The sequence below is a fragment of the Barbus barbus genome, assembly GCF_936440315.1.
Source record: "Barbus barbus genome assembly, chromosome: 27".
Taxonomy (NCBI): Eukaryota; Metazoa; Chordata; class Actinopteri; order Cypriniformes; family Cyprinidae; genus Barbus; species Barbus barbus.
In genome coordinates this window covers 18,622,692-18,866,484 of record NC_136755.1, presented here as the reverse complement: position 1 = coordinate 18,866,484, position 243,793 = coordinate 18,622,692, and the positions used below count along the sequence as shown (strand labels likewise).

Sequence of the window (243,793 nt, the reverse complement as noted above, 5' to 3'; positions counted from 1 at the left end):
TTTAAACGATGCAAATTGTGTCAAAGCAGCTTCACATCAGCTTTATAAAGCTGGGTGGCTTTATATCAGCTTTACAGTATTTAGACTGGAAAATAGTTTGTCGAAATAGTTTCATTCTCCTCTCAGATTGTGCAAAGGGCTCATCTGGTTCCTGTGGTCTTGTCCCGATGGCCGTCTTGGAGACAGGGTCTTCACTGGGGATCAGTCTCTGGGGTGTCCTGGGTGTAGAGGTCATCTCTAGGTGCTGATCCACCATCTGATCTGGATCTGGGTGGCTATGGTGACCTCGGAATAAGAAAGTGGCGGAGCCTGCTGATGTTCCCTCCGAGGCAGCGGAGCTCGCTTCAGGCCTTCCCTAAGCGGCGGAGCCCGCTGATGTTCTCTCCGAGGCAGCGGAGCTCGTTTCAGGCCTTCCCAAAGCGGCGGAGCCCACTGATGTTCCCTCTGAGGCAGCAGAGCTCACTTCAGGCCTTCCCAAAGCGGCGGAGCCCGCTGATGTTCCCTCCGAGGCAGCGGAGCTCGCTTCAGGCCTTCCCGAAGCGGTGGAGCCCGCTGATGTTCCCTCCGAGGCAGCGGAGCTCGCTTCAGGCCTTCCCGAGGCGGCGGAGCTCAATTTAGGCTTTCCCGAAGCAGCGGTGCCCGCTCACAGTTCCCCTGAGGCAGTGGTATCCGCTCACAAAGGTCCCGAGATCGGGATTCCCGCTCATGATCCTCCCGAGGCAGCGGTGTTCGCTCACAACGCTCCCGAGGCTGCGGTGCCAGTATCCCATTCCGTTACTGCTTTGTTTTTTGCCGTGTTGGCTTTTTGTTTATATTAAATACCCTTACCTGCACTTGGACCCAGGCTCTGTTTTTTCCACGGCGTTCCCGAAGTGTTCCGTGACAAGTGTTAGGTAGATTGTTCCAGAGTTTGGGCGCTAAATAGGAAAACGATCTCCCTCATACTTCCTGGTTCTAGTAAGAACTCTAGCTGCTGCATTTTGAACCAGCTGGAGTTTGTTTATTAAACGTGCAGAGCAACCACCCAATAAAGCATTACAATAATCTAACCTCGAGGTCATGAATGCATTAATTAATGTTTCTGCATTAGACATTGAGAGTCAGAATCAGAATCACAATCAGAATCAGAATGAGCTTTATTGGCCAAGTATGTTTACACATACAAGGAATTTGTTTTAGTGACAGAAGCTCCACAGTGCAACAGAAAGACAGTAACAGGACAGGACACAAGATAATAAAAGAATAATATACAAATGACCAAATAGGCAATGTGCAAAGCAGCAAAAACTCAATATATAATATAGACAACTATGTATACAGGTCAAATATGTGCAAATTAGAAATGAGAAAATACAAATAAAATAAGTGAGTGTGGTGAATGGATAATGTATTATAGTTGTGTGTTCCACATTTATTGTTGAGTGTTCATGAGATGGATTGCCTGAGGGAAGAAACTGTTCCTATGTCTGGTCGTTCTGGTGCTCAGAGCTCTGTAGCGTCGACCAGACGGTAACAGTTCAAAGAGGGAGTGTGCTGGGTGTGATGGGTCCAGAGTGATTTTACCAGCCCTTATTCTCACTCTGGATGAGTACAGTTCTTGAAGAGTGGGGAGGGTTGTACCAATGATTCGCTCAGCAGTCCGGACTACCCTCCGTAGTCTTCTGAGGTCAGATTTGGTAGCTGAGTATAGGTCGTAATTTAGATATATTTTTAAGATGGAAAAATGCAAGTATGCCTAGGTTCCTAACTGATGACGAAGAATTTACAGAGCAGCCATCAAGTATTAGACAGTGATCTAGGTTATTACATGCAAAAGTTTTTGCTCCAATAATTAACACCTCTGTTTTATATTATAATATATATTACATTTACATGTAAGCATTTTCCTAATTTTATATTGCTTTTATCAAATAAAGATGTATTTATAAAAAAATACTTGCATTTGTTTAGACATATGGCTTTTGAAGTCAATAACTAGGAAATGTTTTCTCCTTCCATTTTTTTTTTTTATTGATTGATTTATCCATCCATCCCTCCCATCTTAATTGTTTAATTTTGCATTGTTTTTCCCTGCTCTCTGTGACAGACATTTTGCATTTTATTCCCCTTGCGGTCCGTAATGAAAAACATCCGGTCCATTTTTCGACCACAGCCTACCAGAGAAAAATGGTTCTAAATTTACTATATTTGATAATTTTTTATCATTTATCATTCTAATCCAAAATTCACGTATTTTGCTACTTATAGGGTGTTGTGACAGACGCCTATATTTTAGATATGGAGGTGTGGCGTCAGATTTCAGAGAAATGTTTACTCATGCTTTAAAAGTTAAGACTGCTCAGGGTTATTCTGGGCTCTTTATCTTGGGGCGCCTACAACCAATTTAGAAACCACAAGGAGGAGGGCTGTTATGAGGATTACTGACTCATTGTCTCAAAGTCAGTGTACTAAGAACCGTTTGTTTTTTATCTGCCAGCTAGGTTGCCATAGTAGGGGGTGAGAAAGCCTGGGGGCTTTAATTGGAACTTGATCTTTGACCTCCTGTCTCCAAACACAGTTTTCTGCCAACTGTTGGGTTTCGGTTTGAGACCAGCTCTTTGTTTTTGGCTCACAATAGTTAGTTGGGTTCTGGGATGAGAAAGGTGGTTCAAGATCAGTGTAAATAGGATGCCTGTTCCAACATAGTGCTGTCTCCTCTGATGATGCAGCTCCTCCATCAGGCCAGTGCTAGATTTCAGTTTTTATTTTTATGAAAACAAGAGGGAGATGCTGTGAATTAATGGCGTGTGTTTTTGATGGGAGCAGAGTTTCTCAATGTCGCATTCCATGTGTTGTTTCACAAATTTTTGGGATGGCTGAAAAAGCTGTTACTAATATTCTTCTTTGGTGACTAGACTTTTAAACTTAAGTTTTAAAGAGGCAGATCTACACTCTTAGAAATAAAAGTACAAAAGCGTTCAATGGGGTGGTACCTTTTAAAAAGGTACATTTTGTACATATTAAGTTCAAATATGTACACTTAAAGTACTAATATGTACATTTAAGGTACCAAAATGGACCTATGGATCTATCTATGTATCTATCTATCTATCTAATCATGAAAACCTGACTCTTTATTTTCTATAAAACACAAAATGTAAGTTTTGCTAAATGTTCATGCTGCTTTTTCCATATAATAAAAGTGGAGGATGTCAGGTTATAAAAAAACTACTATAAACGCATGAGAACAAGCAATCCACGAGTCCTGTGCACTGTATTCCAAATCTTCTGAAGCCGTATATTAGTTTTATATAAGATATGATCATTTATATATTTATATGAAAATCAAGTGTTTTATTCTCTGAAAATACCTTAACAGCAATAGTCATGTATAAGGCAGAGTGCAGCATGCACTCTTCTTGTGTTCCACAGCATGAAGAAGGATAAGTATGGAAAGACATGAGAATAAGCAAATTATGAACTCTGCTTTCTTTTATGCAAACAAATGTACAGTACATAGTTAGTGTTCATCAGGTGGATGTATCCATGTGTTGATTAAATGTGTGTGTGTGTGTGTTACTGAAAGTTCAGTGTACTGGAGGCAGGGCTACTACACAAACATAGGGTCAGAAAGCTTGTAAAATGATCCTCAAGCACTGAGAACATCCTCTTTGCTGGGGTCCCGCTATGCTTCACTTTCCTTTTCACTCACTCTCTCTCTCACACACACACGCACACACACGCATTCCTCTCCAGTCACTGTGAGGGGCAGGCTCAGAGCATGCTAGAAGCCCAGAGCAAAGTCATTCAGTCGCACGGTCACACACAGAGGAAACATAGAGAGAGAAAGAGAGAGAGCGTACCAGGGGAGGTCTGACAACACTCCAGACTACATCTTCATGGACGCTGTCTTGCTTTCTTCATAACTGCACAGCTGCAATTCACATGCACTTCTAGCAACAGTTTCTCGAGGCTTCAGTTTTTCCCCAGAAGATCAACTTGATGTAAAGTCAGGAAGTGTCTTGTGAGCTGGTGACAGGATCAATAATGACCTCCAGGCAACGGTCAAGTCCGGACGTGATCACCACGTGCCCCAGGCCATCCGTACATCTCTGCTCGTACTGATTCCACCTGAGTTTGGACTGAAGGAACCAAAGGCACCCTCAAACGAACTTTGATATTTGCAACCTCACCCTCCCCTCCAGCTTCTGCCATGTGGTGGGGTTGGTTCGTGTGCCGCTGCTTGTCCCTGGCAGCGCTGCTGGTGATAGCAGACTGCGGAGGGGCTGAGCAAAGAAGAGGAGCAGAAGAAGGACTCAGAAGCTCCACAGTGAAAGCCAACAGCAGCAGCGGTCGGAAATATCACCGGATCCAACACGGACAGTGTAGCTACACTTTTATCCTTCCGGAGGGTGATGGAGGCGCTTGTCGAGACTTTAAAGCGGGCACGCCGTACAATGCCAACGCTCTTCAGCGGGACGCACCTCAACCTGAAGCAGACTTCTCCAACCAGAAGATCCAGCAGCTGGAGCACGTCATGGAGAACTATACGCAGTGGTTACAAAAGGTGAGTTCTATTAAGTTGCGGAAAGGATGATCGTGCAATTATTTCAATTTCTGTATACACAATTATGTAGTAGTTGTAGTTTGCGTAAGCTGAGAGGAGCGAATGAACAGCTGTTCTTCAGTAGAGCGGCAGAGAGGAAAGATAAGTGTTTTTAAAGTCTGAAATGCAAAGTTTGGTGTGTGAAAACAATAAGGATATACAAAATATCCACAATAAGGATATGCATGTCAGAACTGTTTACGAGTCTATATCCGACAGGGATCAGCACTCTTCTTGACGCTGAGCACTTCAACTGTTCGGTTGTCATTTAAAACTGTTTAGACAACAGTGAAAAATCTCAGATGTTTTTTCTTAACTGCGTTCTTGGCTGATGTTCAGATGCCAGATTGTAAGGACGTGTTTTATGGTCACTGCACTATGAGTTTTGCAACAAGGCAGAGTACGAGCTTTACAATAACAGACCTGTCTTATTAGAAGCATTACGTTGGCCACTTTAGCTGTCAGAAACGTGATTTACATCAACACGGATCACTCTGTTCAGCCGCTGTCTGCTCGCACCGCATGACGTAACCGCATGGCAGGGGAGTCTCGCTCGAACAGCGTCTGGCTGATTTTGCAGATGTTCAGGTGGACTCCACACGTTGTGCTGATGGCGGGTTGTCAGTCACCCAGATGGTAGTCGGGCGCACTGTCTCTTTAATGACAGGAAGTCAGGCAGACCCCCGGGAGTGCTTGAAGGAAGAGCGAGGAGGATCTATCCTTCTATTATGGGATAAGCTTTAACTGTCCTGGCAGATATCAGCACTGCTTTCAAATGGTTTCTAAAAGCATCAGATTGTTCCCCCACCCTGTACAATCCGTCCTAGATGACTGAGAGTTTGTTGTTTTCCATAAACATTAAGCAACAAAGTTGATGGGAATTAAATTCATGCAGCAGACAAAAAATAAAATAAAAACATAATAATAATTATTTGATTAAAACCTATTTACTTCCAAAAATCTGAGAATGAGATTATTTTATTATATGTAATATATTTTAAATGATTAAAAAACAAATAGTAGCATTAGTGATTCCATTAGTGATCGCAGACATTTGGACTTGATATTTATTTAAAAATATTGTGTCATTTGTTTATTTGTGTAGCAATTTTAATCGCTCCTATATAAAAGAAAAGTGCTTGATCATTTAAATTTCTACATAATAAAATTTTTATTTCAATAAAATTATTGTAGTTTAATTATAATGGTTGTACCATACTGGTCAGTCACCAAGTAGTTAATGATAATTAAGCTTCTCAAACAGAAACACCTACAGAAACAACCAAAGGGTTCTTGGCATGGATGCATCTAACATTGACTTTGACACTTTCATTAGACAAACAAACCATATTTATCTATAACACACTCTTATTTATCAGTATTGTGATCTTGGTGAGTACTCTGAGATTAATTATTTGAATCTATCTGTTTATTTTCATAAAACATAACCTGAACTTTTAACTTTTAAGTAAATGTCATGGCTGCAACATGAACATCATTCTAATTGATCTAAAGGGTTCCTTCCAAACGGTCAAATCCCGCTTGCTTTTCTCAGCATTTCCATTCTCGTCTTCATTTTGCAACGCCATCCAACTTAATTATACCAATGGATATAAAACAGCTACAGATTAGTATTTGCAGACACTTGTAAGATCCTTTTTTTAAAGGGAAAACAAAATCTCACTCGGCTCCATTATTATGCAATAGTTAAAAACAAAAGAAAGAAAGAAAAATAAAAGCCTTTTACCGGGACATGCACGCTATCAAAAGACATACTATGTTTCAGTATGTCAGAGTTCATAAAAAAGCAATTTGGCAGTTCATGCAGTCTGAATTTTACACCATTGAGTAAGTGGCTCATTATAAAATATAGTGAAAGGAGTATAAGCACATCTGCTAACATAAGTAATGTCACTTTTCCTCCTCACTGAGACTTTAAGCAGGAAAAAACATACTGCCCCTTACTTCGATTAGACGATGTTAATAGATCTTGACAGAGAAAGGTTGTCTTATTCAGTAGCTCTACTTAAGGAATTAAGTCATATTTTTTGTATTTGTAATGTAACAGGACGGATATCACAAGAAAGCTTGTTTTAGTGGAATGAGCATGAGGCACAGACCTAATTCAGGCTAATTGTGCTTAAGTCACATGAGGATGTAGTTAACATATTTCATCGGACAGAAGATGAAGTGTCCTGCACTGGTCTATCTGTCTTAATCAAGTGAGCCGTGACTGTGGAGTAATTCTTAATACCACTCAAGCCGTAGGCTGATGAAAGACTGCAGATAGTGACTGGTCTGTTGTTGGAGGTGCGGAGAGATCTGTGTGGAGTCGATATACGTTCTCTGTGGAATTCTGCTGTGACGGGGGAAGAGCGTATCCCGATAACATTCTTGTCCAGTCAAAGGTGTCTTCTGTTTGTCCAAGGATTATCCCAGAAGCAGGAATGGTCCAAAGAGGGAGACTTTTGTGGATTGACTGTGATCTTTTATCATTTGTTACAGGAAACGGACCACTTGAGGATGTAGCTAGCTATCCTCTGCTGATCTCAAATGCTTAAACTATCAGTTGTTTAATGAAGGGATTCTTTTAAACATGAGAGTAGGGCAAAGAAAGGTATTATCCAGTTCCTTGGATATCTAATCACAATTTTAAGTTGATAGTTCATCATTTACTCAGCCTCATGTCATTCCAATCCCATGACTTAATTTGTTTCTGTGGAACACAATGTTCTGACTGTTTGTTTTCATATAATCAAAGTGAAATGGATCCATTTTTTAAAAGAAATCAATTCTTTATTCAGCAAAGATGCATTAGATATATGAACAGTAAGACATTTATAATGTTACAAAAGTTTCTTATTTCAAATAAATGCTGTTCTATTGAACATTTTCTGTTAGTCAGAAACTCTTGAAAATATGTATCACAGGTTTCACAAAAATATTAAGCAACACAACTGGTTTCAACATTTATAATAATAAGAAATGTTTCTTAAGCATTAAATCAGCATATTACAATGATTTCTGAAGGATCATGTGACACTGAAGTCTGAAGTAATGCTGCTAAAAATTCAGCTTTGCCATCACAGGAATAAATTAAGATACATTTATATTATAATGATATATATTTACTTTGAGGATATAATTTTAAAACAGCAACAACAAAATTCACACATTCGAACCCGGGCCCTGTGAAATTCCCATTGTTCTGCTGGACCCTCAGTTTGGATATTGATGATTTGAGTGAAATGGTAAGGTTAATCCCAGCGCTCAAGAAGGTTTCCTTCACTGAGTGTATTCATGAAGACTGTGGGCCCTCACTCGGCCACACAGCATGTCTAAAAAGCCAAAGTAGGACTGAGCTATTTTAGGGGTGACTTCCTTTGTATCAGAGTTTATTTTGCTGATAGAAGCAGCCAAAAGCAACAAGCTGGGTGAAGCGGAGTGAACGTTCACTTAACCGACTAAAAAGCTCTTCCTCCCTGTTTCATAGCTTTTACACGCACCAGAACAGTGCCACGTTTATCTGAGCACCACAGAGACATGATACTGTTCCAAATGCAATACTTGTGAGAGGTGAAAGCAAAACTGGGGTGAATAAATACAAAAACAATACACTGTTGTCACCATTTCTTTAAAAAAAATTAAAACTTAAACTAGCCTGCACTGAACATTTAATTTTTTCTTAGCAATTTTTTTAATGATTTCTTAATATTTTATGCTGCTTTTTCGAAGTAATTTGCCCCAACAGATTTAATCTGGGTCATTAGGCTAACCCAGCCATGTCTGTTTGATAAAGGGCAGAGAAACCCCCCTGAAATGTATACCCTAAACCCAAATGAATTGGCCACTTAATGTCTTCCTAATTTTGTAAATGGACCGAACTTTCTGCCGCCTCATTGTAGGCCGCTTAATGTATTTATGAGGTCAAATTTCCATCTGTGACTTTAATGAATTGCCCTCTGGTGCACACTCGCTTTAGGATTAATGTGAATTTAATTGTCATTTTATTTACGTTACGTGTTTTGGGCTTTTGGTTTTCCAAAAATGGCCTCAGGTTAAAAGTTAATGTGTCCTGAATAAAAATGAGAATGTTTTGTTATATCTTTTGGCATTAGTGTTGCCCTGGAGTATTTTCTATGGAAAATAGATGCCAGGCTAAATGTTGTTACTGTTAGCATTAAAAATATCCCTTTAATTTTTTATTAAAATATGTAAATTTTTGTAAAAATTGTTTAGGACAAGAAATAGACATGGACATTTTTCAAACCTGAGCCTTTTCTTTTCCACTGTATGTATGAGCTTCTTTTTTAACTTTGCGTGATTTAATATAGGTTGTTCTTTTTTTTCTTTTCTCAAGTGGTTTGTTAAAGATTTTTTTTCTTCTTTCCAGTATTTGACATAGTGTAATTAATAACATTTTGAAACAGTGCAAGCGTGCCACTGATTTTAGAGATTTTCAGATGTTTTACATATTCCTCCTAGTGCCTAGTTCCTCCTCAGGATTTTTGGTTTGGTTCCTCAACTAGTTTAGAAACGTAATTTAACAATTTGAATAATTAAGAATGCTCTGAGAAAGTGTAAATAATATGTCTATGATCCTCAAAGCAGATGAGAATTTCTTAGCTAGACTAAATGTACACTTTTACAAAGCATATCTATATATTTCCACTTCTGTTCTCTCATTCATTACAACTAGAACTGTGTGACGCTAAAAAACCCAAAGGAGAGAAGAAGGTCTTGGTAGGATGGGATTTCCTGCATGGCCCATTATGTGCTACTTCTGAGTGGGGTCCCATTGCAGCTGTTGCTTTAGGAATGACTGTCTTCATTGGTCCCAGTTAGCCTGAGGTCTCAAGACCAATTTTTCAGCTTATCTAGTGTTATCATGCATCAACTTTTCCATGAAATCAATTCAAAACATCAGATCAGTGGCTGAAGGAGTGCTATGGATGACTCTTGGGCCAAACTACAGAATTGTTGAACAAAGAGAGGCAGATAAGTAATGAGCAATAATGTAACCCTCCCTATGTGAAAAGGAAAGAAGACTGAGTCAAGAGAACAGGAAATCAAAAATGTGTGTGTGTAATTGTGTGGGACAGAGTATTTGGATGAAATATATTTTCTCTTATCATTCTCACATTAAGGTTTTTGTAACACTTGTGCTGTATCCGAGCCACAGGTCTTGCTTCTTACTAGACACATCCCTGCCAGAACTCAGGGAGTAGTTTGTTTTATCAGTTTTCTTTTCTTTTTTTCTTAATGGAGTGAAAGCGCATATTAAGTTAACTGACGCCAATCTTACATTATGATCTCCATTAAAACAGATAAATTGGTCTGTAAGCTTAACCTATGTTTTCAACTGGTCTGTAATGGTCACAGCTTACAAGTGATGGTGCAAGATAGTTGCAGAAAACTAGTCTTCAAATCTTTGGGGGCTTTAAAGGGATAGTTCACCCAAAAATGAAATTCTGTCCTTGCACACTGAGTCCGAAATTTTCATATGCAATTTTCCTCTTTTTTTTTCATATTCATCATACTTTCCTATCAAAATGCTTGCTACGTATGTGAAAACGCATGAAAATCAAACCTGATCCAAATTTTTTTATGATGGACGAACGTTTCGGAGGCAGCGTGTAAACATGAGGTCGTATTTATTTTCTAACATGCGAATATTTCGGACGAGAATTTCAGACTCAGTGTGCAAAGACCTTTAAGCTGTGTGAAGGAGAATTGAACTAGTATTTTAATTTTTTTTCACATGCAGTTAGTCCCCACGGGAACATACTTTCAAGCTTAAAAAGTAAAGTTTCATTTAAAAAAGTGGCTCATACGACTTGTTTGCTGTATTCCAAGTGTTCTGATGTCATATGAAAGCATTGTGTGAGAAAACGACTGAAATTTAAGCTATAATAAATGCTAATCGCCAATAAACCTGCCATGTTTGTTCCAGTGAACTGTTAAACACTATAACTGAATCATTTATTCAGTGAGCTGTACTTGAAGATTGATGCGGTCCAATTCATATATGAATCATTCAAATTAATTTTGTGAACTGAAACTGATCCGACTCAAAGGATCCAAGAACCACACATCTATAGTTACATCTATAATGAATGTATAAATAAGAGCTAATATCAACTTAAGTTTCAGTCTATTCCTGATACAAAGCAATCAGATGGCTTCAGAAGAACTGAAATATAAAGCATAAATCGTATGAACCACTTTCATGATACTTCAATGGCGCATTTGTGTCCTTTTTGAAACTTGAAAGCTTTACTGCCCATTCAGTGCAAAAAGCGACCAGCAGAATTCTTTACATTTCTCTTTTTGTCTTCCATAGAAGAAAGTCATAGAGGTTTGTAACAACATGAAGGTGACTAACTGATAACAGAATTTCCATCTTTGTTTGAACTAATCCTATAAAATATACCTTTGCAGAGTAGCAGCATGTTTGCAGCCGTTTTCCATTAGAGGAGACTTTGTCATCATGTCCTGATTTTCAATAACTGTTTTTTTAAGTTTTAAAGGAGGCACGAGAAACAATCGCGTGCTTCATACCTAAGCGGCATGTGGTTGGATATTATGTCTTCGTTGTGGTTTAGCGGTTTTCGGCCACAAACTATGTGACACCCACAGTCCCTCAAATCCCCCACCACTGCGCCCCTCTGGGGTTCATCTGAACCCTGGCCAGCATCATGTTTGCCTTGTCTGGGCCCTCGTCCAGGCTTCTCACATTCCACCTCGTACCAGGGGTGTGGCTGTCAGGAAGGACTGCGTATAATTGCAGAAGACGGCGATATAAGTCCCTCACCTCCTCCCTCACTCTCATCAATCTGAAAGCAACCTGAACCGGTGGTTAATAGTAGCGGGTCAAAGATCGTTCCACATTATGCCATCAGAGGTGGAAAACGGCTGCGGCTTCAATAAGTAGTAACTGCGTGTAATTTACATTCAATTACCCTTGTGATGGAGGCACTTTAAATTATTAACTGCACAGGTAAGGTCTTGACTTAGTTCACTGAGTATTTTAATCACCTCTTGGGGTGAAAGTGATATTAGTGCTGATTTCTGCATCAAAAGGAATTGCAAAGGTAATGATTTGCTTCTAAACAGGTTTTCCAAACACTGCTGCAGCAAATGTCTCTCAAATTCAACACTGCACTAGTCAAACCATTTCATGAGGTCTGTAATTCAATATAATATAATGCTAAAAGCGTAGTGGAGATAAAGGAATATTAAAAGCATAGATGTCAACCATCAGGCATTGGCAGGAAGCCACATCTTGTTCTGCACTCCTCTTAAAATGCTGAGAGAATGCACGAGGAGAGTGCATTACGGAGTGAAGAGTGTGTGTGAATGGATCTCTGGCTTGTGTCCATAAGATTGATCTTCTGCGTGTCAGTGTTTTGACACTGTTCCTGTGCTCATCTGAGAGGTTGAATACATGAAACACGCACAGAGCCACATTAATAGCTGTTGAAGAGTGTGCTGGCTTGCGTGGATAGACCTGGTTTAATCGTTTTCTCTTATACGAGTTATTTATGGTCTTGTCTACCAATGCAAAAGTCTTTCTTCTACTCCCTCACACTTTCCTCCCGTCACTCTATTTTTGTATTCCTTTTTTCTCCCCTCTTCCCTCCCTCTGCTCGGCCATAAAACAACTTGCACAGACACAAAAGGGGCCTCTAAATTATACAGTGTTGAATAGTGTGACAACGCAATGCCACAAGTGAGGCAGCAAGTCCCTGTCTGTGCCGGGCTGCCCATATAGAGTTCAGAAGGGATGTTAGAGCCTGTCATCTCTGGGCTGATTTCTGTCTTTCTATGTATGCAGTGTATATGCATGCACAATTTTATGCACTTTTACAGAGAAAAATTATAAATCATCAGACCATTGCATTGGAAACATACTGATGCCTTGAGACACCAAAAAAGATTCTGAGGATTCAAAGTCCTGAGGAAAAGAAGGGGAAAGTAGTATTTCAATTGGCATATTTTATATGCATCATTGATTTTTTTTAATGTTCTTTTTTAATGTGTTTATGTTTTCTCCATGTTTTTTTATCTTGAAAAATTGTGTCTTTATTTACTTTATATACATTTGGAATTATATAGTAAAAATTATAGCAAAATATATGATTACACTTCAAGGTGTCCTTGGTGCAGTGTAATTATACATTTAGGTACTGAGTAATATTAATTAACTGCATGTACTTACTATATGGTTTGGGTTAGGATTAGGGTTTGGTTTAGGATTATTTGCATGTAATTATGCATAATTTATTGTTATTATAAGAGTAAGTATGTGTAACGTGTAACAAGGACACCTTAAAATAACGTGTTACCTTTATTTATTTATTTAGTCATTCATTCATTGTTACTGTAAGGCGTGGGGTTTTAGCTGCCCGTGGGTTGATGTGAATAAAGACGATGGACTTGAAGTCGACGGCTAGTAGCTTTTATTGAGCAAAGCCTTAGAACTGGGGAGGAGAGCAACTAGTCTCTGTGCCCGCCACACTCTACTCTACTCTCTTCCCGCACTTCCCTTCACTTCACATACATGACCCTCCTTCTCAGAGGACGCAACACCAAAATAAAAGTCCTTGGCAAAAACATCCAGAAGAAGAATACAATGAATATTAAACAAACAACTTCATATTACTGTAACTTTATTCAGTTATCCAATACTAATAATGCTGTATTTTTTATTTTATTATTTTACAGTAATCAGAATTATCCTTTCTGCTTAAAATAAATTTGAGCATGTTGTCTCTGTGTGATTTACTCAGATATGTTCATACTCGGATAGCTCGGACAACAGGGGACTGTCTGTTTGGCTTTTTTGTAATTAGCTTGGTCATGTTTGGAATTAAAAGCAGACAACCATGTTCAGCATGACTTCTTTCACATTTGCCCAAATACCTTGGCAGTCATATAAAGTATCATAGAGCTGCCAGTACATTGCGTTAAAATGCTGTATTTTCCTGGTTTGCTGTGTGATAAGTTGCAGTGAGCACATACATACAGTATTTCCACAGCAAACACATTTGTTATAGGTCAAATACATCATGCCAAGCTCAACAAGGCAGATAAAGTGCCAGTCAACGCTGCTAGCTTGCTGTTTTGAATTCTGCACTAGCTGTCTGTGCAATTCCCCACTGGGATGCTTCTGCTGTGTGCTTTGGAGATGTCTTTTTTTATAAAGTGCAAGGATAGACGTGCCATGGCAACAGTGATGCATGCCTCACCCTTGCCCACTGTTTGGAATAAGGCAATCAGTGCCCCATGGCCAAGTTTTGATGTAAGAAACTGTTGTTCTGGCCGAGAAGTGTCCAGACTACGTGCAAATGGGCCATGCAGGATGAGAGCTTGCAGTTGTAATTCCTTCATATAGTTAAATGACATCATTATAACTGCGGTTGACATAATATTGTCTTGAAAGCCTTCCCGGCTCATTTATGTGGTCTTTATCAAATGCACCACATTCTGAATTTTATATAGGCATGGATATCCTTGAAAGGAAATTATTCTTTGGGAAGGTTCTCCTCAAAATAGATTCTGGAATAGACACCTCTCTCCAAACATTTTTGAGATAATGTTCCTCAATGTCCCTGTGTGATTCCGTACTGGGTAGAGCGTTTCCAAGGGGATTACCACGCCATTGAAAGTCACATTCCTCCTGTGATCCATCATGGCAAAGAAGTTCCCATGATCAGTTCTCATTTTTGGAAATCTGAGGTTTGCTCTCCTTTGTTTTTTTCGAGGGTCGGGTAAATGCTGACATTTCCTCTCCCATATGTCCAGATGCACATAATTAATCAGGGTAATTCAAGGAAATCACAGTAATTTGAAAAACCAACTTGGGCAAAAGAGATATGAGTGGGGTCTTGTAATTTGAGCATTTGAGCAAATATACAGTCATACACAATCTCATTTGGAAAATATTTCTCCACTGTCAACGGGATTTCACATGAGAAATGCAGAGTGAACATAAATATAGTTAATGCTATATGGTGTTCCCTTTACAGTATGTGTATCTGCAAACTGATATGGAGTTTTTTGTTTTTGAAAGCTGTTGCAGGGTTATCAGGGTTTACACTTGTGGGCCTTTGAGGGTGTTTCTTTAACTATGGACACTTTTGACTCTGTGATTCCTTCAAAACACTTTTCTTACAGTCACTAGTTTATTTAAATTGCCTACAATTTAATATCTAACAAACAACAACAACAAAAAAAAGATCAAGATCATGGCAATGTGTTTTACCATTACTTTAACTCATCAAATTAATATAACTAATTTTAACTTACATTTTTTTTTAAGTAGCATGAGATTTAGCCTTTTTTTAAACGTCGGTTTAATATAATTTAAGTTTATATGACTTGTACCGCTAGTATTATTGTACCTAAAAATGTAAGGCAGCAACTGAATTTAGCTTTTTAATTATCCTTAATGTTAATTATATTTATTAAATTTAATTAGAAATGTAATTGTATTAATGTATTTTATATATACTGTATACACACACACACACATTAAATATGTTCATACAGTTAAAAATTCAAAACAGTCAAAAATTCATAATTTGACATTTCCATAATTTAGAATTGAAAGTCTGGGACAAAGGTAACAAAAAATATATTTACATTTATTCATTTAGCTGACGCTTTTATCCAAAGCGACTTACAATTGCTATATATGTCAGAGGTCGCACGCCTCTGGAGCAACTAGGGGTTAAGTGTCTTGCTCAGGGACACATTGGTGTCTCACAGTGGATTCGAACCCGGGTCTCTCACACCAAAGGCATGTGTCTTATCCACTGCGCCATCACCACCCACATATTTAAAAAGTAGAAACAAATCGTTTTATACCTATAATCAAAATCAAAATCAATCCCTTGCATATAAAAGTGCCTGTCATTGATGAAACGCCTTTGTTTTGTTTTGTGTCTCTAGTAGGAGTAATCACTTTATAAAGATGAAATAAGACTTCTACAGCTTGTCTAGACGGACACTAAAAATCTATTTACAGTTTATTGATAATAATAACAAGAACATGTCCTCTTCACACTACCAAAATCGAAAAAGACAAAAGCAAACATTTCTCTTGGAGGCTGTCTTCTCATCTCTCACTGAGTCAAAGCAAACAGCCTTTCCTTCTTCTTTCTGTCCCACATGTAACTTCATGTTTTTTAGACAGGATATCGAAAATTAATTCCTTTTTGCTTTCGTTAACCTCCAGTGTGTTCTCTGCTTTATTGGGTTTGGTGCACCACATCGGCGCTCTCATCAGATGGGCTCTTTTTCTGTGTTTATGGTATTTATAGAAGTGAACATATCAATTACAATTGCCTTTGGTGTCTGGACAGATGAAAATGAATGAGTTGAAAGAACACAGGTCTCATGCTTTCCAAAAGGTGATCAATGATTAAGATATTATGAATTTATGAGTTGCTTCAGTGTTTATGTGCTAGTAGGAGATTTATCCTCCCTACAAAACCTCAGTTGGCAATGACTTTGTGCAGATAGAGTTACCAGCCCTCTTGGCATCATTGTTTGTTCATGCTGTGTTTTGGTAAGCAATGTAATCTTGAATATTTCAATCCATTTTAATGCACTAGCATTGGATGAACTCATCTTCTGTGATCACTGCTAATATTGTGAGACATTTGTGTGGGGGGGGGGGTTATTTGTTTTTTTAGTTCATATAGTGAATGAATATTTATTAGCTTTTTGTGTCTGTGTATTAATAATCTATGAAAAATTATGTAATAATAATATTTATGAACAATTTGTGTGTATACACACACACACACACACACTGTAAGGTAGGAAAAGGTGTGTTAAGAGACAGAGATTTTCCTAAACCTTATTTTGTTTCTGTAAAGTCTGATTTGCATTTTTTATTTATTTTTTCCTTTTCTATTTCTCTTTATTTTTAAGTCATATGTTTAGATTGTGTTGGCTGCTTTGACCAGTGTTGATTTTGTTTTGATATTGTGTTTCTGTGCATCCAATTGGCATATACATTTACTTATTTTTGGATTTCACTTAAATATTTTGCAGTTCAATACCCTCCACAGACTTTCATATAACCTCTGCATTGTTTTAAAACTACCATATTATGTTTTAGATTTCTATCTAAAGTTTCAAACCACATCTGACACAAAACTTAGTAGCCTACTTACATAACAATCAAAGGTTTCCACAATCATGCATTAAAATGAGAGCTGGAATTTATTGGAATTGAGATATCAAGCCTGGCTGGAGCTCTGCAATGAGGGACCCAAATATACCTCAAATATCTCAGGGATTTGTAATAGAAAACAACTCCGGCTGGGAATATGCCAGTTCTCAAAATGTTATGTTTTACTACCACTGACAAACTGAAATTACAACATGGCTGACTGTGCTATGGCACCGGGCACTGCTTTAAATTGTTTGGGAGATGGTTGGTTTAGATTTACATTGCGTATATAAACTGTAGCCTTCCAAGTATGCAGATAAATATAATTTAGTGAAATGATTACAGTTGAATATAGATCCATTTGCCATCTGTGGCAAATTGATTGGTTTGTTCTCATTGGTTGATGGTGGTCACACTTTCCAATGATGAATCAAGCTTAGAATCATTCCCTAGCTATGCAAACTCTCCATACACAGCTCCATATTAAAGGTTTGTTGTTATTGCAAACTCATGACTTTTTTTTCATGTAACACTGAAGGAAAGTTTTAAAGAATGTTCAGGCTGCTTTTTCATACAGTGAATGAGGGACAGGCCTGTTAGACTCGAAAAAGGTGACAAATGTACCTTAAAAGCATTATACAAGTGCTTCATGCCACTCATGCACAATATTTCAAGTCTTTTTCTGTTCATTTGATATCTTTGTGTGAGAAACAACAGTTTTCTAATGTAATATATTTTAAGATGTTATTTATTGCTGTTTATTTATGGCACATCAGAATTTTCAGCATCGTTACTCCAGTCTTCATTGTCTTATGATTCTTCAGAAATCATTTTAATATGTTGATTTAGTGCTCATTGATTTGTTGGAACCATATCTTGTTATTATCAGTATTAAAAACAGTTTAATGGTTTTGTGGGGTTTTTTTCTGTATTATTTGATGAATAGAAAGTTTAAAAAACAGCATTTGTTTGAAAAAGGAATATTTAGTAACATTGTAAATGTCTTAACTGTCATTTTGATCACTTTTTTTAATTCTTGTAACAACAACAAAAACAAAAAAACTCCAAAACTTTTAAACAGTAGTGTACAGTATCTCAATATTTACGGTAAGTGAGCTTTAGAAAATCATATTGAATTGCAAGGAGAAGAATGTGGTTTGCACATTGCGAGAGAGAACAGGCTATATATTTCACTGTGAATGTTTCACATGGTGTGCTTGAATATGTTTGTGTCTTTTATCAAGAGCTGATAAAATTTAAAAACTGTAACTTGAATGCAATGTAAGTCGCTTTGGATAAAAGCGTCTGCTAAATGCATAAATGTAAATGTAAATGTTTGTGTGTGTGGGAGAAAGCAAGAGAGTTCCTTGAAGGAGTGCTTGTGATGGAGCAAAAGTCTGTAAACTAGCCCTGGGAATTGAGGTTGTAAAGGTTAACTGTGTGCCCGGCTTTAGCTATTACAGCACAACATCTGTCTAACACTCAACTCGCTGCTTCACAAGATCATATAGACCCTCCGCAAAACAAAACCTGTGTGGTTTGGTGAAGAAGCAATCTTGCATGATGTGATGCAAGTCATGTCCAAGAGCACAAACTGTCTATATACATGGTCACTGAGTAAATTCTAGCTTTGCAATAACTTGGTCTTATATAACAATCTGAGTGTGCTGCTAATTCAACCCTAATTACAGATACAGTAGTAATAGATGCTAATTTGCACAAGCAGCAATTACTCTTCCCAGTAGCCACAAGCGTCAGAGGGTCTTGCTGTACCACTCAGAACAAGACAGAAGAGATAAACTAGGTTCAGCCCAGGGTTTTCCCTGCGAGGCCTCACTTGACCAGGTTGAGCTTCACCCCAAGTGCTGTGATGCATTACACTTTACCTTGCCATATCAGCGGACAGTATTGTGTATTTTTAAAAATTTTATCGGACGATATTGGATATTGAATTATGCGTGCATATTTCCCCTGTTATTATATTTGAAACAACTTTCTAATGTTTATTTATATTAAACTAAATACTGTGAACTGACTTGCAAAACAGTATTTACAGATAATGTATACACTACCATTTTTTTTTTTTTAAGAAATAATACTTTTATTCAGAAAGATTGCGTTGATCAAAAGTGGCAGTATATACATTTATAATGTTACAAAAGATTTGTGTTTTAAATGAATGCTGTTCTTTTTAAATTTCTATTCAAAAAAGAATCATGGGGGAAAATGAATTACGGTTTCCACAAAAATATTAAGCAACAAAACTGTTTTCAGCATTGATAATAATAATAAATGTTTCTAGAGCACTGATTTCTGAAGGATCATATGACACTGAAGACTGGAGTAATGATGCCAATAATTCAGCTTTGCCATCACAGGAATATATTATAGTGTAATTGCAAATATATTGTTGATTTATATCCTCAACCCTCTCTGTGTGTGACTGAATGCTTTACAGCAAAAAAAATCTAATTTCGAAGAGAAATTTATTTAAAAATGAATTACCCTGCAAGATACTTGAGTATACAATTGATCAAACTATTTGTCCAGTATGGTTTATAAAAGCTTATTGTAGTTGATTATTTATTTAAACAGATTGTTTTAGCATTAACAGACTCATAACAGTGCTTTGAACTCTCATAAACTCCCATAAACCACGTTGGACAGAAACAGGGCTGATCGCGCCACTACAGCAGAAAGAGAGCCAAAGGCTGGCGTCACGGCACCAGCCGTAGTCGTTATCTCTGACCTCAGTGTTCATCATGCGACCCGACCTATAATTCACTGAGCCCTAAATGTTTATAGTCCTGTGTCAACTAGCAGTTAGGGAGATATTCCATTCTGTTGGGTGATTTTCTTCAGCACACAGAAGGGTGATTTAGTGGCTCTTTAAGCAAGTTGGGTGTTATGGCTCTCTAAATGGGTAAAACCGCTTTGTCACCTCCAGAGCTTGAGTAATGTGTATTTTTATGATTTATGATTTTCTCTTTTTTGCATGGAAGCAGGGATATTTAATTTGATGAAATAACAATCATCCAAAGCAAATTTAGTTTAACATTGTATGGGTTTTTTTCTTGTTAGATTTGTTTTATTATTACTTCAAGTGTATTAAATAACAACAACAACAAAAAGAGCACCATAACAAACAAAGTTTTTTTCTTATCTGACCGAATTAATCTTTCTTGTAATTGATAAATATTTACTGTTGAAACTGCAAACTAAAATTAAATCAATCTTTATCATTTGTTCGTCAGTGTTGTTATTAAAAGCCAAATTTCAAATGTCAGAGCCAATGGGTAATCACATTATTATTTTTGGTCATTCATTCTTGCGTTACTTCTATTTCATCGTTTGTTTCACTTTATTTATAAAATGTGGAAAATAGCACTAATAAAGTTTAGCTATGGTTTGTAATGTTTTACATATTTGCTGCAGTTTTGGAGAATGCGAAATGTTTTAAAAGCACAACTTCAAATAGAATAACAAAATAAAAGTCTAACAGGATATTGGCTGCAATGGGACATTTTGACCTTAAATTTGGGCCTCTTGAACATCACTCAATAGAGCAGCCCCATTCACCTTCTCACATCAGTGCACTTTGCAAATAAACACAATCAATCTGCAAGTCAAGCAGTAAACTTTGCTGGCTTTAAACAGCATAGTGATATCGATATAGACGTGACTGCTCTCGGGTCAGATTTTTGAGTGCTGATATGGCTGACCTTGACTCATTCGGTATGACCCTATGCTGGTGGGCAGCTGTGAGATGTAAGCCAATCCCCCAGATGCAACGGGTTCGACGGGGTCCCACACTTGATCGCACTCTGTTCTATCAAACTCCTTCATGTGTGAATGTGCCTTTGAGACAAAGTGCAGGTGACATGTCTCATTCTGTCTCAGTGATTTTCTTTTATCATTTATCTTTAGCTCAACATAGGTTCACTTTCATCATTACATTTGATTTTATTTGTCATGACAAACACTAGTGTGTTTTTAAATGACTCAAGCCAATTGAAGAAAAAAAAACAACAACCATGATATTTCTTTTTCTATAATTCATCTGTTGTTTTTGGGTAGGCACATTTATTTGTGAATGGAAGTGGGAAATAACCATACACCCACTAAAGCCCTTTACTACATCCTCTGATATTTTTACACAAGGTTTCTGTTTGTGTAATCTTGATTCTCCTTCCTTTGCTCTGTGCAGGACACCCGCTAGTTTAGAGCATGACACAAGCGAAATTCCCTCAGAAAGTCAAAGCAAAGGATTTCTAGGCTAATGTTTCTCCAGGCCACCAGAATAGCATCCACACCCTTCTGAAGGTGACTTAACTCACACTCAAATCTTCAGCCAACATTGTTTTAGAGTTCAAACCTTCGTTGCCTCTTAAACTGGATTAGAGTCAAACACTTTATCCATAGAGAGAGCTTAATGGAAAACACAGACTGAGATTGCGAAGCTTAATGTCATTTTAGAGACATAGTTCAAATGTCTTGGCAAAACTACTGATTGAATTGCAGCTAAAAACGTGTCTAATGCCTGTAGTGTTATAGGTCTTTTGTATTCCTTCCAATCAATTCCATCAAGCTTTGGCTGTTTATTGTAAAGAGACACTTGCATCTGTATAACTTGCTTCACAATCACTTATTATGTACTGAAGTAATCGGAACAACGGCATTGGCTTTATAATCACTGCCAAAAAGGAATATTAGTCTGCAATCTTAATTCTACATGACAGGTTGCTAGTGGCTAAAGCAGTAACAGTTTGAATTTTGTGTTTCTGACTGTGTGTTCCCAGCGGTTTGGCGTACAGATGTCATTTTTTTTATGTTGGCAAGTGAAGAGATAGCTTTCCACACCCTTTCATTTGGTTTCTCCTTTCTTGTTTTTCATATTCTAACATCTATATCACAGTGACTTCATATCTCAATCCCAACTTCTTTTCATCTCTGGATAGAGTCATAACCTGGAGTGCTCCAAACTTTAAATTACAGCCGATTTCTCTTATTCAACCACAACTTCCATTTTCTAAACAACCGTGCTTTGCTGTGCCAAGTGATTCGTTAGGCTTATAGTGCGTGCTGAGTTTGGCTCTTTGTTACTGAACAACACTCCTTGATTTGAACTATAGAACGAAGCAAACTTGATGGAATGACTAAAGCAGCAATAAATATGTTAAAACTGTTCATTGAAATGCCATTGAAACCCATAAAACCACAGCATGGTGACAATCAGGTCCTTGAACTGCAATTGAACAGGACAAGGGGTCTGACAAGTCATGGAGTCCTGTTAAAATTTGGCTCCCTGTAGGTCTGCTCTCTTCAATGGATTCACTAGGGATCATTCATGATGTAATAAGTGGAGCAACGCAGCCCGCTGAAATCGTGGAAAAATGGAGTGGGCGACTCTGTTGTCACTGTCGATTTGCTGAAGTGTCTCGCAGCCAGATATTTTCCGTCACACATCAGGGTGTATAGATTTCACTTGGTGACGTGTCCTGATGTACATATGAACCAGTTGCACCTCACAGCTTGCACAAGTTTAAGGGTGAAGCATACTCTACAGTTCTGCATAGGGATGAACTGATATTATTATTTTTTTCTGATAATAAGCAGATAATTGTAATGCAATGACTGATCAAATGCGAATTATATTTTGTATTTTTTTCTTATTTTATATTTATTTATATATATATATATAAATAACTGTTGATATGCTGAATACATTATTAAATTAAAAATACTAATAATTGAATGACATTGTTAAATGTAAATGTTTTTATAAAAATACACAAACACAATTAAAAAGTAATTTTTACATTTAATCATGCTATTAAATTATAAGCGATTTTAAAGAATACCTTTCAGTGAGTGTTAGATGATCTACATGAGATCAAAATAAGCCTGTACAATTTTATAGAATATCAAATGATGCTGCCAAAAAAAAAAAAAAAAAAGAGGAACTCTTGCCAGTAGTGATGGATTTCAGCTGAAGCGCGAGGTTTGGAAACTGATGGTAAGTAACGAGCCCAGATGTAATTTCTAATCATTTCTAAAGACCTCAGTGTCAGTGGTCATCTCTTGAGGTTTAATTAACAGAAGTAGTCTTTGTGTTTCTAAAGCTTGTTCTGGTCTTGTCAACTCTCCAGCTAGAAGATTAGAATGAAAGCCTTCATGATAAACCCAAGCGTCTCATGTAGCTAGATATCTCTAACTCTTTTCCTCTCTGAACAAACGACCTACATCTGCTTCCACCTACCTTTAAGACTGACTCTTCGAGAGTTTGTGTTACTGCTCTGTTGAAGTTTGTTTAAAACCAAGCCGCTCGAGGTCATCATGAAGAGGCTTAGATAAGAAATTCCTTTAAAATGGTGCCAACATGGAAATATCCTTTCTTTAAAGAGTTACTGTGTCTTTTTTTTTTAAGGAAGTCATAACTGTGATGGGTTTTGATTACCCCTGTGTCCTTGTGCTGAAATGGTGTCTCCTTTCATTTTATTGGCCTCTTAAAAAGTTTGTCAAACTCTCCATGTGCTCTGGGTGTTAAAGTGTCTTTAGGACTGTTGGAGTTGTCAAGTTAAGTGTGTTTTACCTCTGAATGGATTTTACAGCCACTGGAGTGTCGATTATGTCAGGCTTCAGAGGTCATCTGAGCTTGATCCTTTAAAAAAAAAAAAAAACTTTAGTTTTGGCTTTAAATGCCATTTAAATCTTACAGTGAAAAACTTTGATTTGTGATAAATTTATTTTTTATGTAGGACCACGATCCGCACTCTGCATAGTCTTCTATAGCATTTATTTTACATTAATCACCAATAGGATAAAAACACCAACGTTTCGGCTCAAGGCCTTCTTCAGTGTGTTGAGTAATTCAATCCCTCCACCCACTTTTTAAATCATTAATTATATTGACGACATCATTCATTAGCCAATATTCAGTCACTAAAAACACATATTGCATTTAAATACTGGACAATTTCCATTTGTATACAACCCAAAATCTTCACCTCCACCAAAACATAACATAATATACTCATAAATAGATCATTAATTACATAGGATCACTTATTTATCACAATTATACAATTAAACAGTTTAATATATAGTTTAATTAATAAACAATCACCAGCATCTACTACCCGAATTAAATTCAAAATGTATAACAATGGAAAGTACAATGATTAAGATCATCAGAAATACATAGTCATATCATCAAATTGTCATTTATGTTTTTATCCTATTGGTGATTCATGTAAAATAATTGCTATAAAGAAGACTATTTTGTGAGTGCGGATCATGGTCCTATACTAAGTACATTATACTAATAAGTGATGCACCAAAATAAAATATGAAATGACGGAAGAGCGAGGTGCAAACGGCTTTGTGAGAAATTTCTTTACAATAAATGCCAAATTGATTATTAACAGGGAATATTCTCAGAACTTTAGTTAGGCAAGGCTTCTCTCAAAGTTATGAACAAATATTCTTCCAATAATGTTGATAGAATTTTCGTTCAAAGTTGTATGGTTTTTAAAAAGGTAAAAAAATGTAGGACATCAGTCATGAAACTAATGTTTGTCAAATGTTACGTCTGTACTGTTTAAGAATGTTCAGAGAACTTACTGGGAACGTTAGCAAAGCATTCTTCGAATGTATTTCTGTTAAAACATTCATAGACATGGGTTAAATGTCCAAATTTCCATGTATGTTTTCTAAAATGTTTTTTTTTCTTGTCACCACAGATTGAGAGCTACGTAAAAGACAATATGAAGACAGAAATAGTGCAGTTACAACAGAGTGCTGTTCATAACCATACGGCGGCCATGTTAGAGATGGGCACCAGTCTTCTCTCCCAAACAGCTGAGCAGACGCGCAAGCTAACCAATGTCGAGACACAGGTATGCTCCTCCCAGGATCCATTTCACGCTCCATTAAGCAAACAATCTTTTTTTCTATTTATCCCTTTTATACGCATCAAATACAGCCAAGAAAAACACTAGTGCTGCATTAGACATACAGTCTCTTACATAAAGTATCATGCTAATGTTTTTGTTGCTGAATCTTTTTATGACTTGTGTGCTTCAATGAGACACAGAGGGATACAGCACAGTTGTGTTTTGCTGATTTGTCAAATAAGAGGTTGAGGTTGAGAATAACTGTTCCTAAGTGCTACTGTATGGTACTGCAGTATAGCAGTCCTGTTTATGACTTCTCCTGAGGTACCGCTCAGTTAGTATTAACTTACTAAATGATTTTAAGGTCTGTGTTTTTGCGGAAGAATTACTGTATTTTTATTGGAATGTTATTGCTTTTAGGTTTTAAATCAGACATCAAGATTGGAAATTCAGCTGCTGGAGAATTCACTATCCACCAACAAGCTGGAGAAACAACTTATGATACAGATAAATGAAATCAACAAGATCCATGACAAGAATGGGTAAGCCTCCCACTCCAACACAACTACTCACACACACAAATGTACAAAATTAAAATATATAAAAGTGTATATAAAGGCATTGAACAAAATATGTATATGTGTATATATATATATATATATATATATATATATATATATATATATATATATATATATATATATATATATATACATATATATATATATATACATATATTAAAAAGACTTCCATAAAATGTATTTTAAAGTGTATAATAATCCAGAAATATCATAATTGTAATGTCACAATCATAATTAAAAAACTACACAGGAACTCAAATAGATGAACTTTTATTACCGTTTTTACTACTGTTACGCTATTGATGAATATAGTTAAGTTAGTAGCATTGCTGCATTTCATTTGTAACTCCACAACACTGCACACAAGAAACAATAAGCTAAGCCACAAAAAAACATTTCAGAGCTACAGTAGTGAACATTAAGCCGTCTCACTGTGCTGCTGTTTAATCTGCCAATACAGATGTTCAAATCTCACTCGCTTGTAATTTTTAGAAAATACCAATTCTTATGCCAGAACCACAATACAGATCATTGCACAAGATGAATTCTTCACAACACAAGCTTTCAGACATTAGCTCGGTCCCATATGGTGCAGTCAGTGCAACAGAACCTGTCAAGACATGAGTGATGTCCCCTGACCCACCGTTAAACTTTGTCCTTTGTGAAGATGAATTTTGCAATGCAAAACTTTTGGAACACTTTCCAATTTTCTATGTATTGATTGTTCTGGTGGGACATGTCTGTTACTGTCAAAACGAGGGTTTAATTCCCAGTGATCGCTCTGCTTTGTGCCCAGCTGTTGTTGAAAGGACACAAGCATTCATATCCCTCCATTAAAAAAAACAAAAAAACAAAGTATGCGTTTATGTCTAGAGTTTTTGTTACCAGAGTTAATGTAATTACTCATCCTATAATCTAGATTGACATTATGACTTTCTCCGCTTTCAATCTAAAATTAATTTTACATTCCTTTAAAGTTCTTTATGTGGATTGAATTTTGCTTTAACAAGCTGGTGAATCTAGCCCAGCGTGCATCAAGTTTCCAAGATGTACAATGCAGATTTAAGGCTTGGATCTATTTTAGACATGCACTAATGCCCAAAGCTATAAGATGAACTTTGTTTTTTTGTATGCTGTAAATTATGGAGATTGGCTACATTCATATCAGTATTTATAACAGCTGTAATGAAGCAACCTTCATTTCTTCTGCCTTTGAATACTGAAACATAAATAAAGTATCATCAAAGTCAAACCTTGATGAAGCCAGGGATTCCTAACTTTTATTGGCCCACAGCAAATAAAAGACAGTTTGTTTACCTGTGAGCCACACGTGCAAAACATGCAATATGATATATCTATGTTAACTATCTCAGTGTGTGTATTTGCTCTTCATGACTAAATGTCATTGCACACTAAGTCTGAAACTCTTTCAATCATCCATCATAAAAAAATTAGGATCAGGTTATTAGGATCAGATTTTCTACGTTTTCACATCCGTAACAAGCATTTTGATTTAGGAAATGATGACGAATACGGAACAAAAATTGCTGTAACAATGATATTTTGGCTGAATCTATGATATCATGGCCTACATTTTATTACAACACTGTGAGCCAAATTTATGAGTATGTGGCCCGATTTGACCCATACTTGCTGGAACTTGCCTTAGATTTTTACATTTCCCATCATTTTTACTTTTAATCATCCTTTCCTTGTTTTTCTCTACTATGGCTTTCCCTCATTGTTTCCTCAGTTTTCTGGAGGAAAAAATGCAGGAGATGGAGGACAGGCACAGAGAGGAGTTGGAGGCCTTGCGGGAGGAGAAGAGCAGTCTACAGGCGCTGGTGAGCAGGCAGAGCTCAGTGATCCGGGAGCTGGAGGCTCAGCTGAGTCGAGCGACCGGTAACAGCACTGCCCTGCAGAGACAACAGCAGGACCTGATAGATACCGTACGCAACCTGCTCAGCCTTTGCACCAAGGATGTAGGCACAGCATGTAAGTACAGATCTAATTTTTTGCACAGATTTTTTTCATTGAAATAATTTCCTAGCTGTGGACTTGCATATACCCCATATAATATTTGTATTTATTTATTTATTTATTTATTTATTCATTCATTTATTATTTTTAGAGTAGGTCCCCGGTATACATAAATTCATAAATAGTACTTTTTATTTATGTACATACACATATCAGGATATTCTCAGGATAAATTATTTTTCTTTCTTGCTTTCTTTATTTTGTCTTTCTCTGTCTCTTTTCAATCTTAGATTTTAGTTTTTCTGGTTACAATGGTGGCCAAAATTATTTGAACACTAGTATTTTCATCAGCTAAAAATGTTTTTAAGTCAGTTATTTCTATCTTTTGCTGTAATGTGATGCTTCAAGAGACCTAGCTGCAATAATAACTGACTTAAAACCATTTTTAGCTGGTGAAAATACTAGTGTTCAAATAAATTTGGCCACCACTGTATATATTAGCTCACCTGAATCACCAAGCCGGCCAGGACCACCACTGGCATCCCCCAACCCCCTAAAAAAATGGTGCGTGACATTCCTAAAGCAAATGTCAAACAGGAAGTGATAGAAAACAAAAAATGAGCAGGAAGAACAAGCCATTTTTAGATAAAAAATAGCCTGTTACACAGCATGTTATTAATGAGAAAAGCCTCTTCCTGGTAGGTGTGAAATGCATTGTTTTCTTGTTAAATGTCACGTTTAGCCCGACAGTGCTGTGAACCTCAACGGATGCAGCTTATCACGCTTCAGCACACTGCCTGTGGTTAACAGTTGACTGAAATGTCAAACAGCCCTAGACTGAGTTACAGGCCAGGCCTAACGTAGCCCCTGCGCAGTGATCTGGGATTGGCGATTTCCTGCTAAACCTTGTGGTTGCCTCTACCAGCAGGAGTCAGTGTAGTGAACTCATTACCCTCGTTTCCCCTCGCTGCAACCCAAGTGTGGCGTCTTGGCCCCATGTCTATCCGACGCCTGCCCCACGTCTCTGTGGTCACAGAAAATTTACCTTGAATGTCTGAGATGGGACTGCACAGATCATGGAGTCGACTCAAGCTCCTGAGCTTCCGTCTTGCTGTGAGGGCACCAAAAGCAACTCTACTTTCTTTTTTCTTTTGGGTTTTGAGTGTCCCTTAAAATTACATTTCATTTCGCATGGCAAAAAAACAGACAGTTTTGTTTATTAAAGCCATGCTGTTTACCAGCAAAAATACCGGTGAACGAACAGGGTCTTTCTCATGAAGCCATGCTGGTTCTTTGGAACACAAAAGTAGTTATTTATAAGATTGTATTCATGCCAGTTTCTTTTTTCCATACATTGGTAGTGAATGGTGACCACAGGCCAGACAAGATTTTCAGTGTTTTTCACACAAAGCTATCATATTGAGATGAAAGACTTGGAATATGTAGAGTTCAGACATTCTGCTAAACGTATAAAAATATGAGTTTAGAACAACATGAAGGAATATTTATCATGTCATTGACTCTACCGTTTAAAAGTTTTGGGTCATTAAGATTTTGAAATGTTTTTGAAAGACGCTCACCAAGGCTGCATTTGATTATTTGATCAAATATACAGTAAAAATAGTAATATTGTGAAATATTATTACTATTTAAAATAACTATTTTCTATTTTAATATATTTTAAAGTGTATTTTATTCCTGTGATGTAAAAGCTAAATTTTCAGCATCATAACTTCAGAAATCTTTCTATTATGCTGATTTGCTGCTGAAGAAAAATGTTTTATTAAGTTGAGAACAGATGTGCTGCTTAATGTTTGTTTGTTTGTTTGTTTGTTTGTTTGTTTTGGACTAGGAAAGAACAGTATTTATTTGAAAAACAAATCTTTTGTAACATTGTAAATGTTATTCATCCTTGCTGGTGTAACTATGTTTGATATCTACTGCTCTGTTCTAATTGAATTTTTTGTCGAACATGTAGTCATTGCTTTGGAGAAATCCCAGGTCCCACACTTGCAAATTTATATTCTAAAATAAATGCTTATTTATTTTCATGATCTGACAATAAATATTCAAGTACCCCAGTAAGAGAACACACATAGGAAAGAATATCAGCACATATTGGAACACCCTGCAGCTTCTTGGATTTAGACGTTCCTATTTGTACATCAGCCAATCACGCTAAATGAGAGCATTTTTTGATTCCAGCTTGGTTTTGATCTGTGCCTGGACTTGAAACCTAAATAAAACTTCACAATTGGGTTCATTTAGTGGGTCAATTGAGCGTATAAAATACAGTTTAGGTTCACTGTGGTTTGGCATAATGGTAAGATGGGACCCATAACATGGTTTCTTGGTGATTTTAACAAGCGAGCATAATTGTGCACATTACCAAACAAATTATGATAAATGGAGATTTTAAATAGCCCTTTGTTGCATTGTCCAGCTCCAGTGTGCTGTAGAGGTCATTTTCCTGATCTCTGACTGAATTCGTCAAACTTAATGACTCCTGTGGGACGGCCCGTCCAAATAGGTGGCAAGGAAGGCAACGTAGGTCTCTTAGATTGCCTGTCTGAAATCATGACTCAACTAAAAACTTGCAAAACAATGTTCTAGTAAAGCTCTAAACTCCCTTTTGGGGAAAAAAATGAGAGAAAGCACAGTTAATCATGCTGCTTTTCTCATTCAAATATGAATATGACATTGTTTAATGTGCTTAACCTTCATGTACCTAAATATTTGAACTTCACTGCAAGTTAACTGCTTCACCATGTGCGTCAAAAGAAGAAATGTGATGGTTTTAAAACATTGTACAGCATTTTTAAATATAGCGAGTTCATAAATACAAAGCTGTTATTTGTGAAAATATTATTTTATATTATTTGAAGCAGTATTAAGGGTTATTATGAAAAATATAATAGTAATCACAACTTTTGCATCATTAGATTGCATTTTTAGATAAAAACCGTTCTCCCCTTTGGATGGCTGTAATAAATCCTTATTTGCTAATTATTATTTACTCACTGGCATCAATCATTTTTTGTGATTAGAAGAACAAAATATTATTTTCTGTCTCCAAATTAAGTTCTCTAGGGATGGGCTATGACTCATGAAAATATACTGGAAGAAAAGGTAATATGTCAGAATATGATTTTTGGGTTTAGGCACACATTATTATTATTAAGATGGTTTATGGCTTAGGAAATGTTTAAAAAAATACTCATTATAGCAGTTCTGTTCGCTCAGCTGGTGGTCATCATTCTCACGGTCTCTCAGTCCAATTGAAAGAATCAGACTTTATCGTCTCAATTGTTTATATAAAGATGCAGTGCAGTAGTTTGAGTTTTCATTTCGCCAGAACACTGCACTGGGATTTTGAGTTCTTGCTTATTTTAAACTTTATTTTGTGTCTGCAAGCGTGTGGAGAATACTGATTTATAAAATCACTCTACTTGGATGTTCTTTTCACATCATCTTGTTCCAAACAAAAGTCCCAACTGAACCACCAAGAATTCAAATGTAAATAAATAATGTGATTATAATTTTATGAGCCAGGACACAAGCTGTTTAATAGCTCAATTTGCTATAGTTTAGCTAAGATTTACATGTAAAGCTGTTCCTGGGCTTTCAGACGTGGTCAGATGCATGTTTTGCAAAGATCACAGTGTAGTTCGTGCCATTAGTTTGTGCCAACTCCAAATTCAACACAAGAGTATCCCTAAGCATTTTTTTTATATTTCGTAACTCTCTACAATAACTTGGATTAATCATAATTATTTTTTTATTTGAATGTGCAATAATTTGCATAATAATATGCATTATTTTTTATTTTATTTTATCCACAGTGACTTACAATGCATTCAAGGTACACATTTTATTAAAGCAATAAGCCCCAAGAAGCTGTGGTTTACAGTGAATTTATAACCGCTAGTGAAGTGCCTAACACCCCCTGGTAGTATGTAATGTACGTAGCCTTACATAGGAAGGTTTCACAAAATAAAGCAAAGCAAATAAAATGTAATGATATTAATAAAAAACATTATTCTTCTGTCAAACAATGTAGTTCCTCAGAAACGGTTGTGGTTGCACCAAAGTGGTTTCCAAGCAATACACAGACACAGAAACAAAGGTGTATATTTGTAGAGTAATTTACAACAGCTTCATAGGCGGCTCAACCAATCAGAATCAAGGACCAGAACTATCCGTTTTATAATGTAGATTTTAGTTCTTGCTTTTCCTGGAAATTCGACCAATGACCATGGCATTGCTAGCACAATGCTCTATTGTTCATAGAGCATATTGTATTTTATTTTCCCATATATATTTATTTAAATGTGCAATTATGAGCATGAGGCTTTTTTGTTTTATTTTTTTCCATATTATTTATTTATTTGTTGATAGATATTTCATTATATATTTATCTATACAGTATGTACAGTAATAAGAATTAGGCTTTATTTTCTTTCATTAATGTCGTGTTTAAGTCTTTGCTCGGGTTGAACTTGTCTGTCACTCTGCTCTCTAGTCCTGCCATTTTCAGCTCCTGGCTATAAGCGGTAAATTGCCGTTGTCTGACACAGCTGGGGTTTTGTTGTGTTAGACGCCGCAGTGCAAAGTTCCCCTCTGTCAACCTGTCACAGTGGGAGATCCTTGTCGCTGACACTCAATCTTTTACCGAAGCGGCAGGAATAATATCCCTGAATGAAGGGTTGCCCGCCCAAGCCCTCCATCCCGCGACAGGGATCAAAGTTCTGCCTAAACACCCCTGACACGTCTCTCTTAGCAGTGACATCTCCTCTTCTTAAATAGTCCCAACAGAAACAACAATAGTGTGAAAACTGAGATGCGGTCTTTAGCAGTGAAAGAAAAAAAAGTAGAGGGGAATCGGAAGGAATTTCCATCTATATAACTAGGACACGGTGGGTAAATATAAACCACTTGTTATAACAGGAACTTGAAATTTATAGCTTGTAGTATTTTGTCCGCAGACTCTTGCTTGGTTTCAAAATATTGGCGGCGTAATTGTCTGCAGATGGAAAGAGATGCAGCTGTTTGCTTGAAGAGGTCTGTCAGAGCCGAGCTGCTCCTCTCTGAGAGCCGGAGATCAGCACTTTGATTAAAAGACTTTCACACTTACAAATATGTCAGTCACTGGAAGAAGATCATGTTGATAATGCAAGCGAACTTGGAAGTCCTTGCTGTCCTTTTGTAATTTAAAAATAATTCTAACCAGATTTGAAATCCTGCATGAAAACCGATACAATATTTTGAATTTGCCGTGACTCTGTGTATTATTTATTCCATTAACTCAGGATGTGATTTATTCCACATTGTGCAATATTTTTCAACATTATTAGTTCTGATATTGTACAGCAGTGTCATTTTCTGCTATGCTTACATATTTTGAACTGTTTGAATGGGTTTGTAACATGAAACAGATATTAAGCGTGGACAGCTTTATACACATCCCTCCATGCAGGCCTGCTGACAGAAGCTAAAGAAATAAATACTGTATACTCATTGTCAATCACAATTATGCGTTTATAAATAATAATAATCCTCTTCTATACATATATACAGGTACTGTATGTACAGGATTCCTTTTTAGGGGCTGCTTCTGGTCCAGTTCCAGAACATTCCACCTTAAACCCTCTTTTATTAAATTCAAGGAGGTTGATGTAAATTATTTAGGATTAAACTGTCGCACAGCTCAGTGGTTTTCGACAAATAGCTGTCACCTGCCAGGATTTGAAGGGTTTGTTAAAATATCATTAGGCTGTTTGTCTACAGTATTGCTGTCTTGTTGAAATGGAAGTCACAGTGTTGATATGTTCTGTTTGGCCGAATATGAGGCTCGGTCATGCTGAGCGAGAGAGTGAGTGGAAATTGTTTTATTTGTTCAACGCATCAGGGCAGACCCACAGATGTTTTCTGATGTACGTGTACCAATATAAACAGCTCCATTTATTATTTCTCTGATCGTTTATGTTTTTGCTGGTTCTAACATGGTTTTCTTTGTGTATTTAGTGGTGCCAAACAGCACAAAGCAAGCTGATGAGGAGAGGAAGTTCCGGGACTGTGCCGACCTCTACCATGCAGGATTCCAGAAAAATGGAGTTTACACTATCAACATTAGCTCACAAGAGACTAGAAAGGTAGGAATTCTGTTTTCAGAACAGCTATGCTGGAACAATGTAATATCAAGAGGTAAACATAATGGCACACGTTTCAGGAATGAGATTTTAATGTGGTCATAAAGCGGTGACCCAAATGATACCTTGAAGTCCTCTACTGTGAAAATTGTTTTGGCACAGAAAAGACAAAACTGAAGTCACGTAAAAATCACACCTGCATAATATCAAGAAGACCACAAAATTTTGCATAAGATCACCAACAGTTAAAAAAATCTTTGTTTTGTTTTGTTTATTTTGATGTGATGTGATATTCAATTGCATATTGATCTAACTAGTTGATTTGTTCTAAAACTACTGTTGACTAAGAAGAGAGTTTACATATTAAGCCCATTACACATCCTGCTTCCATCCACAGATTTTTATGTGAGTTTTGAGATATTGCATTAAAAATGACAGGGTGGAGGAAACCAAGATGCAAAAGAAAAATTGCATAAGATCACAAACAGTTAAAGAATCCTTCATTTTATTTTATTTTATTTTATATATTTTTATTTTTATTTTATTTTTTGAACTTCGAATTTGTTTAACATTAGCTGCATTTGTTTGTTTTACTGTTTTTTATTTTACTTTGTTCTTAATTATCATTTTCATCTCGCATTGTTTTTACTGCTTTCAGAACAGACCTACAGCCCATTTTTGATCAATTGACTGCCCACTTGAGAACTACATATTTTCTGTATATTACCAGGAAGCATTTAGATGCTATTAAAAGCCCCCCCCCCCCCCCCCCCCCCCCTCCAAAAAAACCGACAATTGTCAGCATTTACCCACCCTCATATTGTCCCGGAGCTCTATGACTTTATCTTTATTTTCTGTGGTCTGTGGAACACAAAAGAAGATATTTTTTGGGGGAAAATAAAACTTTTTGGTTACCAACAAACTTCAAAATATCATGTTTTGCATTCTGTACGTTTCAGGCAGGGTGCATTGTGTGCAGTTGTATCAAGTAGCCTAAATGTGCTAGTGTACATGTGGTAACATAAATTTACTTATTTTGTTCTAGTAAGAAATACTATTTAATATGATTGAATCAAACTGACTACACTAACTAAAAGTCATTTTTAACGGTCAGATAAGGTAGAAGTACTTTTTTTTTACCTTTTACAGTCTTAATGTGTGTGAAAAAGGCTGCATTCGTGAATGTACACATCTGTCCCTGCAGTCTGGTTTTGGTGTTGCTACAGCCACCGATACTGGATTAATTACAACCAGGTTGGTCTGTGTGTTCAGCTGGGTGTGTGTGAGGTGACGCCACGGCTTTCTACCCACTGTGCTAGATTACAGCCAGGTGTCCCTGAGTGCCACAGCTTTGATCTCAGGCCTGCTACTTGACCTCTCCGCTAATCACTGTCTGGAGAAGTCACTAAACTAATGGGGGTTTCTGTTGTTGTTATAAGGATATACAGATCTATAAGGTCAAGATAAATGGTTTGTGGTATTTCCGGCCTTGTATATTTCTATGTATGTTGATGTGCTTGTCTTTCTCAAAACAGGTGTACTGTAATATGGAGTCTGCAGGCGGAGGCTGGACCATAATCCAAAGACGAGAAGATGGTAGCGTGGACTTCCAGAGAACATGGAAAGAATATAAAATGGTATGTAGCCATATTCCTTCCCACTAACCTCTGTTTCACTCAGTCTGTAACGGTGGACATGATCTTCATCTTTTTCATTTAAGCAACGCATATGGGCGATATATCTTCTCTTTTCATCTGTTTTTGATTTAGACTCAAAAGAGTGAAGGATAACTATGAGTAGCAAACAGATGAGTCAAATGAGATAATGGGATTCTCCCTGTGCTTAGGAATGATAGTTTGCATGTAGTCAATGTTATTCTTTATTGGAAAAAAATAAACAGTATAAAATACAAAAGTCATAGGGAAACTGGGACATCAGTGCTGGCTTTGTTTGCAGGCTGAAACGTAACAATTGTTACATTTGTTCAAATCACTCAATCATACTTTCAGACATTATTTGTAATGATGTAATATAGTATACCACTGAATGTTGATCTGACTAGTCGATTAGTTCCAACACTACTGTTGACTTAGAAGAAAGTTTACATATAAGCCAATTACACATCCTGCTTTTTTTGAGATAAAAAATGTACAGGGAGAAACCACGATGCAAAAAAAAAAAAATGACATACAAATTTACATGCAGTTTACATGTTTGTTTGTTTTTATTATTGTTTCAATATTTTATTTTTTTGATATGGTTATAATCGAGGTAGGTTTTTTTTTTCTTCTTCTTTTTTTATCAATAAAAGACAAGTTATGTGACTAAATAATTATGTTAGAGAAGAAATGTTGATCTGGTCCAGCATTATATTAAATAGCATTAAAATAGCTTTATCTTTATGTTTTCCATTTTTATTTTTATTTTAGTTTGAATGTTCCATTTTATTTATACTTTAATTTATTTCAGTTGTAATTTTTGTATTTCAACTTCAACTTATTTCACCCATTTCACCCATTTCAAATCTTTTAAGTTTAAGTTAATCATTAAATATTCACTTTTGTGCAGCTTTATTTAAATGAACAAACATCATTTTGAATAGTTTTATTTAATAATAACAACACTGCTCTGGTCATTCTGACGGCAAAGACGGCAAAGATCAAATATGCCTATTCCGAAGATCAGATCTGTCTGTGTTGGAGTGCATTGAATTAAGAGTAGCAAAATTTCTGAAGCTCATTTAAATAAAATAGGCTGCGAGAATATAAATTCACTTGCCCTCAAAATAACATATGTTGATTGACTATATCTCAAACAGTTGACTAATGACATGCCTATTTTTTATATTAAATGTGCTGATAATGAATGACAGCCATGTTTTTAAAAAGCCATGTCTTGACCTGGAAGTGTTTGAGGTTTAGGGACATAAAATCGGCACTGACTCTCATGAAAGAGTTGGTGCACTTCTCGCTAAAGCTTTTATTTGTATAGTTTCTTTTTTTTTCTGGTTCGGATCAAATGAAATATTGGAATAACTCCACCTCTCCTCATTTGAGTATCCACTCCAGCCAGTCACTATCAGCACAATCAAGGTTTTTATTTCTCTTTTCCCCATCAGTTTCCCAAAGGAAGATGGGAGAAACTGTTCATCAGAATGGAATCAGATATTTAGACTATGGAAAAAATTGTTCCTAGGTTTTGGCAGGGTTAATCTGACTTTTCTCCATTCCTCTCTACAAGAGAAAGGGTTTTGGACAGGCCACTTTGAATGGCTATTACTGGAATGATACATAGCAACTGAGTCAGTTGTTGAGACACCGATTCCGTGTTGTATAGAAAACCACACACCCAAGAGAACTCCCTGTTTTAGGGTATAAAGTAACAATTGATCTTCGTTTTCCCTCTACATTACTCACATAAGGAATGATGCGGTTTCATGGCGAGAAAGCTTCTCAGGGACGATCCCATGCACAAAGGCCAGGCTTCCAAGGGGAAACCCAATCAGTACAGAACAAGCACCCCTGGACATCAAAAACAGATACAGGTTATGGAAAAACAGCTATCAGATTTCAGGCACATTACAAGGATTTTTGGATTACAGAGCCTCTTTACCCTCACAGGAGTGCTACAAAGCAAAATGAAATACTCATGTTTACTGCACTGTTACTCTTGCTCATCAATCACCTGCTCCCATAAGCCAGCAATTAATAAGTGAGAAGGTTTCAGTCAGTCTGTAACGCAATATGAGTGATATCATCATCGCTGCGCATGTAGCACGGTTCATTTTGGTTGCACATAAACTCATATAGGCGTTGTTGAATTATTTAACCCTGTGATACAGTATAAATTTCACTGTTTCTTCTACATCATGCCATAGTTTTACTAAAAATATTGATGTTTACATATGACAATGCTTTATTGTAATGGAAAAATGGCTGTTGCATTTACTCCTTGAGAATGTTTATAGATACTGGCATTGATTATATTACATTTATTCATTTATTTGGAAGCGCTTTCCATAATACAATTGCATTTATCCATAAATAACACAATTATGATTTCTTGTATTTATTCTATGTATTTCTTCTTTTCAGACAAAAATTAATACAGAAATGTTTTATGGAAAAGGCAAAACGTGTTTGCTGTTCCAAATTGCAACAGTGATAAAGTCTTTTTGGAAAGAAAAGTTGTTTAATGCTTTTCAGTTCAGAATTTTAGTTTCAAGTACACAAATACATTCGTTAATTCAAGAAAACATTTTTTTAATTTTTAATTCAAAGAACATTTTTAACACCATTTTCCACTGTCAATGTTATTTGTTTACTTATACATCTTTTGTAATTATACACATTTCTTATTTACATAAAGGACACAATTTGTACCATGCAGGGTTAAAATAATACATGATGGTATGCGTATATGTTCAAATCCATCCAGCACTTGTGATTTCCATTGCCCTCACTGGAAATTTTCTCATTTGCTAGAAGCAGGGAGGAATGCAGGGAAAGGTACACTAATTACAGATGTTGCTCATTAAAGATTTGTATTTGTACTTGGATATGGTTCTGTTACTCTGTACTGTAATTATTACTGTCGCTAGCACCTGCACTGCATTATGACATGTTTCAGAAGCCTTACTGCAGCTGTTTAGAGCTGAATGGATCCATTACAGACATGGAAACTCGTCCAAAATATCTTTTGGAAGCAAAAACATGACTGTTAAATGATTATTATTTTTTTTTTTTTGGTCATGTGTGTTTGTGTCCATAGAAATAACACGAGACAACACACTGCTTCTTATCTAAGTCATGTCATGCACTACATGTTTAATCAGATACTATATACACAGTTCTGTATTTCTCATTGGCATTACAGAAAAAATTGTATATTAGTGCTGTGAATGTCATGTCATAATGTAGTGCGTTTTCTCAGTCTTTCCAGATCTGATGCAGCCATTAAACATTTAGCCTCAGAAACGAACCAGTGGTTATTGATACCTTCATGTGTCAAAATTTTATGAAAATCTGTAATTATCATCTCAAGAAAATGATGAATTGTGGAATTCCATCCCTGTGTTGAATCTATTAGGCTTGAAATATCTTGGACAGGATTTTCTTTCCCACTGCTTTATCCAAGGCCTCCCGTGACCCAAGTCGATACTTAAACTGACCCGGAGTCCACTCTCTTTTCTAGGGCTTTGGGAGTGTGTCGGCCGAACACTGGCTGGGAAATGAGTTTGTGCACATTCTGACCAATCAGAAGCAGTATGCCCTCCGTGTGGAGCTGACCGACTGGGACGGACACCAGGCGTTCTCTCAGTATGACAGTTTCCACATCGACAGTGAAAAACACAATTACAGGTACTTTCTGCTTTTTAAGTGAATGCTGCTCATTATTTTAATGCAATAGGCTGGAAAAATATATTGCTTAACAGCTCATTAATCACTGATTCAAACAGTTCAGAAAGATATAAGGGTTTATATAAAAGACCTTTTATTTTAGGTTTTTATATACTGAACCATTCTGACGTTTGGGTTCGGTACGATTTTTAAATGTTTTTCGAAGAAGCCTTTTATGCTCACAAAGGCTGCATTTGTTTGATTTGAAAATACAACAAAAAAGTAATATTGTGACATATTATTACAATTTAAAATAGCTGATTTTTATTGCGATATATTTTAAAATACAATTTATTCCTGTGATGACGAAGCTGAATTTTCAGCAGCCATTTCTCCAGTCTTTAGCGTCACATAATCCTTCATAAATAAATGAATAAATAGTAAAAGAAATAAAGAAATACAATGCTTATAGATATATGTCTATATATGAAATGTATATGAACCATTATGATATATTTAGTTTGTGAGAACATCATGGGTAAGATGAAAGTGTTGTTATTAGCCTGATGATACGTTAATTCATTGTTTTCCTCTCTCTGGGATCTTTAAATGCTTTTCATGGGTGAAGCTATGGGGAGGAATCAAGCTATTTGTTTTAATTCCATCTGGGGTTGAATTAGGGTTGTCACGCAAAACGCTACCCACTTTTTTAGCCCTGTTAACCCCTTAGATTTCTTATTTTATAATACAAAAAAAAAAAAAAAGTCAAACACAGTTTTTGTTTTTTGCACTCGTATCTCTTGCACAGGCAGGTGAACACTTAGGAGCTCTCAACTTGAAAATATTTGAATCTTAGCAGGGCTGTGGTCCGTGGTGTCCTGCACACTTGGCTGGCCCATAATGGCCTGTGCTGGTAAAGAGTTTCAGGAATCTAATCAGCATTCTCATCTCTAAAAACAGATTTGTTCTCTCAAACTGTTATGCTATGGTAATCACACACTGCCTCTTGAGAATACCGGCCGAAACAAACTCTTTCTTTGGCCAAACAGAAAGTGTGCAAGAGGTTGCCACCTCTGGCAATTCAGATTAGACCTTCAGATTCCGACCTGACAACATTTTTAGTTTGTATATATAAAAAGCACAACCAGTAGATGTAGTATGCAGATAGGTCTGTCTAGTATGTTTGCTTTTTAAATCCTAGCAGCATCAGCAAAATGTTTACAGCCTGTTTTTTTAGAAGTTTTATGTTGGTCCAGTATAATTTGTGCTCTTTCGTGCTGGTTTAGTCAGCTGTAGTCTATAGGAAAGGTAGGTTATAAGGTAGTTACAGGCATAGCTCACCCAAAAACTAATTTTATATCATCATTTACTCGCCCTCATGTCTTTCCACACCTGTGTGTTCCACAAAAGAAAGAAAATCATACAGTTCTGGAATGACATGAGAAAGAGTAAAAATATTATAATATTTTTTTTTATTTTTGGGTGAAATATCTCTTTAAGAAGTATGGTGGTAACACCAGCAATTCAGAATTCAGTTGTGCTTAATATATGCACACATACTGTACATATGCACACACACATAGTCTATGGCACATAAAAGCACTTTAAAATTCCAAAAGCATGTGCATGAATCTACAGTGGATAATTTAGAACTTAACCTATTACGATGCATAAGCTTTTCTATTTGTGAGAACCAACGTGGAGACTTTCAGGAAATATTTGTCGGACTGCCAGCCACTTGCATTCGCCTAAATTTAAAGCTAGTTTACTAAAGAGTTGGTATTAGAACAGCAGTAATTGCACACAGAAATAATGGAGCATAATCCCATAACCTAAATCATAAAAAGGACTAACTGTCAAGCTTATTACATTTTTTCCAATACTAATGATTTCCAAACTACATACAGGGTAAAGGTTGAAGTGAGCAAATAGCACTTGGCTGAATGTATGCCATGCCAGAACAATCTCCTTTTTTTCTTGAATAGTAAATCTCTAATGTTACATTTAAATTGAGATCATTTTTATTCTTTAGTCAAAGTCAGTAACTTTTTATATGTTATTCTGATAATATTCTTTATGCAGTATAGGCACACTACCGATGAAAATTTTGGTGTAATTGTTTAATTAATTTTTTTTTTTTTTTTGAAAGTATATAACTTTTATTCAGGAAGGATGCTTAAAATGAATCAAAAGTAACCTTAAAGAAATTCTATTTCATTTTAAATCACATTTTAAACTATATTAAACATTTAAAATTTTAATAATATTTCACGATATTATTGTATTTTTGATCAAATAAATTCAGCCTTAGTGAACATAAGATACTTCTTTCAGAAATATTTTTTGCATGGTAGTGTATATATACTAGAATGTCAGAATATATAATCAGAATAATCCAAATAATCAGAAAATAGTTTTTGATATGTTTAATGTGTTGTATTTCAGGTTGGTGTTTCTTGTGTGTGCATATTTTTAACCTTTGTGCTACAACATGGATTTAAGTCAAAGAATATTTCAGAAAAAAATCAAGTGTAGACTGAGATATACTCTAGTGTAAACACTAAAACAAGATGAAAATCAGACTTTGGCATGGAAAAAATAACCTATCCAATTAAATTTTTTTCCAGGTCCTGTGCATTCTTTTGGCAAACCTCAAGTATAGTTATCTACCGCTATCACAAAGTAATGTTATATGCCTCGGTGGTTCTAACTTACCACAGCTCTGCCCTATGCAAACTTTTTAGGCTTATGCAATGGAAACTTCAACTGGTTTCAGAAGCACTGAATAGGCAGACCATGACAGCAATTGTGAAAATGATCAATGCCTGTGACACTACACTGACTTTAGACATGGGTGGACCACAGGGTCACTGTCTCAGTCTCACAGTTTAGGGTTGACTGGTGAACAATGGACAGCATTTGATTTACTAGGGATTTTACGATAATTGGTTTACATCTGCCACAATGGATGTGCCTGTCAACTGCGGTGGATCTGGCAAAACAATGCATCCATTCAATATAATTCACATAATCATTGTGATATATATGCAGTGACAACATTGGAAAATATAAAATACTTTGTATTTGCTCTGCAAGAACTCATATATATATATATATATATATATATATATATATATATATGTGTGTGTGTGTGTGTGTGTGTGTGTGTGTGTGTGTGTGCACCTGGTATTCATCACGTCCTGGGGACCAAATGTCCCCACAAGGATAGTAATACCAGTAAATCTTAATCTTGTGGGGACATTTTTTGGTCCCCATGAGGAAACAAGCTTATAAATCATACAGCATAAAGTTTTTTGAAAATCTAAAAATGCAGCATGTTTCCTGTGAGGGCTAAGTTTAGGTGTAGGGTTGGTGTAGGGCAATAGCACACACAGATTGTACAGTATAAAAACCATTACGCCTATGGGATGTCCCCATAAAACATGGAAACCCAACATGTGTGTGTGTGTGTGTGTGAAATGGTTTAAACTGTCTGACTGCTGCATCTTTGTGTATAAGTGCTATATATTTTTCCTTCACTATTATGTAATTTTCTCCATCCTTTTAATATCATATTTTCTGTAATACAGAAAATTATGTATTTTAAAACAGCATAACCTGAGAAAGAAGAATGAAGGGCAAAAAGGAGAGAAAACTGACATGAAGAAAAATACCCATTACACCATTTATGTCATGTATAAAATTTCTTGACAATTTTGAGAGCACTGTTGCAGATGCTGCTGATAAACCCCAGCTCTTATTACAGCCATATTTACACAACTTATGAATTCTGAAGCTCCTTAATTTCGGCGAGTGTAACAATCAGCTAAATGGATCTTGAGCATAATTGCTTCAAAAGATCAATGCTGTGCTAAAGTTAGCTTGGCACCTATGCAGTGCTCTTCATCACAATATTGAATGTGATTGTAAATTACATTGCCAATCTCCAGCCGAGCAGAAGCATTTTAATAAGCCATGTAAGGAAGAAGTGAAAAATTATATCCAGCAATAATTCAGAATGAATTATATATATTTTTTCATAATGTGGAAGTTTTACAGCAGCTGTTTTTTTTTTTTTTCGTTTTTAATTGTATGAGTGTTATGTGAGCTGGAATTTGGGAGAGCCCAGTCTTTTATTTCTAGGGTTAACCTACACAAGTAAAGTTATGGAGGATAGGGGTTAGTATCTGGGAGTCTCTGAAGGGACCTGACAGTGCTGCCGCAACCATGCTTTCCCATTGGGATGGGGTCATGCTGGGGGGTCAGTCTTGTTCATATTCCTGGGCTGAATGCCACGGACCCAACGCCAATGCCCACAGCACTGACAGACACCCAGACTGCCTGTGTTTACATGGCTGCTTTGTATATTGATTGAGTAGAGTGTGTATATCCCTGCTGAGAAGACCTGCTTAAATCAGCTCAGTCCAGGCTGATTTGTGCCAGCAGAGCCACAGTGTTTTCACATGGAGCTGATTCACCAAGTAAGTCTTTCTGGTTAACCTACAGTAGTTTAAAAGTCTGGTGGAGAAACTAGCACTCCAGCATTCCATACTGGGAACCAGCATCCAGAACAGAACATGCTGATGACCATGATGATTTTTTTTTTTCATGAGTGTGTGTTTGTGTGGGCATTCTGAGTAAAATATGCATTAAGCTTTAAATTAGGAGAGCGGATGAGGTTACTGAGGGGGGAAAAATCAGTAGAAAAGGAGAACAGCCGTTAAAAGCCAAATTAAACTCAATGAAACAGCATTTTAATATTTTATTGTCTTAAACATAGCAGACCTAATTCTCAAATTGCATAGTCAAATGCAATGAGGGGTTGAATACAAAAACTTTCTTTGTATTTTTTTTGTTTGTTGATTTTAGTGTTATTGTTTTTTTATTTGTTTTGAGTTGTCTAAGTTTTCTTGTAGGTTTTGTTTTCTGCTGTTTTTAAGTATTTGTATGTTTTTGTTCTGTTTTTTTCTGTAGTTTTTTTGTAGGTTTTGTTTTCTGCTGTTTTTAAGTATTTGTATGTTTTTGTTCTGTTTTTTTCTGTAGTTTTTTTTGGGTGGGTGGTTGCATGTTTTGTTTATTTTTTATCAGTGTTTTGTGCCCCCCAATGAGTCATAAAAACAAAAAAAAATAGTTTTGTATTGTTTTGTTTTGTTTCAGATTAAAGTATCACCTGACCTGGTAAATAACAATGGTAGGGAAGTTGACGGGAGCACTTTGAAACTGAGAAAGCACCTGAAGTAAACATGTTCATTTGTGACCCTGAACCACAAAACCAGTCATAATGGGTTACAATATTTGTAGCAATAGCCAACAATACATTGTATGGGTCAAGATTATTGTTTTTTTATGCCAAAAATCATTCGGATATTAAGGAAAGATCATTTTCCATGAAGATATTTTGTAAATTATCTGCCGTAAACGTACCAAAACTTAATTTTTGATTAATAATATGCATTTCTGAGAACTTAATTTGGGCAACTTTAAAGGTGATTTTCTCATTATTTTGATATTTTGAAATTGTACATGATTGCCTTTGTCATATTTTCTACTGGGAAACCCTGAGATAACAGGGAAAACAGTTGCTGCTGGGACAGGTGTTTTTTTTTCTCCCACAAAAGTAAGATAACCTTGTTTTAATGTTAAAATTATGCACACCATAGTGCAATAACCATTTCAAGCATTTTGTATACACAGCAAAACAGCATGTATTTGACTAAAAATCCAGAATCATCAACAAGCCAACTAGATAGCTCTGTGAATGTTTATATGGTTGTCAACGAATGGGATCAAAATGAAATGCCTTAAATATCTACAATTTTGGTTTAATAAGATTTTCCCAGGAAACCTGGCGTCCTCCATGATTCCTGTTCTTTCCTACAGCACTTGAATGCGACAAGCTTGTAATCAGACCTCTCAAATTCTGAGAAATTGCTTACCCAATTCTAGATGCAGTCATACAGCTGTAGCTCACATGAATGAAAGTGGCATGCCTGAACTAGTTGATACAGGAAATCAGCAGTCTAATATAGCGGTTGATTGGCAAAAAGTATTTTATGTATTTTGAAAATACTACGATTAAATGTATTTAAATACAAAATACATTTGGTATTTAAATGCCAAATATGTATTTTAAATGCATGTATTTGAAATACTGGCCATCCCTGGTGCTACAGTATATGTTTGTATTTGAAAGCATATGAAATTATCTTGATTTAATATCTTTGGTCCAGCCAAGTTATAAATCCACAGATTTTGCAAAGATCTCTTCAGCTGTGTCTGGTGTGAATTTTGTATGGAGGTCTTGGCACACACACGCTGCAGGCAGTGAACTCTCTGCTGAAGCATTAAAAGTGTATACTATCAATATCACAAGGTTCTTCCAAAGTGCTGTCAGCAAAAGGGCGCACAGACAAATTTCAAAGGTATCCTTTATTGACAGCCAGTTTTTGTACATTATGTGCTCAATGTTATATCCACATGAGGTCAAAAAGGAGTAACCGTGAATTATCAGTTTCATCTCCTAGATGAAAATGAAATTTTAAGCTGTTTTGGCCCAGCAAAAGGGCACAGTAACTGTCATTACAGTATCTTTAAGATGCTGTATATTTCATGTTTCAAGAGACAGCCTGAATTCCACAGCAACATTACCAAATTAAAGAAATACTACCGCTGCTGGATCGTTGCATGTTTCAGATGGGATGTGACAGATTAAAGGCACACAGCAGGAGCTAACCTTGGGTTCCTCTCAGGAGTGGGCCTCACGCTTATCACACTACACTAAGATGGGTTTTGACATGTCCCACAGCCGCAGAGAGGAAACGATATAGAAGGCTTTTTATTTTCAGTCTTTGACAAGGGGCTCTGACGCAGGGACCCCTATTGCATGGTGATTTATAGCACTCAGGTTTTTGTTTTTCTGCTGCTGTAATGTAAAATAACTGCGTATTTGCTTCCTACCTTTTTGTTTGTGTTGCAGAATAAAAGTTTAGGTTTCGGAGCATGTTCATCTGATGAACATGATTTCAACTAGGAAAAACATATCCATACATCCTCTTTTACTCAGAATAAACATCACATATCCGGTGACGAACATTACCAAACTTGCCATCATTTCAGATTAGGAAAATAAAATGACCGGACACCAGAACACTTCCCTCGGGGTGCTGTTGTGAAACACCAAATAAATCTCATTCCATTCTCCGTTTTCATCACAGCTTTTCCTAGTAAGGCTTGGACTGATTCAGCAATAGTTTATTGAGGCTGGTGAGAAGGAGGATAAGGAACAATATCCTGTGTTGGCCATGCAGATGTTTGAGCTCAAAATTGAAACAAAGGCCATAGCATGACATGACATTTGTGGGACAACAGTAACTGAACGCACAAGACTTAAGTGTGTTGCCTACTTGAAACTACAGTGACTGGAGATGAGCAGGTGTGTATTTATTCACCTGGTTTTTATGTGAGAGGGACTTGATCTGAATTCTTTGAACCAGAGTTCTTCAACTGGAACAGTTTTATAAAGCTCTGTTTGATTCATATCCATCAATAGACTGTTCAAATGTTTGGGGTCACTTATTGTATTTAATTTGTTTGTTAAGAAATTAATACTTTTATTCAACAAAAATGCATTAAATTGATCAAACGTGACAGTAAGGACATTTATAATGTTTCCCAAATATGTTTGTTTTAAGTAAATGCTGTTATTTTGTATTTTCCATTAATCAAATAATCCTGAAATGTGTCACACTTTATACAGAAATATTAGGTTTGACAACTGTTTTCATTAATAACTTTAATAATAATAATAATAATAACAAATATTTCTTGGTTGCTGAAAATTCAGCTTTGCCATTTCAGGAATAAATTGCATGTCAAAATAAAACAGAAATCAGTTGTTTTAAAATGTATTAATATTTCACAATATTTCTGTTTTACTGTGTTTTTGATCAAATAAATGCAGCCATAGTGAGCAAGAGAGACTTCTTTCAAAACATTTTAAAAAATCTTACTGGACCCAAACTTTTGAAAGGTATATGTTAATAATCACTTTTAAATTATAGCTCACAAATTTGATGATTTATGTGCATCACTGCATAAGACAAAAATTGTTTCTGGAAAGAATTTTTATATGTTGGTCAGTGTTTTAATGTACACTTGTCACACTCTTAAGGCCTATATTTAGTCACATTTTTATAATGTTCATGCATTTTGGACAGGTCTCTCTTGAAATAAGTTTTAATAAAAACAATTTTAAAAAGTTCAAATCAATTTAAATTAATAAAAAAAATTTTGTAAATGTGGTGTCTGGCTAAGAAGTAGTGAACGTGCAGTTTACAAGTCAAATTATGCAGCAACATGTTTGTGTCTGCCGTTCAAGTTCTGAGGACGTCCTGGAAGTTTATTTCCTCATAAAAACTGAAGCTTGACATCTTATTCAGTATGACAGAAACCACTATAGTAAATAGTATTGTAAATGAAGCATGCAGTCATTCTGAACGAGTACGATCAGTATTGCATTTGTCTTATAAAATGACTGTTAAAACGTCAGTTTGGCATCAAGCATATCCGGAAACCACAAAAAAAACGATTCATTTATCTTTGTTTAGAGACCGCAACAACACACTTCATTTAAATGAATATGATGTCTCTGAAGAAAGTTTGCAACCGATATTTGATGTGGGTGGCTTTAAAATGATTAGACAGCTTGTTATAAGAGAGTCTATGAGATGGATGATGTGTGAAGAACAAAAAATGAAATAAAGAAAAAATAGCACTTAACAATAAGAACGGCAATCATACACTTGGCCTCTAAAGCCTGTTGTTGCATCACTGGCCTCTTTGGACATCCCTAAAAGTGTAACCAAAAATATATTTTCCAAGTTGCTTTCCAAGATTCATCTTAGAAGAGATTTATAAAGCTCATTCTCTACTGTCTGATCTTATTTGTGGCAATGACTTTCAGAAAATGATTTTGAAATGAACACGTTTCATTTGGTGTTCCTTTCATTGCTGGCATGCCCATGCAGTATAGTATTTTGGCTTTGAGTATGACACCTTGGATAAAAAAAAATAACAAAACAAACAAAAAAAACAGTCAGAGGGGTAATAACCCTCAGGTTAAGACCTTGGGCAGAACTATTGGTGACACAATGAAGACAGATGGGAAAATCAAAGGCTCTTCAACCACCAAACTCTGGGCGTCAGTGCTGCATAAAATTAAGCATTTGAATCCAAGCCTGCATTAAGTAAGGGTTTTGAATTTGAGGTTGAAATTCTCAAGTGTAGATGGCTGGAGTTGAATTGCACACTCTGTGTGGTTTCTACGTGTGCTTTGGTGTCTGGATTAAATTATATGGGGTTTCCTGGCCAATATGTTTAAAAACTGATGCTAACAGTAAAGAATGGGTCATGAGTGTGAACGTAATATACTTAAATCACTCATGGATGTTTCTGGCAGTAATTTTTCTTGTCTAAGGCCTCCTTGTTTACAAAGTCTTTCTCTGTGCTCTTATTCCCTCTCTTCTTCCCTGTCCTCCTTCTGTTTCAGGTTGTTCCTGAAGAGCCACAGCGGGACGGCAGGCAGACAGAGCAGTCTGGCGATCCATGGTGCTGACTTCAGCACTAAAGACATGGACAATGACAACTGCACGTGCAAGTGTGCGCTGATGCTCAGCGGGGGTAAGGCAGAAATCCTCTGTTTTAGCTCACTCCTGCTGAATATATTAATCTATTCCAGCCATACAAGCTTGTTCTTGTTCTTGGGATACACTAGCCTTGATCCTCAAGATGATACTGCCATTGCATGCAGAATAAAAGCTTTTAAATACATTACAACTGTAGAAGTAGAACATATACTTTTTTAATGATATGCAGCTAGTGCAGCGAATACTCCGAACATATAAAATATGAATGATTTTAACATTTCTGTTCTTTTTTGTAAATACAAAATGCAAATCTTGTTGCATTTACTGTACTTGCCTGTCTGTTGCCAAATGATGAGATGACCTAGACCTAGGTCTCTGACCTAGAACAGATTTTAGAATAGGATTTTAGATTTATTTTTACAGATTATTATTTTATATTTTTTATTTTATTTTATTTTGTGTGTTATGTATGAAAAGTAATGATACTTTGAAAACTAATAACTTGCAGTTCCGAAAGTGAGTTGAGACTCTTGTCCCATTGTGAATTAAGGCTCTGTGAAGTGTGCAGACAGTAGGTTCCAGTCTAAACACTGTCTGTGTATATGTACATAGCTAAATGCTGCGCATAGGACCACCTAATGCTTTCTTTTTGGCAAAAGAACTGCATAAAGCTTTGAGCAAGTAGTAATGAAGTCTTTGTGGACTTTCACATCCTGTGAGGAGTCTACCAGAATGGGCTGAACACCAAGTATCTGTGGGTCTTTATAGGACTCCCACAATCTCTCCTAGTGGATGCAAACCACAGACAACTTTTGTTTTTCATACAGGAAGCTCTCAGGTCTCAAATCACTGTGCATCATTTAATAAAGCAGACATCGAGAGAAATCCTGTCCACCCGAATCTACCGTCACCTTCTCCGTCCTTGGTGGCCAAACGCTAAACGAGACCCTGACAGTGATTCATCTCCGAGATATTTAATATCAGGATGAGAATAAATGTGAGTCTTAAAGTAGGATGACATGCATAAATCTGCTGTATGTGCAAGGGGATTTGGGCAATGCAATTAATAATACAGAGTAGTGTCGAAAGATTTTTAATGAAAGTTTTAAATGAAAAAACTGCGGAAATGATTGAAATTGTCAGTCTCGAACCCTTTAAATTCTGTATCGTAAGTGCTTTAATGAAAGACATATTGGTTCCAGCTCTGGTTTATATCATAAAATCAAACTTTTATCATTCTGTTGCCTCATTTCTTGTTATGCAGTGTGGTTAACAAGCTTATAAAACACATACCCTAGAGACAACCGAGGACCTCAGCCAGCTAACGGTCTGAGATGCAAAGGCATAGTAACATGTAGAATCAGCATCCAATCAGTTTACTGTGTCAGTGAGAGCCGTGACAAAGGGCAGCATATTTGGCTCATGGACGGCTGTTAAAATGTCACAGATCTCTCTGGCATTTGAGATTGTGAAGTGAAGATCAAGTTCTTCATGGGAATGAGACCTGCCAAAATGGGCACTCTGTGGGCACATTTTGCCTATACGTGTCTAATTGAATGAACAGGCCAGATTAATTTTATTTAATGCGCTGAAAACTTGTGCAGTGACTCAGTGTTGTTATTATTAACTACAACTACTAAGATTTTCATTTGTTTTTTTTGGCCACTTAAATATTTAAAAACTTTTAGACGAAAACAACAACTAGACAAAAACTTCAACTAAAATTTCAAACTGAAATACTAAAATTATTAATTAAAACTCACTAATAAAAATGACAAAGCACATTACAAAATTACTAAAACTTAATTATAATGAAAACTGAAAATATATCAATAAAAGATCATTCAAATAATATTAAATGCTATTATAAATTATACTAAAATAACACCACAGGGACTTTTGGAGAACATCTGAGGATCTTAAAGCTAGATGATAACAATTGGTAATGAATTGCAAGCAAAACAGTATTCCAGTTTTAAATGTACTTTATTTGTTCTCGTGGTTCAAACCCATACACGTTTTATGAGAAGAAGGTTCATGCTTCTTTCTTGCCTATGTATGTATGATAGCTTTGTGTGAGGGAGCAGACTGAAATTGAAGTTGTTGAACTGAAAATCTTGCATTTTTAGCCTTGGTCACCATTCACCTTCATTGTATCAGGGAAAAACAGCAAGGATGTTTTACTATAAATAACTAATTTTGTGTTCCTCTGAAAAACATATAGCTTTTAAAAGGCATGAAGATGAGTAAATGACGACATGACGTAGAGACATTTTGGGAGACTACTTTTTTAAGTTCAAGTCCATTATATCAGGTTATCCCTCAGTATACGGCACATGTTATTTATTAAAAGTGCATCTGTCAAGACAGGCATTAACACAAATAACACTTCGAAATCCATAGAAGAGACTTCTCAAACTCAAACAGTTAAACATTGTTAAACATATGATTGGCACATCCTCTTTACTTTGTTACCTTTAAGTATATATATATATATATCCACTTTCCCTAAATACCTTAAAGGTTACCGTTCCACTCACTCCTCACCTATACCACAGTGACCACATAGCACCTGCATACTGTTGGATCCAGCTTCAAAGCTGCCTGCATAGCCTGACAAATACACAACTAGTCTGTCAGCAATAAAAATAGTTAATCTAAAATAATAAACCAAAATAGTATCATAGAAGTACAAGCAATGTTTTAGGCATCTAGTTTCAGAAACCTACTTTATGCAAAGCTGTTAGCCTAGCCAGAAGTGGCTTTTTATGTGATGTGGTTGTATTTTTTTAAGAAAAGTACAGTAAGTTAGCTTTCTTTCAAGAAAATGCGATCCTGAATATATATAACTGTATTACCAGTTGTTCTTAATTGTAAATGTTTTTGTTTTAGGATGGTGGTACGACGCCTGTGGCCCATCCAACCTGAACGGGGTGTACTACAGACAAGGACAACATGTCGGAAAATTCAATGGAATCAAGTGGCACTATTTCAAAGGACCCAGCTACTCTCTCCGATCCACTGTCATGATGATCCGACCGGCCGATTTCTCGTAGTTCTCCTCAAATAGCCAAAAACATTTTGGTAAAGTGTTACTTTTTGGCCCATGACATTATCAAGTAACACTGTATAAGTGGTTAGGTGCTTGCCATGTGGATAATGCAGCATTCTTTTGAGATAACAGCTCTCCAGGAAACAGGAATCCTGTGAATAGAAGGCTGTCCTATCACCTTAGTGGGACTACATGGGAGATGGCATGCTCTTTGGGAATTTAGGGCAGGAGTTGACTTGGCTGGGCTTTTATTTTTAAATATCAGAGGTATGAATTCAAGTGCCATTCACTTGTCACTCAGGACCTGTGGACTGCTGAGGCAGGCACATCACCTTTGATGGTAGTGGACTGGATTGCGTCGCCTAGCATTTGCCCCGTGCTCATCTGGCTTTCGAGTCTCCAAGTGAATTTAAAGCAGCTTGAATGTCCTTCAGTATCCTAAAAGGACCTATTAATGTTTAATACAAACGTGTTGCACAATTATATTTGGGTTGTAATACTTTACTTCACATTTTATTGCTTTTTTATCCCAATATATTATTATTATTAATATTATTTTTATTGTGTATATTATTCCTGTCAAAGTGAAGAAAACCATAGCATGCTGAAGCATTTACATTGACTTACAGTGCTATTTACAAGAGACATTTTCGGCAAGGAATAGCACATCTATCCTCCAGCCTGATTGTAATGATTTTGCAAACTGCATATTATTATTGGCTTTGAACTTTGGTGACCTTTTGAACACATCATAACTTGGCATAAAATTTTTAAATGCATGCCAAAGATCACAGCTATTAAATATAATACCATAAAAATATTGATCTAATATTAATCATTGTTAGAACTGATGGGAGTAAAGCCAATGGCACATACGGTACTGGTGCAGTGTAATACATATAATAATGTTTTAATTGATTCAAACCGTATTGTCTTATGAGGATTTGTCATATTAGGATTATTTTGCAGTCATATGTTGCAGCTCTTGTCTAAAGCAGTGTTACTCTTACCGACAAGCTTGGATGAACTTATTGTAAATGTATCCTTAAACCTAAGACTATAGGTTTGCAAAAGTGTTTAATAATTCTGAATGACTGTATTATTGAACGGAAATGCTTTGATATATGGAGTCACATAAGCATCTGAGTTTCATTTGTACATGAAGTTTATTTGTAGCAATTGTAGGGCTGGTTCACACAGACTGCATTTTCTTGTTTTTATAAGCCACTTTTAACTGTTTTCGCATATAAACATTTGTTAAAAGGACGTCTTTGACTGTTATGCTAGGGTTTTCTGCTTTTATAGTGTTGGGTGCTTTTTGTTAACAAGCCAAGTGAAGTTAAAAGTTAAAACCGCATCTTTTCCATTCCATCCATTGTTTGAGCGAGCCATAAAGACTTTTGGTAACAATGTACAATAAGGTACCGTTTGTTAACATTCGTTCAGTACATCAGTTAACATACTAACAAAGAAAAATAATTCTGAAGCATTTTTTTGTCTTTGTTAATGTCAATTTCAACATTGCTAATACATTATTTAAATCCAAAGTTGTATTTGTATCTTGTATCATATTAATTAATGAACCGGAGCCAGCATGAACAGTGAACGGTTATATTTTTAATCATTAACATTGACAAAGATTAACAAATACTGTAATAAATGTATTGCTTATTGTGAAGTTAATGCATTAGCCAATGTTAACTAATGGGACCTTATTGTAAAGTGTTGCTGGACTTTACAAATGTACATAAATTCTGTTGGTACAAGTGTTTTGGTTTGTTGGGTGGGGGACATTATTTAGTAAAAGTTCTTTTTGTAAGACTTGAGTTGGCAGGATTGTAAAGAGGCTATTTTCAGCTTACTTACTGGCATGCTCACAAAATCCATTTGAATAGCATCAGAATTCCTATCTATCATCAAAAAAAGTCTGATAATACTCTTCTAGTAGGTTGTCGCTGTATGCAAGACTACTACTGTCTTCCATCAAGTAACAACAGCATGGAGCATTTTACTGGAAAGTGGTACTTTTATTGTAAATCCATAAACTGTCTGGAAAGCTGCAGAATGACATGTTTCATATCACACTCCAAATACTGTAATTTAGTGTGTTTAAAATTGCTTTCCAGAGGAAAGCACTACTTTACATTTTTTTTATTAGCTCAGAACCATCAATATGTTCTGAATTAAAGAAGATGTAGCTAAAGTAACATTAATGGTACTGACCTTGTTTGCCTGATTCAAATTTCATTTGCCATGTTATTTAAATGCCTCATCCTTTGTAACAATGTTCATGATGTTAGTTCAAATAAAAAAATAAACTCGATGCCCCAAGCTCAGCTGAATGAGCAATTTTGAGTCATTTATTACTGCCTCTGGAATCCAGTCTTTCTTTTTCTTTCACAGAGCTATTCAGCATTTTCTATTTGAGTCACATCGCTCCATAGACACAATATTTACACATGGCAGAAGAAAAAAATATAAAGGAGCTAAATTTTTGGACAGAATGGGCCCTGAGCAAGCGAGCCACCTTTGTGTCCAGAGCGAGCAGACTGTTAGTTCTTCGCCACTCTGCCGTGACAGATTGCTGAGGTGTCAAACGATGCTGTTGGGACCGCTAAATCCCCCCATAGCTGACATTCCTACACCCTAATCGAAGGGTTAAGCAAACGACGGGCGCTTGTAAACTGCCTCCTGTCCTTCAACACATGAGCTGACCCACTACACACTCCAGAATGCAGCCACCATCAGATGGGCACAGACACAGTGGAGGACCAACCAAGCCGTGTGGAGCCACAAAAAGGAGAATCAAGAAGCATTGAAGATGCGTGATGGATTCAGGCCAACACATAATCCAACCAAAAGAGGTGAGTACTGGTTGCTTTGCATTGCTGAGATATAGTTTAACATATGTATTGATGACACATTGACTTTAAGTCCAGAGCTTAAAGTCTCATGTGACCAAGAAGGCTAGGTGAAAGGCCGACTCGGATGCCTCTGCGGTCCACTGGTGTTTCTGAAGACGGATCATTTCCTGTTTGCACAATCTGAATAGGGGGATAGGAACCCCAGAGGAGAAGTGGGGTTGGTCTACTGACGAGCAATGGGCTTGATGCCAGATCAGACAAGAAAAGAGACGGTACCTGTAGAGTAAAAGGTAAGAGATAGCAACATCACACACCAGAACATGAAAAATATTATTTCCAATAGCAATTGGAAATAAGGCCACCTGAATAAAAGAAAAAAATGTTTTACTCTAAAAGTATGTTTCTGCATAGTCAAAGTTCCAGAAATAAACCAGATATAACCTTTTAATGAATAATGGGCCGCAGTTCAGCAATCTTTTCCCGCAAGTTAGATTGAGGGAAGCGAACAGAAAAATGAATCTTCTGGAATTTCTTTGGCTCAGGACCACTTGAACTTGTTCCCAGAGCGAGTTTAAAACATGCTGAAGCTGTGGATTGCACCTTTTGGGGCTATTTTAAATGTTTTTTTGAAATTCTTTCAACTTATTGAATTTATAGGGTTTAAAAAACTACAACTAAGGTTTCAGCACTTTCCATTAATTATTTGTTCAAATTAGGATTAATGCAGAAAAACTGTTGTGCTTGCCTTACTGTTTAACAGATGTAAATATAGTTTAGACAGCGTCATCACTTCAGTCAATTGAAGTAAAAAAAAGCACCACAAATGTAGCCTGTACGACTTTTGCACCATACGTTGTGTGAAGAACCGACTGAAATGTAAGAAATTTAACCCAGGCTTGTTATAAAAATGTGCCTGTGGCAAGATTTTGGTGCACTTTCAGCAAGGGGTGCTAAAAGCGTGTTCAGATTTATTAGAAACTAATGAATGTGAATCTTGCCAAGGTTTTTTTTTCACTGGTTGTCACACATATTGTGGTAGTTCAGAAGTGAAATGTCCAGTGAGTGGCACTAAAAGGTTAATACTCCATCACATTTGAAAATGACATATTGTACCTCCTACACTGAATCTGATTGATAGTGTTAACTATAACAAAATTATAATAAAACTATATATTTGTCACAGATCGACCAGGCTCTCAGTCCACCCAATAACAGGGAGCACCCTCACCAGAGTACTAATGAGCACACTTGCACTGAATGTTCACCTCATCACCAGCCACTATAAAACCACACACCTCAACCGTCAGACGTCCAGTCTCGTTCAGATGAAGTGGACTCACGTATGCTATCTCAGCTATCGACCTGTTACCAACCTGTGTGTGTACTTACCTCTTGTGTTTCCTCCAAGTGTTTTCGTCATCCGTGTCCAGGATCCAGATCCTTCTCCCGAGTCTCTGTCCAGCCAGAAGTGAGGTGTGTGGCACCATAGATATCCACGAACTCCTGTCAAGACACCAAGATCAGTCATTCAAGTATCCAGTCATCTCAAAGTATCTGCTATCTGAACTCACCTAGTCAGTCATCAATCACCGCTCATCAGCTTTAATAAATCTTACCTTTTTACAATCTCTCTTGTGTTGAGTCCCCTTCCATAACAATATTTTAATTTATAATTATTAATTTACAAATTTGCTGAAGCAACAATGCCATGATAGCTTGCTTCTAAAAGTGTTTGAGAATTTTTATCATGACTCGCATCTTTACGGGACTCATACCCAAGTGCTCGGCCTGCATGCTGTACCACCAGGTGAGCTACCGAGCAAGTTTACAACACCAGAAGGATATTTTTAGGTCATGGCATAGTAGTATTGTGCAAGGAACCATGCATCTGAATCTTTATTAATTGATAATCTGCCCCTGTAACCAGTATTCATGTGAAAAGTAATAAAGTTCTTTGGTCTTTTATTGCCATTAGTGTTGTAGAGTTGGAAACTGCAGTGATTTGCGTATAGGTATATTTTTAGAGTTTTGCAGAATGTAAGAAGAGAAGCATGTTTTCCCATTGAGTCTGTTTTGCCCTTCCATTCACATTTGTGCACATTCAAACATCTCAAAAATCATGCCAGGGTGACGTTAACCATGACCGATCTTGAATGATGTTGTGCAAAATTTCTCCTTTTGTGTTCCATGGAAGAAAGAAAACAATACAGGATTTGGAACAAAGTGAGTAAATAATGACAGAATTTTCATTTTGGGGTCAATTCTAGTGCTTCAAGAGCCTGAGAAACGCACAACCTCACTGCCACACCAATAAGTAAATAGTTCATTTTAAATATGGATCAACTTGTTGATCTCAGGGTCTTTATATTTTTAAAATGCAATAGTGGTTACTGGCATATACTCGGTTTTAGAGAAACAGATACTTAGTCTATCGACAGCTCAGTTGCCCTGGAGATTTCCCTGCTTGGCATTGTCAGGCTGCATTGATTTTAGGTCTGAAAGGGAAATAAAAGTGTAAACACAGTTAGTGGTTTGGGACTTTTCTCTCCCTTTTGGAAGTCCAGAAGGTGTTCATGTTGATGGATGGATGAAGAGAGTAAGAGTGAAATTTGGTTTCGAGGCTGAAGGGAGAGAGGGAATGGGCTGAGGTAATGCAGCGGAGTAGTAGGAGGAGGGAAGTGTTCAGAAGAGTTATGATGGAGCCGCGAGCCACAAGGCCATCAAAGGCCTGTTCATCAGATTCCCTCTCGTTCTGTTAGCCACAACTGAATCAGACCCAAGAGGGTCCTCCCACAGCCACACTGAAGTGATTGACTGTGAATGTGCTCTGAGAAAAGCTCTGTTTGTTTGTTTGCTCAGTGGTGTTAACCTTTATTTCACCAGCAGCAATCCTAATGTTTTTGGAGGACAGCAACCCAGCACCCTTAGAGAATCATGCCCTTGATAAAAGTAGGACTGATGTTTGCGTTCATTGACTTTATTTTACAAAAGTTGTGTATGCTAGTCACGTCAAGGAAAGACCGCAGGGCCATAACTGGGTGCTAGATCCCCAACAAGCAGCCCAGAAGGAACTGGCAGACCCAACACTGAAACTTACGAAGCAACCATGGGTTCACAACAAAAATGGAATATAAATCAGGACCGAAAAAATGAAGCTACAACACAACTGAAGTGGATCTGACAACAAGGGGGCAGCTTCGAACTGAAAAAATAAAATAAAAAAAGATTTGAAAAAAGTCTTACAGGCATTACATGGCAACAGGTGCAAATGTATCATCCTATTAGGCTATGCACTTATATGGCCATAAAGTAACAGTGCAGTATGTTATCTAAAAATTAAAGTATTGCATTAAAAATTTCAAGGGAGTTCTCAAGAAAATCTGTTGAATTATATATGAGAGATGCTGTCTTGGGTTATCTAAAAGGTAAAATAAGAAATACATGAGGTTTTTCTTATTCACAAGGTCTCAGACAACAGACTATATGGTCTCATTCTTCATGAAGATGTGCTAGTATTATTTTCACAGAAAGGCTCGTGCCCACCAGTATCACGTCTTTTAGAACATCTAGAAAGCATCTCTCTGCAGTCGCATACATGTTAAGAAAAGGTTTTATATCCTCTTGTGCATCAGAGGTAATCTACACAGACAGTCAAGGATGAGTGTTTGTGTAAGAATAGTTTCCTATCCATTATGTCAAAAAGCATAACTATTACAGTACAGCAAAGAAGAGGAACAATCCATCATGTAACACACACGAAAAAGGCAAGACCTCTTAATTATACCTCACTGTAGCGGAGAAGAAGCGTGTTTACACGGTATGGCCCTGTCCTCCCTCTCAAATATCCAGCTGAACTCCTAGATTTTATCCGTCATTTTTAATACCGTAATATGGTGTTGTGCTTCTCAAGAAAATTTATAGTGAATGTACTTACACTACCTCAGGAGATTTAGTGTCTGACATACAATTCTGTAGCATGAGGTCATGGCTTGCTGAGTTTGCTTAACAGTTCTCCATAGGGATGCTGCCTCAGGGGCAAACTCATAAAGATGAACAGATTCCTGAAAAAAGAACAAGCATGCAAGCATTCGTGCTGACAATCAATAAAATTGTTTTTTACTAAATCGCACATTTTTACTGAAATTAATCGCGATTAATCCCACCTAACACCTAAAGTTTTTACATATACTGTTATATTGCAAAAATTTCACATTCAATCTTCAAATTAATGTACAAACAACAAAACGACAGGATATTTTTAATATTTGTTTAATGGCATCTTTTTTTATGACTAAAGGCCAGTATCACTGACACCAATACTGCTGCAGTTGTCTCTACGAAATTGTTTTCCATCTAATATTTAACCATTGACTATAGCCATTCAACAGTACAGTATAATTGAGAGCTATCAATTTTAACATTTATTAGACTAGCAAGTTGGAAATATACAGAAATTGAATGAAGTTATCAAACACTAACTTCGAAATTAAATATAGATGAATCCTTAAAGCTATAAAAGTTATCGATTTCCTCATTTTTCTTTAGCTATTTGATCAACAGACATCTCAGCAGCTGGCTTATAAGGCTATTTTGGCTGCTATTACTTTAAGAGCTGCCACTGGTGAACATGACGCGGATCTGACATGCACCTTATTTTCTCACAACTAACTAGTTACCTTTTCTGACTCACTTCAGGTCTTTCAGTCTCAATAATGAGCTGACGAGTTGAATCTGTTATTCTGAAGCACCCCATATTCACCTGTACCATTTCTGCGAGTCTGAAACGTCTCCGGTTTCATGTGGTCTCAAAGAGGTTCTGCATCTAAATAAATGCAATTCTTGTCAAGAAAAAAAGAGACAAGCAGCAGTTGTGATTGGGATGGCCTTCCCTAGCCCCTCCCCTGCATTAACTGCGATAAATATTTTTAACACTGAATGAATGATGCATTTTATATAGCGCTTTGTGTAGTGCTGTACACCCAAAGCGCTTTACAATCATGTGGGGGGGTCTCTCCTCAACCACCACCAGTGTACAGCATCCACTTGGATGATGCGATGGCAGCCACAGTACAACGGCGCCAGTGCTCTCACCACACACCAGCTACAGGTGGAGAGGAGAGAGAGTCATAGAGCCAATGAAGTATATGGGGATTATTAGGAGGCCATGATTGACAAGGGCCAGGTTTAACCTCGTTTGACCTCGATTTAACGTCTCATCTGAAAGACGGTGCTCTTTTTGACAGTATAATGTCCCCGTCACTATACTGGGGCGTTAGGACCCACACAGACCACAGGGTGAGCACCCCCTGCTGGCCTCACTAACACCTCTTCCAACAGCAAACTAGTTTTCACCGGAGGTCTCCCATCCAGGTACTGACCAGGCTCAACCCTGCTTAGCTTCAGTGGGCAACCGGTCTTGGGCTGCAGGGTGATATGGCTGTTAGACTAGAAAAAGTAATCGCCTGCGTTAATGCGCCAATTTTGACAGCACTAATATATATGTATTAGTGCTGTCAAAATTAGTGCATATATATAGCCACTACTCTGCTCGTCTTGCCAACCCTTGCACCAAACGCTCTGTCAGTCGCACGCGGGAGTCTAAACAACGAAATGTGATTTTTCACGATCTGCCACATATGTAACTCTTCACTTTTTCATGTACTTGCCCCTATAAAAATGGATAGGCCTACATTACAAATAATAATAAATTATAATAAATTCAAAGCCAGAGAGTACCTCTTGGTCCATAATGAGCTCATCTGATTGCATGAGTCCACTCACTCTTCCTGACAGAGTTGAAGGTAGGGGTGGGATTTCTTCTTTGGCCTGTTGGCGGGCTTGCCGCCGACTCCTGATCACGTACGAGCTAATTTACCGTCCATTTCGTTTATTTATGAGGCCGCTCCAGTTGGCTAAACACAATCAATAATGTTCATTGCAGTAGAGCTTTATTGGATTAGAGACAGATTTGAAGACCACGAGCTGACACTGTTGACTTTGGAGCGCCCAAAATATTCAAGGCAACACATAGGTTGTTATCCATGAAAAGAGGATGTTGTGATTATTTTTTCTTTTTTTACTCATCTGCTTTTTCTCTCTTATAATTTCCATGTCTAATTTCTATGTCTGTCAGAGAATCGGGCACTGTTTTTCCTCTACTGTGCAGTCTTGCAGGTATTTTCTATTCATGGTTGGCAGCTAAAGTTAGACGGCTATTCCAAAAACAACATACAATATGATTCTCACAGTACAAATATCCTGTAATAACTATAAGTAAAAACCTAGAGTATAATTCTTCAAAATTGTTACTTTCAGGACAAAAAAAATAGTTATTTCGATGGCAATGTGTTCCACCTACTGCAAATATTTTGAAAACCAAAAGCTTTGCCTGCAACCTCAGTGTAAAAGCAGAGCAATGTATTTACCTCTTTTTTTATCAGCATTTAAGACTTAATGGTGCCTTTAATCAGAGACAGATTACCACAACATAAATCCTATTTCCCTGCTCAGAATGATACGCAAATCAGAAACCCCAGGGCTTCGGATAGTGCAGTGAAGTCGGTGTCTGCTCAATTAGCTATGATGGCCAAACAAAACAAGCTCAGGAATGGTTTTAGACTCGGAGGAATTGAAAGGCAAACAGAAAGGCGGAGAAACAGGGAAGTGCTACACGCACCAGCAGGTACAGGTGCTCTTACTCTGACTCTGGACCCTATCGCCAGCCTTGACCAGGAGAGAGTTTCGGCCCAGATGGATGAAGGAACCACTGGAGCATAAGTCTAGTGCAGACAGCCATACCAGACATTTGTGAAGTCAATTCACACCTGGTATTTTGGATGAGGTACCCATCCATACCAATGATGAACGTAATAAATCATTTGAAAGCTTGGTTGGAATGGAAACCATCTGAGGGCTGGTGTAGGACAAATATTTGTATATTAGAGTATATTGAGTTAAATGAGGTATTATGGAAGGAATGAATTGTGCACTGAGAGTAAGCTGTGTCTCAATTACCATTTTTAATTCAGATGAAGTTGTGTGAACAATCAAAACTGTGTAAGTGCTTTTGGCCATCAGTTTTCTTTATACAGAGGTTTTGGGAAAGTGTGGTGTAAGATGAGGTCATTTAAGTGGTCTCAGTTCAAAACACAAAGGGAATTTGGGGCCTTGACATTTGACCTGCATTGCAGAATGACCCCATATATCATTCATTCTGGATGATCTGCCTCTATCTCAACATCTGCATATGATTGTGCTTACACTCTAATGATAGTCTGCATTTTTGGTCTAAATATCTCCTAAAACACTTTTCACAGACCAATTTATCACAGATTACTTACTGCATTAATGCTGTGGTAGAAGCTTTTAGATACATTGCATACAGAGATTCCATGAATCAGACCCATGACTTTGGCATTACTGGCAGCGTGCACTACAATAGCTAAATATTGATTATTATATGGTAATAATAATAATAATAATAATACAGCCTATATCTGAATCAGCACATTAGAATGATTTAGTGTAATGGCTGCTGTAAATTAAGCTTTGCCATCACAGGAATAAATTTCATTTTATAATACATTTAATTAGAAAACAGTTTAAAAAATGTAATTATTTCACAATATAATTGTTCTTATTTCTGATCAAATAAAATCAGCTTTGGTGAGTTTAAAAGGCTGATTTCAAAAACATTAAACAAATCATAATTATTCCAAACTTTTGACCTGCAATGTGTATATAATACTGTGCACTTTAAAGTATTAAAATAAAAGTTGAATTCATTTAAAAAAATATTATTTAGTAGCCTACATGACAGCTCTTCTCAGCCATTCAAATTGGAACACTGTTGTTATGAGCACCTCTGCTGGCGACTCAGTGCACACACAATTTACAAACGCCAACATTATTTTAATTCTGCAGTGTTTTTTATTTTCTCTGTTTAGGTGATCTTTGATTATAGCTGAGATTTAACCAATGTTAAATATAATAATTTCAAATTTCTTCATTTTTTAACCTATGTTAATGTTTTGAGACTGTTGAATTTGTTCTGTTGCACTGTGCTCTCTCTCTCTGGTCTAGAATCAAGAGCAGTCTGGAATATGCTCCATTTGTGTAGACTTCTCTTGCAGTCACAGTGACTGTCCGCTATGCATCCACACTGACACAGCTCTACATCATGTGACTGACAGCCAGCAGCTGCCATCCCTTTGCTTCATGCAGATACTATTAATAATGCCTCTCAATGCTATCAGAAAACAAACTGATAAACATAGTTGACATACCTAAACAGTGTTCACAACATTTAAATATGCCCAAGCACAGTTTTCTGCACTTAAATGCTTTTCTGTGGTATAAAGAAAGAGAAGTGTTTCTAGTTCAGTTCAATATAATTTTGTCAGATCCTTTCTGTCTTAGCATGCTGCCAGGTGCAATGCAAGACTATCCGCTGTGTACGCAAGCAGAAACTCCTGCAGTGTCTCCTTCAGGTGACTTTTTTCCTTTCCAAAGACATCTCTGCTTCTGTGACTCCTTGACATTTGCTCTTCCCTAAATCAAAAAGGTTATTCAGTTCTTCTTTATTATTATTTATCTTGTTCTCTTGCTTGGACTATAGGGAGATATGCTATCCTATAATTGCATATCTTATGTTTATTGAACAACTCCCGTTTAGCCCTTTACATTTTTAATTTGAATACACAAGCACACATGCAAAAAATAAATAAATAAAACACAAAGTATTGGTGTATGATTTACTTTGAAACTATTTTCACTCAAATATTGCAAGTAAAATGCACAAATAATAACGACGAAATAGCAAGTACCACATTGAATTAAATTCTATTTCAAGTAGAAAAAAATAAATGTAATTTTCTTGTAAAAGGAATAATCTTTATTTTATTTACAACTCTGAAAAATAATTTTTACAGTGTGCATATATATATATATATATATATGTGTGTGTGTGTGTGTTATAATAAAATGTATTATATATGTTATATCTATATATATTAGGCTATGAGGTTGAAATAAACCATGTGGTGAAATGGTCTAAGTAGCATTGAAGTCTCCAGGTTTAAATTTAAAAATAATCTTTAATACAGAACTTCTTCCTTCAACTTGGACATTTAGTTGGAATTGTTGTCAAGAATCTATTCATTCCCACTATAATTATTCACAGTATAATTGACTGTTGGGGGAACCTATTCATATGATCCACACAGTTCACATTTGTAGTTTACCACTTAGCATTGACAACATGGACGTTGTTGCTTTTGCTAACTGACACTGCTAACTGATTATCTTGATAAGCATCAGGTAATGCTAAAGGCAAAGTCAACTGAATGCAAGTATCCAGATAAGACGCACAGAGCAGTTGTCTGCACATTTGCGTAGCCTAGGAAAAAGCTTAACACTCACTGACATATTTGCCCTGTTTACCCTCAGCGATGGGCAACGTCTATGATGAAACGTGATTCCCCACCAATCCCAGATGTCGGTAAGTGTCAAGGAAAGATGATCAGCGGAGATGCCTGGCATACTTTCCACCGCCATGTAAGGTTGGTTCACCCATTTCAAAACCACTAGTGCCTAAGGGAGAGCTCAGAGTCTAGAATTTATTACAGGTTGGGAATCACAACGAGGTGCTATATAAAAGCCATCAGGGACAAAGAACTTGAATGAGTGAAGCAACCCCTTGGAGGTAAACAATGTCAGAAAAGAAGCCCTCAACGAACAAGAACATTAAAAAGCTGCGTGCCATAAGCATGGTGTGCAGCTTAACACAGAGCTGGCAGCAGTGGGTGAGTGAAAATGAAGAGAAGCAGTCCAGCGAACCCAGTGGATGGGCCCCGAGTTACCCAGAAGACCCCAAAGATGCAAAAAATGTAGTTCCAAAGATCAAACCATCTCAGAAGTCTCTTTCCAATCAGGACCCTAGAAATAAAAAACAGGATGATGTAGAAGCCGCCGAGGAGTCACGCATCAAAACCACACAAGTGGTGAAAACTGTGACGAGAGAAGTTCAGGAGAAAAGTGCGGGCATTGACTTTTTGACCAAACGCATCTGTAAGGACCCAGCCACGGATGAACTGGACAAGATGCTGAGCAAGAAAGGGTCACCCACACGCCGCAGGAAGTGCTCCAACATGGTTTCGAAGCTGACACAGGGCTGGAAGGAAATGGAAAAGGAGAAAAGGCAGGCTCAGGAGGGCGGTGAGGATAATGAGGATAGAAGCCTGCAGCTAGGAACCAACCAGGAGGACACAGAGAATAATAGGACAAATGAAAATACAGAGTCTGAGGTCACAATCAAAAGATCCTCTGTTCTCAGGTAAGTTCTGGTCTTCTAATATAACAGTTGAGATAAAAAGTGGAGTGTTTTATTTTTAACAAAAAGTGATAAAGCAGATGTGTGATCTTTTAGTAGGGTACGAAAGGTTAGTCAGTCATATATATAATAAATATAATATTTAGATGTTGTAAATTAATGTATTTATAACTTATGCTGTGTTTGATGGAAATGCACCATAGAGTGCACCATTAGAGCTTTTATTATCCTATAATACTTAATATCATCCCCTTGGAATTATAAGGTTCTTTTTGCATTCCGAGTCGTTTTGAGATATTGAGCATCAACAGTTTTTGCATTCTATCGGAAAGACTCAGAGAGAAGGTAAACGCTAACATGGTATTTATTCCGAAAAGTATTAACCGATGGTAATGAGTCACGATAATTCATGTTTAGTTGTATAAAAATGATTTGGCGTAGTGCCAGTCCTTTATCCGAATCCCGGGGATGCAGATTTTGGCTGATCCTGCCTGAAGATGAAGGCAGGGGCGGAGCCAACCCCCTAAAGAAGTGTGAATTGATACCCACCGGTTGAGGCTTTTCCACTCAGGGAAACCCCAAAAAGAAGAGAGAGAGAGAAAAACAGATCAGCATAACTCACAAGAAAAGGAATACTCAATGTTGTGCAAAGGCGATAGGCCATGAAATGCGAAGGCCACGATTGGCCAAACTTCCTAAATAATAATAGTCAGATTTACCTGATGACCACCATAGGCAGAGATATGCAAAGGCCACAATTGGCCGAGATCTGCGAAGGCCACGATTGGCCGTGATCTGCGAAGGCCACAATATGCCAGTTTTGTGAATAAATGATAAAAGCAAGATAGGCCAGGTTACATAAATGATAATAGTAAGTTTTACCTGATGGCCACGACAGGCCATGCAATGTAAAGGGACGCAAAAAGCTAATTATGAGAATAAAACAACGAAAGCACGCAAAAGGCCGCAATAGGCTGCAAAAGGCTTTGATATTCTGTGCTATGCGAAAAGCCACGATAATCTGTGAAAGGCTATGATAGTCGTGCTATGCGAAAGGCCACGATAGGCTGCAAAAGCTGTGATAGTTTGTGCTATGTGAAAGGCCATGATAGGCTGTGAAAGGCTTTGATAGTCTATGCTATGCGAAAGGCCATGATAAGCTGCGGAAGGCTGTGATAAGCCGCAGTCACACTAGACTTTTGTCCAATTGACTTCCATTCATACACATGTGACTGCATCGGACTGGAAACACAAGCCCGTGTGAAGATATTTCACATTTCACTGCATAACAAAGTTCAAGCTTGGTGAACTCTTGCCTGCGAATACGCATCACGTGATATGTCAAAGCATGACCTCCGTATGACCTCCTATCTGAATTAAAAGAACATACATTTAAAACTGTAGCGCTGCAGGAAAGTGGAGTACATTGTATGATCTTACGATTTAGATGTATTATAATTTGCTATACAAAGGGACACGATAATCAGATAATGTGAATAAAGCTATGAAAGGCTATGATAGGCCAATTATGTGAAGGGAATTTTTTTGTGAAATACTGAAGCCAAAGATGTAGTTGAAAAACGAATGTAACCATCACCAGTAGCTAGCGAAGAGAAACATATCTATTTTATGATCTCATGAACGATATAGCTGTTGGATCAACCCGAACACAGGACAAGCGCTCACTTTGTATAACTGAACGCTTTGTCTTGAACACAAAGAATGTTTTTGCACAAACCCATTCTAGACCCATCCACCACAAGTGCATAAAACAATATAAATATTTATCATGGTGTAGGTTGATGTAGAGATGAAGACGGATGCTAAGAGACAAGCAACCGTGTTTTTGATAACAATCTTTCGCAGAAAACAAACTTCAGACTATATACCAGTAACCCCTGGAAAAAGTCGGACAATAAGTCAGGTGACAGCTTGCCTGACTGAGCCGTGAACGTCAGCATCATCGACTGTGAAAAATGAAACCGAGAGTTCAGTGCTTATATACTCAGGTTGTTAAATAGTGATACCTGTTAGTATGAATGGATGATGTGACATTTAGTCCTCCTGACAGAACCTGCGCTGACGCCTTCACTTCCATTCGACTGTGTAGATCAGTGGTCTCAAACTCAATTCCTGGAGGGCCACAGCTCTGCAGAGTTTAGCTCCAACCAGCTCCAAATCACACCTGCTTGGAAGTTTCTAGTAATCCTGAAGACATTGAATAGCTGGATCAGATGTGTTTGATTTGGGTTGGAGCTAAACTGTGCAGAGCTTTGGCCCTCCAGGAATTGAGTTTGAGACCAATGGTGTAGATAGAACTTTTTTTTTATTTTTTATTTTTTTTATAAAAAGTCCCAAAACGTATACAACATAAAAAAAAAAAAATCTATCACACAATAAGAATATGTGAATAAATCAGTTATGACATAAATGTCAGACAGAACCTTATAATTCCAAGGGGACAATATAAGCAATATCAACACAAGCCATACTGATTATTTAAAGCCACTCCGTCAACGTTTTTGCCATCTAACTTTGCCTTTTTATTATTACTCATAAAGACAACTACTTACTCAGTTCCTGAATTAATCTGTGTTTTTGAAAGAATTGTTTGAGTAAAAAGATTCTCACTTAAAAATATATATATACTGCCATTTGTTTTGTTGCTGTGTGTTTAAATAATTCATGTATTAAGATAAATGATTGTTCCAACCCAATTAAACACACCTGTAGCAGCTAATCAAGCTCTTACTAGGTATACTAGAAACTTCCAGGCATGTGTGTTGAGGCAAGTTGGAGCTAAACTCTGCAGGACACCGGCCCTCCAGGACAGCCCTGCACTATAATTACCAAAATGATATTTTTAAGACAGTGAATTCCACTCACTTAACTGTAGGGGGCTACAAAGTCACAAAATATACAAAACGACATACTAGGGGTGGGTGATATGGCCAAAATCTTATATCATGATATTAGTAATGATATGGTCATGATATTGTCTTTATGGTATCAAAAATGTTTATAATATTGAAATTTTATAATTTATGTCACCAATGTCAATATCACAAAAAAGTACTACTAGCTTAAACAAAAAAACCCCCCCAAAAACTCAAGCTCACTAGGCACAAGTAAACAGTAACAGTAAACTAACTACAAGGAACATGATAAAATAACTACAGTAGAACAAATAAATAAGAATGATACATATATTTTATGAAGTATTCAAATGTATAAAAGCACTGCATGTTCTTCACTGTGTAAATTAAATATATATTTCTTATTATTAAATTACAAAAGTGATTTAGTCAAGATCAGTGAAAGAGTTTCTCTCTTTTTTTTGTTTTATTAACATAAATGACAGACAGCAGGAATATTAGACTACTGTCACCTTAAGAGCTCCAATCCAATTTATTATCATAAGTGCTTTTTTTTCAGCCATTTGCTGTATTTATGAGAATATTGCAAAGACAGGCATTTTGACACATACTAGTGTGTGTATTTAACCATTCAAGGCCTATAAAGTGTCAAAAATAGCTATAGCGAAATATAGTGAACTAAAACCTGCATATAGTGAAATGGGTTCACTGCTGATTGCGTTTCAACGGTTTAAAATCACTTGTTTTTAATGATTTATTTTCGTGACCATGTAGCACATCAGTGCCACGTGAATGTGTAACCATGATAGAGACGACAGTCCAAAATCTCTACCGGTTACTACCCTTACACATACAGATGCTTTAAACAAATATGATCAAATGGCTATAGTATAGCACATTTTGTTGCACTTAAATAGCCTTCTAGTTGCATTGTTTTATAAATAATATGCATTATAATAAATAATATGCAATCTTTTTAGGGGCAAGAAGGATGTTGAAGATGCCAACAAAATAAATACCCTGTCCAAAAAATACAGCGCTGTAGGCAACTTAAAAAGCCGCTGGCAAAACTGGGCATCGGAGCATACCATCAATCAGAAGCTCAACCCCTTTAGCGAGGACTTTGATTATGAGTACTCCATGTCAACACGGCTGCAGAGGGGTGCGGAGGGCTATGGGAGGCCCAAAGAGGGCAGTAAGACAGCAGAGAGGGCCAAACGCGCAGAGGCACACATCCACCGGGAGATTGATGACATGTGCTTCATCATAAGGACCATGGCGGACCCGGATCCAGATGGTTACACTAGAGTGACTTTTGGTGATCTGTTTGACAGATATGTGCGGATCTCTGATAAAGTTGTGGGCATACTAATGAGGGCCAGGAAGCATGGAAAGGTGGCTTTTGAGGGGGAGATGCTGTGGCAGGGCCAGGATGATGGCATCATTATTACTCTGTTAGTATGACACAGTGTGGGTACTCTGAACTAAATGTGAAGGATTTTGCTGCTATTGATAAAATAAAAAAAATAAAAAAATTATTGTGTTAAATTATATTATTAAACTATTATGGTTCTAACTGTTTACATGTATGTATTACAGTTTGTAAGTTTGCAGACTGAGTTTTCTGAGCTGTCTCAGCTCTTGCCGTGTTTGCTTATTTATATGTATGCATGTACAAAGATTTGTTTCATTGAATCATGCTTTGTAAATACTAAAACGAATTGGATATTTTGCACTAAGGTTATACAGCAGAGATAAAAAGGGCTGCTGTTAGTATGTTATTTGTCATACTGTAAATCATCCAGAAGAGGGAGCAGTGCACTAACGCTACAATTTCCTCCTTGCCATGTACTGTATTTGCTGTCATTATGAAACTGGAAATTATCTCTGCATTTAGTAATAATAAAATACAAGTATTTGAGTAAAACAAGATTGATTAGTGTAGAACTGACAATAAAATCTGTCCTTCACATGTTCAGTCACAGATGCTGTCTTTTGACAATTTGGACATTTGGAAGTAGCCTACTTTGCAAGAAGCACATGATTTTTATTTATTTATTTATTTCAGGGTGATTTAAAATGAAAATAAATAAACAGTGGCTGTCTCTTTCAAAATATGTCATGTTACAGCAACAAACGGCAGCATGTTTGGGAAGCTTATGGGAATTGTGTCCACGTAAGAGCATGAAGACATGTAGCAGAACACGTTTAGTGACAGAGTGAACTGATAAGCAATGCCAGACATTCTTTAATTATCATTTGTCTGGAAACCAGAAAAACTAGAGCTGACTGTAATCATCAGGAATGCGGATAAAAGTAAATACATTTAAAAATAAAAATAAAAACTTAACAGGAAGTGCTGTATCATGACATAAAAATGTGGAACAAAATCTTATACCTGGACGTGATAGACACGCAATCTCTGTAGCTCCACCTGAAGGTTTCAATTTAGGTCAATTACATAATATACAGTGTTCTCCATATTTGCTATTTATTTGCAAAGTTAGGTGTCCACTGATGAAAACAAAATAGAATTAAAATAAAAAGTATAATTTCAGGAAAAGCCACTTGGTCAGACCCAAAATGGTCATCATTTGTTCCAGACTCCATGATGTCCACCAAGGGGCTCCAACTGTAATGACATTGATCTGGAAGTGCACTCTTCATTCACTGGCTGTCTGTGGGTAGTTGGTTGAAAAAGAGCCTTGAGGGTTGTTGAGCTGCCAAAAAGGTGACCTCTAATTGTCACAAATTACAGCTGGAAGATGAAATTACTGGTGTTTTACTTTCCTGAGACTTGGATAATGACCTTGTTCTTAATGTAGGATGTCTCCACTATATCTGTGCACAGATATTGTTCTCCATCTCCCTGCCACAAAAGTACCCCCAAGACAGGCATTTCATTAGAGAGGGTTCAACAAGATTGAAGCAATATGTGAAGGGATTTTGTCGTCTTCTTGTTGTTCAACTAAACCTGTTTAAAATACTTTCATACTGCCACACAGAAGACCCAAAGTGAGCCATGTGTAATTATAGATGACATATATTCTAACACATTTCCCATAACCTGAATTAGGTTGTGATGTGATCAGTTCACAGTGATAGGGATGTGGGTTTACATGATAATAGTTTTCTGAAGGCTTCATGCGCATCATTATTGTATTCACTCATGCAAAAGAAACTGAGAAAGCCTGAGTTCTGCAGACAGTGGTCTGTATCTATAATGATGCCTTTTCAGTCTCTGCATTCTCCACTTAATACTAGCTTCTGTCTCATCCTGGGATGTCAAACTCTTTCACGGGAAGTGGTCCTGATTAAGAGCTCAAAGAATTTATGTGGCTCTCCGGTTGTTCTGACTCAGAGTTGTCCTTTTTGGAAAGCTAGAGCTGAAAAAGTAAAAGGAAACATTTGTGTACACCAAAACAGCACACCAACTTTGAACAATAACATGTTTTGGAGGGGCCTTTGACTTAAAATTTGGAAGTTCGTAAGTTAAGATTTATATGGCTTTCAAACATGTTAGAAAGGATAACAATGGAGAAATCTCTATGTTACAATAGTCAGAACTTTTCAAATATAATATTCAGTGAGTTAGAGGCATGCAACAGGTTCACAGTTTCACAAGTACAAATTCCACAAAAATGAGCCATGTTTGTGAGCAACATCACAAATTTCTTGTATCTTAGAATGTGTTTGGAACCTAAATAAAAATATATCTAAACATTTTTTTTTAATTAGTGCTGTCAAACGATTAATCGTGATTAATCGCATCAAAAAAAAAAAGTTTACATATATGTGCACTGTGTATATTTATTATGTATATTTAAAAACACACACATACAGCATATATTTTGAAATTATTTATATGTGTATATTTATATTCATGTAAATATTTTTAATATATAAACGTAACATATTTTTCTTAAATATATACATGCATGTGCGTATCTTTATATGCATAATAAATATACACAGTACACACACATATTATGTAAACAAAAACTTTTATTTTGGATGCGATTAATCACAATTAATCGTTTGACAGCACTACTTAAAACATAATCATGAAATATTTCAATAAAATAAGATGAGGTTTTTCTGTCAGAGTTGACAAACAGTTTACTTTCAGATGTGTAACACTCACATTTCTCTCAGCCTTTTAATCTCCCATGCATGTGAATTGCTTTGGATAAATGTAAATGTCAAAGTTAATCAATCAACCAATCAAACAAATAAATAAATTCACAAACGTAGATAGATAAAATAACATTTTAAATGCATACTGCGTATGTAGCCTATAGCCTACTATTGAATGTTGGATGAATGTTAGCCTAAATGCTTATTTATATTTTAAATAAATAAATACATTTAGGCTATTTATTATTTAAACAAACTAACAAACATGTCTATGCTGACTAATATAATTAGTAGTAGAAACCGGTTTAACGACGTGGTTACAGATCCAGTAACTCAAGGTGGAACTACAATACCAATGGTTTTGGCTTTGAGTACACATTTCACGCTTTTTCAGCACACTCGGCTTTGACAGAGGTTGCTTGCCAGTGTTAATAAGCAAGACGCTTTGGTAGAGTGGGACAGGCTACTCAGACAACCAACAGCTTTTCCTTCCTTCCCATAATGCGCGAACTCATGGAGTAGCAGCATGGCTGTACAAGGTAAGACTTTCACAAACGTCTCAAGATGTATTTCAGCGGAAATGTTTGTTTATTGAAAAGAACTGCTTCAACAACAAACAAACAAACAAACAAACAAACGAAGCGTCCTCTCAGCCGGGTTGAATTATGATTGGCTGCCGATCAGCCGCAGATCTTTGTCCCGCTCCTGCACTGGAAACCTATGACATGGAGATAGGCTCGCGGGGCCCGTGGGCTTGAAATCAGTCTATGCATGTACTGTGAAGATTCACGATCTGCATCATTCAGCATCTGCACGTCCACCCACTGATTCACATCTTGCCACGGAACACCATTGAGAGGAACAGAACACAATACAGCATGTTCCTACTCCGAATCAATCATTTTAATGTTTAGAAACCGTATTTTGTGCGACTCTTTCACATATATCATTGAGATGCGATGCGCTCTTCATTGAGGAGCAGCGGACTGGCACGAGCGCGTTATTATTAATCAGTTTTCATTAGGCGCGCGAGCTGGACGCTTCTGGTGTTTCGTTTGTGTTTCGACCACCTGCTCTGGTACCATGATGTTAGGGCAGTCTCCTCACCTTATCGGGGGAATCCTCTGGATTCAAAACCCAATGCGAGGTAGGTTTATCTCTGAGGACATCTGTGTCGCTGTAATAATCTGTCATTTCTCGAAACTTGCGTTGAATGACGACTTATCGATTGTAACTGTATCTCATTGGCAGATCAAGCAAACCAGTTTTGTAAGGTCATGAATTGTGTTAAGAATTAGCATCACTTAACTTCAGTCACATGTATGATCTAGTGCTTTTTCTGCTATTGAATGCTTATTAAAGTTTATTTGTGGAATGATGGGCTATGTTGAGGAAACGGGGACTACTCGTTTAACGTCGGTATAGGCTATTTCTGAGGGTCGAATTATTTTTTTAAAGTGATTTAATGTCCTCTCTACAAAAACCTATTTGACATTTTCGTTCTTGCATAGGAAAAATATACTTCTTTGTACTACAGTTCTTTGTACAGTACTGATATACACTACATGTTTTCCTTTGTGACAACATGTTGTCCCAGTGGAACCTTTCCCTACACAGCCTATGGCAAACATAGCACCTTGTTAAGAGAAAAACAATTATGTAACAACAATTTACTTGCACATTTATATTAATATGATCATATTTTAATTTGGAAAACTATTGGGGGATTGGAAATCTTAATAGGATCAAACAATAACCCACCTATAATTATATAATAATCCTGAATCTTTGAAAAAAAACAAAAACTGGAAATAGGAATTATTAGATTCTTGTTTGGTCTGATTTGGTCTTGTTCCAAATATTATATATATATATATATATATATATATATATATAAACATTTGACCTAGAATAAATAACTTTATCTGTGCAGGTGATAGATGGCCTCCAATTAGTTTTAAATAAAGATATGCAATTTAAAAAATGTTTAGTTGTTAAAGTTTCATTGTTTACATTGTTTTCTGTTCAGCATTTTGAAGATGTCTCATCACAGCATGCAGTCAAGAGAATGAAGTAACTGAGAATATACATTTTACATTAAAGGCGTGTGCACAAAAATGTACACATCTTTAGAGATAATAGAACTTTAAGGTTGCACGTTGTTCAGTGTAACTCCTTGCTTGTACTGCTGGCCTGATGTTTTATTCCACTGAAAAATGGGCACTCCCTACAGATCTGTTGCAAAACTCTGAGTGATTATATATTTTAAACAATTTGTACTGTAGTGTGGTTGTTCAAAGAGTCTTGCTGTATCATCTCAAGGGATCTCGATGGTTTTCTTGCTCTGGGTGTTTTTGTATGCTTTGACTCTTAAAAACAATTTTTATTCTGCTTCATGATTGGTCATCTGGGATGTGACATATAAGCTGAAACCAAGCCTGAATGAACAAGACACATCATTATTACTCAGCTGGAGGGCTGCTTAGTTCATGCTCTGCTGTATGTTTCATCCTTAGTGAATACTTTTCTGATTTTAGAGTGATGTTTAGACATTATAAAACAGCAGAACACTAGATTTTTAGATTTTAAGCGGCGGAAATATGTACTTTGTTGAAATGTTTGGCATGTATAAAATGAGGAGTATGCTTCCTGTGTGTAAAATTGAGTTGAGAAATATATGTTGGAATGGCCTGGTAACAGAGCGCTTACATAGTCACAGGAGACATTCAAAGACATTTGCATTCTCAAGCCCCTGAACTGACTCAAGATCAAAAACGGCGAGAGACTCCCACCCACTCCAGGCAGACTCCGAGACTGATGTGGTGCAACACATTGCTAATGTGTATGCAGCGCTCAAGAAACTGTCGAAAGATAGTACGTTCCAGAACACAGCTTCTGAAGAGAGCAAGCTCTCGACTTTGATCAAAAGAATTGAGAAGGTGTTACAAGAACCAGTTTCTGCTATATAGGGCAGTTAAGTTGGCAGTGATTATTTTAGATTAAAAATGTTCTTTGTTACGTTTACGGTTCCTCAGATCACAGTTTTGGTTTTTGGCAATCCTTCAGCAGTGTTCAGCAATTCTCACTATAACTAACTCTTAACTATGAGAATTTTGCCTCAATAAAATTCTAATTTGCTGCTTATTAATAGTTAGTAAGGCAGGCTAGTTAAATTTAGGGATAGGGTAAGATTAAGGGTTCTAAAATATTGTCATTCAGAATAAGGCATTAACATGTGCATATAAGTACTTATAAACAACAAATATGTTAGTAATATGCATGCTAATAAGCAACTAGTTGGTTCCTAAACTAAAGTGTTACCTAATTTTCTTTTAGCATGCAACGGGGGCCAGTTTTGAAAACCTTACCTATATACACACTACTGCTTCAAGTTTGGGGTCAATCTTTTTTTCTCTTTAGAAATTAATAAGAATGCATTAAATTAATCAAAAGAAACAGTAAAGACTTTTGCAACAAATTATACTTCAAATAATTCTGTTCTTTGGAACTTTCTACTTGTCAAACAAACCTGAAAAATATGTATCATGGTTTTCACAAAAATATTATAATAACTTTTCAACATAAATGTTTCTTTAGTACCATGTCAGCATATTAGAATGACCCGGTCCAGATAATACACTGAATACTAGTGAAATTTGGAGATGAGGGAATCATGACTGAATTATTATGCTGCAGGTCACAAGAGAGAAAGACAAGCGGGTACCGATTTTCCCAGGCATCTCAAATGCCATGCCATTGATATTGTAGAAAATAATTTTAGTTCTTTAGCATGTAAGAAGAAGCTACATTTACAGAATTTAGAAAGATTGCAGTCATGTATCTTGGCTGGAGGCTAGGAAAAGATACAACCCAAAGGAGGCTTTCATGCATTTGATAAAGTTACAGAATGTTTGCAAGTGGGAGAAATTTTTCTCAAGGTATGAAAAGTATACAAGTTTAATATTTATTTAACGGTATCACAAAACAGCAACATGCTTGGCGAATGAGAAATAGGATTTACAGAATGATGCCTTGAAAGCTGTTTAGTCAATTCATATTGAAGCTGGTTGACAGATATTGGAAATGCACCAGAGTGTTGGTGTAGCAACTTTGTTCTGAAGGTTTCAGACTTTGTAGGCTTAGAAAGCGTGGAAACATATTAATAATGTTGCATGCACCAGTTTGAGAGGTTTAACTCAATGCCATTGTTATATAGGTGCACTTTTCTTTTTCCCGGTTTATAAAACTTTGTTTTAATCGTGTTGTTTGAGGAAAACCAAAATTTGTTATGATTTACTGATAATAATCTCCTCAGCTGCAGCTCTCCAATACCATTAAATTGCATATATTCAAATCAACCAAGTTTGATACTAACAGTGTGAAAGGATCACACTGAATTTGAATGTGTATATTCATCGTTCAGTCATTGATTTGATTTCCACAGAATAATCAGTTTTGATCAAGATCACGCCACAATGCAAGAAACACTATACAGGACATGCATTTAGTTCAAGCATTCCTCGGTAAGTTATCTGAAATGTTGACACCTGAGCAATGTAAAGTATTTGTTTCTCATAGTTGAAGTGCTAAGATGGGGTAAAAATCGCTTGTCTTGGCACTTTACATTTCTTCTTATGAATACTATGTGAACAAGTAAGGAGCATATAGAGACTGAAACTTTTTCATCCTAAGTCTCAGGGCCGTGGCAGTAAGCTGCAAATGCTGTCTCACCCACTGGGGGGATCAATATGGATTGCTCTGCATGTCTATTTATTCACTCCTCATAGTTATTTTTACCTTAGAGAGTTGACACCGAAGGGAAGGGATAAAGATAGTCAGTCTAATTTAAGCCCTGACTAATATTCATCTGAATTGAGGCTAGAGGAGCTGACTGCTATTGTCATGTTCACAGCAATGAAGCATATTAAGTTTGCACAAGTGTGCATGTTCAAAGTCTTTTAAGTATTTTTGGTACAGTACCTGATTAATTTACTATAATTGAAGCACTTTGATATGATCATATCTCTTTTACCAAGTAAAGGATGGATTGATCGGATACGGAGATATGTTATCAGACTTGTGCCAGGACTGGATCTCAATGCAAGTCAAGTTCAATTTTTTTTTCTTTGTGGTGTGATTAACAAATATCTCAGTGTCACATTTTTATGGTAACATCTGTTTCCAGATGATATTGGCCAATTTTTGTGTAGATGAGTTTAATATCAGTTTCCTCAGATCATAAACTTTGTTTATTAGCATTATTTTGAACATACAGTTAGTTTTCTGCAGGGATGAAATGAAAAATGGTGCCACTGTGTTCGGACGCCGTTCAGGCCGCTCCGCTGAGATTTTGCTTTAACTTTTTTACTTACTTTTACTTTCTCTTTTTACACATTCCACGTCGGCACTGATCACCTACAACATAGAAACACTTTTGGACATTGGAAACTGCTACACTAACCTGTTCCAGGACACTTTATCCAGGAATCCTTCATGGCCACTGGAAATTCTTCGAAACGCGGAGATGAACAATAACCCCCCGAGGCGACGGATCAAGAAACACAGCGGGAAACGCGCTGGGATTCGAGATAGACTCAGGAAAAGGGCTCACAGTCCTCCTCTTCCGAGCATTCTGCTCGCAAATGTCCAATCCTTGGATAATAAGATGGACGATCTTAGAGCCAGGATTAGTTTCCAACGGGACATAAGGGACTGTAACATCCTTTGTTTGTCAGAAACGTGGCTTTCGTCCATGGTCCCGGACACTGCTGTAATGCCGAGTGATAACTTCTCTGTTTTTTGGATGGACAGAACAGCAGAGGCCGGTAAATCCAGGGATGGAGGAGTGTGTTTCATGATTAACAAGAAATGGTGTGATCCCAGGAATATCTCCATTCTGTCGCGTTCCTGCTCGCCTCATCTGGAACATCTTTCCATTTTATCTGCCCCGGGAGTTTTCATCGATCATAGTTACTGCTGTGTACATTCCACCACAGGCAGACACTGGCTTGGCTTTGTCTAAGCTTCACGATGTGCTCAGCGGCTACATTAACAAACATCCTGATGCTGCCTTTATCATTGCGGGAGACTTTAACAAAGCTAGCCTCAGGCAGGTCATGCCGAACTTTCATCAACATGTATCCTGTCCAACTAGAAGACCAAACACACTGGATCATTGCTACACTCAGTTCAAGAATGCCTACAAAGCCCGCTCACTACCGGCTTTTGGCAAATCGGACCATGCCGCCATTTTCCTAACACCGGAATACAAACAAAGGCTCGTTCAGGAACCTCCGGTGCAGAGAGTAGTGACGCGCTGGTCCTCCCACTCAGAGGCTATGCTGCAGGCGGCTCTTGATGACGTCGACTGGGACATGTTCCGGGCGAGTTCTTCTGACGTCAGCAAGTGAAGTGACATTCAGCCAAGTATGGTGACCCATACTCGGAATTCGTGCTCTGCATTTAACCCATCCAACGTGCACACACACAGCAGTGAACACACACACACCGTGAACATACACCCGGAGCAGTGGGCAGCCATTTTATGCTGCAGCGCCCGGGGAGCAGTTGGGGGTTCGGTGCCTTGCTCAAGGGCACCTCAGTCGTGGTATCGAGGGTGGAGAGAGCGCTGTACATTCACTCCCCCCACCTACAATTCCTGCTCTCTAACCATTAGGCCACGACTTCCCCTGCAAGTTCATGGATGTAGCATTAAGCTTTGTAAACAAAACCGAGCAAGCTACAGAAACAATAACTATAAGGACATTCTCCAACCAGAAACTGTGGGTGGACAGAACAGTCCGTGCTGCGGTTAACGCACCCACGCAATGCCGCTTACAATGAGGCTCTTCTGACCGGGAATATGAGCATCGTACAAAGTACAAAGCATCGTGCTATGCTCTCCGACGCGCAGTAAGAGCCGCCAAACACCGATACAAAGAGAGAATTAAGTCTCATTTCCAGCTCAATGACTCTCGACGGATGTGGCAGGGACTGAGGACCATCTGTGCCTTTGGAAACAAATCCTCCGCGGAGGTGAGAGCAGATCCGTTGCTGGCCGACGAGTTAAACATCTTCTATGGCCGCTTCCATTGCAACGGCGGCGGCGCGTCTCTGCCGACCAGCGCGTCAGGAAGCAGCAGGCAGAGCAGCGATAATCCTGTAAACACCGTGTCAGAGGATGAGGTTCGGAGGGTGCTAAAGAAAGTGAACGTCAGGAAATCAGCCGGACCTGATGGGATAACCGGCTGTGTTCTGAGGTCCTGCGCCGATCAGCTTGCTGGTTTGTTCACTTCTATCTTTAATGAGTCCCTTGCTACCTCCGTGGTTCCCACCTCAAAAAATCTGTCATTATTCCTGTGCCTAAGAACAATAAACCCTCTTGCCTGAATGACTATCGCCCAGTTGACCTCACATCTATAGTCATGAAGGTTTTTGAGAGACTTGTAAAGAGCCACATCTGCTTCTCCATAGCTGATACTTTGGACCCTCTTCAGTTTGCCTATCGCCCCAAACAGATCTACGGACGATGCCATCTCTCACGTCCTCCACTCTTCCCTCACACACTTGTACAGCAACAATGGGAATTATGTAAGGCTGCTATTCATTGACTATAGCTCAGCTTTCAACACTATAGTCCCCATCAAGCTGGCCTCTAAACTCACAGACCTCGGCCTAAACTCCTCACTCTGTGACTGGATTCAAGACTTACTCAACGGCAGACCTCAAGTGGTGAAAGTTGGCCAGTTCACCTCAAACTCCATCACCCTGAACGTAGGAGCCCCACAGGGCTGTGTCCTGAGTCCCCTGCTCTACTCTCTCTACACGCATGACTGCGTGTCCTCTCACAGCTCCACATCTATTGTCAAATTCGCTGATGATACTGTGGTTCTGGGCCTCATCTCCAACAACGATGAGACCGCATACTTGGATGAGGTAGAGAGACTCACATCATGGTGCCAGGACAACTGTCTCTCTCTGAATGTGAGCAAAACTAAAGAGCTGATCATAGACTTTAGGAAGAGACAGCAGCAGCCCTACACTCCTCTTATGATCAGTGGGACCCCTGTGGAGAGGGTGAGTAACTTTAAGTACCTCGGTGTAAACATCTCCGAGAACCTGACTTGGACTACACACATCCAAACACAGGTTAAGAAAGCCAGGCAAAGACTGTATCATCTGCGACAGATGAGGAAATTCAGGGTCTCACCAGTAATCCTGAAAACTTTCTATTCAGGGACCATAGAAAGTGTATTGACTCAGTGCATCTCAGTGTGGTATGGAAACAGCTCCAATCAGGACTGCAAAGCACTACAGAGAGTTGTGCGCTTAGCTGAGTGCATCTCAGGGTCTGCTCTCCCCTCTATGCAGGACATCTACCTCAAACGCTGCAAAAGTAGAGCTGTTAAAATCATCAAGGACTCAAATCACCCTGGTAACTATCTATTCACTTTGCTTTCATCTGGTAAGCGCTTCCGTAGCCTGATGGCAAAGACTGAGAGACTTAGGAGGAGCTTCTTCCCCCAAGCCATCAGACTCCTAAACTCTAACTCTGTGTCATAACATCACATGACTCCATGTAAATATCACCATATCAATAAGCTATTCATAATTTTTTCTACCTCATATTGCAGCTATTTAAATTTCCCTGTACAACTTTTTGCACATTCTTTTTGCACATTCCTCTTTATTACTAAGTCAACAACATACTGACCTGCATATTTATATTTTTTATCTTTTATTTTATTTTATTTTATTATATATATATATATTTTTTTTCTACTTTTCTTTTTCTTAATATTTGTATACTTTATAATTGCACTGTCCTTGGAGCGGACCTGACCTACATTTCACTGCTGGTTATACTCTGTATAATTGTGTACGTGACAAATAAAAATCTTGAATCTTGAATTTTGGATAAGCTCCTTATATGCATGCTAAGCAATGCCATTTCAACTGTTATGGACAATAAGAAGTCATCTGCTGTCAAGATTGCAGGTAGATTCATTGGATGCCTTGAATGAATCACTTGATTCACACTGAGCTGAAATATACTTTTCAGAGCATTGGTTTGTAAGACTATGATGACATAAGTTAACAAGGTAAATATCACCAAAATGCTCGCATTTTCCCATAGTTGTGCACTTAAATGTACAATATACCAATGAAGGAGTTACTGGATGTTTGCTTCAATATAGTTTGGGTAAATAAATAACATATTAAAGGAAGTGACATGTCTTATATAAGAAATACAGTGGTGACTGAACAGTATGTTGCTGAACATGATTTGTATTGTATGATAATGTGACCATTAGCAGGAAATAGCAGATATCAGGTTTCCCTTTCCTTGGTGACATTTGCTGAGGCTACATATCAAATTTGGGTAGCAAATTTTTGAGTAGCAAAAGGAACAAATAAAATGAGAACAAAACAAGATGACAGGTTCTCCTTTGCTGAGGCTACATATCAAATTTGGGTAGCAAATTTTTGAGTAGCAAAAGGAACAAATAAAATGAGAACAAAATAAGATGACAGGTTCTCCTTTGTGGATCTTGAGAGAGGTTTTACAAATATAAAAAGTGCACAGTCCCAGTTGACAGACGCCATGCAAGAAACTCCTCGTTTCTGAAACAACAAGTCACAAATGCTTCTGATTAAATATTTATATCTGTCTCAGTAGTGCATCCAGATTAATTTACAATACTTGCTATTTATAATCTCTCTCAAGACCTTGACTGTTTCAAATGTGCAGTGAGTGTTTTGCCTCTGTTTTGTCTGCTAAGCAAGTTATTGGTAGGTCGGTGCTGAAAATATTTGTTGAGTAAAGTTGTATCTGTTTAAAGTGGGTCACTAGCTTTTTTTAACTTACTTGAATTAGTAATATATTTGGAACAATGTACAGTACATCTTAAGCCAGATTCGGACGGTAATTGTTTCTCATATGGACGTCTGTAAAAATACATTTACATATCACCTCAGTGATAAAACTCATGGACTCGGATGGTGATTTATTCACAGTGGAGGAGTGAGTTCTGTGATCCTGCGAACCAGAGAACGCACTGCTCACGTGGCCAGTATGCTGTAAATAAAATGAATTTAATGAAAGAAATGCATTCTTATTATTGTGTAAAATGTATTCTTATTATTCCAAGCATATTTTATAATGTATAATCCTATTTATTATTTGATTATTTAAATCTCCTGTTTAAAACTAGGAAAATGCGTGCTATAGTTGTATATAATTATACGCGATATATATATCCGTTTATAATACACATTTTAAAATTGTTTCGCATACCTGCTGCTGCCATAATAAAGACCGATTTCGAATGTTTACGTGTTTTTCTTCTCTTTCTGCTCTCACTTGCTGTGGCGGAGCAGTTATGAAGTATTATTCTTTTAAATACTTTACAGCATTTCAGAAATATGTATGCAAATTACACCGAAGTACAACAACTACCGCACGGTGTTCGGGAGTGTTCAAAAACGGTTTAAACGCTGAATTTTGAATCGATTTCTTCTCGTAAACTCAGAGATGTAGATTCGGACGGCAATTCAATTACCACACGACCTTTGTGTTTGTTAAAAAACAGTAGGTAATTTGGCGGGGGATTTTTACGGGGGTGGTGAGAGAAAAACACAGACATTCGACATCCTGGATTCGGACGGCAATTAAATGACCAACTACCCCCTGTATATGGTGAAAATCACTTACGTCCCCCTGAGAAACAATTACCATCCGAATAGGGCTTTAGTATGCAAGTTTTTTTTATCTGCATCAGTTGAATGAATTGTAAAAGATCAAAACCCTGGACACATTAATGCTTGGGACATAACATTCAGTCTCAACTTTTGATAAGATGTCAGATTGAATCACTTTAGAAATGATGAAGGGCAAATCTTCCTCTTGTTTTTCTGGTCAGACTTGAACCCGACTGACCATCGGTACCCTGAGATCCAGATTGGATTTGGAGATGTAATGAATTCAGTAGACCCACGCCTTGTCTTCCAGGGCAGGGTCCAATATCCGTATCCAATTGCAGAATTAAGGTGACCTACTTTATAGAGCAGGGACAATCCCTTTATCTTGGATGATGGCTTAAAATTGAGAAAGGAGGCCAAGATTGGATGCTTTTTCTTGGCTCACATATGGGACAATTAGCTCTCTCTTTCCCTCTTTCTCTGTGCATCTTCAAAGAGCTCAATTAGAGCATTAGCAAGCGTGTAACAAGGAGTCCACTGAGAAGTGGCCCTGCTGATTTGAAAGCTGTTCTTCAGAGTTTTCTGAGCTTGCATTATTGAACTTTCTTCTCAGATTTCAGCTGCACAGTCCTGCGTACTTAGATCTGCCTAGCGGATAAAATTTCAAGTCAAGTCAGTCATATTACATTTTTTTTATTTGAACTCTCAGAGACCCAAGCTTGATAGCAATGATGTTTGCTATGTCTGCCCCCGCCCATTAAACATGGTTTAAAAATCCACTGGCTTCATGATGTGCACTTTTTTTTTGTGCGTGTTGAATCTTGGATTAAAAATGCTACAGTGAGTTTTCCAGGTTGCAAAACGTCAAAGTTATGGTTAAATAATACATATGCTTTTACTTTCTTCGCAGCAGGCTAAGAAGCTAAAATTTGGAAATGTTCATATCAGAACAGTCCTCAGACAGTCTCTAAACTTTCATGGTCTTGAGATACTTGTACACCCTGTAAAGCATTTGAAATGCGTATTTAAAGGCCTGCAGCACAGTTTGACCTTTTTAAAAGCTTCCCTAGTGAGAGAGAAGGCCAAAAATTCAGTGTGTTCATCTCACAGCAGTCCATTAAAGTTCATTAAACGCCATTGATAATCACTTGTAATATTTATTTTATTTATTGTGTATAATGTGTAATAAGCGTAATGTTTATACTGCATTATTGGTCAAGATTTATTTGGAAGTAGGGCTGGGCATTTTTCAAAAATATTGTATTAGAACATTTGGGCTCATAAAAAATGGATATTCGAATATTTGTTTATTTAAATTAGGTTAAATCAGAAATACTTTTATTTATAATAATCAAGTTTTTGTCACAATTTCTGAACAATCTTATAATTAGGTATTATATACACAACAATGTTCTACAATAAAGTTGCATTATATCTCAAGGTTTCATTTTGGTTGAAAATGTGTGCAAACCCTATAAAAACATATAAAATATATACATATAAAGAACAAAATCATTCAAGCTCAAGCAGAGCAAACAGAAAAATATAGCAGACCATGACAATTACAGTACAGAACGTACATACACTCAAGTCAGCCTGTGTTCATTGTGTTTATATTGTTTCACATGTTAATGTTGAGAAAAACAATAATATCCACATGCTCAGGTATAAATTGTTCCTTAGTCTGATAACAATAAGAATGCGCGCTGACAAAGATAACAGTGTGCTAACAGTTTCTTTGCACTTTGTGTTAAACCACTCTCGAGGAAACTTAAAGGAACCATATGTCTCAAGATCGTTTGGCTATCAGATAGCTCCCTGTATTTACAGCCATCAAAGCAACACGTAAAATTTGAGCAGTTTTTATTTTTCGAATAATAATTACAGATCGAATATTCGAATGTTTGACTCTTTGTGCACACCCCTATTTGGAAGAGGAAAACAATTATTCAGAACAGTAATGAAGCCATATTTTCCTGCCTAACCCTTTGCCATGATACATTTCTGTTGTTATGAATATGTATTATTCGGTTGCCTTATACTTGTGTTGCAGTTTTTCACAGTGGGTTAGTTGGGGTCAGTTTTTTCTCCTCTTCTCTTTTTTTTTTTTTAATTTCATTTTTTTTTTGTCAGCAAGGATGCACTATATTGACAGTAAATACATTTATAATGTTACAAAATATATCTATTTCAAATAAATTCAGTTCTTTTAAACTTTGTATTTATTAAATTTCCTGAGAAAAATGTATCACAATTTCCACAATAATAAATGTGCAGCACAACTGATTTCAATATTGATAAAAAATAATAAGAAATGATAATAACAAGAAATGTTAGAATTATTTCCGATCATTCTGATCAGTAATGGCTGCGGAAAATTCAGCTTTGTCGTCACAGGAATAAATTACATTTTAAAATATATTCAAATAGAATACAGTTATTTTAAATTATAATATTTCACAGTTCTTATTTATTTAGGTCAAATAAATGCAGCTTTGATGACTTCTTTAAAAATCTTAAATCTTACCAACCACAAATTTTTGAACAGTAGTGTACATTTTGTTTTAAAGTGATATAAAACATTCATAGATTATATTTTCACAAATGCTTTATAAATGAGTTAATGAAAAAATTATCAAATGGCAATTGGCCTCTAAATGAAATGAACACATAAAACTATGCTTTTAAAACTAGAATTTAAATCACATCAGTCTAGTCCTTAAATCAAGGAGACCAGCATGGTCTGGTCATAGTTGTTGGTTTCTCTTTGTGGATAATGTATATACTGTAATAGGTTCATGATTCCAGCCTCCATCAGTGTGTGTGTCAGAGCAGTTGACAACATTCAAAGTGAACTGCTCTCACAGTACAGTAGTCTTCACCCCATGCATCCAATTAGGGATGTACATTTGTGTTCTGAATCAGCTGGTTCTCAACTAACTCTGTTTCTGGGTCATACACTGAGTGCACAAACAAACCACTCCACTTTTAAATGACCTGCCATCTAGCCTTACTTCAGATTGCATAGCAATCGCAAGCACCGCCAAACCCATCATGAAGCACACTAGAATGCTGCAGAGGATATACTCACTATCCTGCACTATTCAGACACTATTGAGCTAAATCGATCCCCTGTTTATTCATCCTTTCCGGCCTTTCGCATTATAGGAAATGTTTCACTGTGTAAACCAACATCGCTTTCCTTCTCATTTAAAGGGGCAGTAGATTAATTTTTTTGTCATTTTATCACAAATCACATTATCACCCTTTTGATTTGTTTGGAATAATCTTAATTCAGCAGCTCTTAATATTTAGCAAACGGTGTAATATTCGTCTTCTGTATATTTTTGTGTTGAGCACTGTAATTTGTTACCCTTTTTTCCATCAAACATTGCTCTTAAATATTTAAATGTTTCTGTAATAGTACAGTACAGTGCAAGGAACATCAAGGCCATATGTTTGATTTCCAGGGAAAGCAATGTAAGCAAACAGACTGCATTGCATTGGACTGCAATGCATTAATGGAAATGTACTATAAATATTACATCAGGCATCATGTTTGAAATGCAAAAACCAGTTATGTTTGAAAATGTAACTGACATCCAAAATCGTGTTATGCTTCGTATGGTCATTTCTGATTTAAAAAAAAAAAAAAATTATAACTTTAGGCTGTTTGTCAAACAAATATATTGTATGACTTCAGAAAACATACACTACCATGCAAAACTTTGAGTTCGGTAAGCTTTTTTTTTTTTTTTAAGTCTCTAATGCTCACAGAGGTGCGATTATTTTATCAAAATATACTAAAAATAGCAATATAGTATATTACTAATTTATGTTGATTTAAAATAACTGTTTCTGTTTTAATATTTTAAATAGGGGTGTCCTGAGCTGATCTCAAGGATCGGGATTTTTTTTAACTGATCAGCTCTCCAATTCTCTGATTCTTGTTTTATATCAGCTGTCATGATGGTGTTGTATTTAATGCACACTTGATCACTCATTTATTGTTTACCTTTATCTTCTGACAGACTGTGTTGAGATGTCGTTGTACGCATTGCTTTGGGTTGCGTCTTTCTTCAGATTTGACTGGCATGATGGCATTCGCGAGCTTCATACTTTCTAACCATATCTCCACTTTTTACCTTTATGTTGCAATTATTCTGCATTGTGCATAAAAAATACAAGAAGTTTATATCAGTAGTCTCATATTCATAATTGTGACCACACGGTCTGTGTACAGTGTCTACCATTGTAACATGTTTACATTTAACAAGGTCTTTATACAGTGTGTGCATACAAATACATAGAGAGAATGACAGTATCTCCGTATCGACAGATATATTCAATGACTCGGATCAGATGGGGGGCACAAAAAAACCTGATCAGGACATCCCTAATTTTATTCTTGGGGTGGCTAAATGTAATTTATTCTTGTAATGGCAAAGCTGAATTTTCAGCATTCCAGTCTCATGATCCTTCAGAAATCATTCCAATATGCTGATTTGCTGCTTAAAAATATGTCTTATTATCTATGTTGTAAACGGTTGTACTGATTAATATTTTTGTGGAAACCGTGATTTTTTTCAGGATTCTTTGACAAAAAGAAAGTTCAAGAGAATAGCATTTATTAGTAATACCAATCCTTGTTGGATAAAAGCATTAATTTCTTTAAAAAAATCTTACTGGCCCAAAGCACTGTTGAGAATATTCTTCTTTTTTTATTTCTTATTCCATTAAAAAATAAATTAATAAAAACCACATATTAACAGCATTTAAATTTTTGGGTGAACTAGTGCTTTAAATGAGGGGGAGGAAAGCAGGGCTGGATTAAACCATGAAGCATCTCTCCCTCTGTCTCTCGCTTCCTTCTACTCTGTGCGCATGTCGTACAGAAGAGAGGAAGAACGTTCTGATCTATATTTAGAGGCTAAGGCAGAAAAAGCATCCTACCCACCTCAAGGCCCAACATCACCCTCCGGCACATGTACACCCCTCCAAACACACAAATCAAGGGCATTGCTCTGTCTTTGAGATGGATTAAATGTATAGTTGAGTGTGGAGTGCCTGGCCATTAGACAACCTGACTGAATGGTTTCAATTTTGTGGAACCTAAGAAAGATGGAGAACGAAGCATGGAGAAAAGAGAAAGGGAGGAAATTTGAAGTGCTTCGTGCTTTGCATGCTAAGTTGCTTTTGTTTCAAGGCTGCTTCTTTCTTGTAGATGCACTGGCTCTGTCTGTTTTGGAACAGACACATCAGACAGGATGAATATTCCCAGCATTCACAGCAACATGGGCTCAGTAAATAATAGCAGAGCAATTTGTTCTGCTCAAGTTATCAGTCGTTCTCTCACTAATGGTATTCTGCAGATGTCATCATGGCTTAGATTCATTTGATGACCTATTACGCAATGCCACAGGCTGGTGTTAGCATTGAGAGCTTGTTGAGTTTATCATCCCAGTAAAATTAAAGGGAGCGTTCACCCAAAAATGACAATTCTTAACATATACTCACCTTCATGTCATTCCAAAACTGTATGACTTTCTTTCTTTTCACCAAAAGAGATTTCACAGAATGTCCCAGCTGCTCTTGTGCGCTCGTCCTTACAATGAAAGTAAATAGGGACCAGGGGCTGCCAAGCTCAAAAAAGGACAAAAAGCACAATAAAGCATCGTAAAAGTAGTCTTATGAATTATGCACTATATTAATTGCCTTCTGAAGCTATATAGGATCACATAAGAATTAGACTGAATTTAGGATTGTCACCATTTACTTACTTTCATTGTATGGAAAGGAGCAGCTTGGACATTCTGCTGAACATCTCCTTTTGTGTTCCGCAGAAGAAAAGATTAATACATGTTTTAAAGATTTTGAAGACATGAGGGTAAAAAAACTATGACAGAATGAAATGTTTTGGTTGAGCTATCCCTTGAATAAAATAGTTTTCCCCTGTGGTTGTTAAATGCTATGTTGTAAGTTGCTTGATTATTGTTTGCAAACAGATGGGATGGAAATTATGGAATTATTAACTATTAAACAGTTGGCATATATGGATGCCTCAGTGGCGATTTTCTAGTCACATGTACTCCAAACTTAATCACATATTGATTAAGATCTGTGGTTAGTCATTAACCACCCTATGTTTCCATGCTATGAGGCAGCACTCGGTTTTATGTTAGGCTTTTAATTCAGTCTTCAGCTTTGTGTAATTTCTGCCAGAACAAGCTTTGTCTGGCTCTCATCTGCTTGGCCTCAATTCACGTCAGATAACATGACAGACGGATTTGTTCAAGTGTTTTACTCATTAACGCTCTGCAGTTTCTCACAACGACAGACAGAAAAAGCTTTAAATGTAGTTTGTAAGCATAAGCTTTTAAGACTGAGTTTTAAAAGAATGATTTTCTTTCTTTAAAATTATTATTCCTAAAATCATCACAAAATGGTCTGTAAGCATTAACCAAATGATTCTGTTCTCTCTGAGAAATAGAAATATAAAAGCCCTGTTTTGTTAGTTTTTTTTTATAAAAGTTACAATATTCTGTGCCCATTAACATTATGGTTTGTCCTAAAAAGTGCATGAGACACATCTGATTTCAATCAGACATCATTATCGAAATGCTGTGGTGTGTATCAGGCCTTGATAGGTGCATAATTTTGTCATCTCATGCCATCTAGAGGACAATGTGAAAAAATATTTATTAAAAAGTATGCCTTAAATGCTGGAATTAATGCTTTGTATTCTTCAGAGACCTGGCAAAATGTCAGTTTTGGCATTTCAAATTTTATTTTGCATTACATATTACAAGAAAAAAAAAAAACACTTCTCCCATCTGCCATTGCCCAGACAGGTATACAGATAGTCCTTCCTCTAAACTTACATTATTAATCATTTATAGTTATTTTAATTAAAATTGTTAAAATGCTTACATACTGTATACCGTAAACATTACACACTTCAGCTCTAAAGATTTGAGTAAAGAAGCTCTAAAACTAAATTACTGTGAATAACTTATTCACAATATTGTGTTAAACCTTTGGTGAGCAATTTTATGTCTTTTTGTAATGTAGTCTGAAAATGAGTCATCAATTACATCTACAGTATGTTCACATCTGCACACAATGGCTCCACCTTATGGCCATTATTGGTCACTAACCAATCCTGGACTTGTTGATTTCCACAGCTGTTCACTGCAATCTGACCCAGAATGGGATTGACCATCAGGTGTGTGCAGAGGATGTGACCTCTCACCTGGAGGAAGTGTCTGTTGATCATGGACTGGATGATAACAGCCCAGGCTTTCAGGACCAGAGTCCTGGTTTCCAGCGACGATCTCCACCTCAGCGCTCAGTCTCAGAATCTGAGCTCTCCAGGGTGAGAATAGATTCAAGACTATTACCATGATCTCAAACACTAATGACTTCTATAATTATGCTACCTCTTAAAAGTTTGGGGTCTGTAAGATTTTTAAAAGAAATCGGAAAAAACAGTAAAGTAACATTGTGCAATGTTGTGAAATAATACTGCATTTTAAAATACATTTTTAATATATTTTAAAATGTGATTTATTCTGCTTTATATTTTTCCCGGATTCTTTTGTAAAATTATAATTTTTTTCTTTAAAATAAAAGTTCCTTGCTGAATATATGTAAAAACTTTTAAATTATGTATGGTGAAGAATATCGCTAAGTATTAGTGATAGTAGAATGCTTTGTATATAAATCTTATCAAATTATAGATATACACAGGGTTCATCTACCAAAGCACAGTGGTTTAGTAATCAAGCCCAAATGTATCACAGACAAAATGTGGAATTCATTGGCTTAATTTGAACAAAATATTAACCAAAAGCTTCTTGGAATTTTTGTTAAATTTGCTTATTATCTTTAATAATTCTTACATTAATGAATATTATAAAAGAAAGAGAGAGAAAGATCTTGTCACCTGCCATACTATAAGAAATGCTTGGCTTTATGTGTTTCTTTGAGACGTGTAAATTGTGACCTTTGGCAATCCAGCAGGACAAGAATAATTAGAACATCTCAGACATCAGACAAATAATATAAAAAAAAAAAAAAAAAAAAAAAAAAAAATATATATATATATATATATATATATATATATATATTTTTTTTTTTTTTTTTTACATACACACACACATATATATATATATATATATATATATATATATATATATACACACACACACATACATACATACATACATACATACATATACAGTGCCCTGCAAAAGTATTGGAACAGTAAGGCCAATTCCTTTATTTTTGCTGTAGAATGAAAACATTTGGGTTTGACATCAAAAGATGAATATGAGATGAGAGATTAACATTTCCGTTTTTATTTACAGGTATTTTTATCTGGATCTGATACACAACTTAGAAGATAGCACCTTTTGTTTTAACCCACCCATTTTTCATGTTACCAAAAGTATTGGAACAGATGGAATTAACAAAGTGAAAAAGACTTCATATTTAGTTGCAAATCCCTTGCTTTCAATAACTGCATCAAGCCTGTGACCCATTGACATCACCAAACTTTTGCATTCTTCTTTTGTGATGCTTTTCCAGGCTTTCACCACAGCCTCTTTTAGTTTGGTTGCATCTTTCTGTAAATTGTCAGACAAAATATTTCTGTAGACTTCTGAGTTAATTTTGCTGCTGCCATCATGTGTTACATCATTAATGAAGATTAATGAGCCTGTCCCAGAAGAAGCGATGAAAGCCCAAGCCATTACATTACTTGTGTAATGTGTACTATAATGTACACCTGTGTACATTGTGTTTCAGATGAGCTTGTATGTTTGGGATCATGAACAGATCATTTCTTTCTCCAAACTTTAGCGTTTCCATCACTTTGGTCCATAAAATCAGTCCATAAAACAGAATTTGAGGCTCGTCTCCTATTCTTCTTGCTAATGAGTGGTCTGCATCTTCTGGTGTAGCCTCTGTACTTTTGTTCATGAAGTCTTCTGCGAACAGTAGCTTGTGTTACCTTCACTCCTGCCCTCTGGAGGTTGTTGCTGATGTCACTAACAGTTGTTTTAGGGTCTTTCTTTACAGCTGTCACAATGTTTCTGTCATCAACTGCAGATGTTTTCCTTGATCTACCCGTTTGAGGTGTGTTACTTAGTACACCAGTGGTTTCTTCTTCCTCAGGAGATTCCAAATGGTTGTACTTGCTATTGCCAGTGTTTGTGCAATGGTTTGATTGATTTTTCATCTACTCTCAGCTTCACAATTGCTCGTTTTTCACACATAGACACCTCTCTGGTTTTCATGTTGGTTAAAAAATTGCCAAAAATTGTGTCCAACGTGTATTTGAGAAAAACATTTATTTCATAATGATATTTCACCCCCCCCTACCCCCCACCCATTTTAAATTCTTATTATCCAATGAAAGGTTAGATTTTTTTTGAATTTTTAAAATAAAAGAATAAAAGGATTAACAATGCAGGTTAATTTTCACAGCCTTCATTGATCAGATTTACCAAGGGTGCCTATATCTTTGGCCATGACTGTATATATGTGTATATGTGTGTGTGTGTGTGTGTGTGTATGTATATATATATATGTATGACCATTAAGATTTTGTCTTTAGCAAAAAATATTTTCTAAATGAAACATCAAACCCCTTTTTTACTGTTGCTATTATTATCATTTAATAAGTGATGCAGAGTTAAAATTTACAACATTTTACATTGGCTACTGTGAACAAAAGCTAGCATATTTTCTCAATGCATACTTTGAATTTACTGGCATCACGAATATTTTTGATTGTTAAACTGTTCACCACAAGATGGCGCTCCAATGCACAGAGTCTGCTTTGTTGCTCTGATTTAGGCTGTCCATCTGTCTTGTTATATTTCAGTTAAATTTATTGTGAATCACGTATAAACTTTTGAGCCATATATTTGAGAAATAGACAAGCTAATCATATCGCCATTCCATCAAACAATAAATGCATTAATAAAAACATATATTGTCATTTTCATTGAAGCCATATATTTTTCTCCATCTTTAAAAATAAATATTGTTTATATCGATCAACCCTTCAAGTCATAAGCCTACAATGCCTCCAATATGAGTTCTGACTCCTGTTGTCGTAGAGGATGATTTCAGTGCTGTTATGCATTCATAGCTTCAAGTCATCATGCTTTGTTGCTATAGTAACATGAAAATTCTTCAATTGTCTAATTATACCAAGGACAGAATGACTGTGACATTGTGTTTGTGTGTGTTATAATTTAAAAGCTCACTTTTCCTCCCCTCAATATCTCATCTGTCACTCGACTCCATTTAATTGGCTGGGAATCCACCTACAAAGCCATTCCCACTTGTCTCCTACCTGCAGGAACTTCAGAATCTGTGACTCCGTCCTCAAAACTTCTTAAAGTCTTCTGTGAAACGGAGCTCACGATGGTATCTCCACTCGCACTGCTCTTTCAATGCAGTGTAATGTATCTTTATGTATTAAACCTCATCAATCCTTTTGTAAGACTCTGTCAGCGATCGCGGCTCCGCGGGCCTGCCTTCGCAGCTCAGTGGCAGATATCTTGGATTAATTAGCTCGGTGCTGTTTTTAGTTGGGCTGTGACTCTCGCCCCACTGGAGGTTGTTTCTACTGACTCAGCGTCTGTTTGTTTGCCTGAGCTCTGTCGCTGCTGAATTAGCCTGCTTCCTAAAGGTAGCTTACACTTCAGCTCTCAACAGTGCTGTCACAATGGCCCTTTTTCCAGACGCTCTGAATTCAGCTCACACTGTACTCAAATGGCAAGTAGTGGCATTCAAACAGGAGGCAGTCATTAAAGGGATAGTTCACCCAAAGTTGGCATTTTGTTATTATGTATTCACCCTCGTGTTCATCCAAACCCGTATGACTTCTGTGGAATACATTTAAGAATGAGTCAGTTGCTATTTTTAGTGCAATTACAATGAATGCGAACTGAAGCATTTAAGCCTTAAAAAGGTCAAATAAAAGTGGTCCATATTTTTCCACATTTAATGAAGTTATGTGACCGATTTATGTGAGTATCAAGTTAAAGTTATTCACTGATGATCAATAAGTTGAATTTGAGAACTGGATCGTTTGTACAATGAATGAATCCTTCTGACTTGTTTTGTGAAGTGGTTCAACCAATTTATTGAAAAGATTCATTCATCATTTAGGTATTGCATAGCACAATAAATAAATTCTGTGAATAACCACTTCAGTTTTACCAGTTTTCTCACTAATGTATTGTAAGGCTTCAGAAGACTTGGAATGCTTCAATCCGTGAGCAAATAATGACACAATTTTTACTTCTAGCTGAGCTATTTCATACAAAATGTGGGGGAAAAAGAGGTGAAAAGATTCTGCATTTACATTCTGTTATCTTTTTTTCCCTTGCCCAGCCGGGAACTGTGAAGCTGTCCAAACCCGTGGCACTGTGGAGCCAGCAGGACGTGTGTAAATGGCTGAAGAAACACTGTCCCAATCAACACCAAGTCTACAGTGACTCCTTCAAGCAGCATGACATCACAGGTAAACACAGTCAGTCTTACAATGATCTTGTCCAAGGTCAAATACCCCCAGTCCAATGCTTACGCACACATTCCACTTACATTAAGACATTAATAATGGCACTGCCATTAACTGCTGCCGGCTCAGCCTAGATGATTGCATTATGATGTTTATTAGCTCAGCAGGGGTTCCTGTGTAGTTCAGGAGGCATGTCGGGGGAATTTATTTATGCTTGTGTCGTTTTAATGTTGTAACCTAACTTGTAGTGATGGATGAATGTACCACGGTTTTTAATGTTGTATTGTGCTTCAATGTGTTCCTACTTCAAGAAGCGTTATAGAGATGAATTGCTTGCATAGTGCAGGCATAGCATCAAAATCCAATATGTTAACATTTTTGGAGGTGTTTACTCGTACAGCCCGGTATTATATTATATTATATTATATTATATTATATTATATTATATTATATTATATTATATTATATTATATAAAGTGAAAAGTAGTGTTATTACATTTATTGCATTTTTGTACTTTTTTAAAAAACAATATATAATTGTATAATTATAATATACAATTTATTACATTTATATAATTTATTCTTTTGACAACTCTAACATTGCTATTTTTTTTTATTTGATTAAAATTTGAAGATGGAAATCAGGGTCAATTGTCTTTTAGTCCCAAGATGTCCTTCTTATTAAAGTGGGAGATACAGTATACCAAAATCAAAATTTGCAGTCAAATAGATCATGGAGTGATTTGCTCTTCATTGTTTATAATCATGGATTTCTTTGCAGTTGCATAATCGCACAGTGCTGATGAACTGAGGTCCTTTAATCAAGAGCAGTCGTTCTGTAAATGTTCAGTTTCCAAGATCTCTTGATGAAAAGCTCTTGTGGTGATTTATCATGATTTGGCCAACTGATCTCAACTGTCATGGGTAATGCTAACTAAAGCAATGTTATGTCCATTCTGGATTGTTCTAGTTTGACTGGAATAATTGTGAATGCGATTTGCATTAGGGTGATACGTGATCCAATTAGCCTTAATTTATGCAGAAAATATGCAAGCTGCCCGAATTGACGATCCAGTATTAATTAACAGGAATCAGTTCATAAACATCATGCCTTACCAATTAGAGACACAATGCAATTTGCATCCATCTCTGTTCATGCCATGCATAGCATAACACATTTCATTAGAGTAAACAGAGATGGATCAGTGCTAAATCACAAGACGACAGTGTTAAAAACTAACTTGCTTTTGCAGAAGCACATTAAACAGATGTTTTCTGGTGTGGTTTTCTTCCGTACTACGGTGTGTATCTGCATGATAATAATTAATAATAAACAAATTTGAAAGAATGAGATGCAGATCATTTACACATCAGTTGAATTCTTTACATCTGCAGAATCATCTAATATTGGACTATATTATGTGATTACATTTTTTTTCTTCTTAATCTTATTTTATCTTATCTTTAGATTAAGCCATATGTCTGAGAACTTGCATGTCAGGTATATTTAGGTATATTTTTAATTCATATACATTTTTTTTATTATTATTGTTTCAAAAGGTTAAAAAATAATGCATCCATCAGAGCTTCAAGGGATGTGGAGTTATACAGTGAAGCCTCTGAAACTGGTGTTGATAAATCATTGTCTTCATCAGATCACATTTTAGAGTCCATTTATTCTGAAATTCAGAGGGTTTTTCAAGAAACCACAAACACTTTCATTCAGCTTTTCATCAAACCAGGCAACCTCAAATACAGCTTTGAGAGAGCATGAAATTACTAACTATTAAGTTACCTAATTACTTACTATTAAGTATCGGTTTGTTTCCATTTGAACCAGAGCATAGTAAGATAAACCTTTGCATCGCCAACATACTGTACGACTGTTGAGATTCTCCCTCACCGCTTCGACACATCTCCCAAATCGCTCTGAGAGTTTGACTGGAACACTGAGCTGTCATTAAAAATGCATTAAAGCATATTAAGGCATAATTAGATATTAGTCCTTAATCTGCAGTAATTACAAAGACAGAGGCAGTGAGTGCTTTGGTAAATGAGTTAAGCACATATTTTTGATAGCATAGGTGTAATCAGGGGAGAAGGTGCACTCATTCTGTGTAATATACAGCCAAGAAAAGAGAGTGACTGAACCAGAGCTGCTCTATCAGATACAATGAAACTCTGGGCTGGATTTCAAATAGACATCAATCCCATGGGCCACAGCACAGTAGGGTTATGAAAACACAACACTATATAATACCACAATTAAAGCCTGTTAAATAACCAGCTGTTGTTAGACAGATAATGGCTAATTGGCCATTTAAAATGAGATATTCATTCATGAACTGCAGTGAGCTTTGTGCCAGTGTTTTTTTTTTATTATTTTGTTTTTTTAATGTATGCAATGTCTGTTGTAAGACTGTGAATGTCTGATCTGTTTTATGGATGACGATGCAAACCACAATTTTTTTTTCATTTTTCATTACAATCCGGGCCTTTTACAAATTTGAACAAATATTGAATATTTCAAATGCACCATAACGTATCAGTTAAAACAGCCAGGACAGAATTATTAAATTTTTTTGTTTGTTTTTAAAGCAATGTAATAATTGTGCCCTTGGTTTACTGTAAAGGATATGTAGGACTGTGGCGTAATGGCAAGACATTAGTTATTAATATTTTATGGATTTTATATGATTGATATTTTTTTTTAATTGAACAAATTGAACAAAATTAATTATTTAAAAAATCGTGTACATATTATTAATGAGTTATAATAAATAAAACACAATAATAAATATCAGGATTGAATGTTTTAGACTTAAAAGGCAATTTAGCAGTGTTGCCTCTCCAGTCTATTATGGGTGCTTTTTAAAAAGTCATGTGAACAAGCATAATCAAATTTTTGATTTAAGCAACAAAATCTGAAGTGGGCACTTTGACTTATGGTGTCACTGTAACCCAAGTGTCCATTTTTGAAGCATGTTTCACAGCAATTATGAAAAATGCCACTGTGTGGTCTGGTGTGGGAATTGGCAGCAACATCAGATCATACTTTAGGCCTAAATCCTCCTGTTTCATGATCATTGGATCATTCTCTGTGGTTACAGAAAAGAAAGGAAAGTTTGACAGATCTTCTGTTGACAGGATAAATGAATCCAGCTGGGATGTTCCTAGTAAGCTGGCTCTTCTCGTGCTTCCACATGCACTGGACAGTCAATGTCTGTGCGGGCGTTCTGGCTCACTGCTGGTCAGATCAGTCCAGAGAATACTGGGTGTGGTGAGACATTGGGTTTATTTATTTGACTTTAATAAAAGTCATAAACAACTCATGTAAAAGAAACTCCCATCAGGCAGCACACTGGTGGTCTTGAAGTATATGAGCTTTTTTATGGACTATATAGAATGCATTTGTCGTGCACTCCCAATTTGATCTTTCTGATGACCGTTTCATCAGAGTGAATTTCTATTAGGGATGCAACGATACCATTTTTTCAGAACCGATCCGATCCCGAAAATTCTTTGTATCTGCCGATACCGATCCAATCCGATACCAGCCCAGTTTTTTTTTTTTTATCAATGTAGATTTTCTTTACTTCTCTGTGTTGACCTGATCATGCCTTGCCTTGCCTTACATATAGGCAACTTCATTTTAATGAAAAATAACAAATGAAAAAAGATATAATCATAATCTATGACAAAAATACTATTATAATACTTAGTGGATAATTCAGCAGCAAAAGATACTCTAGAAAAGCTGCGCAGCCCTCCGAGTCCGCATAAACAAGTTCAAAGTACAAAGGGAAGAGATATTGATGCTTAGTGTATTAAATCGAGCCTTTTCTTTTAACAGTTTTTAACCTCAGTTACTGTGCACTCTTGAAGAGAGTTTCATCATTTTGACTGTAGTAACCGAACCCAACAAACCCAACATTCAATGCTGAATGGAGGATGACAGACAGCTGCGGCGGAAAGAAGAGTTTGTGAACTTGAATTTAACGACTTAAATATTCATCTGTACCTCACATTGAACTATGGAACAGCTTCAGAACACTTGAAATATAGTGCATGAAAACTTAATGGTGCTTTATAATGTTTTTGTGCCTTTCGTGGAGCTCAACAATAACACAGAAGTGTATACGCACAATATTGGATTTGGATCGGTCTCGTCTGACCGATACACGATCCTGCAGAAAATGACCATATTGGCAGGGGCGGTTCTAGACCACAGTAAATGGGGGGGCCAGACAGGGGCCACTTGTGCTTTTAGGGAGCACAATTTTAAAATTCATCTAAGTATTATTCATTCAGTCATTTTTCACCATGTCATGTGTCACTGAAGTCTCTAGAAGTAATCTATAACAATTTCAACTAAAATGAATGTTTCATTTATTTGACAAATAATTTTGTATTGTAGTATCAGAGGCGGTTTTCTTTTTTTTCTTTTTTTATTTGATATATCCCCAAAATATATCATGAAATATCTCGAATCTCAAATATGTGTAAGTAAATGCATTTTGCACCAATATAAATTGTTAGTTGACTATTATGGGCAAAGTAGCCTAATACTGTAATCTGTTAACTACGCATAAAACCCCGTCTTACAAGTACCAGATATGGGTGTCATACCATAAAATACTCTTAATACGACTGACTTTGTATTTAATGTGAATTTAATATAAACATCATGAGCTACTAATTAGCCTATAACACTTTTATTGTAGAAAAAGAGAGCAAAGAAGGCTTACATTTATCAAAGAACATTTTCACTTCAGTCTACTGAGTTCAAGCACTCTCAAAAACTGCCATAATAATCTCTCAAGATGTTTACACTGTGAAATTAATATCTTACTTACATTCGTACATCTTCACTTTGTTATTTCTGATGAGATTTCAGTCAGCCAGCGTGCGGTGACGAAACGGCGTGTTTCAGCGATGACTCATAGAACCGCCCCTGCGTATCGGAGCCGATACTGATACTGAGTATCGGATCGATGCATCCCTAATTTATAGGTATTTGAGTTTCATATTTAACATGAAAATTATATGTTGTAAAATGGGACATAGAAAATCTTTTTTTAAGATATTAATAGATCTTAAAAGATTCAACACATGAATGCTTTGATGCTGCAATGATGTTCTACAAAACATTCCCAGCTTCCACTCTGGGTTGAATCAAAGGACCCAAGCTAAACATCGACCTGATGTCACACCCTCTATACCACAATCCTGTCTGTAAACTGCATGTAATGACGTCTGCACAGTATAGTGACAGTTGTTCCATGTTATATGCATTCTTTGCTGTATTTCTTTACTTGGTACTTTCCATTATTTTCAGTGTGCTGTTCAATGACCATCAGAGATGTGATGATGTTGAGATAGCTGGTGAAAAGTAGCATAGACTGAAGGTTTTCTGAATGATCTCGTTGAGCTGAAATACACAGTACTCTGATTATCTGAGACTGAATCAAAAATACATTGTCTCTTTCATTTGTTGGAATTGCCATTAAACCTGGAATTTGTGTCATTAGTGGGAGATCAATGGATCTTAACCATTCATTTCGACCATCTGAAGAGCAAACAGCTCATATTATATTTTTTGCTGTTATAATAAAAGGTTCATTAAAGTTAAAGAAGTAATATGCCAATTATATCTGAATAATCTGCTAAATCCTAATATAATTCAACACTAGACTTGTGACTTCAAGGACTTCAGGCTGCAGTCGTGCATATTTGGGATTCAGCACGATGTCTTCACAGAACAGCACAGTTTCAGCCTTCGGTAGCGCGGCGGTGATTTCCGCAAGCGGGATAATGAGGTATGAGCGTCTGAAATTGCAGTGTTCCACAGGGATGCAATTCAGAGCCATCAGATCAATTTTTCAGTATTCTGGGGAGAAGGATGGAGAGGAAAGATCAGATTGAATTGTGGTGCTGTTGGAGGATAAGAGCATGATGTGGCCTGAATGAAACTACTGCAATTTTTGTGTTTTGAAGTATTCTGAGGGGTGGGGGACGGTGTACAGTGTTAGTCTATTGATGGTTATGTTTACAATTAATAATTTGACTGTGATCACTCGCTTTTTCAAGCATTTTATAGCTCTTATAGGTAATAAAAGAGGAAATAGTCGTGTTCTGATGGATGTAGAGGTGAGCGGTTTGCATGCCACTGTATATAGCGGATGACTCACACAACTGATGTTTTTCTGGATGGCGTATAATGAGCATCTTGATAATGCTGTAGATTTACATTCAGGGGAAATGGAGGCCTGCGGCAAAGCATAAATTTTGCTATAGGACCTTTCCAAATGCGTATGTCATGTGGAAAGACATGGTTTGTTATGACTGCTCATTCATAATGGTTTGCCACTCTGGTGGTCACATAGCTACTGTCCCAGTTGACTGATTTTTGTTTTTTCACATTTTTTTGAGTAAAATCAGAATGTGCTAAAGTGAAATTTCTGCACCACTAGAGCCACCAAATGGAATTGCAACAACTATTGTCAAACAGGTTTCTAGATAAAACTGACCCCGTCTGCTATTAGTCTAACAAGCACAAGCCCCACTCCCAAACTCACACCATTGGTTGAGTCACTGTTGCTACGTTAGGTTGGTCGGGATTCTCAAACAAAAAGAGCAATGTTTTGATAGCACCTCAGTACCTGCAGATGACTTACTTGTGGCTGTCTTTTCAGATTAAGCTGGGATATGACAACGTATTTTACATTTATCCTGTACACTTAAACCGCCTTAAATTTATGCTGATTTTCCTCCTTGAAGTCATTTAGTAGAAGTTACGTTCACAATCAAGTGTGGGGTTGTTGCCAGCACAAATGCTCATCGCTAAGCATCGGTGTCTTTCTCTCCCTTTCTCTCCTTATGTTCTATTCATCCCTGTAACTCTTACTATCTGCCCTCTTTTGATGAAATGCCAGATGCCATTGTCCTCTTATCTAGTTATCAATATGGGCTCAGCAACAGGACAGTCTAAATAATGATAACAGTTCAATCTCCTTCAAGTGATTTGGACTTATTAAGTTGTCCTAGGGATGTCCTAGGAACTTTAGGAACACTGAAGATAAGCCGTTGCAGGACTTGACCTCGTATTTTTTCTTCTACACTTGTACTTTAGGCTTATATTTCTGTATTCAACTATGGCGGTTGAACAGAAAAGTCATGTGACTGAAACAGATGAATATGAACTTACATGAACTTCACTGACAATGTTTATACTTACCAGGTCCAAACCAAATGTTTTACTTTAGAAATGTTAGTAATTTTAATGAGAACAATGTGAAGGTTTCTTTGAAATACAATTTTACTACATTAAAAAAACGTATTTCACCATTTGATGATATATGTAATGTATAAAAATGAATTTCTTTCATTTTTTGAGTAAATGTAGCAGAACGTTCTGTTCAGCATCAGATTTACAGATTTTAAATCAAATTCTCACTGGCATTTTTCATCTAGAATTTGGTCCTCTGCCATGTAAAGTAGGTAATTTTGCAGCATAATCTTGCCTGTTGGATGGTACTCTGTATGGCTCTACGTAGGGACGTACTTGGCAGATGCACTCAGGCTCTGCTGTAGTTTGAGGGGCTAGCGAGCCTGCCAGGTTGTGTGTCTATATGTGTGTGTGTATGTGTGACAGAAAGAATGAGAGTATGAAAGGTCCTCTTGGGACTCATGAATGCAGCTGCGGTTAAACTATGTGAAGTATGCTACAGTATCACCTGAGGAGTTTCCTTCACCAGTCCAAGCAGCCTCAGTGTTTCTCAAGTATGTGTGTCTCAGTCCTGCTTGTTCACCATGAGAGTTTTGTCAGAGAAATTGAGGTTAATTTCCATCTTTATAGGCCCCAGAGCTGCCCCTGCCCCCTTCTCTCTCTTTCTGTCTGTCATCCCTCCTGGTTGTTGGAGCAGTAATTAGCCAGGCTTTTGGTTCACATGTAAAAGGGACAGGTCCCTAGAGTGACAGTGGAGGGAGAGAGAGCTTTAAGCTAGTCCATTCATCAGGACTGAAGACGAGTATGCCAGTCCAGCAACCGGAGGGAGAAAGAGAGTGAATTTATCTGCCCTGATGTCTCACATATGTGGATTGCAGCTCCTATAATATAGTGATATGTTTGTGATTTTAAATGTTGCTTGCAAACCGTTTCAAATACTACTTTTGAATAACTGCTGACTGCTTCATGCTAACCTGCTAAACCTTGACCTTTTGGTTTGTATGTGTGTGTGTGTGTATCTTTTAGGCACTGATTTGAGCTTGTAGTCTTTGGTAAATGGTCAATGTAGCAGCAATGCATAAGAGTCACAACAGGATTCAGAAGAAGCCAAGTGTGACTGATCAATATGCTGAAATCCAAGAGTTACATTTTTTTTTTTTAAACCATTTCTCTGTCAGTTGCACAAAGATAAGTAGAACAAAGAAAACCGCAGTAATGGTGTTTGCACTGATACCTGGCTCAGCTCCTACTGGAAGGAGTGGGAAGAGACTTTAACGGTCATTAAAACATGAAAAGGACATTTTCACCAAACAATCACATGATGCACAGGCTGCATATTTTTATAGCATATAACATACATTTAAGTTCTCAGTATTTTTATTATAATTATTTAATATTCCAGTACAAATAGCAAAACATTAAATTAAAAAAATTTTTACAGACTGCCCAGTAGAAATACATTTATTTTGTTCTTGTTTTTTCCTTTTATATAAATAGTCTGTTTTTGCATTTCGCAAATTGTTTTGTTTGGCTTGCTTTTATTAAGATTTTTGGGAATAGTCTAAAAAAAACTCAATTAGAAGATATTTTTATTTTGAATCATGTTTAAGTGAAGCTCTATGTGTAATGTCATTTACGCAATAGATGGCCAACATATCTTGTATTTATAGCAGACAATAATTTATGCTTTTTTTGTTTTCTACCAGACTAAATTCTTTTGCATCCTTATCTTGCTGAGACAGCTGTTACCCAGTGACCCGTTCTTCCTGCTGAGTAGCATCTAAGAAACATCTCAAATGTTTTTGTTGGACAGTTATTTGTTTAGAATGGCACCTTTCCCATTTCTTCTCATACCCTCGCATTTGTAACTCTTTTCCCATCTGTATATGTATTCTGCTCTTATTTTCTTTCTTTCCTGTTTTCACACTCTCTTCTCTTCTGTTCTTTAACCAGGCTTCGACTCATCTTCTCAGTGAAACACTTATGGCAGTGATTCAGAGAGAAGGCACGCTGATCTGTTCCTCATTGAGGCATTTCAGGCAAATGCTGCCAAATGAAGGGGTAGTTTGGCACTCTACCAACGTACTGAAATACCTTAGCCCGATGACCTCAACATACATGCCTCACACATACTCCAATTTTCTGCTTCTAATGTTCCGTGACTAAAGAGGCCCCATCTGTGCTCATAGCGCCTCAATATTCTATTTAGAAATATAGATGGCATCAAAATGTGATAGTTTGAGTTGATCATGAAAAATACATTTTTTTTTTGTTCTTATATTGCTTTATTGTAAGGCTGTCCTATAAAATTATTTTCTTTCTGTCTAAAGAAAATGCCATGTACATTTATTTTTCCTTTAAAAGAATCTCGTTCTTCATTAGTGTCAGACTTTTTTCCCAAGAAATATATATGAATGTCAAAACACTTAGATTTAACAGAGAAACAATACTACATAAGATATTAAAGTGTTCAGAGAATGTATCTAGCGCAGGACTCTACAATACGGAGGACCGATGGCCCAGGGCCGGTGTAAATTTGGAGTCAGTAACCCTAACAGTTAGTAACGGCACGGTCTCGTGTTGTATCCACCAGCGCAGCAATTTTGTTTCATCACTAATCGATGGATGTCTACAATATAAAAATAAGGAGAAACCCAAAACAGGCCAGAGGCCCGGCCCGCGTCTGAACTATGATGTGGAAATTGGCCCGAAACCCGGCCCTAGAGGCGTAGAAAAGTCAGGGCCCGTCGAGCCCGGGCCGAAATGCAGGGCTCTGGCAGCTAGCACCGTGCTAACGTTAAGACTTCTTTCTCACATGCAGACAAATACACCGATGCACGTTCAAATACGTCATTAGCAGCTAGTTGTTCAGTTCTGTACACACTGCGTAGAATTTCTGTAAATGCGGTTGTCACTACCTGTATTTTTCGGGAGTTAATGTGGTTGTCGAATGCAGTTGTCACTCCCGTATTTTAGTGAATTATGTGTGTACAGAATGCGATTAAGGAGTAAAAGGTGAACTGACAACCAAATTTAGATGCGTGTGTACGTGGCATAACAGAGTTCCTTTTGGATTTTTTCAGCTTTTGAGAACTGCCCGTTTTTCCGGTAGTGGACAACTACAATCTCATTGAACTACACTCTCATTGACTGGTGCTCACCAATTATCGTCCCTGTTTTGATTTCAGCAAATCCGTTCGAGTGAACGCACACAACCTGATTAATATTCATGAATACAGCAGCTGGTTAATCCTTAGTGCATTTTATACTGTTCTTATTAGCAGAATTCGTATTTAGCAGAATTATCATTATTATTATTATTATTATCGTCTTATCAGTATTATTCTTAGTTTTTTCCCTTTTTTTAACAGAAACACTGAATGACCTAAAAAGTTCCACCACCATTCCTAAATTCAGTTAAAATGTCTATGCATTCATACATGGTCACTAAGTTTTAATTCTAATTACTAAAGTTCTATCATTAAATAATACTTGATTATCATAATGTCATATTATAATTCTTGACTGACTGATGTTAAGAGTGTACTTTCAGATATTTAAAAAGCTGTACCATTTTACAAACATATATATATATATATATATATATACTCACCTAAAGGATTATTAGGAACACCATACTAATACTGTGTTTGACCCCCTTTCGCCTTCAGAACTGCCTTAATAATAATAATAATAATTTGTTACATTTATATAGCGCTTTTCTAGGCACTCAAAGCGCTTTACATAGTAAGGGGGGTATCTCCTCGTCCACCACCAGTGTGCAGCACCCACCTGGATGATGCGACAGCAGCCATATTGCGCCAGAACGCCCACCACACACCAGCTTACTGGTGGAGAGGAGACAGAATGATGAAGCCAATCAGTAGATATGGGGATGGTTAGGAGGCCATGATGGTCAGAGGCCAATGGGCAAATTTGGCCAGGATACCGGGGTTACACCCTATTCTTTTTCAAAGGACATCCTGGGATTTTTAATGACCACAGAGAGTCAGGACCTCGGTTTAACGTCTCATCCGAAGGACGGGACATTGATTAATTCTACGTGGCATTGATTCAACAAGGTGCTGAAAGCATTCTTTAGAAATGTTGGCCCATATTGATAGGATAGCATCTTGCAGTTGATGGAGATTTGTGGGATGCACATCCAGGGCACGAAGTTCCCGTTCCACCACATCCCAAAGATGCTCTATTGGATTGAGATCTGGTGACTGTGGGGGCCATTTTAGTACAGTGAACTCATTGTCATGTTCAAGAAACCAATTTGAAATGATTCGAGCTTTGTGACATGGTGCATTATCCTGCTGGAAGTAGCCATCAGAGGATGGGTACATGGTGGTCATAAAGGGATGGACATGGTCAGAAACAATGCTCAGGTAGACCGTGGCATTTAAACGATGCCCAATTGGCACTAAGGGGCCTAAAGTGTGCCAAGAAAACATCCCCCACACCATTACACCACCACCAGCAGCCTGCACAGTGGTAACAAGGCACGATGGATCCATGTTCTCATTCTGTTTACGCCAAATTCTGACTCTACCATCTGAATGTCTCAACAGAAATCGAGACTCATCAGACCAGGCAACATTTTTCCAGTCTTCAACCGTCCAATTTTGGTGAGCTTGTGCAAATTGTAGCCTCTTTTTCCTATTTGTAGTGGAGATGAGTGGTACCCGGTGGGGTCTTCTGCTGTTGTAGCCCATCCGCCTCAAGGTTGTGCATGTTGTGGCTTCACAAATGCTTTGCTGCATACCTCGGTTGTAACAAGTGTTTCTTTCAGTCAAAGTTGCTCTTCTATCAGCTTGAATCAGTCGGCCCATTCTCCTCTGACCTCTAGCATCAACAAGGCATTTTCGCCCACAGGACTGCCGCATACTGGATGTTTTTCCCTTTTCACACCATTCTTTGTAAACCCTAGAAATGGTTGTGCGTGAAAATCCCAGTAACTGAGCAGATTGTGAAATACTCAGACCGGCCCGTCTGGCACCAACAACCATGCCACTCTCAAAATTGTGAACAAAATTCTGACATTCAGTTTGGAGTTCAGGAGATTGTCTTGACCAGGACCACACCCCTAAATGCATTGAAGCAACTGCCATGTGATTGGTTGATTAGATAATTGCATTAATGAGAAATTGAACAGGTGTTCCTAATAATCCTTTAGGTGAGTGTGTGTGTATATATATATATATATATATATATATATATATATATATATATATATATATATATATACAGGTCCTTCTCAAAAAATTAGCATATTGTGATAAAGTTCATTATTTTCTGTAATGTACTGATAAACATTAGACTTTCATATATTTTAGATTCATTACAACACAACTGAAGTAGTTCAAGCCTTTTATTGTTTTAATATTGATGATTTTGGCATACAGCTCATGAAAACCCAAAATTCTCAAAAAAATCTAAAAAAATTAGCATATTTCATCCGACCAATAAAAGAATGGCCATTATGTTCATTTATGCACTCAATACTTGGTCGGGAATCCTTTTGCAGAAATGACTGCTTCAATGCGGCGTGGCATGGAGGCAATCAGCCTGTGGCACTGCTGAGGTGTTATGGAGGCCCAGGATGCTTCGATAGCGGCCTTAAGCTCATCCAGAGTGTTGGGTCTTGCGTCTCTCAACTTTCTCTTCACAATATCCCACAGATTCTCTATGGGGTTCAGGTCAGGAGAGTTGGCAGGCCAATTGAGCACAGTAATACCATGGTCAGTAAACCATTTACCAGTGGTTTTGGCACTGTGAGCAGGTGCCAGGTCGTGCTGAAAAATGAAATCTTCATCTCCATAAAGCTTTTCAGCAGATGGAAGCATGAAGTGCTCCAAAATATCCTGATAGCTAGCTGCATTGACCCTGCCCTTGATAAAACACAGTGGACCAACACCAGCATCACTGACTGTGGGTACTTGACACTGGACTTCAGGCATTTTGGCATTTCCCTCTCCCCAGTCTTCCTCCAGACTCTGGCACCTTGATTTCCGAATTACATGCAAAATTTGCTTTCATCCGAAAAAAGTACTTTGGACCACTGAGCAACAGTCCAGTGCTGCTTCTCTGTAGCCCAGGTCAGGCGCTTCTGCCGCTGTTTCTGGTTCAAAAGTGGCTTGACCTGGGGAATGCGGCACCTGTAGCCCATTTCCTGCACACGCCTGTACACGGTGGCTCTGGATGTTTCTACTCCAGACTCAGTCCACTGCTTCCGCAGGTCCCCCAAGGTCTGGAATCGGTCCTTCTCCACAATCTTTCTCAGGGTCCGGTCACCTCTTCTCGTTGTGCTGCGTTTTCTGCCACACCTTTTCCTTCCCACAGACTTCCCACTGAGGTGCCTTGATACAGCACTCTGGGATCAGCCTATTCGTTCAGAAATTTCTTTCTGTGTCTTACCCTCTTGCTTGAGGGTGTCAATGATGGCCTTCTGGACAGCAGTCAGGTCGGCAGTCTTACCCATGATTGCGGTTTTGAGTAATGAACCAGGCTGGGAGTTTTTAAAAGCCTCAGGAATCTTTTGCAGGTGTTTAGAGTTAATTAGCTGATTCAGATGATTAGGTTAATAGCTCGTTTAGAGAACCTTTTCATGATATGCTAGTTTTCATGAGCTGTATGCCAAAATCATCAATATTAAAACAATAAAAGGCTTGAACTACTTCAGTTGTGTTGTAATGAATCTAAAATATATGAAAGTCTAATGTTTATCAGTACATTACAGAAAATAATGAACTTTATCACAATATGCTAATTTTTTGAGAAGGACCTGTATTATAGGCCTAGTATTATCAGTCTGGTGAGTAAACTAAAAAATCAATTACCAAGGTGTCCGTAGAGGGTTGCAGTCAGTTACTATGTTGAGACGTTTGATGATCATGTATATATGTTTTATGCCTTGACTTTTTGTACTGTGTTGAATATTGTTGTTCAATTAATTATACAGATTTAAATGTCACCAATGTGACACAATTATTATTATTATTATAATATAGAGAGGCGGTTTTGCTGAGTGATTTGTGATCAACATCAATTAGTATGGTTTGAATATTTAAAAACAAATCACCATATGCCATCTATAATTTTCCAGCATGTGCGTGTTTATGAATTTATAACTGTGATAGTCACACATTTATAGATGTAGAAAATTTGATAAATGTGAAAATAATTCTTACTAAACAATTCATTGAATTTAATTTGAAAATGTATGTATTCTTATACAAATAAAATACAGATATTACTGTTTTTTTATCATTTCTGAAGTGTTTTCTTTTTCTTCACATTTTTTATTGCATATTTTAAGCATAAAGCTTACTACATGTATCATTTTATTTCCAATTTTCTAACAGATGTTTCTTGCCTTTTTAATTATTGTGATTTTACTCACTTTTTACAGGCTGCCCTGTCGGTTACTGATAACCGGTGGTACTTAATTTTTCTTTGTGTTCCCCTTTGTCCTTTTAATTTCCGTTTTTTGCATTACCACATAAAATGATTTCCAGTGGGTAAGGTTCAGCTAAATTGTTTGTTTGGTTAGCTTTCAGTGGATTTTTTCTTTCCTCTTCACCGGAGCCATGCTGCGATTTAAACACATGACCATTAAGAGAGAGAGAGGGGGAGCGAGTGACAGGAGCAGAGCATCCACACTCATAATGCAACATAATCACTGAAAATTGGACTATGCTCCATCTGAATACTGTCCTTTCCGTAGATAATGATACCGTGGTTGGTCTCTTTCACGAAAAACAACCGAATTAACAATTTTCATCGCAGTGTAAATGCATTAGTAGCCTTTCTGCTTTGCTACCTCAAGGCTTTGTGTGAGATGGTACAATAGTTTTAACTTTATTGTGCACAAATGGCAGCTCTTAACTGGGGCGTTGACAGGCACTATTATGACTTTTATCAGCACAGATATGAGGAGAATATTTGTGAGGAGGCGATGATTAAAAATGACAGTGAACTTCATCTGACCTTGATCAAATTTCTAGCTGGAGGAAAAAATTCCAATCTGTTTTGTTTCACTAATTACAATATATTCTCGTTAGGTTCTTGTAATGTAGGTTATTACAATACTCTATCCGTTTTTCCACAAGGGCATTATAATAGCTCCTTATAAATGGCAAGTACACTTATTCTTTATATGTGTTATAAATGTGCAATTTGTAATTTTTTTTTCTCTGTACCCAGCCTGGTTTCATGTTCATGTGTTTGTGTGTGTGTGTGTGTGTGTGTGTGTGTGTGTGTGTGTGCAGGTCGAGCTCTGATGAGGCTCACTGACAGAAAGTTGGAGCGTATGGGCATTATGCAAGAGAGTCAGAGACAGTACATCTTACAGCAGGTCCTCCAGCTCCGCGTCAGAGAAGAGGTCCGCACTCTGCAGCTGCTCACGCAAGGTACATACACACAAACATGTACAGCTATGCACAGGAAAGATCTCCATAGACTTCCAATGTTTTTCATTTAAACTAATTAGGCTTTCTTCACTTTAACCCTGCCTTAATAGATTTTAATTAATGGATTACTACCCTTTTATGAGTCTGTTTTATGAACCTTTTTTTTACTATAATGCAGATTAGAATGTAGAATGTGTAGTTAGTCGTTTGTAGTAATACGTCCTGTCCTGTCGTCTTGATCTTATTGAGGGCCCCCTCACACTCTAAATGAAAAAGTTATTGCAGAATTGCAATTCAAAGAAACTCATATACTGTAAGAGTCATTTTTAACTAGAAAAGCAAAGTGTGTCAAGACCATTTTTAAAATTTAAACTTAGTTTAAAAAGCCATCAATGGATGGATGGACAGATGGAAAGATAGATGGATAGAGAGACAGACAGATAGATGGTTGTATGGATACATAGATGTATAGATGCAAATATGGGGATGGATGGATGGATGGATGGATGGATGGATGGATGGATGGATGTTGGGCGTTATTGCTAATCGAAATGAATGAAACGTAATTATTACATATTAGTAGATAGGAGCTGTAAAACAGCTGCCTGTATGCCTTGCATATCTGTGTGTGCACAAACCTCACTCAACTTCAACAGGATTCAAAACTGTTGACCTCAATGTTTACTGGCTAAGCATTCCTTGAAAGAGAGAGTTAGTGACTGAAAAGGAGAGAAATAGAGGTATTATTTGGTGAAGGCCCCAGCTGTCACTGCTGTTTTTTGCCTTGTTTCTGGTATACAAACTAAATTAAACCATGACGTGCATGGGAACGGACAGCACACAGATGCTGTCTAAATCGGCCAGAATTTGCAACAGCCCAGTGAAGGACAGTATTTTTAGGGGACTAAAGAGGAGCTGCTGTGCCTGACAAAGTAAAGCTAGGCTGAATGTTAACATTATTTCTTTTGTCGGAAGGAAAATTAAATCTTATGTTCTGCTGAGCATGTTACATGTTGTCAATTACCCAGAAAATATTTTATGAAATGCTTTTTCCTCTGCAATACAAAGCAAACATGCTAGTCTTCATAGTAAATGAAGCCAGAAAGAATAGAATAGTTTCGTATAGAATCCTCCTCATGAGTGCACCTGGATGTCTCATGTCGACCACTTGGATACACACAGTCTGACATTAGCTGCTATCTGCAGCGACTAACAGCTTTTATTGTGCACTGGCAGTCGGGTATCATGCAGACAGACAATAATTAACCTTTAGGGCTCATTGGACCATGCAGGGAAAATAATTTGATTCTGGCTCCCGTGAATGCCAGAGGGATGGCTGGACCACGAAGACCTTATCGGTTACAGTGAACCGGACAGTAACAGCCAGTGTTTTCTACTTCACGTAACTATCCACTGGGCGGAAATCACTGATTGGCTTTCATGTCATGCTATTTCATGCTATTGTGAGCAGTGTTTGCCGCAGTACATGGATTTTATATTGTTGTTCAATCAATGCAAAGTTTGTGAGTTTTTTAGGCAACAGTTATGGTGAGTTCAAGTCATGTCGGATAGATCGTATTTACGAGTTGAACGCATATGAACACCACCACAAAGTTATTATTACAAGTGGGAAACTCAATTTTCTTCAAGCCCCGAGTCAGATGCAATGGATGCAGCCAAAGACTATAGATATGCAGAATCTGTTTTGACAGTAAATTTGTTCAAATTAATAAGTGTTTTTTTTTTGTAATGTACAATAAAACTGTTACATATACAAAATATTTATTACCATCGAATATATAATGATTCAGTTTACATCACCTTCATAAATTGAATAAAAACAGAAAAAAAGCAAGAACACGATGCACATTTTTTATTCATCATTTTGTACATATCTACATATCTACATTTTGTACATGTAGATATTTTTTATAAATCTTTGAATTTTATGTAGAAAAGTTAAATTGCCATCTTGTTCCCACCAAAGTGACTTGAACGGACCTGACCTCATAATTACAATTTGTCAACTCGTAAGTATGAATGTCTCAGGAGGACTTGAACTTGAATTTTAGGATGTATCGCTTTACTGTTTCCACGCATCGTGTTTGTCACGTGACATACCGCATCTGCTACGGGGCGAACGAGACGTGAGACGTGCGGATCCATTTGCAAGTTTTATTCAAAGGCGTGGTTACAAAACAAGCAAGGTTCATACAGTGGCAAACAGGAACAACACAGGCAAGACAAAGAGTAATCCTAGGGGCAAGCGTGGGTCGACAATCCCCAAACAATATCCAACAGGGCAAGGCAGAGAGATAATACAGGTACACGAGCAATAGTCCAAGAGAGGTGCAAACAGAGTCCGAATGGCAAGGCAAAGGGTAAATCCAGGAAACACGGGCAAGAATCAAAACACTAGAAAACACGCAAGGCAAGGCAAGACTATGATAACTGAGTGGGCTCCGTAGAGTAGCTATCGCTAGGAGAGTGATATACGCTATACAATACTCGGCAGAAAGGAAGAGGAAGTCCATGGTTTATGTAGGGTGTGTGATCAGTGCAATCAGCTGTGTCTCGTCAGTGCAATGGATGATGGGAATTGTAGTCTGAGGTGACGTGCAACAGTTAGTGTGGTGCAAGAGTTCATGTGGTGAGTGAGTGACCTTAACGGAAGTTCATAGACCAGATTCATGACAGCAGCCACAATAGTGGTGTTTCACTTATTTCATTTTTACTCAAAATATTCACAAATATGTTTACTATATTATGAATTATCTGATATTCTGATTCTCAAATACGTGTAAGTAAAAGTATTTGGTAGCTTAAACACCTTTATAATTACCATGTTAGTTGATCTATAATGGGTGATGGGTACTAGGGTTGGGTACCGTTCACATTTTAACCGGTACGGTACCGGTATCCAACGTTACCTTTTTTTGGTACTTTACTCTCTGTGTAACGACAAAAACATTTATTTCAGTGAAAAAATAAGTCCAAAACTCTCAATTTCAACATTTTGAACAATAGGGCCCTACAATTTTTTTTTTTTTTCTTCTTCCAGAAATTCTTTAATTTTTTTCTGATAATCAAATGAAGGCATTAAACATTTATTTATTTTTAATCAAATTAAAATGAAACCCTTTTATTTTTTTGCAAACAAACAGAGGTTTACTGTTAAAATTAATATATGGTAGAAAAATATCTGTAGTCTTTGGCTGCATCCATTGTGTGAATATTTGTGTGAATATTCCTTTTAAAAACGTTTTAATAATAATAATTGCATTTTTTCTACAATTAAGTGGTTAATGTGATTGTAGTAATTATTTTTATCATTTAATTGTTTATTTGAATTTGTCAGTAAATGGAATATATAAAGACGTACATTATACTGTACAAAAGTAATACAAGAGTAATATGTATATGTTACATGTTAAACCGCACTTTTATTTTGACAGGTTGCCGTGAAGTTTCTGTGTATATACAGTATGATATGATGCTAGTTTTCTCAAATGAAACGGTAAAATTCTCATGAAGTGACTTTCACTGCCTGTAAGTTCATGTGTTCATATCATCATGTAGTGAGATGCAGAGGCCGGAAATCACCGCGAGTTCACGCGTGCTTCAGTATTTGTGTAGTAAACAAAACAGCGTCTCCACCATTCATACATACCAAGGCTAGCAGAACATATGCAGGATTCATATTTAAACCGTCTTTTTGCGTTTTAATATTCACATACACTAGTTCATATCGCGATTTGAATTAAGTGACAGACCTTCTTTTATTCACCCAAAAATTGACGAATTCCATTGCATTCCGCGCTATAGAGTAAATTCCGTTTTTATGAATGGACTCCACCATCCTGTCTGCGTTTTCACAGAAACCATATGACCCTAGAAATGTAAGCACACTTCAGAACATTTCGGTTTGCCCTGTGTTGTGTTTTAAAGAGTTGCAGGGTTGACATCATGACACAGGGTCTCTCTCGTTCTCTCTCTCTCTCTCTCTCTCGGTCTCTCTCTCTCTCACTCATGTGCCCAAATGCGTTCTCAGGTACCGAAATTTGGTACCGAATGATCAAATGTGAATCGGTATTCGGTAGTACCGACGAATCGGTCCGTACCCTTAAAAGTACCGAATTCGGTACCCAACCCTAGCGCCACCATGTTAGTTCTTGCTGAATCTGAGCTGTGGGATTTACAAGAAAAAAAAATTCCCCAACAAAAAATAGAATGATTCTAAATATTAATCTGGTGAAAATTCCTGTATTTTTTAATATCACATTATATACTGAATGAAGTCATTTTTTTTTTTTTTTTTTTGTCCCGAATATTGTTTAGCCCTAATCAGTAAATTGTTGATTAAATGGGATTAGAACACGTTGCAAGCAGGGCTCAAATTTGTCACAGCTCACCGTTTGCCAGGCTCAGACAAATGTAAGCTCTTCCAAATTAATAGATTCAATGCAACCCACATTTCTTTTATTGTAAGCATGAAGTATTTTAGGCGTTCCCATTAGCATTTGGCTAGATGTGTATGATATGGAAAGTATGTATTTTGTTGCTGTGCACCCATTAGGGAACAGTGACCTCATACATGTGAACATGACTAAACATGGTGTAAGGTTTTCTGTCTGTGGGACATCTACAGTATTTGCTGATGTTGAACGTTTTCTCTTCTCCCCTGAGTGAGATCAGACTTGTTATTTTGCCAACTGTGACAGTACCAGAACCCAAATCAAAATGAAATCATCAATACAAAATTAAACCCACCCATAGATACCAAACAAGCACAACAGATGGCTCACAAAGCGCTTGTACAATTGTTTATGGGCTTTGAGAACTAATGAGAACTGCTGAGTTCTAATCATTCTGTCATAATTATTTCTCATTAGTGTTTACTCGTTGCTTTTACATCGGTATCCATGGCTACATCAAATATTCCACTTCAGGGAGATAAAAACCATCTACACTGTTTTGATAAAAATAGATGTTCTCAATGTTAATGAATCAGGCAGCCCAGAAAAGAGAGTGACTGAGCCAAGTTTAACAAGTATTATCTGTTTTTCCTTTCTTCTAGCTTTTGTGATTCAAATATGTCGGTGAATTCCCCAAACCATCAGTCTCATTTTAATTCATGAAGAGGTCAGAATCATAGAGGTTATTGCACAGATTATGAATTATTGCATACATGTGTCTTGACGGGGTCAAATCTCAGAGGTTGTTATACAGTTTTAAATTGGCTGCCATCTAGAAAGTTAGACAGCCAGTTTAATAGCAGTCCAGCAAAGCTCATTTATCAAACCAAAAGAAAAGAGCAAAAGTGATCAGTAGCAAAAACGTTCTGTCCTTTCAAAGTGCTTTGAATGTCTTTGGGAGTCTTTGAGGGATGGGGTATACATTAATATTTTTTTAATAATAGCAGTTTAATGATGATACGCTGTGATGTTTTAATGTATTTTAAGAAAGAAAAAAATTCACAATTTCTAATTGTGATAGCAGTGTTAATTTAGTCGACGATGGTGAAAAATATTCGTTAACAAACCTTTTTTCTGTGACTAAGACAAGACATTGACGAGCTAAAACTAATATCACCGGCAATATCTTAATCTGCAAATATTGAGAAGCATTATTTTATTAATACAGATTATAATTATGTATTAATATATATAATATATGTATTAAAATTATATATGTATATATATAGTAAATTTATAATGCATATAAGTATGACGTTTCAGAAATATTACTTTTATATATTTTAATTGATAACAATTTACAAATAATTAAAAAATAATATAATATGTATACTTTATATATTTTTATTAGTGCTGGGCAACGATTATTTATTATGTGTACATATAAAGACACACACATACAGTATATATTTTGAAAATATTTACATATATTTATAAGAATATATTCATACGTATTTATAATGTTTATGCGTTTGGTCTCGTTCTGTCTCGCGTATCTTGTCAGTGTTGGCGCTTGCTTGGCCATTTGTTGTGGGAAAAATAAGGAAAGTGTGTCCAGTTAAATAATGTCTGAATTTATTATGTCTGTATAGGTTTTTTATTAAGTTTTAGTTTTATTTAATTTGAGTTATTTTAATACTTCAACAAACTAAATGGAAATGATATATATATATATATATATATATATATATATATATATATATATATATATATATATATATATATATATATATATATGAATATATATATATGAATTTATAAATGTGTATGTATTTATACACACACACATAGATAGATAGATAGATAGATAGATAGATAGATAGATAGATAGATAGATAGATAGATAGATAGATAGATAGATAGATAGATAGATAGATAGATAGATAGTTAGTTTTTTTTTTTGGTGTTTGGCTTAGTGTTATGTTAGAGTCATTATTATAATCTTATACCTTTTGTTCTTTAATATTTTAAATAGTTTTTAGCTTTATTTTTTTGTTTTTCATTTAAATGTTAAGTTTTGAAATTTTGTTGCATGCATTTGTCATTTTTATTTAATTTCTTTATTTTTAAAATGTGTATAGGTAGTATTTATAAAAGTTTTAGCTTTTAGTTTTGTATATGTGTGTATTTATATATACATAATAAATATATACAGTACACGAACATATATTATGTACACAAAAACTTTTATTTTAGATGCAATTAATTGCAATTAATCGTTGCCCAGCACTAATTTTTATACATTTAATTATTGTAATGTATTATGTAGTGTAATTTATATGAGTCTAAAACTGGTCTGGTCAATAAGAGTCTTAAAGTTCTGCATTTTGTTTATGGAAAAAGTAATGACTGGCATAAATAAAGTGCACTACAAAAAAAATTATTAAAAAAATCTAGCGTGGTGTGAGGTAGTCTATATCAATAATGTTTAATTGGAGTATTTTGCAGTCTTGGGATGCACATTGTAGCATTTGCACTAGTGTATCTTGGAGGCAATGGTGAGGAGATCTCTATTATGAATATTAGTGTGTGTGTGTGTGTGTGTGTGTGTGTGTGAGAGAGAGAGAGAGAGAGAGAAAAAGCCTGAGAGAGCGCACTAGGGAGAGAAATGCGCTCAGTGGTCCCCTCTCTTGGGGTGTCGGTGGGAAAAGGTGCAGATTGGTATCATTATTTTGCGGCGCTTCGAGGAACCCTTTCTCTTCTCCAGAAGGTCAGATTAATTTCATTTTTTAATTTCCTTCCCAAGCGATCCCAGAAGAGACACTTCCTGAGCCCTGTTTGGGAAGACGTGATTAATTCTTGTTGAAGAAAATGAGTAAAAGAAATATACTCTCTTATTATTCCTCCATAAGTTCCTGTCATTCAGTCACATGTTGTTTAATAGAGTCCTCACCTGAGAATCACATTTAAACAAATCGGAATCGGAATGTCTTAGATGAGTTTGCACATTAGCAGCTCATTTTGACTGACACGCAAGGAGTTTAACATCATTAGAAAGTCATAGAATATATTTTATAAACAGATTAAATTTTGCTCAGCTATAATCACTCTCATATGAATATTCAATAGGAATAGTTCACCCAAAAATTAAAATTGTGTCATCATTTACTCAAGTCATTCTGATTGACTTTCTTCCTTCTGTGGAATATAAAAGATATTTTGAAGAATGTTTCTACTGTTTTCCTTCATATAATTAAAGTCAATGGAGTCCAAAAGGACAGTGAATGGCAGTGACTTTTTTTTATAAAATATCTTGTTTTTGTATTCTACTGAATAAAAAAATAAATCACATGAGGTTGAGTAAATAACACAACTTTCATTTTTGGATGCACTGTCCCTTTAAGAGATATTCTGCAAAGTTAAATTAAATTTGTAGTTCTGCATATTCTGAAGTTAGAGATACTATACCAATGAATTACAGTGTCACGTATAGAAATTACGATAATGTTAGTGTTAGATAACAGTGTTAAGCATTTCTTTAAAGTACAGTTTTCTTCAAAAATCAATTTGAGGGTAATTTTCGTTTTACCCACAGGGATCAATTCAAACTATTTCTCCACTATCCATACAAACAAAAGCATTCACAAAGAAATGCATCGTGACAAATGTTTATCTATTGATGAGTGAAAGACATCCCACTCCCAGAAGGGCTGTTTTGTTTGTTAAATAGACATGAAGAGTCACTTCAGTGTGTTATTTGATTCTGTAAGCTGCCCAGATCAGCAAGCAGATCTTTTGCTTGGATTTTCATCACTACCGTCAATAGCAGTCCAGGGTTTAGAAAGTTCAGAGTACTGATTTTTTTTCTTCGATTGGCCATCACTGCTCATTAAAATGCAATTTCCAAGCAAAACCGTCTTTATTGAAGCTGAACATCTTTTGATTTTTTTTTTTTTTTTTTATCTCATGATGATCTCATTATTTTTTTACTGTTTTCACCAACTTCCACACACTGCTGACTAAAATACCCTTGACATGAGAAATCGAGAGCTCCCTACTTACATTTCCACTTTAGTTTTCATGTTCTGTATCAGAACTACTAGGCTAATCTTAGCTTTGCCATTTTGCTTTGCTCTTCACCACATCTTGTTGCATCGCACATTGTGGGCTGTGAATACCAAGGTCACAGAAAGGCCTGTTGCAGCACGATATTCCTCCAAAAAAAAAAAAAAAAAAAAGAGAGAGGAAACTGCAAAATGTTTGTGTATATGTGCATGTTTGTGTTTCAAGGACAGAGGAAGAAGAACCGGCGAAGCATGTGGTGTGCTATTAATGACACAAAGGTCGAGTCTCCTAGATATAGAAAATGTGAATTGTGAAAATGTGCACACATACATATAGATGACAGAAAAAAATGGTGCTGATCATTTTAAATGTGTGTGTTTGTATATATAGAAGGGCAGGTTGTCAGGGACAGAAGAGAGTACCAGCAAATTATCAGACATGCCAGGATGCAGGAGTAATTCCTAGTACTGAAAAGCGTAGTGCCCAATCTGACATTAATGCAAATACTCGGGGGAAAAAAATCTGAAAAAAAAATTACTTTGAAAAACTGATACATGATCCACCGAGCTGTAACAATGGTCCACACCATACAGATAAATCTGTGCAAATGGGACCATTTGCCCTGGAGGTTTGTCAGGTGCAGCCATCCGGTCAATACAGAGGAACAGCGTAGCAATGGCTGGATTAGAAATCAGAAATGAACTGGCTGGAGGTTTGAGTTTCACAGCGTGGAGCCTCGTACATCAGTTTCCAGAGAGCAGCAGTGCCATTAAAAACGCATCGGCCCGGTTCCACTCTGTCTGCACCCCCCCCTATCTGCAGTGCAAAACCACTGAGCTCTCCGGCCGCCCGACGCCAAGATGCTCTCACAGATTGACTCACATTTGCACATACACATAAACATGCACTGCCTTGAGTGCATATACACACTAGTAGTTGCCATGCAGTCAGTTTCCCAGCAATAGTCCGTGGACCTCGCTAGCAAGATCAATACTGTGGGCATTAAAGCCGAGGAAGCCAGTCCAAACTCTGCCCTGCTCTACCGAGGGCTGTTAATGAGATATTTATATATATATATTTCATTGCTTTTTATAATTTAGGGCAGGTCAGACTCTGTAATGCTGTGGTTTTCATAGTGCTCTTTGGTTTCACTGTGTCAACACTGCATGTGAAAGATCAGGATTGTTGCATGTCTACAAAACAAGCTACATTCACTCCAAGCACTTACAGTATATGAGTATCTAGTATCTAGTTTTGTAATGCCACGTCACTTGCAGTGTGGAGAGGGGGTAAAACGTATTTAAATGACATTTCAATGGTAGAAGGCTTAGTAATTCCTTAAGTCATATTTATTTTTTAATAACCATGAAGTCAATACTGACAGCGTTTGAATATGCCAGAAATTTGTGGCATATTCAAATTTATGTTCCATCTAGCAGCAAAAATTAGCAATAACATCCAATCTCTGTAAATTGGACAGTTAAAACTGTGTAACGTAATAAAAACGTAATATTAATATGCAATTTAAAGAAATAGTTTAATTTAGCTCAAAGGGAATCATTTATGATTTTATAGGGATTTGAACAGAATGACTGTTACGGCGATTCACTGAACGAGCTGTATAACATCAACTCTGCACTGGATATTAAAATCCAAAATATAGTGAAAACACTATTTAATAGCACAGTAACAAGATCGGCAGATTAAGACATTAACTTGTGAGCACAAAACACGAGATACTTTTCTTTTCAATATAAATAAGATTTTATTTATATAAACCTAAGACATAAACTAATCTAACACATGAACACAAGTATTCACACATTCACACGTTGCAGACGAGAGAAAGTAAGGAAAAGATGAGTTTAAGAGAATGGAAATGTGAAATCCCAAGTTCACAGCAATATGTTCAATTGCATAGACCTGAACAACCATCAATCACTTATTTAACCCTCGCTTTGAGTTTCTCAATGAGGCTAAAATTTATATTAACTGCACTGATTCAGTTAGAACCTGGAGGTGTTGCTTGCTTTGCAAAGGGAATCCCTTGTGTCGTCGTCTTTGCAGACAAGGGGGTTCCCCGAAGTGTCTGAATGGTTGAGAGTTCAGTAGTCGTGAAGTGCATCTTGGGAAGCTTTGAGGAGGTCACAGACTCCAGTTGAACTCGGAGACGAGGCGTGGCGGCAAAACTTAACTGAGTACATGAAACTCACAACGGAAAAGAAAATAAATTAAAGAGAGAGGGCCAAGAGAGAGTTTGATGGTGTCCTGAGTTTTTAAACTCTGCTTCTGGACACATCCCCTCTGGTGTCTTGACCAATTAGATAGGCTATTATCTTAGCTAGGGGTGTTCCTTCCATCATAAATCAGCATCTTATCAGTCACATGGAATTTGACAAAGTATAATTTGGAATGTGATTTCTATAACCAGAATATGATATATTTGACAAAGCATTGATTGGAAGAAACATTTAAAGCATGATTTTTCACACTCATACATACCAAACACGCATATGAATCCTTCAGCTATTCAATAGTGATTAAAAAAAAACATACATAATATTTGATTAAAACATGATAATCTAATGTGTGGGTTACAAACAAAATTAGGTTGTTTCTATGCAGAGAAATAACTCATAGGTCCTTTTAAGATGATTTTTAGTGCATATGAAAAAGAAAGTCTTTGTATAGTTCTATGGAGAACGAAGGCATGTTCTTTAGACAAAGGAATGTTGGTTTGGTCTGTCTTCTATGTGGGGGAGAATTCAGTCTAAGGAAGCTCATGAATTCAATCGTGGAACATGTGATGGCCATCTCTTTGACCATCAGTCTTGATTATTTGCCCCAAATTTGACGGCCTCCTTCCTGAATTGGAATTATCAATAAGTGTTCTTTTGTCTCAAGGTTGTAAGCTGTTCTGTGAAAGAGGCTTGCTGGTTAGTTTGCTTGCTTCAGACTAGTTGGATCTAAGAATCTGATTTACTACGTTGTCCTGTTTTCTTGGGTCTCTCTGTGGAATCTCAGCTTCTCATATTTCAATGTTCTGATTGAATCTTAACTTTGTCTGATTCGGTCTCTGATATCCTACAATTGTTTGAACTGTTTAATATAAAATTGAATAAAATTCCTAATACAATCTATCCAATTAGTATAAGAAAAGCACCGTTCTTGACTTTTGCAGATGAGTTTTAGTTGAATTTGTGTTCTGAATATCAACTTGAAATTTGACACATTGGAAGCATGTAATAATTTTATGAATCTAGGTTTACATGTTTAAATTCACTTTGGCTGCATTGTTGTGGGAAATGAAAAGGATCTTTTTAAAAGCCGTTTTGATGAATGAGCTTGTAAGAGTGTGAGGCTAGCCTATCACACGGCTGTGATTGCAGGTTACTTCACATTTAAAAAAAAAAAAAAGACTCTTACCTGTCCATTTTATTCTCTGGCTCCAGCCCCAGCTATTTCTAACAGTGGCCCTTGAGCTCTGTAATTTGAGACTTCCTGCAGTAGAATATTACACCCTTATGGAAAGTTACTGTATAGTGGTGAAACTATGGTACAGTGATAGCATCAGATGGTAATACTATGGTACTGAATGATTACCATATTTATTTTACCATTGTAATTATATACTGAAAGTACTTTAAGTAATACTCTGAAACATGCCCAAAACTATGGTAGAATCATGGTACCTTTTTTTATTAGTGCAGGCATATGAAGAGGTTTATTCTAAAGAATAGAGTGAAGGAATGGTTAGGAGAAGGTGGCTTGTTTTCTAGATTTTATTGTGGGGTGTGAAGGAAAGTGTGTTTAGCTGAGGTGTCACCATACAAAGGCTCTGTTTGCACCTAAAAAAATAAAGCTTGTTATTTTACTTGGTCAAATTTTAACGCTAATTTTAACTGGATGCGTGTTATTCACCTCATTATCCATCTATCTGTCGTTTTATTAGTTTTTTTGTTAGTTTTTTTATTATATTTGTTTTTTCTTTTCCTTTTCCCATGATATTCAGTGATTGTTTAAAATTCTGTAATACAATAATTTTTATTACAGTATTGTTAGACAACAATTTTTAACAATATGTATAAAATATGAATTTAATCATTTGTTTTCTACATAATGCAAATAAGAGAATGACATTATAAAACCAAATGTGCATGATTGTCATCACAATCGTAATCATCCTCAGACTTATTTCTGTTTATTCAGTATTTATTTAGCAGTGAAATATGTCTCAATAACTTTCACCCATTTAGTGTTGTCAAATCACTCAAAACAGATGTTTATACCAGGGCAGACACCATCCTTTCTGGAAATAAGATGGATAAAATGTGGTTTTCCTGTGCCATGAAAATGGAAATATTTATTAGCTGTGACAAAATGCAATTAGCACCACTGAGAAAGCGTTGAAACCCTTTCTAATGTCTGAGGTTTGTTCAGAAGGTCTGCAAGACGAAGCTTTTCAGAGGCAGGTGTTCAGGTTTACTTTCTTGAGTTGGCAGACTCAGCTTTACTTTTCCCCTCGTGTTATTCAGCTTCTCGTCTGAAGTGCATTTGTGAGTACATGTGAAAGAAAATCGCACAATATACCAGAGGAACTGTTCTGTCCATGGAACAGTGACCTCTCGAAAACGACATAAACATCTGTTTGAGTTCACTGGATAATTATGCTATATTTCCCCTCCATATTCTACAGAGTTTTTGGACAAATAGAGCTAATTTCTCGCTCTGTGTACCCAGGGGCTCCACCTCTTGTTTTTCAATGAGTCTGATTGTAGCCTTTCACTGGACTATTGAACATGCTCTCCCTGCTGTGCTGTCGCACACACATCCTCTCTCTTTTCTAGCCTCATCCATTCCTTCTCTAAAGAATTGCTGTTACGTTCTCCAGCACTGATCAACAATCCATCATTAACTATAATTGCTGCCATTACACATTTAATTGCCTGCCAAAATGTCCCTTTCCTCCCTGTCTGGGTGAGCATGATGAGAAGTGATTATTGCCTACAGTCTTCTGCTCAGGAAAACGGACTGTATGAAATTTTCTTCCTTCAATTAAAAGTGTTAATTTGTTTTAAGAAAGGCGTGCACATAAGAGATGACTGTAGGCAGAGCTGCATGGATATTGTAGTCCGTTACTGATTACAGATTACATGATGAAAACTGTAGTCACCTGTATTTACATAATCTAGGTTACTCATTTTAGGTAATGTATTTGACTACTTTTTAGATTATTTTTTTAAAACTTGTTTTGAATTTACCATTAAATGTGCCATTGATATAAAAAAACGAAAAGAGAAAGAAAATATATTCCTTGAAATATTTATTTCTGTCTTTTGTGAATATAATCAAACTGAATCATATGATACGCTGTAGAATTTTTTGAAAGGAAAATTTAAAAGAGAAAAAAAGAGTGGTGACTCTATAAATTATGAATAATTTACTGCCATTGTGTGAATAATATGTAATTATGTAATCTATAAAAATAACTAATCTGATTATGAGCATTTTACAATGAAATGTACTCTAATTACAAGTTTTTAATTTTTGAAATCTGATTACGTAATCAAAGGCATAGTTCACGTAAATATGAAAATTCTGTCATTTACTCACTGTCATATCTTTCCGAACCCATATGACTTTCTTTCTGCTCTGAAAAACAAAGGAAAAATGTTGAAGATTTTTGAAGAATTTGTCCATGCTATTTTTGTTTGCAATGAGCACAGATTTTTATGGATTATATGACTCAGATGCTTTATTCCAAGTCTTCTGAAGCCATATAATAGTTTTGTGTGAGAAACAGACCAAAATTTATGTGAAACTGGCACGTTCATGACAGAAGTAATAATGTCAGACAATTAATTGTTTGATCAGGTTAGTAAATACGTACATGTGTGTATATGTGTGTGTGTGTGTGTGTATATGTGTGTGTGTGTGTGTGTGTGTATATATATATATATGTATATATATGCGCTTTATACTTTACTTACTACTGTATGGAAGTGAATGTGGACCAGCAACTTCCACTGAAGCAAAAACTTATACAGGTTTGGAACTAGTTATGTGTCCTTTTTTTAGGACACTTTAGTCTATTCATTATGATTGCATAGAGAAGAGCAACCAGTGTCATCTTCAGAATTTCTCTATTTGTGTTCCACAGAAAAAGGCAAGTCCTATGGCTTTGCACATGAGAATAAATAATGACAGAATGATTACATTCCATGGCCCAAGTCCCTAGAAACCATCTAGCAACAACTTAGCAACCACTTATAACATTCTAGTATTGTGCCTGTTATTTTTATTTCAATAATTCAGTTCCTGTTTCCTCTACTACCACTTTGTGCATAATGTCGCAGCTGTGATCTAATTGTTGTGAGTTGTAAAGAATTGTGCTTTTGCATCAGCTCGCAGTATATCAGAATCTCACTGACTCATGAAGAGGAAATAGGCTTAAATCAGTTTGAGCCTTGATATAAATCGGTTTATAAATATTTACAGACAAGGACTGCCTGAAGGGTGGGTACCAATGAGACTTATTTGTAAGTAGCTGATGCACTGCACTGAAGTTCCTTGTGTGAGAATGTCAAGCTGTTTGTGCCCCGTCTATATATCTGTGTGCAAGTATGTGTGAGTGTATGTTTCACAGTAGCTGCAGGCTTAGTTTGCCCCCTATTAAAGATTTACACTCTTCACAGGGGTAGTTATTAAGCCCCTGGGCCCCTTTATGACACTTACTTTCAATTTGATGGAAACATTATGCGGAGATTAAAGCCACTTCATTGAAAGGACTTTTTGCTATTCTGCTTGATTGATCTTCAGCATGCCTTTTGATACACAGAGTTAAATGAGTCTCTGTTTCATTTCCATCTTTAAGGAATAACCCAGCCCCAAAAAATTATGTCATCATTTACTCCTTTTGAGTTGGTGATCTAAGTTTCAATCTATATTTCATCCTATGTGTCTGTTCACCCGTCTGTCTGTCTGTCTGTCTGTCTATCTGTCCGTCTATATGTCTATCTATCCGTCTATCTGTCTATCTATCCGTCTATCTGTCTGTCCATCCATCCGTCCGTCCATCCATCCATCCATCCCTCCCTCCCTCCCTCCCTCCATCCCTCCCCATGGCCAAAAATATCAGCACCCTCTGTAAATATGGGGGGAAATATCATTATGAAATAAATGTTTTTCTCAAATACACGTTGGACACAATTTTTGGCACTCCTAGAAATTCTTATGAGTAAAATATCTCTAGTATATTCCCATTCAAATTTTTGAGCACTCCAGGGTGATTATGAACATAAAATTATCCAGCCATGGCTTCCTGTTTCACAGAAATATAAATAGGAGGGAAAACAAAGCCCAAATTCCCTTAATCATCCATCACAATGAGAAAAACCAAAGAATATATTTCTGATGTGCAGCAAAAGATAATTGAGCTTCACAAATTAGTGAAGTGGCTTTAAGAAAAGAGCTAGAGCAGTGAAAATTCCCATTTCCACCACCAGGGCAATAATTAAGAATTTCCAATCAACTTAAAATGTTACGAAACTGCCTGGAAGAGGATGTGTGTCTATATCATCCTAATGCACGGTGAGAAGGAGAGTTTGATTGGCTAAAGACTCTCCAAGGACCACAGCTGGAGAATTGCAGAAAATAGTTGAGTCTCGGGGTCAGAAAACCTTTAAAAAAATTGTCAAACAGCACCTACATCACCACGTTATTTGGGAAGGTTTCAAGAAAAATTATCCTAGCTCATCCAAAAACAAACTCTAGTATATATACGTCTGGAACTTCAAATGGGACTGGCTTCTATGGTCCGATGAAACTAAAAATTGAGCTTTTTAGCAGCAAACACTCAAGGTGGGTTTGGTGAACACGGATAAAAAGTACCCCATGTGTACAATGAAATATACAGCTGTATTTTTGATGTTGTGGGCCTATATTTCTGCTGGAGGTCCTGGACATCTTGTTTAGACACATGGCATCATGGATTCTATCAAATACCAACAGAGAAAAAAATCAATAAGTGACTGACTCTGTTAGAAATCTTATAATGGGCCATGTTTAGATCTTCCAACCGCAGAATGATCCAAACACAAACCTCAAAAACAACACACAAATTGGTCACTGAGCACAAAACAAAGCTTCTGCTATGGCCATTCCAGTCCTCTGACCTGAATCCTGTAGAAAATGAGTGGGCTGAACTGAAGAGAAGAAGCACCAACATGGAGCTGGGAATCTAAAGGGTCTGGAGTGATTCTGGATGAAGGAATGGTCTCTGATCTCTTGTCAGGTGTTACTTTTACTTACTTTTTACTTTTGTCATTTAGCAGACGCTTTTGTCCAAAGCGACTTACAAATAAGAAAAAGTAACTAAAACTAAAAGTTACAACTCTATAAATACTATAAACCCACATATTTAAGAAAATAAAGAAATTAAATAAAATTGACACATGCATATAACAACATTTCAATAATAAACATATAAATGAAAAAACTAAAATAAAAAGCGATACTTCTATCCCTTGCCGGTGTCCCTGCCCGGTGGAGTCGCACAGTAGATTTGATGGTCTTTACACTCTTTACTTTTTACTTTTGTCATTTAGCAGACGCTTTTGTCTCTAAGGTGTTCTCTAACCTCATCAGGCATTAGCTGTTAAACTGGCAAATGGAGGTTTCAAAAAGTATTGAATAAAAGGGTGCCGTTAATTGTGGCCAATGCTGATGCTGAACTATGAGTTTCTAATGGTATTTGTATTTGCACTATTCTAAACATTAATATTTTGTTAATTAATATATGTGCAACAACAGCATGCTGTCTCAGTGGCTTTACACATGATTTTAAATCTATTTTTCAAACTTTGATTTAAATGGGGATGATTGTACTGAGAATAACTTTCGTCTTTTCTTCAACTGAATACTGTTTCCGTGCTATTTTGATGTGTTTTAAAGAGTTGGCAGTCAAAATTAAAACTGCTGGATGACAGATATTCTTTATTCTTTGACAAACAAGATAATGTGAATTACAGAATGTACAATGTTTTTTAAATGTATAAATTGCAGCGTACAGCGTTTATTATGACGGGGTAGAATCCACAGCTGAGTACTCACTACTCAATACTCATGAGTACTTTTAAATAGGCTACTCTTTTACTCTTACTCAAGTAGTTTTTTAGACAAGTACTTTTACTCTACTCACACTACATTTTTTGAAAAGGTTATGGTACTTTTACTTGAGTATATTTTTTCAGTACTCTTTCCACCACTGGTTGTAATATTAATGGGCTAAATGGCCCTCACAAACGTACAGACGTTTCTGGATTTTTTGCGAAGAATAAAGACTGATATAGTGTTAGTTCAAAAATCCCATTTGCAAGAGGAGGATATACACATGTGTAATAAGTTTTATGAAGTGGTATCTCACTCATCTTCGGATACTAAAACCAAGGGTGTCCTAATATTGGTCCGGAGGACTTTAAATATTACTATTTTAGATAAAGGTTGTGATACAGACGGTCGAATAACACACATAAAAACAATAGTGGAGAATAGGAATATTGTATTGCTCTCAATTTATGCCCCTTGTACACCTGGCCCTACTTTTTTCTCTGTTTTGTCAACCTATCTCTTGAAGTTTTCAGATTTTGAAATTGTATTGGGTGCAGATACGAATTCTGTAATGTCGCATTTCCTAGATAGATCTGGACCAAAGGAATCACACTCTCAAGCTTTGTGTTCTGATAAACTTCGGCAATGTTTAATACATATATAAATATATATATATATACATATAAATATATTTAGATAATGCTATTTAAATCAATGTGATAAACGAGTTAAATCAAAAGTAATCTAAAATTATTCTGATTATATTACCTAAAATGTGTAATGTAACAGATTACGTTACTGACTACAATTTTTGTCATGTAATCTGGAATCAGTAACGGATTACAATTTGTAAGTAATCTACCCAGCTATGTATATATATATATATATATATATATATATATATATATATATATATATATATTCTGCTATTTGTACTACTTATTGCAAACAGTGGCAATTATCTCAGTATTGTAGTACATTATAAAACAGTATGCAGTAATAACATGTTGAGTGTAAATTATCATTTTAATTCCAATTATTAAATGGATGTCACCTTATTGGGACAATAAATCCCTCCCTACTCCTACCAGATTATTTATGTTAAACTTTTACATTATTTTCGTTCATTATTGTTGAAAATACATGCCTTTCTGACGTGATATCTGATTTGAAAAAGTAGGGGAAAAAGTTCGGCAAAACGCGGATTTGAACCCCCAGTTGATCGCTCAAACACGACTTCAACACGTACTTCAACTTTTGCGCCACTGGAGCTGTTATGCGACAATGGTCTTTTGTAATGCTTTGTAGTCACACGTTGGTGGGGAGAGTTAGTGTAGACAGCAGCGGCCAAAAAAGTGGGCTCATAGGGCTATATACACTTGGAAATAGACACTCCATTTTTTTATTTGTGAATTGATGCTCATCTGTTTTTTTTAATAGTCAACTTATTTTCAGGTCATTGTCACAAATATTGTCACAGGCACGAAGATACATCTTGCATTTCATCAAGTTGAATGACTGACAGTCATCACGTTTTCAAGCCATTTCATGTTTCATTTTGACATGACAAAGCAGTGATATCTTTAACGGAGCCAACGAGATGTGAGGCATACGGATCCATGTGCAAGCTTTTATTATACAGAGACGTGGTCAAAACACAGGCAGGGTCAAACATCAGTTAACAGATATGTTGAGGACAAGACACAAGAGTATTCCGAGGGCATGCGTGGGTTGTCGATCGGCGAACAATATCCAAAGGGTTTAGACAAGAAGGGTAATCCGAGAACACAAGCAATAGTTCAAGCAGGGGCAAACAGAGTCCAAACGGAAAGACGAAGGGTTAATCCAGGAAACAGGGGCAAGAATCAAAACACGAGAAAACAGACAAGGCAAGACTAAAACAACTAAATGGGTTCCGTATCGCAGCTAAAACTAGGAGAGTAATAAACGCAGAACAATACTGGAACTAAACAGAAACACAGAATGGCTCGGTAAGGCAGCTAACACTAGGGGAGTGCTATACGCAGAACAATACTCGGCGATCTGTGAAAGGAAGTCCATGGTTTATGTAGGGTGTGTGACTGTGTGATAGTTCTCAGGTGTGAGCGTGTGATTAGTGAAATGGCTGCTGGGAAATGTATTCCAGGGTAATTTGTAACAGTCTGTGTGGTGTGAAAGTCAATGTTATGGAGGAGTGACCTCTGGTGACGAGCGAATGGAAGTCCATGGACCTGATTCATGACAATATCTAAGCGGGAGAGTTGTTTACTTACTTTATAATTAGTCAATAACGCCATCATTTTCCTCATTCAGACAGAGCTCACACGAAAACAAGAGGCGGGATTTATCGCATGAACTAATCTCATCCAATGTGGAGGCATTACCTCCTCTCACATGATTTTCCCCCATTTACCTCAATGAGCCTCCAGAAAAGTCACGGCACGCTTTGGGGTCTCTGTAGAAAGTCAATGAACCGAAGGGAGGCAAGCCTCAGCTGTAACTTTACCTGCGGGTGTCACGGTTGGACAGTGTTATTTTATAAAAAAACAAATGACTGTTAGACTGTTAATGTCATATTTTGTCATTTGCGCTGTTTTATTTTTGTAATATCGATTATTTTCTCATCCAATTATGAGGAGAGGAGACACTGTCTCCCTTGCGTCCTCGGAGGAAACGCCCCTGATACCCACCCATGTTCTATGCCAGCCGCCAGACGAACCTGCACAGCCGAATCATCAGAAGTTCTGCAGGTATTGTGAAGAAACAAGTGAGGACAACAGCGAAAATGGCAGATCATGGAAATAAATGTTATGTTCCAGGCTGTGCAGGGGATGTGAAGTACAGGGATGGGTTGGTGTCTGTATTCAGAAAGGCACGGAAAGCAAATAACGCATTCTAATACAATAACACGAGCCACTAAAGGGACATGGTTAGCTCCTTGCTAGCGGTAGCCTGTTACATTGCAGTACATAAGATTTCACTTACCACATAAACAGAGTAAGGAGAGATGACTGAGGATGATGGCAAATTATTTACAGATCCTGAGCACCACTGACAAGCATCTGATCTTGTAAAATGTGTGGTAAGTACTGCTGCTCCATAGTATAAACAGAGTTTGTGCGATTGTGAATCTCGAAAGTGAAACTAAAAAGGGATTGTGCATTCCAAAGCAGTTTCAATTCCCAGAGTATTAATAGCGGCTCCCTGATGCCTGCATTTTATTTACAGTATAATTACCCAACGATATAACTGCACGAGAAAGTATTGAAATATATATTTTCCCTGTGTTTCCATACTGCTGTGTGAGCTACTGAAATGAGCCGCACTGTGAAACAGCCAATCAGAGCAGAGCTCAACATTATTATTCATGACCCTTCCAAATAAGGTAATAAAAGACCTTTTCATTCTAGGGACAAATCCTAGGGTTTTAAATGGACATGTAAAACTGCTTCTGGATATTTTTTGCCCTTACCTAAGCCACATACCTTCTATGTAGATATCAGAGAACAATTTAAGATATTGTATCAATGCATTCTATGGCACCTTTATGGAGTAAAATTATGTAATCTTGTTTTGAAAGAGTATATCTTTCAGTGTGTTTATTGTTCTTACTCATTTTTAGCTAAAGAAAATACAACAAAGTACAAAAATACTTGAGACATTTTTATGCAGTACACACTCCCTACATTCTTCCTTTCACTCCGTCTTGTTGTTATCCCCTTATGTAATTACATCTTAATTGCTCACCTCCCTCTCATCCTGGTAGCTTTCCTGATAACAAAAAACCAGTCATAACCGGCCGAGTGTCAGCACAGAAGAAACAAGTGCTGTGCATCCTCTTTCCACCTCAGATGTTTCCACGTTGAGTGATCTGTCCAAAACGTGCGTGGGCTCACCATGGCAAGAGATGCTCATGTTTTACTGGCCCTGTTAGCATTGAGATGTTACATTTTCGCTGAAAGTGAGATGATGAGAACCAGAAGGAGCGATGCTGCCGTCACCTGTTCTGACAGAGGCCAGATGCCTCATTTTAGCCAATGGTGTTCCAATAAACCCGTGATGGATGGATCATTATCCCGCCCCCAGTTGCGGGCAATATATTACCCCAGTTGTTTTGACTTTTTCTCAGTTGGCACATGTTGTATGATATGTAATGTAATTTGTTGTAGTATTTAGAGCAGTTTTTTAGGTTGGTGGTCACTTTAGCAATGTTCAAACAACATAAGTATGCACCCTAAATACATAATAGTAAGTGAAAATCTCCACTCCAGTCTGCAATTATATGTATGGGACAATTAGGAATTATACCCGATAAATGTTTAAAATTCACAAATACTGATTGTGTGAATATAATGTTAATCTCAGCTTTTAAATAGTCGTGCTCCTGAGAGACTACATTGCAGTTCATCTAGAGAACACAGTGTACAGCTGCCACTAGATCTGCTGCTGTGAAATCGAACACAATAAGAAGGTTATCTCAAATTTACTGCTTAATATATTGCAGACGGCAGCGTATCTAGCAGTGCCTGGCAGAAAAATATTGTATTGTTTAAAAAAAAAAAAACCTTGCTTAGGTGCTGGTCATAACATAAGTAATGGTGTGTTATTTACGGTTTGATGCCAGGCTTATTTGATGCATATAAACAACCTCTGTGCTCAGAGTCTTAATTTAATATTCTCTGTTTGCACATTGCATGCCGCACAAAGATTTGGACGTCTTTACGATTTATGTCTATGTTACTACTTCCTCTGTGCATGCTGACTGTGTAAATTTATCCTTCTTTTCAATGCTGTGCACCTGCGTTATGCAAACTTATCCTGGAAGGAGGTTGTGGAAACACTGGAACGCCACATTGGAAGTGCATTTATTGGGATTTGGCTTAATTAAGGTTATTAAGACTAGTCTGGTTCTAAATTAAAACCATCAAACTGCATTCCCAAAGTCTCTCCAAGTGCCAAATCCATATTCAGGTGCTTCTGGCAGCTCGCAGGAGACATAAATGTTCATCATCTCTTTCCACAACCTCCCTAATTTTACATTTTATTATAATATCTGATAGCATGCTCACCCGTGACGCGTTCCTTATTAGACCAATTTTACGCTTAATTATGGCCGCCAGTGGTAGTCTGTGGGTTTTTTCTCTTTATTTAATGATGTGGTCTGAACAGGTGGCAACGACGGTATTTGCATGCGGTGAGAGAGTCACCCGTCCAACCCCGCTCGCTGCCGGTTTTTAATTAAGCCATGTGATTAAGGCGAGCTGCGCCAAGCATTTCAGCACCCCGACAAATCAAATCAAACCACCCCCGTCGTGCCTAGCTGCCCTCCCCATTTCTTTTCAGTACAGGTCAGAGATGTATCCTCTGGCCATTAGCAACAAAGCAGATCTAGCAAATCAATTACAGAGAGCAGCGATAAAAGCCCAGCCTGTTTTATTTACACCCTTCTTTCACATAATTACATAGCGTGCGTGAATGCCGGGTAAGCGTATGTGTGTCACACACTTCAGTTTGGAGTGTTCCTCACTTTCTGGTTTATTGTGATAGTCCCTTTTATAGTAATTTGTCACACTCAGGGCAGCGATTCATAACAAAGCTGTCTGGTTATAAAGCAAATGCATTATACGTCCTCCCTTCTTTTGAGACTGCAGGCTTCGGAGACATTCATGCTGCAGCTTCGGGCCTATTCAACCAAACTCTGGCTTTCACTATATAAAGCACACCTCAAATTTTTGTAAGGAATTTTAAGCTGCCATGAATATTAATAACAGCAGGGATGCATAAGGAAAGCAGTTTATTCTTTACCTAGCCTGAAAATGAAGATAAACATGCATTATAATATATAAGTATCCCTGCTTAGTTTGTGCTATCATCCTATTAAAGTTTGTTAACACTGGAATAAAAATACACAATTCTTTAGCCAAGGTTTACTGATCAGAGCAGGCTGTATGTTTGTAGTGTCTGGCCCCGCACAAAGAGTCACATCACAGGTCTGATCCTAAACAGCTCACTGCCTTCACCCCTTTCTTTTTTTCCCTCCATCTCTTCCTCTTATCCTTTTCTTCTCTCTCTCTTTCTCTCCCCATCCTCCATACTGCCCCCTCTCTTTTCTAAAGTGATAAGGGTTCTCTAACATGAGTGTTGCTCTCATCAGCTCATGATCTCTGATAAGATCCCTGCTGCCGTCACTGTAATATGATTCTTATTCACTCTGTCACTTTTCATTCTTCCTCTGTTCATTTCTGAGTTTCTGTCTGCACCTCATGCCGCATTGTGTGTGTACTGCATAGATATGAAAGGCTTATAAAAACAGTCTTCGATCCTCATATATACACTGAATGTGGAGCTCATTGGCTGTGTGAAATCTGCACATTGAAAACGCCAGAAAAAAAATGTTTGCAGCCTTGGTACTGCCCCCAATGGCAAAGCTCTGTACAACCCCAGTAACCTATGTGTTTGTTTATTAGATATTTTTGGTAATTTGATTATGCTCTAAGCTACCAGTGGGAGTGTAGTACATTCAATGTTGTTAATACATTTTACCATGAAATCACCATGAAAGAGTCCACAGATTCCTGGACCTGCTTATTGCACTCATTAAAAAAATTACACAGGATCTGGCCAGCTTTTAAACAATCATGGATGGAGTATGTAGATGTTTTTCTTTTTTAGCTAATTTTTTGGTAACACTTTAATTCTCACTATTAACTAGTTGCTTATTAGCATGCCTATTTTTAATGTATTGGCAGTTGTTCAGTATTTATAAAGCACATATTCTGCATGACCATATTCTACATCCCTAAGCCTACCCAAAACCTACACTTAACAACTACCTTACTAATTATTAATAAGCAGCAAATTTTAGTTTGAGGCAAAAGTCGTAGTTAATAGGTTTGTTAATAGTGAGAAGTGGACCTTAAAGGGGACCTATTATGCAAAAATCACTTTTATAAGGTGTTTGAACACAGTTTGTTCACAGTGTGCACAGTGTGTGAAAACAACCAGCCTATAATGTTAAAAATCCACCAACTAATTTTTTTATAAAACCAATAAATCATTAACAGTTTCTCCAAACAAGCTGTTTCAAGCTGATTCTCCCTCTGTTCACGTCACCGAGGGGAAAAAGTCCCGCCCATTTGTGACGCTCTCTGCCCTAGTAGCATAAACACAGCCCTGAGTGAGAAGCTGCGGTCCGCCATTACTGGAGATATATATAATGTAAGTGCCAAAGAGGCATTAAAAGTGTTGTGTTTTGGGATGCACTAATGAACATAGGGGTCGCCATAATCTCCCCTCATCTGAGCCGAGCTTTCCTGTAGCTCAAATAGTAGAGCATGAAACTAGCAACGCCAAGGTCATGGGTTCGATTCCCAGGGCAAGCAAGAGCTGATAAAATGTAAAAACTGTAACTTGAATGCAATGTAAGTCGTGTGCTAAATGCATAAATGTAAAATGTAAATATCCCGGAAAAAAACGGTAACATCCCCTAAATGCTTAGGAATCAATACCAACATTTTGTGCGCGATCGTGTAAGTATCATGCGTTTATTTTCCAAATTGCAAATTCTTGGCACTCTGTAAGGCTAATTGCTAAAGCTATTATTGTATCTGCCTGTTTTCACTGCTGCTGCCTTCACGTGCTTCCAGAATGAATCGTGAATAGGAATGCGGTAGTTAAAAGTTGCATATGAAAGCAATGTGAGTCGATCGCTTGAAGTTGTCGAGCTCATAATCAGAAGTGGGGCTTATAAAGTTTGTGATAGCATGAGACCAGCTATGTTGTTATTTTTATCCCGCCGTGCTCCCCGTCTGTGTAATTCATAAACGCAAATTTATTATGCACAGTATAATCAGATGACTGACTTTGAAATAGAGTATGCTTACTGTAAAGATAACAGGCTTGTACTAATAGTGGAATGTTTATTTGCAAAGGATAGCACTGCTAATGCTGGAGCTTGAGCTCTTGAAGCTCCGCCCTCTTCTCCGGGGAGCAACAGCTCATTCACATTTAAAGCAACATACTCAAAATTTGGCGCGTTTTGGCTCATATCCTAAAAGCGGCAATTTTAACAAGCTGTAAAAATTTATCTGTGGGGTAGGTATATTGAGCTCTAAAACTTCATATATATACGCTCTGGGGACATCAGAGACTTATTTTACATCTTGTAAAAAGGGGCATAATAGGTCCTCTTTAAAATAAAGTGTGACCATTTATTTTTTTACACTACCATTCAAAACTTTTGGGGTGACAATTTTTTTTGGCATGCATTAAATGCTCAAAAGAGAACATAAAGACTTTTACATTGTATTGTAAAACTGTGTTTAAAAGAAATTCTGTTATTTTAGATTTAATGAGAATATCATAATAGTTATGTCTCAATCCCTTATTTCCCATTATACAAATATATACAGTCAAATCAAAAATTATTCAGACACCAGAAGTAATTTTTTTCTTTTTTTACTAATGGGTGCAGGACTCTATCATTCTTTTATGTAAGTGAGGGTAGCAAAATAAAGTAAACTGTGACACATTATGCCCAAAAATTCTTCATAGAGTGGACTACCAGTAAAATTTATACAAATTTGGGACCAAAAATTATTGAGACTCTTGCTTAAGCGTTGTTTTCTTTAATTGCTAATGCAAAATTTTCACACCACACACTGAACAAAATTAAGCACTGACATCTATTCAACCTAATTCATTACATACCTTTCTATCAAAGTTATCTGGCATTATCATGATGAATTTGTTCTGGCACAATTGTCATATTTTATTGCCATTTTTTAAACCATAGCGAATAAACTGATAATGTGAGAAATGATGAAGGTGTCTGAATAAGTTTTTGTTTGACTGTATATCCCATCATACCCATTTTTTTAAGTATATCATGAACATGCACTTGTGCTAGGGTTCAGATTGAGACACACTCAAAAGTATTTGAATCCAATCATTGTTCTGATAGAAACTTTTCTTAACATAGTTAGGGTGGGTCAGAGAGATTCATCCTATCGAAATGTTATCATCCCCCTAATGTCCTATCACTACATATTACTGCAGCAACAGACACACACCCCCCCCCCCCCCCCCCCCCCCATTGCCAGCAGAACGTCAGATAGATTTGCGGTCTACTTCGTCTTAATTAACCGAATGCACTTTTACGTAGCCTGCCCCATTTTTCTGCATGTAGGTATGAGAATTGAGAACGGTCAACAATAGATCCGTCCTCAAGCTGGAGCGGACTCACGGCAGCTTATCTTCTTAATGCTGAGCACAGGGCCATTCGTCATCTTCAACGTCTTATCACAAACAGAGCCAGGACCTGTAGTTCTTTGTCTTCATCTCCTGCAATGTTGGTTAGCCACTTGTGTTGTCAGTTTTCTAGCAGTGGCAGATTTGAGAGCACTCCTATATAACGCCTTCATTGAGCTTAAGAGGGACGGATGGGGCTGTGGGAACCAATCCAAACCACCTAGTGAGGTTTAGTGTTGTGTGTCCAGCCATGCTGTTTCCTCTCTTCTCTCAGCATTTGTGTACCTTTTGGAAGAGCGTCTATCTCTTAGAAGCACTCTTACTCTCTTAACTGCATTCTCGCTTTACCAGATATGAGTGTTGACTTTATTCCAGCACTTTCTAAACCCTTCCCCCTCACACATTCTGCTGAACTCTTTCCCTTTTAATCCTGTTGCCTAAAATGGGCCTGTGTTTAATGGCGCACTCTCCTCCAGAGTTCTTGTTGAGAAGAGTTAATGGAGAGCATGGCTCTTTTAACTGGAGAAGAAGGGAGGAAGAAAGGAAAAAAGGAGGGAGAAAGGAAGACAGGCAAGGACAACGGGGAAAAAGAGAGAAAGAGAGATAAAGGATTAAGGTAGTTACAGTACAGCCACTCCACCCAGAGCAAGATTATCCTGCCTGCTGCAAACCAGGCACACAACACTCACGTCTTATCTGTGAACACTGTTGTTCTAGAAATTAGAATTCGGATTAAAATATGGAAATGTGTGGATTTGCAGCTGTGGGAAAAAAAATGTGACAACAAGGCTTGCAAAAGTTTGAAAATATTGTTTTGTGTGCAGTATGTGTGCATACAGTTAGGTCCATATATATTTGCCTGACACAAATGCCAGGCAAATACATCCAGCCAAGTGAAGGACACTCTCCAGGAGGCAGGTGTATTGATACCTTAAACGTACATATTAGAACCTAAATTGTACATACTAGTATGTTTTGAAAGGGTAGTGACAGCTTTTGTCACTTTTACTTTTACTCTTTGTCCCTGTGTACTGGTACTTTGAGGACCCAGAAACCCAGGAAATCTTAAAGATCTGTAATGTACTAGTGATTGACTGATATATTGCCAAGGCTGATATATCGGCCGATATCTCGCATTTTTCAAATATCGGCATCGGCGATCCATTTTCTGTTTAGCTGATGCATTCAAGACGGGACTTTTTTGACGGCATGACGGACTTTCATTTTGACGGCGCTGAGAACGGCAGCGCCTGAGCGCGCACAGCGCTCACATTCTCTCTCTTGTTCACTGTTGTCTTTAACAGTTCTGTCTAATACGGATAGAAGTCTGTCTAATAATCAGATAGAACTGTTAAACAAAGGAATTAAAAGGTATACAAAAAAAGTATTATAACGATTGCTTTTATATTATTAGTAATAGAAAAGCAAACATTATAATACTTTCTCGTTTGCCTTCAGCATTCAGCAAATGCATATTTATATCATTTAAACAAATCTTTGAATGACTAATGAACATTTCATTTCACAAACCTCGCAGACTAGTCGAATCCAGCTATGAGATCTTATAAAGTTTGCATTTGTATCTTGTATGATCGCATGTACTCTGCATGACTTTCGGTCCATGTGAATGGAGAGGTCAGCTTCACTGGAGACACGCGATCGACAAACTTTAAACTTGTGATTTCAAATTATGCTGCGCTCTATGCTTTTGCCCACTGCCATATTCATGTCATTTTCACTGTGCTGTATGTAAAACGAGTGTTACCTTGGCTTTATTTGAAAAAATATGATGTGCCCTGGTTACAGTGTTTACTTCCTTTTTAATTATATTTTTATTAAATATTTATTTGTGAAAAATACTTTGTCATCTAAAGTATAATTGTTTATTTTACACATTTAATTTTTAATCCATTTTCAAATTATTTAAAATTTCTTAAATATTAATTAAAATAAATACAATTATATCGGTTTTATATCGGCCATCGGCCACCATGTTTTCCAAGATATCGGCATTGGCTGTCAAAAAAACAATATCAGTTGACCACTAAATGTAACATTTTAATTATTATTTTTTTTATTTTAGATGTTTTACTGGTACCCTATTTTATTTGTTTATTTATTCACTTTTATTCTGGAAAACAAAGAAACTAGCTATATTTCTTTAGTAAAGTGTTTAGGACTGTGAGGGCTCTTGTGTGGCCATCAGTGAATGTTATCATGAAGTCTTTTTCCTTCTGTAATTGGGTAACAGTCAGTCAAACAAACCTGGATGGAATGAGTGCCCATGAGCAAAGATGGCAGATTGAGATAAATGAGAACATAAATATTTAATGTAGACTTTCTTGACCAGCTTCTCTAGATAACCTTTTCTGCTGAACAGCATGGCTTTTCTGTTAAGCTGGTCTATTCAGCTGTGTCTATTTTCTGTTTCTGTGTTTTTTTTAGATATCTACATATTCCTTGTTCTTACTCAAGCAAATGAGTGTGTGAGCCAGGCTCCCACTTGTGCCTTGCTTTCTCTCTCTCTCTCTCCTTCCCTCTTTGTCTCTTCACCACACAAAATCAGGGAGCGATGTAGTGAAAGACTAGAGGAGGCGACAGGGACTCTGGGGAAATACAAAGCAATATCCCGACCAGCCGGTTCATCCGCACTGCCCCTCACAATTACAATGTATCTGACAAAGATATTGGGCCCAGATCCCCTGCCATTTCAGCTGATAGGCCCACCTGTCAGTGGCAGGATTTCACAAAAAAGTTACCCCCAAAAAATTGTATTAGTGTTGCCTTATTGAAAAAGAATGTCAGCAAGAGAACTCAGGCTAACAATACAGTGTGCGGAAGCTGTCAGTCAGCAGGCATAGAGATATAGTGTGTACAGATTTATTGCTGACATAAAATGGAGAAAGATTTGTGTTAAAGAGTGCAGCATAGTATCCTGCTATATTAATGGATGCTTTATGCAACTTTTCATAGAATTTCAGCTTCATTGCTTTACTTCTTACATTATTATGTAGATATTTGGTCATGCTGTGTTCACCCAAAAATGTGTTCGTATCATATTTACTTTACATTTACATATTTTACATTGTTCATCCCAACCCTGTTATTTTTATTCTTCTGTGAAACAAAAATGCTAGATATTTAGACAATTTATGAGCTTTTCTACCTCAGTCATATTGGCCATTTTTGTTAATTTTTTTATTACTATTTTTATTTTTATTAATTTAGTTGTTTATTTTTGGGAGTGAGCTGTTCCTTTAAGATTTCTATGTATTTTATTTGAGGAAACTGCTCAAACTTATACTTTTTCAGTTCATGGGATTCAAATCTTCATGGATTTAATCCTAAAATGTCAGCAACTTCAGAACTAAGAGGATCAGATTCTTTACTGGTGCTTCCATTTCCATTATCATCTGTGTAACAAAACTGACCAATGGAGTCAACTTATTTCCATTGAGCCTCAAATACTGTACAGTATCCCAACCAGGCGCAATGCTGTTTCCAGTGACATTGAAAGTCATGGTTTACCTTGGTTTTTTGTATGTATGTAACATATAGTTACAGTATGTGGAACCTATTTTGAACCAGTTAGTTTTCAATACTATTTCAGAAATAATTAGATTATTTTATATTATTCTACTGATAGCACTAGTTTTTAAATGTGAGAAGAAAACTAATTTGCATATAATTTCAAACATGCAGTCATCTTAAAAATATATAGAATTTTTTGATAATATTTTAACAATTTGTTATATACAAGAACAATATAAATCCAATTGTCAAATTTATTTTTGGTGGGGGGGGGGGGGGGGGTATTTATATTATAAATAATTTAATATCTTCATTTGGCCTTTTTGCAGGAAATATACATAGATATTTAGATATAACTATATATATAACTATATATATATATATATATATATATATATATATATATATATATATATATATATATATATATATATATAACTATAGCTGTAAAGCTTTTCAATGTTTTAGTTTGGTTAGCATACAGTGTAAACTGGTTCCAACCTTCCATCTGTGAATAAGTAAAGAAATCTAGTACTACTTTGTCCACCAAATAACTTTATCGTCCAACAAAAATCTGAAATTTTCAGCAGGACCACTCAGTAAATGAAAGCAGCTATTCTGATGGCATTCAGTCTGATTCATGAGCAGGTTGAGAGCACAGGGCAGATCCTTCTCTAACAAGCGCTACTCGTCTTTGTACACACCAAATGGAGGCCAAGGTTCACCGATACACTCCCTGTTCTGAAAGAGGTTTGACGCAGGACTGCTGATCTGGAGTCAGATTCCCTCAGTGTGGTCCCTGAATTAGAAATACAGGCTTCAGGCAAAGTCTCTCTTGCTTCCTCTCTACAGTTTTACAATGAAGTTTTACACTGCATCTGCTGCTGGAGGGTCCTCGGAGAGGCCGGTGTGGTGGCACAGATGGGTAATGTGTAATTTTAAGGCCAGGCCGCTCAATGTGTACGTTGCCAGAGATTCAAGATTAAATTTAGTGTGTTTCATGAAGGTGAACTGAAGGTTCTCTCACACCACCTGCTCAGAAACAGCCCATGAGAGACTAATGGAGAACAAACAGATATGAAGTTGTTTGTCTTTTGTACTTTTATGTTCCCAAAGCAAAATCTACAATTGTCCAGCTTTCAGGACACAAAACCAAAAATAAATAAATTTGTGCAGCAACACTATTTTGTATTAATGGTAGGGATTCTTTTAAAAACTTTCTAGCCTCTGCAGGAAAGCAAAATCAGGTTAAAATGTGTCTGAAGTGTTTTTTTGCTGCATAAACTTCATTATGCATTGGCTTAAAAATAGAAGTGTGTTCTCTCCAACGCTCTGGTGCTTTGCTGCAAGCTACATTTTCATGTTTGTCAAAACAATAAACACATCCATCTAACCATCTAATCAACATTGAATCAAATTTTTTCGCTGAAAAGACAAATTTCACAGCTTAATGAAGCGTTGTTGACATTTCCTGTAATACTCCATTCAGGCCAAGTTTTTGATTCAAAACCATAAAAATACCTTCCTTGTTGCCATAAAATTTCTCACTTGCTTTAAATAATAACTAATATGCATGTGCATCTGAAAGGGATAGTTCACCCATTTGACCTTAATGTTGCTCCACAGAAGAAAGAAAGTCGTACAGGTTTGCAATAACATGAGGATGAGTATATGATGACACAATTTTAATTACTGAGTGTAATTAACTGTCCCTTTTATGAGTACAGATTAATTAAACATGCAGATTTTTAGTGTACACTAATGCTCAAAATTTTAGCATCGGTATACATGTTTTTGAAAAGTCCATTATGCTCATTAAGGCTACATTTATAATGTCATTTATTTCTGTGGTGGCCAAGCTGAGTTTTCAGCATCATTACTCCAGTCTTCAGTGTCACATGATCCTTCAGAAATCATTCTAATATGCTAATTTGGTGCTCATAAAACATTTCATATTACCATCAATGTTAAAAACATTGTGCTGCTTAATATTTTGTGGAAACTGTGGTGCATTTTTATATTAATAGTAGATTATTTGATTAAAAAGGGTGGCATTTATTGAAATAGAAATCTTTTGTGACATTATACATGTTTTTACTGTCAGTTTTAATCAATATGAATTTATTTGAAAAGACAAAAACTCTTTTGATTGGTAGTGTAAATGCCAACAATGTTTGAAATGTTTTGCCCAGATAAGAAAACATGACAATCCTTCTGCATTTAATGCATGTAACTAGGAACCGAAAGCTTTGTTAAAGTGCACACATGGAAACATCCACATACAGTAGGCCCCAGTTGGCGTATGTGCGTACGCTTGCCCTCACACTTGTGTGCAGTAACCAAGGTTACAAGGATCAAATGCAGGCACAATCGATCCCTCTTTTTCTCTACCTCAGATCTGTCTCCCTCGACTGATAAATCCCGTCAGAACAATAAAAAATGTAAGACAGCTGAGCTTTTCATGAAGTCTCACATGAAAGTTTTAAGAGGTAATAAATCACTCAGAATTGCATCGAAGCAACGCATGTGCATTCCAATTTCAGAGACACGGGGTGGAGGAACGGTATTGCTGATTTGATCAGCAGATGAGGAGCGGGACAAGGCGGTGTGTCGTATCCTTGCATCTTTTCTATCAGCAAGGGCTCGTCGAGGTTTGAAATCTTGATGTTTGGGAATCCTCCTCTGTAGTGAGATATATCCTGCCGTTCCTGAATTTTCTTCTTTTCATGTGCACCAAACTCGGCATGAGAGCTACTAATATCTCCACACCATTAGCAGGGGAATAGAGGAACAAACTGAAGTAGAGCATGTTATAATTACGTCTTCAAAAGAGTTCATGCATCTGGAGCTAAAGATTACATGTAAAGATAAAGTGTAGTAGACATTGATTGGTGTCTTTGTCAATATGATGTGTGTCGATACGGGAAAAGAGTGTGGTAAGGGAGGGCTGAACATGAAGGACTCTTTAGTATTAGCAGGGACACTGCAGCTGCTGTTTGCTTTCTCAGTCTCAGCTTAAATAGTCCAAACGATTAGAGAGATAGAAAGAATAGGAGAAAGAGGAGTCTGAAAGCAGCAAGTCCTTTGATCCGACCCCCTGCTCTTGCTTCATAGAAACACAATTAAAAGAGGAATATATGAGTGTCATGTGACTGAAACGATTCTGGCATGACCTTAATTATAAATGTTTGTACCTCGGGGGTGGAAGAGCTCAGAGAAGCAGAGGAGAAGGAGAGAAAGACAAACTGGCCCTGTGCAGTAATATCAAGGAGTAACAGCACCCCACTAGGGGGGAAAAGATGCAGTATTTTCATTTCCAATGATTGTCCACATTCTTCCACAGATGTGGAATGGACACCGTAATAAAATATGCAGTAGGATCAGAATCATTGTCATGAGTATTAAAGTCTTATTTTCTGTTGACTATATGCACAAGAATCAGCAATCAAAGTTTGAGCATATGAGTCCAAAAACCCTATCCTTTTGAACACACCTTGTACATGATATGCTTCGAAGCAAAATTCATCCTATCATGAGTAATGATATGAAGAGATATTTGTAAAAAGAGATGAAATATGGCTGGAGGTACAATAGTTTTGTTTTGTCTTTGTTTTTTGTTTTGTTAAATGTATTCCTCTCTGTCAGTTGCTGCCTGCTATTGCTTTTTGTTCTTTTGTTTTTGTTTGTTGTTTTGTTTTTTGTTGAAAATGCATTCCTCTGTCAGTTGCTGCCTGCTACTGTTTTGTTTTGTTTTGTTTTGTTTTGTTTTGTTTTGTTTTGTTTTGTGTTGTGTTGTGTTGTGTTGTGTTGTGTTGTTTTGTTTTGTTTTGTTTTGTGTTGTGTTGTGTTGTGTTGTGTTGTTGTGTTTTGGTTTTGTTTTGTTTGTTTTGTTTTGTTGAAAATGTATCCCTCTCCTTCAGTTGTCACCTGCTACTGCTATGTGGTTCTGACTTTTGGGGCTCTTTGTCCATACAAGTAAAATCAATGGGGATGCAAAATAACATTCCACTGAAATAAGAAAGGCATTCGGGTTTGGAACAGTATGAGGGTGAGGAGATGATGGCAGAATTTTCATTTTTGGGTAAATTATCCTTTTAACTAAGTGGAATTGGAATCGGAAATAGAGCCATTTAAATCACTCCCTTTAGACTGAATTACCATCATACAAATGTCACTCTCACTCTGTACACTGCTGTATGAAGTCGTTATACTGAAACCGTTTGTATAACTATGTCGTTTTTCAGAGCTCTGTATAAACCTTTCCCAAAACAAGAAAACTCAACAGGTCTCTTGGCATCCTCTCTTTTTGATTTGCACGCCAACTGCATTTGATATGCCAAACACCCTCTGTGCCAATCAAAAAGTGCTGTTTACGTCTGGGTGTTCATTTTGAGAACTCTTCCCCTAAAATATGAATAAGGGAGGAAATTCATTGGCACATGACCTTTAAGAGAGAAATCCTTTAGAGAGCCAAATGCCATTGACAAGAAGAGGAGACAGAAAAATGCCTCAGTAGGAGCTTTTGAGAGCATATACCATCTTCACAAAGCTTCTGCTGAAAAGACTGAGTGGTGGTCTCTGAGCTAAAGACCCCCAATCAGCCCATCTATCCGAGAAAAGGAGGGCCGATTGTGATAATCGCTCCTTGTCTTTTCTCCCCTCCAGAAAGTGTCATCAGTCCTTCACATAATAATTGTCTAAACCCTCACCTTTCCTCTTCTCTCCCTCTATTCCTCCCCCTCTCCGTCATCCCTCCCGTATGGAGCAATCAAAAATGTGAGATGGATAACAGAGGGGTGGCAGGGCTTTTTTATGTGTGGTGGTTCCTCAGTGCTGTAATTTACAGCATTATTACAGAGGCTGCTTATCAGTGCCCCCGTTTCGCAGTACATGAGGGGCTGCTTTTTACCTGGTCCCTGTGGAGGGTCCATCAAAGACCATGCGGTCCCTCCGAGAGTCATGCCAGGATTCATATAGACACCCCAGTCACTTCAAATAACATGGCATGGGACACTGTGGAAGCATCTGGGAAGTTTAAAGGGACAGTTCACCAAAAAAAAAAAATCAAATTCTGTAATTATTTACTCACCCTCATGTCAATCCAAACCCACATGATTTTCTTTCTTTTTGTTTTTCTGTGTGAGATATTTAAAGACAGAGGCTTTCAATTGTTGAAATGAATGCAAAAGCATAAAACTATCATAAAAGTGATTCATACAACTCATAAACTATATACCAAGTCCTATGAAGCCATATAATAGCAATAATTAATGAGAGATTTGTAGCAATGTCCGATTTGTGAACAAATCATTCTGAATGATTTGCTTCAGAATTTGTCTAAATGATTCATCTCAAAATTGGTCTGAATGGTTTGATTCAGAAATGGTTTGAATGAATTGATTTAGAAACAGTCCGAATGATTTGCTTCACAACTGGTCTGAATAATTGGATTCAGAATTGATCTGAATGATTTGATTCAGGATTTGTCTGAACAATTTGCTTCAGAATTGTTTGAATGATTAGCTTCATAATCATTCTGAAGGATTTGATTCAGAATCTGAATGTCAATTCAGAGTCAGACTGACTGCAGTTAACATAAAAAAAATAAAAATCATTCTAGAAAATTTCCAAAACTTTCCAGAATTTTTTTTGGAACATATTGGGAATTTGGGAAAATTTTCAACCCACTAAATATGATTTATAATAGGCTATAGTAGTTACAAGTATAATAATATATATTATAATATGTATAATAATAAAATGTATACATAATTTTTCACACAAAGCTATCTTATGGATTGAGAAGACATGCCATAGGTATATACTGTATACACACACACCCACACATATATTTATAGTGCTGGAGTCATATGAAAGACTTTTATGATAATTTCATGGTGCTTTTGTGTCATTTTGAAGCCTAAAAGCTTTAATTCTCGTTCATTGTAATTGCATGGTTTGGAGGAGTGGGAAGAAGGAGATAATAATGTACTCATAGTTGTATATTTTATAAAGGATAAATCTGTAATTGTGTGTGTTTGTGCTGATGAATATTTTTCTTCCACAAGACTGATTACAGTGCTAGAAAATATGTAGATTGAGGGTAAAAATACTTACAGAATGAGCTGCTGATTATGCTGAACCAGAAGACATATGAGGACATTATAAAGATATACTCATGCCTCATGTGTTTAGTTGCAGTCTCATGAACTGACGGCATGGATGACCCCAGCACTAGGAAATAAAGCTTAAATCAGTTGCCTCCCCACGTAGAAACTAAACTTTGTTGGGTATAGAAGGATGAGCAAAAGACCATCTACATCTGTCAGCATCTTCATAACTCTGCTGAATAAATTTTAGTGGCTGATTACAGGCAGTTTCTTAATTTCTGAGGGCAGCGCATAAATCATCAATGTTTGTCTTTCATAATTGCTGACATGCAAGCCAAAACCATCTTTTTCAGCCTACATAACTCAATTCAAAGCAGAAAGCGTTGACGGTTTACCTTTGCCTGATGCCTGAAAGTGCTGCCTTGCGTTTTCACCTGTGGGAAGTTCTTAGCACTGATTTTGATGTGCGGCTCCGCACAGGTCTAGCACTGCCCTCAAATGAGACTGTAATTGCAGAGTTACTTTGAGAGATGGGTGGCTGAGATGCATAGCAGAAATAGCCTCTTAAACACTTGTCAAGATGCCCTCCTCCAGCCCACCCACACCTTCATTAAGGTCTTGAGCAGTGGCAGCAATTATCAAACGCCGGCAATGGCAGTCCTTACTGGACCGAGGGAAGATTGTCAGTAAAATCCACAGTGAATGGCCACATAGAAGCAAAGTTACAAATTGCATGGTTTTATGTGTTTACTGCTATTATGCTTTCCTTATCAGATGATTTCTTAAGAAAATTGCACTCTATGGTATCACCAAGAAAATCTACAGAGCTTGTGGAGGCATTTTTTAGAAACCGGTATTTTCCTGCAAAGTATTTCTGAGGCTCCCCTTCGATTTAGTATTGGAATAGTGGGACTCATATTCAAGCATGTGATTCATCCACAGCTGGAGTCTTTCTCTGCCAGTGCACACAAATTATTATACTTTAAAATAATATTGGACTTTCAAATAAATGTTTAGAATGACAATGTTCACATAATTACGTCTATTGAAGTAAGAATGCGTAAAAAGCGTTTACCTCATTTTTTACGTGCTTTTATTACCTCATTTTTAGGTGGGGAACTTTAAGCTTAGGCTGAAAGGTTTTGCTCAATCCCTTCTATTAAGGGCAGTAAGGCACATCTGTCTGCACATGTACAAATCTCCCATTTATATTATGATGTATGAGTGACATTTTTGTCAATTTGTGAATTTGTTTTTGATTATAATTGCCATTATTACTGCTTTTAAAGGAAAATTCTGGGCTGGGTTCAAAACAAGTTAAGCTCTATGTTGATTCTTTGAATTGCCGCAGACAAAAAAATGTGTTTACAGTTAAACCGTTTCAGTGGAAGTCAATCGGGCAAGGCATTACAGATAGTTTCTATTTTATTTTATTTTCACTTTTTTATTTCCAATAAAAAGTCATCATGTACTCACCTTCATGCCATTCTAAATATGGATTTTTGATAAACCATTCTTTTCTTCTTTTTTTGTCCATATAATGAAACTGAATGGAGTTTATCACAGAGGCCAGGTTCTTTCACAGAAGAAATTTAATTTTAGTTTAGTTTAGTTATTTTAGTATTCTCACAATAACACTTTTTTGACTTTACTCTTGAATCTGAATCACAATTTATCCTTACTCCTTTGACTTCCGATGTAAGTTTATGTAAACATTTTACACAATTTTTTACAGAATAAGGGATGAAGCCTAATTTAATTTCCATGATAACAGACAGCGTTTTAAAGATTATCTTGAAGGACACCCAGGACATCCCTTCAATAAATATTTAAAATGATTGATTGTATTTGAATATTGTTCTTCATGGTCACAAATTGTTGACTCCACTAAAACCTAAAGTTACTTTCCCCGTTTTTTCTTTTTATCCCCAACCATCATTAAAATGTTGGACGTTTCAGAAGCTAATATTGAGTGTGAATGTGCCATGATGCTCAAATTCGACTGATGAGGAAAGACAAACTCATTTTCCTCTCCCTTAATGAAGAGTGAAATCCTGCCATTTTTCGTTGCTGCTGCTGTGTGCCAACCCATCCTCCCTTCAGACGGAAGTTTTCCAAATACATTTGGAGAGCCTCAGCATAGAGGGCTGATGAATCACCAAATAGAGATATTATATTTAGACAGACGCAAGCTGAATTTACACACAGAGCAAAATACTCAGACCGAATCATTGTTATTAATGTGCTGCTTATTAACTATATTTCTGAATCTTTTGTTTATGTTTAGTCCTAATTACATTAGACATATATAAATAGTCTATTGGTGTTAGCTTTGACATTGGTGTTATGTTTGCTTCAATGACAGTGGCTTTGAGCATCACCATATTATGATTTTCCACACGGCAACCTCTTAGATAAGGACTAAGTTACTACACAGCCCTGCATCTTGAAAGACAAAATCTGATTAGAAAAAAGTCCAAATATCGCCTTTGCAACATGTACATTTTTTTTTTTTCACAAAACGAGAATCTGTTCAAAAACTCATTTTAATGGCAAATAACTTTATGTAATAAATAAGCTGTTTTCAAAAAATATATATATTTTTTGTCACTCTTTGGGTATAGTAAAACACCCACATATTGGTCATGTGCACAATATTTTCTGTCAGTGGCCATAATTCTAACCTTGAAATCAGCATTAGGCATATAAAAAATATCTTCAGATTCATTCATACAAGTGAAAATTGGCTGAGAGTTGAACAAATAGTTGAACCTGACTCAAAGGAAGATAATTGTCTTTATGGCATTTTTTTCTCTTTTCTGGTGATTAATGGATAATACAAGGCTTCTTCACCATACAAATAGTTGTCAAAAGCAAAAATGCTACAAAATGCACATCATATTTTGTGAAATAGTGTGGCATTCAAGATCAAAACAGGCACTGTTTTAGGAATTGGTGCCTCAAAATTAGTAAGAAACAAGTATCAGATCTCATTCAGCAAATATGATGCAGGGCAGTGCTATGAATGGCGTGGACTCAACATTCAAAATTACCACCAGTTTGAGAACCACTGATATAAACTCCTCCTTCTGTTTATGAAGTCCACAAGAGCATAGCTCAAAGGGAACATTCCCCCAGCAGCATTCATTGGATCTGCCATGCCTGATTAGATGTGTTATTGGACTCATTTCCGAGCTGGAAATTAGTTGGCTTATTTGAATGTGCTTTTCCGATTTAAAGAGTAATTAGACATCTCTGGTATAGTTTATCTTTAGTTTGTGTGTGTGTGTGTTTGGTCTCTTAATACAATTGGGAGGAAAAATAATAGTATCGTCCATATCCGTAGAAGGAAGTGATTAGCATTAGGTCCTAAAGAGAAAATGGATTAGAAACCATTTCCGCTTCACCAAGCTCTCATGTTGCCCTTAAAGAAAACGTTTTTGCCGCTTAGGAGGGCAGGGAATGTGCTCTTTTGCTCCCTTTTCTGTCTGTCTCTCCTTCTTCCTCTTATTCGTTGTACAGTAATTATGACTCTGGGGTAAATTCAATGAACAGAATTTAATTTAAAAGATATTTGTGTACATTTTCTATTGATCACAGCAGCATTAATTCATCTAATGATGGAGCAGACTATTATAATCAGGCGTATATCCAGACGAGTGCACATTTTGATGGTTTAGGTACCTGAATCAGAGTGCTGAAGCATTATAATATATCATCTAATTTGCATATTTTTTGTGAATCTGTTGCTAAAACATATGTAAATGGTGCTATCAGTGGGTACAGTGCATTCTTTAAGGGATAGTGCACATCATTTATTCATCCGCATGTCATTCAAAATCTGGGTTTTGTCCATTTAATCAAAGCCAGTGGGGTCTAGTGTTGTTTTGGACCCCAGTGACTTTTACTGTATGAACAAAAGCAAGTTTCGTAGATCTCTTCTTTAATGTTCAACAGATGAAAAAAGTCATGCAGGTTTGTAACAACATGAGGGTGAGTAAATGATGACAGAATTTCATTTCTGTATGAACTATCCCATTAAACTACTTTCACACTGGGCCTTGATTCCCAGCTTTTATGGTAATTTTCTTTGTGAAACAGGCTTTAATGAATTTCCGCTCTCAATTTTGCAGGTTTTTTTTCCAAGGCACATACCAAATAAACCCAGGCGTTGTGTTCCGTGCAAATAAACTGTATTTGTCAATCACACATTTGACATCTGAATGGATTTAAGGGGAAGAGGAGGGGTAGGAGTTTGTATTCCTCCATGATTAGTCAGTGTAGCGTGGGTGTCTTATCAGGCAACAAATTCTGGGACAACTTGTTCCTCAATGTTTGTAAATTAGTCATTGTGGATTGCGCAAATATTTCCTTAGCCTTTTCCATTTGCTTTTTTGCGTAATTCAATCATAGCCGGATGAAATTTACCTGGAGTCACCATGTTGAATAACACCACTGTCACTTACAGTAAACATTTGTCATAATGCTGCTGCAATATGCTGGAAGCTTTTCTCCTTCCATTACTGATGGATGAGACTGAAGTTATTATATTCAAAGAGGGAAAAATGATGTTGTCATGATGGCATGTGTTCCCCAGAGTCATTGCAGTGTCTTATTAATATTTATCATTGAGTTGTTTGGCACATGCCCTTATATGCCAGCCCATAGAGCCCATAGAGCTGACAGCTGCTAATGTGTTTCAGAATCTACATACAATCTGGTATACACCGTATGCCATCCAGTGAGTAGTTTTCACTTGAGTTTTAAATTCTGTTTCTTATCTTCAATATTGGTGAAAGAATTTAAAATAATTACTTTTTCAGAAAAAGTTGTCTCCAGCATGTTGTCTAGACACTAAGCTGTTTATTGACTTAGGTCACTGTTGTATTTTGTTCATCTCTGTAGCTTTCATGGGGGCCTTCCTGTTATAATGTAACCAAAGAATCTGTGTAATTAGGCCAAGACTTGCCCTTTGCAGAATTTCCGGCCCCTTGAAAACAAACCAGAAGGAAACAAGAGGAAAAAAATGTAATTGTATGTAATGAAGCGATTCCAACACATGCAAGCCACAATGTTCAGTCTTCTCCCAGACAAATTGATTTTTAGTTTAATTGCTGACTGTAGAATATGTTACATGAAGCATTAGGGCATGTAATAATGTGAGGGGAGGAAAGGTCTAGGAAGAAAGAGTAAGGTTTACTCTTCAATATGGCTGTGTTTAGTAACATGTCCCATTGAATCTTTTCGATTATGTGTTTACACTGTTTGATCGCAAACATTAGTAGCCTGACATTCATTTTGATAGCTGAAACTTGGAAATATGTCATATGAACAACCAGTCAGTAATGATACCATGTTTCACAAACTTAAGGAAGATATCACTGAATGTAAATGAGTCAGATGTGGATTCAGTTAGCGTTCTGATTTAGTGAGTTTCTTCAGTGAAAGACTCATCAGATGGATACAAATTAGTAACTCTTGAATTCTTGAGTCTTTTCAAAAGAAAAACAATCAGTTCATAATATTTATTTGTTAGTGATACACACTAAATCTGCCATGCTGTTTTGTGTGTGGTTTTGAGGATAACTCAAAACCATTCTTGCATTAATTAGGAGTACACAGTCATTTTCATTTAATTCAAACCGCAAACTCAATGGAGCTGTTCTGTTTTTTTAAGAATATATTTTAGAATATCAGTTTTTGATATGAGTAAATTATGGTTTGTGGTAAACATTTACTTGAGGAGAATTTCCGGTTTGCTTCCTCTCAACATACAGTAAATGTCACACAGCCATACCTGAAATGGAATTTTGAAACCATTGTGTGATTTTAAAAATGCAAGTTGCTAGCAAGAGCTTCAGCTGTCTGATTCATCAAGTTTTTAAACTCACATACTTGCGTAGTTGTGGTCTTTATGTAGCAAATGCCAATTGATAGCATGAGTGAGCATCTGCAAGGTCAAGGTGGATTGATAATGTAGTTAATATAGTCAGCTTTTGGTCATAAATTTGTTTTAAATTCCGATATATTAGCAACTTTAAAGATGTGACAACCTTCAGTTTGAACTTGAGCTTGATGATTTAATATCTTCAATAATAGTTTTACTAGATAACATCTCATTAAATAAGTGGATGTGCCAGAGAAAGAGGAAAAATACAATATCCTTTTCCCATATGAAAGATGTCCACTTACTGAGAAGGGGTCATTACTCGCCAACGAACCTCAAGGTTATGAAGATAAATCACTGATTCAAAACATTAGGACTCCTTCCTGGACTAATTTCCTGCTCTCTGTGGTTCATGGCTGTTTAAAGCGTCGAGTCATCAAATTTAAGGACTTTTTTGAGAGTTTCATCCCTATCACGAAAGTGTAATGAGATCCAGCACCTTGCTGATAATCACACACCGGCCAGAAGTTTGCATCACCAGCCTCACCAGTCGAGACCGGGAACTTCCTAGCCACTTACACGCTTATATCAATGTCTAATATAATTGCATCTTTTGACTTGGATTGGTTCCATATATGTGGGAGTTATAGACATCATCTTTTTGTTGAGCTTTCAAATGGACTTAGCTAGCATAGATTCAGTAGTAGTAGATGATTCTCAAGTGCAGTGGTGATGTTCCCACAGTTTGTAGGTTAAATGTGAATGGAACATGAATTAGTGCTATTATTGTTTTATTTATTTAACATATTGATGTAACATACAGTAATATTCAAATTTTCAGGTATTGATAACCTTTTTAAATGTGTCGTCAAGGCTGCATTTATTTGATGATAAATACAGTAAAACAGTAATATTATGAAATATTATTATAATTAAAATTTTGTGTAGGATCATTTGATACATATTAAGTTCAGAAAACAGCATTTATTTGGGCTTTGGACATTATAACTTTCTTTATTGTCACTTTTGATCAATTTTATGCACTTATTTAGTGTATTTTCTTAAGTTTCCACATTCTTTAGATTTTTTAAATAACTAATTAAAAATAAATGAAATGACTACCTAATGACATGATAGATATAGGCATTATCTAAATCTTATCATTCAGGTCCAGCAGCCATTCACAGTGTGACTTTTCTCACATTCACAATATTCTTTAAGACTACTGTAAGAAGCTCAAGGGAAGCAAAAGACACTTTATCTGCTGATTTTGATCTATAGATAGTGTTTCTTTAGAAAAATCGTCACTTACACACTATTTGATCTCGTATTTTGTAAAATTTGTTTCTACTGTTTATTTTCACCTCCTTTTTTTCAAGGATGCCTCTCGGGGAAAAAAGCCCCCGAGTTCCAGTTCTTTTCCTCATTTTTTTAAACACAATAAACAACGTAGTTGTAATTTTAATTTTGGTTGTAAGTTTTTGAAAGTCTGAGGTTCCGTGTTTACACGTGAGGTTTGTGGAAGGATATCGGTCTCAGGCAGAGGAAGTTCTTCTTCAGGAACACAGTACAGACAGGCACACTCAGCCTAAATAAATTATCACGGGACTATTTTTAAGATGAAATGTAAATGCAGTAATCTTCCAAGCAGGAGCTGAGAAGAGCCTAAATCTTGTGGCACATCAGGGAATACAGCCCTCCCTCATCTCTGCTCAATCTCTCCCCCTGTCTCATACCTTGTGTGTCATCATTCTCATTTTAAATTAGGGATGTTGTTTTTATTCCCTCTCATGTGAACACTGAATTTAAATTCCATTAAAAAATATCAGTACCACACAAATCACAAAAGAACAATTGAAGTTAATTGGTTAAATATTAAAAGACAGTTAAAATGTCATTGCAATGGCGCCACCATCGTCAGAGACAGATTGGGGAGCTCGCTAAAAACTCATGATAGCATTGTTGGTTTGCACATGCATTGTTTAGTACCCAATTCACTAAAGGAATCTAAATATGTCTACCGTTATAATGCTTTTTTCCATCATTTGTTGAATTATGGATCACCTGTTTTTAACCCTTTCACTGGTGATTTAAAAATATTCTTGCGGCCCCACAATAACACTGTATGACAGATGGATCGCTTTTATTTAATTTTTTCTTTTTTAGTTAAAATATTCACAAACTTGCTTACCATGTCATGAACAATCTAATATTCTGATTCACAAATATGTGTAAATGAGTGTTTTGTCATTTAAAAACCTTTATAAATGATCTTGATCTGTAATGTGAGATGGACGCCGCCATGTTTGTTCGCACCGCAGTTCAGAGAGTCCTGTCAGTCAGATTTACAGCACGTGAATTCATCAATGTTAGTAAGTGGCCAGTGAGTTGGGAGAAGAATAAAGTGAACTTTATAGTTACTTCCACTATGTGTATCTGAAATGAATATAACATATTGGTAAATTAAATTTGAATGGATTGTTATTGTTGCTTCCATAGACATCTGTGTGTATTTTACAAGCTCTAAATGTATTATTTTACTTGTGCTTATGTGTATTTACATGTCTGAAACCTAAAATATGCATTATGTGGTTAAGAACACTGCATAGCAATGATAATATGACAATCGCAGTGCACGTCTCTCTTTGGCTCAGCGTCAGCCAACGCGCGAAACCACAGTTTGAATTTGGCAATTATGTGATGTAAACGAACATTCTAAATCCCATATGTGTGACCGTACCACTCAAAAGGTTAATAGACAATAATAGCTCAAGGTGAAATCTATAGGCCTTTGTTTACGTATTTGCACTGAAAAGAATGACACTCACTTTATGTAAACACAACACAGTACTATTTTAGTACACATTTAAACTGGATTGCAGGTGGTTTATGAACCAAAATGTGGTGCAACTTTTTTTTATCATTTACCCCTGACTGTTCCTTTGTGGCTGTTGCACCTTCTTTATAGAGTTTGTTGTATTTTTGTGTAAGATTCAGCCTTTACTAATGAAATCTAATAGCGCATAATGGCGTGCTGTTAATCATCAGCTGAAGGTTGGTTTTACAAGGTTAACGATGGCAGGGAAAGTGTATTCTCATGTGGGCTCAGGTCCTTGGGTATTTATCAATGTCAGTTAAGGGCGAGTGGCACGCTCCATTGAAACTGCGGCCATAAACTGCTGCAGCATCCCTAAGTGGAAAAGTTACAAAGGTCTTTGGAACCATTCATGGACTTTTTGTAAAACTTGTGAGAAGCTCTGCTGAGTTTTTGCGTTTGATTGTTAATGTTTTTTTGTTTTTTTATTTTAGTAATTTAGCATAGTCTTGCAGTAACGATTGATTATAGTCATGAATCTTTAGATGGCGCAGGCTGATTGGCCCTTTAAATGCAGTCTGCTAGCAATCATATCATTTCCTAAACTAATTCTACTGATGAGACTATTGCTCAACATTTAAATAGTCAGGTTCAGTGTTCGCTGTAAGCTGGTCCTGCTGTGAGCTATCAGAGCTCCTCCTACACCCTCCACCTCCCCAAGCTCCACCTGTCTAGATCAGCGATAAGATTTATGTATGCCTAAGTTCTATATATAAAGAATTTACCATATATATGAGATAGAAAAGTAGAGAAAATAGGAGAGTAGTCTGTAGAAGTCTAAGATTTTGTTCATCCCCTCCTCATAATTTCATCATTCACAAGTCTTCACTGCCTTGTGGCCTGCAAATCATAGGATACTGTTGTGCAGGAGAGAGGAGTAAAGGTATGGGAGATGCACAGGCATTTGATGTGAGGCACAACAGAGCAAATGACTAAATAAATACACCCATTTATTTCATCTAGTACAGATACGGTGATCTTTTGTTTGTTGTTGGAAATCAGGGCAGAGAGAAGAAAAAAACTTCTAAGTTGCAGCAGAACAGGACGACCTATTTATGCCTTTGCAGTGTACAAAGAAGAATGCATTGAACCTGTTGTACTTACTGGAAATGTGGTAGTCTGTAAATGTTTTTCCCTTGCAGGCAGAAGTTGCAGAACTATACAGGGTACAGTATGACAGATGAGACCTGTGGATGAAAATATATATGTGTGAACAGAACAGATGCTGCATTAAGGTGTAACTAGTCATGCAGACATAAATTCATCAAATTCAGGTCTCTTGAAAATGAACCTCAGATGACATTTTGAGTGTGAAGTGATCACATTATTATTCAAAAATAAGTGATAAATCCGCATTTCAGCCATGCTAAAATACATATTTTTACTTCAACCTGAAATTGTCTGTGGGACTATCCTTTATTATGAAATTTATATGGGTCAAGGGCTTGATGAGGCTTCTTTTATGTGATTTTTTTTTATATAGTTAATAATTAAAATAATTCAAATAAATATATTAACTGTGATAACATTTAAAAGTAAGATTTTAAAATAAGAAATACTTGAATACTTTTATTCAGCAAGGATGCATTAAATTGATTAAAAGTGACAGTAAAGAGATTTATAATGTTACAGAAGATTTCTATTTTTTAAACAAATACCATTCTTTTGAAATTATATTCATCATTTCCACAAAAATAATAAGCAGCAAAAAAGTTCTCAACATTGATAATTATAATAACCATTATTAATACTTGCGAACCAGTAATAATTGAGCATAAAATCAGCATATTATTGTTCTATTAAAAATAGCAATAGCTGCTGAAAATGTAGCTTTGCCATCACAGGAATAAATTACATTTTAAAATGTATTTTAAATAGTTATTTTAAATGGTAATATTTCACAATATTACTGTTTTCACTGTATTTTGATCAAATAAATGCAGCTTTGGTGAACCTTTAAAAACATTTAAAAAATCTTATCAACTCCAAATTTCAATTAATTTAAACTAATTGCACTGATTCAAGTTCCATTCTAATTTATGCAGTGCACTGTCCTCTGCTGCAGTTTCAGATCCAATCAAATGGGGAAGAATAGAACCACAATAATCTAACTTCAGAGTTTTTGAGCATTGCCTCGGGTCATTTGCCGAAACAGTAGTTATGCATGTCAGAGACATCGTAGAACCCTTGCAGTCGTCCAATCAGAGCACTTCTTGGCTGTACTACAAAGGAAAGAGCTGTCAATTTTTGGTGGAGCTGCAAAAGCTCAGGGTTATGTTAGGCAAGGAGGAGAATCTGGTGTTGAGGCAGGCGAGGGTTGTGCTCTGATTCAATAACACTGGTAAGAACTCATTATGAATGCATAGGTAGCCTCCAGCTTCTGTTTCTCCTGAGCTTTCCAGGATTCCTGGCACTCCATTTTTCTCTCTCTTCCTCTCCACTTTCTCCCACACCATTCTCATGGCTCCTCGACTGTGATGTATTTGAATCTGATCTATCGTCTCAACTAATGCTGAGAAGATCAGATGTGGAACAGAGATGGGAAAAGATCTAATGTCATCTTTTCCCTCTTTAATGTGCTATACATCACTTCAAGGAAAGGTTGCATTGATAAACATCTTATTCTATTGTTAGGGGTTCAAGTGTTTTATAAAAGCAGTCTTGGTGCACTGAATCCAAACTACAGAGCTGCAGGTTTTGCATCGAGAGCCCAGAAGCATGAGCAGATCTCATTGTTTCAGAATTGCCTTGCGCAGAGACAGAGAATGGAGCGGGTCCGTGGTACAGTTCTCCCGCTGTCACATTCAGCCTGTGATAATTAATCAAAGAGAAGAGAATGAATCAAAAGAATGGAAAAAGGGAATGACTCATTTGCAGTTTTTTTTGTAATTCTCAGCTCTTGTTCAGTCTGGCTGAGATTGCTCTGTTAAAGGGTATCCGTTGAAATTGTGATGCAGTGATATTGTTCTCAGACATCCAGGTTCAAGGTTGAAAGAATCATTTTCAGTAGAAGAAATACAATAGACCATTTTTGATACAATTAAGAGTGCATGATCTAAAATTACATTTAAAATACCCTTACAAAAATATTACTATTATGTGGTGATGGTACTGAATGGTTATCATATTTATATTCCATTCTGGCTTCTCAGGAATAAAATGGTACTAATCAAGGCAAATGTCTGTGTGTGTGTGTGTGTGTGTGTGTGTGTGTGTGTGTGTACACTTGTTTATGCTACATTGTTGGAACCAAATGTCCCCATGAGGATAGTAAAACCTGAAATTTTTGACATTGTGGTCCCCAAGAGGGAACAAAATATTAAAAATAGTAAATGATGTTTATCTGAAAGTGAAGAGTTTATTTGCAAAAACAGATAACTCCGTTTTTTTTTTTTTTACATTTTCAAAAATCATGTTTTTTACAACCTGGTCTCATGGCATAAATGTACCTGGGTACGACTGTTTTTACGTACCTTACTGCACGTTTCGCCGCAGTTTCAAAGAGAAATGTCCACTGAGTGGCGCTAAAACACAATACGTTCAATACGTAAACCCTGGCACGTTTTTATTACATTGATATAGGTACGTATTGCTGTGTTTTTATTACATTGCTTCAGGTACGTATTGCGGCGGTTCAGAATTTAAATATCTGGGGACCATCGCTAAAAATTTATGCTCTATCATGTTGGAAGCATGCCCTACACCCAACCCAAAACCTACCCATTAGTGTTGACAAATGCAAAGCTGATATAAAACACATTTGTTTATGCAACCATGCTATTTGAACTTCCTTATATGCAGACTGGAACTGTTTTGTCGAACCATAGTTACACGGGATTCGAACCGGAGCTCCTCACCTCTCAAGTACATCTCCGTAATCCATGAGCTACCGAACAAACCTACCGTCTATGAAAACCCATAGATATGACGCTGGATATGTGTGATGCTAATATCCCAGCATATTAATATTGTTTTTAAGTCATAAAATTATATTCTTCGTTATTGTGCGAAAATTACGCTTTATTAATTGAAACTCTGTAAATTTGTGTGAAAAGGAATAAATGGCGTCAGAGTTTTACTGCTTCTAGTGTTCATTTATTTTGGAAACTGCAGTGATATGTACTTATTTCGCGTCTCACTAAAAAGTGCGCCCAGATACGTTTATGCCATGAGATCAGGTAGGTTTTTTTATGTTATGATTTTATTGTGTTTTATTTTGTTAGTTAGCTGGGGGTTTTTTAGTAAATTTTTAATCTAGTCCAAAAAAAACAACTGCAGTTTGATTGAGATTAATTGGAATACACAATGAAAAAACATGAGTTTTGAGAATTGTTAAAAACAGAGTTATCTGTTTTTGCAAATGAACTCTACAAGTGTACCGATGCAAACGTGTTTTCTGTAAGGGGTAGGTTTAAAGATTAGGGTTGGGTTAGGGGATAAAAATATAGTTTGGTCAGTATAAAAGTAATAGAAGTCTATGGAAAGTCCCCACAATTGACAGAAACAAACTGTGTGTGTGTGTGTGTGTACGCTTTTTAAAAAATCTATTCACAGGCTACTTTTATCCAACACTTTCTTAAGTGTTAAGAAATACTATGGTACATATTTTTGGACATTTACCACAGAGGTTTTAAGGTATTTTCATAAGTACCTCTGAGTATCATGTAAATAGCCAATTTCAAAGTGCCATAGTATTACCTTCCCTTACGAAAATTAACCATAGTTTTATTATAGTAAAACTGTAGTAACAGTTTATTGGCATATTGATTAGCATTTGTATAACCACATTTTTACCATGGTTAATTTGTGATTACCATAGTTTAACTATAGTAACCATGGTGTATGGGTTTTATTTGTATTAAAACCATGGTTAATTTTCTTAACGGTTGGTATTGCCACAGTAATTTTTTGTGAAAGAAAAACCTTGGCAATAATATTCAAAAGGTCATTGCAGCAATCTAAGATGGCGCTGCAGATGGCAGCTATTGTGCATTGCTCTTCAGTGTTTGTACTGTTTTTGTTTGTTTTTCCTGTTTTTTGTTACTCAAATACGATCAGTTTTACCAGGGATGACCTGCTGAACATTCGGCAGAACACACCACAAAATCTTTTACCGCATTTTGACTATTTGGACGTTTTGCTGGACATTGTAGTTGGCGGAGCCGTAGCTCTGGTCAAACGCTTCAGGAGGACGCACAGACGGGGGAAGCGAGCCGGCACGCTCGTGAAGCTCAGACAGAGTGGATTTCGAATGCCGTTGCCTAGCATCCATCTGGCGAATCTCCGCTCTCTACCCAACAAAATGGATGAACTCCTCCTGCTCTCCCAGACAAACAAGGATTTTTCTAACTCTGCTGCTCTGTGTTTCACGGAAACCTGGCTAAATTGCGACATACCGGGCAGCGCGTTACATCTGCCTAATTTCCAGCTGATCAGAGCAGATCGTGACGCGGAATCAATGGGGAAATTGCGTGGCGGCGGCGGGATGTGCTTTTACATCAATGAGAGGTGGTGTACAGATGTAACTGTGTTAAAGAAGATGTGCTGTTCAGATCTAGAAACGCTCTTCATTAACTGCAAGCCATTCTATTCGCCGCAGGAGTTCTGCTTGTTCATTCTCGTGAGTGTCTACATTCCACCGCAAGCGCACGTGAGCACAGCTTTACAGAAACTCGCTGATATGATCACAGAGAGTGAGCAACAACACCCGGACTCTGTTTTAATCATTCTCGGGGACTTTAATAAAGCAAATCTCTCCCACGAACTGCCAAAATACAGACAGCACATCACATGTCCCACCAGAGAAAGTATTATACTGGATCACTCTTACACAGCAATAAAAGACACACATCACTCGGTTCCACGAGCAGCTTTAGGACTCTCTAATCACTGTTTGGTTCATCTTATTCCGTCCTACAGGCAGAAACTTAAATCTGCAAAATCTGTATTAAGAACTGTTAAAAGATGGACTAATGAAACAGAGCGGGATTTACAAGCCTGTTTCTCTCTCACTGATTGGACTGTTTTTGAAAATGCTGCCACCGATATGGACGAGCTCACAGAGACTGTAACTTCATATATCAGTTTCTGTGAGGATATGTGCATTCCTACTAGGCCTCATCTAACTTACAACAATGACAAACCATGGTTCACTGCAAAACTCAGACAGCTCCGTCAGGCCAAAGAAGATGCTTACAGAAAGGGGGATACAGTCTTGTATAAACAGGCCAAATACACACTGGAAAAGGAGATCAGAGTGGCAAAGAGGAATTATTCTGACAAGCTAAGGAACAAATTCTCTTCCAGTGATCCTGCTTCAGTGTGGAAAGGTATGAAAGACACCACCAGTTACAAGTCATCATCCCCCAGCGCTCAGGAGAATCAACAACTCGCAGACAATTTGAATGTCTTTTTACTGTAGGTTTGAAAAAACAACCCACACCCGCCCTTGAACACCTTTCCACACAACCATTAACACCTCCAGCAACCCCCCTCTCCCCCACACCTACAATTAAAATCAGTGAAGATGACGTGTGCCAGGTCGTCAGAAAGAACAAAAGAAGGAAAGCACCAGGCCCAGACGGTGTGTCACCAGCCTGCCTAAAAACCTGTGCTGATCAGCTGGCCCCTATCTTCACACAGATCTACAACAGGTCACTGGAGCTGTGTGAAGTCCCCTCATGCTTCAAACGCTCCACCATCACCCCCGTCGCAAAGAAACCAAAAATTACTGGACTTAATAACTACAGACCTGTGGCTCTAATGTCTGTGGCCATGAAATCATTTGAAAGACTGGTTTTGGCTTATCTGAAGGACATCACTGGACCCCCTGCAGTTTGCCTGCAGAGCAAACAGGTATGTGGATGATGCTGTCAATATGGGACTGCACTTCATCCTGCAGCATCTGGACAGACCAGGGACTTATGTGAGGATCCTGTTTGTGGACTTCAGCTCCGCTTTTAACACCATCATCACGGACACCCTTCAGAATAAACTGTCTCAGCTCTCCGTCCCCACCTCCGTCTGTCAGTGGATCACCAGCTTCCTGACAGACAGACAGCAGTTAGTAAAGCTTGGTAAATCCACATCCAGCACTCGTACCATCAGCACTGGAGCTCCTCAGGGCTGCGTTCTCTCCCCACTGCTTACAGACAGGAGGTGAACGAGCTGGCTGTAAGGTGCAGTCTTAACAACCTGGAGCTGAACACACTCAAAACTGTGGAGATGATCGTGGACTTCAGGAGAAACACCCCTGCACTTCCCCCCACTCACCATCATGAACAGCACTGTAACAACAGTGGAGTCATTCAGATTCCTGTGCACCACCATCTCTCAGGACCTGAAGTGGGACAATCACATTGACTCTGTTGTGAAAAAGGCCCAGCAGAGGTTGTACTTCCTTCGCCAGCTGAGGAAGTTCAACCTGCCACAGGAGCTGCTGAAACAGTTCTACTCTGCCATCATTGAATCCATCCTCTGCACTTCAATAACTGTCTGGTTCAGCTCAGCTACCAAATCTGACCTCAGAAGACTACGGAGGGTAGTCCGGACTGCTGAGCGAATCATTGGTACAACCCTCCCCACTCTTCAAGAACTGTACTCATCCAGAGTGAGCAAAAGGGATGGTAAAATCACTCTGGACCCCTCACATCCAGCACACTCCCTCTTTGAACTGTTACCGTCTGGTCGACGCACCAGAACGACCAGACACAGAAACAGTTTCTTTCCTCAGGCAATCCATCTCATGAACACTTGACAATAAAACACAGAACACACAACTCTATTATTTATTCACCACACTTGCTTACTTTATCTCATTTTAATTTTTTTTTTCATTTCAAATTTGTACATATCAGACCTGTACACACATAATTGTCTATATTATATATTGTGTTTTTGCTGTTTTGTACATGTTTTGATATTTGTATTATTCTTTATTATCTGTGTCCTGTCCTGTTGCTGTCTCTCTGTTGCACTGTGGAGCTTCTGTCACTAAAACAAATTTCTCGTATGTGTAAACGTACTTGGCCAATAAAGCTCATTCATTCATTCATTCATTCATTCATTCATTCATTCATTCATTCATTCATTCGTTCATTCATTCGTTCATTCAGCATATGGTATCAGATACCATATTACTGAAATATTTCTGTTCTCTTAGTTACATGGTTATAACATTAATTTCAGCAATTCACTATGGTAAATGTTCAAAAACAATGGAACTGCCATGGTAAAAAAATGCCACAGTATTTTTTTCATAAGGGTAACATCCATAAAATACATGGTATTACCATGGTGGTACTTGTTATTTTTTTGTTAGTGAAGATGTCTGTACTGTACATCGATTTCATTGTTTTTTTCTATGATGTTGATGGCCATAGAGCAGTACCCTTTGGCTAGATGTAGAAATTATTGTGTTTGTTTGTGTGTGTGTGTGTGTGTGTGTGTGTGTGTGTGTCTGTGTGTTCCGTTGTGAGTCTAAATATGTACCTGTCTCTATGCAGCATGTCAGCAGTCCTTGGTAAATTGAAGGAAAAATCCTGACCTTGATTTGCAACAAACAAAAACAAAAAACAGGCGGCTTTATCGTTCAGCTGAACCGCCAGAGCCACCTCCCTCTTCCCCCTTTCTCGACAACAGCGTTGTACGTGGCTGTTTGGGATGGAGAGCAGGGGTACGCTGCTTTGACAGCTTGTCAGGCTACCCCATGTTAATGAATTTCAAATGCTAGATATGCTCTGTAGCCAGCAGCCAGTGTGTTCTTGGACTGTTTGTGCTCTAACAGGGTGATCTACAGGAGCTCGTGTGTGTGTGTGTGTGTTTGTGTGTGTGTGTGTGTGTGTGTGTGTGTGGATGTTTAATACAAGCTATAACACACCGTGATTCATACATAAGGTTTATTATGGTAAATTCATACTTGTACTACTACCTGAATGTCACAGATGTCACATGTCAGTTAAATCGTGATGCATATTGTACTTTGCTTTTGGCTTTTTATTTTTCTCTTTGTTTTTCTTTCTTCTCCCTGTCTTTCTCTTCTAAAGGTCAGATAAGCTTCTCTGAGATACTGAATGCTGGGATAGCGCCTCTGCTATCGATTCACCACTGTAACCACCATTTTGTTTTCTTTCTCTTCCTCTTTTTCCATCTGGACTCTTTTTTATCAGTATCAGTATCAGTTCATTTGTTTGTTTCTACACATGTGCTTTATGTTCTTCCCCTCATTTTTATTCCCCCTTAGTATGTACTTCTCATTTAATTTCCATCTCTCTCCAGAGGACAGTTTTATTGCTCAGAGGTTGTTCTTTCATAGTTCATGAGACTTTCATGGGCAGTCATGGCCTGATGGATAGAGAGTTGGACTTGTAACCCGAAGGTCGTGGGTTCGAGTCTCAGGTCCGGCAGGGATTGTAGGTGGGGGAGTGAATAACCAACACTCTCTCCACCCTCAATACCATGACTGAGGTGAGACCCTTGAGCAAGGCACCGAACCCCCAACTGCTCCCCGGGAGCCGCAGCATTGGCTGCCCACTGCTCCGGGTGTATGTTCACTACTGTGTGTACACTTGGATGGGTTAAATGCAGAACACAAATTCCGAGTATGGGTCACCATACTTTGCCACACACCCCTTTCCTTTCCTTTAATGGGGTTTTCAGATACGTTTCAATTAAGTATCAACATCATCTCAGATGTTTCACATAAAATTTACTTTAATATAAAATATAATCTTATTCTAATATATAATATAAATACTACTAATTAATGCTATTAATTTCCAGTAATTGTTTGATGAGAAATATTTGAGTTCTGAGCTTGAAATATCTATTGACTGAAGGTTTTAGCATCTTGGCAAAAACTGAGTGCATCTTCTTTATACATAAATCTGATTAATAAGTGGGACATTGTTGAGATATTTTCTGAACTACTAGAATAGTGAGAATAGGGTTATTTTTCTCATTAGGAAAGTCTTCTTTTGCTCTACATTTATTTTAATTGGGCTTTTAATGCTAATAGGCAACTCTTTTATTGCTTAAAACATTCTCACTCCCAACTCGTCATATACTGACGCTTGGTGAACCTTCTGCATTTGTTACTCAGTTCAGAATACTTGCACCATCACAAAGAATGTTGTCTAAATTATATAAATTATTATTAAGTATAGATAATTTGAGGCATCTACCTATTGAAAAATGGGACTTGGATATGTCTCTTTCCCATGATATCAATACATGGACACATATTTGTAAAAACATTTTTTCTTTGATAATTCTAATTTACAACTTATTCAATATAAGATTCTGCATAGAGTACATATTACACAACACAGGAAGTATAAAATGGGTTTAACTCATTTCACTCATATGTATTCAATGTAATCTTGGTACTCTAGACACTTACCTCCACTCCTGATGGTATTGCACTCCTGTTCAGAATTTTTGGTTGGGGGTTATAGAGAAATTGCACATGTTACTTGATCTAGAAATACCAGTTTCTCTATCCTTCTGTTTGTTAGGATTAGCTTTGGAGATAGATGTTGCATCACATTATGTAAAATTGGTTTATATTGCCCTGATTCTGGCAAAGAAAGCTATTCTCCAACATTGGAAAACTAAGCAATCTTTAAATATTAACCATTGGTTAAATGTATTATTAGAGCACATGGTAATGGAACGGATGGCTGCCGTATCTAGGAAGAATATTAGGTCTTTTTTGGAATTTTGGAATTTTTTTTATATATATTGTGCTGTGATGTTAAATGTATCTGAATTAAAAAAATATATATATTGACGCTTGGTCAGGACCCTTTGGCGTCACTTTTTGACGCACAGGGTACCCCTTTAGCATCATTTTCGACGTGCTTTAAATAAGAAACCTTTCTTTATTTATTTCTTATTTAAATAAGTGAATTTAAATAAGAAGAAAGGGGTACCTTGAGCGCCAAAAAGCGACGCCAAGGGGTCCTGACCAAGCGTCAATATGTGACAAGTTGGGAGTGAGAACATGTTGGCTTAATGCATATCAAATAATGACATAAAGGTTTTCTAATTGATGTTAGAACATGGCAGAATTTTTCTCTCATTCAGGAGGTCAAAATTCATACTAAATGTGTTCAGTTCTGGGCTTTATGCAGGCCGGTCAAGTTCTTCCACTCCAGACTCTACAGGTCCTTCTCAAAAAATTAGCATATTGTGATAGTTAATTATTTTCTGTAATGTACTGATAAACATTAGACTTTCATATATTTTAGATTCATTACAACACAACTGAAGTAGTTCAAGCCTTTTATTGTTTTAATATTGATGATTTTGGCATACAGCTCATGAAAACCCAAAATTCCTATCTAAAAAAATTAGCATATTTCATCCGACCAATAAAAGAATGGCCATTATGTTCATTTATGCACTCAATACTTGGTCGGGAATCCTTTTGCAGAAATGACTGCTTCAATGCGGCGTGGCATGGAGGCAATCAGCCTGTGGCACTGCTGAGGTGTTATGGAGGCCCAGGATGCTTCGATAGCAGCCTTAAGCTCATCCAGAGTGTTGGGTCTTGCGTCTCTCAACTTTCTCTTCACAATATCCCACAGATTCTCTATGGGGTTCAGGTCAGGAGAGTTGGCAGGCCAATTGAGCACAGTAATACCATGGTCAGTAAACCATTTACCAGTGGTTTTGGCACTGTGAGCAGGTGCCAGGTCGTGCTGAAAAATGAAATCTTCATCTCCATAAAGCTTTTCAGCAGATGGTGCTCCAAAATCTCCTGATAGCTAGCTGCATTGACCCTGCCCTTGATAAAACACAGTGGACCAACACCAGCAGCTGACATGGCACCCCAGACCATCACTGACTGTGGGTACTTGACACTGGACTTCAGGCATTTTGGCATTTCCCTCTACCCAGTCTTCCTCCAGACTCTGGCACCTTGATTTCCGAATGACATGCAAAATTTGCTTTCATCCGAAAAAAGTACTTTGGACCACTGAGCAACAGTCCAGTGCTGCTTCTCTGTAGCCCAGGTCAGGCGCTTCTGCCGCTGTTTCTGGTTCAAAAGTGGCTTGACCTGGGGAATGCGGCACCTGTAGCCCATTTCCTGCACACGCCTGTACACGGTGGCTCTGGATGTTTCTACTCCAGACTCAGTCCACTGCTTCCGCAGGTCCCCCAAGGTCTGGAATCGGTCCTTCTCCACAATCTTCCTCATGGTCCGGTCACCTCTTCTCGTTGTGCTGCGTTTTCTGCCACACTTTTTCCTTCCCACAGACTTCCCACTGAGGTGCCTTGATACAGCACTCTGGGATCAGCCTATTCGTTCAGAAATTTCTTTCTGTGTCTTACCCTCTTGCTTGAGGGTGTCAATGATGGCCTTCTGGACAGCAGTCAGGTCGGCAGTCTTACCCATGATTGCGGTTTTGAGTAATGAACCAGGCTGGGAGTTTTTAAAAGCCTCAGGAATCTTTTGCAGGTGTTTAGAGTTAATTAGTTGATTCAGATGATTAGGTCAATAGCTCGTTTAGAGAACCTTTTCATGATATGCTAATTTTTTGAGATAGGAATTTTGGGTTTTCATGAGCTGTATGCCAAAATCATCAATATTAAAACAATAAAAGGCTTGAACTACTTCAGTTGTGTTGTAATGAATCTAAAATATATGAAAGTCTAATGTTTATCAGTACATTACAGAAAATAATGAACTTTATCACAATATGCAAATTTTTTGAGAAGGACCTGTATATGGACCTCACTGTGTCATGGGACTGAAAGGGCCCCTGTTTTGTCTTCACTGGAATTAGGGAGTCTAGCCAAACCCATTAATTAGAGGGAGCGTTCACAAACGTTTGGCCAAGTATTGTATTAAAGATATCTTATTTACGACAATACTCCACTCCTTTATTCTCAGCAATCTCTTCTGCAATTTCTCTGTATTAATTTTCTGTCCGTTGTTTGTGTTTGTTTGTTTCCTCTCTCATGTCTTTTCTCCCTTCTGTGTTTTTCCTCTGCAGCGTCTCTGGAGAGTTCACCGTAACTTGAGCATTCCAGGAGATCCTCCGTTCCTTATCCATCTTCTCAGACATACACAGCACACAACAGACTGCAGACTTCCTTCAGTCCACTTCTCTCAAAACTCTCCTAAAGCAGATCTAGACCCTCCCTCTGATCAAATCAGTTCTAATAAGGATCCAACTGATCTTCAGTAGCTCTTTACAGCATATCAGTTCCAAACTCGAAGAATCGCCTGGACTACTGATGTTCCCTTTTGGACAATGTGAAAGACTTTCTGCTGAATTATCTTGTTTGTTGTATGTAATCCTGAAGTGTAGCACTTTAACCTCTTTCTTCCTGCCAGTGTTCAGCACACAGCCTGTCTAGCATCTGACTAGCATGATGTTCTACAACACGTCCTGGACTTCCTGCAACAGTACAGAAGAATAGTATCTATCTATCTATCTATCTATCTATCTATCTATCTATCTATCTATCTATCTATCTATCTATCTATCTATCTATCTATCTATCTATCTATCTATCTATCTATCTATCTCTAGGTAGGCAGGTAGATAGATAGCTATCTGGCTAACTAACTATCTGTATGGGTGGGTATCTATAGCTAACTTGTCTGTCTATCTATTTAGCGGCTAGCTAGCTAATTAGCTCTCTGTACAGCTAACTTGTTTATCTAGCTAGCTATCTGTTTTTTAAATATACATTTATAGCTAGCTATGCAGCTTATTAGCTATCTAGATAGGAAAACAAGCTGTCTAGCTAGCTTTCTTCACCTGTGAACGAAATAGCAACATGTGGATTCCACCCTTTGCACGTCTAAATATTACTTGTCTTTTCCTCTTTCTTGTGTCTGCCGTCTCTTAGTATAATGTAAACCGTCTGGTCAGCTTGCTTGGTTAGTCATCTTTTTGTCTTTGTATGTCCTCGAGCTTGAATTCCCTCGCCATCCATCAAAAGCAAGATCCTGTTATTACGTATCCCGTAGACTGAACTGCACTGTGACTGTGACCAGGTCTCTTAAAAAGACAAGCCCACCCTTCCACAGGGAGCTGCGTTCCACCCCAAATCCTTCTTTCATTGCCGGACCAAATGCATTATACTGTCATCTCTTGATCCGGAGCCAATCTTGGGGTTCGACTCATGGTGGAATTCAATTAGAAGGCAGGATGAAGCAACTGAGCTCGGAGCTGTGAAACTGCAAAGAATCAGAAATGGGAGACGATTCTTCTTTCTTTTTTGGTTATGAAGGAAGCAGAAAGAAGGGGAAAAATAGATGACATGTCTCTCTGAAGTCTCATCCTGCCATTGGGAGTGACAAGCAAGGAAGGGAATGTACTTTTAGGCATGGAACAGCATTATTAAAAAAAGTGTATAAACCAGACAGAGCGTTATTTTGTTGAAAAGAGGATGCAAGATGCCTGTCACTAGGAGCCTTGAACTTTCCATTCACCATATCTTTTTGAATAGAGATCCTCACAAAGGCATCACTGTTAATATGACATGGCCATTCACTGTTACCTTTTTAACTTGGAAGCACATGGAAGTACTGAAGCAAATGAACTGTGTCTTTGTACCCTTTGATCATTGTCACCTTTGTATCAAACCTCCATTACTTACAAGAGCCTCAGGCATCAACAAGGCTTCTCACCACAAAGAGACTTACCACAATTGTAGCATGACTCCGCAATATTGCACACTTTCCACAAAGGCGCCGACACGATCGCCGATAAAGGTCCATGACAGCGCAGACCCCCATTGATTAACCAGAGGGGCTCCAGTTGTTTTGAGGGCTACAGTAATAGGTTACATGCTGCCAATCGTGGCATCCGGCCATGGCTATGATGGAAGGTTTGCCTTACAAGATGCTTTAGATTGCAATGAGATCCAAAAATTGAGTGCTATCGATTAGACCTTGTCGATTAGATCTCATATTGGCTCTTGTCTGGTTCACAGGATGGAGTCAATACTGGGACTCTGGGGAAAAGCATGTTCCAATTAAAAACTAGCTACCATTTCATGCCTTTGTGGGGCCTTGGTGTTTTTTATAGCTTAGAGAGGGCTCAATGCCAGAGGCTTTTGATGACTGAGGGAACTTGTGAAGGGCTGAGAGGGTGAAAACTGAAATGCTCATTGGTTTTATTGGTTTTATAGCTGCTAAACTAGTATAGATCTCACCATATAGAGAATTTGTGGTTCCTTAGAGAGACGTTTTTAAAAGGAAATCACATTTTGGCTCAAAATGGGTTTGTCTTGGACAGTTTACATGAGCCATAGTAAGAAGTGACAAACTCTAAATCAGCTCTAAAAGACACTGAACGAGAGTTTGTGTTCTTTTCATGTGGATTAGATTATTAGATGGCAAGATGTTCACCCACAAGGGTTTTGTTTTTGATTCAAACTTTATGAGACCATCTCATGGTACATTAACCGCAGAGTTCAAGTCAATTCAAATTGTTCAGCAAAAACTCAATAGCAGCATAATGTCGATTCAGACTCTTAGTTCGCCTTAGGGCGTTTTTGTTATTTTCTAAGAAAAGTGCATAGGAATTATTTAATTTTTTAAAGATTAAATTTTATAGCTACATATACTACAGCTGTACAATATATTAAAATTGTGTTTGATAATCACATAAAAACATACATGGTAGTACTTATATATTAAAATATATATAGCGTTCTTTGATACACGTCAGGATCAAATAACAGTGATTCAGTCATTCTCACAAGAGTGCCCACAAAGGAAAACAAAAAGGCAAACACTAATGATCCTTTTTGATCTTCAAGACAGTAGACCTTGACAAAGCAAATTAATAATTATTAAGGCACGAATGTGCAAGGATATTAAACGAATAAACATTCACTCTCCGCTCTTTTATTTGTGAGATTTGCCTTAAGATCCACACAGACTCCCAACATTTCTTTGAGGGATATAATATGGCTTTTGTTAGATATACATCTCTCCGCCAGTGTAGTTCTATCTGACATAATGTAAAAAAAACATGTTGGATTGACATTCTTACACTAAAAAGTTGTACCTTTGACTGTGGAGCTGAAGTTTAGTGGATTATTAATGCCCACACATGTACTGATGTTGTTCACGTTGGTTCTTTTATCAGCTCTGCACTAGATTGGAGAGCTGGATGCCACACCTGCACACAAATCAAGTGAACGTTTGCCTCACCTGCACAAAGTACTCATGGATATACTGAGGTTATTTTATTGCATACACTATAATGTTTATAAATTGTATTAATGCTCATTGCTCACACATGCACCACCTCACCGATATAAATGCTTAAAACTGTACACATTAATCTAAATAATGTCCATTACATTATTTAAGCCCATAGTACACTATGAAAAACAATTTTTGACACGATGTGGGCATGCTTTTACTATTGTGGTTATTAATTTCTGATGTTTTGAATTCTGAGGCATGCAGACCAAACTCTCAGTCCTGTTTCTTTTCCTCTATCTCTATATAGTGTGCCTACTCATTAATATTTATGAATATGTTAATATTCTAATAAACACATTAATATAACAAGCCCATTGTTTGTGTTTTATTGAACTCAAGAGCTATTTGAATTGGATGCTTATTATGGCTGTTCGTTAGGTGATCGTGCGTGAAAGGGTCTTTATTTAATTGGTTCGATTTCATGTTAATCATAATAGATGAGGAGAGTGGATGACAAACAGGATGTAGTTCTTCAAGAGGGTTTAAATGAGAAGTACAGCCAAAAAATGGATGTCTGGTGTGTTCTGTGGCTGGATTCCCCGGCACATTAATATAGATTGATATTGACTGCTCTATGTCTTACACACATGTATACAAGGCAGCAGTGAGAACGTCATCACACACAAACACACACACACACACACACACACTTTGTTCTCTTGCTGACGGTAAAGATTCAGGGTACCTGGTGGGCGAGAGTGAGAGATGAACAGACGGAGAGATATGACATCACATCACTCCACCTCAGTCCCTCTGTAATCTCCAGCGACTCTACCTGAGACATTCTCAGCATTTTACAGCTCTTTCTTTCAGTGCATTGCTCTCTCTCTCTCTCTTTTTCTTCATATTCTTGACTGCATTTGCACTTGCTCTGTCCTCTCATATCTATTTCTGAGCTGTTTCCATATCTATCTATTTAAAATCCTTCTCTCTGCTCCCTCATACTTGCATGCACCTTCCCTCAATCGTGCCGTCTCTGTCACTACTATTAAAATTCAGCAGTATTGCAGTCTCTGTGTATCTATAAATACATACTTAAATATAATGTGTCAGCCTTCACTCTCCACCACAATTCTGCTGCACATATAGGCCATATATATGAGTATGAGCCTTCTGGGTAGCTACATCCCAGCATTGCCCCAGGCAACAACACACATGCAGCCATATAGACAAGTGTGACAGAATATTCAGAAGCGCCTGCCGTTAATGATGGCCCATTACTAGAAAAGACAAAAAGTCTTTTTTCACACTGCACATACTGTAACGCGTTTGTTTTTTTAAATCTGACCTTTAAGATGGACTGTACTTGCTGCTCTTTTGTTAGTGATGAAATTGGACTATTTGTACAGCGGTATATGCAGCAGATAGATATTTCCAGCAATATCTGCACTACTGTTCAAATGTTTTTGAAAGAAGAATATTTCTTATGATTATCCATATTGAAAAAAAAATGTGCTCCTTTTTTTTTTTTCTTTTGTGGAAATAGGGATACATTTTTTATAGGAGTCTTTGATAAATAGAACGTAATAAAATAAAAAAAATCACTAAAATAAAATCACTTCACTAAAATATTTTTTGCACAAACACATTTCATTAGATTGATCTTTACTTCTTATTTTAGTTTTATTTTATTTTGCATGATGGCATTACATGATCACTCATTAAATCCTCTTGTCATCAGACCTTAATACTAATAGATTATTATATATATATATATATGTTGTTTTATATGCCTAAAATATAAAACACATATTAATGTCTTATTAATCTTAACTAGTAATGTCTTACTATCTCAAAGAATATCTCATTATATAAAAAATATTTTAAAGAAATCTACTATGTCCTGACAGGAAGAGGGTTTTTTTTTTTTTTTTTTTAGGTTTAACAGTTGTGTCTCTGCACTTTGTTTCCAGCATTGTCAGGTATTTAAGACATTTTTATAATTTCCATATTTAGTCTTCAGTTTTATTATTCTGTCATATTAAATAACTCACAGACACAAATTAAAAGAAATTGTTTGGGATTTTCATATCATTTAAAGTAGATAATATTTCTAACTAGCACCCCCCCCACTAATCAATCAATCAATAAATTACTCAATCAATGTTTTCATGTTAATTTAAGATTCAAGATTTTATTTGTCATATACACAGTTATATAGAGAATATATAACCAGCAGTGAAATGTGAATGTGAAATGGTCCGCTCCATAATAATGGACGGTATACAATAGACTTCACATATAAACACAAGTATAATTTATTTCACTTATTAATTTACTTACCTTTTGCACATTCTGTTCATTTGTATGCAAAATGTTAATGCCTGTAAGACTGTCAGATTTCAATAGATGAATCTGAAAATTGGAGTGAAACCATCTCGTAATCTCATTAATCCATAAACTGTATTTCTGAATGTAACTTGCTTTAGATAGAAGCATCTAAATTCATTAATAAAAATGCATCCATATGTCTACATACCAGACATCACAAACTGTATGTGATCAATGTGTAAATGCACTTTTGGTAGTCTGTATGTGTCTTCTCAGACAAAAAGGTGGCTATGCAAGTGTGTTTTTGTGCCTAGAGAGAGAGTGCCCAGCCGAGGGGATGTCTGGTGGTACCTCAGCCCTTGTCAGAACGACACAGTGGGCAGCCAAACACTTTCTCCAGCGGTGCAGATGGAAGGCTACAGTGATCCTGCTCATTAAAGCTTTGCACTGGTCACTAATGATGTCCTGTTTACCTTCCTGCCCCATTTACTCTCTCTGTATTCTCATTCTTTTCCGTGTCTCTCGCTCTCTCTTTCACACCTCATCCCTTTTTCACTCCCTCGACCAACACGTAACAGCTACTGCGATTCTGTAATGCTGACACAGTGTGCCTTTATCTTTCACACACACCAAAACAAACACCAAGACTTATTGCACAGTTGCACCACAATAGGGCACAATACAGGCTCTCAGCACAGAAGACCAGCCAGACAATGACTTAGTTTGACGGAACAAATATTATTTTTTGGAAAACCATACTTGACTGAGGAAGTTGTGCTTCAGTGTTTAAATCTGCTAGCAGTTTCTGAGTAAAAATTATGCTCCATTTATGTCTTCAATTCTGCTTTTTGCATTTGTGCTTAAATCATGAGTGCACTAAAAATGTTTTGCTACTTATTAATTAAAATGAGCTAATGCAATAATTCTTGATCATTTTGTCACAACTTAAGTTTATTATGTTCAATCCACTTAAATTTGTATAATGTACGTTTACTTAATCCATTTTTGTTGAGGCGTGGATACCTAATAGTGCTTAATTTGTGTTGGGTTTTAGAAGAGTTACTGTTATGGATTACCATTGTGGTGAAGAGTGGGACTTTTGCTTCTAATTATAGGTAGCCAGTAAGAGTGTTTGTTTAGTTCTGTGAGAATTAACAAGAAAATGCTTGTGAATTAACTGGTCTCTACTTCCTTGTACTTTACTCTAGTACTGTATATGTTAGCACAAAAACTAGCAGTTAGCATACAAATTCATAGTTTTCAGTCATGTGACTGGCACAGAGACCTGGAGGGCAAAAGTACATATGCAATGCAGGCCTGTCAATATTTTATCTATTTCAAGCCACAGATATTTAGATCACCTCTCAAAAGGGAATAACAAAGATATGTGAACAAACTGCACGTTTGCCATCCATATGCAGCACCTGTTGCAGTATTTTAATCAATAAAAACAGAGGGGCATTCTGAAACGCTAAAAGTTCAAATACATGTCCTAATGTGTTATTGAAAGATCACATTCAATGTACTACGGTGACCGAGAGAGCTCAACGTGCTGCAAAAACACATGCAAATAGAAAAAGCACCAGAAAATCAAGAAAACATCATCAGTTTGACAGCAGGTGCTGCAAATGCTCTCAACGCAAACAAATAAAGAAACCTCTGCAAATGAAAAAAACACTTTTGCAGTGCGTGTGTTGTCAAATTGATGAAGTTGTTCTCTTAATTTGCAGGTGTTTTTTTCTATTTTTGAAAAGAGCTCTCTCGGCCACCGTAAGATACACCTTATTTATGATACATACAAGAAAGCAGATGAACCCAGAATATGGAAGCAACAAGTAAAATTCAACATTAAGTTTTTTCTTTATAATGGATTTCTATGGGAAAAAGCTTAATATGAAAGTTAGCAAGTTGCATTCATATGGATACACACGCTTACCTTTATTTATTATGCATCATCAATAAGGTGTATAATGAATTAGGGTTTTTAATATCACTGACTTGGTTTAAACCTGGTAAAATAATCACCAACAATCAGCAGAGGAAATCCGTGTTTTGTTCGCTCCTATAAGGATGTGAGGTCATGTTGGGTAAAATGACAAAAAAGAAATTAATAGCATCAGGATCACTTAAAAATAACTTCCAGTACATTGAATTTGCATGAATAAATGATGCCTTCTCACAAATAATTAAGTTAAACCGTGAGGGGAAAAAAGTGTTTGTCTCAATTGATTCATGTTGACTCAACATGGAAATTCTAAGCAATTTTTTGATGTATTAGCAAAATTCTAAAGCAATTATTTTGTGCCTACGGTATATAGTGTGTAGAATTAATTCACGTTTTCAAATATCAAGAAGAATGTTTAGCTGGAGATGTAGCATAGTTTTATTTTTAAAAATGTCTTTTTTCTAGAAATGCCTAAAAAAATGCATTTCAAAGAAAGAGGATTTGACACAATGGACGATAGGTCATGAACGTATTCATGTTGCTAACTAAGCACTGTCTCAACAACCCACAGCTGTGCTTCTTGGTGCAGCGTTCCTAATCAACACCCCTGTCATCATCTTGTTTCACAACTTTTGCTGTTAATGATCTTCTTGTGCAATCATGAGTGATTTTCTGCTGGAGATTCATTTGTGATGACACGTGTAAGTCACCGGCTTCTGAAATGCTGGGAATTGTGTGTGTGTGTGGGAATGTTAGGAACAGGTGTTCTGGAGCAAAGATCTGGTGTGTCATCACTGGCACACCCTACCTCTTTCTTTTTCTGTTTCTTTTTCTTTCTGATATCTTGAGACAGGTTTGTGCAGTTGTGACCTTTCTGGCCTATTGCCAGTCATAAACACAAGAAATTGCATGTTTTTTCCACACTTGTATCCAATAGCGTGCTGAAATTAAAGTGCCTTCACTGCTTGGGAGTTCAGTTACTAAAACAAAAGCACTACGCATAGATTCCTTTCTCTTTTCCCATATCAGGTTAATTGGAAACAGACATCTAAATAAAGTCAGAATGTCATGAGACATCTGAGGTATATAACTTAAAAAAGGAAACTTAAATGCTAAATGTGAGGGGAAATAGTCATATGATTTTTATATACTGTATGAATCATATATGTGACCATGGACCACAAAACCAGTCATAAGTGTCAATTTTTCATAAATTAGATTTTCATTGATTTATGGTTTGTTAGGATAGAACAATATTTGGCTGCGATACAACTATTTGAAAATGTGGAATCTGAGGGTGCAAAAAAAATCAAAATATTAAGAAGATCACCTTTACATTTGTCCAAATGAAGTTCTTAGCAATACATATTACTAATCAAAAATTAAGTTTTGATATATTTACAGTAGGACATTTTCAAAATATCTTCATGGAACATGATCTTTACTTAATATCCTAATGATTTTTGGCATAAAATAAAAATCAATCATTTTGACTCATACAATGTATTTTTGGTTATTGCTACAAATATACCCCAGCGACTTAAGACTGGTTTTGTGGTCCAGGGTCACAAATATGGTTTTTATGGTGAGAAAAAAATTCTCCAGAGCCACAGTGCAGAAACATTTAATAATATATTCAACACTGGTCCTCAAGAAACATTTTATATTATTATCATTGTTGAAAACTATTAATGTCTTTCAAAAAATCTTAGAGACCCCAGAAGAAACAATAAATATAGATAAAAATGCATATAATATACAACTGTGGGCTAAGCAGATGGCTGTGTGATGCAGCATTTCCCCAAATGCCTAACATTATCCAAAGTGACCTAAGAGGAAAAGGAAAGGTCATTTGAGAGGATGAGCAAGTTATTAAATTTTGATTAAAAATTACAAGGCCAAAACATTTTTTTTTTCCTTTGGAGTAGCATGCATTAATCATTGACGATAAGATCAGGAACAGTGTTAAGAAAGTAAATAGGAGCATAAGTATTCATGTCAGTGCTCATTGTGTAGCTCTTTTTTGTCTCATATTGTAATTGGATGATGACTGAATGAACTGCACACCATTTTGTTTGCATGCACAGTTTGCATTGTTTTTGTTTTGTTGAGCCTAATTTAAATAGAAAAGAGGTATGTTACATATTTTCAGCGCTTAATTTTTGTGCATACTTGCACATGAAGGTAAGGTGTGTGTTTCTGTGATGGCTTATTAAAAACAAAAAGTGTTAAAGCAGTTGTATGATTCATAATGTAGACTAACTGACTAACTTTAACATAGAGTTAGTTATTGTTTGTTTTCACCAACTGTCTGCTGTTTTGTGAATGACGTTTCTCTCTTTCCCAAGCAAAACCAACAAGCATCTCACATCAATTTTATACTTGTTTATACTTGATTCCTTAAGGATGCATTTTGGTCCTGGAAGACCCTTTTGGAAAAGAAGCCATTCTGTTTTGCATCTGGACTGGGACCCTTGAGATTGATGATGGTGTGTTTGGATGTATCAGATTGTTAATGCTCCTGTCGTGTTGTGACAGCTAGTACATGTGTGGGCTGGATGCCATGCCCATTTTAGTGATGTGTCTGTGTTTGGAGAGAGAGCAGGAGGATGATCTTGGAGAGTCCGTGGGGCCAGCTGGAAGCAGTCTCAGCCCCGGGCTCAGCTTTGCCCCATGGGTATCAGGCCTGGCACAGTGTTGTTCTGCGCCAGCTGGGACTAGGAATGACAGAATGGGCAATTGTCTGCTGCTGCAACATCATGTTAGCAAAGAGCAAGTTGTAAAACAACATTGATTGGGTTGTTTGATAGCTTAAAGCAAGATCAATGGAAAGTTATTTCCAAAGCATTTATGTCTGTAAGTTGCTTAAATTTTGATCTTTTTCTCACACAAAGCTATTATATAGCACATACACTCACCGGCCACTTTATTGGGTACACCTGTTCAATTGCATGGTAACACAAATTGCTAGTCAGAATTTGGCGTAAAGAACATGAAAGCATGGATCCATCCTGCCTTGTCTCAACGGTTCAGGCTGCTGGTGGTGGTGGTGTAATGGTGTGGGGGATATTTTCTTGGCACACTTTGGCCCCCTTAGTACCAATTGAGCATCATTTAAACGCCACAGCATACCTGAGTATTGTTTCTGACCATGTCCATCCCTTTATGACTACAGTGTACCCATCTTCCGATGGCTACTTCCAGCAGGATAATGCACCATGTCACAAAGCTCAAATCATCTCAGACTGGTTTCTTGAACATGACAATGAGTTCACTTTACTCAAATGGCCTCCACAGTCACCAGATCTCAATCCAATAGAGCACCTTTGGGATGTGGTGGAACGGGAGATTCGCATCATGGATGTGCAGCCGACAAATCTTTCATTTCATTTTATTAAGGATAACCCCTTGAGATGAAACATCTCATTTTCGAGGGGGTCCTCAAATCTGCAGCAACTGCGTGATGCTATCATGTCAATATGGACCAAAATCTCTGAGGAATGTTTCCAACACCTTGTTGAATCTATGCCACGAAGAATTAAGGCAGTTCTGAAGGCAAAAGGGGGTCCAACCCGGTGCTAGCAAGGTGTACCTAATAAAGTGGCCAGTGAGTGTATATGGACGCTGTCATTCATGCAGTTTTATTTGTTTTATTTGCACTGGTTGTGTCACTCCAATTCATAGTTTTCACTTGACACCACATCCTCATAGGAAAGCCAGCCTGGAGGGCTAAAACAGTCTTTGCTGTGCTACCCACCAGCTATTTTTACCAGGTATATGTACTGAGTACGAGTGGTCTAAGACAGTGATCTCAAAATACTCAAAACAATAATTTACACGTTATTGATGATTTAGTCTGTACAGAGCTTGTATGTAATATACAAGCTGTGCCCAGAATATGAATACAATGTGCTAAATTATATGTTCCCGCATGAAAACCATACGAAAAGTGCTTACTGTGGTTTATTGCATTAAGACAGGACATACATATTATATACAGGCAAGCATATGAAGAATATAAACGGAGCACATAAAGTATCACATTAAGCATTTTCCCATGGAAACCAAATATGCTTAATGTGGAATTTAACACTCTGTGTTCATATTCTGGGCTCATCTGCTTTCCTGTATATAATATGCATCATCAATAAGGTGTACATTGAATTTGATCTTGTACTACCAGTGTCTTAGTACGTTAGGGCATGTTAAAAAGCATTTTTTATGTTAATGGTATAGAATATCCTGCTGTTTAAAGTGATTTTAAAACTGTGGCAGGAGCTTTAAGACTTGTTTGTTCACATATCTTTCTTTTTCTTCCTTTGAGAGGTTATCTAAATAGTTGTGGCTTGTTCTGCAGATGTCTGAATTAACAGTATTCATAAAACAGTAAGGAAAAAATGCCTGGATGATCTACTTTTGGCAAAATTCAATGGCAAAATTCAATGGATACTCTATTATCCATTATAGAGAATGTGTATACATGATTGACACAACGTGACGTTGTATTTATTTTTAATGTGCGAAAATTTCGGACACAGTGTGCAAGGACATTAAACCATTGAATCATTCATTTAAACTAATTCAGTCAAAAACACTGATTCATTCAGGAATACAATACATGAATGGGCCATTGAATAATTTACTCAATCGTTTTGTTCAAAATTTTCATTCATTCAGGAATGAAACTCCATTACTGTGTGATGCTGCAGAAACATATATGGATGAGAAGATCTGACTCTCTTAGTCAAACTTATAATATATATATATACATACCTATATATATATATATATATATATATATATATATATATATATATATATACCTCTGGAGTCTTTTGATATTTTGTCGTGTCACAGACGCAATAAACTCACTGTTCCTGAATGACCCATCACTTGCACAATCAGTTGTTTTGGATTTGTTTGGAACTACAGTATTTTTGTTTTCAGAGCAAAAACAAGTATTTTGCAATGTTGTGTCTGCTGAAATGTAAGTTACCCAATATGAATTGTTTATTGAAATGGTGTTCGAAAGCAAACATCACATTCGCAGTTGTGTGGTTTTTCTGAATATCACCACAGCTGTGATCATCTGCTGCTTACAGAGCAACAGCACTCTTACTCTGCTTGCATTTTGAAATCTAGCAAAAAGTAAGACATGGCAGCCTCAGTTGGATGTGTTCTGACAGCTCATTCTGTCTCGTTTTTAATCTGCATTGAATGCAGAAACAGAAAGGGTGTGATGCGTTGTGGGAACTCCAAACATCTCCACCCACATCTTCCAATGTTCTTTATAGGTCAGCTGCTGTATGACGCTCTCTGCTTCTCCCTTTGTCTTTATTCTCCCCCAATTTTCTGTTTCTTTTTTTCTTTCTTTCCATTTCCAAGCTATATACAACCCCCTTATCTCCCTGCTGGCTACTGATGTGTTCAGAAGGGACCTGTACCTCCCTTCCTAATGTGCGCTTTGTCGGCTATTATATCGCCCTGCCTTGTCATAATTACTGCTGCCTCTGCCTCTAAGTGCCTGAGATTGTAGCAGTTTGTCGGGCTCACAATGATTAATTGCACACAAAACTGATTGCTCTAGTTCCCTTCTGGGCTGGTAGGTCAGACACTATGTGATGGGTGCATCTTATTTAATGCATGGAAGGAAGCATGTCTATTTCTTTTTGATTTGTGGAAGTTTTTGTGGTTAGAATCGGCTAAAGTTATCCAGGTATGAAAACCTGATTGATTTCCAATGCAGTCTTTTTGTGAAATGTTTGGTAAAATCTACAGTCGTTTTGAAGAGTCTAAGAGCAAAATTAATTATTAATCCTGGGAATATACAGGACATTTTAAATATTTTAAACAAAGAAACATCACGATGTAAAATGTATAAGAAATAACGCACATTCACAACTATTTCTAGATGACTAATTAAGCAAATTTCTGACATTTATCAAGTGAACTCTTTGTATAGACAGTCAGATGTTCTTGCTTCTGTTGAAGATCAAAATATTCATCATATTCGATATATTCTAAAAATACAAAATTGAAGCATCAAGCTTTCCGACCCAACTGTATCTTTTCTCAATTTTTGGGCAACTTATTTACAAGGACTCATCAGATTTTCTCCATTCTTCATCTGTGACACTCTTGTGAGATTTTGAGGAACTTGTAAAGTCCGGCTGACTCACAGTCACACTGGGGAACAGCTCTAATTTCTATTTGATTGTCTTCAAACACTTTTATATTCTTCCTTCCTCCGAGGCTGGAACAAACGACGTTTCACATTTTATTCCCATCAGCCCTCTGGGTTTGGGTTCATAACAAAGGGAGTTGAATGTCAGATTCGACAGTCCTCAAACTGTGAAAAAACAATCCGGACCAGGAGCTATGCTTTTCTTTCCAGCTCATTCAAAAGAGTTGAGCTCCATATATCATGGACGCGACCGTTTGCTGACCTGCGTCTTCACAGTCAGGAGCTGTCATCCTTATGAAGAATTTCTTCGGTGTTCCTGAGCAAACCTGTCCACAGACAGCATCTATATTTCTCAGAGGAGAAAAAAAACCTGTTGTTTTTCTCACTCAACCTCCAACAGTGGCAGTCTGCATTTACATGCTGTCTGTTCCTACGGTGCCAACCAGGCCTGATGCTGATAAATCATGCCCAGTGTGTTTTTTTTTTTTATCTTGTCTATGAGTGTGTTTAAGCACACTGTACCATGCCCTCCCAGACCGCAGTGTTTACATAAAGCACAACTAAAAGGTCAGAAATTCCTGGTTTTCCAGGGCATGAGGAATACCCGAGGCAAAGCTATGCAAAGGCAAAAGCAGCTAGAGCTGGAGGCTGAACTGTCTGGAACGTGAATATTTTTTGTATCTGCAGTATGCATTTGTGCTTCCACATGCATATCTGTCTGTTTAGGGTAAAACAAATATTGTTTCCCAACCAATACAAGATTGATTAATTACAGTCTTCATTTAAAAATGGATACTGATGCCACAAAAACACTTCCTATTTATTTTTGTGTTGTTTTGTTTTGCTGCATGAATTTTGCAGTGAGAACAGTGCAGTTTGATCCACGGTTCAATTCTCAAACAAAAAAACACTTTTAAACCTTTTTTTTTTTTTTAGTAAATCAAAAACATCCTGCGCAACCAATGTAGTCCGATTCATGAACAAATTAGTTTTATGAGCCAGACTGTTTAGGACTAAATCTTTAGCGGTTATTTAATAAGTTATCATTATCTTAAGTGATAGAATATTTGAGTAAATGAATAAATAAAGTGTGCATGCTTGTATGTGTCATTTGAGCCTAAATGAGAACAATGTTAATTGTTGATTTTATGTATTCTTTCATGGGAGTTTATAACTAAAGTAGTTGTGAGTTTATATTTTAATTTTACATAAGAAATGCAATATAAAATTTATTTTTGGTTTTGGTTTTGTTAATACATCTGTCAAAGAAATAGCAGTTTGTTCCTGTTGTTATAATAAAAAAAAATTTAAGTTAAAGTTAAATGATTTCCTGTGTGATTTACAGCATAAGCTGGGAGGAAATGTATTAATATGTAAACAAAATGGACATTATAAATCAAATAGGTCCAAATGAATCAGAAAATAAGGAGCTTGTGAATCATAATCGAATCAGGAAATCTGTACAGAGACCCAGCCAAGACTGTTTTATCAATAAAGGATACACGTCCAACAAAGAGCAGAGGAAACAACAGATGCCAAAACACTCCCATACTCCTTTTGTTTTGTTTTCAGCTAAGTGCTTTTAGTAAGCACAGAGGCCTTATGTAAGTTTAATGGTTTTAGCAGAGGGCCACTGGTGTTTATTGCAGTGTTTTAACGTAAAGAACAGATAGTCTTGTCAGCTTGCCCACAGTCCGATCTCTTCTCAAGGAGCCAGCTTTCCTTTCACTGCCAGAGACAGATTGAGCATGTATATTTGATGGACGCTCAATGGAAAAAGTGACTAAATGTGGTGAGGGAGGTTGATCTGGTTGACAGCTCTCGAGTTAACTTTGTTGTAAAATCTATAATTTGCTTCGGTAATGCATCGGTGATGAAAGGCTCCATGGCATTTCATAGAGAATACTCAGTGTTAGTGTAATTGGCATGCTCGCCTCGGGCACACTGTCACTGCCTCACAGTGTAGAGCTGAAATATTAAAGCGACAAGAGAAAGTCGCTTTTACACAGGAACTGCACAGGCAGTTCATCAAAAGAAAGCTTTTAACTCTTCATGAGACCCACCAAAGCATTCTTCACATACATACACACGCACATATGAGTTCTCACAATGCAACCTAAACTGGTTTTCCATTGTAAAAAAAAGAAATAGCAATAACCTCCAAACACTAAAATTTGTAGTAATGAATGTTGATGTTGCCTTCTGACCCAAATCAGAGAGTCCATCCACATGTCTTTACAGTATTCTGTTGTGCAGATATGGTTCCAGTCCGTTTGAGATGCTGTTACGTCAGTGACACACCGTGGGATGCTTGCTTGCATTATATTATTGCAATGAACTAATTACAGCACAGTATCTCTCTGGAACGAAGAGCCTGAAGCCGCACCAATCAAATTCTAATCAAGTCTGTCTTTGAGCACAGCAGTTGCTTAAACCAGGTGGTATCTGAGACTGAACCGCAGTCATAATCTTGCTCTGTTCAAATGACATAACAGCAGTAGGTATGATGTGATCTGCATAATTGAATCAGTAGTTCATATACAAATGAATATTCTGACATCATTCACCACATGCCCTCATGTCATTCCAAATCTGTATGTTTTTCTTTTGTGGAACACAAAAAGTGATTTTTTTTAAATAAAAATATTGTGTATTCTTTTAATTATAATGTTTTGGGTGGCTTGTTTTTCACTGAAAATCATCTTCCCTATATGTTTGGTGCATCAGTGAGTCAGATTCCCAAAACTGGTCTGAATGATGGTTTTCAAGTTCAACTCACTCAATGATCTAGTCACAGTGGTTAAGAGCTCAGATTTTCAGTGAATAATGACTTCCATTTCAATCTGTTTATCACATAAAAAGCTATCATATGACTTCAGAAGACTTGGAAGAAAGTGCATACATAGTACTGACCACTTTTACGATATTTTTATGCACTCTTTAATGCAAAAAATTCCCAGTAGCCATTCACTTGCATTACATTTATATGGATGAAAAAGATATACATACAGGTTTGGAGTGACATGAGGGCGAGTAAATAATATGGTGTGAACTATACCTTTAAAGGGTTAGTTGACCAAAAAACGACACACAGATTTAATTTAGGAGTTCCTTTGATGTTATCATTAGATTTTTTTGATCAAAGCACATACATAGAGTGCATCAAATATGGTATGCACAGAAGCACAAACATATCACGGACATACATTTGAGCTTTCCTGTTTACTATATATGATGCGTTGTATGTATGCTGTGTCAATCTTTCTTTATATGTGAATAAATCTGTTCATTGAGCATATCTCTTTAGTAAACTCAAAATGGATAAGTTTTAAGATGCCTTTATGACCTTTTTGGATCTTCAAAATTCAGGTTGTATGGATTTTCAGTGAACGAACTATAGTTTCAGTAAAATATCTTAATTTGTGTTGAAAATATAAATAAAAGTCTTATTGGTGAACTATCCTTTATGTCAATTTGAAGGAAAACTGAAGGAAAACAAGCTGATGATGTTTGGCCTGGCCATTTTTACAAAGGTTTTCAGTTGTGCTCAAGCATTTGAACTGTTAATAGCCAAGATTAATGCAGAGGTAAGGCTGAAGTGATGTGTGGTCTGGAGGTGTGTGGTGATATATGACACAGAGACACAGCACTCTTCACACATTGAAGAGTGCTGTGTCTGTTGGCCATAGTCCCTGCTGTTTGTGTTCACAGGCGACATGAAGCATACATAATTAACCCCCGCTGTCAGGTCTCATGAGTTGTCTTACATGTCCATACTTGTCAGTTTTGTCTTTATGTGTGTGTCATATTGTTTCTCAATCACAGGGAACTTCTCTGTTTGGCTTTTGTTGACCGAAAATGCAAGTGATTTCTGTTTTGATCTGTCATATTAAATGACTCCATACAGCCCTGAGATGACAAACATCTATAATGCTGTACAGTACAACAGATAAAATTTTGAAAGGTTCTTATGAAAAATACAAGTTTGACTTGAACTACTGTTCAAAACTTTGGGGTTGGTAGAATGAATTTATGTAATCATATTTAAACATTTATTTTATCATAAAATGTCATTTTATTCACCCCAAACAATATAAATGTCTTTACTGTCGCTTTTGATCTGTTTAGTTTGTCCTTGCTCAATGAATGTATTGCTGACCTCAAACCTTTGAATAGTAGTGTACTAGTTTCAAAATATTCTCTTCAGCCTGTCTAGAAAAACTGATTTTAATTAATACTGAATGAACACATTAACACATGACCACTCACACTTAAAATTAATTTCTGTTCAGTGTTCTGAAACGTGCTTTGCTCAGTAATGGTTAAGTAATGAGTAGAATGTATGATAGATACTATTGTGCTGTCGTTTACCCAGCATGCCCTGTGGCTGGGTGAGTTCTAACCAGGTTTGGGCGTGTCAGCAGATAGACACGGGACACAGAGGTAAGTGCAATACAAACAACAGGTTTATTGAAAAGCAGCAGAGGGGAATGAGATAAGCAGTAAGTCCGGGTAAGCAGGCGGGGAATGGGAAAGTCTCTTGGGGCTTATCTGAGTGTTAATGTCCTTGTTTCTTTATCCAGGGGATCCAGAGGGAACACCAGAGAGGGGAGACAGTGTAGCACAGGAGCGATGGAGAGGAGAGGAACACAGGAGCAACTGGTAGGTAGAGAAAAGGTAAGTGGGTCAGGTTAGTCAACACAGAATGTTTGAGACCAGACAGTGAGTGAACGGGAGGAGTGCAGGAATATAGTGCTGACAGGTGGCGGTGATCAGAAATCAGGGGATTGGGATCTGGTGAGTGTCGTTGGTGGAGACTGAGGTGAGATTGTGCAGTTGCTTTGACACAATTTACATTGTTAAAAGCGCTATATAAATAAAGGTGACTTGACTTGACTTGAGACTGAGGTGACTGGTGACTCTCTGACAGTACCCCCTCCTCCAGGGGTGGCTCCTGACGCCCTATTACGGTGACGGGGTCGGCCATGGCCTCTGGGTGTGGGACGGTCAGGGTGGTTCTAGTGAAACTCAGCCAGGAGTGAGGGATCCAGTACATCGTCCCGGGCCACCCAGGATCTTTCCTCAGGCCCGTATCCATCCCAGTCAATAAGATATTCCAGGCGACCACACCGTCGCCGAGAGTTCAAGATGTCCTGCACCCTGTAGACTAGGGGCCCCTCGATGATCTCGGGAGGAGGAGGTACTGCAGGCTCGTCGGGTTCTGTGACAGAGGGAGAGACAGGCTTGAGGAGTGAGAGATGGAATGCTGGATGGATACGATACCGTGCAGGGAGTTGGAGACGGAAGGTGACCTCATTGATCTGCCTCTCGATGGTAAAGGGACCGATATAGCGGGGACTCAGCTTCCGGCAGGGCAGGCGGAGACACAGATCATTTCCAGGATGATAGACGGGGGTGGCAGATCGACGGGCATCTGCATAGGTCTTGCGTCTCCGCACTGCCTGATAGAGTTAGACATGAGCCGAGTCCCAGACTATCCCTCTCGCTCGGAACCAGTGGTCAACAGCTGGAACGTCGGAGGGCTCTTCTGTCCAGGGAAGCAGAGTGGGTTGTAGAAGAGTATGCACTGGAAAGGGGTGAGGCCAGTGGTAGCTTGCTTGAGGGAATTTTGTGCATACTCGGCCCACGGGAGGAAGCGGTTCCAGCTGTGCTGGTTGTCATGACAGTAGGCACGGAGATATCTCCCAATCTCCTGAATCTTCCGCTCAGTCTGGCCGTTAGTTTGGGGGTGATACCCTGAGGAGAGACTGACGGTGACATCGAAGAGTTTGAAGAATGCCTTCCAGACACGGGAGACAAACTGTGGCCCACGGTCGGAGACGACATCCGAAAAGGATAAGGGAGCTTGACAGTGTGATCATTGAGGGTCCGGTAGTCGATGCAGGGCCGCAAGCCTCCGTCCCTCTTGCCCACGAAGAAGAAGTTTGAGGCCGCCGGAGAGGTGGAAGGGCGAATGAACTGTTATTGGATAGCCTCCTTGATGTAATCCTCAATCGCCTTGCGCTCCGGGATGGACAGGGGGTATACTCAACCCTTGGGGAGTATATCTCCAGGCAGCAGGTCGATGGCACAATACCATGGCCGGTGCGGTGGTAACTTCGTGGCTGCCTGTTTGCTGAACACCTCCTGGAACGCCATGTAGTCAGATGGATCGTTGGAACCTCACCAGGTTTGAGGCTCTCCACTAGGGTGGAATGAACTTGGAGCTTCAGGTTACTAACCAGGGGTACAGGAACGTACACACCCGAGCGGTTTTCCCTGTATGGTCTCGATCTTCAGCTCGGCTTGTCTCTGGAGGGGTAAATCAAGCTTTTTTAGGAGGGCTTGTGAGAAATTGCCTGAAGATTCAGAGTCCACAAGGGCGGGTACTGAAATGAGATGACGTGGGGTGAGCAGTTGTACCGTTAGCAGTGGTAGGGTAGAGATAGCAGGCTCCAATTGGAGGGTACTCACCTCAAGGCGTGGGGGGCACACCCGAATGAAGTGAAGTAGAGTGAAACTTGGAGTAAAAAAACACACATTCAACCGCCTTACCCGAATAATATGACCAGCTGTTTGAGGGGATCCACAGCGTCGGAGTTCGGGAAGTCCATCTCGGGTCGTCGGTTCAGGGCTGGTCTTCTGTCAGCAGATAGACACTGCACACAGAGGTAAGTGCAATACAAACAACAGGTTTATTGAAAAGCAGCAGAGGGGAATGCGATGAGCAGTAAGTCCAGGTAAGCAGGCGGGGAATGGGAAAGTCTCTTGGGGCTTATCGGAGTGTTAATGTCCTTGTTTCTTTATCCTGGGGATCCAGAGGGAACAGCGGAGCGTGGAGACCAGGAGCGATGGAGAACGGGGATGGGGGATGGGGAGGAACACAGGAGCAACCGGTAGGTAGAGAAAAGGTAAGTGGGTCAGGTTAGTCAGCATAGAATGTTTGAGACCAGACAGTGAGTGAACGGGAGAAGTGCAGGTATATAGTGCTGCTGATTAGTGCTGACAGGTGGCAGTGATCATAAATCAGGGGATTGGAATCTGGTGAGTGTCATTGGTGGAGACTGCGGTGAATCTGGTGACTCTCTGACAGGGCGGAAATGCTCACAAAGATTTAGCAGTTTTGTGAAACAAATTTGGGGTTGTGTTATTAAATGTGCAGAATAAAAAGTGATATTATATTTTATTGTATTATGTATTTACCGCTGTTTAGATGCAGAGTGCCAAAAGTACACTGCTGGATTGACACCTAATTTGGTTATTGCTTTTTCTTAGGTCATACAATGTTTTTTGGCATTGTTTTGTGATGGCAATGTTAAGTTAACATTAAATTGTTAATTAAAACGCAGATTATTTGTGATCCTGTGACAATACTGAGGCTGTTATTTGAAGAGCATGGTTCTAAATAACTATATGAAAAACTTGGGGAAACTTGAACATTTTAAGTGGTATAAAATGATAAAAAAATGTAAATGTCACTTAGTATTGGGGGAACAGGAACAGTTGCGTCAATTCACTAAAAGTCAAAGTATGTCTAAAAAAAGTATGTTTTAGTGAAAGTATTCACTAAAAGTCAAAGTTCAGATGGTGTCGCATTCAATATCAAGTGACATTATCAATCCAAGCCCTGCAATGTTAACCCTTCTGACCATATTATACACTAACAGCTAACATTTGGTTATTATCTTACAAAAAATGTAATTAAGAAATAAAATGCAAGACACCTACATTTAAGAGGCAGCTGGATTTAAATCAGTATCACAGAAAGTCAAGATTTAGTATAGAATGACAGATCAGAGAAAAATAAAAGTGCTCTACAGCATAAACCTTAAAAAATGGACACATACAAATAATTCTGTGACTGTGTCTTTACGAGGAAGAATTCCCCTCATGTTGCTAACAGAATAAATATGAATAAACTAATGTCTTTGTTGTGCTCTGTATCCATCCTAAACACTCTGTTTCCTTTACTCACTCTGAGATGGAAGATTTTATGACATTCCAATCATCTCAATTTTGAACTGTGTGTACTAAACCGTAAGGAATCTAAAAATTCCCAAATATAAACTGTTCTCTCATATTTATCCCGACAGAACTAGGTAATGTGCAGGAAGGGGTGAGCCAAAAGTGTGTGTTAATGCATACACAGGAAGATCTGAGGATCTCTCACTGACAGGCCATCCATCCAGATAACTTTTCCTGTTCTGTGGCTGCGAACGCTGATGACTGGGAGAGAAAACAAAAGGAAGTTCAAAGGGGGTGAGGAAAGCCTGCTCTGATCTCAGCCTGAGGAGGTAATGCATTAACATTCTCACTGCAGGTCATCAAAGAGAGGGTAAATGTGTGTGTGTGTGTGTATGTGAGGGCACATCGAGCTGAAATTATTCAAATGTTTAATTCTTTGCCCCGGCAAAATCACAGGTTTACCATGACATGAACTTTTTCAGCATTTTAAGTTCAAATTGATGGGAATGCATGAGGAAAAGTGAGTATTTTTGGTTCTGTGACTGTTCACCAAGTCTTTCACAGTTGTAATCATCTTTTAGTGTTATTTTTTTTTAAAGTTCACTTAAAGGTGAAGTGTGTAATTTTTGTTGATGTTAAAATCCACCAGATTGCTGTTATTTCCACCAGACCCTGCGTAATATGCAGAGACAACTGTAAATAAACCATTAGTAGGTTGATTTAGCTGAAAAGAAACATTGTGGCTCTGGTGCTAGGAAAATATTGTTCTGTTTGAGTATCTTAAAGGAACAGTTCACCCCAAAATTAAAATTCCGTCATTATTTACTCACCCTTACTTGTCCTTCTGTCCGGTCCAGAGTTATTTACCTCAGAGAAGAAAGTACTTTTTGTGGTTTTTACATGTGTTAGGGTTTGTGTAGAGTGTGTATTTCTCAAAGTGCTGCACTAATACAATCTCATGCAGTTGTGCACAGACAACCAACTGCCGAAGTCAGGATTTTTCTAAATACTTTAATAACAAATTTTAGGTTTGTATTATTCCTTCAGCAAAAGTTTAAGTTGTATGGGATATTTCAGTGATACTGTTATATTATTTTTTAAAGGGGTCATATGATGCGATTTCAAGTTTTCCTTTCTCTTTGGAGTGTTACAAGCTGTTCGTGCATAGATAAGATCCCTAAAGTTGCAAAGACTAAAGTCTCAAAACCAAAGAGATATTCATTATAAAAGTTATGACTCATCCACGCCCACCTAAAATGGCTCATTTAAACACACCCCCACATGTCTACGTCACTGTGTGGGAAGATTTGCATAACGTATACGCAAAGAAAGAGGGCGTGATTTTTATTCTCGCTGTAGTATTGTTGCTGCTGCTGGCGCCATGTCCTGGGGCCCGTTTCAATAAGGAGGTTCAACCAACTCGGAGTTTAAACTTTAACTTTGAGTTGACTTACTCTGAGATGGGAAACTCTGAGTTTTCGGTTACAGAACAGCTGAATTTTGTTAAGTTTACTCAACTCTAAGTAGGCTGACTCTGAGTTAAGCGCGTGCACCACAACTATGAAAAGTCATGATCAGCGGAGCACCGAAATTACGATTCACCATGGCAACAGCTCCTGCCAAAAAGAGCGTACTTCCATCAATGCGCAACATTAATTCTTAATAACTGTCTATAACTTAATAACTGTTATAGTATCAGAGGTGAAAACTGTAAATTATTGAACTAATATTTATTTTAATGGTATCCCATGGCCACAAAAAAAAAGACAAGAATGTGGCAGCAGCTAAAAAAGAAAGTATAAAAACACAATTCAATCAAGGTAAAGCTTTAAACATGAAAGGTTCATGGGTGTGGGCTAAATGACTTTACAGACATTTAACATTAAATATCTTTCAATGTCTATTTCAATGAGCTGTAGCTTTTTCCACATAGTCTAACACTCTTTTAACGTAATTAAATATTCTCTAATCAAACCTCTTACATATCTTAATTAGAGTAATAATATTAACTACTTGTCGACAGCAAACACCAGCACCACTGACAGATGAAGAGGAGATGGTCGAGTATTGAAAGATTTCTAAATCCAAAAGTAAAAAGAATAACTTTTGCTTTTGTATTAGGAAATAAAAATGACCAAAAAAAAATTATAATTGTGAATAATTTGTTTATTTAACAGCTGTGGTGGTGTTATGGCTCGTACTACCCCTCCATCTGGCATCCATAAAATAATCAGTTTCATTTTCATAAGGTACGATGGAGGGGATACGCTTGTCATCAATGCATCCAACCACAGTGGAAATCCTGAAGGAAGTTCTGATTATTGGGTTACTTCCAGAGGTCACAGAAAGATGTTATCAAATGAACGTCATTTATCAGATTAGCCTCATTTAAACTGATTTTTACCGCACTGACCTACAGTCCTGTGAAACAGGACAAGTGAACAAGTGAATAAAAAGTGAATAAATGAATGAGGTATTTAAACTTCGCTAACACTATAAAAATGGGGAGGAGACCGAAATAAACTCTGGGTTTACTGAAGAAAACCTGCTCCCGACCAGGTTAGGTTCACAGAATAAGTTACCACGGTAACTGACTCTGAATATAAGTTACCTCTCTTTCAGAAACGGGCTTGACTTACCCTGCTTTCCCGGGTTTGACAAACCTCCCATTTTGAAACGGAAAACCCAGAGTTTCCCTGATTTCGGTGTTAACATACTCAAGAGTTTTCACTTAACCTCCCCTGGAGATGCTGTGTTTTGTTTGGAAAGCGAAACTACTTTGTTTGGGCTTCCAAAAGAGGACACAACTAGAAATCAGTGGTTAAGTTGTATATACAACACTGTTCCTGAACAGTTCAACCCAAATATTAGAGTGTGTGCAGTACATTTTACGGAGGACTATTTCCTGAATCTGGGAGAGTAATGTTAGCATACAATGCCAGCTGTAGACAAAGGCTGTTTCTATAAAGTGGGGCAATTCCAAATTTACAAGGACAGTCTGATGCTTCTGAATCACAGCCTCTAAGTATATTTTCATATTTAAAGAATTTGGCACTGACTATTCAAACGCGAGTTTTGAGCAGTGTAGAGTAGCGCTTGTTGTTTCTCCGATCTCAAATGCAGACAAGGTAATGTTTACGAGGTGCGATGCGACATGTAAAAAGACAGTATAAGTCATTATAATTAGTAATTATGTCCCCACTGGATGCAACAAATGCCTCGTTTATGATGGGTTTTATTGTTTTTGTCTCGTCACACGGCATCACAGTACGGTAAGGGGTGTAACTTTTCCGTCACACGCTTGGGGTATTCGACCAATCACAATGCACTGGATAGTTGGCCAATCAGAGCACACCTCGCTTCTCAGAAGGAAGAGCTTTGTAAAAATCAGCGCGTTTCAGAAGGGCTTAGCATAGAGGAGCAACAATAATGTACAGTATGTGGAAAATAATGTGATTTTTTAACCTTAAACCGCATAAACACATTGCATTACACCAATTACACAAAATAATGTTCTTTTTAGCAACGTCATATGACCACTTTAAGGGTTGAAGTTGGTCACTGTTCCCTGCCATTATATGGACTGAATGGACCATGTTTTTTTTTTCTCCTTTTGTGATCTGAGAACAACAACAGAGTGAATAAATGACTGAATTTTCATTTTTCATAGCAATATTGACTCAGCTTTGCCAATAACGTGAGTTTGGTGCAGGACTATCTGTTTCTCCAAGTGGGCAGACGGTTGAGAAAACCAGTGTGAAAACAATCTTTAATTTCACAGTTTTAGTTAGGATCACTATAGTGTTGCACAAATTACACACTTGACCTAAATAATAATTTCAATTATTATGAGGCCATGAACCTGCATGTATTATAATTAAACATATTTTAAAAAGTAGTTTTGTTTATGATGTTGTTTAATTAGCCTAATGGTAATTTTTCATGACTCATTTTGAAAGCTGAAGTATACCGTTCTACTGGGCATCGTTCTTTCTCTACTTTTGCTTTCTTTCTCTTTCCCTCTCTTTTAATCATCTGTGTTGAAAACAGAGCCAAATGTGAAGGATCCTCTGCTGGAGTTTAGCAAAGAAGCTCTCATTTCACCACCGCAGTCTAACCCAATTCTCCAGTCCAAATCTGTACGGAATAAATTGCCACAGAATACAAATGAAGGAGTTCAGAAGTCAAGAACTTGGCTTTTTTAAATGAGGACAAAAACCTATCAACACATCTAACCTGTTCTGCTTCATTTACTGCCTTACTCTCCCTGGAGTCACTCGAGATCTTTTTTTCTTGCGATTTGACTCTCTCTCCTTTTCCTCTTGGGTTTGGTTTCTGCTGCTCTCCCCTCCTACATCTTCCAACATTTAAACCTTAACATTGCCAAGAGCGAACTCCGTTCCGGTACGGAAAGGTCATTTTAAATAAATAAAGCAACGAGGAGGTATCTAGTCATCCCACACTCACACTCATGCTTTAAGATGCTGTGTGCCAGTTTTGTTTTTGCTTTTTTTTCCTCCTAAAGATTCATTTGCCTGGAGGGCACCAGAGAGAGTTAAACAAGAGGAGCAGGACTTCAGAATCCACACCTACTCAATGGTTATGTCTGTGTTAGTCACGGAGCACTGCTTGATTCTTTAAATGTTGTCGGCTCCTCAGCATGCTAGCTCTCGCTGTGGGGAGAGAACAGGATCTTAACATATTAACATCCCCTGGAAGCATAGCCATAGCATTGCAGTTAAACAGCTGTGTTTGTTTGGTTTTGGTGAGATAAAAAATACAATAGAGTGTACAAGCTTGAACAATGTGAAAGACATCAACAATGCACAGCCATGAGACATCAAAGTGAAACATATAGACTCATGCTGCTTTTCTGTTACATTTTACAACACAATGGCATATTCTCTGATTGAAATGTATTTAATTATATGAATTCAAAATTTCAGACATTGTGTAAATAAATAAGTCTTTAGAAAACTATTTTTTAATTGTAAAAAAGAGAAAGTTTTATGTGTTAATTTTTCTATGTTCTCAGTGTTCTGTGGCCAGAAACATTTCCCAGCACAATCCCAGAGTTATTGATTTTTTTTTCACTCACATGATTTATAGCTATCCTCTTAGAAAGACATTAATCTTTCAGTATACAGTTGATGTTGGCTTTGTTATGTATTTGGATTTGCGTTCCATATCCCTTTTATTAGGTGTTCCTTTTGTGGTCTTACAGCATTCACCTGTGTAGTGTCTCCATATCACTGTGTCCGGCCCTACCCAGAATACTCAGGGAATGCAGTGTGTTACATCATCTCAAGCAGCTTTATCAGATCTTGGAACAGTGGAGGGTAGAGGACTCTCAAAGGGTGTTTTGTCTTTCCCAGGGCTTAGAACTCTCTGAACTCACGGCTTACCCCATCCAGACACAGGTATTTGTTTACAGCGGCCCAAATTTGGGGATTTTTATCACAAGCTGGGAGAGGCTTTGGGAAGAGGAAGTGCTATAGAGCTGGGCTTCTTATCTTCTGTTAGATACAAAAGCAAATCTATTGGGTAATCCAGCTCTCTTCTTTCAATTATTGGTTAAATAAACAACAAATAAATAATTTGTTCAGCAATAGAGATAGTTATAAAAAGGGACAAGTTGTCGGTGACTGATGATCGATAGTTATTTTTTATAATTAATTATCATAACTAAGTCATTATAATAGGGCTTTATACAATATCAAACGATTTTTCCAAGAAATCCAAACTGTTAAAAAACACATTTCATCAAGCCGGGGACAGTGGGAAGTACAACACCATCATATCAACAGGCACAAAAAGTTATGATCATTTATTACCATACTGCTTTATCCATTACTCTCTGAGGTAATACTTTATATTTATACATAGCATATATTATATGTAAATTAATTTGTTAGTCACTTTGGATAAAAGCGTCTGCTATATGAATAAATGTAAATGTAATTTCCACTATTCTGTCTGTATTCTGTTTTATTTATTTATCTATTTACTCTAATAACATCATTACCATCATAATCATTGTCCTCATTTTTACATCACTTTGGATAAAAGCGTCTTCTAAATGACTAAATAATAATAATAATAAATAATAATCAATTACCAATTAAAACAAATATCCTAAAAATAATAATAAATATTAAAAAAAGTATATTTATTATTATTATAGGAAGAGGAAAACTAGAGAAAAATATAAGGAAAAATAATCCCACCCCTCCCACCGCCCTTCAATATAATTTACATGTTTCAATGCAATTTAAATAAGAGTCTATCTATGTTTAGAAGAACGAATCTTGCTCTGGCCTAAAAATGTTATAATAGGCTATAGCAAAATTATTCAGTGAAAGCTGAGTTAAAAGAAAACATCTACATTAAAAAGTTTGTCAATTTTTAATGTGCAGTGGTTAGAGCGGTTAGAAGTCCATCCACATTCAGTGAGATGCTCAGCACTGGGAATGAATGGGTGCTGTTGATGCCCCGCCCCATCCGGTTCTTCTGTCCAATGAAAACGCATGATGCACCATGATGGGACGTCACGCACACTGGCGTCGTGTCGGGATTGGAATGTAACAGAGGAACCTTCGGAACAACTGAGCAATAGGTGATTGGGCTCTCGGATCAAGGAGCTCAGTTGATTTTATTTGTTAAGGAAACATCCTGTGAAACTCGGTCACTGTCCTCGTGTTTTCGCCGAAAGGGAAACGCCGCTTTCCAGAGCCGGTGTCCCGATGAAGAGGAAATCTACTTCTAGCGTGTGTGAAGGTCCACGGAGAGCGCAGGGATAAGAGAAATGCAGGGATTCGTAAGGTTACCGTCGTTCCGGTGAACTGCCCCGTCTTTATTACTGTTTCGGAGGTGAGTGGAGTTACTCTGCGAGCGGCGGGCTTTAGTTTAGTCTGGACGTGTGGTTCGGAAACGCCACGGCATCGGAGATAAACCTCGGTCGTTGTATTATTAAGGACTTTCCATCTTTTCCAGTGGGACCCGCTGCTCTCCAAAGACAAACTCCATGAGTCAGTGGCAGCGCCGCGGCAACTCTCCAGCGCGAGTCGGACCGTGCGACGCATTTATCTAGCGCGCGTCCTGTCAACAAACGTTACATTTGCATTACTCCACCGGGGGAAAGTAAGTCAGCGAGTAAGCATACCTGATTGTGTGTTTATGATGATCTTAACAGGTACGGTTACTGTTACGGCTGCCCTGTGAAATGTTGCTAGTAGACAGACGAGGGAGAGCGCGGAACCCGATGTAAAATCGCCCACATGCGCTGGATCAATCGCTTGCTGATCGGTGATCGGAATCTGAAGAGGGAAGACGTGAGTTGTAAATCCTCGCAGACTGGAAGATGGCGGAGCAGTACTATAGCTGGAGGAGGTGGTGATGAGAGACAAACTTCCAACCGCTTGAGATTTATTTGCAAACATCACGATCTGGCCTTCAGGACACATGCAGGCCAAAAAACGATATCTGATCTCGCTCTTGACTGGCGCCTTTCTAGTTCTGCTTTTTTACTTTGGAGGAGGAGGAGGGGTCCCGGGTCCGGCGGCCACGGGGTCCAGGAGCCGGCATGGATATAGTCGTCCCGAGCAGCCGTGGCCACACTTCTCGGATCCCTTACAACACTTAAGCCCGTGGGACCATTCGGACACGGAGGAATATAACGTGCACATATCGCCCAGGCAGAAGAGAGACCTTAGCTCGAGCGTTTACAAGGGCAAGAGGTGCCGCATGCAATCATGCTTCGATTTCTCCTTGTGTCAGAGGAACGGATTCAAAGTGTACGTGTACCCGCAGCAGAAGGGCGAGAAGATCTCGGAAAGTTACCAGAACATTTTATCCACCATCGAGGGCTCTATGTTTTACACTTCTGACCCTGGTCAAGCGTGTCTGTTCGTCCTGAGCTTGGACACTCTTGACCGAGACCAGTTATCGCCACAGTACGTGCACAATCTCAAAACTAAGGTGCAGAGCTTGCCTCTGTGGAACAATGGTAGAAATCACCTCATATTTAATTTGTATTCGGGCACGTGGCCCGACTACACGGAAGACTTGGGCTTTGACATCGGTCAGGCCATGCTGGCCAAAGCGAGCATCAGCACGGAGAACTTCAGACCCAACTTTGACGTATCCATCCCCTTGTTCTCCAAGGAGCACCCAAGGACCGGTGGGGACAGGGGGTTCTTGAAATACAACACCATTCCACCTTTTAGAAAGTATATGTTGGTATTTAAGGGGAAACGCTATTTGACTGGCATCGGCTCGGACACGAGGAATGCCTTACATCATGTTCATAACGCGGAGGATGTAGTTCTCCTCACCACCTGCAAACATGGCAAAGACTGGCAGAAACACAAGGACGCGCGATGTGACAAAGACAACGCCGAGTATGACAAGTGAGTCCTCAAACTTCTGTTTTCTCATCTCATAGTCTTTTCTGTCGCTAATTTTCACAAATACCACACTAGAACTTATTAACCACAGCTGTCAAAATGATACAAATCTGCTGTTCCTCCTGCTTTATCATGGGTTAACAGTAATTTCTCTTTGGTAGTGAGGTTTCAACATTTCGGCTTTTTTAACTTTTTGAATATGTCAGTAACATTGATTAGATGAATAGGCTATCGCTTGCTGTAGGCTATTCATCCAATTAATGTTATTGCTCTCAGTTTCTAATAACTTTGCCTATAATAACCTTAACTCTAAGTTATTAAAATCATTGTCGTCATTTCTTTTAGCGCGCGAAAGTGTCTGCAACTCTACAAAGGGCATGAATATCTAATTAGGTAAACACTGAGGCACTTGAATGGTTGTCATTCTAGTACCGCATCGCCTCACACTCCTTTTCCACCACAATTTGGCGAAACAGGGATTCGTAACCAGGCTTAAAGGCAGTTTTAATATTACAAATGTGAAACCTTGCTTAACCTAGAGTTATACGTGGCCTTAACCTGAGGTTTTAGTAAGAAGAATGTTCACACAAGGTAAAGCACAATGTATAAAAACCTGTGATATTTTAAGAAACTGGTTTCCATGGTAAAGGTTAGTCTGGGAAAGTTGTATTCAGGTTGCAAATGGGTTACAGTTTACTTTGTTTGTTTACAGTCTAATTACATAAATACTAAGCACAACTTGATGTTTCATCGTTTTGTGGAGTTTTATAATTACACTTTCTAGCTGTTGTGATTATAATAATACAGAATAGGAGTTGGACACTAATGTAAGCCACTTCAAAGATGTTTTGTAATGTATTACGGCGTCCAATTTACCCAGCAATGTGTCATTTTTATGCGAGCCGTTTCAGTGAGTTGTGTCATCTTGAATATTTTTGAAGCAGTGCTTCATGTGCCATGGAGACCAGCAGGGCTCCCTGGGTATGTGTTTTTACACCAGATTACGAAACCCTTTTATTGCTTTAGAAAGCCATTGACATGACACACACACACTCCCAGGTACAGTAGCGAGCTGTAATCCTTTGTTTTTATATCCTAACTCAATTGCACTGATTTTAAAACACATCCACCATGGGAATTTCACCTTAATTTGGATATGTTCGGACACGTCTCTTTATGCTCAAAATATAACGCTCTCTCAACAGAGAACGGGCATATGACCTTGCATAATTAGAAAGCTGACCCAGTGTAAATAAACTGTAATTGGAATCTTTTTTTGTCCTGAAATGTTAACACGGTCACAAGTAGATCCGTCACACTAACCGTTAACCCTGCCGGTCTTTATACAAGCTTGATTTCTGATTAAACAGATAGAAGTTAATCAATAATCCACTTTTCACTTCCCTGATCTGTTGCCCATTTTCTGAAAGTGAATGGACTACATAGTCAAGCACCCTGAATCACAGTCCGTTAGAATTCTCTGATAATTTACTGTACATTGTGAGAGTAATTACCTGGCGCATATCACTTCAAAACAGCCTGAGTGCTCAATAATGGGATTTCAGACTCGGCACCTAGAGGTAGTCAGCACTCTTCCTCCTGCTCTAGCCCACTCCTGGTTAGTCATGGCACTAATGTTGGTCGGTGTGAAGATATTTTTGGCATGTTTCTCCCTCCCATGATGTTGCTGAGGTGCTTCTCAGCAGAATGTGGTGTTGTTAATTGGGGTGTAAGTGTGTGTGCGTAAGGAAGAACAGCTGTTTGGAACATGAGCGAGCTGAGCCATGCAAAAATGACCCAACTGACAAGGGTCTGCAAAATATATATTTTTTTTTTCTTGTCTGTTTGGTAGGTTGGTGTTTGCCATTTGACATGGTTTCTTTGGCAATCTGAGGTTACTTAGATTATACTTCTGCTTCCATATTAATTATCCAAAAGGATTTGAGCTTTTTTGCCAATTTACCTTTTCGATTGCATGATTTTCCAGCTTTTAAAATGACTTGCATCTGAATGGCTTCAGGCACCGGTGGTCTAACAGCCTGCCAGTCTTGTAGCTGAGACTTGGCCCTGAGATTGAAATTCCTCCATGCCACGATTTGGAATTTACCAAGCTGGAATAACTCAGCAGTGCCAAGCTTTATTAAACAATAGATTCATTCAGTACTGTGTCACAAAGCACAGCGCTGGTCACTGCCCCAGCTGGAAGAGTGGAGGAAATCCAATCTGCCTCAATGTGATTTGTGGAAGTTGTCACATTGATCTGATACAGATGAACGAAATTATTTCAAATTCCCCTGCTGCAAATGATATTCAGTCTGGTTATAAGAATCTGTCATAGTCTAAAACTTTTTTGGTCCTATTAAATTGTATAAATCTTGTTTCCTGGAAAATGAGTCACTGCATGGATATAGAAGGGTAATATTTGCAATGTCAACATTTTTTCCCCTCACAGTATCTGTAATAACTGTGTTTTTTCCTTCTTTAATACCTAACCAGATTTTTCAGACTTTATTAACTGTTCTTGTGAGCCTTTTGCTCACCAGGCTATTCAAGGACACTGCAAGGACCAAATTTAACATCTTTTATTCCTGCCCACAGACATAGGCTTTAATCATTCCAAGAACACATTGGAAAAAGGAAAACAAACTAGTTTCCCCACCTCTAGTTGATGGATGGCTTTGTGCAATGAATGTCAGTGTTATACTTACTTGTATTTATACATAAATAGGATGAAATTGCATTAACGTCTTGAAAGGTCTGTAGCGAATACCGTAGTTTAATTTCTTTAATATGAGGCATTCCTCTCTGCTCTTTCTCACTGTTTCTGTTATTTGTTTCTGTTGTCACATAAATAAATCATGAATTTTTCATGATCTCACCTCAGTCAGATAAAGTAGCGGCCCGAGCTTGTGTGACAAATGCTAATGTGAGGTAATTAGCCCGAATAGAGTTCTGCTTAATTACTGTTGGTTGATTATATATTTCTGTGCATAATGTGCTTGGGCTAAGGCTGTCTTTATCTGATCACAGCATCGGATAAATTACATGTTAAAGCGAGGAGGTAATTTGTGTGTGTCTGTGTATTTTTTTTAAATGTTTATTTCATAGATGAGCTTTGAAGATTTTTGATGTAATTAATTCTTTTGTTGACCAGGTTGAGTCGTAGAAATTGTCCCAGGTTTCTTGTGCGTGTTTGTGTGGGTTGTCACCACCCCCCATTTTGACCATCCCTGTCTGGGAGCTCTGTCCCCACGACTCATTGACCCGCTTTCAGTGGGATTATCACAGGAACACTCCCTTAGGCCACAGAAAGACCACCAGGCGGATTCGAAAATGGCCATTGCAGTCTAAACTGTTGAAAGTCAATTATTACTAAGGGTAACTACAACTGACTCTGGGGGAAAAAACTAGCATGCTTTGAAGTTAAATTCTGGATGTTAAAAGCTAGTACAAGCCAAAGCGATAGAACTGGCAGTAATTGAGAAAACAAGACGCAAAAAGATTCTTTTTATCCAAAGCCCGTCAATGAGCTCTTGAAGAGTATGAATTAATAAATGGGATTTAGAATTGGAAAAGCATCTTTCATTTCCTCTCCATGCCCCGCCAAGAACACACATCTTCTCAGAGGAATTTGCAGAGCAGACCATTGATTGGTTCACAGTTCAGTGGGATCTCTGGGAAGGTATGTCTTTTTGAGATGCATATTTATGTCTCTCTTTCTAAAAGAATGTAAAGTGTTCAATAAACACTTTACCCGACCAACTCAGTGAGCGATTTAAATGATTTCTTCCAATATCAAGCATTAATATGCATTTTTGTTCAAAGATAAGATTTTAATGTTTTTTTTTTTTTAAGTCTCTAATGCTCAACGAAAGTCGCATTTATTTAATCAAAAATAAACAGTAAAATTGTGAAATATGATTACAATTTAAAGTAACTGTTTTCTATGTGAATATATTTTATAATTGATTTATTCTTTTGATGGTAAACCTGAGTTTTCTGCTGCTATTGCTCCAGTCTTTAACTTATTTGGTGCTGAAGAAACATTTTATATTATCAGTGTTATCAGTATTTTTGGGGAAACCATAATGCATTTTTTTCAGGATTCTTTAATTAATAGAAAGTGCAAAAGAACATTGTTTATTAATGTCTTTACTGTCACTTGTTGTTAATTTATTGCATACTTGTTGAATAAAAGTATTAATTTCTTTATTTCATCAACGTTTAAACGATACTGTACAATGAAGGACTTGCCAATGGTTTCACTCACATAGGAGGTTTTTTTAGAGACATTTGTCTGCTCGTGTGGCAGCTGAAATTGTGACATCAGTGCTGAGGTGGTGGATGATAGGCCCTAAGGGTGCTGGTCTCCCCCGTGACCATTAGCCACGAGTATTAGCCGTGGCCTTTTAATCCAGCTCTCAAGGGAGAAAGTCTTCCACCACCGCTGTGGTTTTTGCAGTCTGTAGATCAACCTCACAGCCTAACACAGCAGTTTGCATGCTAATTACGTGCTAAAAGAAGCAATCCAGCCTTCCTCAATACCAGACTTGTCAGATTCAGCTTTGCACTCATTTTGGGACATATGAAAACATGTCTACAGTAGTCAGTGTCGTTTAGTGCTGTTAAAAGTGATAGCAATGATTTTTTTTCTTAGCAGTTTTAGTCGCAGAGGATTTTGAAAAGATGTCAGATCATATAACAATGTTAAGAATGACTTCTTGACTGTAAATACATTTACGCTGAATGGATTTCTCTTCAATGCTGACTTTTAGTGCTGGATTGACTTTCAGAGATGATACAGATGATATTAAGGCATTATGTGAGTTGGGTTAAATTGTTTATTCTCTGGAGCAAGTACTCGTCTTTCTTTTGTGCACTGTAGATGAAAGCATGAAGGGAGCTAAAGATTCAGGCCTATTATCCTACTGCAGGGGTGTATTGTCGTACATTTGTGTATGTAAGATGTTCCTAAAGGAGTGTTTTTGCACTGCTGTGAGGAACATTTGATCCCTTCAAGTTCATACGTTTGAACCTAAAGACTTGGTCTGTTAGAAAATGTTGACAAGCGCAATTACAGTAGGTTTTTGTGTAGTCCAGCTACAGCCTTCATTTAAGTATACAAGAGATAAAGCATAATTTAACTTTAGGATTTAAATACACTTTGTGTGTCACCGTTCCAGCTGAAACATGAAATGTTGTAGCCTGACTGAAATCTACTATTAAATGTTAAAGAGTCCTCAGACCACAGGATTGGCCCTCTTTTGCCCTGAGCCATCAAAAAGCCAGCCCTCTCCCATAAGGTTAGGGACTTTTTACAGCTTCAGGGTTCTTCGCAAGATTTGTTGCCTTTTATTAGAGTCGTATCATGGACTCCATCACACTAAGTGGTGGCCCTTTTGAAACAAAGCTCTCACTGTTCGGCTGTTTCATTACCGCGAGAAACGGAAACAAACATTTTTCATTGATGGTCAGCTCCGTTTGGAGGAATTTGAAGAGGGATTGCTTAAATTCTTTGTAGATATTTTTCTTTTTGTGTGTCATGTATGCAAGTCTACTGGGAGACTGTATAGGACAGTGGGGGGCTGCTATAGAAAGAGCGTTTTGTTTAAGTGCTAGCTGATCTAATGGCTCGCGCACAAACCGTTTTATGGTTTGATTTGACTACCTCTCCAGTGAAACTGCTCTCTTGCCCCCGGGCGCTGAGGGGCTCCTTTGTGCGAAAGTTTGCTCAGATTCTTTCGCAGCCTGTGCCTTGTTGACACCACGGCCCCTTCTCATCCCCCACAGGAACCCCTTCCTCTGTCAAAAGCTCTGAAACAACTTCCCCCTCCCCCTTCAGACTTCCCATGTTTTTCCCCCTCAGAACTCAGATTCACAACAGTGAGACAAGCCTGATTTCTGCCATAGCGTTTGAATTCTGGAAGGCATCAAACAAAAGGCCGCACAGAGACGCTGGCGACTCTTGTTTGTGGGCTTCCATGATACTTCATGGTTCAGTGCCTGAGCCGTCGCTGTTGTAGAAAAGAGGGGGGTGCAGACGGCATCTGGCCAAGCTGAGAATGAAGTCTAATGTAAGAAACATACTTTGTGCTAGATTTGTAGGGTGTGAATGTGATAGTGGCAAGCAAACTTTTTACTATTGCTCGAACACTAGGGGTTTAAGGGATGAATAAGTGTTAATTTCTTTTAAAAAAATAATAATTTAACGGTAGGATAACCCTGGACAAAGAATGCTTGTTTTGGACCCCATTGACCCCCATTGTATGACAGGACAGATGTGCCTGTTACTTTAACCACTATAAGATTTTCATCTAGTAATGGATGATAAAACTGTAAAAATCTAATGGACACATTTTGACAGAGGAAATGATTATTTTTAACCTGGGCCATTAATCAACAGACATAGCAACCACAATGCAGTATGCTAAAAACCACCCATAACACCCTAGCGTAGTGTCGACAAGCTTTGGTTAACACCTTTATTGATGCAGTATGATTTTCCCTGCACTGGAAGTAATGGTTTAATTATTACTTACTCCAAGGTTTTGTAAGATAATGATAGGATAATAAAGAGAATAAAGAGAATGTAGGGTAAAGTTCAGCTTGACTTCCCCAATCTGATGCTACTTCTAGACTTGAAAATGAAAAAAAAAAGATAAAAGGGCCTTGAAGTGCTTTATGTGATAATCGATTTTCACATAGATGACATTGAAGGGTCTTGTTTTTTTTTTGGTGTCAGTGGTTGTAACCTTTAATTATAAACATTTTTCATGTTCTATAAATAATTTGATGTCAAGAATTGCAAAGTAGTTTAGAGATTTTTTTTCAAATGAATCAGAGCTTTCTTTTGAGGAACTTTCAGGCCTATGCAGGGTTTGCTTTTTCCAGGAACATGACTTTCAGATGTGCAAATGGATATTGTTCTAGGGTTGTCGTGATATAATTTTGGCTGCTTATTAATTGTCATAAAAATTATTGTGATTAGCGATGTAATTATCCATTTTGTTCATGTCTCTTTCGAAGTACATTTAACACAAACACCATAAAAGAGATCATTTACCCATATTTTACTTGAAATCATATAGAAATAAATACGATTTTCTGTAAGGCTTTAAAATGATCGCACATGGGCAAAATTACAAGAATGATATAACACATTTTTAAATATGTATCTCTTTGGTCTGCTTTAGTTTTGGTCTGCTCTTAATTCTCTTGTCATTCTTTCTCTCCTTTTTTTTTTTTTTTTTTTTTTTGGAACCCAGCCTATATTAACTGAGTTAATTTCTAACACTCACATAGTGGTTTCCTGAAAAGGAATTTGAGACATAATGGTATTTCTATGTTCACTTAAAATTGCCATTTTGGCAGGCAAATATAATTAGAATTTTAAAATATACAAAAATCATTTACCTCAAGGCCTAACTTGTCTAAAATCAGAGATCACTTGTCCCAAAGCATTTATTTGTAATACAGCTTCAGTACATTAAAATTTATAGCCAAAACGGATAATGCATCAAGTAAAAAAAGTCGTGACGTATTGTCAAGTATGGTGACCCATACTCGAAATTGGTGCTCTGCGTTTAACCCATCCAAGTGCACACACACAGCAGTGAGTAGTGAACAAATGCACACACACACACACACACCGTGAACACACACCCGGAGCAGTGGGCAGCCATGCTGCAGCGCCCGGGGAGCAGTTGGGGGTTCGGTGCCTTGCTCAAGGGCACCTCAGTCGTGGTATTGAGGGTGGAGAGAGCGCTGTACATTCACTCCCCCAACTACAATCCCTGCCGGCCGGGGACTCGAACCCGCAACCTTTCGATTACGAGTCCGACTCTCTAACCATTAGGCCACGACTAAGTATGAGATAAGGCCAGCCATATGGTGATCCAGAAATTATGTATGATTTGGTCAGCCTGACCTTGTCTGTCTTGTGTGAAAAGAGGAGTAATTTCCAGTCAATTAATGTTCCTCTGTGATTATTTTTCACTACAGGTATGAGGGCAAGGTCACTAATAAGTATAATATAGGTTGGTTTTGCAACTCATCATGGGCTAAATGCTATCAGAACTGTGCTATTATCATCATAACTATCTGCACATATTTTGAAAGCAAGTTTTGAGCGTGTGGCACAACATCTCTGTGCAACTGAGAATGCACTTGTTCATATTTGTTCAGAGGTTGAACAAACAGCAATGTCAAACCAGGCAATCTCACATGTTCACAGGTATTGCGAAGTAGCTGCTTGTTTGTCTCTTCCAGGTTCCCAAACTCCTAATGTGTAACCTTATTTAGTCCAGCGCTCCTTTCAGCTTCCCGTCAGGCATAATTTGATCTGTGACTTTCTTTGTCGTTGGCTGCCTCAAAGAAAAAGGGCTGTTTAACATAAGCTCTGGGTGTGCTGTGATAGGGTTCTTCGGGATTGTTTCATCTGCTATGCGATGTTCAATGACTTATTTTTAACGTGCATCATCTTTGCTCTGTGTCTGGGTGAGCATCATTCACTGCATCAAAGAAAAAAGGCCGCCTTTGCTGAAAATCTGCCGCATGTTGCATCTCTGTTCTTCCCCCTTTCTCTTGCGCTTGCAGTGATGATGGGTGCAGCCATCGAAATGTTTCCCCACAGAATAGCGAGAATAAGACTCTGTTTTTAAAGTAGTTGCCACTGTAGCGCTAACACGATATTGGGCATGACTTTATGCCAGTTAACTCGCACCAAAACAAGCATTTTACTTCCAGAGCACAGGTTCTTCTAAAAGACAGGAAGAAAAAATTATCAATCAATCATGGCTGGGCGTCAGAATTTAACACATTTCTTATAGGATGCTTTTAGCACATGAACATCTCCTCCACCATCGGAACTGAACTGGCATAACCCTTGAATGCTGTAATTGTTTATTTGGCTTTTATGCATCCTTGTATTCCTTCCCGTCCTCATCGGAAACAAATGCTGAGGTATATGTGACCCTGGACCACAAAACCAGTCTTAAGTCGCTGGGTTATATGTGTAGCAATAGCCAAAAATGATCAATTTTTCTTTTATGCCAAAAATCATTAGGATATTAAGTAAAGAGCATGTTCCATGCAAAATTATTTTTTGATTCGTAATATGCATTGCTAAGATCTTCATGTGGATAACTTTAAAGGCAATTTTCTCAGTAATTAGATTTTTTTTTTTTTTGCACCCTCAGATTCCAGATTTTCTTATAGTTGTATCTCGGCCAAATATTGTCCTATCATAACAAATCATACATCAATGGAAAGCTTATTTATTCAGCTTTTAGATAATGTATAAATCTCAATTTCGAAAAATGTAAACTTATGACTGGTTTTGTGGTCCAGGGTCACACATGTGGTCAGGGCTTCCAGCTTTCTCTAGCTTGTGTGTGGGCTGACTTGGAGAGTGTTTGCCACTTTAAGTGGTTTATATGGTAAGCCAACACAATTTTTCTATTTTGGTGCACCGTCTCTCTGTTCCCCATGTTCCTCTCTGGTTTTCTGATGTACTCCAGCCGTTTGGTTCCCTAGTGCTTTCGGACTAGAGCATAAGTTGCTGTGGGCATTCATGTGGAACCTAGGCAGCAATACAGAATGAATTATTCAGTACCTGTGTTTTATTCATTTTTTTTTTTTTTCTTGCAATTTTGTCGCACATGTCCACTCTGTCTTTCATCCACACATGTGGCCTCTCTCTTGCTTTCAGTGTTACAAAACAATGGACACTGTTTGAATTCATTCTGGTATCTGGATGATGATCTGAGGTTTTCCTTCTGATTATTGAAGAAGAAATAGCATCTAAATATTTATTCAGTTGCTTCTAATGTATCAAGCTTTCTACCCTAAGAGCTCAAGATGCTATGTCTTTTATTGTGTAGCTCTCCTCCTTAAACATTAACCGTCCACTGCAGAAGAGCTCTCCACCCTCTCTCTAGTATTTAAGTAAATGTCATTAGCCAAGACCGGTCTAGCTACTGATACCCTTTCAATGTAAGTCTCTCGTACAGTTGACCCTATTAGAAGCTTGTTGATGGAGCTGAAAACAGGCTATTGATTTAATTGATTTTGTGCATGCTAATGGATGGCCAAGCCCAATAAAGATAATTGCCTCTTGGATTATCCTTTTTGTTGCAGAGATCCCAAAAAAAACTGATTCAGTCTTTAGATATGACACAAACTCTTTGAGGAAAAGCACATGATAAGGTCATGTACCAGTCACCTGTCTCGGCCAGTAATAAAAAGTCATTTCTTTCGTCACCACTTTGACCTTTCTCATTCTGTTAGATGAAGAGATCAGGAAGATTCTGACACTCGCCATTTGTCTTGGATCACTTTTTGTAAATTTTTGGAGTCTTACCATTACAAAAAAAAAAAAAAAAAATCTTTGTAAGGGTACTTATTTACCTTACTTATTTTTGGGGGTTGTTGCAATGACTGATCTATTAAAAAAATGGATAAATATTGTTTTATTATTATTATTTTTTTTTTTAAACAAGTGTGTGTGTGTGTGTGTGTGTGTGTGTGTGTGTTTATCCTATCTTCATTTACATAAATTCAATAAAACAACTTTTTTTTTTTTTTTTTTTTTTTTTTTTTTTACTCTTGTAGGGTTACAAGGCTTCCCCTTGTGCGTCTGTTTAGTGCACAACAAACATTGTTTAGTGCAGAATTGTTCAAAAACATTTTTTAAAGGTTTGTGTGTGAGAGCTTTCTGTGACATCTAATTTTTTCACACATCTAGGCCTGTTTGCCATATTGTGTGAAGTTTTTCTTAGAGCGTCATTAAATTTTCACCGTTTTCAATTCACCACTAGAGTAAATCTTATTTAACAGTGTGCTTTGATTTTTCTTGTTACGTTATTCTCAAGAGTAAAACGACAGATTCAGTGAATTAGAAGTATCTTCTCACTTCTCTAAAGGAATGTCTCATGTCACTTAGATAACGCTCTACAGTCACCAAGCAACTGAGGCAGAAATGGAAAAACTTTTTTTAGGACTGAAAGGATTCTGTAATATGCTCCTGTCAGCCATTTTGACAGTAGCTCTTCCTGGGTTTTTTGCTGTGCGGTAAAAAATGTTAAGGCTTTAAAATTGTCTTTCTGTTTTGTCTTTATATGGTGCTCTGGTTTATGTAGCAGCTGTAAACATGTTGCTTTCAGACATCTGACTCCTGTGACTGCTGTGGTCTCCTGTCTGGCAGTGACTGACAGGGCCTACTTGTCCTTATCATAACTGCGGTAGTGATTTGTGCTGTCAATCATCCAGCTTGTTGAAAGTGTCAGTAGCTTGATGCTCCTATAGAATCAGTTCAAACTGTGTACCATTTAAAAACCACCTGGTGCTAAAAAGTTGCCCTTTTTTTGCATTACATAAATCACAGCAGATCATTGTTCAATAAATTATGGTTCAGTTAATATATAGGCGGAGATCCATATGAAAAAAGGACTGGAAAGGTAGCAGCAAACACCCCTACTTAATCAAGGTGACTTTATACCATGCTAATTTATGCCATTAGTTACCCGGTAAGTCGCTTTCTGATTGCAGATGGTAGACTTTATGGCTTTTTCAGTACCTCTAGTGCCCTGGGCACAGCCGTAAATCATGCACGACTGCAAGAGGGGATCAGATCACACTCAGGTCTACTTACTCGGCAGACTGCAGTGCCTCTGAGGTGGCTCTTACCCTCTCGGGGAAGTATGGTGGACTGCATTTCTTTCACCATCTGAGTGTCCTCTGTGAACTGAAGGGCCTTGGCTGGGTTTTGCCTCAAAGGCGTTATTCAGCAAAATCATTGACGCCCACACATCACATTCCACTGGGAAAGTCAATGCACCTGGGAAAGGACCCGAACCTCTGCTGTGTCTGGGATTGGAGGAGAGAACCTTAATTATGGCACTGTGTACTCCTGGGGAGGGCACGTGGCGACCTGCAGAACTTCATTATGGGAGACACGAGAGGAGTGCTGAAGTTCAACACTCGCTCTTCTAATAACGTTGTCAGAACTGTTACAGGTTTTCCTTTCACCTTTTTTCCTTCTCTACCTTTTAAATGTCCCTTTTTCAGCAGGCTGGCTCACCGAATACAATTATGTTCCAAGAAAAGCCCAGGACCGCTGGTGAAAAGCTGAATGGCGGGAAGAAATTGACAGGCTCAAAGGTGGAAGGAGACCATTTGTGACTAATTTAGCACATGAATGAGTTGCACTATGGTTATTGTAGGTGCTCCGTTGACTGGATCTGGGGCAGCATTGCTTGTGACCCTGAGAGATACAAGATGAAGATGTGCAGTCCTGGACACATGCTAGTTGGACGTCTGTTGGGCAGCTGCTGTGAGCAACACCTCATCTGGGGCCCCATTTATCCTGTGAATCTTGTCAGCGGGAAAGAAAAGCCAAGTCAGCAGAATTTGTTTTAAAGGGACCTTCACTTAAAATAAACAGCAAGCGAGGCGATAGCCAGGAAGTAGAGCAGTGTAGCATCAGCTTCACAGTTTAGAAAATGGCAAACAGTCTTTTGCCCCAAGTCTTTTTTTCCATTTTACTCAGAACCTCTACAAAAGGCATCTGCATGTCATCATGTACAAATTGGTTTCACAAGTCCCCAGTCACAGACAGTTTGGCCACCATCCATCATCGCAGTTGCCAAATACAAGTGATTCAGAATATGTCAGGAAGGACTTGGTGCTTCCACCCACCTCCAGAGTTCCTGCATTCGCCATTACAGAGAGAGCAAGAACAAAACCAATCCAGCTCTCCAGAAAAATCAATCAAGCTCAAAGCAAAAAGAGAATTGGGGAAACTGGCATTAGCCTTATGATTTTCTATAGAGCTGTGGAGATGTGCTTCTGTAATTAGACACTGCCTTTTTATTAACGTTTTCAACCAGGGGCTTTAATGAAAGGAAATGAAGGGCCTAACCTCACAGGGAGGAGAGGCGGTTGTGCCGAATTTACAGAGATGGAGCTGCTGTGCGGGAACGTTCCAGCACAGCGACGTGCATCAATGCCCAGGAACAGATTTGCAATGCCAAGGCACTGCCGCTGTGCCCTCCCCCTTGATCCGAGCACAAAAGTTGTGTGCTTGCAGGAAAAAAAGAAGGGGAAAAAGCCCTCAACAGGCCTTTCTTAGGCTCTGGACTTTATTTGCTGCATTGTGTTGTGAAGAGCTCTTGGCAGGCTGTAGATTCTTGGAGGTGGGGCAAAGGAGAAAGAGTAGGGGAGATGCTTTTCCCCCTTATTGCTACGTGCCCATTAATCCATCCTTCTCCAAATCACTGCCAGTACCACTGTCTGTGATTGCCAAAGCTGAACTGTCTGTCACAGTGCTGGAAAATCCATCTGCTCTCTCTGGAAATGGAAGCCATGTCTCAGCCTTAATCTAAGCCGCACAGTAGAGAGGAAAACGACCTAGGTGGGAATCAGTGAAGTGCACAAATTCTCAACCGTGTCCTTTAAGGACCTTGTGATGGTTGAGGGAGAAAAGCCTTAACACTTTGCCCACCAGTGCACTACAGCTATGCAATGCTGTTATCAGGTCTTCACCTTAAACATCTGGGTAGTGGTAACCAGATATGAAATCTGCATGTACAATGCCGTACTAATGTTTGGTTTAAAAATAGCTAGTGCCAAAAGGGTTAACAATTAGCATTAGCAATATTAAACCTGCCGGTCACTTAGGCCTAAGTGTTGCCATTGTTGTCACTGTCAAACGTTAAGATGTTTTTGAAATTATTTAGTAGTCTGATAAACAATCATTAAGTAGCCAAGTCAAAGCTGCGCCTCTGGGTGCAACTGTCAGTCCAAAAATAGACAGTGTTTAAACTGTTAGCAACTTTGTTTTGTGATTTACACAGATGGAGGACTAAAATGTTGCTGTGGTTTCAAGTTATTTTTATTTTTTTTAAGTTGTCACAGTGTTAAAATAAGCTAGTTAGAAGTCTGGGACACAGTCATTAAGTAGCTACGTCTTTGGATCCAAATGTTAATTTTTTGAAAGTTTAACAGTGCTGAAATTGAGCTAATTAGTAGTCGGGTAAACCTTCATTAAAGAAGCTAAATTAGTGTAGCAAAATAACTTTTTGATATGCCTACTTTGTCATTCCCTGTCCCAACAGCTGTTTTTGCCCTTTAGAAAGGCAATTCATTGAACTTTGACTCTGCTGTTATTGATTCTGCAAATATGATTAAACTTCAAGTTTTAGAAAGTGAAAGATGGGTACTGTGCATAATGACTCATGGTGACTGAGCTAGTTCTGTTTTCCTCTAGGGAACATTGTAACACCAAGGAGAGGAAGTGATGCTTCAGATTTTTTAATTAAACTTCAACCCTCTAGGGAGAAAACAATCTTATCAATGCTCTGTGGTCAATAAAAGGTCACCGCAATCATTTAGAAGGCCTCTCTTGTGAACTTCCCCAGGCCAAAATGTTTCATATTTGGTAGGTGACTGACACGTATCCTAAAAATAGAAATTTTGATTTAGCAATTATTTTGTGTGATGCTTTGTTTAGATTTCTTGTTGTTATGTGGCTGTCATTTTTCCATGGATTTCTATCATTTGTCACATGGTTTCGAGCAGGGGTTCTCAAAGTCTACATTCAAAGGTCCAAATCTGAATTTTCATCAGTGTCAAAGGTCCGGAACAATTGGTTATTACAAAACGTGTTTTTAATAAACATGCATAACATATAACAAATAAACACTCATTTAAAAAAAAAAAAAGGTTCCCTTTGCATTCAAAATACTTTAATAACAAGTGCAAAAGTGGCAAAACAATTAATTTAAGTGTCAGCAGTAGAAGTCGACCTATAATGTTTTTTCTCTGGCCAATGCCGATATTTAGAAATCAGGGCAGCCTATGGCCGATATATGATGCTGATTTTTTGGGCCGATTTTCTCTTTTTTTCCCTTTATATCAAAAGAGAGTTTGCGTAAATGGTTATTGCAGGGCACAAGATAGTAATAGTAGTAGTAGTAGTAGCCTAATTCATAGTAATAATACATGGCTCAACTTAAGCACCTTCTCAAAACAGTTCTGAAGCATGCTTTTTTTGTTTATGTTTGCTGACAGACACCAGTGTTTCCCGCAGACTAGCAAATGCAAGTTGATTCTCTGCCAGCAGGAGGCGCTGTTGGAGCGTGATATATAGCTGTTTCCCCGGTAACGACTGTAATCAAATAAGCGCTACTTTATCAGCCATTACAGGAAAGACCAAATGAAAATTGACATCAAAGCTTTTTTGAAGAAAACGGACGGTTCTTTTAAAAGATACATTCATATAAAAACACCCGCGCAGCATTTTATTTTTGAAACGCGCAGTGCTCAGTTTATTCAACGAAGTATAAGCCTTTTGGAAAATCTATTTGTAGCGGTCAGTTTTGATATTGTGACAAGCCGCCACAAATAAATGTATACGCTGGGCACTGCTATAAGACAAATTGCCATAATATAAGTGATAGCAAAACAAAACAAAAAAATTAAAATATTAGCGGTGAAATGTCGCCCAATTATGTCAAACGTCATACGCTCACTGGATGTCATGATGACAACAAATGTCATGAAGTAAAAGTTTCAATATCTCGCCTGCAATTTCAGACCTTCTCCAAAAGACATAAAAAAATAAGAATAAATAAACAAATGATTTACAAGTTTAACGTGCGTTTATCAAAGTAGGAAATATAATTAGTGTTCTTGAAATATGAAATAGAAGCGGGTCCGGATTGAATTCCCTCCGGGTCCGGACTGGAGTCCGGACTTTGAGAAGCACTGGTTTAGAGGGAAAATGTTGGAAAAACCATAGACATCCATTGGAATTGTTTTGTGTGTTTAACTTGACTTGAGGGATTGTTTAATGTTTAGACTTGAGCAACTTTAAGGCTCCTAGATTTATAAATTACCAATTGCCAATTGGTTTCCCACACACGGCTAAAGTGCAACACTCTATTATGATAGATTTTCTTGCTAAAATCATAATTTGTGCTAAAATTTAGTCTAGGACTGTGCTTAATCCGTGTCTGGGAAACCTGCCCAAAAAGGTTTACCTTGTTTCTGTTTCAGTTCATTTAAAGAATACCATATTTGACTATTTTTCACAATGATTAAAGCATTTGACTTGGGTGCTAAATTTATTTTATTTCACACAGTACATGATGTCCCAGGATTCTGCCCATGATCACTCTATAGCCCATCTGGTGAACAGGCAGGTACGTGTCTTAGCAGAATCAGGGGACTGGAGTCTGTGCGATGAGAATTCCATTCCCACAGTGCCTCATTAAGAGCTATTGCACAGAGGAGTTTGGGGGAAGGGGGGGTCACGTTGTGTGAAGTATGTTTGTCGCTCTGCAGGTATTCCGGCAAGTTCCAGGAGATCAGGTAAAGATTAGCATCCTTATGAGTGTATGCCATTATGTGGTTTTGTATACATACAAGCAGAATGCACTCAGTTTTCAGGTCTGAGTTGAGTTGGGGATATTGAAAATCAGTCCAGCTCCACCTCTTCCTTTCATCAGCCCGCTAGCACAATTTCCCTCTCTTTTCACCCTCCCCTCGCTTAGTTCCTGCCTACAATGATGGAGGAAATACAAACAGATTGTTTTATTTCACTCTGATGCTGCGATCGGATTACTTGCTTGCTCTGTGGGAAATTCCCAGCTGATCCGGTGCAGAGTAGATCAAGATGGACAGCACAGGAATCAAACTTATAATATATAATTTTTATTTATTTTTTATATTTTAGTCATTTTTTTTTTTCTTTTAATTTTTAGGATTTTTATTTAGTAGTCATAGTTATCAGTACGAATTTGTTAAACTACTAACCAATAAGTAATATTTTGCATCATATGTCTATCATTTTCCAGAAAAAGTGTGTTTATGAATTTATAAGCTGCCAGATTGTAGTATATTTTCTGTTGTGGTTTGGCCAGTGAAAGATGTCAGGGAAAGTAACTACTGGTATGACCTGCAAGCAGAAAAAAAATATTGTTATTGTTGATTCCTAGAGTTTTTTTTTATTACCAATCCAGATGTAGTGTTAAGTTTTGTTTTGGCAGAGCAATGGGACCATAATTGCAAAAGGAGACTCCAGACGTAATAATACAAAAATAACTTAATTTTTGATGCTTTTGGTACATGAAGTAGTTTGGCAGTGTACCAAACACAGGCAGTGCAAATCTGTTCAGGTGTCTGAAGTATTTTTGTTTTGTGGCCACAGTGGTGGTAGTTGTGTATGCTTGTCCTTTGGCTGCTCACCAGACATGAGGCTGTCTGCATGTTGTTAAGGGTCTTGCCCCCTGTGGATGTGTGTGTCTGGTCCGCACAGTGCTACACACACAAAGACGGCAGCAATGACCCCTATGCCTTTGGAAATGTCCCTGGTGCTGTTGGACATCTCCTCTGCTGTAAAGCACAAACATGGCAAAGGCCAGACCTGGTCTTTTAGATTAGTTTGTGTATGTGTGTAGTCATGTTTCTAAAAGTAGAAATGCACTGTAGTCATTTTATTCTAAGGTAATTGTTTTAACTGTTTTTGTTCGATGGGTATACTATTTCCATTTTTATTTCTCTCTCACACTTCTAAAGAGAGCCTGGCCTTTCTGTCCTCTCACCTTGTGAACTCCTCTTTCTGGGAAGTCGTGGCCTAATGGATAGAGAGTTGGACTTGTAACCCGAAGGTCGTGGGTTCGAGTCTCAGGTCCAGCAGGGATTGTAGGTGGGGGGAGTGAATAACCAACACTCTCTCCACCCTCAATACCACGACTGAGGTGAGACCCTTGAGGCACCGAGGCACCGAACCCCCAACTGCTCCCTGGGCGCCACAGCATTGGCTGCCCACTGCTCCGGGTGTATGTTCACTACTGTGTGTACACTTAAATGGGTTAAATGCAGAGCACAAATTCTGAGTATGGGTCACCATACTTGGCCACACACCACTTCCCTTTCACCCTTTCTCTTTCCCCTTTCGTCCTTCAGATTGCACCTCTCATACTTCCATAACCCTCTGTCTGAATAAAACACGTTTGACATTTTTCTACATCGACCTTGTGTAGTCTCTTTCTCATTTGTTGTAGCAGAGCCATTAGAAGAAACCCACCATGTATTTTGATGACACTGGATGGATCCTGAGGGGAAAAAGCAAAGCTCACAGAGCCTTAATGGGCAACTTTATGTAAAGAGCTGTAGATATGTAAATGACAGTCTCTTTGCACTGAATGACATTTGAATGGCCTTGCATTTTTCAGCGGCTGTGTTGACTAGCTGGTGGATGTACTCTGACGTGTGAGCATACTCGGTTTGTGCGTAGATGTGATGTGCATTGGGAAGGATTTCGAGATGCAGACGTTCATGACAATTGGATGAGTGTCAGTGAAGACCTTCGGGATTTGCTCATTGGTTTAAATGGGTATATATCTTGGAAAAGGGACTTTACTTGCTCTTTAGAAATTAAATGATTTGGTTTTATTTTTTAATTACATTAGCATTTAAGTAGTTTAACAATTTGTCTACCTCTGAAAAGACTTTCTTTCTCAGTTGACGTACTCAAGTCCTCTTTTGGAGCTTCTCCCCACTGTCATGTTTTAATTAAATTTTTTTGTTTCATTTTTTTTGCCCCACTCTCATTATCTTCAGAATTGAATCATAAGCAGATCTAACTTGTTGATTGTCCATATTTGCATATCAGCAACTTTGCCAAAAATGTATATGGGCTACAGTTGGCATGTTGGAAGTTAGCCAGTCTTTTTTTTTTTTTTTAAACACCTTTAAGGTACGGTAGCAAAAAAAGTCTGGTTTATATCGGTGTCAGAATGGTTATGCAAAGCCAGTAGTGGTGGAAGAAACATTCTAAGTAGTCTGTCTTCAGGGGAAAATAAATGTTACAAAATGTTGTCCCGTGGATTTTTATCACAGATGCACTTAACATCAGAGAATTGCTGACATCTGTTCGCTCCATTGTTGGAGTGATTTAAGAGAACGTGTGAGGTTTGTGTACTGTAGTGTGGTTCATGCAGTGTATTGAGTTTCACAGGGCCCTAAGGATTGTTTTATTGTCTTGGGTAATGTTTCACTACTGTTTTTTCGGTTAGCCTCAGTTTGTACTTTCATTTTATTTTTTAAACTGCCGATTTTATGCCAATTAAAGTGGCATCCATCTCTTTCAAACTGCATTTTCTAGTATTTAACAGTTTTCTTTATGCTTGTTCTTTTTTTTCACTCTGTATGGAAGCGTTCTCGGTGATTACATGTGCTGCATTGTGCATTTGTCTCTCGTTTTAGAAGACGCTCATTTAGTCACTGCATTTTTAAAGCTTTAAAGTATAGTTATTTTTAAATGCCGCTGTATTTTCCTGTATGGAGAGCTTCACATGCAATGTCGTGCTGTAAATATGGCAACATGCAGATCACGTGGATTCCTCTTATAGATCCAGTAGCAGATGAGTACTTTATAGGGATGACAGCTGGAAACGGCTTCTCTTTTATTTAAAGACAAAGTGTTTATGAGAGAAAATAAGGCTGACTACATGTGCCCATGTTTATATACAGGAATGACCATCTGCTCCTTTCTGCGTTCTTGAGCTCACAACATCATATTTGTCTGAGCGTATTTTCTCATTTGTGGGTTTCTCATGGACTTGATCTGTGTTTATTCTAGTCCAGCAGCATGTCGGAGATCACAGGGGAGCAGGTGGTGTTTGCCCACTCTGGCCTTTAAGGGTCACGTGCAACATGGGTCAAAAGTCATTCTGGGAAAGAAGCGGCCTGTCAAAGAGTTGGAGACATACCAGTGTTTCTCTGTAGTCCGAGTAAGATCAATGAGAGGCCAGACTGTCTGACAGTGGAGCAGCACTGCTGTACGACTGACCCTGGATCAGCATCTGCGAGGAACCAATGAGATTCTTTGTTTTAGGCAGTCTGTGCCTGAATACTTGTTTGGATAGTGATTCAATATGTTGACTCTTTTAAAAAACGAAGCGAAAACAGCATGAAATTGCATTCACAGTTTTGAACTTCTGAGTGAAACAAAACATTCATTGGGAAATAATGTAGGATGAGACTTTGAGACTTTTTATTAGTTGTGTGTGTGTGTGTGTGTATGTAATTTATTTTATTTTTTTGGTTGTAGTGAGTTAAGCCGTTGTATTATTTTAGCAAGTTAATTATGTGTGGTCTTGATGGCAGAAAGAAATAGAGAGGCCATGAGTTTAAAAGATTATTTTTTTTTTTCTACATAATAAATTGGTAATGTATCAGTTATCAATCAGTATTTTATATTTATTTTTGAATATCCATTTTTCTTAATTTACATTTGATAATTTTGTGAAACGTAAATGTACATAAAGCATGTAAAATTGATTTTAGTTTTTCTTTTTTAATTTAGAAAAAAACCTTGTATAGAATTTTTATGTTCGTTTTGTTGTTTATCCACCATAACATGACAATTAGTGCCTTATATCCTATAGAATTTTTTTGTATGATTTAAAAAAAAAAAAAAAAACATTGCAAAAGATGTTTTTCTTTAGAATAAGACAATGGACATTTATTAATAAAGTAGTCAATTTTTTTATTTTTTTTTTGTTTATCAGTGCTTGATTGTGATTGATTATTTACTAAGTTAGCTTTATCTCTGCGGTCTTTTTTTTTTCTTTCATAGGTTAGTTTCAAATCTGGTGTTTTTTTTTTTTATGTCTGTTCTGGAGCGCTAAAGTACAGTTAATGCCTACTGACACGCATATACACTATTGATAATCTTCAAGAAACATAAATTAGCAGGGAGTTCAGATGAGTGTCATACCACTAACCTCAGAGACTTGACCGTAGGCAAATTCTCAGCGGGTTGTGCACTTTGTCAAGATTTGTAAAGCATACTGCTGGCAGTCTCACTGGAGTCATCACTCCAATCGAGACAAGAACTTAAGACAAACAGTTCCTCCGATCTGACCGTACATGCCAGGTGTAGAGATCTGTCTGATCCCTCAGAGTTAAGGGTCAGGGCAGCTCTGTTATCTGCAGGCAGCCGAGCCCAGGGTAGGATTGCGATGGGGTGTGTATTTAAGAGGATCGCGTGTGGCTGAGGAGAGATTTGGACCGGAGGGTCATTTGGTATGGATATTTAGTACTACTTTGTACACAGATTCCAGCATTTAAGTCGCTGTGTGTGGGAGTGTGTTTGATTTTCCCTTAAGTTAAACAGCCAGCGTTTCTTGCATTCTGTGCTGCCGTGTGCGTGGTACGATAGGGAGCCCAGTGAGCGCTATACACGGTTTTTGCGTTTGAGTGAGAATTCATTAATGCCTATAGACTAGAGTTGGTCCTGTGTGTGGGGTTATCGGTTGGTTGGGCTTAAAGGATTAGTTCCCCCAAATATAAAAATACTGTTATTTACAAAACCTGTATGACTTTATTTATTTGCTTGAAAATTTTGAAGAATTGTGCTGGTTGCTCTTTTACATGTAGTTACAGTTAATGGAAGCAGAAGCTTTTAAGCTTAAAGGACCATAAGCATCATAAAGAGATAATTCATGCAAAAATTAAGTTAATTTATTGGCTATTCCCCCATGTTATAAAGCTATTTGACTTTATTTTTTGAAGATATTTTGGAAAAAAAAATGTAACTGCCATGTGGTCCAATATGATCTGTGCTGTGTATATATATTCTTCTAAAACAGTTTTGTGAGATTTTAAAGTACTGTATGATTAGAGAATTCCTGCATATGTCATTAGAGAGAAGTTTGTTTTATCAGAAAATTGGGAGGTCAGGAAAAAGGCATGCAATAAAAAGATACATTTTCATTTCATACCAACTTTAAAGGAATAGTTCACCCAAAAATTTTAATTCTGTCATTAAATACTCACCCTAATGTTGTTTAATACCTGTAAGACCTTCAGTCATCTTTGGAACACAAATCAATCTGAGAGCTTTCTGCAACTACCACGTTCAAGGCCCAGAAAGGTAGTAAGGACATCGTTAAAATAGTCCATGTGACATCAGTGGTTAAACCTTAAATATGAAGCTACAAAAATTGTGTGCAAAGAAAACAAAAATAACAAGTTTTATTCAACAATTTCTTCTCTTACATGTCAGACTTCGATGCATTGATGACAGTACCATGACTCAAAAAGTGTTCTCGTAGCTTCAAAAAATTACAGTTGAACCACTGTCACATGTTTTTATGTCCTTACTACCTTTCTGGTCCTTGAACTTGTCAGTTGCATTGCTATCTATGCAGGGTCAGAAAGCTCTTGGCCTTCATCAAGAACTACTTAATTTGAGTTCCGAAGATGAACAAAGGACTTGCGTGTTTAGAATGACATGAGGGTGAGTAATGACGGATTTTTCATTTTTGGGCTAACTGTCCCTTTTAGTCATTATTCACTTAAAAATACGGACATGAGCTGTAGATCTCCTTTGTATGAGAGCAGCAGCAATGTTCAATAATGAACAAATAATTATTTTGAGTCTGAAATTTTCTAGTGAATCAGTCGATTCAGTTCTCAAATCCACTCTGAATCATTTGTTCACAAATCGGACTGATTCAGTTCTCAAATTCAGCGCTCTGGCCCAGTGATCCAGTCACAGCGGTAAACGGGTCGCTAATCAGTTTCAACTATCAGCCAGCCAAATTATCACTGTGAATATTCAATGTATCACACCGCCTTATGTATGACCGTGTATGCAAGAATGAATGGGTATTCTTATGTGTGCATAAAATGTGACCATAATGTGTGAGCACATGTCCATATAGGTGATACAACACATTATGGCGACGTGTACAAAGCCAGACTGTGTGTATGTCGCTCATTAACGTGGGATTCTTTAGCTGGTGGTAATGAAGCTTGTCAGTGCAGTGCAGTAGAAATGTACCACTCCCCTCTCATAAACATCTACCGTGATTAATTACTGACTGTGTGTTCCCCCGCAGGGCTGCTGGTGGAAAGAAACAGCCAGGAATCCTCAGAGACCCAGACACATGCATGTGTGTTTGTGTGTCAGAAAATGAGTTTGCACGAGACGAGGGTGAACAGTCAGGGAAAAGTGGTTTTATAGTTGTGTAGTCAATGGACACAAACAAAAACTCTGTATAGGTCGTTTTCTGGTGAAGTTTCCTGAAATAGAAATATGAGAGAGGGTTGCGCTGTAAAGAAAGACAACATCTGATGCATACCCGCAATAATTTTTCTGACTTTGAAAAATATTTGTGCATGTGTGTGTAAGGTGTTCATAATTATATTTGAGCAAACACAATTTCCACCGCAACTATTGGCTTTGCCTGGCAAGACTAGCTTCATCTATCTTCATTTTTACCCTGAGCAAATTGGAGGAATGGGGAGAGAATGAGCAAGAGAGAGAGAGAAAATGAAACCAAGGAAAAAAAAAAAAGTGTACAAAAAGATAGATATAGAGGCAAGGTAGAAAACTGTCTTGGTGCAGTTTTACTGTTTAGTTTGTTCCTTTATACCCTTTAGTTAGACACAATTTTGACAAGATTATGAAGACTTTTTCCTCTTGCCTTCGGAACAATGATAATAGTTTACAAATATAGCTGCAAGCAGCGATTAGCGGGGCCAAGCCAGCGAATGGCCCGTAGCGAGGCGCAGAGCGAGAAGAGAATAAAAAGCTGAAAAAGAACGTACATAGAAAAACAGATTGGTTCAGAAGCACAGAAGTTCAAAACTGAACAGAACTTGGGATGAGAAGAACAAACGCACAGAAGATCCAACGTCTGGAACAAAAGCAATGTTTGAACCGCTTCTGGCCACAGGACCTCTCGTGGTCTGGGCTTGAGCCAACCGGGATTCGAACCCACGCCCTAAAAGGTTCGGTGAAAGCGGCTTAGCAGAGTGAGCCACTCGGTCACTGCCCGTTTGACAGGCTGCCGAGGAGAGGTTTAGGTGTGAGAATGAGCTGACAGAAAAGTTATTTATCATTTTAAGCAGCGTAACACAAAGTAAATTTAATTGTAACGCAGCTTATGGTTAATTCGATAGCTGAAGAGTCACTTTAAACAGAATGGTAATTGTTTAGCCTGTAACTTAGAAGAATGCTAAGATCACTAGTATAAGCCAACACATTTCAAAGTGGTGGATACGTGGTTCAGCCAATCCTGGCAAAATTGACATCCTTATAATTTTCTGACTGACTGTTCAAAAGTTATAAGTGGAAATTAGATTTTTTTGGTATCTCACGACCCATAGGTGGCGCTGTTACCAAATTTGGCATGGACCCCCAGATCATGGTGTTGAAGAAGTGTACCAAGTTTTGTTTTGATTGATCAAAGCTAGGCTGAGATATAGCCTCTGAACCAATTTTTGTCAACCTCGTGAAGTTCACATAACATAACTTTTGAACAAAGATGAATAAAAAAAATCTGTTGAGTCATTTCTGTGCGGCTCAGTCCAAAGATCATCTGAGCCAATTTTGGGAAGAATTGGATATATTTTGAAGGAGAAGTAGCAAAAAGACTGTTTTTCATTTGCTTCAAAATGGCGGACAGACACCATGTTGGAAAATGACAAATGAGACATTGTCAGAATCGGCATAACCCATGGAACGAAACAACATAAAAATGACACATTTTGGACAACATTTTCAAAGGTTATGTGTTTTTGTTGGAATAGTTATATCTCTGGAACACTAGGTGGCGCTGTCTTAAAACTTCCGTGGTACCTCCGGGGCATGGGGTTGATGATCCCTACCGATATTTGTGCCGATATTTCAAATGGTTCAAAAGATATTGCAATTTATACCAAATTTCAAAATGGCGGACACGTGGTTCAGCCAATCCTGGCACAATTGACATCCTCTGTTTCGTCATGACCCAAGGAATTCATAGACACAAAGATGATAATTTTCTGAATTACTGTTCAAAAGTTATAAGCAAAAATGTGAATTTCTGGTATCTCACGACCCATAGGTGGCGCTGTTCCCAACTGTGGCGTGGCCCCTCAGATCATGGTGTTGATGAAGCGTACCAAGTTTCGTTTCGATTGATCCAAGTTTGGCCGAGATACAGGCTCTGAACCAATTTTGGGTCGACTTCGTTATGTTTACAAAATCATAACTTTTGACCAAAGATGAATAAAAAAAATCTGTTCAGTCATTTCTGTGCGGCTCAGTCCAAAGATCATTTGAGTCAATTTTGGGAAGAATTGAATAAATTTTCAAGCAGTAGTAGCGAACAGACAGAATACTGTACTTTTCAAAATGGCCGCTACTGTAATGGGTGGAGTCTTACTGTAATCTATTGAATGTGATGAGCATGAAGAGAGTAATCAGGTGTACTAAGTTTAATTTTTCTAGAACAAGGGGTTCAAGAGTTATTACCATTTCAATGTTGAATTTTTGAACTGGTGGTGGCGCTATAGAGTTGGTTCTAGAGATCCCAAAGTTGGTCAGATCACTATTCATGGCCATCTCTACAAGTGTGCCAAATTTCATCATTTTCCTATGTTCCGTTCATAGGGCTGCCATAGAACCCCATGGGGAAAAATAATAATAATAATAATAAATATAGCTGCAAGCAGCGATTACCGGGGCCAAGCCAGCGAATGGCCCGTAGCGAGGCGCAGAGCGGGAAGAGAATAAAAAGCTGAAAAAGAACGTACATAGAAAAAACAGATTGGTTCAGAAGCACAGAAGTTCAAAACTGAACAGAAGTTGGGATGAGAAGAACAAACGCACAGAAGATCCAACGTCTGGAACAAAAGCAATGTTTGAACCGCTTCTGGCCACAGGACCTCTCGCGGTCTGGGCTTGAGCCAACCGGGATTCGAACCCACGCCCTAAAAGGTTCGGTGAAAGCAGTTTAGCAGAGTGAGCCACTCAGTCGCTGCACATTTGACAAGCTGCCGAGGAGAGGTTTAGGTGAGAGAATGAGCTGACAAAAAAAGTTATTTAGCATTTTAACCAGTGTAACACAAAGTAAAGTTAATTGTAACGCAGCTTATGGTTAATTCGATAGCTGAAGAGTCACTTTAAACAGAATGGTAATTGTTTAGCCTGTAATTTAGAAGAATGCTAAGATCACTAGTATAAGCCAACAAATTTCAAAGTGATGGACACGTGGTTCAGCCAATCCTGGCAAAATTGACATCCTTATAATATTCTGACTGACTGTTCAAAAGTTATAAGTGAAAATGTGATTTGTTTGGTATCTCACGACCCATAGGTGGCGCTGTTCCCAAATTTGGCATGGATCCTCAGATCATGGAGTTGAAGAAGTGTACCAAGTTTTGTTTTGATTGATCAAAGCTTGGCTGAGATACAGCCTCTGAACCAATTTTGGTCGAGCCCGTTATGTTCACAGCATCATAACTTTTTTTTTCACTAGTACTCAAAAAATTCTGTTCAGTCATTTCTGTGCGGCTCGGTCCAAAGATCATCTGAGTCAATTTTGGGAAGAATTGGACAGATTTTGAAGGAGGAGTAGCGAAAAGACTGGTTTTCATTTGCTTCAAAATGGCGGACAGACACCATGTTGGAAAATGACAAGTGAGACATTGTCAGAATCGGCATAACCCAGGGAACGAAACGACATAAAAATGACACATTTTGGACAACATTTGCAAAAGTTATGTGTTTTTGTTAGAATAGTTATATCTCTGGAACACTAGGGGGCGCTGTCATCAGACTTCTGTGGTCCCTCCGGGACATGGTGTTGATGATCCCTACCGATATTTGTGCCGATATGTTAAATGGTTCAAAAGATATTGCAATTTATACCAAATATCAAAATGGCGGACACGTGGTTCAGCCAATCCTGGAAAATGTGACATCCTCTGTTTCGTCATGACCCAAGGAATCCATAGACACAAAGATTATAATTTTCTGACTGACTGTTCAAAAGTTATAAGCAAAAATATGAATTTCTGGTATCTCAGGACCCATAGGTGGCGCTGTTCCCAACTTTGGCGTGGCCCCTCAGGTCATGGTGTTGATGAAGCGTACCAAGTTTCGTTTCGATTGATCCAAGTTTGGCCGAGATAGAGGCTCTGAACCAATTTTGGGTCGACTTCGTTAAGTTCACAAAATCATAACTTTTGAACAAAGATGGATAAAAAAAATCTGTTCAGTCATTTCTGTGCGGCTCAGTCCAAAGATCATTTGAGTCAATTTTGGGAAGAATTGAATCAATTTTCAAGGAGTAGTAGCGAACAGACAGAATACTGTACTTTTCAAAATGGCCGCTACTGTAATGGGTGGAGTCTTACTGTAAGCTATTGAATGGGATCAACATGAAGAGAGTAATCAGGTGTACTAAGTTTAATTTTTATAGAACAAGGGGTTCAAGAGTTATTACCATTTCAATGTTGAATTTTTGAACTGGTGGTGGCGCTATAGAGTTGTTTCTAGAGACCCCAAAGTTGGTCAGGTCACTATTCATGGCCATCTCTATAAGTATGCCAAATTTCATCATTTTCCTATGTTCCGTTCATAGGGCTGCCATAGAGCCCCATGGGCCAAAAATAATAATAATAATAATAAATATAGCTGCAAGCAGCGATTAGCGGGGCCAAGCCAGCGAATGGCCCGTAGCGAGGCGCAGAGCGGGAAGAGAATAAAAAGCTGAAAAAGAACGTACATAGAAAAAACAGATTGGTTCAGAAGCACAGAAGTTCAAAACTGAACAGAAGTTGGGATGAGAAGAACAAACGCACAGAAGATCCAACGTCTGGAACAAAAGCAATGTTTGAACCCCTTCTGGCCACAGGACCTCTTGCGGTCTGGGCTTGAGCCAACCGGGATTCGAACCCACGCCCCAAAAGGTTCGGTGAAAGCGGCTTAGCAGACTGAGCCACTTGGTTGCTACACATATGACAGGCTGCCGAGGAGTGGATTAGGTGTGAGAATGAGCAGACAGAAAAGTTATTTAGCATTTTAAGCAGCGTAACACAAAGTAAATTTAATTGTAACGCATCTTATGGTTAATTCGATAGCTGAAGAGTCACTTTAAACAGAATGGTAATTGTTTAGCCTGTAACTTAGAAGAATGCTAAGATCACTAGTATAAGCCAACAAATTTCAAAGTGTTGGACACGTGGTTCAGCCAATTCTGGCAAAATTGATATCCTTATAATATTCTGACTGACTGTTCAAAAGTTATAAGCGAAAATGTGATTTTTTTGGTATCTCACGACCCATAGGTGGCGCTGTTCCCAAATTTGGCATGGCTCCTCAGATCATGGTGTTGAAGAAGTGTACCAAGTTTTGTTTTGATTGATCAAAGCTTGGCTGAGATACAGCCTCTGAACCAATTTTGGTCGAGCCCGTTATGTTCACAGCATCATAACTTTTTTTTTCACTAGTACTCAAAAAATTCTGTTCAGTCATTTCTGTGCGGCTCGGTCCAAAGATCATCTGAGTCAATTTTGGGAAGAATTGGACAGATTTTGAAGGAGGAGTAGCGAAAATACTGGTTTTCATTTGCTTCAAAATGGCGGACAGACACCATGTTGGAAAATGACAAATGAGACATTGTCAGAATCGGCATAACCCAGGGAACGAAACGACATAAAAATGACACATTTTGGACAACATTTGCAAAAGTTATGTGTTTTTGTTAGAATAATTATATCTCTGGAACACTAGGTGGCGCTGTCTTCAGACTTCTGTGGTCCCTCCGGGACATGGTGATGATGATCCCTACCGATATTTGTGCCGATATGTTAAATGGTTCAAAAGATATCGCAATTTATACCACATTTCAAAATGGCGGACACGTCGTTCAGCCAATCCTGGCAAAATTGACATCCACTGTTTCGTCATGACCCAAGGAATCCATAGACACAAAGATTATAATTTTCTTAATTACTGTTCAAAAGTTATAAGCAAAAATGTGAATTTCTGGTATCTCACGACCCATAGGTGGCGCTGTTCCCAACTTTGGCGTGGCCCCTCAGATCATGGTGTTGATGAAGCGTACCAAGTTTCGTTTCGATTAATCCAAGTTTGGCCGAGATACAGGCTCTGAACCAATTTTGGGTCGACTTCGTTAAGTTCACAGAATCATAACTTTTGAACAAAGATGAATAAAAAAAATCTGTTCAGTCATTTCTGTGCGGCTCAGTCCAAAGATCATCTGAGTCAATTTTGGGAAGAATTGAATCAATTTTCAAGGAGTAGTAGCGAAGAGACAGAATACTGTACTTTTCAAAATGGCCGCTACTGTAATGGGTGGAGTCTTACTGTAAGCTATTGAATGTGATCACCATGAAGAGAGTAATCAGGTGTACTAAGTTTAATTTTTCTAGAATAAGGGGTTCAAGAGTTATTACCATTTCAATGTTGAATTTTTGAACTGGTGGTGGCGCTATAGAGTTGGTTCTAGAGACCCCAAAGTTGGTCAGATCACTATTCATGGCCATCTCTATAAGTATGCCAAATTTCATCATTTTCCTATGTTCCGTTCATAGGGCTGCCATAGAGCCCCATGGGCCAAAAATAATAATAATAATAATAATAAAACATACAGATACAATAGGGGCTATAGCCCTTCGGGCTTGGCCCCTAATAATAATAAAACATACAGATACAATAGGGGCTATAGCCCTTCGGGCTTGGCCCCTAAATATAGCTGCAAGCAGCGATTCCGGGGCCAAGCCTGCGAATAGCCCGTAGAGCGGTGAAGAGCGGGAAGAGCATAAGAAGCTGAAATAGAACGTACATGGAAAAAAACAGATATGTTCCGAAGCACAGAAGTTCAAAACTGAACAGAAGTTCAGAAGAGAAAGAATAAACACACGGTTCTGATTCGAGACGAACACGCACTGAACATCCAAAGTCTGGAACAAATGCGATGTTGGCACCCCTTATGGCTACAGAACCTCTTGCAGCCTGAGGTTGTACTAACCGGGATTCAATCCCACAACCTGAAAGGTTCAGGGCAAGCAGCTTAGCAGAGTGCGCCACTCGGTCTCCACATATTTGACAACCTGCCGAGGAGCGGTTGAGGTGTGAGAATGAGTTGACAAAAAGGTTCTTTAGCATTTTAACCAGCGTAACGCATGGTAAAGTTAATTGTAAAGCAGTTTATGGTTAATTCGATAGATAAAGAGTCACATTAAACAGAATGGTAATTGTTTAGAATGTAACTTAGAAGAATGCTAAGATCACTAGTATAAGCCAACAAATTTCAAAGTGGTGGACACGTGGTTCAGCCAATCCTGGCAAAATTGACATCCTCTGTTTCGCCGTGACCCAAGGAATCCATAGACACAAAGATGATAATTTTCTGAATTACTGTTCAAAAGTTATAAGCAAAAATGTGAATTTCTGGTATCTCACGACCCATAGGTGGCGCTGTTCCCAACTTTGGCTTGGCCCCTCAGATCATGGTGTTGATGAAGCGTACCAAGTTTCGTTTCGATTGATCCAAGTTTGGCCGAGATACAGGCTCAGAAACAATTTTGGTTCGACCTTGTTACATTCACAGCATCATAACTTTTTTTTTCACCAGTAGGTCAAAAAATTCTGTTCAGTCATTTCTATGCGGCTCGGTCCAAAGATGATCTCTGACAAATTTAGAAAGAATTGGACAAAATTTGAAGGAGGAGTAGCGAAAAAACTGAATACTGTACTTTTCAAAATGGCAGCTAGTGTAATGGCTGGAGTCTTAATGTAAGCTATTGAATGTGATCAGTGTGAAGAGAGTAATCAGCTGTACTAAGTTTTAACTTGCTAGAGCAAGGCGTTCAAGAGCTATTAACATTTCAATGTTGAGTTTTTGAACTGCTGGTGGCGCTATAGAGTTGGTCCTAGAGACCCCAAAGTTGGTCAGATCTCTATTCATGGCCATCACTACAAGTGTGCCAAATTTCATCATTTTCCTATGTTCCCTTCATAGGGCTGCCATTGACTCCCATTGTCAAGATGAGGAAATCTGACAGGAACAAGTTCCAATATAGCTGCAAGCAGCGATTAGCGGGGCCAAGCCAGCGAATGGCCCGTAGCGAGGCGCAGAGCGGGAAGAGAATAAAAAGCTGAAAAAGAACGTACATGGAAAAAACAGATTGGTTCAGAAGCACAGAAGTTCAAAACTGAACAAAAGTTGGGATGAGAATGAACACATACACGTTTCTGATTCAAGACGAACATGCACGGAAGATCCAATGTCTGGAACAAAACAACATTTGCACCGCTGTACTAATCGGGATTCGAACCCATGACCAGAAAGGTTCAGGGCAAGCGGCTTAGCAGATTGAGCCACACGGTTGTTACATATTTTACAGGCCGAGGAGAGGTTTAGGTGAGAGAATGAGCTGACAAAAAAAGTTATTTAGCATTTTAAGCAGGGTAACACAAAGTAAAGTTAATTGTAACACAGCTTATGGTTAATTCAATAGCTGAAGAGTCACTTTAAACAGAATGGTAATTGTTTACCTGTAACTTAGGAGAATGCTAAGATCACTAGTATAAGCCAACAAATTTCAAAGGGGCGGAGACGTGGTTCAGCCAATCCTGGCAAAATTGACATCCTTATAATTTTCTGACTGACTGTTCAAAAGTTATAAGTGAAAATTTGATTTTTTTGGTATCTCACGACCCATAGGTGGCGCTGTTACCAAATTTGGCATGGACCCTCAGATCATGGAGTTGAAGAAGTGCACCAGGTTTTGTTTTGATTGATCAAAGCTTGGCTGAGATACAGCCTCTGAACCAATTTTGGTCGAGCCCGTTATGTTCACAGCATCATAACTTTTTTTTTCACTAGTACTCAAAAAATTCTGTTCAGTCATTTCTGTGCGGCTCGGTCCAAAGATCATCTGGGCCAATTTTGGGAAGAATTGGACAGATTTTGAAGGAGAAGTAGCAAAAAGACTGTTTTTCATTTACTTCAAAATGGCTGCCAGACACCATGTTGGAAAATGACAAATGAGACATTGTCAGAATCGGCATAACCCAGGGAACGAAACGACATAAAAATGACACATTTTGTACAATATTTGCAAAAGTTATGTGCTTTTGTTAGAATAGTTATATCGCTGGGACACTAGGTGGCGCTGTCTTCAGACTTCTGTGGTCCATCCGGGACATGGTGTTGATGATCCCTACCGATATTTGTGCCGATATGTTAAATGGTTCAAAAGATATGGCAATTTATACCAAATTTCAAAATGGCGGACACGTGGTTCAGCCAATCCTGGCAAAATTGACATCCTCTGTTTCGTCATGACCCAAGGAATCCATAGACACAAAGATTATAATTTTCTGAATTACTGTTCAAAAGTTATAAGCAAAAATGTGAATTTCTGGTATCTCACGACCCATAGGTGGCGCTGTTCCCAACTTTGGCGTGGCCCCTCAGATCATGGTGTTGATGAAGCGTACCAAGTTTCGTTTCGATTGATCCAAGTTTGGCCGAGATACAGGCTCTGAACCAATTTTGGGTCGACTTCGTTAAGTTCACAGAATCATAACCTTTGACCAAAGATGAATAAAAAAAATCTGTTCAGTCATTTCTGTGCGGCTCAGTCCAAAGATCATCTGAGTCAATTTTGGGAAGAATTGAATCAATTTTCAAGGAGTAGTAGCGAAGAGACAGAATACTGTACTTTTCAAAATGGCCACTACTGTAATGGGTGGAGTCTTACTGTAAGCTATTGAATGCGATCAGCATGAAGAGAGTAATCAGGTGTACTAAGTTTAATTTTTCTAGAACAAGGGGTTCAAGAGTTATTACCATTTCAATGTTGAATTTTTGAACTGGTGGTGGCGCTATAGAGTTGGTTCTAGAGACCCCAAAGTTGGTCAGATCACTATTCATGGCCATCTCTATAAGTATGCCAAATTTCATCATTTTCCTATGTTCCGTTCATAGGGCTGCCATAGAGCCCCATGGGCCAAAAATAATAATAATAATAAATATAGCTACAAGCAGCGATTCCGGGGCCAAGCCTGCGAATGGCCCGTAGAGCGGTGCAGAACGGGAAGAGCAGCAATATACTAATAAAAAGATGGAACAAACTGAACGAATGTGAAAAATTGCCACTTTGTAATTATTGGTGAGAATGAACTTACAACAAACAGGAGTTTAAATGAAAATGATCACAGCATGGATAAAAACATGCATTTCTAATCCAGGAGCAATACATATTTGTACCATGCTAGTCTGGATAAGAAACTAATCAAAACAGCACAACATTACACACGATTTTATAAAGCTGCTCTATGTGGGATTCGAACCCAAATCAAAGAAATCCCTGACCTTCAAAGGAAGTGTCTTAGCAGAGTGAGCCACTCGGTTGTTACACATATGACAGGCTGCTGAGGAGAGGATTAGGTGTGAGAATGAGCTGACAGAAACATTATTTAGCATTTTAAGCAGCTTAACACAAAGTAAAGTTAATTGTAACGCAGCTTATGGTTAATTCGATAGCTGAAGAGTCACATTAAACAGAATGGTAATTGTTTAGCCTGTAACTTAGAAGAATGCTAAGATCACTAGTATAAGCCAACAAATTTCAGTGGTGGAGACGTGGTTCAGCCAATCCTGGCAAAATTGACATCCTTATAATTTTCTGACTGACTGTTCAAAAGTTATAAGCGAAAATGTGAATATTTTGGTATCTCACGACCCATAGGTGGCGCTGTTCCCAAATTTGGCATGGCCCCTCAGAACATGGAGTTGAAGAAGTGTACCAAGTTTTGTTTTGATTGATCAAAGCTTGGCTGAGATACAGCCTCTGAACCAATTTTGGTCGACCTCGTGAAGTTCGCAATATCATAACTTTTTTTTTCACTAGTACTCAAAAAATTATGTTCAGTCATTTCTGTGCGGCTCGGTCCAAAGATCATCCGAGTCAATTTTGGGAACAATTGGACAGATTTTGAAGGAGGAGTAGCAAAAACACTGGTTTTCATTTGCTTCAAAATGGCGGACAGACACCATGTTGGAAAATGACAAATGAGATATTGTCAGAATCGGCATAACTCAGGGAACGAAACGACATAAAAATGACACATTTTGGACAACATTTGCAAAAGTTATAAGTGTTTTTGTTAGAATAGTTATATCTCTGGAGCACTAGGTGGCGCTGTCTTCAGACTTCTGTGGTCCCTCCGGGACATGGTGTTGATGATCCCTACCGATATTTGTGCCGATATGTTAAATGGTTCAAAAAATATTGCAATTTATAACAAATTTCAAAATGGCGGACACGTGGTTCAGCCAATCCTGGCAAAATTGACATCTTCTGTTTCGTCATGACCCAAGGAATCCATAGACACAAAGATTATAATTTTCTGAATTACTGTTCAAAAGTTATACGCAAAAATGTGAATTTCTGGTATCTCACGACCCATAGGTGGCGCTGTTCCCAACTTTGGCGTGGCCCCTCAGATCGTGGTGTTGATGAAGCGTACCAAGTTTCGTTTCGATTGATCCAAGTTTGGCCGAGATACAGGCTCTGAACCAATTTTGGGTCGACTTCGTTAAGTTCACAAAATCATAATTTTTGAACAAAGATGGATAAAAAAAATCTGTTCAGTCATTTCTGTGCGGCTCAGTCCAAAGATCATCTGAGTCAATTTTGGGAAGAATTGAATCAATTTTCAAGGAGTAGTAGCGAACAGACAGAATACTGTACTTTTCAAAATGGCCGCTACTGTAATGGGTGGAGTCTTACTGTAAGCTATTGAATGGGATCAGCATGAAGAGTGTAATCAGGTGTACTAAGTTTTATTTTTCTAGAACAAGGGGTTCAAGAGTTATTACCATTTCAATGTTGCATTTTTGAACTGGTGGTGGCGCTATAGAGTTGGTTCTAGAGACCCCATAGTTGGTCAGATCACTATTCATGTCCATCTCTACAATTGTGCCAAATTTCATCATTTTCCTATGTTCCCTTCATAGGGCTGCCATAGAGCCCCATGGGCCAAAAATAATAATAATAATAAAACATACAGATACAATAGGGGCTATAGCCCTTCGGGCTTGGCCCCTAATAAAACATACAGATACAATAGGGGCTATAGCCCTTCGGGCTTGGCCCCTAATAAAACCATAAACATGTATCAATATTTCCAAGGCACTCACTCTTTTTTGCCGAAATGCATAGATCTACTTTTAACTATTTTGTAATGATTTAAGCCCAGTACATTAAAGGCTTTTTATCTTACCACGTGAGTGCCTTAGAAGTATTTCATCTATATAATTAGATTTAATTTTTTTTCTTTTACCTCCTCCACATCCAATGAGCACCAGTGGCTTTATAAAGACACCCGTGTAGCACTCTCTGCTTCTGTTTTTTTGTAAATGTATCAATATTTGTTTTAATCTATTTCTATTTAACTGGTATTAACTTATTATTATAGAATTTATATAAATTCTAGGTTTTATAGGTACTTTTACAAAATGTATATATAAAAATCTTTATTTTTATATGTATTTATGTGGAACACTCATTAATCATGTTTCAATCAGGTACAGTAAATTGCAAACCTTTTTCAACAGTATGTCTTGACTCCAAATATGCTCTACCAAATGTTTATATGTGGTTTGTGGTTTTGAAAAAGGTTAAGGTGAGGAGGGGAAAACATTTTATACGTAGTTTTTTACGCTACCGGGATTTCCACAAAGTCATATAGCTGTCCCCCATCCCCCTGTCACCTGACTCACGTCCATCACAGCCAATCCCACACACACACTTTCACTTGGTCCGTCTCTCTTAACACAATCACACACTGATTCAGCTCTACTCTGTACCCCCACACCACCTCCCGAACTGCAGAGGAGCTTTTAGCAGCTCCCAACAAATCATGACATTGGCCTGCTGTCAGCCTCTATCAATTACCAGCAATCTGTGGTCGGGTGAAAAATTTGTGTGTGAAGGAGGAAGGACGCATGTAAAGCGCAAGTTCCCCTCTCAGCCGCAGCTAGAGTGCTTTCCCCAGCGGATCCTGTGGCTTCTGAGTTTACACAGTTGAGCTCCACTCGACACAGATGAGCATCCGCTTCTACAGCAAAATATTCTGTTGTCAGATCTCTATCTGATTTAGACTTGCTTGACTTGTTTGCTTGCTGTTGCTGAGGATTGAAATGAGATTTTAATATGGGAGGAGTTTTCTTGTATGAGATGTTAAAGTTAACATATGTGCTGAGATATATGCAGGGGATGTGGTTTAGTGTTTCAGAGCTGGGTTTCAGCTCTTGAAGAATTCATGTAATGTCAAATCACCTTAGGGCTAGGGGGTAGGCTTGCTTGTTTGAGGAGGTTTAATTCTTTTGGACGTAAAGTTTGGTTTTAATAGTTGTGCTCTGGGAATTTTAACAAACCTTGAATCGACCCTCAGCCCCTGTCATAACTTTAAGTAGACCTTCTACATATCCTTTTTTTGTGAGCCGAGTTGCATTTTCTCTTATAGCATCAGAGGTTTGTTCCATTCGACCATAAGTGCCCTGCTAAGTGGACATCACAGGATATCCTGCCAGTTCGAAAAGACCATATATATTCCTGTCAAGTGGATAAAGATTTTAAATTTCTTGAAGTCTTTAACAACCTAGAATAAATGAATAGAAATGATGATTCTGTCTGAGCTATGCGTTTTAAGACGAACATGCACTAGTGTAAACTGAAAACTATTTGAACTTTATTAAAACTATTTGCACTGATTTATTGTGTTGGATATATTTTGTTCCTTTGGGTAGTGGCTCAGGAGATGAGTCTTTGAGTCTGTATAAATGTCAACAGGCTGAAAAAAATAAAACCAAAGTTTTTTGAGAATGTAATCTTGTTAAAACGGATTTCATAAAATTGATATTAAAAAAAATATCGTTCAGGAACCGGTATCGAACTCAAGGTATCCGTATTGGTATCGATATCGAAAATTTTTGAAGGATACCCAGCCTTACTTCTGTAGTAATTTGGTCTTTGTGAGAAGAAGCTGCAGGCAGTGGTGTAGCGCAAGTCCGTGTTCTTAGATGAAGTAAACTTCCCATGTGCGGGGAGTAGAGATCAGTGAACATTGTGTAGGGGCACACAGTTCATTCATGGAGCTCTCTTCTTATGTGCTCGTGATTGGAATCAGGTGCGTTAAACAAGAGAGACATGCAAAATATGCAGAGAAGGGGGTCCTGAGAGCTAGGATTAAGAACTGCTGGTTTAAAGGCATATTTCACCCAAAAATAACGATTTGCATGGTACATGTGACTCTGGACCACAAAACCAGTCTCAAGTAGCACGGGTATATTTGTAGCTATAGCCAAAAACATTGTATGGGTCAAAATGATCAATTTGTCTTTTATGCCAAAAATCATTAGGATATTAAGTAAAGATCATGTTCCATGAATATTTTTTGTAAATTTCCTACTGTAAATATATCAAAACTTAATTTTTATTAGTAGCATTGATTGCTAAGAACGTCATTTGGGACACCTTTTAAAGGTGTTTTTTGTCAATATTTCAAATTTTCAGATTTTCAAATAGTTGTATCTCGGCCAAATACGGGCTATGGTCTAGTGCATTCTGTGAAATATTAAAAATATATGTTCCTCAACTTTTTAGAGGGCGAAACAGTGCAGAAACGAAACAATTGTGAAAATGACATGATTTAAGACCACAAACACAGTACAATTTATTGAACTGGCTGTTTCTGTCCCTCACCTGGTTTTTGTTCACTTTTATGTCATCAAATCGTGTCAAATAATGTGTTTATGATGTCATCAAATACGTAGGTTTATTCATAGAAAAACTGTTTAATTAAACTGCCAATTTACTTTTTACTAATTTATTGACAGAAATCAACCCAATCAACTAGTTTAATGACAGAAAAACTGTATAATTAACCCATCTTCAAATAATTTTATTTTACTCATTATTATACTGTTGGTCATGGATGCAAAATAAATCTGGCTGGGATTATCAGCACTTCGATGGGTGTCACGTACATAGTCTATTGAATGCATGCATCTGCCTTTAAAAACGGACAGTAACAGAATACTTTTCTCATCACAAATTAGACAGTTCACTTTTGACATGTATAATTTGCTGTAGTGTGTTTGTTTAAAAGAAGGGATGGATATCTTGTATCACGATGGCAGCTTTGTTGTGAGCTCCAGCTGATGGAGGCAGCAGCAGATCAGATCACTGCCTGAAGCCATTCCTGCACTGTGGAACAGTTTTGCCCAACGGAGGCTTTTTCCCAGTTCTTAGTCTGTAGACAGATCCCGCTTTGATGGTCAGCAGCTGAGTATTGGCTGACAACCCAGTCAAAACCTCAGACACAAATTTCCCTCAAGTCACCCATTCTCTGTTTTTGGGGCATTTTTGTTTAATTGAAAATCCAGCAGATGCAAGTAAAGCTTTAAAGTAAAGGAAACCAGAATAGCTTGCCAGACGGTCACGTTTAACTGCTTCAGTCCATATCTAGTTGCAGACTAGTCTGTAAGCTTGGTGACCATCTCTATGGAGCCTTTATGAATCTATGTTCAGGTTCTGGATTGCACACATTACTCATACTATTTATGCAGTATGCAAACAGTATGCCATGCAAACAAAGAGTCTCCAGATAATCTTAAATCTGCCAAATTTGGATTGAGTTTAATGTCTATGGATCAGGTTGTGATGAGAGTAAATCATACTACCGTTTAAAAGTTTTTCATTTCATAATGCATTTCCCATACCATTCAAAGAAATACTCCGGAGTGTAAAGTGCATACTGTGCAGTAAGCAGTGAACTATTCTTCCATTCCAAACACAGCCAATGTTAAATTGTCAATCTTTTATGGACCTTTTTCATTTAGTTGAGAGCTCTTAAATCAAAGGTGTCAGGCTGAATTTGTGCCTGCACCAAACCGGTGAATGGTCTTGCAGTTTGCAGGTTTAAACTCGAGTTTACTCTAGGCTATTTGCAGTTGAGTTTGGAATGTGCTGTCAGTCTTATTACTCTTAAGTTAGCCCACCGCTTGTGCCCTCTGGGGCTTAAATTGATCCCTTCGAATCAGATATTCGGGTTTACGGTGTGCAGCCCAGAAGCATAAAATATGTTATAGACTGACAAAATAACAAGCTCTCACATACAAAACTGACAGTCTAATGCATATTCACACAAAAATAGTATGCACTGGTTGAAATTGCCAGTCTCAATCAGATTGTCTGGAAATAAAGTCTTGTTAAAAAGGTACCAAGTTGTCCAAAGTTTCCCAACTTAATTTCTTTGAAAGTTGTCTATAAAATATATATTTATAGACTACCAAATTCTAATCGCAAAGTTGTTTGCTCTATTTTTGTGGTACTTTATCAAAGTACTGTTTTTCTTTAGTTATTAATTTTTCTAGCTATGAATCTATATCAAAACCTGCCCCTAAACAGCATTTTTTTTAAAAATGTCTGTGATTGGTCATGTCTTATTAGTCAGACACTGTCTTAGTGGTGTACGATTTATTACCACCATAATGGATATTATGTGTTTATTTTTACACTAGGTGACAGCAAAGGTAAAAACATTAATAATAACGCTGTTTAAAGTGAAAATCTCAACGATTATCCATATTTCATATTGTGTATTATAATGTTGTGATACCATAAAACTATTCGATTTTTAGTTTCTAGACAATATTGTGTTGTATTTCTGCAGCAACTATTTAGCCGTATCATTTATCGCTCATAACATGAAAATACCAAAATCAGTCAGACCTTAATTTACTTGCAGCATTTGAAGTGTGATTTTTTTTTTTTTTTTTTTTTTTTTTTTTTTTTTTTCTTCTAGAGTTTTTTTTTTTTTTATGTAGAAAAAATTTACAAAATTTGAATAAGAGTGTCCTTAATCTCCTTATATCTAATGTAGAGAGAGAGATGTACCATGAGAAGTGACCAAACAGAACAACACTCATCATGGCGTGTCTCTTATATTCACTAACTCGTCTCCCTCAGTTCCTCCTGTTTCAGCAAGTCTGTTTTATTTTTTCATTCTCACTGTCCATCAACCACCCTAGTTCTCTTCTGTTCCATCTTTCTTTGTTCCTCACCATCTTTAAAAATAAGTTCAATCTGGCTTACACCCACACTCTTGCTTTCCCATCTTTCTCACTCTCACTGTCTGTACGTACATTGCTGTCGGCTCTATATTTTACCCTCGTCACCAGGAGATTTCTTTGCCTGGTCCTTGAGGGGTGTTAGTGATGGATTTACAAATGGGGGAAGGTAGGATTGTGTGTCTTATCTCGGTTAAACCCCAGACCACTGTGGCCAGTCGTGCCTATCTAATGAGGATGTTTCCCTGTATCCCTGAGGCCTGACTGTCCCGTTGTGAATTTGGTTAGATGGAAACACTCATAACAACCCCACAAACAACAGCTTTGGACAAAACTTTGCCAAGAAATTATTCATCAACATTCAGTAATAAAGCACAAAGAAACTAATTAAGAGCAGTACGTGGTGTCATTATTTGAACAGTGTGATTGGTGCAGTGTGTGAATAAATTGCTCCCTTGAAATTCCCATTTATGCTTTTTTATCACATATGTTTTTCATTTGCGTTATACATTTTTAGGACCCGGAATGCTTAGTCAAAATGAAAGCTAAATTGATTATGCATGTTCTTGGTTTTATGCTCAATTCATGTGCTGCAGTTATTTCATATTGGTTGTATATTAGAGATTTTTAATTTTAGAGATTATATATCCATATCGGTTAAATATTTAATCTTTTGTCAATCTCAACATGCATATACATTTTCTTTTCTGTAAATTTTAGTTTTTATTTTCATTTGTTTAGACAAAATGGTTTTGAATTTTTATATGGTTTATCACCCATGACATGAAAATATCATTATTGGACAGAATTTTGAGGTCTGTGTCCAGGGCGTTGCTGTATTTTATATAAAACTGGATTTCATAGAATGGTTCATAAAATTTGGATTTTTAAAACGTATATATTTGCAATTGGGCCTCTAATTTTGACGTGCCATTAATGTTCTTTCTCTCTCTCCTCTGCATGTCCTTCTCCTTGTTGCTGTTCATCGACAAAGGTAAGCAAGTTTATCATCCATCCACCTGCTTGTTCAGTTGCCTTTGTTTATGCTTTCAGCTTTGGCAACATTCATGCATAGTTTTCTGTGATACAAACATACGCCGTTCATTAGAGCTAGTTGAGTGAATTAAATGGGCTGAGGAGAAGGGGAGGTCGTGAGAACAGTCCGACAGCCTCTCCCGAACATGCCTCGACTATCAATGCGACCACCACACATATGTAAACCAAACCCACCAGGCCACTTCTGACACAACACAATGTCATGCCTTTTAACCCTCTGGGGTCTGAGGTAATTTTGGGGCCCTTGAGATGTGTTGACATGCCCTGATATTTGTGCTTATTTCAGCTACTTATAATATACTATTGACTAACATGTATTTTTTTTTGTATTCAGCACAAACTGTGCTACAATAATATGTGACCAAGGTGGATGTACATGTTTGCATTTGTTCTAAAAAAAATATTATGCGTGGTCAGTAAGTTTTGGGGAAAAAATGTAGCTGAAATAAGGTATAAAAGCCACACTAAATCGTCCTGAATAAGACTTTTGTGTAATCAGTCTTCTAGGCTCGAATATTTACTTCACAATTATGTGAAAATCATTCAGCTTACTCATTCACAGAAAACAATATATTGATTTAAATTTTTAAAGACATGTTTTGTGATAGAAAGCGTATATGCGAGGGAGTGGTAATAGCCTTGAATATTAAGTGATTCTCACCTGAGAGACAAAGGGCCCTCCCCTAAAGCTGCTAATGGGCCATCAGTGTGACTGTGACTGAGGCAGGTAAGACAGAGAGTGTGAGGAGACTGAAAAAATGGGCTTTTTAAATTATTTGTATTTTATTTACAACACAGTATAATCAAAGCATACATAATGAAGGTCAAAGACACATTATTGTGCACACTGATCTAACCACAGAGATGTGAACAGACTTTGAGTTATTCCTGCAACAGATTCTGTTCAACAAGTGAAACAAATACCTGATATTTACTTATTTCCATGGATTCAAGAAGAAAAAAACACAATCAGTAGCCAAGGATCTTGTTTTACCATAGAATATCAGTGTAGTTGACCATCTGATGTTGGTACAGCGCTCTCAGAGGAAAACATCTTGAAGAAAGTCATCAGGATTCATCTGTGGTTCAGGTACCTGGTCCAAAAAAATACAAACAACCAAAAAAAAAACATTTGTGAGCATAGACTCATGCATGCTTTGTACTATCATACACAAAAAAAATACATTTTATATCTGAGACCCTAATTATTATTGTTTAGTACGTTATTAAAATCTATTTTTGAACAGAGTAGTTTATTATTAATAGCCATGTTCTAAACAGACTCGTAGTATTCATAATGTTACAATGTACTCTCATATTACTTGTATTGTTTTATACAGAGCATGAAAACAACAGTTTGGGGAAAAAAACAACTATGATTGTGTAGTCATATAGCCTAGTATGCATGATTTTATAGCAGCTGTTATGATTCTGCAGCCATAGACTCAAGTATGCTGTGGACTACAAAAGGATGTACTTTGTACTATAAAAAATTATATTTTATATCGGAGAAACTATTATTGTTTAGCACGCTATTATAATCTATTTTTGAACAGAGTAGGCTATTAATAATAAACATGTTCTAAACAGACTCGTAGTATTCATCATGTTACAATGTACTCTCATATTACTTGTATTGTTTTATACAGAGCATGAAAACAACAGTTTGGGGAAAAAAGCAACTATGATTTTGCAGTCATATAGCCTAGTATGCATGATTTTATAGCAGCTGTTATGATTCTGCAGCCATAGACTCACGTATGCTGTGAACCACAAAAGGATGCACTTTGTACCATAAAAAAGGATATTTTATATCTGAGAAACTAATTGTTATTGTTTAGCACGCTATTAAATCTATTTGTGAACATTAAATATTCTTCTAAACATTCTTAGATGCGTAGCATTCATCATGTTGTCGGTTGGGAAAAACCCAACTAAACGCGTTCAAGTTTGTCACAATAACACGCTAACTAATGCAAAAAACAAGCTTTACTTACTCAGATCGATCTTCTGTATGAAGTCTTGCACTTATTCTGAGGTGAATCCAGCCTTTACTCAGCGCGTCTCCTTCCAGAAACGAGCAGCAACAGAGTCTCGTGACTGTTTGTTGTTGGGCGTCTCCAAGCGCGCGCGCGTCACGTGGTTATTTACATGTGAACACGAGGGGGCGGGATCTCATTAGAAATAATGAGTTAGACTGGACAGACTGAACATGGTGTCGGTTTCATACTGATTACTTTATCACAGCATATTTGTTTTCGATAACACTTACTTCGTTTGAAAGCAGACACTTTAGGCTTTCTATAGATATAACTCATGTTTCTGTGTTGAGTATTCGCTGAGTTACACTTCATTTTAGTGACGCGTTACTATAAACATATCGCGGAGACGGAGAAGACAGAGAGCGCATCCTGTTGGTTTTCTTTTTTTTCCAAAACCACAAAGTTTTGTTGTAATCGTGAGTGTACTCAAAAAAAAGTAGACACTTAACAGTTTCGATTGATGTATAACACTTATTTGTGTGACCAAAATCAACAGAGCATTTTTAGTGTCTTTTGCACTTATCGTAAAAAAACCGAGTTCGTATCGCCGGCGATACAGCGGGCCCCAAAGGGTTAAGACTTACTTATTCACACCCCACACATAAAAACACTTTTATTCCTCTCTCTTGGTGAAGTAGGAAGAGATTATGTTCTTCAAGATCAAAAGAAAAGAGTGAGTCACGTCTCGAATAAAACGTGGCCACTGTGTGAGTGACACTATAATGGTTTCCCTGTTCGCTGATAAACCGTTTCTTGGGTTGTTTAAAGCTTGACTAATAAATAATGCAGGCTATTATTAAAGCTTTTCTTTGTTTTTGCTCATTTTGCAGCAGGTTTAAAATGATCGCTTTGGAAAGCTCATGTGGATTGAGATGAAAGATTCAGGCTTTTGTGATGTAGAGCGAAAATTCAAGGCACATGCAAATGAATACTGTATACTTTTCCAATTACTTGGATACAAATCACCCAAACATGTAAATTTGTTCACTCACTCACCATCATGCTGTTTCAAACCCATATGACTTTCTTCAGTGGTACACAAAAGGAGATGACTTGAGTAATGTTCACCCCTGCTCTATTCCGTAAATTGTTTTTTTTAAAAGAACATTTCCACAAAGGAGACATCCATATGACACAGACTAAATTCCATGTCTTCCTAAGCAGTTTGATAGCTTCATGTGAGAAATGCACTTTGTATTTTTGAAGTGGTAAATGAAACACATTATTGGAGTCTGTTTTGCAAAAAATACTAGGGATGTGCAACAGCGATCGAGTAGTCAAGTACTCGGCTGTGACCGTGATGATTGATCATGAAAACGATGATGGTGGGAAAACAAAATCTGATTGGTTATAGCAGCACTTTGGGCAGCACCCTGAGCGCTGATTGTTTAGCTTGCAAGAGCATGCGGTTCAAGAGGAGAGAGACAAGCTTGACTTTGTAGTCATGTAGTGATGTCTGGGTTAGCTACATACACATCTGATTAATCTAATATAGGATGCGTTGGGATATTAACATTTATTTAAATGCTGAATGTGCTGCATGTTACCAGTGTTTAGTTTCATGCTCAAATGCAATGCCCGATATTGACTGAATTATTTGAGACGGTCATATTGCTATTAGATGTTTCTTTTTCAAAAATACTGATCCTATAATAATGCAGCAGTGATTTTTTTTTTTTCGTCATATTTTTTCAACAGTAGGCATACTTCAATTAAATTCGTTTTCGTACTTCTTATGGCTTCAAAAACATGCAGGCGATTTTAGGAATCACTTGATAATGTAGATGAAAATATAGCACAAATCTTCCATAAGCATGAATGACATAAGCATTATAATGAGAACTTTAGAGGATGTGAAATCTATAGTGATTTCCGTCCTTACCCGTGTTTCAGCACGTTGTTGAAAGCGCATCACGGCGGTAGCTCTCTCTCTCTCTCTCTCTCTCTCTCTCTCTCGCTATAGCGTGTAACTTAACTCTGGCGTATGCATCCTTTTGTGCAGATACTTTCTATGCGCGTGCTTTGGTTGTGTGCACTTAAGCTATATCAGAAGCTTAAACTAATATGGTTTAAAACACATTATTTCAGCACAATAGACATAATCAAAACCAAACAGATGTTTTTTTAGCAGAGTATCAGCGGTACGAGCTGTAAAGGCACAGCTCTATTCTGGAAAAAGGGGGCAGGGAGCAGCAGCTCATTTGCATTTAAAGAGACATGCACGAAAATGGCGTGTTTCTGCTTCCACTGAAAATAGGCATTTTCAAAATTAAATAATAAATGATCTGTGGGGTATTTTGAGCTAAAACTTCCCAGACACATTCTGGGGACACCTGAGACTTGTATTACATATTGTAAAAAGGGGCATAATAGGTCTCCTTTAAAGTGTTACTTGTCATTTCTTTGTTAATATTTGTGAAATCATGTTCACTTTCGTAATATGGAAAGAGCAGCTTGTACGTGTCGCTGTAAATTTGTGTTCCACAGAACAAAGCCAGTCATACAGGTTTTAAATAACGTGTCATTTTTAGGGTGAACTCTCCCTTTAAGACGTGCGTAAGTGCGTCAGCGGCAGGTGAATTTCATCATCTCCTGTGAACTATGAAGTGCTGAGTATGTCGAATAAGTGGGTTAATTATCATTCTCTCAGTGTGCATCTATTTAAAGTAGTGCTTTCAGCCGTATGGTTGGAAAAATGTCAAGATTTGGTCTCTGTGAGGTCCTCCCTCACTCTTTGCTCTATTTTTTCCCTTCCAAGGCTCATACTCTGTCTCTCTGCCTCTGAGACAGCGAAAGCAGGGTACTACAGATGTTTATTCCTTTCTGCTGTTATGTCTGCTGCTGTATGTAATGACAGGCTGTTTAGTGGCCGGCTGAAATAAGTGTTTCTATCGGTCTCGCTCTTCCGCCCTTGGGACTTCTGTGGCTGTATCACTCTCTCCTAGTCCCAGGTTTGCCAAACTGGTCGCACAATTATAGTAA

General features: G+C 37.6%; 4 protein-coding genes across 7 annotated transcripts in view; all 4 read left to right on the top strand.

Annotated features, from left to right (window-relative positions):
* Positions 1-3,800: 3,800 nt before the first annotated feature.
* LOC306847505 (angiopoietin-1-like) lies at positions 3,801-51,566 on the top strand. Its single transcript, XM_079381462.1, has 9 exons — positions 3,801-4,546; positions 24,515-24,670; positions 25,088-25,209; positions 27,002-27,243; positions 33,253-33,380; positions 34,913-35,014; positions 38,571-38,737; positions 48,264-48,394; positions 51,253-51,566. The coding sequence occupies exons 1-9, from the start codon at positions 4,193-4,195 to the stop codon at positions 51,414-51,416; spliced, it is 1,566 nt and encodes a 521-aa protein (XP_079237588.1). The 5' UTR covers positions 3,801-4,192; the 3' UTR covers positions 51,417-51,566.
* A 2,586-nt stretch (positions 51,567-54,152) lies between these two features.
* Positions 54,153-69,463, top strand: LOC306847508 (actin-binding Rho-activating protein-like). Its single transcript, XM_079381465.1, has 5 exons — positions 54,153-54,276; positions 54,347-54,566; positions 62,695-62,765; positions 63,724-64,609; positions 68,463-69,463. The coding sequence occupies exons 4-5, from the start codon at positions 63,987-63,989 to the stop codon at positions 68,944-68,946; spliced, it is 1,107 nt and encodes a 368-aa protein (XP_079237591.1). The 5' UTR covers positions 54,153-54,276; positions 54,347-54,566; positions 62,695-62,765; positions 63,724-63,986; the 3' UTR covers positions 68,947-69,463.
* Positions 69,464-71,990: 2,527 nt separating this feature from the next.
* On the top strand, positions 71,991-171,291 carry LOC306847515 (sterile alpha motif domain-containing protein 12-like). 4 transcript variants are annotated; one of them, XM_079381478.1, is made up of 5 exons: positions 71,991-72,158; positions 89,505-89,695; positions 93,733-93,862; positions 109,364-109,504; positions 167,746-171,288. In XM_079381478.1, the coding sequence occupies exons 1-5, from the start codon at positions 72,146-72,148 to the stop codon at positions 167,766-167,768; spliced, it is 498 nt and encodes a 165-aa protein (XP_079237604.1). In that variant the 5' UTR covers positions 71,991-72,145; the 3' UTR covers positions 167,769-171,288. The 4 variants fall into 4 exon arrangements, with proteins under 4 accessions (XP_079237604.1, XP_079237605.1, XP_079237603.1 ...); XM_079381479.1 differs by having other exon boundaries at positions 72,030-72,158; positions 170,863-171,288; XM_079381477.1 differs by lacking the exon at positions 71,991-72,158 and adding an exon at positions 72,446-72,766 and having other exon boundaries at positions 170,863-171,291.
* A 24,595-nt stretch (positions 171,292-195,886) lies between these two features.
* Positions 195,887-243,793, top strand: part of LOC306847504 (exostosin-1b-like) — a 94,616-nt gene continuing 46,709 nt past the window's right edge. Inside the window, exon 1 of the mRNA XM_079381461.1 lies at positions 195,887-197,757. Coding sequence (XP_079237587.1) covers positions 196,811-197,757 — 947 coding nt within the window. The 5' untranslated portion in view covers positions 195,887-196,810. The remainder of the gene's footprint in view (positions 197,758-243,793) is intronic.

What these genes read in the sequence shown, in the direction of transcription:
- LOC306847515 (XM_079381476.1), top strand. Translation starts at nt 72,703, where the DNA reads ATGATGTTAGGGCAGTCTCCTCACCTTATCGGGGGAATCCTCTGGATT. An exon ending in GATTCAAAACCCAATGCGAG is followed by an intron (nt 72,767 to 89,504) that starts GTAGGTTTATCT and finishes TGATTTCCACAG; the next exon opens with CTGTTCACTGCAATCTGACC. An exon ending in CAGAATCTGAGCTCTCCAGG is followed by an intron (nt 89,696 to 93,732) that starts GTGAGAATAGAT and finishes TCCCTTGCCCAG; the next exon opens with CCGGGAACTGTGAAGCTGTC.
- LOC306847505 (XM_079381462.1), top strand. Translation starts at nt 4,193, where the DNA reads ATGTGGTGGGGTTGGTTCGTGTGCCGCTGCTTGTCCCTGGCAGCGCTG. An exon ending in CAAGGATGTAGGCACAGCAT is followed by an intron (nt 27,244 to 33,252) that starts GTAAGTACAGAT and finishes TTGTGTATTTAG; the next exon opens with TGGTGCCAAACAGCACAAAG. An exon ending in AGTGAAAAACACAATTACAG is followed by an intron (nt 38,738 to 48,263) that starts GTACTTTCTGCT and finishes CTTCTGTTTCAG; the next exon opens with GTTGTTCCTGAAGAGCCACA.
- LOC306847508 (XM_079381465.1), top strand. Translation starts at nt 63,987, where the DNA reads ATGTCAGAAAAGAAGCCCTCAACGAACAAGAACATTAAAAAGCTGCGT. An exon ending in AAAAGATCCTCTGTTCTCAG is followed by an intron (nt 64,610 to 68,462) that starts GTAAGTTCTGGT and finishes CAATCTTTTTAG; the next exon opens with GGGCAAGAAGGATGTTGAAG.